At 35.2% G+C, this 288,358-nt stretch overlaps 2 protein-coding genes across 16 annotated transcripts; one reads left to right on the top strand and one right to left on the bottom strand.

Annotated features, from left to right (window-relative positions):
- Nucleotides 1–119,256: 119,256 nt before the first annotated feature.
- Nucleotides 119,257–125,084, bottom strand: Ccdc59 (coiled-coil domain containing 59). Its single transcript, XM_020171936.2, has 4 exons — nt 124,788–125,084; nt 123,392–123,707; nt 121,821–121,920; nt 119,257–119,727 (listed from the first exon to the last, which is right to left on the bottom strand). Exons 1-4 carry the CDS (start codon nt 124,942–124,944, stop codon nt 119,566–119,568), a joined length of 735 nt encoding a protein of 244 aa, XP_020027525.1. The 5' UTR covers nt 124,945–125,084; the 3' UTR covers nt 119,257–119,565.
- Nucleotides 125,085–125,128: 44 nt separating this feature from the next.
- Mettl25 (methyltransferase like 25) lies at nt 125,129–219,947 on the top strand. 15 transcript variants are annotated; one of them, XM_074084056.1, is made up of 13 exons: nt 125,247–125,387; nt 130,095–130,200; nt 133,568–133,732; nt 138,812–138,918; nt 142,346–142,942; nt 149,674–149,821; nt 167,354–167,448; nt 174,036–174,065; nt 177,801–177,874; nt 197,036–197,129; nt 217,869–217,943; nt 218,591–218,662; nt 219,679–219,947. In XM_074084056.1, the coding sequence occupies exons 4-13, from the start codon at nt 138,820–138,822 to the stop codon at nt 219,769–219,771; spliced, it is 1,377 nt and encodes a 458-aa protein (XP_073940157.1). In that variant the 5' UTR covers nt 125,247–125,387; nt 130,095–130,200; nt 133,568–133,732; nt 138,812–138,819; the 3' UTR covers nt 219,772–219,947. The 15 variants fall into 15 exon arrangements, 5 of the variants coding, with proteins under 5 accessions (XP_073940155.1, XP_073940154.1, XP_073940156.1 ...); XM_074084057.1 differs by lacking the exon at nt 125,247–125,387 and adding an exon at nt 125,407–126,092; XR_012450917.1 differs by lacking the exons at nt 130,095–130,200; nt 219,679–219,947 and adding an exon at nt 178,711–178,744 and having other exon boundaries at nt 125,129–125,387; nt 218,591–218,653.
- The last annotated feature ends 68,411 nt before the right edge of the window (nt 219,948–288,358 follow it).

Consider the following 288,358-nt stretch of genomic DNA (forward strand, 5'->3'; position numbering starts at 1 on the left):
AAGAATTTTTAATGTAGTGGCAAAATCTGCTATAAAATCAATTAAAATGAAAATCTTCAATTAAAACAATGCTTCTTTTAGAAATAACATCTGCCAGGAATTTCAGTATCCTACTGTCTTAAAATTATTACTTCCTTTACTTAATCTCCAGGCATCTTGAATTTTAATACTTTTAAATAATTTCTCTGACAATGTTCAAAACAACTAAGGGTGAAATGACAATGATTAACAATGAATTAGCATTTTGAATGATAATGCAAATACTCAATATTATTTGGGATGCAATTAAAATATCTTAGGGTACAGAAATGACATGCTTTCCTTATTAATTGATAAAATTGAACACTATGTTAGGGATCTGAATAATTATTTTCATTCGTAATGTTAATGCAGCGGTTGGTTTCTAAAGAATTTTTCCATAAATTCTGCCTCCATAGCAAGACCAATCTTCAGTCCTACAATACTAAAAATTGCATTAAAATAGCTAAGAATATAGTTTATTTTAGCCCATTTATCGTGTCCTTAACAGCAAAAGAGAATGTGCAAGTCAATCACATAATGACAATTGAAAAAGAATTTTGAGCAAAATAATATTTTAAGCATTTGTGTGATTTTCATTCATCTAGTTAAATATACTAGCCTTTATATTATTTTAGCTGAATGCACTTGTTCTATGCTCAGGGTTAATATAATCAAGCCCCTCTATATTCTTTTATAAGATTATATAAGCACCAATAATAATAAATCCCTGCAGGAAAAATTAGGTTGAACCAAATTTATTACCTTTCCACATCCAATCAGCATCATTTAGATACACCCAGGGATTCTTGTCAAATGAATAACTATTAGTCTATTAAAGAAGCCACTAGGACATGGATATAAGGAATTAATATAGACAATTGTAATTTATTGAATTTCATTTATTCTTACATATAACTCTCATGATACATATGTATACAATACACTTCATATATGATACACATGTCATATACATATATATATATAGAGAGAGAGAGAGGTGGTGTTTGCATCTGAGAAAAAATTATAAAGGCTAACTATTGCAGTTATATCTGATTTAAAATCTGATTGCTATGAAGAAACATACTATATAAGCAGCTCTGATGCTAACCTTTTGACTCTGAAATTGTTCAGTCATTGTCATTCCAAAATGACTACAAAAGTTGACTTGTAGTTTTGGGACATCTTAGAGTACGTTAGTCATATGACTTGAATAAGCACTAGGACAATGCCATATTTGGGACAGGTTGTTAACACTCCCGTGCCCCCCATTTAAGGCTGTCAGACTTAGCAAGTAAAAATATAGATACCCAGTTTAATTAGAATTTCAGATGAAATTTGAATTTCAAATGTTTCCTGCAACAAGTGCACACAAATAATTGTTATTTATTTGAAATTCTAACTTAAGTGACTGTCCTCTATTTTATCTCAGCAACATACTCCCAATTACACTCCATGCAATTATGAATAATAATTCTTGTAACTCAAATGCCAAATGTGACTTCTGAAAATACATATTAATTTTTGAAAACCATAATAGGGGAGATCATTGTTGAGGAGCTCTAAGCCTATGGAAAAAAATGTTTAAAGGAAAAATATCAGTAAATTTACACATGAACTCTTTAAAAACTACAAAAAATAAAATATCAATGGATGTTAAATATTTTAACTCTATAATAATGCATATTGGATAGCTGCTTTTCACTCATCTTTGGGAGGAAGAGAAGGCTATTCTAATGGTATTGATAGGAAAAAAAGAGAAATGAAACATATAAATTAGATCCACAGAGTCCATTTTTGTGCTTAGGACTTCTGAATACTGGTATTTTAAAGTTAATATATAATAGCTCACTATTCAGAAAGTGTTTCCCTGCATTCCTCTCACTCATCCACACACCTTTATTTTTGAGAAAACATGAAATTTGAGATAAGTAGCTTTTTTAAAGTTCTCTTTATCCCTCCTTATAGAGTTGTAGCAAAATAGTCAAGTCTCTTCTGTAATTTGACCTTAGAATATGATTACTCACAGGCTCAAAATTTAAACTTTATAGACTAAATATTTTTTCAGTTAAACTCAAATAAAATTCTTGTTTCCCAGCACTATGGTCTTAAAATCACATCTGCTCCTATTGTAAAGCTGCTTGCAATCTATTCCATTCAATCTTTAACCTGAAATTCTCTGTCTGTACTTCCGGAGGCTGAATTCCCCCTGCTATTACCAGCCCTCTACACACTTTGGCAAGGGGAACTTGAAAAAAAGTTATGTTTTATAACATAGAGTCACATCCTACTTGATGTCCAAGAAAACATCACCTGTTCCCATGATACTTCCTGTCTAACAACATTAACTTCTCATGTTAGCAATAGCTCTCTTTCATTACCCATTTAATATCCAACAGCATATGGACTACATGACCAGATATTAATTATTCATCAAAACTTTAGTTCATCCACTTCTCTTCAATTCTCTTTTCTATTACTTCATTCTCTCTTCCTCTCATTACTCTCTAAGCTTGTATTTCCTGTTCCATGAATATAATTTGACCTTGACAACCAACTCTACTCCGTCCTAATTTCTACTGACACTAACCTGGCAAAACTGCTGCCCACATGCCTGCTTTCTGCAAGCCTGCTTGATTTTGACTTCAAGTATCATGATCCTAAGCCTCAAAAAAACTTTCACAACTGCCCAGCCATCCTACTTCCTTTTTCCCTGTCAATTTGCTTGCCCACTCTGACACAGCAATGTTGTCCTATACTTCTCTCCTCAGATCCTCTACATTCCTTTTGTGAGTTTGGGGAGATTGTTTCTTTGTTTCATATACTGAACAAATACTTTAGCAATAAACCACACCACAAGTCCCTCCTTTATTGCCATAGTCTGCATACAAACTCACTTTATACCTCTTTCAGAAAAAAATTAAAACTTCAGATATGAATCACCCCATCTTCCCACCACCCAATCTACATGCCTACCTGGAGCAATATTTTGACTTTCACTTTGTTACAGTTCCCCTGTGTTAATCAGACTTTCCTTCACTGTCAGAAATACCTGAGAAAATCAAGGTAAAGGAGCAAAGATTTATTATTCCATTGTCAGATGGCTCTATTGTTTCTGAGCCATGATGAGGCAGAACAATGTGAATGAAGAACATGGCAGAGCAAAGTTGCTCATCTCATGATGGCCAGGAAGCAGAGAGTCTAGGGACAAGATCCCTTCTAAGGCAGGTTAGGTTCCCAGTGATCCTTGCCCTTCAGCTAGGCCGCACCTCCAAAAGTTTCCACCATATCTCAAAATTGTGCCACCATCTGGGGATCAAGCTTTCAACACATGAGCCTATGGAGGACATGTAATGTACAAAAGAATTATTTTATCAATGGACAATTATTCAACATGGGCTTTGAAGCACATAATCTCACAACTTTTAGTTTGGATTATCCTTTTTCTTTTTTCTTTTTTTGGTGGGATTGGAGCTTGAATTTAGGGCTTTGTACTTACAAAGCAGGCACTCTACCACTTGAGCCATACCTCCAGACTATTTTGGTTCCTCCTCTTCTACATTTTTAATGTTGAAGGATTCCTCAGATTATTTTATGGCAGTCTTTTCATATATGTCTACTCTCTTCTTGCTTTATCTCAACCATTTCAATGATATTTGAATACTAACTGTATTTTAATGACTTCCAAGTGTATATTTTGCCCCTGATCAACTTCTCCCTTGGCACACTCAAAGCAAAACTCTTGATTCACAACATATACACACACTCTCTCTCTCTCTCTCTCTTAAGCTTCCATCTTTCACTAAATAGTTCTGGTTGTCCATATCAAAAACATAGGAGTTGTCATCATGATCTATTTCTCTCATCTGTTACACTTAATCCACTGACATTTGCCAAAAATTTTGTCTTGATATATGCATATGTTAGAAATTATTTATGTCTCTTCATCTCTATTGCCTCAATTCATCTAATAGAAACAAAAATCTTGAGAGGTTTGGCAACTGTATCAAAAATTAAAGACAGTCCCAAACCTCAAAGAATTCTCAACACTACAACATGGAACGACACTTGGATTTCTGAAATGGTGGTACCACAGGGGACATGCTGCAATAAAGAAAGTATGTTAGGGCTACATCACACATAAAAGAAATACAGTAAGTATGGTCTTTGTAGTAAGAGAAATTTGCCTGAGAAAATTACCTGTTTTTACTTATGGGATTACTAGAATTTTACTATCTAAAAATGGGACACTCTAAGGATGACACATGTTGTCAGTGGGAAAGATTTAAGGAAGGGTGATTTTAAATAAAGAATGAAAGAGAAAAGAAAAAGGTGACAAACCAGATGACCAGTAAGGAAGTTGGTAAGCAATTCTGAGAGTATGAATTTGGGTATTGAATTTGGAGATTGAGAAGAAAGAAATTCTATAGAAAGGAGTTTCCTTCTTTCTCACAACTCAGTTTTAATCATGGGAAGAGATAGATGCTCTTATACCAAGATAAAAGAGGGAAAAAAAATCTCTCAAGACATTTATAAATCTTGGTGGCTTCCTGAATGTTAAAGTTATGTAATGTATTTCAATCATCTATGTTATATCTACAGCATCCAAAATAGTAAGAAATGAAAGCCAAAATAAAACAATCAAAATAAACAGATGGAAAGCTATTCTAGTATTATTTCATGTCCTGTTCTGACTTTTAAAAATGTATCAAATATTTCAAAAATGGAAAAATAGTGTTATTTTAGTCTTGAAAACTCTTAGCTATGTTTCAAGTTAAAATCAATGAAAACATTTTTAATATAGTATCTTAGTATAAGACATTGTATCTTTGCTCAAGCTATAAATCCAACACGAAGATTGTGACTGCCCCATCAACCCAGAGCAGAAGGGTATTGGAGAAATCTGAAAATAAAATTTAAGGTAGACAGCCATCCAAGATATGACTTATTCATGCTTTTATATTTTTAGTGTCAACACTGAAGCTGAAATTTTCCCTGTTTTATGTGGGATTTATCTTGAATGTATTTTAGGCATCAAGAATGAAGTGACAGATCCCATCAGCTATGTCAACAGTTTAATCTATAAAATGCCCTGTGAGGCTATGTTCATAGTAAGAGAGTAATATGTTCTAGTAAATAGTTATTGCACATGATTCCCTATTGTCTTTAGCCAGTCCACGAAGTATGCATCCCTGGTCCCCAGGGGAATACAGCAGTTGAAATATTTATATACATCTAAAAGTCCCAATTTGTCAATCCGTCATCTATATCTCCTAGCCAAAGGACAAGTTCTACAACTGGAAGGAGTACAGCAATGTAATGAGATAAAATATAAATAAATCCCACTGCAGTTCTCCCAGATAACTCATTTTCATCCCTAAATCTCCAGTGAATTTCTTTTTTTTTTCTTTTATTATTCATATGTGCATACAAGGCTTGGGTCATTTCTCCCCCCTGCCCCCACCCCCTCCCTTACCACCCACTCCGCCCCCTTCTTCTCCCCCCCACTCCCTCAATACCCAGCAGAAACTATTTTGCCCTTATTTCTAATTTTGTTGTAGAGAGAGTATAAGCTATAATAGGAAGGAACAAGGGTTTTTGCTGGTTAAGATAAGGATAGCTATACAGGTAGTTGACTCACATTGATTTCCTGTGCGTGTGTGTTACCTTCTAGGTTAATTCTTTTTGATCTCACCTTTTCTCTAGTTCCTGGTCCCCTTTTCCTATTGGCCTCAGTTGCTTTAAAGTATCTGCTTTAGTTTCTCTGCATTAAGGGCAACAAATGCTAGCTAGTTTTTTAGGTGTCTTACCTATCTTCACCTCTCCCTTGTGTGCTCTCGCTTTTATCATGTGCTCAAGGTCCAATCCCATTGCTGTGTTTGCCCTTGATCTAATGTCCACATATGAGGGAGAACATACGATTTTTGGTCTTTTGGGCCAAGCTAACCTCACTCAGAATGATGTTCTCCAATTCCATCCATTTACTAGAGAATGATAACATTTCGTTCTTCTTCATGGCTGCATAAAATTCCATTGTGTATAGATACCACATTTTCTTAATCCACTTGTCAGTGGTGGGGCATCTTGGCTGTTTCCATAACTTGACTATTGTGAATAGTGCCGCAATAAACATGGATGTGCAGGTGCCTCTAGAGTAACCTGTGTCACAGTCTTTTGGGTATATCCTCAAGAGTGGTATTGCTGGGTCAAATGGCAGAGCAATGTCTAGCTTTTTAAGTAGCCTCCAAATTTTTTTCCAGAGTGGTTGTACTAGTCTACATTCCCACCAAGAGTGTAAGAGGGTTCCTTTTTCCCCACATCCTCGCCAACACCTATTGTGGTGGTGTTGCTAATGATGGCTATTCTAACAGGGGTGAGGTGGAATATTAGCGTGGTTTTAATTTGCATTTCCTTCATTGCTAGAGATGGTGAGCATTTTTTCATGTGTTTTCTGGCCATTTGAATTTCTTCTTTTGAAAAAGTTCTGTTTAGTTCACTTGCCCATTTCTTTATTGGTTCATTAGTTTTGGGAGAATTTAGTTTTTTAAGTTCCCTATATATTCTGGTTATCAGTCCTTTGTCTGATGTATAATTGGCAAATATTTTCTCCCACTCTGTGGATGTTCTCTTCAGTTTAGAGACCATTTCTTTTGATGAACAGAAGCTTTTTAGCTTTATGAGGTCCCATTTATCTATGCTATCTCTTAGTTGCTTTGCTGCTGGGGTTTCGTTGAGAAAGTTCTTACCTATACCTACTAATTCCAGAGTATTTCCTACTCTTTCCTGTATCAACTTTAGAGTTTGTGGTCTGGTATTAAGATCCTTGATCCATTTTGAGTTAATATTGGTATAGGGTGATATACATGGATCTAGTTTCAGTTTTTTGCAGACTGCTAACCAGTTTTCCCAGCAGTTTTTGTTGAAGAGGCTGCTATTTCTCCATCATATATTTTTATCTCCTTTGTCAAAGACAAGTTGGTTATAGTTTTGTGGCTTCATATCTGGGTCCTCTATTCCGTTCCACTGGTCTTCATGTCTGTTTCTCCAGTGAATTTCTGAAACTTTACTTAAATCCAATCCATTCTGATGGTAGAGATCATTTATTCTTGTCTTGGATTTTTAATAAACTTTTATAGAGCCCTTATCATATCTAAATGGTTCACATAGATTATGCCATTTAATTTGATTCCTCCTAATGCTGGCTGAGGTTGGTACTACAATTATTAACTACATGTACCTGATAAAGAAGTTGAGATTTAACGTGCTAAGCAACTTCCAGAATTTCACAAAGCTGGAACACGGAGCTTTGGTTGATACTGTTTTCTCTAGAACATTTGTTAAACTAGAAAGTTCATTGAAACTTTGTTTTTATTTCAAAACTAACCATTTTTCCCATTGAATTTCAAGATTTATTCATTTTCCAAGAAAACAAAGATGGAATGAAAAGGGAGGGTAAGAATCATGTCATTTTAATTTGAGCATTAGTTAACTGTTGTATTTTCTGTTCATGGAACTAAATCACTATCCTATAAAATGTTTTTTAAAAAGATTTTTGACACAATTTAACAGATGTTTTACATTCATTGCAAAATTATATATTTAGGCCTTCATTGCACAAAAGAATTGAGTTGTTCATTTGACATTAATTATGAAATAAAACAAGGCCTCTTTTCATATAGCTAAGGAATAGAAAATTGAAAGAAATTTGAAAAGCCATCTATGCCAACCACATGTAAGTCATCTAACTCTTCTATAGTATCCTATTCAGGCTTAAACATCTGAGTGAGAAGAAATTCGATCTTTATAAGTATGTCCAAAGAGCTATGCAACCATCACCACAACCCATTTTAGAACATTTTCACCACCTCAAAAAAAACCCCTCTACCTATGAACATATCATCACAGCTTCTCCCCACATTCTCAAGGTCAGGAAGTCACTAATCTACTTCCATCTCTATAAATTTGCCAATTGTAGACATTTCATATAAATGGAGTCACACAATCTCTATCCTTTTCTTACTGGCTTGTGTCTTTACCATATGTTTGTAGAATTATACAATGTATCACTACTTCATTGTTTTTATTGCTGAACAATTTCATTGTTTGACTATATTACTTTGTCCATTCATTCGTTGAACACTTTTTGAGTTGCTTTCCTATTCTGGCTGCATTGAACAGTTATACTGTAAGCATTTGTGTATAGGGCTTTTGTGGCTACATGTTTTCATCTCTCTTGTGTATATACCGAGGGGTGGGATTGCTGAGTCATATGGTCATGCTGACGTTTTGAAATACTTCCAGTTTTCCAATTCCAGTTTTCCAAAGTGACTGTACCACTTACATCCTCCCCAACAATGGATTTGAGGTTTCTAAAATTTCCATATCTTTACCAACACTTATTGTTATCTTTCTTTCTTACTATAGCCATTCTTGTGACTGTAACATATTATATCCTTGTTGTATTTATTTTCATTTGCCTAATTGCTGATTGTATTGATCCTCTTTTCATGTGCTTTTGACTACATGTCATCTTTGGAGGAATGTCTATGCAATTTCTTTGCTCATTATTAATTGGACTACTTTTTAAATTTTTAAAAATTTAATATTGTTGCACATATTTAGGGTTACAAGATGTTTGGATTTATAGGTACATAGTGAAATTATTACTGTGGTCAAACAAATGTACATATCCACTAACTTTCATAATTACCTTGTGGGGATGAGGAAGAGCACCAATAATCTACTGTTTTAGTAGACTAGCAGTATACAATGGAATATTATTAATTTGTAGCCTTCGTTAGAAATCTAGACTTACTGATCTTACCAAGTGGCACCATTCCTTACTTCTTCCTGCTGGTAACTCCCATTGTACTATCTGTTTCTATTTATTCATCTTGTATTTTTTAGATTCTGCATAAATGAAATGAAAAAGTATTTTTCTTTTAATATCTGGATTATTTCACTTAGCAAAATGTCCCCCAGATTCATCCATGTTGTCACAGATGGCAGTAACCCCTTTTTAAAGGATGAATGATATACTATTATATGTATGTATATATGTAAAATATATTACATATATTTCTTTATCCACAATTTCTTTATCCATTTGTCTGTCAGTGGATACTTAGGGCTTTTCTATATTTTGACTATTGTGAATAATATTACATTGTACATAAGAGCATAGATATCTCTAGAAGATGTTAGTTTATACTCTTTTGGATATAGTCCCACCTGAAGGATTTCTGGGGTGAAGAAAAAAATACAATAGAGAAAATATAATCTCATCAACAAGTGGTACTGTAAAAATTCTATATCCATATAGAGAATAACATGATTGGACCCTTATATTACATCATATACAAAACAAACTAAGATGAATTAAAGATCTAAAATTAGAACCCGAAATTATAAAACTCCTAGAATAAAACAAAATATCCCACCAAAAGCTCAGGCCCCAAAGCAAAAATAAACAAATGTGAATACATCCTACTAAACAGTTTCTGTGCAGCAAAAGAAACAATGAAGTCTTTCAGGAGATTAATATTCAAAATATATAAGGAATTCACAACTCCATAGCTAAAAAAGAATAACTGATTTAAAAACAGGCAAAAAACCTCAAAAAACATACAAATGGCTAAGAGGCATATGAAAGGTGTTTAGCATAATTAAGCTACAAGGAAATGTATTGTGATTTATCTGGTTAATAGCAATCATTCCTTGCTTATAACAAAATGACATTTATCTACTTAGAATAAAATTGTAAATATTATTTAATGACTTGACTCTTCTTGCCTTTCATTATATATGTTAGATTCATCAATGCCCTATGACATTCCATTCCATGAGTACACAATGATTTTTTATTCATTTTCTTATTGATAAATATTTGTACTGTTTTCTCTTTAGGGTTATTATAAAAACCTAATGTTGCAAAAATTCTTAAAGCTACCTACTTGTATACACATTCAGAAGTTACTCTAGAGAATATATCAGGAAAGGAATAGCTATTTTGTGTATCTTAAACTTTGCTAGATAATGTTATGCACTTTCCCGAAATATTTATTCCAAAATAACCTAACCTTCTGATTCTTTTGTAGCACACTTTTGTTTATTCTTAAATTTCAAATGCCTCTCTGGTGAGTAAGGATATTTGTCTATGACTTTATTTGTATTTCTTTAATAATAAGTAAAGAAGATCTGCTTGTTTTTTCATTGACCATTAGATTACTTATTTTGTGCATTATGTATATTAGCCTTTTTCTCATCTTGCATTTGAACTCCCTGGTGTTCTTCACTGATTTGTAAGAATTTCTTCATTATATGTATTGCAAGAATTTCTTATACTTTAATGGCAGTACTGGGGATTGAACTCAGGGCCTCATGCTTATTAGGCAAGTGCTCTACCACTTGAGTTGCTCCCTCAGCCCTTTTTACTTTAGCTTGTTTCTGACAGGGTCTTGCACTTTTGCCTAGATTGGCCTCAGACCAGAATCCTTGTACATCTGTTCTCAAGTAACTGTGACTATAGGTATGTACCACTATTTTTAGCATGTTTTGAAGATGGGGCCCGACAAACTTGCCCAGGCCTGCCTCAGTGTTCCTTCTATTTCAGCCTTCCAAGTAGCTGGAATTAATTTGTGCACAACCACTCCAGCTTGTTTTACTTCTTTTGATAAAAAGAAATTGTTAGTGTATTCAAATAATTCTTAATTTTAATGAAATCAAATAAAATCAGTCTTTTTCTTTGGGGGGTTTTCATGTCTTAATGAAGAAAGCTTAAGGTCATGAATATATTCTATTACTGGAAATTCTAAAATCATAACTTTAACCCACCTGCATTTGACTTCTGTGTATAGTATGAAAGACAAGTTATAATTTCTATTGGGTCCTTGTTGAAAATTCAGTTATGCTATTAACATTAATGAAAAGTCCATCCTTTTCTTTCCTACCTGTAATATTATATATTCCTGGTCCTTATTTTATTGGTGCATTTCTCTAAACCTACCCAACATAGCATACTCTTTATTTTATATCTTTTTATGATGTCTTTAGATCTTTTAGATCACACTCATCAAAAAAAAACATGATTATGTTCTTTTTCTGCAAAAATATCTGTACCTCATGCATCTTCATGAAAATTTTGAATCAACTATTCAAATTAAGGACAACTAAGTTATAGTGCTCTTAGTGGGAACTTCAATAAATCTGCAAATCTGGGGAGGACTGACATCATTGCAGTCCTATTTTCCAATTCATTATCATATTATATCACTTTATTTATATATTTTAATGACTTTCAAAGATGACATAATTTTATCTTGCACTTTTGTTAAAATTCTTAAACATTGATTTTTTGTTATTATGAAAGCTGTACATATTCTAAATTTTCATTTTCTTTTGGGACAATGATATAGCATTTGTGCTTATCTACAGTTAGGTTTGATTTTTGTATCCCAGACCCTTACTGAATTCCTTCACTAATTTGCATAAATTCTGTGTATTTGAATTGAATTAATAATATTCGACATCCAGGTTCCAAATCTCAAGGGATGGCATTCAATAACTCCTGAAAAATTGTATCTTAGTAACAAAATAATGAGACTTATCAAATAAACTACAATTTGTTTACTTCTGTCCTCTGGGAAAAATTGGTATCTGGTAAAAGTCATCTGGGTAAAGCTTTCTGGGTCTGGAGTTTTCTATGTGAAAAGATTGTCATTAATTTATTTCATGTTTATAGAAACTTAGGATTCCCATTTTATATTTTACCTTCTCTCACTTTGGGCAAGGTGAAATTTCTAAGAATCTGAACATTTTTTCCATTATCTCCAAGTTTGCTGGCATAAGCTAATTATAATGTCATTTGCATATTTACTCTCTGCAGTACCTGTTGTTATGTCCTCTTTCGCATTCTTTAATTGTACGTGCATCTTCTCTTCATGAGCAAGCTTGCCAGAGGTTTGTCAATTTCATGGATCTTTTGCTACCAAAATAGCAGACTTTTGGCTTGGCTGATACTTTTCTTATATACTTGTTTTCTAGATCAGTAAGCTCTCCCCTTAAATTTATTATATTCTTTTTCACACTTTTAAATTTTTTATTTTGCTTCTACTTCTCTAACTTTTTGCCACAGTTATTAATTTTTAGTCTTATCTTCTCATATAAATCTTAAAGCCACAAAATTTCTGGTTATAGTTTTAGCTTTATGCTCCTGAATAAAAATCAATTTAGTGTTTTCCCTATTATCCCATTATTATTTCTTCTTGCAATTGTGGATTATTAAACTGTTTCCTATTTTTTGCCTTATGAAGGCTTTCCTGTTAACATTTTACTGTTTTCTAACTTTTCAAATTTAAATACACTTTGGTGAAAGAACATGTTAATAATTTCAGTGTTTTTAATTTTTTTGAAAATTTCATTATGAAATATGGTCAATTTTTTAAAGCTTTCAATATGTTCTTTAAATATATATATTCTTGAATTTGGGGAGTTTTACAACTCAAGAATGTTGATTATATAGTTCATATTACACATTTTTTAGTCTGTTCTAGCAGTAATATGAAATATATGCTAAGATCTACCACAACTGAAGATATATTTATTTACTTATAGTAATTCTAAAAATTATCCCTTCAGTGATATTCCTGCTAGTTAGTATCTACACATATATAGTTTTTCTATCTTCCTTGAAGATCAAAACTTTTCTTTCATTAAATGACTATCTTTGTCTCTAGCAATTCTTTTATATGCTAACGTCGATTTTGTTTCTCAGTACTACTGCTGCAAGTGAGGTTTCGGGAAAGTTTGTTTGTTTGGGTTTTTTTGCGTGGTTAACTCTTCGAGGTTTGTGAGTTATTTTGATATTTTTACTATTCCACAGATGAGAATTTTACTATAATTCAATTCAAAATCGCAAGGTGGGGATAATTTCTCAAGGATGTTCTTTTTCTTTTATCATGCTCTACTGTAAAGTTCCAAAGATATTCTTCTTGTAAGATCCTAGAGATGTGGTGAGTTAGAACAGTTTTAGCTTCCAGTTCATGCTTATCCTTCAGAGATATCAGATTGATGGTGGGGCCTCAGAGATCTTGCATTGCCCCCTCCTCTTTCCTTTTTTATTGTTTCGTAGGCTTTGACTTCTACACTGTCCTTTATGAGGCCATGAGATCTGAAACTCAAGTAGGTCTGATCAGCAAAACAAACAGGGGAAGAGCAATGTCAACTCTCAGACAACTTCCCAAAGTTCTTGAGATCTTAATCTGTCATTCACATATTTTAACTGCAAAGGGTATGCTGTTACACTATCTACAATGCAAATTAAAAACAAAGAGACTTGAGCATATATCTCAACTCTTCAGTGTACTAACAATGTGATTTGGGGAAATCACTTAAGGCCTCCATTTACTTCTCAATAAAGTACAGACAAATATAATACTTACCTACAGTGTCACTGAAGTAATTAAATAGGAGAATGGGTTTAAGAAAAGTGGCATGGTTTCTGTCTTCAAGACACATTTAGTTGAAATGCTTTAGGTTGCAAGTTACAGAAAACCTGTCTCATTGTCACAGTAGGAGGAAGTTAGACTTCACACATATATCTGAAGGTAAGAAAGCTCCAGGTTACTTTATTCAGTAGTTTAAGGGCATTATCAATGATGAGGGTCTTTCTATCTTCTTTACTGGTCTACAAATATGCTGCAGGCTGTTTCCTTCTCACTCTATAGATGACATTAGTATGACTATTTTATTTAGGCAATATCCAAGGGCCTAAGAAACATTCTTGCTTCTCAATCTTTCAGGAAATTTCCCATCTTACCTAATGTCCCTTATAGGTCAAAATGTTCTCCCAAACATTGAGAAAAGGGTATAGGAGCATGATAATGGGCTAAAATCCATCAGGATTCCAGGACCAGGGTGATGTTTTCCCCATGATCACATGGCTGTGTAAACTATAGTTGAAAGCTGAACAAAATTTGGGTTTTGTTAGAGGAGGAGATTGGCTATGGGTAGAAATAAATAATGCCTTTTAAAGATTTATTATTCTTATTCACTGGATAATTGACAAAATATATCCCCCAGTACACAGCAAAGTCAGAACCTGAAGCACACAGCTATAAATTTTTTACATGTATACATTAATTCATTCATCAGGATAATTTGGGCAGAGTTACTGGTTCCATTATTTATCTAATCAGTTGCTGAGCACCTGCCATTCTTTTCTATTTTTTTCACAACCATAAGAAAAAAAAAAAACATTTCTTTTCATTTATTTACTTATTTACTTATTTATTTTGGTGAGACTGGGATTTGAATTCAGAGCTTAGTTCTTGTGAAGCAGACACCCTACTGCTTGAGTATTTTGCTGTGGTTATTTGGAGGAGGAATCTCTGGAACTATTTGTCCTGACTAGTCTTGAATTGTGGTCCTTCAAATATCAACTTCCCAAGTATCTGGGATTACTGGTGCCCACCTAAGAGCATATCTATTGACTTGCTAAAATTCACAAATGCCATACCTAATGACATTTAGTTTTAGTATTTCTGACAAAAGAAATTTACTTAGATTAATGTGATTCATTTGAAATGAATCTATCTGGGCTTCTGATGGCTACTTTCTCTTTTTCTACTGGCTCATAAGCTAAATATTTATTTATTATTGGTCAAGAATTAACATTAAGCGCCAAGGCCTCAAGTCTATAGTTATAGCTTCTATTTTCTTCACCTCTCTGAGTATAATAACTACTTTCATTCTCAGCTATCTCTTAACAATAATTCCCTACAAATTACAAATCCTAATAGTGGTGGCAAGAGTAATAGTATAGCTCACTTGGACCAATTTACTATATGCTAAGTTTTGTGAATCTTTATATCAAAATTTTTAATTCCCACAACAACCCTGTAAAATTGGACACTGGGGTACAGAGAGGAAAAGTTGCTTGCCCCAGATAAAAGCATCCTGAATCTACAACCCACCTTCTGGGCTACTATGCAATAATGCAATATTTTCTGTCTTTTTGTTTATACTTAAGTCCCATAGGAAATTGTTCAATGCATGGTAATTTTGTTCTGAGTTTTCACCAAGGTCACACCAGGTTTCTGCCATACGAATAGTTTAATTACTTTGATGACTTTGTTTTTACCTGACTAGCATCTCAATCTTACTTGGGTTGATAAATTAATTCTCAGTCAATATTTTAATAATGTAATTTGCTTCTATTGATGTCATAATTTCTCATATTTGAGATCTCCTTAAAGCTGTAATTAGTATTATCGCCACTGCTTCCTAATCTTAAAATAATGTATTAAACTTTACCTTTGAAAACAGTTCATAAAAACTTTACATCAAGAAATATTGACAAGGATCAACAAAATATGTCTGAAGACTTAAAGTAACTAATCTATAAATAACCAGAATTTCACAGTAACCAAAGCAGACACTTTTAACCTTATTTTTAGAAAGTGTATTTAAGTTCATATGCAAAACAGGAAATAATCATCCATCCCTAAGAAAGATATGGATTTTTGCTGGCATTATGGAAAAAGATTTATCAACAAATAACATTTTCTGTTAAGTTCACACCAATTTTGTTCATGGTCTTAGAATAATTCTTAAGGAAATATGAATATGACTCTGGAAAATTAAGTGAAATTATCCTATTACATTTTTCTAAAACGTAAAATGCTATCCATATATAAGGTATTGCATCACTGTGGTATCTTTTCAGTACAGGTGTGGTTTTATCATACATTTGTAGTTAGTGAGCTATATCACATGTCCAAGCCACCACTGGTATTACATCTGAAACTTTCTATTCCCTCCCTGATGTCAGTATAGTTGTACTTCCTCATGATTCTCTATATAACTACTTCTTGGTTCATCCTACTAAAACATAATGTGTCAATATCCAAGGATAGAAATATTAGCAAATCCAGACTAAATCACAGATTTCATAGGCAGTATGAAAATGCCTTTGGGAGAGAATGTATAACACTCTACAACACTCTCAACTTTCCTGAATTTCTAATTATTTTCTGTCCGTATCTCCTTTATACTTTTATTAGATTCCCTCAATTTTTCTGTCCTTGACTATTTAAATAAGGCTTTATCTGTTTCTTAATATGAGGGATTTCTTAACATTAGGGGAAAAGGGTTATGGATATCTTTGCGACTCTGGTAAGTTATAGGCCTTGTCACTTGAAAAATGGCCATGGGTACACACGAACACACACACATACAAACATGCAGCAACAATGGAAAAGAAATAACCTACATATCTTGATATTATTTTCTCACTTGTAATGAGGGGTTCAGATTAGATGACTTCAAGTCTGACAACCTAGTGAAAGAAATAATTCTTGCTATACGAGTTTCTCACAGTTGGAGGAAGGAAACATTTGTGTTAGCTGTCTATTATTAAGGACTTTGAAGAAATTGATAAGGAATGTATTTTCATCTAAGGGTATAATTAATACCTCCAGTAAGTAAACTATAAGACATTAGCAGGGCTTGGTGGTTCATACCTTGACATCCAGCTGCTCAGGAATTGGGAATGCAGAGGATCAACTTTCAAAGTCAGTCTGTGGTCCCAGCTACATGGGAGTTAAAGGTAGGAAGTTCGTAGTCTTAGGCCAGCCTGAGCAAAAAAGCAAGACCATTCCTGAAAAAAATTAACTAAACCAAAAAAAGGTCTGGAGATGTGGCTCAAGTGGCCCTGAGTTCAAAACCCCAATACCACCAAAAGAAAAGAGAAAAAGACTTTATTTCCTTTTTCTCAGCTTTTCTCATAAATGAAGGCACAATTTCTCTATAATGAGCATCTTTTGATATCCATGGTGTCCTTTTTACTAAACCAAAAAAGTACTAAATATTAATTATGGGGAAATATTTTTTCTTTTTTTGAATACCAATCTTAACACATTCCATTTGCACTTATTTAAAACTATAAAACTGCAGTAAACTTAACATGGAAGTTAGTGCCACACATATGGTCCAGAATGTGGTTTAGAAGCTTTTAACTGCCTTGGTTTGCTTGGTTTTGAACAGGATTTTCTCCCACATTCATTAATCAAAAGATCATATAACACAAGATACCTTGAAAGTTTGTAACTGGGAACTTGAATTAGTCTAAAAGATCAGGTAGTGAAAGCTTCCCCAAGGAAATGAGACTTAAAATTTAATGGATGAATAGGTTAAGTGGGCAAGGGAACAAGAGTCTTCCTCTGTTTTCAAGCAGCAGAAGAGCTTATAACTGGTGGAGACTCAGTTTACTGGAGGATATAGAGGTCCACTGTTACTGGAAAGGAGAACCAACCCCGGTTGAAATAAAACTCAGAAAAGAAGAGACAGAGCTGTTAAGACAAAAAGAGCTGCCAACTCATGATGAATACTTTGGCCTTGAACCTGGAAACAACAGGAAGGCACAAATGTTTTATTTGAAAAAATGACATTATCAGATTTATATTTTTGAAGATCATTCTAGCTGCAGTTTGGAGCTGTAGTCTAAGTCCTTCACACCTGTGTGCTCCCATCTTCCCTTTTTGGAGCTGAGAGCTATTGTTGAAAAGGACTGAAACAAATTATTCTTCTATCACACTGAATAAATCAGAGTACATGATGACATTCTTACCTCTGAAGCCCAAAACTGTTTAAATTGCCTTGGAGATGGTTATTTGCATTCATACTATCACAGTAGCTAATCTCAACTGGCAAGGTGCTCTGGGTGGTTCCTGTCTCTGCAATTTATTAAATGAAATCTATATTTTCTTTCTTAATGCATACCCATATGTTCATTCTGACACCTCCTTGACTATCTTATTCAGTTATATGCCAGAGTTCCAGTGAATAGACAGTATATATATATATATATATATATATATATATGTATACAGTATATATATATGTATACAGTATATATATATGTATATATATATATATATACACTTTATATTTTACTGCTGTAACATCTGTAGTTTTTGAGATTTGTTTTAATACATGAATATGAGAAATTACTAAATATGAACTCATTCTCTGTAATACACTTAAAACTTTTTCCTTATATAAGTGCAATTTTCTTACTTAAGGCACAACTTAAGCCATATAGCACATTTTTAATAAGAGCATTATCCAGTTTCAAACCCCTCTTGAGCTACCTCATTTCATTAATCCATCATCATTTTTCACAAACTTTGATAAAGGAAAAGCTAAAATTCTATAATTTATGTGACTAGGAAATTAATAAATAAGATAAGGAAATCTACCATCAAAGCACAGTTAATTCTAAAACACTTCTTCCCCTGTCCTCTTCTGGTAAGATGAAGACATTTAAAGTAAAATAAAGCACAGCCATCCCATCTCAACAAGCCTTGCCAGTCTATTACAAATTTATATCCCTTGTGCCATTTGTCATCTTGCCTCTTAAATTGTAGTTCTAAAAATACAAAGACTTTCTAAGAATAGCAGCATCAATATCTTGAAACTGAAGCACTATTTTTGTTTAGTTTTCAATTCCTATCTTCTGATGAAACTAGCTCCATACTTCCACCCAGTGGGGTTTCCTAACAGAAGGATTAAAGAAAGAAGAGAGGAGAAAGGAAAGAAAGGGAAGAGGGAAAAGGAGGGAAAGGTGAGGAAGGATGGGAAAAGAAGAAGGGAAGAGGATAGAAGATGTGGGGAAATAAAAAGTTTTCTTTTCAAATCTCATGGATGGAAGGCATCTCAGTTATCATAGACCCCAAGTGCCATTTTTCCAAGATATCTACCACTGAGCAATACTCAAAAGTGTCTCACTTCTGTTTAACAAAATGTGATCTTGCTGTGGACATGAAGCACAGTAATACTAATGCATGCTTAACAACACTAATGCACTGTTGCATTTGATGATATTTCATTTTAATTTGGAAATGTAGAAAAACAAACATTTGAAGCTCTGATTCAATACTTCTTAAAAACATGTTCTTAGTGAGACTAATATTTTTAAAGCAACTACTTTATATATATATATATATATATATATATATATATATATATATATACACATATATATATATATATATATACACACACACAAACATATATATATATATATATATGTATTATTGTACTGGAAGAACACTGTGGCATTTACAAAAGTTCTTACAATATATCAAATATATCCTACTTGAATGCACCCCTCTCCACTATTCTCCTTCATAACCCTCTCCCTCATTCCTGGAATAGCTTTAACAAGTATCATTTTTCCATTTACATACATGTGTATACAATATTTGCACTATATTCACCCTCCTACACCCTTTCTCCACCTCCTTCTCTCTCCCCCCTCCCACTGGTACCATCCATCTCAGGCAGGACCTATTCAACCCTCCAGTTCTCTGATTTTGTAAAAGAAAAAATTGGCATTTTTGTTTGTTTAAGACAGCTATACAGGTGATTTCCTTGAGATATTTCCATGTATATATATGTATTGTAACCCAAATTGGTTCATCTCCTCTAATTTTCTCTTTTCTACCTTAGTCCCTTTTTAGTGGTGATTTCAAAAGGTTTTTAAATTCTACATTTTTGTATAGGAAGTACATCAACCATATTCACCTTCTTAACTTCCTTATTTTACCCTCCCTCTTTCGTATGTGACCTCCCGTTAGCGTGTCCTGTTTTTCATAATATTGATTGTATTTGTATTAGGACTATATTCCACAAATGAGAAAAAAACATGCTGCTTTTGGCTTTCTGAACCTCACTTAAGATGATATTCTCCAGTTCCATCCATTTATCTGCAAATGGCAAAATTTCATTCTTCTTTATAGCTGAATAAAATTCCATTGTGGTGGCATATATATATATATATATATATATATATATATATATATATCCAACATATTCTTAATCCATTCGTCAGTAGTAGGGCATGTTGGCTGATTCCATAGCTTAGCTATTATAAATAATTTTGCAATAAAATTGGGTGTGCAGGTGCCTTTGTACACCCAATCTGACTCACAATCTTTCAGGTATATCCTTAGAAGTAGAATTTCTGGATCATATGGCAGTCCTATTTTTAGTTTTTTGAGGAGCCTTGATACTGTTTTCCATAGGGGTTATACTAATTTACATTTCCATCAACAATGTATGAGGGTTCCTTTTTCCTCACATCCTTGCCAACATTTGTTGTTTGTGTTCTTGATGATAGCCATTCTAACAAGAGTGAGGTAGAATCTTAACAAAGTTTTGATTTGCATTTCCTGTCAGGGCTGTTGAGCATTTATTTCTTCATGTGTTTTTTTGCCATTTGGATTTCTTCCTTTGAAAAATTTCTATTCAGTTCCTTTGCCTATTTTATCACTGAGTCATTGATTTTTGGAGTTTAGTTTTTTGAGTTCCCTGTATATTCTGGTTATTAATCCTTTGTCAGATGTATAGCTGGCAAAGATTTTCTCCTATTCTGTAGGAAGCTTCTTCAATTTTGTGAATATTTCTTCTGTTGTGCAGAAGCTTTTTAATTTCACCATAGTACCATTTGTCAATCCTTCTTCTTAGTTGCTGAGCCATTTGAGTTCTATTGATGAAGTCATTGCCTATGCCTATTAATTACAGTGTATCCCTGTTCTTTCCTGTACTAGCTTCAAGGTTGAAGGTCGTGTTTAAGGTTTTAATCCACCTTGAGTTGATATTTGCACAGGGTAAGAGACATGGGTCTAGTTTCAGTTTTCTGTATGCAGACATTCATTTTTCCCAGCAACATTTGTTGAAGAGGCTGTCTTTTCTCCATCGTATGTTTTTGTAGTCATTGTCAAAAATCAGGTGGGCATAGCTGGGTAGATTCATAGCTGGGTCTTCTATTCTGTTCCACTGGTCTTCATGTCTATTTTTGTGCTAGTACCATGCTGTTTTTATTGCTATGGCTGTAGTACAGTTTGAGGTCAGGTATTGTGATACCTCTAGCGTTGCTCTTTTTGCTCAGTATTCCATTGGCCATTTGCTTTCTTTTGTACTTCCAAATGAACTTTAGTGTTGATTTTTCAATCTCTGTGATGCATGTCAAGGGATTGTGATGGAAATTGCATTGAACATGTAGATTGCTTTTGGTAGTATAGCCATTTTCACTATGCTGATTCTACCAATCCACAAGCATGGGAGACCTATCCATCTTCTGTAGTCTTCTTTGACTTGTTTCTTCAGTGGTTTGTTGTTTTCCTTATAGAGGTCATTCACATCCTTTGTCAAGTTTCTTCCCAGACATTTTATTTTTTTGAGGCTATTGTAAATGGAATTATTTTCCTGTGTTCTTTCCCACTCTGTTCATTGTTGATGTATAGAAAGGCTGCTGATTTTTTAAATTGATTTTGTATACTGCTTATTTTACTAAAAGTGTTTACAATGTCTAGGGATTTTTTGGTGGAGTTTTTTTTTTTTATCTTTTAGGTATAAGATCATGTTGTCTACAAATAGGGATAGTTTGACTTCTTCCTTTCCAGTTTGTATTTCTTCCTTTTATTTCTTCTTCTTGTCTTATTGCTCTAGTTAGGAATTCCAAGACTGTGTTGAAATGAGTGGAGAGAGTGATCACCCTTGTCTCATTCCTGACTTTAGAGGAAATGGTCTCAGTTTTTCCCCATTTAGTATGATATTGGCTATAGGCATGTCATATATGCCTTTATTATGTTGAGGTACATTCCTTCTATTCCTAGTTTCATCAGAGGCTTTTATCATGAAAGGATGTTATATTTTCTCAAAAGCTTTTTCCACATCTATTGAGATAATCATGTGGTTTTTGTCTTTGCTTCTGTTAATATACTGTATTACATTTAAAGATTTGCATATGGTGAATGGTCCTTGTATCCCTAAGGTGATCTTTTTAATATGCTGCTGAATTCAGTTTGCCACTATTTTGTTGAGGATTTTTGCAGCTATGTTCATAAAAGAGATTGGCCTGTAATTCTTTTTTTCTTTTTTTTTTTTTTTTGGTTGTGTCTTTGTGTGGTTTGGTATGAGTGTAATACTGGCTTTATAGAATGAGTTTGGCAGTGTAATAATCCTTTAAAAACCTGTTTCTAATGCACTGGAAAATCTAGAAGAAATGGATGAATTCACAAATGCATATGAGTTACTTAAATTGAACCAGGAGGATATAAACAATGTATAATGATTTATAAGGAGTAATGAAATTATAGCCAAAATTAAGTCTCCAAATAAAAACAAGTCTAGAATTCACTTTTGAATTTTACCAGGTATATTTTTAGTAAACAATGAAGTTTGCTGTGATAATGACATAACTGCACAGAATGTACTTTCATTATATTCACACTTCTCCTTGTCCCCTAGTGACATTACTTTGAAATGATACAGGAAAATAGAAAGATATATACAGAAAAATAATTTTACAACTTTCTCCATTAGAAAATAATTTAAATGAATTCATGGAATAGTACAACTTTAAATAGCAATGATTTATTCATTCAATAAATATTTATTGATCATCAACCAAAGGTTGAGAATAGGGCATATAAAGGTGCTAAAAAATATTCTGCTCTCAAGTAGTTTCATTTTTGTGATAAGACAACAAACATATATATAAATAAATATAGACTAATGCCAACAATAATAAACAATTGAAAATTAAAGCCTGTTAAAGGAATATTACAAATAAGCTAGCCAGGGATGTCCATCTGCAAAGGTGAAATTGAACAAAGAACTGAGTAACACAGAAGAGTAATATCATGCTGGAAAACATTCCAGAATGAGTGAGTACCAAGGGAAGGGTTATGAGGTGATTCTGTATTCAAATAACATCAGGAAATAAGTTGAAGTTTTATGAATCCTTCCAACTTTTTTCTCATAAGCTTATATGTATTGCAGTTTACTATAGGCAACCCAAGTAATAAATCTTACAAAAATTCATTGGAACACTTGAATGCCTGCTGGTAAACTTTGACTTATAATATCAAGTCAATATATCAAGAATTATGCACACACACTTCTTTTTTTTTAATTTTTTTTAATTATTATTCATATGTGCATACAAGGATTGGGTCATTTCTCCCCCCTGCCCCCACCCCCTCCCTTACCACCCACTCTGCTCCCTCCCTCTCCCCCCCACCCCCTCGATACCCTTCAGAAATTATTTTGCCCTTATCTCTAATTTTGTTGAAGAGAGAGTATAAGCAATAATAGGAAGGAACAAGGGTTTTTGTTAGTTGAGATAAGGTTAGCTATACAGTGAGTTGACTAACATTGATTTCCTGTGCATGTGTGTTACCTTCTAGGTTAATTCTTTTTGATCTAACCTTTTCTTTAGTTCCTGGTCCCCTTCTCCTATTGGCCTCAGTTGCTTTTAAGATATCTGCTTTAGCTTCTCTGCGTTGAGGGCAACAAATGCTAGCTAATTTTTTAGGTGTCTTACCTATCCTCATATCTCCCTTGGCACACACACTTCTAAGCCAAGACACTTTCTAGTCCAGCTGACCATACATTCACATGTTCTCAACTCAAAAACCAGTTCAGCCTATTTATTCTGAACCATTTGTGTCAGTATCATTAGTATATAATATCTGAGCAAGATGAACTTTGTTACACTAATATTAAGTATTATATCTGACTAAAAAGCCCAAATACTCCTGAAAAATTAATGTTGTAGCAATAAACCACCACAGAGGACATCCAATAACTCCAAAATTCTCTGACCACCAAGTCCTTATCACATACTTCTTAAAGAAGAATCCACTATTTTAGTTCTCTTGTTGCCATATTCTCCAGAATCCGATTTAAATTCATTTCAGAAACTTTATCCACTACTTGTGTTTGAGATTGGTGTGCCTAAATGGTCTTGACTGCTGTCAAGGTTCATAAAGAATCTAAATTCTGGCTCTTGTTTCTATGCTTCTCATTCTAAAAGCAGCCCGGTCCATCAGGACACACCAAGGGATAGTGAAATTCAAGGACCTAATTTAAAATGGGATGTTTTTAGTAAGAAGTTGGGAATATGGTGGCTATGAACCCAGCCACCATAGCATAAAGCAAATCTATAATTGTGAAATTAAGTGTTGCCAAGGATGGTAACTGCTGTTCTTTGTGTGTTTCAACTCCAAGATCATGAGAAAGCCTGAATGCCTGAACTACAATACAGAAATCCTACCTAAAATCAAGAATATCTGATTGTCTTGGAACTGTTAATCCCTAAAAATGGTTTATGTCTTATTTTTGAACAAGGAATTTACAATCACTCAGTCTACCTCATCTTCCTCATTTGCCAGCAACAAAAACAGGTCTACTTGTCCCATGGTTTGCTGTCATTCTTATTTCCATTCATAAACAAATCCCATTATTAGCATTCATGCACACAGTGTTTGCATGTATCTGCCAGAAAGACCTATGAATACCTGCCTACTTCAGTTGTGCCACAGCTGTACCTGGAGCTGTAACTTCTAAAATGTTTGTACAAACACTTGCCTTCTAGTAACTATTTAGCTTTAGGTGTGATGTCCATGCCTGGAAGACTGCTCTGAAAAAACCCAAAGTTTTCTACTCTTAATGCCAGTACATAAAACATATATATGAGTGGCCTTACTTGCTTTTGTGCTAATCTCTTCATCATGAACATGCTCATAAATGCTCCATGTTATGTTCTCCTTGAATGTAACTACCATAATCAAAATGTTCTCCATTTTCATGTATACCTAAACACATAGGTTTCCAAACTAGGTAATTAAAACTAGAGGACCCAGGTCACTTTTCATTTTTATAATTCTTTCATAAACAAGCTCAAGTTAACCTTTTCTTTTCATACCACAATGCTTTTAATTTTTATATAGTAGTAACACATAAATTATTGATAATGACAATAATAACTGTACCAATTCTAATTTGAAATATTCATATTTATAAGTTGTTTGCCTTATGCCATCATGCTAGGATGAAGAGAGAATAATTTTTCTGTCTACTGACAGAATTTAGAGACCAGCAAAAATGATCAGTAAATAAATAGTAGAAAAGGTGTGATTTTAGTAACATAATAAATAGTATAAAAAGACAAATGTCACATATTTTCTCTCATGTGGAATCTAGACCCAAAAAATAAATATGATCAAAATATAAGAATGTATGAAAGTAGAATAATGAAACCCAATAAAAATTTTAAAAGAGTGGAGGAGCATAAGAAAGAATAATGAAGGTGAGTAAATTTGATCAAAGCATATTATGTGCATGTATGGAGATTTCACAATGAAACTGCATTGTACAATAAATATACACCAAAAAGAGCTATAGGTGCATGTAATAGAAATGGATTTATGGGTGAGGGAGGATGTCAAGCACTCTATAAGAAGTGATGTTATATTACAGAGCCATAGCAATAAAAACCACATGGTACTGGCACTAAAACAGATATGAAGAACAGTGGAACAGAATAGAGGACCCAGATATGAATCCGCACAGCTGTGTGAACCTTATTTTTGACAAAGGTGCCAAAAACATGATGGAGAAAAAACAGCTTCTTCAACAAATGGTGCTGGGGAAAGTGGTTATCTGCCTGCAGAAAACTGAAACTAGATCCATGCCTGTAACCCTGTATTAGTATCAACTCAAAGTGGATTAAGGACTCTAATATCAGACCTGAAACCTTGCAATTAATGCACAAAAGAGCAAGGAATACCCTGGAAACAACAGGTATAGGCAAGGACTTCCTCAATAGAACTCCAGGAGCCTAGCAGCTAAGAGACAGGATGGACAAATGGGACTACATGAAATTTAAATCTTCTGCACAACAAAAGAAATGGTCTCTAAATTGAAGAGACCACCCACAGAGTGGGAAAAAATATTTGCTAGCTATACATCACAAGAATATACAGGGAGCTCAAAACACTAACCCCCCCCAAAATAAATGAACCAAAAAAGAAATAGACAACTGAACTAAACAGAACTTTTTCAAAGGAAGAAATCCAAATGGCCAAAAAACACATGAAAAATGCTCACCATCCATGGCCATAAAGGAAATGCAAATCAAAACCACACTAAGATTCCACCTCACCCCTGTTAGAATGGCTAGCATTAAGAACACCAACAACAACAAATGTTGGTGAGGTTGTGGGGGAAACAGGACCACTCATACACTGCTGGCGGGAATGTAAGCTAGTACGACCACTTTGGAAAACAATATGGAAGCTTCTTAAAAAATTAAACAGATCTGCCAATTGATCCAGCAATACCACTCCTAGGGATATACCTGAAAGAATGCAACTCAAGTTATTACAAAACCACCTGCACACCCATGTTTATTGCAGCACTATTTACAATACACAAGCTATGGAAACAGCCAAGATGCCCCACTACTGATGAATGGATCAAGAAAATGTGGTACTTATATAAAAGGGAAGAACATGCACAGGAGAAATAGGGAAAGGAAGGAAACCTAAAACTTGAACATGGTTGATGTGCTCATTGTAGAGGAGGGAAAAAGGTACTCTTAAACTGGCAGAGGCCACTATGGGAGGGGACCAGGAAGTAGTGAAGAGGTCTGGTAGAGATGAACCAATGTGGGTTGCAATACACATGTGCATGGAAGCAATGCTAGGAATCTCCCTGTATATCTGTCCTTATCTCAAACTAGCAAAAACACTATGTCTTTCTTATCTCCTATGTTTTCTCCTCAACAAAATCAGAACAAGAAGGCAGAACAGGTTCTGCCCAGAATGGGGGTGGGGTGGGGCATTTACTAACAATGTATATACATGTAAGTAAATATAAAAGAAAAAAAAAGGCATGTTGGGACTGAGGGCATAGTTCAAGTAGTAGAGCACTTGCCTAACAAGAGTAAAGCCCTGAATTCAAACCTCATTTGGAGTTGCAGGGCAGACATGTGAAAAGAAAAAAAAGAAGTGATGATTAAATTGAAATCTAGCAAGGTGGTAGGATACAAAATCAACTTACAAAAATCATTAGCTTTTCTATACACCAACAATGAACAAACTGAGAAGCTATGGAAAAAATTCCATTTACAATAGCCTCAAAAAAAAATCAAATACCTAGGAGTAAACTTAACAAAAGATGTGAATGACCTCTATAAGGAGAACCACAAACCTCTGAAGAAAGAGATCTAGGAAGACTACAGAAGACAGAAAGATCTCCCATGCACATGGATTGGTAGAATCAACATAGTAAAAATGGTTATACTACCAAAAGCAATCTACATGTTTAATGCAATTCCCATCAAAATACCAATGATTTTTGTCACAGAGATTGAAAAATCTACCCTAAAGTTCATTTGGAAACCCAAGCGACGGCAAATAGCCAAGGCAATACTCAGCAAAAAGAGCAATGCTGGAGGTATCACAATACCCAACTTCAAGCTATATTACAAAGCAATAGCAATAAAATCAGTGTGATACTGGCACAAAAAAACAGACATGAACACCAGTGGAACAGAATAGAGGACACAGATATGAATCCACACAACTACACCCACCTTATTTTTGACAAAGGGGCCAAAAATATATGATGGAGAGAAGACAGCTTCTTCAACAAATGTTGCTGGGAAAAGTGGTTACCCATCTGCAAGAAACTGAAACTAGATCCATGTCTATCACCCTGTACTAGTATCAACTCAAAATGGATCGAGGACCTTAGTATCAGACCTGAAACTCTGAAGTTAGTACAGGAAGGAGCAGGAAACTCTCTGGAACTAATAGGGATAGGAAAAGACTTCCTCAATAGAACCCCAGCAGCCCAGCAACTAAGAGAAAGGATGAATAAATGGGACTTCATAAAATTAAAAAGTTTCTGCGCAACAAAAGAAATGGTCTCTAAACTAAAGAGACCACACACAGAGTGGGAGAAAATATTTGCTAGCTATACATTAGACAAAGGACTGATAACCAGAATATAAAGGGAAATTAAGAAACTAAACTCTCCCAAAATAAATGAACCAATTAAGAAATGCACAACTGAACTAAGTAGAACTTTCTCAAAAGAAGAAATTCAAATGGCCAAAAAACACATAAAAAATGCTCACCATCTCCTGCCATAAAGGAAATGCAAATCAAAACCACACTAAGATTCCACCTCACCCCTGTTAGAATGGCTAGCATTAAGAACACCAACAACAACAAATGTTGGTGAGGTTGCAGGGGAAACAGAACCCTCATACACTGCTGTGGGAATGCAAGCTAGTGCAACCACTCTGGAAAACAATATGGAGGCTTCTTAAAAATCTAAACATAGATCTGCCCATATGATCCAGCAATCCCACTCCTTGGGATATACCCAAGGGAATGTGACACAGGTTACTCCAGAGGCACTTACACACCCATGCTTATTGCAGCGCTTTTCACAATAGTCAAGTCATGGAAACAACCAAGATGCCCCACTACTGACGAATGGATCAAGAAAATGTGGTATTTATACACAATGGAATTTTACTTAGCCATGAAGAAGAATGAAATCTTATCATTTTCAGGAAAATGGGTGGAACTGGAGAACAGCATTCTGAGCTAGGTTAGCCAGACTCAGAAGACCAAAAATCGTATGTTCTCCCTCATATGCGGTCTTTAGAGCTAGGGCAAATACAGCAATGTTGTTGGACTTGGGTTACATGACAAAGGGAGAACCCATACCGGTGGTATGGGGTTAGATAGAAAACCCAAAACATGAAAGCATTTGATGTCCCCACTCCAGAGGAATTAATGCAGAAACCTTAAAGCGACAGAGGTCAACATGAAAAAGGGCTCAGGAACCAGCATAAAGATCAGTTGGAGATGAATCAACCTGTGTTTTAACACATTTGTACATGAAAGCAATGCTAGGAATCTCTCTGTATAGCTATCCTTATCTCAACTAGCAAAAACGCTATGTCTTTCTTATTATTGCTTATTTCTAATCTTCAATGGAACTGGAGAAAAGTGCAGAACAGGTTCTGCCTGGAAGCGAGAGGGGAAGGGAGGAGAGGATGGGGGAGGGGCACAAGGGGGAGAAATGACCCAAACAATGTATGCACATGTGAATAAATGAATAATAGAAAAATAAAAATAAATAAAAAATAAAATAAGTAAATTACATAAGGGAGGAAAGGGGAGATCTGGATGGGAAAGTAGGGGAGAGATACAAAGTCAGTAAAAGACATGCCAAGATAACTAGAATTTATCCCAAGAACATGATAATTCACTTAAAGCTTTTCACAATATTATAATTGGGTTTATGATTTACAAAGAATTACATGGACACAGTGCAGAAAATGTAGTATAACAGCACAGGATTTCCCTTATCACGACCATAACAAAGTCTACTGCTTTTTGAATCCACCTCCTATTGCTCATGAATACAGATGCTTTTCTTATAATATGGAGAACCAAAAAAATGCAAAAGTTCTCCAACTCCAAAACACCAATACATTCATTTATGCATTGAATGAATATAAGAAACAGTTTTAAAATACATCTGCTTGTTCAAAATTTGGAAATTAAAATAAAATATTTGTCTGAACTATGATAAATCTTTAAGACTATTAGTAGAACTAAATGAGAAGTCATTCTTAACCCCAGTGCTGCAAAAAAAAATCATTCTTAAAGAATGCACACTAAATTTAGTCAAAGGAAGATTGTCTGCTGAAGATGAGCAATTTAAAATTAGAAAGCACATAAAGAGACCATCCACTACAGAGTCAGCAGATGCTACAAACAGCAGGTAAGATTCTTAAGACTTCAGATAATAGAACAACCTAACATGAAATACCAAGTGCATTTAAAGACAAAATATATTAAAAACCTGTGAAAACCTTGAATATTATATATATAATGAGAACAATCCAAGCAGATTTCCAAGAAGATGAATATAATACCTAGAAAATAAAAATAATTGACCAAAAGTAAAAACAGGAAATCAAATGACACTGAAAATTATTACTGAAGTGTTGTTAGAAAATTAACAAGAAACCAATGACTGAACACAAATAATGAACACTTTGGGGAATATAACTCATTATGGTACTAAAATCACTTGATTGCGATAATGTGGAAAACACCATGGGGATTATTAATAAGAAAAAAAATCTGTCAAATTCATTGTTTGGAAAGAAAGAATAAATTCCAATTTATTTTTTAAATTTTATTTTAATTTTGAATTATCATACACTAATACTAGGGGATTTCATTTTGATAACTCTATACATGCATACAGTGTATCATGAATAAATTTACCCACACTGTTATATTTCCATTCCCCTTTATCCTTTTTATCAAACAGTGTTTGGTGGGTTTCATTATACTATCTTCATATGTATATATGCAGCATAATTTCATCCTCTTCACCCCTCAGTGACAGAACCCCAAATTCATTCTTATCCCATTACTATTGTCATCATTATCATTTTAGGACTAGGTTTCACAAATGACAAGAAATTACAACATTTGACCTTTGGAGTTTGGCTTATCTCACTTAGTATTATAGACTCCTTGGTTGATTCCACAGTTTTGCTACTGTGAAGAGAGCTACAATGAATATGGTATTCAGGTCTCTCTCATGTATCAATTTGTACTCCTTTGGAGTACAAATATGGTATGCCAAAAATGGTATGTCAGGGTCCTGATTAAGTTTCTTGAGGAACCTCCATACTGAATTCCATGGGTTGCACCAGATTACATTCCCACCAACAGTGTATCAGGGTTCTTTTTTCCCTGCATCCTGGCCAGCATTTTTCTTGCTCATTTTCTTGATGATTGCCAATCTGGCTGGTGTGAGATAAAATCTTGGTATAGTTTTGATTTGCATTTCCTTTATATGCTTCACATATTTATTAGTCATTTGTATTTCTTCTTCTGAGAACTGTCTGTTTAATTATCTGCTTATTTATCAATTGGATCATTTGTTCTTTTGCTGTTTAGTTTTTGAGATCTTTGTATATTCTGGATATTAATCCCTGATCTGTTAGATAACTAGCAATGTCAAATTTCTTTAGACTTTTGTTAAATATATATGGTAATGTTTTAAGGAAAATAAAGAAATATAACCGGAACACATAATTTGACAGAAAGGAGAGAATAAAAGATATAAAATAAATCTATTCAATAGTATAGATAAGGAGGAAAAAATAAGCATAGAAAAAGCATTATATAATAAAATGGTGGAAATAAAAATTAACAATATTTGCAATAAACTTAACTTTTAAATACCTAAAACACAGATCCAAAACAATTTCAGGTGATGGTTATGAGGATAAAAGACAGAAAAAAATCTGTCAAATGCTGCCAGGGATGGTGGTACACACCTGTAATATTCCAGCACTCAAGAGGCAGAGGCAGGAAAACTGCAAATTCAAAGACAGCCTGGGATAGATAGTAAGACCCTATCTCAAAAAGATAAAAGAAACCATCAAAAAACTATTACAAGTACTAATAGAAGATTCTTATCCAAAACTAGAATTTATGGATGAAAGTAACAACACATGAAAGTATAATTGAGCATGAGTGATTGAGTGATAAAAAGGAAGAATCACCAAGAAAATAGTGACTTAGTTATAGGTGTGCATGCATGTATGTGATAAGAATGATATGCCTTTAAGTAAATATAAATCAATAGTATGAGAACTGTAACTTTCGTGTTCTGTATCATTTTGTTTGCCAAATTCTTCATTCTTTGTTTCTAGTGATTTCTTTTCTTATGAGTTCAGCTTTTTGATGAGAAAAGTTTCTTATATTTTAACCAGCATTTCCAGATGTTTTGTCAAAATATATTTTGGGATATCAATTACTGAATATAGCCAAAAATGGAAACTTATTTTATGGTGATGGTAGAAACCCAAAGGAAGACAGACACTGATAACTCAAGGGAGGTAGAAAGAGCTAAAGGAGAGGCAGAAGGGAGCAGACTTGTGTAGGAATACACAGGTTTCAAAATCACCTGCAATCTTTTTTGAGATGATTGGTGTGGGGGGGATAGGGTGGGGGGGTGTACCTGTGTGTATGTTTTATGATGATTATGCTTCTTCTATGCAAAGATATTTTAAAATAATGAAATGAAATGATTATCAGAAAACATGGCAAATTTTTCTTTTAATTCTCCTTTTTTCTAACCCAGCTTCATCTCTGTTTATACATCTTCATTTTGCACACAATTGCGTCTGAAGATTCCAGTCTTTAGTGTATCAGAAATGGTACATGCATGAAGAAACTCGGATGTATAATACTACACATGGCACATGTTAGAATGGGTCTTTAACTAAAAAAAAATTGTCAGAATTTGTTGGGCTAACACAAATACTGTTCTCATTCTCCTTTCCACTTCATTTTGAACATTTTTCTGGCTCTGAATCTTTGACTCCTTAACTATAACTTTCAATCATCTCTTTTATGATTTACTGTTTACTATATGATATAGTTCTGCTTCTGATCAAGAACTGACTCATGTGACCCTTTCTAATTTTCTCCAATAACCCTTCTTGACATCAGTTCAATACTGCCTAGAAAAAAAAGACCTATATTAAAAAGAAAGGAAAATTGCATGCCCATAACCTGATCCAATAATCTTGTCTTTGCTGCCAAGGAAAAAAATAGCCTTCAAGGAAGAATGGGGATTCACCACGACCAAGTTGGCTTCATCCCAGGGATGCAGGGGTGGTTCAACATATGTAAATCTATAAATGTAATACAGCACATCAATAGAAGCAAAGACAAAAACCACTTGATCCTCTCAATAGATTCAGAAAAAGCCTTTGATAAGATCCAACACCACTTCATGTTAAAAGCTCTAAGAACACTAGGTATAGAAGGAATGTACCTCAACATTATAAAGAGTATATATGAGAAACCTATAGCCAACATCATACTTAATAGGGAAAAACTGAAACTATTTCCCCTAAAATCAAAAACGAGACAAAGGTGCCCACTCTCCCCATTCCTATTCAACATAATCCTGGAATTCCTAGCCAGAGCAATAAGAAAATAAAAAGAAATACAAGTTTCCAAATAGGTAAAGAAACTATCAAAATATCCTTATTTGCAGACAATATGATCTTATACCTCAAAGTCCCAAAAAACTCTACCCAAAAACTCCTACACACAAAACAGCTTCAGCAATGTGGCAGGATACAAAATCAACTTACAAAAATCATTAGCTTTTCTATACACCAATAATGAACAAACTGAGAAACAATATATGAAAACAACTCCATTTACAATAGGCTCAAAAAAAAAAAACAAATACCTATGAGTAAACTTAACAAAGGATGTGAATGACCTCTACAAGGAGAGCTACAAACTCTGATGAAAGAGATTGAAGAAGACTACAGAAGGGGAAAGATCTTCCATGCTCATTGATTGATTGATGCTACCAAAAGCAATCTACATGTTTAACACAATTCCCATCAAAATCCCAATGACATTTATCACAGAGACTGAAAAATCTACCTTAAAGTTCATTTGGAAACACAAGAGACCATAAAAAGCCAAGGCAATACTCAGCAAAAAGAGCAATGCTGGAAGTATCACAATGCCTGACTTCAAACTATATTACAAAGCAATAGAAGTAAAAACAGCATGGTACTGGCCCAAAAACAGATATGAACACCAGTGGAACAGAATAGTGGACCTGGATATGAATCCACACAACTATGCCCACCTTATTTTTGACAAAGATGCTAAAAATATACGATGGAGAAAAGACAGCCTCTTCAACAAATATTGCTAGGGAAAAGTGGTTATCCATTTGCAAAAAACTGAAACTAGATCCATGTTTATCATCCTGGGCTAGTATCAACTCAAAATGGATCAAGGACCTTAATATCAGACCTGAAACTCTGAAGCTAGTACAGAAAAGAGCAGGGAATACTCTGGAAGCAATAGATATAGACAAAGATTTCCTCAATAGAACACCAGCAGCTCCACAACTAAGAGAAAGAATGGACAAATGGGACTACATGAAATTAAAAAGCTTCTGCACAACAAAAGAAATGGTCTATAAACTGAAGAGACCACCCACAGAGTGGGAGAAAATATTTGTTAGCTATACATCAGACAAAGGACTGATAACCAGAATATACAGGGAGCTCAAAACACTAAACCCCTCCAAAATCAATGAACAAATAAAGAAATGGGGAACTGAACTAAACAGAACTTTTTCAAAAGAAGAAATCCAAATGTCCAAAAAACACATGAAAAAATGCTCACCATCTCTGGCCGTAAAGGAAATGCAAATTAAAACCACATTCAGATTCCACCTCACCCCTGCTAGAGCAGCTGTCATCAAAAACACCACCAACAACAAATGCTGGCGAGGATGTGGGGAAAAAGGAACCCTCATACACTGCTGATGGGAATGCAAGCTAGTACAACCACTCTGGAAAACAGTATGGAGGCTTCTTACAAAACTAAACATAGATCTGCCATATGATCCAGCAATCCCAGTCCTAGGGATATACCCAAAGGAATGTGACTCGGGTTACTCCGTAGGCACCTGCACACCCATGTTTATTGCAGCACTATTCATGGAAGCTAAGTTATGGAAACAGCCACGATGCCCCACTACTGATGAATGGACTTAGAAAATGTGGTAGTTATAAACAGTAGAATTTTATTCAGACATGAAGAAGAATGAAAATTTGTCATTTGCAAGAACAGCATCTAAAGCGAAGTTAACCAGGCTCAGAGGCCAAAAATCATATGTTCTCTCTCATACATGGACTTTAGACCTAGAACAAATGTAGTAATATTATTGGACATGTGTCACATGCTAAGGGGAGAATACATGCAGGAGGAATAGGGAAAGGTAGGAAACCCAAAACTTGAAAGTGTTTGATGTGCCCACTGTAGTCCTATAGTAACCATAAAATAACAGAGCTCAATATGGGAAGGTGACCTGGAACTAATGAAGAGGTCTGGTAGAGATGAACCAATTTGGGTTGTAATACACATGTGCATGGAAGCAATGCCAGGAATATCTCTGTATAACTATCCTTATCTCAAACTAGCATAAATGCTATGTCTTTCTGATTATTGCTTATGCCTTCTCTTCAACAAAATTGGAGAAGAGGGCAGATGGAAGTAAGGGGGATGGGGGGAGAGGGAGGGAGCAGGGGCAGGAGGAGAAATGGCCCGAACAAGGTATACACATGTGAATAAATAAATAAATAAATAATTTAAAAACATATTCTCAACAAAATCCTTAAAAACTGTATTCAACAGCACATTAAAAATATCCTTCAGCATGATCGATTGAGATTCATCCCTGAGATACCACAATGGTTCAACATGTGCAAATATATAAATGTGATACATCTTTTAAACACAATAAAACATACAAAACTAAAAAAAAAAGAAGAAGTGGGGAATTATATATTCCCTAGTGGTTAAAAATGTGGTTATGGAATGCAAAGGAACTGAATTTATACCAAATTTCAATACTTCTAGGTATTTCACTATAGGCAAATTACTACTCTTTCATGAACCTCTTTTACCTCACTTCAGAAGCAAGACTGCAAATACCTGCCTTGGAAAGTTAACTTAAGAATTATAAAAATAAACTGTAAAAGCTCTCAACTAGTACTTAGCATTAAAGTAAGCACGTATGAAGTCACATTTTACAATAAGGACAATCATGATGTTATTAACTGTAGTTGTGACCCCGTAAAGAACTTCTATTAACTCCATGTGATTATTTAAGCTTTCCACTTAGACATTAATTACATATATATATTTCTAGTCAATATGATTATTGTACATTGCTTTGTTCCTTCACTCTCTGAATATGCTACAACTTTTACAAGGACATGTATTTTTGTCTTCTTATTCACTCCTTTAGCCCAAGAACATTAATCATTTCTGCATATTTAGCACTCAAGAAATATTCACTGAAGTCAATTTAATTGATTTTGTGTCATGTTTATAATCATATCTTATGTGGACACAAACTCAATTATTCATGTTGTAGTAATGTTAATCAACCAAACAAAACTTTAATTTCTTTTAAGATTATACATCTATTTTTAAAACTGTTCACGAAACCATAAATAATACTAGAATGTTCCAAGTTCTTATTTAGTCAACATTAGTTACCATTCCTAGTTCTCATATAATTATCACAACAGCTTCATAAAGTAGATAATGTTACTATGTACATTTAATAGATGGAGAAGTTTAGACACACACACAAAAAAAGCAGTTAATTTGTCTAATACCACAGGTGTGTCAAGTGGTAGATCTGGGATGTAGTCATTTTTACCATGGCCACTCAAGATTCAAAAAGCTATTAAATATAGAATTAAAAGTAGTTCCCACAGTTTATAACAAAACAGCAAACTCTTCATTTTAGACAAAACAGAAAATAACATCTATTTTGGACCTGACAGGATTGGTAATGTCCTTTTGCTCAGCTCCAATAGCAATTACCTCCACTCCTTCTCTGATTCTTCAATTCAGAGACAACCGATCTCCTGAAATATGTTAACAAGGTATTTAAGTTCAAAAGTCCTGGTTCAGAATTCCTCGTGGCATACAAAGCACCTTAGGGAATATGTAATACAGAAAATCATACAAATATTTCAGCTAGGAACTGACAAGTGGATAGCCAATAAATATTAACTCTCTGAACTCAAAATGGGGTGGCATAGTCTGGTGAACAGGTTTGAATTCTACTCTGCTACTTCTGCTATGTGACATGTTGCTAACGTCTTTGAGATTTGGTATCACATCAGTTAAGACAGAATAGTGTTAATACTGAGACATAATAAACAGTAGTTATGTTTCTCCATTACATGATTTCCCAAGTTCTTGATTCTAGAGTTTGTCTTGAACATCAGATCAAGAATCGACACTTACTCTTCGATCTATCTGCACACAAAATGTAAGCTGCAGATCTCATCAGGAGTGCAGTCTGAGGACATCATTCGTAACACTAGTGCTACCACTAACACCCATTAAAACTAACATTGTTTTATTAATTACAATTTTAATGGACAGGATCTAAATTCACAATGGATGAAAATAATTATGGTGGCCACTACTTTTTGGCAAACTGAAGCTAACTAGACAGATGATAATAAGCAGCTCAGATGGAAAATACGGTAGGAATAAAATATTAGAGATTGGCTTTAAAAGACATAGTATAATGCAATTGGATGAAAAGAAAACCACCAGAAAGCACTCCCTAGTGTGCTGCATCAGAAATGGAGAGTTTTCCCTGTGTGCATATATTTTAATTAGGTGCAGTAGCTAGACAGTGGATACAAAAGGCAGAGTTTTCAACACCACAAATTCTGCAAATAGCAACCCTCTTGAATAAGAAGGAAAGGATTCTTCAAGGTTAGACCACCCACCACAAGACCACACATTTCACTCTAAAAGACAAATTTGTCCTTGCAATGAAGAAATGTCCTACGGCACTGAGTTTTTTGACATCTGTACCCTCAAGCAGATCTGTGATCTTAACCAAAATCCAGGGAGGCTTTTAGGTCATGAAAAACAGAACTCCAGCATGTCATGAAATTTCTTTGCAACTGTGCTTGTATTGGATACATTGTTACCCTCAGAAAATGGAAAATTTGCGGTAAGATTATTGTTTTAATGTATTAGTGAATTTGCCTAAGATGTTAAAAATAAAACTCTATACTCCCACCATTTAAAATTCATGTCAAAGATTGAAATTCACATTTCAATAAAGGGTAAAATTCCATGAACCTATATTATCAAATTGTCTAAACATTTCTCTTTGGCATTGAATAATTCTGTTTTTCTCTGATTAATCACAAATTCCAATTCCCTTACTTATATAAACTCCCATGAATCTATAAGAGAAAAAAATTTACATATGGAATGCTTGGTTCAATGTTACTTGAAAAGCTCTCTCCTAGCACTCAATACCAAGTCATTTTGTTGTTCACAACTTGCAGAGGTTGCTATGCAACCATATTGAGAGGAAGAGAGATTTCAAGCCATAGACTATGAACATATGAATTAAGGTGTTAGAATAAAATTAGTGAATTGTGTATGTGTGTAGGCAAATTCTGTATAAATTATCAAATAGTAATAAGATGTAAGTATACAGCAATTCTGTCAGAAAAAAATGAGCCAAAAGAAATAGATTTTCCACTTAAAAGCTTGCACAGTTCTTAATTAGGTCTATCATTTAATTTGATCATTCAAACTGCAGTATAGGCATAAGGCTCAAAGAAAAGGCAAGTGGGTGGACGTGGACAGTTCACAACTAAATTGGGCAAGCAGCTCACACCAATAAGCCTCTTTTTTTTTCTTTCCATTGTGAGTAGGAAGGACATAAGAAAATATAGAACTGAAGTTTTGTGCCAAACCATGTGTGACACTATTTGTGACTAGATGGAATGGATAATATTCAGAATGTGTTAGCTTTCCATTAGTAAAAGAAATACCTGAGATTATCAATTTATGAAGAAAACAGGTTTATTTGGCTCATAGTATTAGAGGTTCCAGTCTAGGATGAGGGAGGACCTCTTGCTTTTAGGCCTCTGGTAGTGGGTGCAGCACCTTGTGATGGAAGTGCATAGTGAAGCAAAAACTCTTCACCTTACAGAAAAAAGCAAAAGAAAGGAAGAGAAAGAGGATAGGGTCTTACTATCCTTTCACAGTGACCTGAAGACCTCCCACTATGCCCAGACCCCGGTCATTTGCACAGCCTCCAATGGCACCCAGATGGAAAAAAAGCTTTTGACATGTGGATCTTTAGGGAATGCTTGAGAGCCAAATTGTAGCATAGAACCTTCCAATTTTATGCAATCAAAATTTAAAGATATACTAGAAATATATGTGAATGAAGTATTACCTCAGTCTATCTGATCTATACAGCCAAAAGCAAAATGGATAGGTTAAAATGGAAGAAGGTTTTCTCTGCTGATAAAATAGTTTCAATTCTGGGTGACCTTTCCTCCCTACAAAAATGAATTTAAAAAACCCTCAAATCCTTATTAACCAAAACCATCTTTTTAAATGTTCATCCCTTGGAAATACAATAACCTCTAGGCATAAGTCCCTAAAGTCTGGTTGGGTGACTATATTATCTTTGTCAATGCCCTTCCACTAGATACACCATAATCTCACCTGCAGTTTAGCAGGTTGTACTTATTGTTAATTTCAGTAACAGAGAATGCTCACAGGTGTTGCAGAGCATCTCAGTAAGTGGATTTTATGGGTTGAACTGTGTCCATTACCAAATGCTTTTGTTAACACCCTACCTTGCACTACCTCAGGATGTGACTGTATTTGGAGATAAGGTCTTTAAAGTAAATTAGGTTAAAATGAGACTGTTCAGATGGACCCAATTTCAATCCAACTAGTATTCTTGGAAGAGACAGAAATTTGGGCACAGACAAGAGAATTAAAAATGTGCATGCACAGAGAAGACACAAGCAAGAAGGTGGCCATCTGCAAGGCCAAGAGCAGAGGTCACCAAGACAGCAAGGCTGACAAAACACTGTTTCTAGTGTCTAAGAATTGTGAGTAAATACATTTGTATTTTTAAGCTACGAAGTCTGGCATTTTTTTAATGGCAGCCCTAACAACCAAATACAGAATACCAAAGGTGTTAAAAGTAACCTAATAGGATTTTGCCTTTGTTTGGGTTCTTTCAAGGAGTCCAAGAAAGCAGGGGCAATCCTGTGTTTGGGAATTTCAATAAATCTTATCTATACTGAAGGCAGACCAGAGTGAGGCTAAAGCTGTAATTGGGTTTTATTTTTAAAAAAAAGTAGCATCCCTGTGTTAGCCAGGAAAAGGGGAGGTTTGCTATCTTTGTGAATGGCACAGTGACCTTGTGTTCATGTCTTTTGAAAAAATTATGAAGTGGGTTTGGTTTGTCTCACACGGTTACAGCCTCTGAGTGGCCTTGTCCGATGTGGCATTTGATGAGATTATTTATGTCCAAACAGGAAAACAGCTAGCTATGAATGCCAGGCCAACTTAAAATAATACTGAAGTCTAGAGCTGTGTCACTCCAGTTCCTAGATGCCAAAGCCTGTGTTTTTATTTCTCACCTTTGGATGATTTGGGAATAATTAATCTTTTGCTCAGTTGTGATAGTATAATTATACAAGCACTAGGCATGGGACGATTTGGTACCATGTTGGATTTACTATGGTGGAGGGGGGCAGAAATATTTACTACCACACGCAGTGTGGCTTTCTTTTATCCCACATAGTCCTGTTTCAGGTGAATAGCTAGACTGCCCTTCAATATAAGTGACAAACATACTGCTACTAATTAAATTACCATGACAGTTGACATTTACTTGTTCCTAAGTTCCAAAAGAGCTTTACATCATCTTGTCAGTTATTCCTCACAAGAAGGAGGCTATGGGCAACCTAAAGAGATCAGATGGCTTTCTGAAAAGTCTAGAGTGGTAGAGTTAAAACATGAAACCATCTTCTGAACACTTATTTGTTCAACTAACTTACAGTACAGTGACTGAGAAAGCAGTTAAGGAACCAACCAATGGTCCCCTACTCTGCCACTTACTATCTTAGTGGCTTTTAGAAACTTATTTCACCTCTCTATGCCTTGGACTTCACATCTATAAAATGAAATTTATCATCATATTTACCTCCTAGGTGTTTTTGCACAGATAAACAAGTCAGTACTTAGAACAGTACAGACGCAGAGGTAGCATCTATTAAAAGTTTGTTACTGTTATCAGCTGAATTGCAGTCTCAAAATTCAAATTGTCTTCAAAATGTGACCAGAGTTAGAGAGGGGACATTTAAAGCAGAAAATAATGGAAATGGGGTCATTCAGGTAAACTCTGATCTACTGTGATTGGTGTCCCTTATAAGAAAAGATTAGGAAAGCAGACAACACAGAGGGACATTTGATTCCAGCACTTGGTGACTGACACAGAAGGAAAATGAGTTCAATGTCACCCTGGGCTATATAGTGAGACCCCATTCCTGTTTCAAAAAATATTTTTCACACTTCTAGAGGCTAGAAGTCAAAAATCAAATGTTAGCAGGCTTAGTCTCTTCTGAGGCCTGTTCCTGGCTTGCAGATGGCTGCTGTCTTTCTGTGTCGTCATGTGATTGTCCCTTTGTATTGTTTGACTAAGCAGATTGTAGCATGCAATGAAACTGAAGCAGTATAACAAGTCTCCCAACAACAGCCACAGAAATACTCAGGAGTAGGTGGATTCATTGCTGAATCCTAGTGTACCTTAAAAGCAGCACTAACAACAGTACTCCTCAGACTACTTCATAAAACAGAAAGGGAAGGAATGTTTCTAAACTCATCCTAAAAATCAAATACTACCCTAGACCACAACCAGACAAGGATACAAAAAAAAAGAAACCTACATGCCAATTTCCTAGATAAACATATATGCAAAACTCCTCTATAAAATATACTGAATCCAAATCAACAACATATTAAGAAGACCATACGTCATGATTGAGTTGGATTTATTCCACACAATGCAGGGATGATTTAAATTATAAACATAATACAGCATTTAAACAGAATCAAGAACAAAAATCACATGATCATCACATAGCTGTATAAGACATCTTTTATTATTATTTTTTTTTTTTTTGGCTGTACAGGGGTTTGAACTCAGGGCCTCATGCTTGCTAGGCAAGTGTTCTTACCATTCGAGCAACTCCACCAGCCCCTTTTTGGAGGTTGGGTATTTTCGAGGTTGGGTATTTTCAAGGTCGGGTACTATGAACTATTTGCCTGGGCTGCCCTTGAACCGCTATCTCCTTGATCTCTGCCTCTCAAGTAGCTAGGATTATAGGCGTGAGTCACTGGTGCCCTGCTGATATATAAAACACCTTGACAAAATCAAACATCCCTTCCTGAGAAGAACCCTGAAGAAACTGGGAAAAGAAGGATCATATATCAACATAAGAAAGGATATATGTGATAAGCCTATAGCCAACATTATGCTGAATGAGGAAAAACTGAAAGCATTTCCTATAAAGTCAGGAATGAGACAAGGGTTCCAAATGTCATATGCTTCTTCTATACAGTGCTTGAAGATTAGCCAGAGCAATAAAGGAAGTAAAATAAATAAAAGAGATACAAATAGGAGGGACAAATTTGAATTATGCCTATTGGAAGATTTAAAGACCCTAAAAACTCTACCAGAATACTTTTAGGTATGATAAACACTTTTAGAAAAGTAGCAAATACAAAAGTCAACATTAAAAAATCTAGTTTTTCTATGCACCAACAAGTTTAATAAGAAAAAGAAAACAAAAATAAACTTATTCACAATTGTACTCCCCCTAAAAATATAGAACCTAGGAATAAACCTAACCAAAGATGTGAAAGACCTTGATAAAAAAAACATTATAATTAACTGAAGAGAGAAACTGAAGAAGACATTAGAAGGTAGAAAGACATCCCATGTTTGAGGAATGGTATTAATATTGTGAAAATGGCCACATTACCAATAGTTATTTACAACTTCAATGCAGTCAGTCAAAAACCTAAGTTCTTTCTTTCATGTGCTGCCACCATTCCTTAAGGTCTTATCTTTGTGGGGTTAACATTGAGAACCGCCATATTAAGTTTTCATCTGGCTAATTAGTAGACAAGAATGTGATGGAACATACTCAGGAGCAGGTCCAGAAATGGCACACATCACTTCATTCACATATATTTGGAGAACATTTAACCACATCACCACACCTAACTTGAAAAACTTGGAAATAGACCTAGCTAGGGAAAGGGCTAAAATAACCATAAAGAAAGATAAATGGGCTGGGTGTAGTGGCTCTGCTTATAATCCTAGCTACTCAGGAGGTTCGGAAATCCAGAGGACTTTGGTTTAATGCCAGCCTTGGCAAAAAGTTAGATATTCCAACCCTATCAGTAAGCCAGGCATGGTGGGCCACAGCTGTCATCCCAGCTATGTGGGAGGCATAAATAGGAGGATTACAGTCTGAGGCCCATCTGAGCAAAAAATGTAGGACCCTACAAGAAAAATAACTAAAGCAAAAAAGAATTGAGGGCAAGGTTCACGTGCTAGAGCACCTGCCTGCCAAGTGAAAGGTCCTGAGTTCAAAACTCAGTACTGCAAAAAATTAAAAATAAAGGTAAGTGGAAACTAAAATGTATTTCTTTCAAATTTGGAATGCTTAAAATTTTATCAGTGCTTCTTTTCTCATGGACTGAAAGTCGATATAATGAAAAATGCATTCCAATAACCATTTCATACAAAAATTCTCTGAATCTCCTAAGAACAGTATGGAGCACAATTTTTACAGGAAAGTATATTGTATAAATAATTACCACATGTTGTTTGAGATATTTAATTGAAACAAATGTTTTCATTTATCTGATTATGTAAAAATGTAATTTAAAATCCATGTTACACATCTCCAAATATCTTTAAATCATATTCTCATTTTAGACATAGCAATAGCTAGAATCCAAAGGAATACTTTTCACTTAATAAACTCAGTTTGAGTTTATTTTGTGGCTGCATAAGTAATAGTTGCTATATCTCTAGGATGCATAAATCTAACATTATATTCACATTATTGCTTTAAATTATTCATAACAAAGTGTGTTAACGGTTGCATTATTTATCCATTGATACCAAATATGCATATTTTTCCACCATTATCAATATTTCAATTGCCAATGTTAAACTAATTCTTGCCTATTCTTCCTACAATAAAGAATTTAATAGAAGTTCACAATTATGTTTATATAAATGTATGTATATTGGGCTTAAAGATTTTAACATGACAAGGAACACATGTCAAGAGCATTTCTATATTAAAATATGGTATACATACATAACTGCAAAAAAGATTTTCAATCTGTTACTCATTTCTACTAATTAGGTCAATTGTTATAGTTATTTAACCAGTAACTCTCTATCTTGGAAAACCAAAAATCTTTAATTTATAGGTATGATTGTTGGATCTTTAGTTACCGGGTTGGATCCAATCTGAAGTACTTAGAAGTTTTAGTGATATCACACAGGCATGAATGATTGCTTCTTTTAAGCTGCTTTGTAATTTTATATCAAGCAGTTATATTGATACCAGAGTAAGAAAGAGCCTAATGTCTGATCTACAATCAAATTCCAAGTCTGAAGCTTGCTATGTAATTTTTACCAAGCAATCTAAAACTCAGTGCCTCAGTTTTCTCATCTACAAAGGATTGAGATGGTGCATGAAGGGCAATGTAATGAAAATAGTATCAGCCCAAAACAATTACTATAAATTAACTATCAATTTTTTCTCTACTGGTTTAGTTGTAGATGCAGAAATACAAGTAAATTATATGCTGCTTCAAATGCAAATAGTTCATATAATTTGCATTGATTATTCATGTATTTGGATCTAAGGAGCCAAAGTAGGAATTTCTTCATCAGGGAAATTTGCCTAACTAATTTCCCAAAAAGCATAGTGTTTATAAAGAATATAGTATTACCTGTATTCGAAAACTACAGCATAGTACAACTTGACTGACTTCACTATCTTAATTACACCTTAGATACATCTTCTAAAAGAAAAGAATATTGTCCAGGATTGAGGATGTAGATTCGTGGTAGAAAACTTACCTAGCATGTGTGAGGCTCTGGGTTCAATCCCTAGCATTCAAAAAGAAAAAGGAAAGAAAAGGAATACAGCCCAAACACCACAAAGTATTGTGCCTTTTTTTTTCAAAGCAATCTCTCTTAAGGAAAAAGATTTACACACACACACACACACACACACACACACACAAAACGTGTGTACACATTGATTCTTTTCTCAAGCTCCAAGTCCCTTTTCCTTAAACTTGTTTCTCAGCAAAGCTTTGATCTCTGCTATTCCAGTGTGATACCTCTCCTGTCAAAGTCACCTTTTTTTTTTTTAATTTTATTATTCATATGTGCATACAAGGCTTGGGTTATTTCTCCCCCCTGCCCCCACCCCCTCCCTTACCACCCACTCCGTCCCCTCCCTCTCCCCTCCACCGCCTCAATACCCAGCAGAAACTATTTTGCCCTTATTTCTAATTTTGTTGTAGAGAGAGTATAAGCAATAATGGGAAGGAACAAGGGTTTTTGCTGGTTGAGATAAGGATAGCTATACAGGGCCTTGACTCACATTGATTTCCTGTGCGTGTGTGTTACCTTCTAGGTTAATTCTTTTTGATCTAACCTTTTCTCTAGCTCCTGGTCCCCTTTTCAACTGAGGTCAAAGTCACATTTTATTTCCATTTTACCATTTCCAAAAGTCAACATCCAATCCTAGTCTTACATGATCTCCAAGCAGTATTTGACATAGTGATTAATTCCCTTTAAAAAATACTTGGCTTTCCAAGACAACAAATATCCTGATATTCTTCCTATCTGGCTAATTGTTCCTTCTCTTTTACTTATCTCCTCTTCTTAGTACCTATTTTTGAATTTTGGAGTGCTTTGATCTTAAAGTTGTATTTCTCTTTTTATTATCACTTCCATAGATGATTCCATCCAACACAGAGCTGCAAATTTTATCTCTATGCTAAACAGTCCCCACTTTTATCTCCATTTTACTTCTCTTATGAGCTTGAAGGTGTCTATCTCAAACCAAATGCTTATATGTTAACTAATAATCTAACCCATACCTTAAATTTAACATACCAAAAACAAAATTTGATCTTCTTTTCAAGACCACAAACTTGATCATCCTACATTCACACATTTCCTGAGGCCACAGTTTCAGGATTCACCCTTGACTTCTCTCTTTCCTTCATCTCCTGCATTCAACCCATCAGAAAGTCATGAGTTTTTCCACTTTTCATTAATTCATACTAGTTGTACCAAAAAAATGAGCTTCATTTTGACACCTTCATACATGCCTACAGTGTACTTAGATCATGTTCACCCACTCTATTACCCTCTTGTCCTCTTCCTCTTCCCAAATAGTCCCCCTTCTACTTTTATCTATTTAAAAAAAAATACAGATTCTGCTTATGACAGAAAACGTGTTATTTCTCTGGTAAGTCATTTGATATGATGATCTTTAGTTATGCGATCTTCCTGAAAACGTGATTTCAACCTTTCTAATGATTGAATAATATTCATTATAAGGGTGTGTATATAATATATATCATATGTTCTCTATCTGTTCATCCACTGATAGATGCTGAGGCTGATCCCATAACTTGGTTATTGTAAATAGTGCCATGGTACACATGGGTATGCAGGTATGTCTTACTGTATGCTGTCTTTGGTTCTTTCAGGTATATATCCACAAATGATATAGCTAAGTCAGTAGTAGTTCTATTTTTAGTTTTTAGAGGAACTTATATGCTGATTTCCATAGTATCAGGAAAAATTTATATTCCCACCAGGAGTGTATAAATGTTTACACCATATCTTCACCAGCATTTATTTTTTTCTTGATGATAGCTATTCCAACTGTAGTGAAATGGAATATCAATGTAGTTTTGACTGGCATTTCCCTGGTTGTTAAAGATGTTGAACATTTTTTTCATGAAATTATTGATCATTTGTACTTCTTTTGAGTACTGTCTATTCAGCTTACTTGCACATTTTTGAGTGAATTATTTGTTTTCTTGGTGCTTAACTTTTTGAGTCATTTATGTATTCTGGATATAAATACCCTGTCAGATGAATAGCTGGTAAACATTTTCTCTCATTCTGTAGGCTGTCTCTTAAATTTGGTAATTATTTCTGTTGCTGCACAGAAGCTTTTTAATTGGATGCAATCCCATTTGTCAAAACTTATCATTTCCTAAGCTATTGGAGTCCTACTCAGAAATTTGTTGCACCTGCATATATTTTGAAGGGTTTTGCCTATTTTTTCTTCAGTAGCTTCAAAGTTTCTGGTCTTAACATTATTGTCTTTTCTCCATTTTGAGCTGATTTTTGTAGAGTGAGAGATGAAACTAAGTTTCACACTTCCACATGTAGACATCCAGTTTTTCAAGCACAAGCACATTTGTTAAAGAGACTATCTTTTTCCAACATATATTTTTGGCACATTTCTTGAAGATCCAATGACTATAGTTATGTGGTTTTATTTTTGTATCTTCTATTCTATTCTATAGGTCTCTATGTGTTTGTGCCAGTATCATGTGTGGGTTTTTTTGTTTTTACTATGTCTCTGTAATGTAATTTGAAGTTGGATATCATGATACAACCATCATTGCTCTTCTTGCTGAAAATTGCTTTGGGTATTTGGGGTCTTCGGTGCTATCACAGGAATTTTAGGATTGTTTTTCTATTTCTATAAGGAATGACATTGGAATTTTGATGGTGACTGCATTAAATCTGTACATAGCTTTCAATAATATGATCATTTTCAAGATATTAATTCTGCCAATCTAAAAACAAGGAAGGTCTTTCCATCATCTAGTGTTTTCTTCAATTTCTTTCTCTACTGTTTTGTAGTTTTCATTCTAAAGGCCTTTTACCTCTTAGGTTAAGTTTATTCCTAGGTTTTGCTTTTTGCTATTATGAACGGTGTTGTTTTCTTGATTTCTTTCTTAGCATGTTCATTATTAATGTATAGAAAAGCTACTGATTTTTCTTCTTTTTTTTAATTTCCTTTATTCATCTGTGCATACAATGATTGGGTCATTACTCCTCCCTTCCCTCCACCCCCTCCCTTTCCCTCTACCCTCCCCCTGCCCCATCCCCCTTGCTTCCAAGCAGATACTGTTGCCCTTATCTCTAACTGTGTTGAAGAGAGAGTATAAACATTAATAAGGAGGAACAGGGGTTTTTGCTAGTTGAGGTAAGGATAGCTATATACAGAGATTCCTAGTTTTGCTTCCATGTACACATGTGTTACTTTCTAAATTGATTCTTCTCGAACTAACCTTTCATGTTGATATCATGTTCTGCTATATTGTTGAAAAAGGTAATGTGATTTCTTCTCTTCTATTTATTTCTCTTGCTTTATTGCTCTGGCTAAGAATTCAAACTCTATACAGTACATGTGTCTCACTCCTGATTTTAGAAGAAATGCTTTCATTTTCCCATTCAGTATAATCTGACTATAGAATTTCATAGATAGACTTCATTATGTTAATTGTATGATGCTTCTATTCCCAGTCTCTTCAGAGATTTTGTCTTGAAGGGATGTTGAATTTGTCAAAAGTATCTTCTTTATCTGTTGAGATGAACACATAAATTTTCTATCCTTGATTCTATTTATGTGTTGTATTACATTTATTGATTAGTGTATGTTGAACTATCCTTACATCTCTGAAATGAAACAAACATGGTCATGGTATATGTTCTTTTTAATGTGTTGGTAAATTCAGTCTGCAAGTATTTTATTGAGAATTTTTGCATTTATGTGCATTAAGGACATTGCTCTATAGTTTCTTTTTTAGATGCAGTTGTTACATACTTACTCAATTTTGGTATCAGGGTGTATCAGATTTGTAGGAGGAGTTTGGAAGTGTCCTTTTCTGTTTTATGGAATATTTTGAGTATCAATGGTGTTCTTTATTTTTTCTTTACTTATTTTGTTCATTTATTCACATGTGCATACAATGTTTGGGTCATTTCTCCTCCCTGCCTCCCTCACCCACCCTTCCCTCCCCTCAGTTCCAGGCAGATCCCATTCTGCCCTTATCACTGATTTTGTTGAAGAAAGGACATAAGCATAATAAGGAAGATAAAGCTTTTTTGCTGGTTGAGTTAAGGATAGCTATACAGAGAGATTCCTACTATTGCTTTCATGTACCCATGTGTTACGACCCATGTTGATTCAACTCTGATTTTTACGTTGGTTCCTGATCCCCTGCTCATAATAACCTGTCATTTTAAATTTCTGTGTTAGTTCCTCTGGAGTGGGGACATCAAACACTTTCATGTTTTGAGTTTTCTACTTATTCTTATATCACCCATATGTGCACTCCCCTTGTCTTGTGATCCAATCCAACCACATTGCTGCATTTGCCCTAGATTTAGTCCACATATGAGGGAGAACATATGATTTTTGGCCTTCTGAGCCTGGCTGACCTAACTCAGAATGATGTTCTCCAGCTCCATCCATTTACCTGCAAATGATAAGATTTCATTTTTCTTCATGGCTGACTAAAATTCCATTGTGTACAAGTACCACATTTTCTTGATCCATTCATCAGTAGTGGGCCATCTCAGTTGTTTCCATAACTTGGCAATTGTGAATAGTGCTGCATTAAACATGGGTGTGCAGGTGCCTCTGGAGTAACCTGTGTTGCATTCCTTTGGGTATATCCCCAGGAGTGGGATTGCTGGATCATATGGCAGGTTTATGTTTAGATTTTTTAAGAAGTCTCCAAATTTTTTTCCAGCATGGTTGCACCAGCTTGCATTCCTATCAGCAGTGGATTAGGGTTCCTTTTTTTCCCACATCCTCGCCAACACATGTTGCTGGTGGTGTTTTTGATGATGGCTATTTTAACAGGGGTGAGGTGGAATCTTAGTGAGGTTTTGATTTGCATTTTCTTTATGGCCAGAGATGGTGAGCATTTTTTCATGTGTTTTTTGGCCATTTGAATTTCTTCTTTTGAGAAAGTTCTGTTTAGTTCAGTTGCCCATTTCTTAATTGCTTCATTGATATTAGGAGAGTTTAGTTTCTTAAGGTCCCTGTATATTCTGGTTATCAGTCTCTTCTCTGATGCATAACTGGCAAATATTTTCTCCCACTCTGTGTGTGGTCTCTTTAGTTTAGAGACCATTTCTTTTGTTGCGCAGAAACTTTTTAATTTTATGAAGTCCCATTTATTCATCCTTTCTCTTAGTTGCTGGGCTGCTAAGGTTCTATTAAAGAAGTCTTTGCCTATATCTATTTGTTCCAGAGTGTTTCCTACTCCCTCCTGTTGTAACTTCAGAGTTTCAGGTCTGATATTTAGGTCCTTGATCCATTTTGAGTTGATACCAGTACAGGGTGATAGACATGGATCTAGTTTCAGTTTCTTGCAGATGGGTAACCACTTTTCCCAGCAACATTTGTTGAAGAGGCTGTCTTTTCTCCATTGTATATTTTTGGCACCTTTGTCAAAAATAAGTTAGGTATAATTGTGTGGATTCATATCTACGTCCTTTATTCTGTTCCACTGGTCATGTCTGTTTTTGTGCCAGTACCATGCTGTTTTTATTGCTATTGCTTTGTAATGTAGTTTGAACTCAGGTATTGTGTATCACAATACCTGAGCATTGCTCTTTTTGCTGAGTATTGCCTCGGGTATTCACAGTCTCTTGTGTTTCCAAATGAATTTTAGGATAGATTGTTCAATCTCTGTGATGAAAATCATTGGGATTTTGATGGGAATTGCATTAAACATGTAGATTGCTCTTAGTAGTATAGACATTTTTACTATGTTGTTTCTACAATCCATGAGCACGGGGGATCTTTCTGTCTTCTGTAGTCTTCTTTGATCTCTTTCTTCAGGGGTTTGTAATTCTCCTTGCAGAGGTCATTCACATCCTTTGTTAAATTTACTCCTAGGTATTTGATTTTTTTGAGACTGTTGTAAATGGAATTGTTTCCATGTATTCCTTCTCAGTTTGTTCATTGTTGGTGTATAGAAAAGCTAATGATTTTTGGAGGTTAATTTTGTATCCTGCCACCTTACTGTAGCTGTTTATGATGTCTAAGAGTTTTTGGGTAGAGTTTTTTGGGTCTTTAAGGTATAGGATCATGTTGTTTGCAAATAAGGATATTTTGACAGTTTCTTTACCTATTGGTATTCCTTTTATTTCTTCTTCTTGCCTAATTTCTCTGGCTAGAAGTTCCAGTACTATGTTGAATAGGAGTGGGGATAGGGGGCACCCTTGTCTCATTCCTGATTTTAGGGTAAATGGTTTCAGGTTTTCACCATTAACTATGATGTTGGCTGTAAGTTTGTCATATATAGCCTTTACAATATTGAGGTACATTCCTTCCATTCCTAGTTTTCTTAGAGCTTTTATCATGAAGTGGTGTTGGATCTTGTCAAAGGCTTTTTCTGCATCTATTGAGATGATGAAGTGGTTTTTGTCTTTGCTTCTTCAATGTTGTTCTTTAAATGTCTGATAGAATTCAGCAGTGAGTCTTTCCAGTCCTGAGCTTTTCTTTGTTGAAAGACCTTTTATAAATACTTCAAATCTCATTGCTTGCTAGTAGATCTGTTTAGATTGCTTTAAATTTGATCAGTCTTAGGTGTCAAGTACAGCAGTCCATGAATCTTACTCCAAAATAGATTACACTTTAGACCAAAAAGCAAATCTTAGTAAATGCAAAAAAATAAGATAATTTCTTCTCTCTTATCAGATAATAATTGAATAAAACTAAAAATCAATAGCAAGAGAAAGTATAGAAACAATACAAACATACGACATTGAATAATACACTTTTGAATGCTCATGGGCATCAAACGGGGGAATTTTAATTTTTCTAGAGTCAAAAGTATAACAGAACCTTTGAGATATAGTCAAGGCAGTTCTAAGAGGAAAGTATATTTTCTATGAGTGCCTACATTAAAAAATTCAAGAGATTACAGCAAATAAACTAATGATATACCTCAAAATCTTAGAAAAGTAAGAACAATACAATCTAAAATTAGTAAATGGAAAGAAATGATAAAGATTAGAATGGAAATTAATGAAATAAGAGACTAAAAGAATATGAAGGATTGAAGAACAAGAAATTATTTCTTTGAAAGGATAAGCAAGATTGACAAATTCTTTAGGCAAACTAACCAAAAGAGAGAGAGAGAAGACCCAAGTTAATAAAATTAAAGATGAAAGGAGGATATTACAACCTATACCACTGAAAGCAAGAGGGAGAGGAAAAGGGAATGATAGACAGTGAATAATAATAATAATCGCATAATACATCACATCTAAAAGAAAATACATCACATCTGGATAGGAAGAAGTCATACTGACATGCAGTGAAAGCTGTTGAACAGTACAGGTTAGGGGAAAAGGGTAAGGAGGAGCAAGAAACAAATAATAAAGGTGCTTAGATTGATTAAAGTGCAATATATTCACAGGGGAACTATGAGGGCAAATTCCTTTGAATAATGAACATACACTTAAACAATGAAGGATAGGACTGTAAAACAGGTTCTGTTAGTGGGGAGGGTATTAGGAGGAAGGATAAGGTGACTGGAGAAGGTAAAGGAGGGTGAATATGGTTGATGTACTTTGTAGATATGTATGAAGATAAAATCTAGAAATCTGTCAAAATCATTTTAAGTAGGGAGAGGGGATGAGGGAGAATGATGGTGAGAATGAATCAAACCAAAGTTCCATATATAAACATATATGGAAATGTCACAATGTATAGCTATAATATGCTAATAAAAATGTGAAAAAAGGAATAGACCTGTTACTCACAAAGGAGAAATAGAGGCAACTGACAGCCCTCAGCAGATAGCTCCTGAGGACCTACCTCAGCTTTTGAATGGAGGTGATACTCTTATCTGGGTGGCCTCAGCCAGTGGCTGAGCAATGTGTTAACACAGGAACCTCACAGCATCTAATGAACATGTTTAGCTTGAAATGCTTCAGTGAACTGGTAGACATCATCACACCCAGCAACATGACTGACCACTGCCTAGTATCAATTCCTCCCTTTTGCTTTCACAAGTTTAATCCCCACATCTACTTTCTAGGTGACTCAAAAGTTATATCTCATTATTTATTGTATGGGCTCCTCAGTATAAGGCAAGTTTTTATATTTTAAGGCAGTGTCTTTACCTTTTTGACCATCATATTAACAATACCCCCTGAGTTAGTCAGCTTTACATTACTCTAGAAAAATACCTGAATAATTAACTTAACAAGAGCCCAAGTTTTATTCTTGTTCACAATTTGAGAGATTTCAGTACATGGAGAGCTGGTAGTGTTGCTTCAGAACTTTAGCACAGTACATCATGGTGAGAGCATGTGGCAGAGAAGAATCCAGGGCCCACTGTCTCCTTCAAGAATATGGCTCTGATGACCTAACTTCATCCCACTAGGCCCCATCTCTTAAGGGTTCCCCACCTCCCAATAGTTCAACAGGATAGAAATATTTAACACATGAGCCTTTAGGGAACACTGATCCAAATTAGAGAATAAACAGGATAATATATGTGACCAATAATTATTTGAGCCTAATGCAGAATGACTCTGAATAAGTGAAATACCTAAAGTGTAGAGAGTATTAAAAATATAGAAAAAAGGGAAAGAGAGCAATCCATAATTTCTAATACCAATATATCCAGCCTTTTATTTACATTTTTTCTTTAGTCATATGCTTTCAAAATTATACCTAGTTGTAGCCACTGCACTGCAAATATAATTTTAACTTATTAAGTTTTAACACAAAATTTTTCAAGGTTGTCAGTGTTCAGATTATACATTTCTAATGGTGTTTGTTATTCAGCAGGTATATATATAATAAATTATTAAGTTGTTGTTATTTTAAATCAAAATTTTTAGTAGTAAAGGAAATAGCACAGCAAATTTCTTATAAATGTCTGAATTCTTTTAATAGGGAAAACAGCTAGGTTAACTAACATTAGGAATGGTAGGTTAGGTGTGAGGAAATTTTTTTTTCAATTCTGTAAACTCAATTTTGTTACACTTTGTCAAAGGCAATGAAATAGATACTAGAAATATCTCCCTCATTTTGAATGGCTCTGGCTGGGGGAACATAAAGGGAGAATAAACTAAGAGTTGTGGAGTATTGTCATTGAGTTAGCTTTACATGATCTCTAAATAATTGTTTTTAAATGGATGGACAACTTAGAAATATGTCTTCAAGTTCTGTGTTTAGAAACTACAGATCTTAATATGGGCTTGTAAATGAATCACACCAAGTCCATATCAATGTTATATGAAATAACTGGTGGTTAAAGTTCAGTTTACTTAATTTTAATAGCAAAAGACTTTCTCTCAGTTTAAGAATGTAATAATAAGCTCAGAAAGCTGACAGTGTAACAATGTATACTTTATTACAATTTTGTAATACACTGAGTGAGGTAGATTTGGTTGAAGGGTTTTTCCAGTCCTTGATACATTCAAGTAGGAGCTCCTTGACATACAAAGCAATAGAGTAGGAAGTGTTGAGAATCCTTGAGTATCTACCATAGACTATAAGATTAATGTCATTGGCATTATTAAATATTGTTTTACAAAAAAACCTTTAAATACCCATTTGCTCTAGTACTCCAATTAATTTCTTGACCTATTTGCAACAAGGCCTCATTAAGATTTAGGCTTAACTTGAAGTGTAATTGAAAGTGCTACATGAAATGTAAGCCTTTTATTTGTTCTTTTTTCTTCAGATTATAAAAGTAATGCATGTATTAGTTAGATTATGCCATGTTATGCCAACAAAATTTCAGGTGTTCAACACTCCAGAGTTTATTTCTTACTCCTTAGTATAGCTCTCTTCTTTTTTTTTCCTTTATTGTTGTGCTGGGTTGCGGTACATTGTAGTATTTATAAAGGTTATTACTTACAATGTATCAGCTATATCACCCCTTCCACCACTTCCCTTTATCCCACTCTCCCCAAATTCATAGAACAGCTTCAATGGATGTCATTTTTGCATTTACATTCATGCATACACATTTTTTGCACCATATTCAATCTCCTACCCTCTTTCCCTGCCACCTTCCCCTTCCCACTGGTGCCAACAACCCTCCCTCCTCCGCAGGACATGTTCTACCCTCCTGTTCTCTGATTTTGCAGAAGAGAAAAGAGAAAAAGAAAAGCATGAAGTTTTTGCTAGTTTGAGATAAAGATAACTACAAAGGGAGTTTTCTTCTGATATTTTCATGCATATATATATATCCCCAATTGGCTTATCTTCTTTAACTATCTACATTCTACCTTACTCCTTTTCTTATGGGACTTTCAGCCAGTTTAAGATTTCTATATTCATTCTTGTCTAGAGAGTTCTTAGTTTCTTTTTTAGTCTCTTCCATGCAATAATTCAGTACCAAGTTTTCTTTTATCTTACAACTTCATCACTCTCTTTGGCTTCTGCAAACAGTCAGAACTACAGGAAAGAAATCCTGGGTAAAGGTCACACACAAGAATGACACATTTCATTTTCATTTACATATTTAGCCACAAAACACTTTAACCACAAGAGAGTTAGAAATATATTATCTAAATAACATTCATGAGCATACTAGGATTGATATAAAAGGAAAGAACAGATTTTTTATGAAAATTAGTTTTTTCTACACATATACAGAATGAAAACATTATAAAATATGTTTTAAAAATAAACCATTCCTTAAGGCCATTCCTCAAAGATAACTATTATAAGGAATTTGTTGAATATCCCTACAACTCATTGCAGTCATATACTTAGTGATATTTTAAATGAGTCCATAGTGCACCTAGGACATTTCAACTTCAGAATAAAATTTAAAAATTCTTTACATGGCTAAAAAGATGTTTAAAAGACTCTAAGCGGACTTCATTGCCCTCCTCTTCTACTGCATACCAGTCACACAGACTTTTCTTCTAAGAACACTTTCATTTAAAGTTTTTTTTATCTGAAGCCTCTCAATTTCTTATAGGTCCAAGCTTCTTATTCTTCAGGTCTTAGCTCATATCTCTTACGGAAGTCTTCCTTCCATAAGAAGGAAGATCATATCTTCCACTCACTACTTCATTTTTAGCACTTACAACTTCCTGAGTTGTTTTCTTTATTTTCCAATCATTCAAGAATCTAATTTTGATTTCCTTAAATTGTGGCTTCTGAGATCCATGAATGAAAGCTGTTGCATCTCTTAAGGTCTAGTGTAGACATTCAAAAATCTCACTTTCACTGCATCCTTTTAATCTAAGCAAGTATGAATCCAGCCCAGATTCAAGAAGGGAGAAAATAGATAACATTTCTTGGATCATGTATAGGGAAGGGACTGAAGAACTATCGAGAAGTCACATTTGGACACAGTATACCTCTGTCTCAATAAGTATGCAACTTGGGATTCAATAAATGCATCACGGATAGTTAATATAATAGTTATAAAATAAGTTATTAAATGATAATATATAAAATAAGGGAATATTGTATAGGAAGTAAGTCTTAAGCAATTGTGGAAAAAAACTCAAAGTTATAGTCTAAAAAGAGATGCTGTTGGGTTAGAGAAGTCATCAAGAGTTAGTATGTGAAGCCAGAAAGATCTAGCTACCAAAGCATGACCATGAAGGGGAAGGAGGTGGGGAAATCTGTGGGAAGCTGTTACCTCTGGGGGTTCACATGCAAGTAGCCAGGGATGGACTTGATGCTAAATCTAGACATAGATTGGAAAAAAGCCAAGCTAGAATCCATCAGCACCTTTTGTATTTTTTGTTAAGTTTTGAAGTCGATACTGGTCAGTAAGTCTAGCAGTCTTAAAGAAGAACTGGACAAGTCATGGAGGAGGAGGGACACAAGGTAGAGCCTAACATGTACCTCTTTATCTTTCACCTCAAGTGACCATGACAACCTTCAAAAAATGAAGCAATTTGGTTCTGCCCTCCAAATCTCATGTAAATTCTTCTTTTAGTTTAAAACCATATATGAAAGGAATTGGGAGAACTTAATTAAATTGACACTGCAGAAACTACAAAAATAAATATACTTACATTTTTATTATTCAACATATGTTGGATATCTTTCAAAGTCTACAATGTGTAAATCTTCAAGTTTTAATATAAAATATTTAGGATGCTCTAGACATCAACTTCCATTTGATATCTCCATGTGTATACTGAATAAATATTTCAGATCAAACAATGAAAAATCAGAACTCATGCTCTAGTTTCCTAATCACAACTTCAACTATAGTCCAGCTCCTCACCAACTCATAACCTACTACAAACACTTGCTAAAATATAAACCAGATTTTATTTCACCCATCCTTAAAGACTGCATGTTCAAATAATTTATACCAATTTGCAAAAGATGCTCCATGGTCTTTTCTCTGATAGCCTCTCCCCCTTCAGTGTCCTCTACTCTTCAACAACATTGGCCTTCATTGTATCTTCAAACCAAACATACTCAAGTTTTCTCTTTTTGGATACTGCTTCTGATTTTAATGCATCTAACTTTTCCTGATTATTCCTATCTCATGATATTTGGCACCTCCCATGTAGGTATCAAAAGTAGTCACATAATATCTGTATGATGAGCTTCTTTATATTCAATATATAATTATAATGAATACAAAAACAACTGTGTACATAAAAAGTAAAGTACATGCCAGGCTGTATATGGTAAATGCTAAAAGAATGACTGGTATAAATAAAAATAAGGAGAACTATTATAGGATTCAAATATATTTATTTTACAGAACAATTATTGAGAATAATTCTTTTGGTTTCCTTCATAATTGAAATTTAATTGCACCTTTAAAGACTTTGACACCTAATGCACATATAATCTAGGAACAAATTTTTGAGACACTCTATGAAAACTGTTTGCCAATTTAAAAATAATAAAGACAAAAAATGTATGATAATCTCTAAGAAAAATGTTTGAGACTGAAAAACTCCATGGTGTTTTGAGCAGAAATGGACATACTTGTTTGTTTTAAGAGATATATTTTGGGAATTATTTGGAAAGCTAGTTATATGGTTTATAGTTGTCATTTAAAAGAGAGTTCATTTCATATTTCTAATTGCAGAAATTTCTACCACCAGTATCATTTTTCAAAAATATTTTTTAAATTTCTCTAGTGTAAATCTCTGCAGTCATGATTCTGAGTTGAGCCAACATAATGCAGTCAAATAAAGTGATTTGATTTTTTTCAAAAGCACAGTGAGAGTGGTATTAACAAATTCATTTATTCCTGTTGGAAAGGTTTGAGGTACTTATAAGGCCATCAAACGTCTACAGAAAATGAAAGATTCTGTCCTTGGAAAAAGGTCAAAGAAAAGAAAAGTGTAAAGAAGATAAATGTTACCTACTTTTGAAAATAACAAGCCTGAACATCCACCAATAGCAAGTTCTTTAATCATTCCTAAAAGAAATGTCAGGAAGGGTCAAATTTAAGTAGAGTCTACAGGTAAAAGGCAACAATCATCAGTTTCTTCCCTTCCCACCTCCACAAAAAACAAAAAGAAAGAAAGAAAAATGACTCAACGAGATGTAGTCATGAAGTCATCTTGTATGGCCACATCACCATGGTAACCTCCAGCTCAGTCTACATTATATCTGCACAGCAGTAAGAACATTTTTTTAAAGAGAAATGAATGCATGTAGGTTATACACAAGGCCATTTGGGGTGGGAGAAAAGATATGTGACGCAAGAAGAAAAGATTCATTTACAGGGATGGGCAAGCTGAATGTTGTAACTATGAGACATTTGGATAATAAAAACCTTTTTGAGCCTTTTATTATAGGAAACATGCAAAATGTTAACCCCAGCTATTGAAACTGGGAGTATTTATGATGTGACACAAAGGAAAACTCATAAAATAAAAATTGAGTGATAGAGGATACTTTCCTCACTATATAATTGAGAAAATTATTTTTCCCACCTAAAGCTAAGGTAGAATAAATTTCAGTTGCCCTCCTCTCTAGGTACTTAATACAATTTCAGAATCTATGAAAAATCAATCATCAAGCAGTATTATGAAAGGCATTGATGAAACACATTTGCACATAAAGAAAGCTGCACCTTATTAACAATGCATGTATCTGTGTGAGAAATAAGCATGGAAAAACTAACAAGAATAATTTTAGTATGAATCACTTGCATTATATTTATTATTTGATACACATTTTATATTTATTCACTTTCTTAATCCTTCCATCAACTCTGAAGTATAAGTATCACAAATGAACTCAGAAATTTTCCAGGCACACATCTAATGTATTTCAGATCCACAATTCAAACTGAGATGTTTGGTCCCAGAGTCTCTGTTCTTATCCACTGTTGTTAGACTATATTGCCTATACAGAATCCCTTTTACTTTATATGCAAAAGGTAAAATATCTCATCTGCTGCTGTATCAGTTAATTATCATTACATAACAAAAATTACTTAAGATGATAAGCATCTGTAAATTCAGAATTTCGTGGCCAGGAAGTCAAAAGTACCATGATTCAGGCTTAGGATTGCTTATGAGTTTGTAATTGAAATGTTAGTTGAAGCTACAGTTAGCTGAAGGCTTGACTTAAGCTGAAAAATATGCTTCCAAACTGGTTCATTCATGCCTGTTGGCAGGAAGCTTTAGTTCCTTGTTACTTGGTCTTCTACATATAGCTGTTTGTGTGACCTTACAAAATGGCATCTGGCTATTCCCAAGGTGAGAGTTTCTCTGAAAAGCAGGAGGAAGTCATCATACCATCACTTCAGACATATTTTGCCGATCACACAGAATGCTGTATGTTTATGAATACCATATACAAAGATGGAACCATCTGGTAGACCAACATAGCTCCAATTTGAATTTCTTTGATTGGTGCAAAGCAGGACTGGGACCTAGGCAAGGCAAATGAGGAATTGGGGGACAGAATTTAAGCAGGCACTCATCCTTGGGTATGAGCCTGGAACTTGCACAGCCCAGAGAATGAGTTCCTCTTTATATTTTATGTCATAGCTATCTTGCTTGTTCACTGGAGTCCCAGCCTTGGTAAGAAGGATAAACATTTTTTCCATGTTTTATGTTCCTGTATCTTTCTTTCTTTTATTTATTTATTTATGCAGAATCTATCATTACTTATTTTTTCTAGTCTTTATTATAATTTTGGTTGGTTGTCTTTTAATCTTAAATAGGTTAAGTGTAAATTCTCATCATAATTTTAATAGTGCACTTTTGTTTTAATGCAAGATCTTTCTGATATTTACATTTCTGTAACCCTGTCTTAAGGAACTAGAATGAAGTGATTTTTCAAAAGTGGTTTTTACCTAAATTGTCAAAGACATCCTCTAAGAAACAATACTCTACTATTGTGATATTTAGGTAATATTTATGTCAATTTTTCTGGGGTAATGGTCCATATTATTGAACAAAAAATTTTATAAATCCACTTCTTCATTGTGAATTACAACATATGTACAAACTTCAGGGTGTTTATGATCATTTATCCTACAAAACTAGTTCATCACTTTTAAATGCAAGAATGAGAAATTCATTAATAATTGCTGCTTATAATTAAGAAAGAGGACTAGAATTCATTTCTTGCATTTACTTTCATTTAATTGAAATTTATGAAAAAGGTTTACAATAAAATTTTAAGGAGACTTAAAATTTATATTTATCATATAAGCAATAGTATGAAATAAAAAAAACATAGAAAGAATATATACCTTTTATAACATTTCACCCATTTTAGAAAAAAATCACATTTTTTCCTAATCAAGATTTAGTTGCACACAGTAAATCATAGTTGAAATATACTTATTTTTCTCATATCATAAATACCTCTATACATGCTATGCACATGGCTACACAAGACTTATAATTATCATTTCACATTTTATTTTTTATTTCAGAAAATTTCTATCATGCACAAATATCTAAGGAGACTGGTAAAATAAGCCCCCTCTAACCATCACTGAGTTTTAACAATTATCAATCACTTACCCCTCAATCCTAAATCAAAAACTCTTGTTTAGATATGTTTCATCTCTCCAAACCTCATTAAGTTATGAGGTTAAAGTTTTAACTTGCACCTTACATTTTCAAGGATCCTACAATTCCACAGTTCTGGATTGCGGTGAGGTAGCCTACATCACCAAGAAAGGTTATTTTCCATGAACCACAGCTGACAACAGAGCAAGAATGAGTCAAACATTTCTCAGTGTCCAAGAGACTGAAGTGCCTTAGAAGTTCTATAGGGTTTTAGTTAACTTTGTTCACTATGACAAAATACTTTAAAAAGAGATCTTAAAGGAGGAAACATTAGTTTTGTTTCATGGTTTTAGACGTTTCTGTCCATGTTTGGCTGACTCCATTACTTTGGGACTGAGGCAAAGTGAGTAACAATGTTACAGGACCATGTTCACTTCATGACACCCAAGAAGTAAAAACAATGACTGGAAGTGGCCAGGAACAAGATAATCTTCAAAGGCAATCCCCCACTTGCCTATTTTCTCCAAGATAGACCTCACCTGTTAAAGTTTCCACCACCTCACAAAATAGCACCACCAGCTGGGGTGAACCATCAACACAGGAACCTATAGGATACATTTCATAATGAAACTGTAATACGAACTATTATGTATTTTTAATTGCATGCAAAAGCATATTAGAAGAGACTGAAAATCATCCCTGATATGATTTAAAAATAGCAAAACTTCAAGAATAATCACTTAGTGGTGAGTTGTTTATCCTTTTCAATTGCTTTAATCACTGTAAAAGAAAATAAGAAAGATTTTTAGAAAAAATACAGGCTTAAAAAATGATAAATCTGGGATGAAAAGTAAAAAGATAAAGACAAAATATATTTTGTTATCTGAGACCTGGAGAGAAGAGCGATTGACCGCTGAGTTCAATTAAATTTCAGAGAAGAAAATCAGTATTAGTAAATCCTTAACAAGTCACTCTGGCAGGAAATTAATTTTTGATTAAATAACATGATTATAGAGTGAGAGAGTTTCAGTCATAGTGAGCTATTGGATGACTTCCAAATACATTACTTAGTTCTCAGAATTAAAGAATAACTTAAAATAGCATAAATATGACACCTTAAAAATTGGTACCTGGTTAAAACTTAAATATTATGCTGTATTTGGCAGTGTATCCATACTAGTAGTTTTTAAAAAGTTTTGTTTCAAATGTGGCAAAACTTTTCCACTGCTGATTTGGACACACACACACATACACACACAACCACCAATGAAATCCATACTGCAGCAAAAGTTGGAGTAGTAATAAAAAAAAAAGACTGCAAGTCACCACTCAGATCTAATAAGTAAAAACCTGAAAAAGCAACCACTTTTCTGAGAGTCATCAGAGAAATGAAATCACAGGACAAACTTTTGTCCCCCAAATTAGAGAGAAGATAGGGAGATACAAAAACCTCCACCAGAACTGGTACCAAGGTAGGAAAACCTGGACTGCTGATGAGTTGCTGGAGGTTCAGGGTGAACAAGTATGAGAGTTAACAACTCAGAAGACCAGTTGCAAGAGGGCTCTCACCAGCTGTTTTTTTATCTCTAGGAGCTCTATCAGGTCTTCACAGTAAATATTGGGGAAAAAATGCCTTAGTTTATTCCACTAGAGGCAGGGGGAAAAGTAACTATTTTAAAGTACACCAAGAGCACTTTATTCTTCTAAATAAGTTCTGACCTCTGAAAAAACTATTTTGCAGAACCTATCATGCTGGTCTTTTAGCAGAATCTAACCTACCTGGAGAAAAAGAAATACCCAACTCTAATCTTCTCTAGTCTTCCACATGGAGAAAGGGAAATAAAACAACTCCTGCCCATTCTAGTCATCCTGTTTCACCTAAACAAGGGATAAAACTAAAAAATATTGGTGAAGTTCACAGTTAAGGGACACATGCTTACCAAAACACTGAGCTATGACCATGGGACTAGAGAGTACATCCTTTCCTCATGCATCGTACCATAATACCACTAACAGCCTACTTACTGGAGTTCATTTTCCCAGTAGAGTTACCTATTGCTGAGGTGGACTCAATCCCAAGACCACTGCAACCAGCTTTGAGTGATGCTAGCCAGAAGGCTGATAGACCAGGGCCACATGTCTTCCCTTGACACTGGAGCTGTTTTAGAGGCTCCATCCACAATGAGGCCTAAGGAGGCTGTTAGAATCTGACCAGTGTTAAGTTTCACTAATTCCAGCACTAAGTTCTAGGGCCATCTTGTGCTTATTATCCTGAACTACCTCTATCAAATGGGGTCTTATGCTGCTAGGAATTGGGGTAGTATTAGTGATGGCTAATGCTTGGCCACCTAGACTAATTATAAATTGTCTAGGTGACACCTGAGTTTCACAGCCACAAGAGTTGCACAGTCTCAATGTTGCACTGAGGCCCATGCCATAGTTGGCAGTATATAGGACAACACTGACAACCTGAGTTGAATATCTCTGTCCATTGCCACAAGATTACTACAACTCAGTCTGTTAGCACTGGTCTAGCAATAGCTCTGTTGACTGAGACCAGGTAATGGGTGGTGGAGACAGTACCTTGATCACCAAGGATGATGGCATGCTGGGTCATCCTGAGTCTTACAGCTACAGGAGGCTTCACAGTCTCTGGAAGAGGGTGGGTGTGTATAGAAAGGCTAGAAATTATATGGGCCAAAACTACAGTCTGTCCTGCATGCACACAGGTTCCTTAGAGAGAAGAGAAATAATGTAGGTCAGAAACTCAGGAAGGGGCAACAAGACAGTGGCTGAGTGAGAGCCTCACAAGAACTCCCCACAGATGCACCACGCTGAACAGCTATTTATACACCAAACTACCATCACAAGAGCTAAGAAATCAGAAGTTTCCTGCATCTGTACAGTGTAGTATGTTGGCTTCATCCTCAACTTGTTAGTGGATTAGAAGCAAGTAACACTCCCCAGGTTCTCTATAAGGTTTTGAACTGACAAACAAGAACTGAGCCACTACAAAAGGAGAGACTGTTGACTGCAGAGTCACCGCCATCCTCTGGGTGACCAGGAGCCAATTAGGGAGTGTCACAAAAAAAAAAAAGTGAGAAACCTGCAAGTCAAAAGCTAGAGCTTAGGCAGTAGATGCAGCTCTGCTACTAGCCTCAGGTATGTTTTAGCACAAGTTGAAGAGAAAGCAAGTGGGAACCTAAATGGCATGGGCATAGGGTGTAACAACAAAAGCAAAACCTGGCACAGTGATACTGATCAGAACCACATGGGTGAAGAGAAAAATAACCTGTGAGTTGACAGGAGCCTGGAAGGCATGGAAGTTGCCACGAGTTGAATAAGGAGCAGGTCCAGGGTCAAAACAAATGGAGAATAAGTCTGCAGGGGATTTAGAGATTAGGAGTCTGTTCCTTGGGAGCCAGGGTGGGCACTAACAAATAGCATTTTCTGACTTTGTACTGTTCTGAGGCTCTGGCTCAGAGGCTTACACTGGGCAACCACTATACCAGTGAGCTAAATTGCTAAATCCCAACCAAGACAACCCCCCTCTGGCCTAACCTGTTCAGACTTTAAAGGAAAACAAAATTGCTCTGGGAGGGAGAAGAAACCACTTTCCTCCCCAACAATGAAGAAATTTTGACTGTTTTGGTTTGGGTTTTGATGAAGCTTGTTTTTAGTTTTTCTTTCTTGCTTTCTTTTTTCTTTGCTTTTTTTTTTTTTACAGTAGCTATTGTTCTTGTGTCTTTATCTTATCTCTTCTTTAATTTTTTCTGTACATATTCCGCTGTGTTCTCTCTCACCACTATTTTTTATACTATTGAGAACATATACTTCTACCCCTCATCTATATCTTCCTTCTTTCTCTTTCATTTCTCCACTCCCTCTTCTTGTTGCTACTTAATAGTTAATGCCAATACCTTTAAATTTTTAACTTCTAGATTAGTCTATAAGTAATATATTTCCTCTTCTTGATAATCTTACTATGAGAACAATTAACGTTTGCAATTATTTTTTACTACATTTAAATATCAACTTTGTTTTAGAATTGTTGAATTTGAATTGCTGTCTTCTCTCCTATCAGTGGGAAAAAAAGAGATATCCAATTTACCAGACATGCAATTCACACACATAGAAACACATGTGATGTGGAAAAACAAGGCAGAGCTTCTTGCAGCTAGCACTGTCTTTCATTACATAAATAAAGGAAACTTCCAAGGTGAAAGTAGCTCAGAGACAGACAAATGACTCTTCTTGATCAGCCCTGACCTCAAATACATATAGTACCAACCAATAAAGTAGGAATTATGAGACACTGTAGTTAGTTTTCCACCTATGTGAGTGATGTTCACTGAGTGATCAGATCAGTGCCCTGAACATGTGGTTGAAAGTTTGCCTATTGAGCTATACTTCCAGTTCAATGTTGAGAAAGAACATCTCAACCATACCACTACAAGGGGTGCCTAAACTTGAGAACAATTCAACTGAAAGATGTAAATGATTAAAACTTCCAACCAATGAGTGGGCCTCAGATGTGCAAATCCCAATGCACAAAGACAAGAAATATGAAAAAATAAGAAAGCATGACTCATTTAAAAGTCAACAACAACCCAGTAAAGAACAATAGTGAAGGGGATGAAATGTCAGACAAAGACATTTCATTCAAAAAAATGACTATAAGAATGATCAACAAAACTAAAGAGGTCAGGAATAAATATCTGAATGAATTCCAAAAGGATACAAATAAACAGCCAGATGAAATAAGGAAGACAATGCAGGATATGAAAGAGCAATTCAATAAATATACAGAAAAGCTGAAAAATCAAATTGTATTCTGGAAATGAAAAGCTCAGTAAGTTAAAACTCAGTTGAAAGTCTTGACAATGGACTGGATCAAGTTGAGGACAGAATATCAGGTTTTAAAGAAGAATTAAAATATTCAGTTTTTTTTTTAAAAAGTATGAATGGAGCATGAAAACAGCTTGGACACAATTATAAGTTTTAACAAATGAATCATGGGCATAGAAGAAGGACAAGAGGGGCAAGCTAAAGTTATAGAGAACCTATTCAATAAAATGATAGCAGGAAATTTCCAAAATCTAAGACAAACACAGGCTTAAAGTAAAAGAATCAAAAAGATTTGCCAAGCAAATGGAGTTCAAAAGCAAGCAGGTGCAGCTATTCTCATATCTGACTAAGAAGACTTCAAACCAAAATTAGAAGAGACAAGGAAAGTCATTTCATATTTATAAAGGAAATAATCCATCAGGAGGAAATAACAATTAAAGACTTACAGTCCGAATGGGGATACATACACTTTCATAAAGGAAACACTACTGGACATAAAAGCATAGGCAGACTCAACACAATAATAGTGGGTGACTTTATTTCTACTCTCAAAAATAGATAGGTCATCTAGACAAAAAAATTAACATGGAAATCTCAAAATTAAGCAACACTATAGACCAAATGGACTTAACATACAAAATATTCCACTCAACAGTTGCAGAATACACATTCTTCTCAGTAACCTATGGATCTATTTTGGAACTTTCTCCAAAATAGATCATATATTAAGACATAAAGCAAATCTTAACAAATATGAGAAAATTGAAATAACTTCCTCTATTTTATCAGACCACAATGGAATAAAACTAGAAATCAACAGTATAGTAGGATAGCAATGAGAAGAAAGCCATTGCATTGTTCCCCATATCTTGCAGTATTGTAGCCAAGAATCTTGAGAGATGGCCTATTTTTTGAGCTACTCTGGTGACTTTCAAACAAAGAAAATCACATGTCAGGGAACATGAGTGCACCTTGCCTAAGTGTCTGAGTGGGAAACAGTCATGATGGGAGTTATGGAGAAAGTGAGGGCCAGACATGGACCCACTGAGAAGTTTAAATAGCAGGTATCTTAGGCTGTCACTAGGCACTGAGGGCAGTGTCCCCAGAAGATCGAGGTCCATCAACTGTAGATTGCTGTAGAGACTGAGAGCTCCAAGCACATAGTTGGTGAATTGCTCCACCACAAGAACTACATCCCTATCATGTGTGGTTGCTTCCAAGTGGTACTGAAAGCTATCAGCACAGGTCCAGTGGCTCACTAGATTTTCACAACTTCTCCTCCTGGAGTGGTGTACTGCTGGGCAGGGTCTGTAAATGATAAAACCAGCAGGCAGAGTGGTTTCAAAAGAACTGAGAAAACTAGTTCAGAATTCAGTGCTCTGTCTGCCTTCTCTACTCTCCAAAACACACAGACTATTCCCCTCTTCTTGGATGTTTGCTTCCCCGGGGTACACAAACCTGGGGGCCTCTGGAGTGAGTGGAAACCTGCCTGGTCCACAGGCTACAAAGTTCACTGATGCACCAGTGACTCAAAATTTAAAATAGGGAAGTTTCTAAAGTGAAATCAGCCCCAATACTGACAATATACCACTTTAGCCCCACCTTCAGCCTGCATACAACACCAATATGTAGAGAGAGAACTGACAAGAACTACAATAGACTTTATCTATGACACACTCCCCTTCACCAAGGAACTGGCAGATTTCAATATAAGAGAACCCAGAAAGAAGCTTCCACAATTCTCTAAATTTATTTTCTTGCTATTAAATTTTTAGTATGATTTTTACTTTATTTTTCAAATTATTTTGTTTTATTTTTATTCCTTTCTTAATTATATCTCATTTTGTTTTTGTATTTTTATGTAATTTATAATCAGATATTTTTCACACTCTTTCTCTTCTTCATCACATTCTTTTCCTCATATTTTCCTTTACTTTTAATTACCCATGCTTTTTCTTGATTTTTCCCTAACTCTGCCCACTCCTTTATTTCATTCTTTTATTATTATTACTTTTACCTTTATTAATTTTTAACTTCATAGTTTATTCTACATTATTTTACTTTTTCAGTGGATGTTTTTAATTGCTTGATTGTATTTCAATGTAAGGTTTTGGTGTTATTGTTATGGCAGTTTATTTTCTCCTTTCATTCCAAGCTATACAGGAGGCTGAGATCAAGAGGATAATGGTTTCAGGCCATGCCAGGAAAAAAAGTTTGGGGTCCCCATCTCAGTTGAACAAAAACTGGGTGTTATGGCATGTGCCTGTCTCTGAGTGACAGCAGGAAGCATAAAATAGGAGCATTGCTATCCAGGCCAGCCTAGGTTAAAAGTAAGACCCTATCTCCAAAATAACCAGAAGAAAAAGAGCAGGGCAGGGGTATAGATCAAGAGACAGAGTGCCTCCCTAGAAAATATAAAGTCCTGAGTTCAAACTCCATTACTGAACAAAAAAACTCAATAAATCAAAACTTTTAAAACTCAATGGAGTTGGCAAAGTGGCTCAAACAGTAAGAACACCTGCCTAGCAAGTGTGAAGCCCTGTGTTCAACCTCAGTGCCACAAAAAAAAACAGCAAAAAAAACTCAATGGAAAGCATCAGTGATACACTAGAGCAGGAGAAAGAAAGACTATCAGGGATTGAAGAAAAGAAAGTTTATGGAATCATTATATTCAGATAACAATAAAGAAAAAAAAATAAGCAATCTTTACCACAACATTCAAGACCTCTGGGGTACAATTAAGAAAACAATATGAATCTGTGGTATAAAAGAATCTGTGGTGTAGGAGTTATTTAGACACCTAAATAGACATAACCAGAAAAGAAACTCTCCATCTCATATTATAATTAAAATGCCAAGATCACAGAACAAAGAAAGAACACAAAAAACTTCAAGAGTGAAGTACCAAATTATTTACAAAGGCAAATCTATCAGAATAACAGTAGATCTTTCAGTAGAAATCATAAAGGCCAGAAGAATGAGAGAAAATCTTTCCAACTATCCATCAGACAGAAGATTAACAGAATATTTAAAGGCTTCAAATAATTAGACAATAAAAGAACAAATAATTCCATCAATAAGTGGACAAATGAACTGAACAATCTCAAAAGAAGAAGTACACATGGCCAATAAACACATGAAAAAATACTCAACATCTTTAGCAACCAGGAAAATGCAAATCAAAACTATGCTGATATCCCATCTGAGCCCTGTGAGAATGGCTATCATCAAGAAAACAGCAGGAGGATTCCAAGATGGCAGATAGAGGTAGGAAGCAGAAAGTGAGCCTCCTATAGTGAAATCTTGGAGAGACGCTGGAGACACACTTTGCAGGCATAATCACTGAGAAAAGGCATAACTTTGACCCCTCCACACCTCCAGCCGGCACAGAGAATGGAGAAACGAGGAGGGCCCCCGGGGCCGCCAGTGGCTGGTGCCCGTATGGCTTGGGAAGACGCGAACCAGGTGAGCTTTGCGGTACCGCGGTACCCCCACAGACAAGCCTGGACCAGAGCAGCATAGCCCCCTGGACAGACCAACCTCCACCCGGGCAAAAAAAAGAGAAACTGAGTAATAAGCAATAAGAACAATTAAGACACGCTGGAAAGAGGGTGGGGTGCCCTGAGCACTGAAGATTGGGGGAAGGGAATCCTTCCCAGGACTGTAAATAAACAAGCCGGGCAGGCCGGAGAGCCTCTGGCGGGAGCGGGGCGCGCACCCAGCAACCAGGAGCAGGAAAGCCTGTGAGAGTGGCAGAGGGTGAAAAACTCCACAGGAGAGGAAGGAAGACCCACTTCTCACATGAACTGTAAATAAACATGGCGGCCGACAGAAGCAGCAGCACCGCCCAGTAAGCAGGAGCAGGAAAGCTTGTGAAAGTGGCAGTGGGAGGAAAACTGCACAGGAGAGGGGGGAAGACCCACCTCCCACATGAACTGTAAATAAACATGCAGGCCTGACAACGCGGGGGCAGTGTCACCTTTCACAGTGCTTGGAAAGGGGAAAGCCTGTAGCACAGGCTCCTGCACAGGAGAACTCTGAGCAAACAAAGCCTGTGGGACCAGGTGAGTGCTAGCTCACCCCAGAGATCTGCATAAATAACGCCTCCAGCAACAGCAGACTGAGAGCAGCAGGCAGGAAAGCCACAGCTGCAGATACCACTCTCAGAACTGTCTCCAGACTTTTTTTTCTTTTTCTCCCTACCTTTGATGAGAGAACAACCAAATTAGACCTGCAAGCCGAAAAACTTAATGAAACTGTATTGCATTTGAACTTGGGACACTTGGTGGGGCTTTTTGTGTGTGTGTGTGTGTCTGTGTGTGTGAGTGTGTAGTTTTGTTCTACTTTATGCATCCCCTTTGATGAAACAACTACAGAACAACATCTGAGGCACCAACTCCAGGACTGGAGATTGAGACAGACACTCAAATTATTAAGACTGAAACTGCATTGCATATAAACTTGGAAGTTTTTGTTTTTTTTTTAATTTTCTATTTTCCATTTTATTTTAATTCATTTTTATATATAGATATTTCTTTCATTTACTTATTTTTTATTTTTTTATCTTTGATTTTCAATCCTCTCTCTGTCTCTCTAATGTCTGTTCAGCTTACTGTCGATTAGTACACTAACAATCCCTGTTTATACCTTTGAAGCTTTCTAGTCTGATACCTTGTTCTGCTTTCTCCCTCTTGTCTGTATATTTGTTTTCCCCTTTTCTTTAACTTCTTGCTTTCCATCTCAGCTCACCCTTCCATTCTAAATATTACCATTGTTATTATTACAAGCTAGAAAATACTTAATTGCACACAGTACAGGGACAGTAACAACACCAAGGACAATGAAGGGAAGACAGAAAAAACAGGGAAACCAGTTTCCCCACAGCAAAAAATTAGTACAGGAGCCATAGGGGAATGAAGAAAACAGATACTCAGATCCAGACTCCAACAAAATGAAGATAAACTATGCCAAAGGACCCAATGAAGCCCACAAGAATAACTTAAAAGAAGACATACTACAAGTACTCAATGAGAATTTTATAGAGATGATACTGGATAGGGTCAACCAAAATGTACAGGAGACACAGAAGCACTGTATAAACACCAAAGTGAAAGAGAGAACACAATGAATAAATGGATAAATGAACTCAGAACAAAAATAGACAACATTAAAGAGGAAAACTGCCAGGATATGGAAAACCTCAGAAGAAAGAACAAAACAGAACTGCAAAACAAAACAGAAGGCCAATCCAGCAGAATAGAACAAACAGAAGACAGAATCTCAGAACTTGAAGATGAAATGATAATTAAAGGAAAAACCAAAAAACTATTAATTAAACAACTCAAGACCTGTGAAAAGAAAATGCAAGAACTCATAGACTCTATCAAAAGACCAAACTTGAGAATCATGGGCATCGAAGAAGGAGAAGAGGTGCAAGCGAAGGGAATGCGTAATATAGTCAACAAAATAATAACGGAAAATTTCCCAAATCTAGAGAAAAGATATTCCCATACAGATGCAAGAGGCCTCCAGGACACCAAACAGACCAGATCAAAATAGAACTACTCCATGACATATCATCATTAAAACAACAAGTTCAGAAACTAAGGAAAGAATATTGAAGGCTGTAAGAGAGAAAAAACAAGTAACATACAAAGGTAAACCCATCAAAATCACAGCAGACTTCTCAACAGAAACATTAAAAGCAAGAAGAGCATGGGGTGAGATCTTCCGGGCACTGAATGAAAATAACTTCAACCCCACGATACTCTACCCAGCAAAACTATCATTCAAAATAGATGGAGCAATAAAAGTCTTCCATGATAAGCAGAAACTAAAACAATATGTGACCACAAAGCCACCACTACAAAGGATTCTTCAAGGGATTCTGCACACAGAAAGTGACACCCAACTTAACCATGAAAAGGCAGGTAGCACCAAACCACAGAAAATAAAAAGCAAGACAGTAGAGAGTAACATCAAGTTAGGTACACACAATCAAACCTTCAAACAACTAAGACAACTAAATGGCAGGAATTACCACATGCCTATCAGTACTAACGCTTAATGTTAATGGACTTAATTCACCCATCAAAAGACACCGTTTGACAAAATGGATTAAAAAAGAAGATCCAACAATTTGTTGCTTACAGGAGACTCATCTCACCGACAGAAATAAGCATATGCTTAGGATGAAAGGCTGGAAGAAGATTTACCAAGCCAATGGCCCCCGAAAACAGGCAGGAGTAGCAATACTTATCTCTGACAAAGTAGACTTCAAACCTACATTGATCAAATGAGATAAAGAAGGACATTCCATACTAATAAAAGGGGAAATAGACCAAAAGGAAACAATAATCATCAATCTGTATGCACCCAATGTCAACGTACCCATTTCATCAAACATACCCTGAAAGACCTAAAAGCATATATAAACACCAACACAGTGGTTGTGGGAGACTTTAACACCCCATTATCATCCATAGATAGGTCATCCAAACAAAAACTCAATAAAGAAATCCAAGATCTAAAATATGCAATAGATCAAATGGACCTAGTAGGTGTCTACAGAACATTTCATCCAACCTCTACACAATATACATTCTTCTCAGCAGCCCATGGAACCTTCTCCAAAATTGATCATATCCTAGGGCACAAAGCAAGTCTCAGCAAATATAAGAAAATAGAAATAATACCGTGCATACTATCTGATCACAATGCAGTAAAAGTAGAACTCAACAACAAAAGTAAAGACAAAAAACATGCAAATAGCTGGAAACTAAATAACTCATTACTTAATGAACAATGGATCATCGATGAAATAAAAGAGGAAATTAAAAAGTTCCTGGAAGTCAATGAAAATGAAAACACAACCTACCGGAACCTATGGGACACAGCTAAGGCAGCCTGAGAGGAAGTTTATAGCCATGAGTGCATATATTAAAAAGATTGAAAGATCCCAAATCAATGACCTAATGATACACCTCAAACTCCTAGAAAAACAAGAACAAGCAAATCCCAAAACAAATAGAAGGAGAGAAATAATAAAAATAAGAGCTGAAATCAATGAAATAGAAACCAAAAAAACCATGCAAAGAATTAATGAAACAAAAAGTTGGTTCTTTGAAAAAATAAACAAGATCAATAGACCCCTGGCAAACCTGACTAAAATGAGGAGAGAAAAAACCCAAATTAGTAGAATTAGGAATGCAAAAGGGGAGATAGCAACAAACACCATGGAAGTCCATGAAGTCATCAGAGACTACTTCGAGAACCTATATTCAAATAAATTTGAAAATCTAAAAGAAATGGACAGATTTCTAGATACATATGATCATCCAAAACTGAACCAAGAGGAACTTAATCACCTGAATAGACCTATAACACAAAATGAAATTGAAGCAGCAATCAAGAGTCTGCCCAAAAAGAAAAGTCCAGGACCTGATGGATTCTCTGCTGAATTCTATCAGACCTTTAAAGAAGAACTGATACCAACCCTCCATTAAACTGTTCCACCAAATAGAAAGGGAAGGAAAACTGCCTAACACATTTTATGAAGCCAGTATTACGCTTATCCCAAAACCAGGCAAAGACACCTCCAAAAAGGAGAACTTTAGGCCAATCTCCTTAATGAATATTGATGCAAAAATCCTCAACAAAATAATGGCAAAGCGAATTCAACAACACATCAAAAAGATTATTCACCACAACCAAGTAGGCTTCATCCCAGGGATGCAGGGGTGGTTCAACATACAAAAATCAATAAACGTAATAAACCACATTAACAGAAGCAAAGACAAAAACCACTTGATCATCTCAATAGATGCAGAAAAAGCCTTTGATAAGATCCAACACCATTTCATGATAAAAGCTCTTAGAAAACTAGGAATAGAAGGAAAGTTCCTCAACATTATAAAAGCTATATATGACAAACCTACAGCCAGCATTATACTTAACGGAGAAAAACTGAAACCATTACCTCTAAAATCAGGAACCAGACAAGGATGCCCACTATCTCCACTCCTATTCAACATAGTACTGGAATTCCTAGCCAGAGCAATTAGGCAAGAAGAAGGAATAAAAGGAATACAAACAGATAAAGAAACTGTCAAAATATCCCTATTTGCAGATGACATGATCCTATAACTTAAAGACCCAAAAAACTCTACTCAGAAGCTTCTAGACATCATCAATAGCTATAGCAAGGTAGCAGGATATAAAATCAACATAGAAAAACCATTAGCATTTCTATACACTAACAATGAGCAAACAGAAAAAGAATGTATGAAAACAATTCCATTTACAATAGCCACAAAAAAAATCAAATACCTAGGTGTAAACCTAACAAAAGATGTGAAAGACCTCTACAAGGAAAACTGTACACTTCTGAAGAAAGAGATTGAGGAAGACTATAGATAGTGGAGAGACCTCCCATGCTCATGGATTGGTAGAATCAACATAGTAAAAATGTCGATACTCCCAAAAGTAATCTACATGTTTAATGCAATTCCAATCAAAATTCCAATGACATTCATTAAAGAGATTGAAAACTCTATTGTTAAATTTATATGGAAACACAAGAGGCCACAAATAGCCAAGGCAATACTCAGTCAAAAGAACAATGCAGGAGGTATCACAATACCTGACTTCAAACTATATTACAAAGCAATAACAATAAAAACAGCATGGTACTGGCACAAAAACAGACATGAAGACCAGTGGAACAGAATAGAGGACCCAGATATGAAGCCACACAACTATAACCAACTTATCTTTGACAAAGGAGCTAAAAATATACAATGGAGAAATAGCAGCCTCTTCAACAAAAACTGCTGAGAAAACTGGTTAGCAGTCTGCAAAAAACTGAAACTAGATCCATGTATATCACCCTATACCAAGATTAACTCAAAATGGATCAAGGATCTTAATATCAGACCCCAAACTCTTAAGTTGATACAAGAAAGAGTAGGAAATACTCTGGAGTTAGTAGGTATAGGTAAGAACTTTCTCAATGAAACCCCAGCAGCACAGCAACTAAGAGATACCATAGATAAATGGGACCTCATAAAGCTAAAAAGCTTCTGTTCATCAAAAGAAATGGTCTCTAAACTGAAGAGAACACCCACAGAGTGGGAGAAAATATTTGCCAACTATACATCAGACAAAGGACTGATAACCAGAATATATAGGGAACTTAAAAAACTAAATTCTCCCAAAACTAATGAACCAATAAAGAAATGGGCAAGTGAACTAAACAGAACTTTCTCAAAAGAAGAAATTCAAATGGCCAGAAAACACATGTAAAAATGCTCACCATCTCTAGCAATGAAGGAAATGCAAATTAAAACCACGCTAAGATTCCACCTCACCCCTGTTAGAATAGCCATCATCAGCAACACCACCAACAGGTGTTGGCGAGGATGTGGGGAAAAAGGAACCCTCTTACACTCTTGGTGGGAATGTAGACTAGTACAACCACTCTGGAAAAAAATTTGGAGGCTACTTAAAAAGCTAGACATCGATCTACCATTTGATCCAGCAATACCACTCTTGGGGATATACCCAAAGAATGTGACACAGGTTATTCCAGAGGCACCTGCACACCCATGTTTATTGCGGCACTATTCACAATAGCCAAGTTATGGAAACAGCCAAGATGCCCCAGCACTGACGAATGGATTAAGAAAATGTGGTATCTATACACAATGGAATTTTATGCAGCCATGAAGAAGAACGAAATTTTATCATTCTCTGGTAAATGGATGGAATTGGAGAACATCATTCTGAGTGAGGTTAGCCTGGCCCAAAAAACCAAAAATCGTATGCTCTCCCTCATATGTGGACATTAGACCAAGGGCAAACACAACAAGGGGATTGGACTATGAGCACATGATAAAAGCGAGAGCATACAAGGAAGGGGTGAGGATAGGTAAGACACCTAAAAAACTAGCTAGCATTTGTTGCCCTTAACGCAGAGAAACTAAAGCAGATACCTTAAAAGCAACTGAGTCCAATAGGAAAAGGGAAACAGGTACTAGAGAAAAGGTTAGATCAAAAAGAATTAACCTAGAAGGTAACACCCACGCACAGGAAATCAATGTGAGTCAATGCCCTGTATAGCTATTCTTATCTCAACCAGCAAAAACCTTTGTCCCTTCCTGTTATTGCTTATACTCTCTCTACAACAAAATTAGAAATAAGGGCAAAATAGTTTCTGCTGGGTATTGAGGGGGTGGGGAGAGGGAAGGGGCGGAGTGGGTGGTAAAGGAAGGGGTGGGGGCAGGGGGGAGAAATGAACCAAGCCTTGTATGCACATATGAATAATAAAAGAAAAGGGGAAAAAAACAAAAACAAAAAAAAAAAACAGAAAACAGCAAATGCTGGGGAAGTTATCATGTAAATCTTTATACACTGTTAATGGGAATGTAAGTACGTCCTGCCAGTTTGAAAATCAGTACAGACATTTCTCCAATAAATAGAAATACCATATACTGTAATACTACCATATGATCCAGCTATACCACTCCTGGTTATGCACCCAAAGGAATAAAAGGAAGCAAACAGTAGAGATACCTGACCTGGCACTGATGGCACAGGGCTGTAATCCCAGCACTTAGTAGACTGTGATCAGGGTGGGGGGGGAGAATCACTGTTTGAAGCTAGCCTAGGCAAAAAAAGAAAAGAAAAAAACTTGTGAGACCCTATTTCAATCAATAACTGGTTACAGTGGCACGCACCTGTTATCCTAGTGACATAGGGAAGCGTAAAATAGGATGATTGTGGTCCTGGCCAGCTCAGCAAAACGTGAGATACTATCTCATTCTAAAAAAGGGGGGCTGACAGCATGGTACAAATAGTAGAGCACTTGCATAGCAAGTTTGGGGCCCTGAATTCAAACCCCAGTATTGCCAAAAAAAACAGAGATATCTGCATACCCATGTGTATCATAAAATATCCACAGTTGCCAAGTTATGGAATCAGCCTGGGTGCACATTAATGGATAAACAGATAAAGAAAATGTAGTATAAGCATACAATAAATTATTAGTTAGCTAAAAAGAACATTTTTTTTAATTTGCAGGAAAATGGATGGAACTGGAGATCATCATGTTAAATGAAATAAACCAGACTCAGAAAAAAAGTAAGTCATGTTTTCTCTTAGATACACACACACACACACACACACACACACACACACACACACACATATTACATATATAAAACAAGACATAAAAGTAGATACCATGCCTTTCCCCTCCTGTTGTGCCTCTTGCAGGGTTATTGGTAGGTGAATATGATAAGAATTACATGCATGTATGGAAGTGTTGTAATGGGATTTCTTATACAATTAATATACACTAATAAAAATATTTGAAAGAAAATAAATAAAGGGAGATATATTCTATAATAGTGGATAGAAAGACACAATGTTGTCAACACGTCACTTCCTCCCAAATGAATCTACAGAGTCAATGCAATCAGAATTAGAATCTCAATATGTTATTTTGTGGATCTCAATAAACCAGTTTCAATGTTTATGAGAAAAGCTAAAAGTCCCAGAATGGGCAAAAAAACACTGAAGAACAAAGTTGAAAACTGAAACTAAATGATTGCAAGATTTCCTCCAAAGGTACAGTAATCATTCATGTGTGTGGTATTGATGAAATTACAAACAAATAGATCAATAGGACAGAATAGAGAGCCCAGAGACAGACTCACATAAATACAGACAACTGATATTTGAAAAGGGAAGAAAGGCAATAAATAAGGAAGACAGTCTTTTCAGCAAATAGTACTAAAACAATTACATACACATAATCCATCTACTATAATGTGTCCATCCTTCATAAAACTTAACATGAAATCATAAAAGTTATTAAATTTGAAAAAGATAACATTGTACAAAACCTAGATGAACTTCAGTATGGTATTGAGTTTTTAGATACAACTCCAAAGGCACATGATCCATGAGACAAATAATTGACAAACTTGTTTTATTCAAAGTAAAGTCTTTTACTCTTCAAAAAGCAATGTAAAGAGAATGAACAAGCAGGCCACTGCTTGAGAGATAATATTGCAAAAGACACATGTGATAAAAGACTGTTATTCAAATTATATGAAGGCCATTTAAAACTCAGCAACAAAAAACTCAATTTGAAAATGGGCCAAGACCTAAACAGACAATTCACCAAAGATAATATCCAACTACCAAGGAAGCTTATGAAGACATGCTCAACATCACACATTATCACTTCAGTGAAACATCAAACGCTTGAGGGTGTGTGGAGCGACAGAAGAAACTGCCAATCGTTGGTGGGGGGAGGGCAAAATGGTAAAGCCACTTTGGAAGACAGCTTGGAGGTTCCTTACAAAACTAAATGCCCTCATTAAACAAGCCAGTGATCACACTCACTGATACTTACCCAAAGAAAAATATACTCACAAAACATATGCACGTGAATATTTAAAACAGCTTATTTATAATTGCCCAAGCATAGCAGAAAACACGTCCTCCAGTTAATGAATAGATAAACTGTAGTATATCCAGACAATGGAGTATTGCTCAGATCTGAAAAAAATGAGCTATCAACCTATGAAAAGACATAGAGGAAATGTAAATGCATATTATCAAAAGAAAGAAAACCTGAAAGGCTACATGGCATATGAATCCAACCACATGACATCCTGGAAAAGGCAAAACTATGGAAACAGTAAAATCAGTTGTTGTCAGGAGTTATGGACAAAAGAGGAAAGAGTAGGCAAAACACAGGAGTGCAGGGCAGTGAAATTATTCTATGTGGCAGAGTAGTGGCTACATACCACTATACTTTGGTCCAAATTTATAGACTGCATAACACCAGGAGTGAACCCTAATTCAAACTGTGAAGATTCGATGCTAATGATATGTAGATTCATTGATCACAACTATGTGTCACTCTGATAAAGGATGTTGACAATGGAGGGACCATAAGAGTGAGCGGTTGCAGTATATGGGGACTTTGTACTTTATAAATTCTTCTATAAACTAAAACTGCTCTATAAAATAGACTTAATTAAGTTTTAAAGAAAGAATACTGAACTGTCAAAATACTTTGTTACTAAATATTTCAAAGTCATTTTCTAACTGTTTATGTCTTTGAGCCTCAATTATTTATATAAAAAGTATGGATTGCTATGTTAAAACATGATTAAGCTAAAATTTAAAATAAGAATATACTCTTGTATATAGCACAAATGGACAGTAATGAGAATTTAAATGCTTATTCTAGTGAAGATTCTCTTTTCTTTTCAACTGAATTTATTTAAAAAATCTCAATGGTGACAAAAGTCTTACCTGTCTAAGCATAATTGATATTCAGACAAAAGATGTGCATATCAATGTATGATAATGTTCTAGATAGCAGATAGATTCCAGAGAATAAAAATAAAAATATATACCTGGCATAAGTACTACTAATATACCTTATTCATGATTAAACTCATATTAAAACCTCTTCTAATACATTTTTATAAAAAATGTAATTAGTATTCTCCGTTCCTGAGGCAACACTTTATGATGCAACCAATTACTGAAGTTTGGAGAAGTGATTGTGGTAGTCTAGATTATTTGATACATTTGGAGACAAGGCATAGTTCATTACATATTCTTAGTAGGAAACAGAAAATAGACTGATGATTTTCTTAATGTGGTCATTGGTTCAGCAATCTGGGAACCTATAATATTTCCACATTCTTCAATATAACCCATGACTAATTAATCAGAAACTCAGGAATGGAGCCAGATATTATGTGTTTTTTAAAGCCTGTCAGCTCATTCTGAGGTATTCTAACATTTGAGAACTAGTACTCTAAATAGTTCATGTAAGAATACATTTAACACAGCTTAGTTGCTTACAGTATCATTGAGAATACTGCAAGAACAAGCTCTGACCAGCACTGAGAAAAAATGAAAAGAAGAACTCACTTGGTAGAGTTACTGACTCTAGTCTGCTTCTGGAACTGGCATCAACAGCATTTGCAGTCACTGCACAGGAGTGCCAGAATGCTTCTAGTAAGCCACGATTACGGTCTACAGTCATGTGCATTTCAATGCCAAAAGCTGGAGAATGAAGCCTGAGCAGCAGTCACAACAGACCTCACATCTTCATGACTTTGTTTCTCTCAGACAAAAAATAAATAAATAAAAATAATGGGACACAAAGATGGATCCTGTCTCCAAACCTCACTTCACTGCATTTGGTTGATGAATAACCATCCATATACAATGAGAAATATAGATGTAGTAGAATAAACTTAATGCTGCCGATTGGCATCCAAGGAACAAAAGGGTCAAACTACCACCTGGACATGATTCATTCTGGTTCTAATGCTATAGTCAAGTATAATTAAAGAACTACAATGGAAATAAAAGTTTAGAGGAAATTTGAGATTTAAAAGTTATTACTGCCAATCTGTTTAAGTAATTGTTATACACACACACACACACACACACACACAAACACACACACATATATATAACTTTTTTGCCTTACTAGGTTTTTAATTAGGTCATTAGGGACTATTTTTGCCTTAAATTTGCTTCACTTAGGAAACAGTTCTAAACACATGCTTTTTATATCATAAGTTACAATTACAAGGTTTAACATATAAAAATGTCCTTTTTGCTTTCCTTCTTTTTTTTAATTTTATTTTATCATGTTTACATTTACTTACATGTGTATACATTATTTGAGACACTCCCCTCCCACCCAGTTCTGAGCAGAACCTGTTCCACCCTCTTGTCCTCTGATTTTGTTGAAGAGAAAGCATGAGAGATAATTAAAAAAAAACTTAGTGTTTTTGCTAGTTCAAGATAAAGATAGCTGTACAGAGAGATTCCTAGTGTTGTTACCATGCATATGTGTATTATAACCCACATTGGTTCATCTCTACCCGACCTCTTCACTACTTCCTGGTCCCTTTCTTGTAGTGGCCTCTGCCAGTTTAAGATGAACACATTTGTACATGAAAGCAATGCTACGAATCTCTCTGTATAGCTGTCCTTATCTCAACTAGCAAAAATGCTATTTTTTTCTTATTAGTGCTTATCTACTCTTTAGCAGAACTGGAGAAAAGCAGAACTGCCTGGAAGGGAGAGGGGAGGGGGGAGAAGGTGGGGGTGGGGGCAGGAGGGAGAAATGACCCAAACAATGTATACACATGTGAATAAATGGATAAAAATAAATAAATAAGAAAAAAAACAAAAAACAAAACAAAACAAAGATTACTATATTCACTTCCATACAGTGAGCACATCAACCACATTCAAGTTTTAAGTTTCCTTCCCTTTCCCTATTTTTTCCATTCATGGTCTCCTCTTAGTGTGTGACCCATGTCCAATAATATTTCTGCATTTGTTTTAGGTTTATAATCCTCATATGAGGGAGAACATGCAATTTTTGGCCTTCTGAGCCTGACTAACTTCACTTGGGATTAGGTTCTCCAGTTCCATCAATTTACTTGCAAATGACAAAATTTCATTCTTCTTTGTGCAGAATAAAATTCCATAGTGTATAAACACATTTTTTAAATCCATTCATTGGTGGTGGGGCATCTTTGCTGTTTCCCTAGCTTAGCTATTGTAAATAATGCTGCAATAAATATGGGTGTGAAGGTGTCTTTGGAATAACCTGGGTCATGTTCCTTCAGGTATATCCCTAGGAGTGGTATTGCTGGATCATATGGCAGATCTATGTTTAGTTTTTTAAGAAACTTCCATGTTGTTTTCCATAGTGGTTGTACTAGCTTACATTCCCTTCAGTAGTATGTGAAGGTTCCTTTTTCCTCACATTCTTTCTAATATTTGTTGTTGATGGTTTTCTTGATGGTAGCAATTCTAACAGGAGTGGGATGGAATCTTAGTGTGGCTTTGATTTGCATTTCCATTATGGCCAGGGATGCTGAGCATTTTTTCATGTGTTTTTTGGCCATTTGGACTTCTTCCTTTTAAAAATTTGTTTAGTTCAGCTGTCCACTTCTTTATTGGTTCATTGATTTTTGAAGAGTTTAGTTTTTTGAGCTTCCTATATATTCTGGTTAACAATTCCTTATCTGATATATAGCTCTCAATGATTTTCCCCCATTTTGTGGGTGGCCTCTTCAATTTAGAGACCATTTCTTTTGTTATGCAGAAGCTTTTTAATTTCATGTAGTCCCATTTGTCAATCCTTTCTCTTAGTTGCTGGGCCACTTGAGTTCTACTGAGGAAGTCCTGCCTATAGCTATTGCTTCCGGTGTATTCCCTGCTCTTTCCTGTACTAACCTCAAGGTTTCAGGTCTGATATTGAGGTCGTTAATCCACTTTGAGTTAATACTAGTACAGGGTGACAGGCATGGATCTAATTTCAGTTTTGTGCAGCAGATAACCACTTTTCCCAGCAACATTTGTTGAAAAGTCTGTCTTTTATCCATCATATATTTTTGTTGCCTTTGTCAAAAATAAGGTGGGCATAGCTGTGTGGATTCATATCTGGTCCTCTATTCTGTTCCACTGGTCTTCATATCTGTTTTTGTGCCAGTACCATTCTGTTTTAATTGCTATTGAAGGGCAGAATGCATGAGGTCCCAAAAGGTGATAATTGGCCAAGGAGACACTTCTCCTTCCCAGAAAATGCCTGTTTGCACCTGAAAGACATCTCCACTCTCAGGCAATACCAAAAAACAGCTATAAAAATCCAGTTTCCAACCTGACCAATGGGACCACAAGTTTCCATGTCCAGCTGCATGCCCCCATGCAGCTTTCATCTTCTCTTCTCTACAAATAAAATCTTCTGACCTCTGCTGCTGGAGTCCACCTTTGCTTTCAATCTCAAAGCAGACCAAGAACCCTCAAAACCCAAAATTCCTATGCGTCATCTGTGTATCATCTGGAAACATACAAAGGGACGCTTCTTCATTTGAGGTCAGTACAGGTTGTGCCAAACTTGAGGGGACTGCCTAGGAAGTGGTGGTAATCATCCAGCATTCCAATGGAGTCTGTCCTCCAGGAGAGTCTCCCCACGCCCCCACTGCTTAGCTACAGTGGATCTCTCAGTCCAACTTTCTCTCTCTCCCTCTCTCTCTCCCTCTCTCTCTCTCTCTCTCTCTCTCTCTCAGGAAGCTGGGGAAAAAAGCCCTGAGCCCTCTACAGGTGTTAAGGCAGGCAACCCAAGATGTCAAGGGTGGCTGGGGGCTTATACCAGACTGCCAATGCTATGTAGGTGGAGCTAAAACCTCAGTGCACCAAGACTTTTTTTTCTCTCAACTCTGGGCTCTCTCCCTCCTTAAACACTCTCCCTTTCAAGATCTGATCCACTTAGGAGGAGGTCCAGAAACAGCCTCCTGTTTCTGGAAAGGAAAGTTTCTCTTCAAGAAACTTTCTTGGAGAAAGTGGAAAGGAAAGTTTCTCTTCAAGCTATAAGGGTGCATTGGCTGGGGAAACTCCCTGGTGAGACCTGATTGCTGAAGATGCAACTTCCTAACCCACCCTGGGGCTCCAAAGGTGGCTAAGTATCCAGCCATGTCTGTGGCAAACAGACAATCACATCTCTAACTTTCTTCATAGTTCCTGTGGCCCAAGAGTGCAGGTCAACCCTTGCTTCCAGTGCTCCAATACTGCCTCTGCTCGGATTAACCTAGACAACAGTGATAACTAAGAATCCCTCATGCGTTGAGCCTGGAAACTCTTTTTCCCCCAATCCTCAGCTTCTCCTTCATTTTTCCCAAGTAGATCAGGATGAGTGGCCTCCCCCTTTGTCCTAAACGGCAGTGGGCTTCCTTCTTCAGCCAAGTCTGGGAGAGAGCCCTACATCCCTGTTCAAAACTGAATCCTTAGACTATATCCTCATGTTAAGGGGCTAGAGACCTCAACAGTCTTCTGTCCCTCACTGCAGCAAAAAAACAATGCCTTCAAATGCTCCCTCCATTTTCATAAAAAATATATGTCTCACAAGATATATAAGGGGACAAATGTCTACCTCATCAAGAGTCCCCATCCACACCTCCACAGGGGTCCTTCCTCTGGCTATGCAAGTCCTCTTGGTTACTTTAGAGCCTCTCATTGATGGAGTTGTTTTTAAATTACAAGCCTTCAGCTTGTAGAGGAGAACCAGGTACCTGGGTTGCAAGGCAAACAGACAAAAAAATTGATCAGGGTCACTCCTGTGAGGTGGCTGCAGCCAATGTACCTACCTTAGCCACAGGTGGGAGTGGTGGGAGAGCATGAGTAGGGAGGAGATGGATGCGCCCTTCCACATAGAGGATCTCCTCACCTGGGGAGGCCTAGATAAAAGGTTAAGATGATCAATTTTCCATTGCTTCCCTTTTTAGATGAGGAATAAAGCTTCCAGGATCCCAGAAGTATCCCCCCTTTGTCTGCTTACTAAAACATTGAAAAGACCTTGATCTAGAAAAGTCTTCAATGAAATCAACTCAAGTTTTACTCACCCATGCCTGGCCACAGTATCCTGTGGGAGATGGGGAAAAATGGCCAGAGGAGGGAGCATTAATTATAATACCATTCTTCAGTTAGATATGTTCTGTAAAAAGGAGGAAAAGTGGACTAAAGTCCCACATATTTGAATTTTCTTTTTCCTAACAGACCACCCAAAATGGCTGAGAAAATTCAGGTTAGATACCCAGACCGTGGTGACCCTTTACAAAAAAGTCCCTAAACTCCTTTAAAGTCCAAAAACCATCTGATGTCCAAGAGCCCCCAACAGTGTCAAAAGTGGTCTCCCCAGTGACAAAAATCAAATCTTACTTCCCTGAAAAAACAGCCAGTACTAGGTCAGGCAGTCACAGCTGGAGACAATTATCACTTAGATAAATGTGGCCCTACAAGCCTATCTCAGACTGTGAGACACTGGATACCTAAAAGGGAATCCAAATTCTTAATTCCTAAAGGAGATCAGGCAGTGCCTAGGTATGATCCTAAGTGGGGCTCTGAAAATGACAAAGATGAATGGACCTGTAGCCACTTCATCCACTGCATTCTTGAGGGTCTAAGGAGAGCCAAGATAAAAACCCTTAATTACTCCCAAGTGATGGCTATACAGCAAGGACCCTTAGAAACCACTTAATCTCTGTAGCTTTTCTACAGAGATTTAAGGATGATTTACAAAAGCATACCAACACTGTACCAGAGTCACAGAAGGAGGAGATCATCCTAACAGATAAATTTCTAACACAGTCAGCCCCTGATAATCATAGAAGCTTCAAAAGTTGGTTGCTGAAGGAAGCAGAGATCTAGATCAATTGGTCCATGTGGTCTCATCTGTGTATTGTAATAGGGACTTAGAGAAAAGAAGGACCTGGAGAGGGAAAAGAGAAAGGATAAATGGCAGGAGGCTCTGATTACTGTGCTCAGAGAGGTTCTGCCATGGCAGAGTCCAAACCTAAGGACATGTTTTCAATGTGGACAGGCAGGCCATTTTACGAGGGAGTGCCCCTGGAGGAAGTCATTTCCAGGACCCTGCCCCATTTTCTGAGGATGTCATTGGAAGGCATACTGTCCTCAGTTCCTAGGGAAACCTAGGCCAGAGCCTCCCACCCAATGATGGGTCCTGGGGCCTCCCATCCAAGCTCTGTGACCACCATAAAAGCAGAGGAGCCCCTGGCAATACTTACTATTAAAAAGCACAAGGTCAGCCTCATTATTGACATTGGAGCCAGCATCTCAGCTTTTTCTTTCTCTTCAGACCCAGGTCCTCCAAAAAAATTACTGTTTAGGGCCTATAAGGCCAGCCTCTAGAGCATTATTTCACTCAGCCTCTAGCCTACTCCTGGGGAAATTTCTACTTCTGTCACTCCTTTTTAATTGTCCCAGAAACCACTACTCCTCTGCTAGGCTGAGCCCTTCTATCTAAATTGGGGTTACAGCTCCTTTTACCCCCAGGAGAGTACTTTTTCTTGCCCCTAAAAGAGGAACAAGTAGACCCCATGGTGTGGACGGATGGACAGACCAGTCCTAATTCATCAGAAAGACCCCTCTTGGTTTCCCCATCAAAAACAATATCACTTAAGACCAGAAGTTAAGGAGGAACTAATTCCCACACTCAAAGACTTAAAGAGACAGGGACTGCTAATAGAATGCTCCAGCCCATAAATTCTCCTATTCTCAGTGTCAGGAAGGGACCTAACAAATGGAGATTAGTCCAAGATCTCTGCCTGATCAATGAAGCAGTAGTGCTTCTCCACCCTGTAGTTCCAAATCCTTCTATGCTTTTAGCCCAAATACCCCCAGGTACTGCTTACCACTCTGTCCTGGACTTAAAGGATGCCTTCTTTTGCATTTCCTTACATCCTAATAGTCAACTTATTTTTGCCTTTGAGGACCCAACATGAAAGGCTGAACAGCTCACCTGGACTCTCCTCCCCAAAGGATTCAGAGACAACACCCATCTCTTTAAGTTGTCTTTAACCCAAGACTTGGCAGAGTGGCAATATCCACAAGCTACTGTACTATAATATGTAGATGACCTCCTCTGTGGACCAACTGAGCCTGTCATTTCATGAGGCACTGAATTCTTACTAAACTTCATAGCAGATAAAGGTTATAAAGTCTGCAAAGAAAAAGCTCAGTTGTGTCAGTCTAGGGTTACATATTTAGGTCTTGTCCTGGAAAAAGAAATAAGTGCTCTAGGAGAAGATAGAATTTGTCTGATCCTGCTGTTTCCTCTACCTAAGACTCTAAAACAATTAAGGGCCTTTTGGGGGATGACAGAATATGGTAGAATTTGGATCCCAGGATATGTAGACCTAGTCAGTCTCTTATATCAGATCCTTAAGGAAGCACAGAGGGATCCCCAACCTTTTTATTGAATGGGACCAGTCAAAAAATGCATTCCACCAGTTAAAAAAGTCCCTTATGACAGCTCCAGCCCTGGGTCTCCTGGTACAGGACAAGTTTCAATTATATGTCTATGAAAAGGGAGGACTGGCCCTGGGAGTGGTGACTCAGCTCTGGAGCATCACTCTCCAGCAAGTGGGCTACTTAAGTAAAGAATTCGATCAGGTAACTAAGGGATGACCAGGATGTTCTTGAGCAATCACTAGTGCCTGAGGCTCAAAAACTGGTCCTAAATCACCCCCTAACAATTTACACCGCACATGACTTAGGGAAAATTTTAAACTCAAAAGAGAGGTTACTCTAATAGTTTTAGGGATAACAGCATTGATTGCAGCCCTACCTGGAATACACTATGGGGTGGTTGTCAATCATGCAACTGCAAAAACCCTAACCAAAATAGTAGAGGGCACCTCAGACCAGGTAGGCCTTGCCATTAAGGACATGCAAAGGTCTTTGTTGTCTCTTGCCTGTATGGTCATGGACCACCACCTGGCCCTAGATTCTCTTTTTTCTTAACAAGGTGGGGCATGTGCCATTGCCAATACTTCCTATTTCACATATATAAACATTTCAGGCATTATATAGGAATGTGAAAACTATATTCTCCAACAGGCTAAGTGGCTCCAGGAACAGTCTCTTGAAACTCAAGTATCTACACAGGTATGGGACCAAATAAAATCTTGGCTCCCCTCCAGGACATGGTTTCTACCCTTTCTGGAGCCTATAGTTGCCATTATTCTTATTTGTGTTTGGGCCTTACATTTTCAACTTACTTGCCGAGAGTTTGTTTCCTCTCTCCTAGAATCCATCAAACTGCAGATACCCATGATGGAGATAAAAACAACCTATTATCACAGTCCACACCCCTCTCATTGTCAGCCCTGATGCTGCAGACCCCTTTATCATCCCCTGTCAACAGGAAGCAGTCACTGAATAGACTTCATTGTCCCTATTCCTAACAGCTGTTAGGGCAATCCTTGAGAGAGGAAACTTAAAGGATGGACTGCAAGAAGTTCCAAAAGGTGATAAGTAGCCAGAGAGACACTTCCCCATCCCAGGAAATGTCTGCTTGCAGCAGAGAGACTCTCCACCCTTGGGCAATAAAAAAAAAAGGCTATAAAAACCCAATTTCCAACCTGACCCATGGGACCACCAGCTTCCAGTTTCCACTGCATGACCCCATGCAGCCTTTCTCTTCTCTACAAATAAAATCTTTCTCTCCTCTGCTGCTCAAGTCCACCTTTGCTTTCAATCTCAGAGCAGACCCAAGAACCCTCAACAGCTGAAAATTCTTGCATGTAATCTGTGTATCACTATGGCTCTGTAGTAGTACAGTTTGAAGTCAGGTATTGTGATACCTCCAGCATACTCTTTTTGCTGAGTATTGCCTTGGCTATTCACAGCCTCTTGTGTTTCCAAGTGAACTTTAGGGTAGATTTTTCAATCTCTATGATGAATGTCAGTGAGATTTTGATGGGAATTGCATTGAACATGTAGATTGCTTTGGTAGTATAGGCATTTTTACTATGTTAATTCTACCAATCCATGAGCATGGGAGATTTTTCCACCTTAGGTGGTCTTCTTTGATCTCTTTCTTCAATGGTTTTTATTTTTCCTTATAGAGGTCATTTACAACCATTGTTAAGTGTATTCCTAGGTTTTTTTTTTTTTGAGGATATTGTAAATGAAATTATTTTTCCTATATTCTTTCTCAATTTGTTTGTTGTTGGTGTATTGAAAGACTACTGATTTTTGTAAGTTGATTTTGTATCCTGCTATATTGGTCAACAAATCAAGTGATATGATGCCCAGCTATAACTTGCAAAGACATACCTAAGCAATTTACATAAAGATGATAGATAGATAGATTAAATAAGACCTGTATAACATAGTACTTGACTCTATATAAATATCATGGAGGTAGGCAAAGTATAATATATCTATTTTCATATGAAAACTTGAATTCCAAAATAGTAAACTGCCACATGATCACATGGCTAATAAATGAGTCTAAGAATGTGTGCCTTCTAACTCCTAGGTCAATGTTTATTCCAATACATTTTTAATGCCTTGTTTGTCCTCTGGGAATCTTTAAAACAGCCACATAGCATAACAGAATAAAATAGGTACCAAGCCTGAAGCAAGGAAATAGTGTGCATAGCAAACGGGGGATGAAACAGTGGCTCAAAGAGAGATTTTAAGTTACTATCATATCCAAATGAAAACATTGCAAGTACAATGCAATTCTATGTATAGGAGGATAGCAGTCAAAACGGGCTCAGCCATGCTGGGATAAATAACAATTCTCAAATCCCAGTAACCTAAACAATAAAGTTTATTTCTTATTCCATTGAGGGATGGATAGGACCCTTAATTTGCTTTAATTTGCCTTGCCTTCATTAGGAACTCTTTAGCTAAAGAAGCAGCCATTAGCTGTAACACTGCTGATCATGAAAAAAGAAAAGCACACTCTGGAGAGTCTCTTACTGACATTTAAATGATACACATCACTACTACTCATAGCTCATTGACCAGAATAAATCACATGATCTCACTCAACTATAACGGAGGTAGGATGTACAATCCTGTCATATGGAAAGAAAAATAAATATTTGGTGAATAGCGTTATTGATGATTATAGCAGTGTCAAAGTTAAATTAGTATAAGTTTTTATTAAAAACTTGGAATTGACAAAAACAACCAAGTAGGGTAGATCGAACAATGTTGCTATAAATTCACTGTGTGTAAACATTTTCCAACATGGATATGGAGATGCAAAAGAAGCAGTCTGCAAATAAAACACAAGGCAGATATTCAGTGGAAATAAAAAAACAGGGATAGGTAACAGCCCTAAAGGCTATCTTAATCTTGATTCTAGTCAAGAACATCCTTCCTGCTCTTGAGATCCATTGGGTAACTCAGTATCTTTCATTTCCTATTTTCCTTAAACTCACTCAAGTCAATTCCTATTGTGTTTAATCAACAGCTTTAATTAAGGTAATGATACAATAACTCCTTAATACTCTCTATCAAGTGAAATGTCATATAGGTTCTAACAATACATTAAAGTAGTTCTTCTGAGACAGAAAACTATTTTGAACTTGAAATTACTATCACAATATTAGAAAAAGGAAGCTAATGGTGATGAATAACGTGAATATTTTTCACAAGGTTAAAAACCTGAGTACCATTAATGTAAGTGAACACTAATGAAGATAGAATAAGTTGCAAATAAAATTTGTTTTGCAGAAGCAAAGAAAAAATCAGGTAAGCAAAAACTGTAAGGGCATATTTTTAAAACTGACAAAAATGCCAATTGTTCAAGCAACTGCCATGTAGAGTTTAAGATAAAATGAAATGCATCAATGAAACAACACATTTTTAAATGTATAGTTATATTAATGACAGGGTCTTATTTTATGTCCCAACTGGCCTGGACCATGATCCTGTTACATTTGCTTCCCAGTATAGTTGGGATTGCAGGCATGCACCACCCACCATTGGTTGAGATGAGATCTTACAAACATTTGCCTGGGATCGCCTTGAACCAAAATCCTCCCTAATCTCTACCTCTTAAATAGATAAGATTATAGGCTTGAGCCATCACACCCAATCCTTAACATGATTCTTACAGGAATACTCCCTATCAACTGTGCATGTCTTTGACTGTAGCTTCAATGTTTCAACACACATTCAAATTACAAAGTAACAAATGGAGCTGGAGGTGTGACACAAGCTGTACAGCTCTCACCCAGCAACTTGGAAGCCCTGAGTTCAAACTCCATTACACACACACACACAAAAAAGCCTAAAGTAACAAATAGAAGAACTATCCCTTTTTGTCAACTTTACATGCAAGAAAATCACTTGGTTCACATAAGGAAAAAATGGTAGACGATCATTGATGAAGGCTGTCAGGTAGGCCAAACTGTCAGTTTTGTCTGAATACTCCTGAAAGTAGGAAGTAATTTGATCAGAACTGCCAAAAATATGCCAATCAACCCTAGTGCATGCTTGGATAAACATAAAACAATATTTGTATATATGATTTATGATAATATTTTGTGATAGAGTATAAGACCCCATTCAAAAATGTTTACAATTTATGGGAGGACCAGTGATGTTTTAAACATAGAAAACAATGAAATCTGCTCTCTAGAAAATGTAACAAATAAGAGCATGGTATTAATCACATAAAGGTTAAGTTTAATGATCTAAAGTAAAATATATATTGCCTGCCATACAATTATGCTTTAGTAATTTGTCTTCTTAAATAATCCCATAATTTTCAACAACAGGACATATTTCTCCAAACGCAAGGTTTAATTTATCTTCTCTATTTATCTAGGATATAAAAATTATAATTTTTATAACTGCTTTTCCCTAGGCTCAAGCAGATTTAAAAAGATGGATAAGCTATACCATTAGCAAACTGAGATCCTGTTGTGAGCGGCTCTCTGCAATGAAATTATACTGACTTATTTTAAAATCAGTTGAGTGTCTACCGAGTGCCAGACATTATTTTAAGTGTTTGGAATTCCACTGGGGACATGGTAGTCAAGGTCTCTGTTTTAGTAAATGTTATCAACTAGAGAGAAAAGGTCTCTGTTTTAGTAAATGTTATCAACTAGAGAGAAAATACTTCTAAGCAAACAAACAAATAAATAAACCTGTGACTTAGGTGCTAATGAATAACCATTAAATCATATAATGCTACAGAAACATAATGTAATATGCCTTATCAGGATACGAATTGTGTATATCAACAGCTTCTTTTAACCTTCTCTCCTAACCTCAACATTACAACTTTCATGTATCTATAAACACTTTTGGTATGTGTGCGCAGAATTTTTCCATGCAATACTACACATTGAACACATATCTAAGAATATAGCTTATTTTGCCTCAAAATGAAGCAAAAAAAAAGCTTACTTATTTGTTTACTTGCTTAATTATTTTGGTGCTGGAGATTGAACTGAGGGCCTCATGCATGCCAAACATGCACTCTACCACTGAGTTACAGCCCCAATCCAAAGCAACTTTTTAAATAACCATTTCATAGATGGAGAAAATGAACTCAGGAACCTTAAATAGTTGGCCCAGATCTGTTAGACCCAACTGGGAATTAATTTAAGTGCATTTAAGAAAATTCCATTATAAATCTTTCATATGCCAGGCACCTGATAGATATTATAAAAATGAATATGGCACAGTCCTGACTTGCAGGACTCTTCATCAAGAATATGGTTCAAAAAAGAAAAAAAAAGAATATGGTTCACTGTTTTTATCCCTGGGTAGCAATAATTACGCTTATTCTACAAATACCATAGCAAAAAAAAAATAGGAGGAGGAAGAAGAGGAAGAGGAAGAAGGAGGAGAAGGAGGAGGAAGAAGAAGAAAAAGAGAGAGAAAGAGAGAGAGAGAGAAGAGAGGAAGAAGCATCAAAGAAAGAGAAGGAAGGAAAGGAAAGGAAATCTCTTAGAAAATACAGGATCCTGGAAACGTCTCAGAGGCTTAGTGTCAATCATACTTTCTACTGTTTGGTGATTCCTTTTCCTTCAGAAACCATTAGACTAGTTGCAAAATATTTAGGGTATCATGCTTTAAATTTATTTCTGCTTTAATAGTTTACAAGTGCTATCAAAGACGAACAGAATTAAAAAGTGAGGTTAAGAGAGAACATTGGCAGAGCCTTCCTTGTTTCCCTCACACATGACTGACGTGCTCAAGTTCGCAGGCATAGGAGTGGTTCCTCACAGCCCTAGTGGTCATCAGTAGAGTTTTGTTCAGGGTTATGTGCAGCATAGGAGAGAGACACTTGCCACCAATTTAAATGTGATCTGATAAAAGTAGCTTCCTGAGATCATTGATGTGGTGTTAAATGGCTTTCAGAGAAATGAACTTGGTTAATTGAAAGACAATTCAATAGATTTCCCTAGAGATATACTAGATAGATTCTCAAAGTAAAGGACTCCTGAATTCCTGGAGGTATCATCTTTTGAATGAGATTAAAAATGGAAGTGTTCAGATTAGTGCTAAAAAGTCTAATACTGGCTAATGTCTACAGCAGTACAGAATAATTACAAAATTATTCTTATTTATACCTCTGATACTTAGTTAATGTTTGCATTACCTAAATGCATTACCTAGATGTTTTTTCCTATATCAATGAATTCATATTTGTTGATATATACAGATGCTTTTTAAGGAATATTTGGCTATATTATACACTGTATTGTGGGGAGACCTCTCACATATAAATCATTAGAAAAAAATTACAAATTGCATGAAATAGCATTTAATCATTAGACTTAAAGTATTAAAAGAGGACTGATTCACTAATTTTTCATTTTGTTTCTCTAACTCTTTCCAAAATTATTTAATGGATATAGCCAATTACCTTGAAGAATATATTTCTATACCATTTTTGCACACAAGAATGTGGTTAATCAAGGTTCAAGTAAATGAGGACAGAAGCCCAGGAATCTCTATGACAGTTATATTCACAACAACTCCCTTCAACACTCCCATTCAGTCCTGGCACAAGCCAGATCCTCATCTGGAGTCTATTGTGCTCAGAGGAAGCAGCCATGTGTGTGCTACTAAGCCAGTACATAGAGGAGATTGGTTTTTTAAACAGACTCACTGAAAGCCCCTCTCTGTAGGCACCTGCTCCCATATTCACAATTAATATGCTCCCACATTTAAACTCAAGCTCTGGGTAAGACAAGAAAGAAAAAGAGGGAAAGGAGAGGGAGAGAGAAATAGAGATGAAAGAGAGAGAGAGAGTAAGCATAATAGTGTGAAGTTTTAAAAGCAAGTAAAACAAGTCAGGAAAAGATGATATGAACATACAATTTAATTAATATTACTTTGATAAATCACAAAATGTGTACTATGCTAGAAGTATACTATGACAAAAATCGTAAGACTGCAAAGGAGTCCAAAATGCATTTTCTTCACTTCTGATGTGTTCTCTGAAAGATGAAAGACTGAACACAGATGGCAGTAATGTACCAAGGATTATCAGCAACCACCAGAAGTAAAGAGGCATAGAACTAATTCTCTCTCTGGGACTCCAGAAGGAATGAATGAACACTGCTAACATCTTGAGTTCAAACTGCTTAACTCTGGAATGGTGACAGAATGAATTTCTGTTGTGTTAAACCACCCACATTATACTAATTATGACAATCCTAGTAAAGCCATACATGTATATATATCATTATTTATTTAACCATTTTCAGATATAGAGAAACGTTTTGCATGTTTTTGCTATCATAAATAATCCTATAAAGAACATGCTTGATATTCAGTCATTCAACAGGTGTTTATTATAAGAACTAAACTGTATGCTAGATATTCTTCTACATAATTGGCAGAATTAGGTATCACAAAACAAGAGAAGCATTTCAAGACAGTATTGATTTTACTTATAACATGTTGTAAGTATGCCAGAAGTTGTATGTGCTATGAAACAAAGAAAAAAAGCATTAATTTTGGCCCTTATTTTTATTATTTCTCTCCTTCTGCTTATTTGGGATTTGCTTGTTCTTGTTTTTCTTGGAGGATGTAGAATTAGGGCATTGATTTGAGATCTTTCTGTCCTTTTAATATATGCACTCATGGATATAAATTTTGCGCTTAGGACTGACTGCCTTTTTTGTGTCCCATAGGTTCTAATAGGTCATGTTTTCATTTTCATTAACTTCCAGGAAACTTTTAATTTCTCTTTTATTTCATCAATGACCCATTGATCATTGAGCAATGTGTTTCAGTTTCCAATTGTTTGCATGTTTTTTACTGTTGTTTTTGTTGTTGAGTTCTAGTTTTAATGCATTGTGATCAGATAGAATGCATGGGATTATTTCTATTTTCTTATATTTGCCGAGGCTTGCTTTGTACCCTAAGATATGATCAATTTTGGAGAAGGTTTCACGGGCTGCTAAGAAGAATGTATATTGTGCAGAAGTTAGATGAAATGTTCTGTAGACATCAGCTAGGTCCATTTGATCTATGGTATGATTTAGTTTCAGAATTTCTTTACTGATTTTTATTTGGATGACCTATCTATTCAGGATCAAGGGTATTAGAGTCTCCCACTACCACTGTGTTCAAGTCTATATATGTTTTTAGGTCCTTCAGAGTATGTTTGATAAAATTGGGTGCATTGACATTGGGTGCATATAGGTTGATATGCAGACGGATAACCTATATTCTAATAAATTTGAAAATCTTGAAGAAATGGACAGATGTCTAGATACTTATGACTATCCAAATTTGAACAAAGAGGATACTAATGACCTGAATAGTTGTAGCTGTATAAAACAAAATAAAATTGAAGCAGGATAAAGAGTCTCCCAAAAAAGAAAAGTCCAGGACTTGATGGATTCTCAAATGAATTCTATCAGACCTTTAAAGAAGAACTAATACCAACCTCCTTAAACTATTCCACGAAATACAAAGGGTAGGAACACTGCCTAACTGATTTTATGAAGCCGGTATTACACTCATCGCAAAACCAAAGACACCTCCAAAAAGGAGAACTATAGGCCAATATCCTTTATGAACATTTATGCAAAACTTCTCAATAAAATAATAGTAAACTGAATCCAGCAACACATCAGAAAGATCATTCACCACGACCAAGTCGGCTTCATACCAGGATGCAGGGGTGGTTCAACATATGCAAATCTATAAATGTAATACAGCACATTAATAGAAGAAAAGGCAAAAACCACTTGATATCTCAATAGATGCAGAAAAAGCCTTTGACAAGATCCAACACCACTTCATGATAAAAGCTCTAAGAAAACTAGGAATAGAAGGAAATTCATCAACATTGTAAAGGCTATATATGACAAACCTACAGCCAACATCATACTTAATGGTGAAAAACTGAAACCATTTTCCCTAAAATCAAGGAATGCGACAAGGGGGCCCACTATCCCCACTCCTATTCAACGTAGTACTGGAATTCCTAGCCAGAGCAATTAGACAAGAAGAAGATATAAAAGGAATACAAATAGGTTATGGATCTGTCAAAATATCCCTATTTGCAGACAATATGATCCTAAATCTTAAAGACCCAAAAACCTCTACCCAAAAACTCATAGATGCCATAAACAGGTACAGCAAGGATACAAAAATCAGCTAACAAAAATCATTAGCTTTCTAATATACCAATTTTGAACAAACTGAGAAAGAATATATGGAAATAATTCCATTTATAATAACCGCAAAAAAAATAAAATACCTAGGAGTAAACTTAACAAAGGATATGAATGACTCCTACAAGGAGAACTACAACCCCTAAAGAAAGTGATTGAGGAAGACTAGAAGGTGGAAAGCTCTCCCGTGCTCATGGATTGGTAGAATCAACATAGTAAAAATGGTTATACTACCAAAAGCAATCTACATGTTCAATGCAATTCCCATCAAAATCCCAATGACATTCATCACAGAGATTGAAAAATCTACCCTAACGTTCATTTGGAAACACAAGAGACTGTGAATAGCCAAAGCAATACTCAGCAAAAAGAACAATGCTGGAGTTATCACAATACCTGGCTTCAAACTATATTATAAAACAATAGCAAGAAAAACAGCATGGTACTGGCACAAAAACAGACATGAAGACCAGTAGAACAGAATAGAAGTCCCAGATATGAAACCACACAACTATACTCACCTTATTTTTGACAAGTCACCAAAAATATACAATGTAGAAAAGACAGTCTCTTCAACAAATGTTGCTGGGAAAAGTGGTTATCCATCTGCAAAAAACTAAAACTAGATCCATGTTTATCACCCTATACTAGTATCAACTCAAAATGGATCAAGGACCTTAATATCAGACCCAAAACTCAAGTTAGTAAAGGAAAGAGCAGGGAATACTCTGGAAGTAATAGGTATAGGCAAAGACTTCCTCAATAGAACCTCAGCAGCTCAGCAACTAAGAGAAATGATGGACATATTGGACTTCATTAAATTAAAAAGCTACTGCACAACAAAAGAAATGGTCTCTAACCTGAAGAGACCACCCACAGAGTAGAAGAAAATATTTGCCAGCTATATATCAGACAAAGGACTAATAACCAGAATATACAGGGAACTTAAGAAACTAAACTCTCCCAAAATCAATGAACCAACAAAGAAATGGGCTACTGACCTAAACAGAACTTTCTCAAAAGAAGAAATTCAAATGGCCAAAAAAATGCATGAAAAAATGCTCAGCATCTCTGGCCATAAAAGAAATGCAAATCAAAACCACACTAAGATTCCACCTCACCTCTGTTAGAATAGCCATCATCCAAAACACCACCGACAACAGATGCTGGTGAAGATGTGGTGAAAAAGGAACCCTTGTACACTGCTGGTGGGAATGCAAGCTGGTGCAACCACTCTGGAAAACAATATGGAGGCTTCTTAAAAATGTAAACATAGATCTGCCATATGATCCAGTAATCCCACTCCTGGGGATATACCCAAAAGAATGTGCCACAGGTTACTCCATAGGCATGCACACCCATGTTTATTGCAGTGCTATTCACAATAGCCAAGTTATGGAAAGAGCGAAGATACCCCACTACAGACAAATGGATTAAGAAAATGTAGTATTTATACACAATGGAGTTTTACTCAGCCATGAAGATGAAGTAAAACACAATGGAGTTTTACTCAAGTAAATGGATGGAACTGGAGAATATCATTCTGAGCAAGGTTAGCCAGGCTCAAAAGACCAAAAATTGTATGTTCTCCCTCATATGAGGACTTTAGATCTAGGCAAATACAGCAATGTTGTTGCACTTGGGTCACATGCTAAGGGAAGAGCACATACAGGAGGTATGCAGATAAGTAGAAAACCCATGACATGAAAGCTTTTGATGTCCCCACCACAGAGGAGCTAATACAGAAACCTTAAAGCAACAGAGATCAATAAGAAAAGGGATCAGGAACTACTGAACAGGTCAGGTAGAGATGAATCGATTCGGGTTGTAACACACTTGTGCATGGAAGCAATGCTAGGAATCTCCCTGTAATAGCTATCTTCAGCTCAGCTAGCAAAAATGCTTTGTCTTTCTTATTATTGCTTATGTCGTCTCTTCAACAAAATTGGAGAAAAGGGCAGAACAGGTTCTACCTGGAAGCAAGGGGGAGATGGAAGGAAGCAGGGACAGGGGGAGAAATGGCCCAAACAATGTATGCACATGTGAATAAATGAATAAAAAATTTTTAAAACAGTAAAAGAGCAGAATGATAAGGGAATCTTAGCTAGAAGGTTGGTATTTGTGATTTAAATAGGTTGATTTGGAATACCTTATTGAATAGTTAATATGTGAGTGAAGATAGATGACAAGATAGTAGAGAATTAACCACGTAGTTACCTGAGAAAGAGTCTTAAGAAAAAGCGAAGTCAACAAAAAATGCCAAAGCATATAAGGATAGTCTTAGAAATGTTATTGCCAGATTACAAATTGTGAATATTTTTAAACATCTTGATGAATATCAGCTGTCTAAAAGTTTACAACAGATTAAAAAAACCATGAAAATGCACATGATGGAGGGGATGAATTCAACTATGATATATTTGATATTATAAGAAATTTTGTAACTGCCACGATACACCTGTGCAGCAATTAAAAAAAAAACAAAACATGCACACAAAGCAGGGACCTAGCTTCTGGTTTGTAATCTGAGCTATTCATGAGGCTGAAGCAGGAGGACTGCCAAGTTTGAAGCTTGCCTGGGCAAATTCATGAGGCCGTACCTCAAAATTAATTTTTTTTTAAGGCTGAGGATGCATCTCAGTGACAGAGCATGTGCCTTGCATGTAAAAGACCCTGGATTCCATCCCTGGTACTGAAAAAAGAAAAAGAAAAGAAGAAAAAATGCACGTGTTTTATTACTTCCCCAAATTACAACACTGTATATCATCATCCTCAATTGCCAAATTCTAAGATGAAAAATAAAAGGGCCAACCACATTGTTCAAGTTAACATTTTCTAGTGAGAATTTATCTTTCTCCTGCATTTAGTAATCAATTGTATTTTTTCTTTTAAGAAGAACCTGAGCACACAAGGGAGGGGTGACTATAAGTAAGACACCTTAAAAACTAGCTAGCATTTGTTGCCCTTAATGCAGAGAAACTAAAGCAGATACCTTAAAAGCAACTGAGGCCAATAGGAAAAGGGGACCAGGAACTAGAGAAAAGGTTAGATCAAAAAGAATTAACCTAGAAGGTAACACACACGCACAGGAAATCAATGTGAGTCAATGCCCTGTATAGCTATCCTTATCTCAACCAGCAAAAACCCTTGTTCCTTCCTATTATTGCTTATACTCTCTCTACAACAAAATTAGAAATAAGGGCAAAATAGTTTCTACTGGGTATTGAGGGGGTGGGAGGGAGAGGGAGGGGGCGGAGTGGGTGGTAAGGAAGGGGGTGGGGGCAGGGGGGAGAAATGAACCAAGACTTGTATGCACATATGAATAATAAAATTTAAAAAAAAAAAAAAAGAACCTGACTTTGAAATCTATATGTTCTAGTTTTAAAATGTTGAAGTAAGAAAGTTTATTCTATGGATCAGAAAAGTCTATTTTGTATTCTGTGATTTTAACTATGTTGTACAAATGTCTTTTCCAGTTTGTAACTTGCCAGTTAAGTTTGACTATGTTTATCTCAACATGTAAAAATTTTTAAGTTTATGCACTAAAATGAACTTTGATTCACTTTGGGGTAATACTCAAATTATTTCTTATCTCAAGAAATACATGCACAATCAAATGTATTTTTCTACCTATTTTACAAACCAATTTTAAATTAGCATATTTTATAAGAATAATTATAAGTTTTTGTGAATTGTGACTAGAAATTTTTAAGTATTGCAGTTCAGTTTATTTTTTTTTAGCAAAATTCAAAACTCAAAGCACTATTCACAATAGCCAAGTTATGGAAACAAGATGCCCCACCACTGACGAATGGATTAAGAAAATATGGTATTTATACACAATGGAATTTTATGCAGCCATGAAGAAGAACAAAATGTTATCATTCGCAAGCAAATGGATGGAATTGGAGAACATCATTCTGAGTGAGGTTAGCCTGGCCCAAAAGACCAAAAATTGTATGTTCTCCCTCATTTGCGGACATTACATCAAGGGCAAACACAACAAGGGGTTGGACTTTGAGCACATGATAAAGCGAGAGTACACAAGGAAGGTATAAGGATAGGTAAGACACCTAAAACACTAGATAGCATTTGTTGCCCTCAACACAGAGAAACTAAAGCAGATACTTTAAAGCAACTGAGGCCAATAGGAGAAGGGGACCAGAAACTAGAAAAAAGGTTGGTTCAAGAAGAATTAACTTAGAAGGTAACACACATGCACAGGAAATCAATGCGAGTCAACAACTCCCTGTACAGCATCCTTATCTCAACTAGCAAAAACCCTTGGCCCTTCCTATTATTGCTTATACTCTCTCTTCAACAAAATTAGAGATAAGGGCAAAATAGCTTCTGCTGGGTAGCAAGGGGTAAAGGGGGGTAAGGGAGGGAGGGGAGGGGGAATGTAAAGGAGGGGGCGGGGGAAAGGGGGAGAAATGACCCAAACATTGTATGCACATATGAATAAAATAAAAATTAAAAAACAAAACCTCAAATACTCCTATCCTGTAAAATATTTGAAAAGGAAGCATGGAAAATCAGTAATGACAAAAGCTTAAACACGTTGTTCCCAGATATTTATTTTAATTCTGGATATACTACAAACAATGTTTATTTGAGAACTTTTAGGTTTAGCATGAATCTTAAAATCATTCTCAATGTGTTGTTGTTCTCCCTTTATTTAATTTTACTTACAATACATTGTCCTTTGTAAAACAGATTAACAGGTCTCATGAAGCAAATAACATATCTTAACAACAGACACTACTGAATCTAGAACAAAAATGAAAAGGATATATCAAACTCAGAGTAACAGAGTTACCTTGATAGAGCATTAAATTTAACAGTAGGCTTCCTGACTTAAAAAATATTTGATACAACCAAATCAGGTCTACCTCTGCTGTCACATAACAAGTGGCCCACAGGGCTTTTATAACCTTTGCTTGATTGAATTACTGCCACTGAGAGGTTCAGCGAAGCGTTTTCTACTTCATAGCAGTCTCTGTCATTCTGATATTTATAAATAGCATGGAGCAGCAGGCTGCAAGCAAAACTTCCATTAGGATAACATAGATTTTTCAAAATATCCAACACTATAAATAAATCCATTTATAAGATCATATTAAATTACCAACTTCATTTCCACTTATCATGTTTGCAATATTTTCTGTTTCCTACACTGTAAAGGAACAGGCATTTCAAAAGTATTTAGAGGTGTTATTCATCCAAAACTTCAATTTGTTTATATGTCTATATTCATATGAGAGGGCTGTGTTCATGTTACAAAATGTAAATGATATAATAATATATACATAACTTATCCGATAGTCATTTTCTCTGAATTCTTGCTGAGTTTGATCTTCCAAACTAAGTAGGAATTACACTTAATATACTTCATAAATGTTATCTGTATTGTATATATGAACTGAATTTATGCCAACATTTCCCTCATTCAAAAGGAGATTTAGGTTTCTCCCTAAATTCAGTGACTTATGAAGGGCCTTATAAATGTTTTGGGAAGTTTTGATTATTTATCAAAACTTTGATCAGTTTTTTTATATCTTAATGAATAAATATTTTGAATTCTATAAATCAGTAAAAGAACACATTTTAAAACAAATTTTAATTCTTCACTGGCAAAACAGTGTCTTGTACACCCTCTGCTGGCTTTGCAAGGGTAGTTTTAAAAGACATTTATATATTTGTATAATAGTCTAGCATAGAAAAACAGAAACACTTAACAGTTGAAATATTACAGAATTACTTCAACTGCAACAAAATTCAATTAAAAATAACATATACATGAAAATGTCACAAGGAAACTCTGCATAGTTGTCATAACAAACAAAAATAACATAAAAATTTTTTTTTGTGCAAAATCGGAGAATAGGAGGGCAGAACAGGTCCTGCCTGGTGGTGTTGGTACCACTGGGAGGGGGGTGGAGATGAGGAAAGAGTGTGGAAGGGCAAATATAGTGTGAATACTGTGCATGCAGGTGTGTAAATGAAAAAATAATTCTTGCTGAAGATATTCCATGAATTGGGGGAGGGAGTGATAAAGAATGATGGAGGGGATGAATTCAAGGATGATATATTTGTTATATTGTAAAAACTTTTATGGATGCCATAATGTACCCCCACTCAGCACAACAATAAAAAAGCATGGTTAAATTCTTTCATCCTTAAAAACACAATTCAGAGTAACAAGAAGTGAAAATTGAAAGGGTATTAATATGACACCACAGTAATTAAAACAGTTTAGGCAGGCAGAGGTAAAGACAGAAAGACCAGGGTAAAGAGTAGAGCACTCAAGACAGTATATTAAGAATTTAATAAATTACAAGAGTAACAATTTGATTAAGGGAATGAGAAATTTATAAAGCATAACAAAATTGGTCATATTTATGGAAGAAACCAAACATGAACCTATACTTGATACCCTATATAAATTTTAGATGGAATGTACAATTTTTAAATATGATATATTTATGAAGTTAATAAATATAAGCATTCTAATAACATTTGAAGAATTTTATAGCTTTAAATAAGTAAGATCTTTCTAAACAAAGCAAGAAACTTTCATTTATAAGACCAGCAGGAGAGGAAGTTGGAATAACAGGAAGAACAAGGTCGTGGAGCAGTTGCCATGTCATAAGAAGTTCATTTTCCTTTAATTTACAGCAAAAGAAAAAATAGGGACAGCAGAGCTATTTAAAAATAATGTCCACATTATTTTTGTTTTCACAATTGAATGCTCAGCTTGATAACATGCATTAATACCATATCAGCATAAAAGACATGGATTTTAATATGTAGCATAGAAACACTACTGAGCAAATTAGAGGAAGGCATCTATAAACATCCAGCTGCAATTTAAACAGCCTCATACTGTAACTTCAGAGAATGCAAATGATATGTTCCCATCTCATTTTACAAACCAAAAGTGCATTATATTAAAGCTCAGTCTGTATTATGAGCTGGGAGTTATAAACTTCAACACAATTCAGGAAATGTGTAAATTCATTGAATTCTTTATTTTGATTATTGTGACTGAAACATTAAACTACCTTGCATGAGATGGATAGGGTACCATGTCCATGCCTGAATTATAGTACCATTCACTGGACTAAGTGTCAGGATGTAACATGCCCATAGTTCTCTCTACCTATGCTGTATTATTTGTATGTTTTTATTAACTGTCATTTAACATATTAGATAAAATCTATATAAACCATAAAATGTGGGGGCAACCACCATTCATCTTCTACTGGTGCTGTAGAAATATTTATTAATATAAAGCAAGTTTCTGTGTTTCTTGAAAATTAAATATAAGTTAAATTCACAAATCTTAGTCTTTATTTTTTGTCATCTAAGATCTAGGAGGTATCGTTTTATAATTACTTATTTTGACTAAAATATTATAACCATGTAGTCTTCTGTGAGACCTCTGTGAGTAAAACAAAACAATATTCAAGTAAGTTATATAGATGATGTTCCAACCATGAATTTATTTATTCCATTTTTATTTACACAACCTATTTATTCATCCTACTTTCTTTACTGGCTTGTTTAACCCCCAAATGGAAGACATACTCTTTTTTTGAAGAATTATCTTCAGTGTGGGATTGAACAAACTCAACTCTTTCATGATATACAACACAACCTCATGTTAAGCACTCTTTAATTTCTGTAAAAAGTAGAACTCAGAAACTTGAACGTTTATGAAGCAATATAAAAACAAAATTTATTAACATAAAAATAGAATTTTGTTGGAAAGACCATTTTCCTTTTTTTCTAAACTCCATAAGGATTCTTCATGCCAGACAGGTTTCAACATTTATGTAGCTTTGGTTCAAAGAGGCATATATATTAGAAAGAGAGAACAAATGGCATGTTTCCCAAGACAGGATTTCTTTTTAAATGTCAGGAGAATAGCTGTATTTTTTTATTATTCTGAAATTAATCATATGTAATGATAATGATTCTTTATAAACACAGGAAGGGGAGAAAAAGCAGACTTAAGAAATAACAGTCCAGGGCTCTGTTCTCCATTCTTTGTCCATCAAAGTTACATGCTTGGATAACCTCATTTTGCATTTTTTTAAAGGTATAAGGCATTTAGTGAAAAATGTCATGTTGAGGCCCAGAACTAGTCACTTTAAGAAAAACTAAAATTCTTAGATTTGGTAAATTTGATCAAAGTACATTATATACTTGTAAATATCACAATGAAATCTCTTTGCACAATTAATTTATGCCAATAAAAATTAAAATAGAAAATCCTTTTTATAATCATCATTTTACACTGATTTCAAAGGTATTGGAGACATTATTATAAGCAAAGCATGTATTAAATCACTGTCAGAAAAAAATATTAATTATAGTCCATATGGTAAATTTTCCCTGCATATATCATAAAGGTTTAAAAGTAACAATCATGCTATCTTTTTCCTCTAGACTTAACATTTTACCACGTTAGTGCTTTCTCAATAATGTCAATTCAATAAACATATTTGATGAATTTCATTAAATATATTTCTTCTATGCTACTTTTCATTTAAATTTTTAGTTTTATATTTAATAGACACATAATAATTGCACCTACTGATGGGGTACAGTATGGTAATTCAATGTATACAATACATAATGACCACATTGGGTTAATTAGTGTTTCCCTTATTGCTTTATCATTTATGTTTGAAGCCTTTGAACTCCTCTCCTCCAGTTCTTCAGAAAATGTATGAACAGGTTGTGGTAAATTGCAGTCATCTTACTGTGATGTAGAATACTAAAACCTACTCCTCTTATTCTACTGTGTTTTGGTACCTGTTATCCAATTCCCCATATTTCCCCCTTTCTCTCCCCATGCTAGCTTCTAGTAAATTCTATTACACTCTCTTCTTTAAGATCAACAGTTTTTAGCTTCCACATACAAATCAGAACATGCAGTGTTTGTCTTCAAGTGTTTGGCCTATTTCACAAAACATAATGGTCCTCCAATACCATCCATAATAAAATTATTTTCTAAAACCTAATTTCCTTTCTGGAAGACCCAATTAAAATGAAACTCTATAGAGAATTAGCAGTTTCTAGATGTATATGCATGCTACAATATATCTGGTAATATTGAAAAGGAATATGGCTGGGTGAGGAGGCTCAAATCTGTAATATTAACTACTCCAAAGGTGGTGCAGATTGGGAGGATGACAGTTCCAGGCAAACCCTGGCAAAAAGTTTGTGAGACCCCATCTCAACCAATGTCAGGATGTGGTAATAGGCAGCTGTCATATCAGCTATGCAGGTAAGAACAAATAGGAGGATTGTGGTCCAGGATGGCCCAGGCATGAAAAAAAAATGACCATCACAAAAAAAGTGGTGGAGTAACTCAAGTGATAGAGCTCCTACTTAGCAAAGTAGTTCAAATCCCAAGGTTGCCACAAAAGAAAAATAGGAAAAGGGGTGGAAGCATAGCTCTCAAGTGGTAAAATGCTTAAAGGCAAGGCTCTGGGTTCAATCCACAGTACTAAAAAAATAAAATAAAAATGATAGCAATTTACTTCCAAGATATATACAGTGCCAGATAGCAGTATATCCATATCTACAGATAGCCTTAACATTTATCTTTTTCATGACCACAAATTTCTAATTACAATTTAATTGGCCTCACAACACCCACCTATCCTTCACATGGAAATATCTACTAATTATAAGATAGAAAAAATGTGGTAACCCTCAGCAAAGTCATTCCAAAAGTCAAAAATGTCTGAGTTTTAGCTCATATTGCTATAAAAATATGTTCAGAAATTAACAATTGAAATTGACTTTACAAATGCAATTTTTTAAAATTTCTTTTTTTTTTTTTGATGGTACTGGTGTTCAAACTGAGAGCTTCACACTTTCCAGGCAGATGCTCTATTGGTTGAGCCATGCCTTCCAGCCTTTCTCACTCCAATTATTTTGAGATAGGGTTTCACTTTTTGCCCAAGCAAGCCTAGACTACAATCCTCCTATTTAATGTTTCCCACTGTAACTAGGATGATGGGCACCACCACCAGCCAACCTTTCTCCTATTGAGATAGGAGTCTCATGAACTTTTTTGTCCAGACTTGCCTGCAACCACGATCCTCCCTATATCAGTGTCCAACATAACTGGGACAACAGATGTCAGCCACCAGCAGCCAACCACATTTTTTATTTTTAAATAATATCAGCATTAGCCTACTTAGAGAAATCTCTGTAACTAAGTATGGAGAAAGATAAAGCTTAATTTGTATTATATAATTAAATTTTTTAAAGTTACTAAAGTACTAAAAAAACTTCAGGGTTATAGAAACATGAGTGGGTAATTCAAATACTGGCAGATTTTATCTGTAAGGGCATCCAGCACTCTTAACAGTTTTAACAGCCATTATTAATTAAATGGGTTTTATTTTGTGATGAAGACAATTCTGCATGATCTTTAATTTGGCAATATGAAATGCTATCAAAAATTATTTATATCAAATATAATTTAATTCAATTTTAAAATATTACAGAGAAATAATTGTAATTACAGGTAACTGCACATGCTTTGTGTTGACAACACATTTTTTTCTAATTGCTTTATTATTATTGACATTTAGTTGTTTTCCTTACAACACAAATTTTGTCAGGAAACCAGACAAATTCAACCAAGTTACATTTGATGTAAAATTTTGGCAAGTTTATCTTATTTCCTTGAAAACTAGGTGATTAAATCACTGTGTAACATCTCAAAAATAAAATACGATACACGGTATTATAGTGAATCTGGCTAACATGCATTTACTCTGCGCCAGTTACTATTCTAAGCACTTTGCATAAACTAATTCATCTATTCAATTTTAAGTCACCCTGTGAGGTGTGTATTATTTCAGTTCTATTGTCCCATCAATAGTTTTGAAAGTCAAAAATCTTTGAATACTTTGTTTTGTTATTTTCCTATACAATGCAACAGAAATCTGAGTTGCATTGATATGAAACTATTTAATATTCTTGAGTTGTTCCTCTTTGTTTAAATATTTACTTTTTTGCTGTATCTACTTTAATAAGTTATTATGTTACTTGAGAACATACTGTGGTAGTTATGCAAGCACATGGTGTATTACTCCCTAAATCCCAAACATTCTGGATTCTGAAACACTCCTCCCCCATTTAACCTAGGAGATTTGGAAAATAAGTTACGAACCATTTTTATGCTTATTTCATAGATAGACAAATGAGGCACCAACAAGGAAAGCAATGTTGCAAAGTCACACAGCTAATAAGCAGTTGAAATTTTATTTATTTCCATGTAAATATTTATTGTGGCTTTAAATGTTTCTCCCATCCTCCTTGTTTTCCATTGACTCCAATATCTCAAATGTGGTGTTAAATGTGCCCTTCTACCTGAGTGTCATGAAAAAATACTAGAAAAACGTATTGTTCTCAATGTTTCAGGCTAAGAAATCATTCTATCTTCTAGGGAGGAGATCATATTGGTCATCCCACACAAGTCAGTTGAGATGGAACATTAATTCATTCAAGTGTGTGTGTGCACACGTGCACACACATGCGTGTGTGACAGTTGCTCCAACAAGATGCCAAATGCTGTGCCAGCATGGATTGTCCAAAAATGTTTTTAAAAAGCACTGCGAATTGCTATATAATAATCAGCATAAGATGTGGAATTACAGGACAGGCAATGTTTTCAGAGGACTTAAATACATCTGTCTTGATTGAAATTTCACAGATGGAATTTCTAGAGATATCCTCATAGCAGCTTGGGATGGGTGTTAAGAAACTAGTTTCTGCTTCTTACTGAGAAACAAAATTGTCATATGATCTTTAATAAATAACTAAGCAGCATTTTACTTCACATGATTTCTATTCCTAAATTCTAAATTTTATTTAAAATTTTGTTTTTATGAACCTTAAAATGGAGTAAATGAACTTGAGCACAGTTATTTTGAGCCATTTTTAGGAAGCCCTAATAGTAGTATTTATTATTTCAGTGTCTAAACCTGAAAGCAGTATGTCCTAGTTTCACAGTATCAGAAGCCAAACTCAGATTTGTCATTTGCAATACGTCCCAAGATAGAACATGTAAGCTACTTCTCAAAGTCTTAAATAACTTTTTTAAAAGTGGCAAGTGAATAATAGTTTTGTAATCACAACTCTAAATGTAGATGTCATCCTTAGTTAAACTGTAATGTATAAGTTAATAGTTCAAGTATTTTTGTTCTTTCCACACTCTCCATAAATCATTAATGATGTTTCTGAATTTTTGCAATTCTTGGGATATCAAAATATTATAAACCAATAAACTTTAAATCGAGAGCAAAGAACAATTTCACCTTTTACACTAAATTAGTGGTGTTTGATTTCTAGAACAACACATATTCCATTACTGTTAAAAGTTCTATGTATACAAAAAGGATTCTAGTGTGATTCGTATTCATGGCCCACTTATTAAGCCAGTAATGCAAAAACATTCTTATAAAATTAAGAACACGGATGAGCCTTTTGCAGTTGATGATAGAATGTGTACCCCATAAAAATATATGAATGTCCAGAATTATCTATCATGATTATTCAGATCACATACTACAATATCTGAAACATTTTTAAGGGGATAGCACCATGGGTTGCTGTAATTATAAGCTTCTGGCCTCTGATTCAAAATTTTACAATGGAATTTTATTCAGCCATAAAGAAGAATGAAATTTCATCATTTGCAGGTAATGATGGAACTGGACAATATCATTTTAAGTGAAGTTAGCCAGATTCAGTAGGCCAAAAGCCACATATTTTCTCTTGTATGTGGAATATAGACCCAATACACATACGAGCAATATAAAAAATAGGTTATGCTCAGGGGAGGTCACATGCAAGAGAGGGAGGATAAAAGGAGGAAGTTAATAAGGTGAATATGGTTGATGAACTACTTATAAAAGAATGAATATAGAATTTTTAAACCTGCTGAAATCACCATAAGCAGGTAGAAGAAGAAAAATAGAGGAGTTGAGCCAATTCAGGTTATAATACATATATACATGGAAATGTCACAAGGAAATTCCCTGTGTAGCTATCATAAACAAACAGAAATGTGATTTATTTTCTTTTACAAAATCAAAGAACAGGAGGGCAGAACAGGTTCTGCCTGGGGGGTTGGTACTAGTGATAGGGGTAAGGATGTGGAAAAAGGATGTAGGACGGTGAATATGGTGCAAATACTGTATACACATCTATATAAATTGAAAAATGAGACCTGTTCAAACTATTCCAGGAATGGGATGGGGGGATGAAGTAGAATGATGGAGGGGATGAATTCAACTATGATATATCTGATATATAGTAAGACCTTAACAATGTGCCCCTAGCATAACAATAATAAAAAACCTTAGACTTGTTTTTTATTATTCTATTAATAAGGCAGACCAAAAATAAGTTTGCCTGGAAAAGCAATTTGGGGATAAGAATATAATAGATGAATTTAGTAGTAGTTTACCATTTTTTTACTAAGGGATAGCAGTTATCATGAATGTTTATAACTAAAGATGATACATTGGCACTTCACTAAATTGTAAATAGATCCATACAAAAGAAATTCCAAATACCCTATTCAATATGCAAGCATAAAATTCAAGTCATACAAAAATGCTGTTTTTAAAGGAATTCACATCTTAATCTAAATTTAAAAGCATGAAAATTACCTTGAAAACCTATAGTCATGGTAATCAATTCAGAAAGAATTTCCAAGAGACTTTTCTAAGAAAGGCAAGAGGGAGTAGATGACATCAGAGACACACTTGACTTTCCATTAGATGACTCTATCTAGATTTGTGGGTTAGATAATTACTGGGATGAGTGGAATGTTTGTATGATGCCCATTTTACTATTATGGCATGGAAATTCTTCTGCTTTATGGGTTCCACAATTTTGGATTATAGCATTGGGCTGAATCTGCTTTATAGGTAATGTGCCCATGAGAGCAAAGTTCATCAGTCCCTTCTTGCTGTTTTCCTTTTATCCTAGAGGAGTAGGTTTGATGATAAAGAATTGTCAACTTTGGCATAGAATTATCATTGAAATATCACTATATATCAGAAGTTCAGTCATAGAACTAATTCCTTCAGATAACAATTTTCTAAATCCTGTGCAATCACAGCAACAAGTAGTAATTTTCCTCAAACAAACAAATTCTTGTAGCCAGTGATGACATTTTTTGATGGATAAAATTTTGCTTTGTCATCTGTAATGGGTCCTATACAATCTTTAAGGTTACTCTACCATGGACTAAATTACTAAATATAATCACTTAGCAGGTAATACCCAATGCACATTAGTTTCACAAATTCAATATGGGGAAAAAGTATGCAAAACTCAATCCTTTGGAAACTCAAACCACAGACCCCCTCTGTTATTTCCTCCTATCATTTTATAGTATTCTTTATATCTAGAACATTGCGTTAAAAGACACGTATTTGTAGTGATCATTAGAGTGTTTTTAGCTCTTGAAACTGAGTTATAACAAAAGACATCCCTATTGAGACCCTCTGACCTTTACAGTTTCTGATAAGGTAAATTGGGCCTCTGTGTGAATTCTCCCAGAAGGGCTTCAGAAACCCCATGTGAACTATTGTCATTGAGGATCACAGCAATCACAGATGCCTGTGTATAACAACTAGAATTACAAGAGACTTGCAGTATGGAAATATTCTGTTTAAAAGGGGGGAATTCCCATATACTCAACTATTTTTGCAGTTGCACACACACACTAAGTAAGCGTGACTATGTATTTTGAATATACTAAAACAGAGTATGGGTAAGCTCAAGAATGCTTAGAGAAAATAATACTGTCATTGTATCTGGGCTAAATCAATGAAGAATCCCAGAATAAAAATTATAAAAAGGGTAAAGCTTTGAAGGAATTTTTTTTGCTGAGATTTATTTTGTTATATCAGGCATAGGAGAGGACATGATTGTCATCTCATTGATTTAGGGTTCTTGGGCTGAGTGACTGCCTCTTGGAGTTGTATGCCTCTGGGGACTTTTGATGTAGCTTCAGTTTTAGGTCCCATGTGGGTAGAGTTCCACCCATGAGAGATTTGGTAGTTTGTTTGCTAGCGTACAAAAGCCCCTAAAAATTACAGAAATAGTCTTCCAGTAAGGTCATAAGGTATTTTCATATTGATATGTGCTATGTGTTGATATGTTGGAGTTCCAACCCTGAGGACCTCAGAATGTGATCCTATTTGGAGCTAGGATTTTTACAGAGGTAAAAAGAGATCATTAGGACAGACCTTAACATGGCTGGTATCCTTTGACAAATGGAAATTTAGAAATAGAGATGTGTACGTACAGGAGGAATACCATGTGAAGATTAGAGTTATGCTGCCATGAGCCAAGGAATGACCAGAAACTAGAACAGAGACCTGAAATAATAGGAGGTAACACGATTCTTTGGACACTGATTTTGGATTTCAGACTTTTGACTTTCACATATGTTTCTGTTCTCAGTATATTTGGAAACTAATACTATGTCTTCTAAATGGCACACTTCTTGGGTTGAAGGTCATGCAAAGTTTTAAAAGTTGTTTCCTTTGGATATCTGGCTTATCCCTCCTGGGCTTAAAACTGGGTAAAGCATGTTAGTCCCTAACCATATTTAGATAGATCTGCATGTACAAGAGCAGAGTCATATTCATGGAGTTACTCAAAGTGGCAGAAGACATCACGTAATGATCTTACAGAAAGTATGTGTGAGCTCTGGTGAGAGGGCTGTGTTGTTATCAGTGACAGTTACAAAATTTAGAACAGTCAAACTGTGTGTGTGAATCATCTTTAGTGTCTCATGTACTCTGTCCACTTTTCCTTATGACTGGAGCAATATAGAATGTGAAGTTTTTGGGTTAATGGCAGAATCTAATTTCTCTTCAACTGTTCCCATAAAATCAGTTCCTTTATCTGGGAATATTATATCTAACAACATTCTAACAACTGTGAGAGAAGATTTACAAACAGTAACTGATGTGCACATATAGCCTAACTTGCTGGACAGTATATAAAGTCTATTTGTGAATCTTGAGGATCATGAGGAGGAGGACTAAAACACTGCTCATCTTTACAGATTTTACCTGGGTTATGTTTCTTATTTATCATTATTTGTCTAATACAGAAACTGTTTTCATATTCCATGATGGGAACAGTCAAAAGAATTTGAGCTGGATCCTTTGGAGCAATTGTTGTATTACAAGGGCACTCATCCCCAAATCACCAAAATCTATCTTTATGGAAAACAGATCCCTTTGATGACCAATTTTGTCTCTCAGAAGGATATCTCACTTATCACTGTGAGGCAACCATGACTTGTTTGAATTGAGACAGTTCTCTTTCTGAAGTTTGGAGGTGATGGATGACAATTGAGAAGCATCTCATGTAAGTGGATGGTAAAACAACTCATATAACATCTGGCAAGGTCATTACCCTTGGATTTCAGTCTACATATGCATTCTATCTTAATAAACCCTGTGAGTTTTTAACAGCTTTCACAAAGTAATAATTAATCTTTTCCACTGGTAGACAGAATATATGAAGAAGTCATAAATTCTTTCAGCTTTTATAATATTCCAAAATCATGAACAATTCTTAGAGCATATCTGCTCTCTTATGTCTTTTGCTATAATACAGGCTTCAGTCAAAAGTACTAATTCAGCTACCTGGGAAGATGGAATATAATACAATGCAGTTGCTTTCATGGATTCATTTCCAGTGGATAAAACAAAAGGGCATGCCATTTTCACACTGAAAAGTAAAATTCATCTATAAACTTATTAAATAAGAAATAACTAAAAGAAAGTCTTAAGATCTCACCCTGTTATGCTAAACTCGTAAGTTATTGCTATAGCAATGTGTTTCTTGTTCATCTTTAAAAGGTAATCAAATTGCAGGAGTAAGATTTGAACAATGTTAAATAGTGATATGTGAAAGATGATAGACGTATTTCATAATTGGAAAAGTTGCAGATAGAAAAATGTTGACTGTTGCCCAGAAGTAACAAGGATTGTACAGTGGCAGTGAAAACCAAATACCAAATAGGAGGCAGTGAAAACCAAATACCAAATCAACAGAAGCTTCAGCCAGTTTGGCAGTTGCTGCCACCTCTTGCAAACATGACAAGTAGGTCTTTGTTACCAAAGTAATATGCAACAAGAGGCAACAGAAAGTATAGGGTTAAGTTAATACTCTCAAAGCACCATCTTGCCTTTCTTGAACAAAAGAAAAATTTGACATGGCTAATTGGGAGGCTGTTGAAGAGGGGAATAAGAAGAAAAGAAAGCTTCTTCCATTTTTCATCCCATGGGACAAGCTCAGGAAATTGTATTAGAAAGCTTCTAAGAGGACTGAACTATTTTCTCTTAAATATGGATTTGTTGCTTGTAATTACCAGTCAATCTGAAAAACTATTTCATCATATTTTAGTTTAAAGTTTCGGTAAAATGGATTTGTTCATGCAGGACAGAAAATAATCACGTACTGATAGATTGTGACCCAAATAATTTCTTTAAAATATCATGATTTTTCTCTAGATTACTTATGCCCCTTTTCAGCTAATCTTGAAAAGAAATATGCAGTCTTCCTGAAACCTATTTACGTTAAGTAGCCTATTTTGATAGACTTATTAACTAACTATATGAGAATATTGCAAGGACTAAGACATGGCCATAGTTATTCTAACAAAAAGACTGAATAATGGGTATTCATTCAGGTTTGAGTGGATATTGGGATGACCTCAGTAGCAGTTTATAAGGATGCATTTCCACCATAGTAGGTCAATTCCAAATATGCTACTCATGTCAGTAGAGGCTTTAGCCCAAAATATGGAAGTAATCTTATGCAACACTGTTTCAGAAGAAGGCAATATATAAAAGATAACTGCTCTAATTTATGTTGTTCTAATGTAGAGCCTTCTTAGAAAACAAATTGGAGCACAGGCATGCAATTGAAATTTACAAAAGATGTGAGACTGGTAGGATCACAGTTTTCAATGTTTGTTAAAGACATCTGCCACAGTTGTTTAATTGGTTCTCTAAAGAACATATTAGGATAAAGTGGTGAGATATAAGATAGAAAATATAGCTTTTGCATCCACTAGGAATTAGAAGGCCTGCTCTGCAAATAGATATAGTACAAAGAATACAACAGGGTGTTACTGAGGTCCTTAGTGAGATGTCATTGTTATAGTTCTAATTTGACATCATAGGCTTCTCAGTTTAAGCAGGAAGACACTTTTTCCAGCGAAAAATCATTTTACTGATGCCACATTTCCTAAAATGTTAAATATCTTACTATCATGAAACAATCATTTCATTCCTAGGTATTTAGCTAAGAAAATTAAAAGGTATGTCCACATAAGGCTTAGACATAAATGTTCATAGTAGCTTCATTTGGTTCATGGTTGTTTTTTGAAACTTAAACAGGAACAGGTTTATTAATGCAAAACAAAAGCAAAGGGAAAGTACACCCTTCCAATGAAGAGTGGGCAGGCTCAAAAAGGAGTGCTGTGCTAGGAGTCCCAAGACCTCAAGCTTTTATTGAGATCTGCTGATGTGAGGGTGGTCAGTCTTGGAGCCTGGATCATGCATCAGTGCTCTCACACATCAGGCAAGGTCTTGGCCTTCAATGGTCATACCAGGACTATCATTTTTTCTGTGACTGTGGGGGCTTTGAGACAGCAAGACTCTATCTGTCATGGGTCATTCTATTAATGGCAGAGGGCTTAGATGGATTCCTTATCAATATCCAAGTCATCGTTCTCAGCCATTGGGTTTCCCAACTTCTATATCACTAGTGGCTAGAGCAGAGACTAGCACTTGGTAGATACCCGCTCACTGAAGGAATAAATGGACAAAGGGATGTCTAAGTTAAATTGAAAGGCTGAAGGTAAGCCAGGCAGTGGGGGATGTGAGCAGTTAAGGCAGGGGGAACTGCACATGCTCAGGCCCAGAGATGAGAGACAAGAAGATGGCAGGACAAGAGGCTCTGAGACAGGTCAGTGGAGCTAGAACATGGGGGTGAGATGGTGCAGGCATTGGGGCTAAAGACATAGTAGCTTTATTTATAAGAGCTCCAAACTGGGAACAACCTATTTGTCAATTAATAGTTCAGTGAATAAACAAATCAAGGCATATGCACACAACAGAATACTAAGCAATAAAAGGAAAAGTACTGATAAATGCAATAGAATGGCTGAATCTCCAAATAATTATGCTGACTACAAAAATGATGCAAAAATAGAATTCAGTATTATTCCAATTATAAAAAAATTTTAATTGTCAACTATATTATAACAGAAAATAGATCAGGGAGTATATGGACCCAATTTGGAGAGTCACTGGGAAGATTGATTACAAAGGGCCATGGGGAAAATTATGAAGGTGATGGTGAATGGTAGATGATTGGGGAGATGGTTTCCTGGGTGTAAAATGTATCAAAATTCACTAAATTGTATGTTGTCAATATGCTTAATCAATTGTACTTTAATGAATCTCTTTCACGTTTTGTTTTTGAGACAGAATCTCACTACATAACCCAGGCTGGCCTCAAACTTGCAATCCTGCTTCTTCTGTCCCTTGAATGCTGGGATTACAGGTATACACCACCAAACCCAGCTCAATGAATCTGTTTGTAAAACTCAGGGCCCCCAGGCCCTGCGATGTGCATTTCTGCCATAGGGCAATCAGCTCTGTGGTGTTCAATGAGGTGTTCTCAATGAGAATTATGCAAATACATACAGTCCAGAAAAAGTCAGCAAAATATTGATGCTCTGCATTTTAGTATAAATTTTTCCCTTATCAAATTCCTAGGGAGAAAATGAAGTCTATATTAAATTACTTTGTGCATTAATATCCAAAGATAAAAAAAATTGATTCCAGAATCAAATCCTCTTGCTGTTATAAGGTTAAAAGTTCAAAATTGAAGTTCTCCCCCAGTTTCTTACTTCATTCATTCATAGTCAGAAATGCTCTTAATGCTTAGGTAGATTCCTTAGCAGGGTAAATGTATTTCTTAAGAATGGATGTGACTCATTGAGCTCTTCAAAAGTCAAATTAATTTGACATTAAGTCTGTGGTGTCCTTTGACTTTTAAATGGCCCAGAGTTAACAAAACATTCAAGATAATAACACTTGCCTTATACTCACCAAACATAAATTTCAGGCAGTTCGCCTGTACAAAATCTCCCAGATCCAGCAACTGTTACTGCCAAATATAAATGTAGCAGAAACTCGAACCTCGATAGTAGTAACTCATGTAGAGAGATAGCTGGTAATGACTTTATCCTATTCAGGATAAAGCTGTTCACATCACCTGCACACTTAAAACTAAACTGGAAGCTTGGCATGGTGACCCATATCTATAATCTTAGCTACTCAGGGGGTGGAGATTGGGAGGATCGTGGTTTGGAGGAAGGCCAGCCAGGGCAAAAAGTTTGCAAGACCCCAAAAAAGTCATTGGGTGCAGTGACTGTTATCCCAGCTACACAGAGAAGCATATGTAGGGGAATTGCAGTTCAGGCTAGCCAGGGCATAAAGCGAGACACTACCTCAAAAATAAAGAAGAAAGGACTGATGGTGTCATTCAAATGGTTGGTAGAGTGCCTGCCTAGCCAGCACAAGGACCTGAGCTCAACCCCCATTACTGCCAAAAAAAAAAAAAGGAAGGTATTTGTATACAAGAAGTTAAATTTATCATCATGCATCCAGCATGGTACACTATCTTCCTCTCTCTGACGGTGGTAATTGAGACACTAACAATATCTTGCAAAATATAGCATTTGAAGTGGTACATTGCTGATCACCTAGTCTCCTTTGACTTGGTTCTGATATTTCCCAACTAGAATGGTCAAAATATCTTTATATTTAAATTTTCAACTTTAACACTGGCATGGAAGTTCATGCAAATCATTGAATTGCAGACTTGAGCTTTTCTGGAACATTTATGTCGTATACAGGCATCTGCCTTAAAGTTCAAGAGCAGCATGAACACACATATTTAAGAGTATTCTTTTCTCTGTCATTAAATTCTTGCCACCAAGAGGATTGTTTGAAGCCTCTGATTAGGTAAGTGCTACTCATATTTGCATATTTAACGTAGGTCAAAGTCAAGCTACAGTAGTCTGCATCTGAGGCTACCCACTCTTGCCAGTGCATTTCTTGATGCTAGCAGTCAGGGTAGCTTACCAAGTCTCACCTGGTTTGACATCAGCTGAGGTCATCCAGAGGCCAGCATTTGGGTGAGCCCCTCTGCCATGTTCTGTGCCTTTGCTCTAGCCACACCATGACCCCACCACCCCAATACCATACCCTATTGCTTTGCTGAGGTCAGAACACTTCTGCATTCTGTAGAGTAATTAATTTCCTGTAGAAAAACCTGCTCTCAATTTCAGGTCTAAATCTCATGTGTGTCTCAAGGCTTAACACCTTTTGCCCAAACTGCAGCAGTTAAAAGCCTGCTGCACACTTGCAATACTCAAACTAATGGCTCAGTAAAAACTTCTGTGATCGACCAAGATCAAAACTCCCTGAGTACACATTAAAAATTGAAGCCTAAAGCCACAGAAAGCCATAGGCTCTCCATGTATATGGTGCTCTCTGCTTTTGTATGGTGATCCCTCAAATTTTACTCCTGTTTTATTTCTTGATATATTGGACACATGCAGCATATTATGCTGTTTTGTTTTGCAATTCTGGGGCTCAAACCCAGGGCTTTGAAAATGATAGGCAAGCACTCCACCAGCATAAAGCACACATTTTGGAGGTTACATTCTCCAAAATACAGGCTTCTCCAGTGTTGCATCCATCCTTCCCTTACCCTTCATCAATAAAGCCTATTTTTATAATTTGCAGTATGAGAATGGCAACCAAGCATATGTGCACTCAGGCTAGGCATGGTGGTGGCACATGCCTCTAGTGCTGGTTATTTGGGAGACTGGGGCAGGAAGGTCCCCTGAAACCCCATCAAGAGAAGGGGAATGGAAGTGGGAAGAGAGATGGTGCTCTTCCTTATGGGGTGAAGTAGTGTTATCCCCCTGCCATTAGCAGTAACATTGTTTCATAGCTGTTCTTTTACACGGAAGTACATCTCAAGCTTTCTTCTCTTCGCAATTTTCCTATGCTACCTCCATGTAATCTTCACAACCTTGAAGGCTTTTCTCAAGTGTCATTTCACTAATGATTATTTTCACTGAGTCTTTAAATGAGCTTTTCTGAGACTCTGGCCTAATGTTTTCTAAAATGTGATATGAGAACCAACCACAGCAGTCACAGGACTTTTGTTAGAGCACCCATTACTGAGCCCACCTATACTATGCACATCTATCCTCAATTGTGCTTTTTATGAAGTCCTGTGGGCGATTTTCTATCACACTGAATTTGAGTCTTTTGATTTGTACCTATTACCACTGATTGCTTTTTAGATTATACTATCATTATTTGATATTTGCAACCCTAGATCTCTGGAAGGCATCTGAATATAGGCCTTGCATATAATTGCTACTAAAGAAAAGTTGTTAGTGAACTTAATTATCACTCATCTCTCAGAAGACTAGATCCCTTTTCATGCTTTGTCATGAAAAAGTATCTAGAAAACAAACATGAAATCACTATAAAGGAGCTCACTGAAATTTTTTACTCTGCACATGATGTACCGTCTTCACCAGTGTAGCCAGATTTTGACTTTGTGGGCAGCTCAAGGTCAATGGTGTATTGCAAGTTTCTAAGCACTGTTTTCTATGCAACAAAGAGAAAGTTTAGTGCTTCCTAAGCGTCTCCTGTTGCAATTTTTTATGGCAGTATTAGGATTTGAACCCAGAGCCTTGTGCTTGTTATGCAGCCAATCTACCACTTGAGCCATATACCCAGCCCTTTTTTGCTTTATTTTTCAGGTAGGGTCTCCTGTTTTACCCTTGGACTAAAGGTTAAAACAGTCTGTGCTTCCCACATAGGTGGGATTATACACACAAACTATCATGATTGGCTTGTTGGTTGAGATGGGGTTCACAAGATCCCATTTTGCCTGGGCTGGCCTTGAACCACAATTCTCCTGATCAGCTAGGATTTACAGATGTGCCTTATCAAATCTGGCCTCCTACTGCATTTTAAGATGAAATCAGTGGAGTACAAACACTCCCTAAAACCTTACAATTTTGAACTGCATTTGCTATCACTCATAAGCTTATGTGGTTTTATAACGATTATGGTACAATCCTTTTGTTTACAATGCATAGGTAAGTTTTCCTTACTTTGGCTCAATTGCAAGGCAAGAGAAGCAGTTATAATTTCTTCCAGGTCATGAAGTTACCAAAGGCATTCATTCCATGGGACAATGCTGTTCAAGGTTAGGGTCCCTCTCACAGGAGCTGGAAAGCTTAATTCTTGCTGTGGCACTGCTGGGTTCCCATAATCATTTAAAAGATCTTACACTAATAATATATATATTTCCACTGAAGGGATTGTTTAGAAATAGTGGACTTAATTCTTAAGTAAAACTGTTTTGGGGTTTTTTGTTATTATTTCTTTTTAAATATGGCCTCAATATGTAGCTTGGACTAGCCTAAAACTATGTAGCCCAAGCTGGCCTCAATCAATCCTACTTTGCCTCCTAAAGGCTGGGTTTATATGTATGCACCACCATGCTGCTTTCAAATTGCTTCATGAAATCTACCTAGTTATGGTGCGGACAAAAGGTTACTTCTGTTTCCCAGGTTTCCTACTCACAGTTATGTGACAATTCTGTGCTCTTGTAGGATGTGCTTATGATAAATAAAAATTCCAAGCAGAGTCTGCTTCCCTCATCATTAAAATAAATTTAAAAAGCCATGTACTTTGAGGACTAAAGTGAAACACCCCATGTCATTGAAAGCTTGGCTTCCTTACTTTCAAAACATTTTATTTCACACAAAACTTATATGGTACAAAAGTATTACCTGTTTGACTTAATTAGAAGCTAAATAGAAGGTTCTTTTGGTTCTTTAAGACAACCTCCCTTCAGAAGTAAATAAGTAAGCCAGTCATATTACATACCATGTATATAAAAACTTTTATAAGAACAAAAACATTTGCAGTGTGGCAATCCAGGTAATGTCCACAAATTTGAGTTCATTGTTAGAAGGCACTCATTACATGTAAAAAGAACCTAACAGGCAGCAGATATTTTAACCCTTAACAACAAAATGGAGTATTTAACTTTTCTCTTGTATTTTTTGAAGAAGATATTCCATTTGTAAATTCAAGTTTGGTTGGCCTTTTTTAGTCTTTTTGCTCAATATTTTGAAAACTTCCATTTTTTTCTTTTTGTAGAGCCTTTGAGCTTCTTCTCTCTCTTGCTTCCGCCTCTCAAATTCCTGAAATTAACATGTCATTAATCACAAATAGTATCTATTGATCAGAAATTGTTCTGAAATAGCTACCACTATGTAAGCATTATGATTTGTGGTTTGTATTTTGCAAAATGTGAATAGTTTCCCAGAAATGAAGAAGTTTTTCCGCTTTGCCTTTTTATTACAATAATACGTGATATAACACAGAATAATGTAAAGTTACCTTATACTTTTATGCATGTGTGTAAATAAAATTAGATCAAAAAGAGAGAAGGCAAATATTTATGTAACATTTTCATGAGGGCCATTAGAAATTATCTAGTCTAATTTTTCACGTAACACTAAAAAGTTCACTTCTAGAAACCTATATCCGGTATTCATTTTGTCATCTAACACACAGTTTAAAAAAAATTTTTTTAAATAAACAAAACATTTACTGACTACTTACTATGTATGTTCAAAATGCTCTGCTGGACATGATTTTGACCATCTAAGAACAGTTGTGCTCATTTTGTTTGCTAACATAAATACTCAGGTTTGAGTAGAAAGAAACGGAATTCAAAGTTATAAAAAGTACTGAAAAGCCACTAATCAAAATGTACTCCAATATTCTTACTAAATTAAGTATTACTGATGAAAAGTTATTATGTGTGTACTGTTTTTCAATTTCTCCTGTAACTCATGTAACTATGCCATACTATATAAATAAAACCTACATTTACTTATAATTACATTTAGTCCTAATTAACAAACTTACGCATATTATACATGAAATCAAAGCACATTCCATTCTTTTCAAACTTCATGCTACTTTTTGATGCTTATGTTACAGGTGAGGAACTGAACTCAGTGAATACTGGAAATGACTTGCCCAAGATCCCCAGTACCTGGTGGAGCTGATTCTCATATCCATATTTGTAAGTTTCCTTTGTGTTATATTACTTAAAATTATATTCTCAAACAGTGCAGTATTTCATTTATTTTAGTTATTATATAGAGATCCAAAAAACCTTATTGGTGAATTAGGTATATGGAGCCTAGTTTACCCCAATGGAGTTTCTCCAATCAAATAAAAAAATATATATATCCTTACCAGCATTAATAGATCTGTATTTAATTAATATTCCTAATAATTCTGATTTCAGAGTTGGGTTCTGTACTAAAATTTGAGATCTGCAGGTTCCAAGCTGTTAATTTTCATGATTACAAAGCCCTAGCTCCATATAAAGGTATTTTTAAAAGGATACTGCTTTACTGCTTCTTAACTAACATAATATTTGCAAAGACTGCAGATACAGATGGTTAGAGAAAAAGAGCATAATATAACAAGCTATACAAAGATCCAGCATTTCCATGGAGAAATGTTTCTGCTTCCTCCTACTCTACCATAGGTTTAAGAACAGTCAAACACTTTAGACATTAAAACTCTCAGATTTCTTAATTACACATATTCTAAAGCAAAAACATAAAGGCAATTATATCAGTGGCATCTTTGGGGTATTTTTGATTGATGAGAGATAGAATAGTAAGATTTTAATACAAAAAAAAACAAAAAAGAACCACAGCCTCTAGAAAATGAGAATTTTGTTGAAGCTGTAGATATGTATTACTCAGTTGGAAAAGTTTACTATAATTCTAGTTTTCTGAATGATAATAAAGTGGCAACTTCAGGCTAAGCTAAAACTGGTAGACTTTTTAGTTGGTAAGACCAACACGTACTATTTTATTCTAACGCCTTTTCTCAATTTCCTTCAAAGTAAGATTATGAAAATTATCCATATTTTTCTTAGGTCAGTGACTCAAATTTTATAACACATTGGAGTCTCCTGAGGTACTTGTTAAAAATGCAGCTTTTAGGATCAAACTCTGAGAAACATTAGCCCAGATGCTCCTATTTATTAACCCATGAGCAGTGTCTTTAAAATCCTATCCTTGACCTACTAGAATTGCCTGAGATAATATAATAAAGGGACATGAATATGATGCAATTCTTCAATTCTGCTCAGAGTAACCATTTATTTAATAAATATGCACAAAGACTTTCTATGTGACAATACTAAGAAGCACAGCAAATAAATAAGGAAAATGAACCTAAATATTTTAAAAGTAGAACTTACTTGTTTCTTAGCAGCACGCTTAGCTCGTATTTGTTCATATTCTTCTTGTGCTTTTTGATTTGATGTTTTCTTTTTATTTTTCTTTGGAATAGTCATGGAACTTAGTAAGATAAATTAAGACAAATTACAGGTATTAAAAAATGATTTAAGCAAAACTGTGATACAAGAGTGTGTCAAATATAGTAACTGTATAGTAAAACTTCACAAATGCAAATTAATTGAGGGAGGAAAAGAAAAAAGGAAACATTTTTTAAAATGTTCAAATAAGACATTAAAAACATAGTTGATGGACTGGTGGAGTGGCTAAAGTGGTAGAACACCTGTCTAGCAAGCATGGCAGAGATCCTCTTGATTTGCCTCCCAAGCGATTACATAGCTTTTGATAACTGACTAATCCCTATTTTCCACAGTTCTCCTCTACTGACTTAGCTGTCATTGTACTCCCTCAATTCTCCATTTTTAACAAATTTAATTTCACCAATGTCAAGATTTTCCTGTTTTCACCTAAAAATAGAAAGTAATTTTTAAAATATGATGTGTTTTCTTCTCATCTCATGATGTAGTCCTCTTTATTTCAATCAGTGGGAATCACTCAAATCTCTGTTTCTAGTGCTTATCTTTTCCCTAAGATTCAAACCCATTACTTAATAATATGACAGACAAGCCTGCTGAAAAAACTGGACATTTAGTGTCTCTGCCTTTATCCCCAACTACACTTTTTTCTGGGGTCGTATTTTATTTGTAGCACAAGTAATTCACAATTTTTAAGGACAAAATTTTAGTACAATTATTATGATCACAAATACAAACAGCTTTATAAATTATCTCTTATAAAAATCAAAGTATATGGAGCTGTTCCATTTATTTTTAAATTGCAATCCAATCCTGTCCTCTGCAGACAATCTAGATTAGTAACAGGAACAGTAGCAGTAACATTCACAAGCACTTACCATGGATCACACACCTTTTAAGTGCCTGCTATAAATTAGCAATCTAGATTAGTAACAGGAACAGTAGCAGTAACATTCACAAGCACTTACCATGGATCACACACCTTTTAAGTGCCTGCTATAAATTAACAAGAAATACTTTAGAACACCCTTCACCTTAGTGAATGATCCATTATGGAGTTGTGCAACATGGAGGCTCTCAATTACGTACTTATTATTCTGTCCTTCCCATTTCGGAGAACACTGGGACACCAAAATGTTAAGTATGGCTCTAAAATCCAAGCTGTTAATGTACATTTCTCAAAAATTATTTTAAGAAAGTACATTAATAACAGGAGTTAATTATGGTCCAAGAAGTTACATGTTTTTGACAGGCAGAAATTCCAAAACTCAGATTTCTCATTTCATTACCTTTCCATTTATGCTATACTAGCCTAATTCAGTCATTTAAAGCTAACAAGAAAGACTCCATGAGAATGTTCTTCTAATTAAATTATGACTTCAAAAATGTGTTAAATAAGAAAAATCCCAATTCCTATGTAAATTGTTCCACAATACCTTTCATAACACTCTACTTACATTTAAAGTAAAGGATTTCAAAAGAAAAAAATAAATACATACTTTACTGTTTTTATACATTGTCCTTCAGACTGAGACTGGTGAACAATACTACACTGGTCTTCAGACAAAGTCTGGTCAGTGCTACACTGTTCTTCGGGCAAAGAATGGTCAACCTGTTTTTTTGACAAAGGCTGGCCAACTTTTCTATGTTGTTTCCTGAGTCTTTCTTCTTCAGCTAAATAGAGATGTTTCAGATGGTCTGGGTATTGATCTGTGAACTTGGATTCCTGTGATGCTTGAGCCTTCTTTTCCTTCCACTGCAATTTCTTGTAATTTTGCTGAATCTTCAGTTTTCTTCGAAATGCAAAGCCTTGTCCTACATTGAAGGATTTCAGTTATAATTACTTTCAGAGAATATAAACTGAGTGATAAATAGAACTGTTAATTAAAATGAGACTTTACATCATCCCACTAAATGCTAGAAATACTTTACTTAGCTTTCAAAGGCAACAAATTAAAGCTGATGAACTAAATGCCAAATTGATCCCTGGTAAAAACACTAGGCTAACATTAGTCAGATACACACAAGTAAGAATGACCAAATCAGACTGTTGTACAACTTGGAGTTATAATTGTATTCACAAACCAGGTTCTTGGCTGGGTGTGGTGCTCGGGCTTGTAAACTCAGCTACTCAGAAGAGAGAAATGGGGAAGATCACAGTTCCCACCACGCTGGCAAAAAAGTTAGCAAGAACCCATTTTGGCAAAACAACCCTAAGTGGTGGCTCAGGCCTGTGATCCCAGCAACTGGGAAGCTGTAGGTGGGAGGATCACAGTCTTAGGCCAACCCAGCAAAACACATGACCCTACCTGAAAAATTCTAAGATTCTGAGTTCAAACCCCAGTACCACCATCAAAAAAAAAAAAAATTCTTTACTTCATCTGAAACAAACCCTGGACGTTCAGGAAATAAGTTCAGAAGACTAAACTTAGACGAAGTGCAATCTCAGGGACTTTACAGACGGCAGGACAAGCTAACACAAGGGAAAGGAAGAATGGTAGGATAGGAGGGGAGGGCTACTGCGGTGTCTGTAAGGCTCTGGGGCAGTGCATTTCTACCCCGTCCCGCTCTCCAGCCTTTTCGCTAACACAGGTGCGAATGCATTTGTGTCACTTGTGTCACTCATGCGCACGGACACCGGTAGATGCTCTCTGCTTACGATTTCGGAAAAGTAGTTTTGATGAAGAACTGGGTAACTTATGGGGAAGGAGTGTCTACAGACTTAAAAGTTAGCAACACTGCGTCTTCCCGTCCACATGTTAGAAGCCCACGGTTTCAGCGGACGTAGCAATGGCCTCCTGCGCCACGAGTGTCCCGGGTCGGGTTCCGAAAGACTGCTTTAGGCAGGTCACACATCCCAGGGCTTTGTAGGCTTCTAAATGGCTGTCATCTTACCTTCGCGAACGCTCCCCGCGAAGGCCTGCAGATGGCTAGGCCGCCAGGTTCTCCGTCTCACATTCTCCTTCCTGAATCCGACCGAAGCAACCCCTTCGCCTCGCGCCCCCAAACCTCCGAGTGGACGCCGCCTTGCCGCCGGCCCCACAGGCGCCATTGTAGGCCAGTTGCGTCGACCGATCACCGTAACGGACGCTCAGGAAATACGTCACCGAGATGACGCAATCGGCCACCTATCAGAGCTCAGCTCGGAGCTCTACTAATCTGCCCTATGCTACTGGGACCCAGCTGTCTCTGCGCGGCCATGTTTGCGCCACCTATAGCCCGGGAGGGCGAGTGTTATGGCTGCTTCTCGCCCACTGCCGTTCACCCACGATCTGCCCACGCTGCATGTCAAGTTACAGGGCTTGCTGCAGTTCCTAAGGGACGCCCTGTCCATTTCCAACGCACATACGGTGGACTTCTACACGGAGGCTGTGTGGGAGGAGCTGGTCGACTTGCCCCCGGAGACGGTGCTGGCGGCGTTGCGGAAGTCGGCGGCGGAGGCCGACCGCCAGCTTTCGGCGCCGCGCCCTCTGGTGGAAGCAGAGAGGGGATCAGGTGAATGGTGGGCGGGCGGGAAGGAAGCCCTGCGGAGGGTACCTATCTGCAAAGTGCGCCCCCTGGTGTCATCCGACCGCAACTGGGGGAGAGGCGGGCCGCCAGGCGGGACCCAAGCGAACCGGTTAGAATAACCCGCGAGGGATCATCAGATTAGCAGAGTGTCGGCGGGGAGTCCCTTCTGGAGTCTCATCTCCGGGTGTTGTTCATTTCCACAGCTTAATAAAATTAAGACACAGGGCAGGCGTTCATTCCTTGAATAATTCGATAATTGTTTAAGTGTAGTGGAAGCTTTTGGAGTCAGGTAGGCATCACATTTGAAAAGACGAGTTATTTGAGAAAAACTGCTCAGTGATGCAAAAGCATAAGCTGGTAGCAGTGAAGAGTCCGTTTCCTAAGTACAGGAAAGAGACGATTGGATCGTGGACTAGGCCAGAAGCAGTGCAGACCGTGCATCTTCGCCAATTCTTTTAAAAACTGCTTATAACACGCCTGTTATGTGCCAGTGAAAGTTTGTAGGCGCTGGGATTTTCTGCCCTCCAGAAACCTAGATGCTGTTTTGAAAATAAAATGGCAAAAGAACACCTCCAGCTCCTGGGATTTCTGCTTTGCATTTAGTCTTTCCAGACCTTGCCCTGCTAATGATGAACTCCCTGGAGCTTCTTCCTTCCGACTGTAGCAGCCTCTGACAATAAATAGCTCTTGGTAAATATTGGTTCTTTAAAATCATTGTTGATTGTTGAAAAGTTAGACACCTCTTCCTTTTGCTCCATGATATCCTGTCCTCGTGATAACATGACAACTTTGCTTAAGCTCATAAAGAGTAGGAACCCTGATTTTCCTTAACTGACATTCCCTGCACCTGCAAAAATACTTGACCTGCATTAAGTGCTCAGGGAAATTTGGTGAATGAATGACTCGTGTCAGCTTTCAAAAGGAAAAAGTAAAGAAGCTACCTGGAAATACGAGATTTTCAAGAGTTTAATTTGGCTCCACACAATGGGAGAATTAGATTGCCTTACATATTCTAATAATTGGATTAATTGATACTATGTATCTTTCAATGTGTTTTCATGCATGTCATCTCTTAATCTTTACATCAGTCTTGCAAAATGGGTTTTTTTATTCCCCATATGTGAAATTGTAACTTAATTTGCCAGGGACACAGCTATTAATGGATAATTCAGAACTTAAACCTGGGTCATCTAGTTTGATTTTAAAGTCCTCATATCGATGAAAACAATCTACTCTGACTTACTAATACATTCCTCGTTTTTTTTTATTGTTCACCCCTTCAGAAATGTAAGAATTATTTTCTTCACTGTTTTATCTCTAGTGTCTGGAACCATGCCAGGTCAAAATAGATGATCGATAGGTACTTGGTAGGTGTGATTGGACGAATGAATAACACCACCTATTTGTTGTCTTAAGCCAGAAATAATGCTAACATTGTTTGGGAAACTTTTACAGCCAATTTTGTATCTATCTAATAACAATGGAACCTAGAATAGATTGTTATCATTTGAAATGTCGCTGCACCTGCTAACTTTTTTATACAAAATACTCAATTGTACAAATGATCAGCTGCCTCTATGTTGAAAAAGAATGATGTTTTATAATTTGTGCTTGTAGGAAATCTTATTTTTTATTTATAGAAAGATGGGCATTGTTCCTCATCAATGTATGAAAAGCATAAGATCCTTTGATTAGATTTTTACCTTATTAAAGAAATATTATTATGGACAATATAATTTAGCAGTTAAATTTGTAAATTTTAGAGTCAAAAAGGGTTCAATTCCAGTTCTACCAAAAAACCAGTTCTGTGATCTTGAGGAAGTTCTAGCTATGTGCCAGGCACTTTTCAAGAAGTTAGGGAAATAGCAGTAAAACAAAATCTTATCTTCATCTTGCTTGCTTCTAGAGGGAGAAAGTAGAACACACAAAAAAAGTTGTAATAGCCACAGAGAAAAATTAAGTACATATGTGAGTAGATAAGGGGAGGGGAAAGAGAAAAGTATGTTTGCAGTTGCCCTGGCAAGATCTCATTGAGGTTACTCTGGAGAAAAAAATAAAAATAGGAGAAAAATGAGCCATGATGTTATCTGGAGGGAGAGAATTCCAGTTTGTCAGAATAGGGAATGCAAATGCCCTGGAGTGCAATGTGGGAAACTTGACAGTGTGTTTAGGAAGTAGGAATAGACTAAGACAATTGCATTTGAGATCATCCAACTAGAGATTATTAAAAGTCATAATCAGTGCTACCCTACCAAATTAAGTTCGTAAAATTAGTTCTGATGTTTTACTGTATAGTATAAATTATCACAGCTGTAGGCAATAGGGTAATTTACTGTGGGCCACAATCCATTAAATAGACTTTATCTTACTGATCTATTTGAGAGAAATGGATAGGCAGTCCTTAAGTATCAAAATTTTGACCCTTGCGAGGTCACTATTCTTCAAAACTTGCTGTGGTCATTTGTAGAGTTAAGTATAGGGCAGGCTGGCAAAATAGCCCAAGCAGTAAGAGGACCTGCCTAGCAAAACATGAGGCCCTGAGTTCAGACACCAGTTCCAAAAAAAAAAAAAAAAAAAAAATAGCTAGGTCAGTAATCTCTAAGCCTTTGACCTTAGGTTGACTAATTGTTTTTATATCCCAATTTATTTTTTGCAAAATGACTTAGCATTTCTCACTGTTATACTGAACTATGTGTTATGTGTAAATCTTAACAGTGAACCAGGTATAATCTTTGTCTTCACAAGCTTACATATCAATAGGATAGCTAAAAGACATCAATAATTATATACAACAAAATGAAAAGATTGAAGTACTACTTTTTTTTTCCCCATTTGAAGTAGTCTGTTATACATTTTCTAGATCAGTGTATGACAATCCTATGTTCTGAGCATAGCCAGGTAATGCTTTTATATTTTAATTTTTAATATCCAACTATTTAACAGTGTTTTTTCTTTTTTTTTTATTTTTTTCGGTGGGACTGGAATTTGAACTCATGGTTTCACACCAGCAAAGCAAGCACTCTGTAGCTTGAACCACACCTCCAGTCCATTTTGCTATGGTTATTTTGGAGATGGGGGGAGGTCTCACAAACTATTTGCCCAGGCTGGCCTGGAACTGTGATCCTCCCAGTCCCAGCCTCCCAAGTACCTATGGTTATAGGCATGAGCTTGTAACAGTGATTTTATCCAAAGCTAGTTGGTTTAATTTTTCAAATAAGTTTTTCAACATTTTTAGTCTTTGAACTTAAAAACATGTATCTCACTTATACTGCTCTTCAAGTTAATCTTTTAAAATTCTACCCAATAAAATTCTGTCCCTTGCCCCTGCAAGTCAAGCTGTTCTTTATTTTATTCTTCTCCATTGTGTTTCTTAAGGATTTTCATGTCATTTTAGTAGGAACTGAAGTAATCTTCCTCAACAACCATGTCACATAGTAGGTGCCCCTGAATTACTTTACTTTTTATCTAGTATACTCATTTTTAGAAAAAGAATTTCTAAATTTGTTTTATTGAAAAAATTTTTCCCTGAAAATTAAGCTCTACACAGAGACTATTGGAATTAAATACTATGTTTAAATATTTCTAGTTTTACATTTAATTTCATTGTTATAAATAATGTAGTTAATGTGAAAATGCTTTTGGATTTGTTCAGTGTATTTATACAGTCAATGTGATATTAATTTTGTTGCAGTTAGGACATGCATGTCAGTTCCTTGTTAATTGTATCTTATTCCATCCAAAAATATGGTTTGTGTGTTTAAATAACATTTTTTTCAGTTTATATGCAATTATAAATTAAAGTCGAATAGTTTAGGCAAAAAGTTTCCTGGCACATAATTAGGTCTTATAAATTGATTTATTTTAAAAGCAACAATATGTATTTTTTCTCCCTTGGTATTTTACAGAATGATGGATAGAATAAAACATTCATAAAGTTTAACTTAAACCATGTTTAATTTTCAAAGTTTGGTACAGCAGACTTAACTTTTAGTTAAATGCTGTTAAACAGTTACAAGATATTGAAGTTAAAAGTCAAAGCCTTAAGATGTTTGATTAAATTTGCATTGAGTAAAAGTAAATTTCCATTTTAGAAGACATGGTTAATTCAACTAACAATTATTCAGCATTGTTCTATGGGCATTTTTTTTTTTTTGAGGAAAATTTCAACTTTGGGGCTATTCTAGTACATTGGTGAGTTTTAATAGCATTTGAACCACAGCAGTGATGGGGGAGATTTCCAAATGAAAGACCATTTTTATAACACAATGAATGGGTAGCTTGAAGAATACAAGAAACATTTAATACAATGTAAAAATTTCTAATATCATCACTGAATGAAAATGCTATTAAAATAGGAATTGGAGAAGGGAAAGATTCAGAGAGCATAAGAATATTCAGTTCACATTTGAACCTTTTGAATTGAAGACATCTGGAAGGGTATTCATGTAGAACTAAAAACAAAAGATTTCTATATCCTTGTGAAGATTATTAGTAAGAAGGTACTGTTGATTTCTTCTTGAAATTCTGGGCCAAAGGCTGTGTGATTAACAATTTCCCCAACACCTATAAGACAGTTAAACCTCAAAATTTAGAACATAATTGCATCTTAACATATCACATATGTTTAAATCTTGTCTCACCCTCAGATTATAAATATTTGGGCTGAAATGAGGTTTTATGCTTCCCTAACAGGAATCAGTGGTACTATTGAAGTTCTTCTAGTGACCTCAGTGATTACAGCCACCACAGAGTGTAAGGAGAATTCCTTTCTCCTTGTGTAGTTGATGATGCTACAATAGTAAGTGTATTGAAATATTACTGTCATGCATGCATTCATTCATTCATTCATACTGTGCAAAGTACTCTTACTTTACAACTCTTGCTTTGAACATGAACAGTAGAATTACTTTGTTTCTATAAACACACAACAGCAAAATCTTACATATATTTTTCCTTTTCAGAGACTTACCAAGTTTTTTATATGTAAAAATTGCTTTTTAATTTCAGGAAACTTTAAGATTATTTTAGGTAAAGTGGGAGGTGTTAAGGAGGAGTGAAGAAAATGCTTATGAAGAAAAAGTGAGTGTGAAATACCCTGATTCTGACATTCAGGTTTGCTTAATGCTCACTGCTATTGTATTTGATTTTCCTTGCTGTCCACTGTACTTACTCCAGTGGCATGCTAATGTACTATAGGAATGAAGACCAAGGTCTGAAGTCGGACTGCTTTTGTTCACTTGCCCTGCCACTTAGTGACTGTACCTACTTAAATCTGTCTTTTCCAATGTGAATGAGGATAAGAGCACCAATTAACTAGCTTATCAGTAAACTGCCATATAAAAGGTAAAGTCCTATGAAAGGGTATATGTACAATACTGGATAGTAGCTGTTAGCAAAAGCTGTGATAACTTATCATGAACCCTGAGAGATCATCTTTTTTAAACTGTACAACATTCAAGTAAGATAATAGACATTTATTTTGAAATTTTATATTTATTAATTGTATATTTATTAATTGTTTTATTTTAATTTTGAAATTTTGTTATGCATTTCTCTTCCATAAGATTTTCATAATCTAACATGTATTTGTGACTTTTCTGTTTTTCCTTATAAATTGATCTCTGGTATAAACAGAAAACAGTGGAGGTATCCTGTTCTCATAAAAAAGAATCTACCCTGCTTCTTTCCCAATTAATCTATCTTAAAAACTATCTTATAACATATAAGAACTTCTGTAGGATAGCTAAATAGGTTGCACAAAAAATATGAGTATGTAAAGGAGACAGGTAAAGCATGTAGTAAAAGAGAACAGAAACTTCCAGTAGAGGGAGACGTGTGCAAATTAATGAAGCCTCATAATACTCATGTGCAGCAAATTTAAAAAACAAAGCTTTCCTCTGGTAAAAATTATATCTAAGAATTGGCTAAATCTAAGTAGTACTATAGCTTGTTTTACTAGTTGCCAGTCTGAAATGGATTATACAAACACACAGTGACACACTATGAGGACTTTCCTACCATTACCACTGCTATAGAACTTTCTTACATACTGTTTCACAGATGGAAGTAAAACTGACTCTAAGAATAGCAAATTATGGAAGTTACAGGCTGAATCACTTGAAAATAAAGTACAGAAGTTACATTTTCATAATTCAAAAAAAATTTATTCATGGAATTCTGGGCTAAGTAAACTGGTATTTGCACTAATGACAAACTATTAGACTGAATCAGAACACTATCCTTTAAAAATTAATCATCATCATTATAAAGATAATATTGTAATTTTGGCCTCAAATTTTCTGAAATTACTGGGGGGGGGTTATAATTAAAAGCAAGTTATTTCAGGTTGAATTGGAATTTTTTCAAGTATTTTCAGTAAGAGTTTAGTTAATTTTAACTTTTACTTTTCCAACAGAAACATCACATTTCTTTTTGCTGGCAACATAGTCCAGTAACTATTATAATGGTCCCTTTGCACATTGAGATTTAGTACTCTTATTCTGTCACACTCTAAGAAATTACTGCACTGGAACCTAGGGATGTTGAGACTGCTATTAAACCTGAGTCTTACTTAATAGTAGACTGAGTTTTCCCCTCTGTATCATGCCTAAATATTTTGATGTGGATTTTATTACTTTTAGCTACATTAGTAAATTCAGTTGTAAAATGTCCAAAGAACTTTGTAATAAAAAAATCTTAAATAAATTCACTATAATAATTTTGTGATCTTACTTTCTATTTAGTTGATTTAAAAGTAGAAGTTACATATTTCTGCTGATTTTCTTCTTAATGAATTTGTTACATATTAACATCAACAACTTAGGAAGTATTAGCTTTAAAATGATATTAGCTTGAGATGTGGTTTTTATTTAGAATTCTGTAAATTTTCATCAGTTATGTTGCTTTCAGATTTTGTCAAATACTCTCAGTCTTCTCTGTGTTTAAGTGAATTTTTTATAATTTTATAAATAACTGTGAGGATCAGCAATGCTGGGGAAGATCTGATAGCATATAATATGTTTTATATGGTATGGGATGTTTTGTTTTATTTTGTAGACCCAAAGCTTTTCCCTAGATTGAACCATGTTTTCATGAGGTAAATGTTTTAAACATACTTCATTATACCATTGGATGAATTGGGAGGGTGTTGTTTGTTTTTAGTTTTTAAAAATAATTATCAGTGAATGGGCTTACATAGACTCTTTTATCCAGGCAGCATCTTTGAACTACTATAGACAAATTGGAATGCTTTTCTTTCTTTTTCTTTTTGTTAAAAAAAAAAAGGTATATGCATCAGAACAGTCAAGGTTCAACTGTGGTAATAAGCCATAACTTATTAACATGACTGAAAGCAATGTGGTTTACTTAGATGCTCTGTCAAACATTGAACTTTAACAGTACTGCTATCCTTGTTGTAGTCACTCAGAGATCAGCCCAAAGGACACAGATTACAGAATTGGGGAGGAAAAATATAGTGATTCTTCTTAAAATTTATGTCTGAAAATGGTATAGTTCGCCTAGGCGAGATGAAGCCACACCTAAGTTTAATAGGGTGTATAATCGTCATATGAAGGGAGGCTCTGGATATTTGTGAACAGTGTAATAGTTTACTATTCTATTCTCAATTTTTGAGCATTTAGAAACTGTTGAAAATTACTATACTAAACTTACAGAATATCTGGCTTAAAATTAGACATGGGAGATAAATGAGCTGTTTCACCAGATCATAACCAAGTTGTACTTTTAGATCTGTAATGCTGACATACTGGACTTCTTACAGTCGCTCCATGGGCAGTGTGAATAGGAAGTCTAAGGGTTACAAGTTCTGAACTTGAGGTGCACAGTTGTAGGTCAGAAAGGACAGTTCATAATTTAATAGCTATATTACTGCTCTTAATGCTAAGGTTTTTTTGTTTTTACTGTTAGAATGAGAAAAAGGCCCAATTTTAATTTGAGCTTTAAGATATTAAACTGGTTGCTGCAAATAGTAATAGTTTATATAACAGATAAATGGAACTACTACCAATATTGCTAAAATTTGAAATGAAAATATTATAATTTGCTGGAAAACCCCAATGTTCATTTATTGCTTTGAAATCTCATACGGATTGGCTATTAATTATTTAATTTTTGCTAATGTTTCTTTTTCTATTCTGATTTTTTAGGTGTTACTGAATTTCCTAAAATATTTTGTGAAACTTCACAGAAGCTATTGAGTGCAGAAGCCTTTGCTCAGGCTGCAAAATACTATTCTGTACAAAACTTGGGAATATGTACTCCTTTAGAAGAGTTGTTTTTAGCCCTCCGAGGAAATAAAAAATGGAGAACTGGTATGTGTGATTAGTGTATATACGTATGTTTTTTAGGACCTTAGAAGCAATATATGTGTCTTAGAAGCATATATGTGTCTTTGCAGTATATTCTTACTTTATAAGCCCTGCTAAAGTAGCTTTTACTCAGAAGACCAGGTTTTTCTCTTTACCATATTAAGAAAAACTTACAGGTCTCTACATTTTTTCCTAAATTAGCTCCAGCTATCTTTAGATATCTTCAGATAGTTCCTGCCCCTCAAACACATGACAGTGGTCTACTGCAAATTTCAAAATCCTTGTCTTTATTTTTGTTTTAGTGGGTTAATTCTAATTCTTCAGGAAGAAGGTGGGGAACATGGGCAGGGGTGGAGCTATGGGGCAGTAATATGAGTATCAGAAAGTGGGGAAGGCACAAATTAAACAAGTGATAGCATAAACTAAAACTTAGCTGTATCAATAATTATTCTAAAAGTGAATGAACAGTACATTCCAATTAAAAGGAAAAGAACAGGCCTGGCCTGGTGGTGCATTTTGTAATCCCGGAACATGGGAAGCAGAGGCAGGAGAACTGTAGTTCCTCAGTCTGGGCTATATACCTAGATCCTGTCTCAAAAAAAGTAGAGACTGGGAGTGTATGGTTTTTAAAAAAGGCACTCCTCAGTACTGAAGTGTGAACCAGCTTTAATAATAATAATAGTGGATCTGATTATTATTCTAATAATAAAATAATGAATCTCAGACCTTTATTATCCACAAAATGCTTTACTGTCTAATATCTCATTTTTTTATTTTGAAAAATTCCAAATCTACAAAAGTTTCAAGAATATTAAAATGAAGGACTAAGGGTGTATCTCAAACAGTAGAGTGTTTGCCTAAGTGAGAGGCCCTGAGTTCAGTCCCCAGTAGCACTAATTTAAAAAAAAAAAAAATACTACAATGAATCCAGTATGCTTTGCACCTAGATTCGCCAATTGTTAAATCCTTACACATTTGTTGTAGTTCTTTATGTACATACAGCACATGCACACACACTCTATGAATCCTTTAAACATAAGGTATGGAGACCATAACACAGTACCCTCAAGAGCCTTCAAGTGCCTCAGCGTGTATCTGGTAAGGACAAGGACATTTCCCTGCAAACCCCGTCGCACATTAGCACACTCAGGTGTTTAACACTGATTCAGGAATACTGTCCAATAAGCAGTCTGTATTCAAGTTTCTCCAAGTTTTGAAAAGTATTTTCTAGCTTTTTTTTTTCTTAAGAATTATTCCAGGCTCATCTGTGGTATCTAGTTGTAATGTTTAATCTCTTCAATATGTAACAGTTCTTCAAACTTTCTTTTGTTTTTCCTAATACTTTTGATGCATGCAGGCCAGGTTTGTTTGATATTTTTCCCCCATTAGATTCAAGTTGTAAATTTTTGACAAAAATTCTACCTAAATAATTCCTTTTTCATGTATCTCACTAGGAGACAGATGTAATTCTGTCCCATTATTGGTGATAATTGCTCACTCATTAAAAGTGGACCCAACAGAGTTGGGAGCTTTTGCCCTTTGAATACAGTTCTTTTACTGTTTTTAAATTTTATCTCTCTAATTATCTTAAGCAAAGTTATTTCATCACCTTTCTCCCAGAGCAAATAAGTTCACCAGCATCTTCGCTATGGGGCTGTGGTCTATTGGTCCAAAAACAGTGAGCACTTTATCCCAGCTATTGCCATCCAGCAATAACTGATTGCACCTCTGCATCTAGGATAGCATGCCTATTTCTTTCCCCCAGCTGATAAAGTTCAATGACTGTGTTTTGGGCACCACAGTGAAACAGAATATTGTATCCCTGACAAAACAAACAGGGAAGCCACCAGTCAAGGTCGAGATGGACACTGTCTTGTGCCCAGTAAAAGAAAGAGTTAACTAAGCAAAGTAGGTGTACATGCAGGTGACAAGTGAGCATGGAGGGAATACATTCCCTGTCCCAGAATATGTTACTTTTATTTATTTGCTAGGATAATATCTGCTGGCAGAATGTCATTGTGTCCATTGTGGAATTCAACTTGTCTAACAGAATCCTATCCTAAAATGTCCTTAGTATGTTACCAAGAAGGTGCTGGCTGCCATCTGCCCAATCCTGAGTAACTACCACTTGCACCTGGAAAGACTTTATCAACAAAGTCTTAGTTGTTTCCCAGTATAGTTATGCTAGGGTAAGTCTACTCCCAGGCATTCTCAAATGTGAACGCTGTCATGCCACAATAATCATCCTAGCCCTATATTTCAGTTTCTCATCATCTAATTCCCACATGTCTGATGATGTTGGCTACCTTTGGCCATTTTCATATACTTTATAATGTAGAATATATGGTGTATACTCAAAGTACTATCTGGTAGAGTGTTCTGCAATAACACTGAAACTGTACAATAGAAAGGTCAGTATAGAGATGGTCTAGCCACATGTAACTGTTGAGTACTTCAAATGTGGCTAGTTCAGCTGAGAAATTTAATTTGCAGTTTCATGTGGGTTCTTTAAAATGTAAATAATGCTTGTAATTGGTAGCTACTGTGTTGAATAATACAGGTAGTGAGATGACAAAGTTCTTTCTATGTTTTTTTCTATTGGGTAATGTTTTTCTTATGTATAGAAATTTCTTTTGTTCTCGCAGCTGTATGTATTGGAAATACTTATTCCGCTATATAGCTTATCTTTTCACTCTATTAAAGTTGTCTTTTGATGAAAAGTTTCTTTTATAGTACAATTCATCAGTTTTTTCCTTTATAGTTAGTTGCTTGCTGTGTCAAGGACCCTTTTTTTAAATTGTTTGTACATTTATTCATATATGTATACATTGTTTGGGCCACCTTTCCCTCCTGCCCCCACCCCCCTCGCTTCCAGGCAGAACCTGTTCTGCCCTCTTCTCCAATTGTGTTGAAGAGAAAACATAAGAGATAATAATATGAAAGACATGACATTTTTGCTAGTTTGAGATAAAGATAGCTATATGGAGAGATTCCTATCATTGCTTCCATGCACATGTGTATTACAACCCACATTGATTCATCTCTACCAGACCTCTTCACTACTTCCTGGTCACCTTCCCATAGTGGCCTCTGCCAGTTTGAGATTACTTTATTCACTCCTCTACAGTGGGCATATCAGCCACATTCAAGTTATAGGTTTCCTTCTCTTTCCCTGTTCCTCCTGTACATGTTCTCTGCTTAGTGTGTAACCCATGTACAATAATATTACTGCATTGGTTTTAGGTCTATAATCCACATATGAGGGAGAACGTATGATTTTTGGCCTTCTGAGCCTGGTTAACTTTGCTTAAGGTAATGTTCTCCAGTTCCATCCATTTACTTGCAAATGACAAAATTCCATTTTTTGTGGCTGAGTAAAATTCCATTGTGTATAATTACCACATTTTCTTAATCCATTCATCAGTAGTGGGGCATATTGGCTGTTTCCATAACTTGGCTATTGTGAATAGTGCTGCAATAAACATGAGTGTGTGGGTGCCTTTGAAATAACCTAAGCCACATTCCTTTGGGTATATCCCTAGGAGTGGTGTTGCTGAATCATACGGCAGATCTATGTTTAGTTTTTTAAGAAGCCTCCGTATTGTTTTCCAAAGTGGTTGTACTAGCTTACATTCCAATCAGCAGTGTATGAGGGTTCCTTTTTCCACACATCCTCGCCAACATTTGTTGTTGTTGGTGTTCTTGATGATAGCTATTCTAGCAGGAGTGAGGTGGAATCTTAGTGTGGTTTTGATTTGCATTTCCTTTATGGCCAGGGGTAGTAAGCATTTTTTCATATGTTTCTTGGCTATTTGGATTTGTTCCTTTGAAAAAGTTCTATTTAGTTCAGTTGCCCACTTCTTTATTGGTTCATTGATTTTGGAGGAGTTTAGTTTTTTTGAGCTCCCTGTATCCTCTGATTATCGGTCCTTTATCTTATGTATAGCCACTGAATATTTTCTCCCACTCTGGGTGGTCTCTTCAATTTAGAGACCATTTCTTTTATTGTGCAGAAACTTTTTAATTTCATGTAGTCCCATTTGTCCATCCTTTCTCTTAGGTGCTGGGCTCCTGGAGTTCCATTGAGGAAGTGTTTTCCTATACCTATTGTTTCCAGAATATTTCCTGATCTTTCCTGTACTAAGTTCAGAGTTTTGGGTCTGATATCAAGGTCCTCAATCCACTTTGAGTTGATACTAGTACAGGGTGATAGGCATGGATCTAGTTTCAGTTTTCTGCAGGCAGATAACCACTTTTCCCAGTAACATTTGTTGAAGAGGGTGTCTGTTCTCCATCGTATGTTTTTAGCACCTTTGTCAAAAATAAGGTGGGCATAGCTATGTGGATTCATATCTGGGTCCTCTATTCTGTTCCACTTTTCTTCATGTCTGTTTTTGTGCCAGTATCATGCTGTTTTTATTGCTATGGCTCTGTAGTATAGTTTGAAGTCAGGTATTGTGAGTATTGCCTTGGCTATTCGCAGTCTCTTGTGTTTCCAAATGAACTTTATGGTAGATTTTTCAATCTCTGTGATGAATGTCATTGCGATTTTGATGGGAATTGCATTGAACGTGTAGATTGCTTTTGGTAAAATAGCCATTTTTACTATGTTGATTTTTCCAATCCATGAGTACGGAGATCTTTCCACCTTCTGTAGTCTTCCTCCTTAGTCTCTTTCTTCAGGGGTTTGTAATTCTCCTTGTAGAGGTCATTCACATCCTTTGTTAAGTTTACTGCTAGGTATTTGTTTTTTTTTTTTTTTTTTTTGAGGCTATTGTAAATGGAATTGTTTTCCTATATTCTTTCTCAGTTAGTTCATTGTTGTTGTAGAGAAAGGCTACTGATTTTTGTAAGTTGATTTTGTAGGGGACCCTTTTTAATAATAGTCTGTAGTTCTTTTCATTTATTTTATTAACCCAAATTTGAGTCATAGCAGCTAAACTAATAGAGATCTGTTACCCAGATATCATAATAGGACTGTATGTTATTTTCATATTTAATTTGAAAAAACGTGTCAACTGACAATTCATACTCAGTTTCACTTTAATAGCAGTATTTCAATTTTGTTTTATTTTCATTCAGGTGAAAATATGAAGCTAATTGAGTTTATGAATATGAAAAAATCTCATGAAGTTCAGGAAATGTCAGAACTTATCTGCAGTATTGCTGATTACTATGGAATAAAACAGGCAAGCATATTTCCCTGTTTTTCAATTGTTAAAATACTATCATTTGGTATCACTCAAATTACATTTTCTACTATCATTGTCAAGCTTTTAAAATGTCCTTAAATAATATAATAGACCCTTGGTAACCATCAGTATATGGTTCCCAGGTGACTGCCATGGAAGAAAAACCCTGAATACTCAGAATATACAGAGCTCAGTACTATACCATGGATTCTTCACTCATTTTTTGCTCATAATGCCACCCATCTTCTGCTAAAGATATTCCACCTTTTTCTTATTCATTTATTCATATGTGCATACATTGTTTGGACCATTTAAGATATTCCACCTTTGAACACATCTAAAATGTTCATTTTATCACTGAAATTAAGCATATTAACTTTTACATTGGTTTTTGGGCACCATTTGTTTTTTGGGGAGGCATATTTTCACAAAATTAAAGGCAGGGATATAAAATTAAGGGGCAGACTCCACAAGATTTAAACACAACTGATGACAACATGGGACTGTCTGAGAGCTTTTCTGCGTCAACTGAGCTGCAAAATGCATGTGCAAAAATTTAAAGTTTTTGATTTTGAATTATTTATGTATGTGTGCATGTATGTTTTGGCCAGGCTTGGTCAAAACTGCATGTAATAAATTTGTGAATAAGATGGGCTTCCTCTACCATGCTTTAAACATCGGGTCCTTTAAAGATAAGTTCTCACTCTTTCTTCAACAAAATTAGAGATAAGGGCAAAATAGTTTCTGCCGGTAGCAAGGGGGTGGGGGGGAGAGGGAGGGGGCGGGGGGGGTAAAGGAGAGGGTGGGGGAAGGGGGGAGAAATGACCCAAGCATTGTATGCACATATGAATAAAATAAAAATTAAAAAAAAGAAAGATATGTTCTCACTGTAACCAATTTATAGTAAAAACAAATTATGGCTGTTAATGTTGCATTCTTTTTAAAGTGAATGGAAATTGTGGTCTAGGGTACTTGCCTCATTTTAATAACAAAAACATTATGTTTTTAGGATTTGGATTCTCTGAATCCTGATTTATTTCTATTTTGAAATAGAGCTCTGTGAAAGGTATTGATGCCTGAAAATAGATATTAAAATTAAAATTAATGATTATCTACATTGGCCTATAAAAATAGTAAGTTATTTCTCATATCCCTACAAAAAGATTTATGAAAATAATATAGGATTCCAATATATCTGTTGTGTGCTGAGTAGGTGTTACACACTTGTAATCTCAGCTACTGAGAAGGCAGAGATAGGAAGATCACAGTTTGAGGCTAGCCCAGACAGTTAGCAAGCCCATCTCAAAAACAAACCAGGCATGTTGGTACACGCCTGTGGCCCAGCTACTGGGGAAGCAGAATAGTAGGATTCTTCTGAAGCCAGTCTGAGCAAATTTAGCAAGAGACCCTATCTGGAAAACAAACTGGAAGCAAAAAGATTGGGTCTCTGGCTTAAGTAGTAGTGGTCTTATTTATCTAGTTAGCATGAAGTAGTGCATTCGATCCCCAGTACTGAAGAAAAAAAAAGGATAATAAAAGATTTATTTTAATTTCTAAAGTGCACAGAAAATATTTTTTTGAAATAGCTTAATGTATGATGGCAAACCTGCGTTGAGGGAACTTTTTCATAACAATGGAGATTATTCCTAATAAACAGAACCTGAAATTTATGACTTCTGATGAGGTCTAAGTTAGTCCAAATTGGAATGTCCTTACCAAAGAAGTCTTACAAGTTCTTTCTCATGAAATCACTCAATAGCAATATTATTTGATTCACTCAGTGTTTAGTAGTGTTATATGTATACTAATTATTCTTTTAACATACGGATTTAACAAATACAGATTTTATAGATTGAGATCCAGAGTCTGAAAATTTTAACCTTAGCAGTGACCATAGAAACCAAAGAAGATGAAAAGAATTCATTTCAGCATCAATATCAACCATAGTTATTGCATTGTAAGGGTTTTTTTAAATGTGGTCTAGATATAGGCCTTTTCATAGTTACATGTTTTGAAAATATTTCTTTTTCTTTTTAATTTTGATTTTTTTACTGTGAATAGCAAACATTTTAATTTTAATGAAATGTTTTTTCCTTTGTTTCATCATTCATGCTTTTATGAACTCTAAGAAATCTTTGCCTATCCCAGTATCACAAAGATTTTCTCATGTTTTCTTCCAATAAAAGATTACAAATTTTACTATATTTAGATCTGTAATTGCTTTTAGTTAATCTTTGTGTTTGATGTGTGACAGGAAAAGTTTATTTTTTTCAGCTGGGCATGGTGGGAATAAGCCTGTAATTCCAGCTACTCAGGAGGTGGAGACAAAAGAATTGCAAGTTTAAGGCTAACCCAGGCAAAATTAGCAAGACCCCGTCTCAAAAATAAAATTGCTGGGAGCATGACTGAAGTGGTAGATCATTTGCCAAGCATACATGAGGATTTGGATTCCATCCCTATTACTTGGGGGGTTAGGGAAGGTTCATTTTCTTCTGTCAGTCATCTAGATAATACCAGTACCATTTGCTGTAAAGGCTGTCTTCTCCTTGAGCCATTTGTCAAAAATCAATTGACTTTTTAAGGGTAGGTCTGGTTCCAGACTCTTATTTTTTCCATTGATTTGTATGCCTGTTTTATACCACTAGTAAACTGTTCGCATCACTGTAGTATTATATTACTTATTGAATCAGTAATATTCTTTAACCTTATAGTTTTTTAAATTGTTATTGTTATCCTAGGTACTTTGTCTTCCCATACAAATTTTAATACCTGCTTGTCAATTTGTTTGGACAGCCCTTGTAGTACTTCAGTTAGAATTCTGTTGATCTTTATGTGAATTTAAAGAGAATTGCCATTGTAATATTGAGCCTGCTATTTCACAAATATGATATATTTATTTAGACCTTTTAAATTTTTATGTGATGTTTTGTAGTTTTCAGTGTATAGGTCTTATCTGTTCTTTATTAATTTGTTTCAGATATTTTGAAGTTTTACTTTCAAATTGTTCATTGCTACTATATTTTTTATGTTTAAGTATAATTATTGTTAATTTCTATTAGTTTTGACCCCGGACACATTGCTAAGTATACCTACTATATTTGTAATCATTTTTATATACCCTTTAGGATTTTCTGTTGACACAATCATGTCATATATGAATAAAGACAGTTTTACTTCTTCCCTTCTAATATTCATGTCTTTTACTTGTTTTCCTTGACAACTTACACTGATTGGAACCTCTAGGAAAAAGTTGAATAGAATAATCCCAAAGGTTAGTTTTTAATAGAAATCAAAACATTAAAATAGCAAACAACAGGTTGTAGAAATTATACAATCCATTTATTTACTTTTTTTTTTAATTTCTACAATGCTTTCTACTGCCAACTTTCTGAAATTCTTCAACTCATTGTTTTTCTTACTTCAGGTAATCGACTTGGGTTCTGGTAAAGGCTACCTAAGCTCCTTTTTGTCTTTGATGTATGGCTTAAAAGTTTATGGACTTGATTCCTCAAATACCAATACTCGTGGAGCTAAGGAGAGAAACAGGAAGTTGAAGAAACATTGGAAGCATTACCATACTCAATCAAGAGCAGATGTCAACGGACTGGCCTTCAAAATGGCAAAAGATAGGAAAGTGCAAAATGGTGTTTTATATGAAGCAGATACTGAGAAAGTGTGTAACAATAGTCCTGCAAATCAAGACGAGATACCTGCTTCAGATTTTTCGCCAGATTTTTCAGGCTCTGTGATTTCTAACATTCGAAAACAAGTGGAAAACCTACAGACTGAACCGCAAGGAGAAGAAAATCTGTGTTTTGAAAATGCCTTTTCTCTCGTAGACTTTTTGCCCATCAATGCCATAGAGCATACTTCTTCACAGATAGCCTACAGAGAAACATGTGAGACAAATAAAGGAAGAAGAAAAATGAAATCAAAATCAAGTGACTGCAGTGTTTATTCACCGTTAACCTCTCTCATCACTGCTGATTCAGAATTGCATGACATCATTCACGATCTGGAGGTAATTTTGCTTTTGTATCATTTAATTCCGTTTACAAAAATGCTGGAAAGTGGGCTATGCCTAGCATGGGAGAGCCCTGAATACAAGCCCCCGTATTGTCCTGTCCCCCAAAGAGTTCTATAAACAGTTTTAATAACTTATAAGCATGTTAATGTTATCTTGCTTGATCACAACAGTCTAAAAAAACCAAGAAAATGAAACCCTAAGCAGGTTTTCATTATACCCACAACTGTCAAAAATCTAACAAGAACACAATCTGTAATACTTGTACATTTGTACATTTTGGGGGTACACTGTGATGTTTTAATATATGTGCCTAATGATCAAATCAGGGCAATTAATATATACATTGCTTCCAACATTTTGTCATGCCTTTACAATAAGAACAGTTTTTTGTTTTTTATAGTACTGAGACTTAAACTCAGGCAGGCACTCTACTCCTTGAGCCATTCCTTTAGCCCTGGATTTTTTTTTTTTTTTAATGCAGTACTTGGGATTGAACTCACTGCCTCAAGCATCCTAGGCAAGTGCTCTACTACTTCAGCCAAGGGCTTTTTTTTTTTTTTTTCTCAGATAGGATCTCATACTAACTTTTGCCTAGACTGGCCTTGAACCATGGACCCATCTGTCTCTACCTTCTGAATAGCTTGTATCACAGGCATTCACCACCACACCTGGTTGAGAGCAGATATTTAAAGTAAATAAGTATCTAGGGTAAAATTTTTTACATTTAATGTTAGACTTGGTGACCAGATAAACAATTTCCTTAGGCAAGAGTAGCTTCTGAGTTTTGAACTTTTCCTAAATTACAAGTATATCAAACTATATAATTGAAAGACAATAGCTCTTAAACAATTTTATAGAGAAGTTTCAGGAGATCATTTGGCTTTATTTCTTACAAAAACAAAGTAGCTTTCATGTTATATTTTCTGTCCTTAATTTTTTTTTAATTCTTCACAAAGAAATGAATAAACAAAGATAACAGAGTTCTTTGTAAACTTATGTCCTTGTTCAGTAGCTCAGTAATGTTAGGCCATTTTTTTTACATGAGGAATTTTTCTTTTTCCTAGATATTTTTGGAAAGCACCAGTTAAAGGAAATGTTACTCCTCATGAATGTTTTTTCTTATATGTGAAAGCAGTAATTAGGTTATCCTTAACTTTTTTTTAGGGTTAAACAGACCCAATTAATTTAACTGAACTTTCAGATACATAATTTTTTAATACTGTTTTTATGTAGATTTTGAGAAACATAAAAACAATACTCAAAATCTTGTTGAAAGTATATGATTAAAAATTATGCAAGCCCAGAATGGTTGTACATGTCTGTAATCCCAGCACTCAGAAGACTGAGTCAGGAAGATCTAGAGTTTGAAGCCAGCCTGGGCTACATAATGAGACTCAGGCTCAGTGTCCAGACTAGCCTAATCATCAAGAAAAGCAAAGTGGTCATAAAACCCTCCAAAAAAACTGCTTTCAAGAGAATAGTAGCTGAAGCAACTATCAAGTCAAAGTCACCTAAAGGTGCAAACGTTTTTCTTAGAAAAGTTAGATTTTAACTCTGCCTTATTTCTAGATTACATGGGCTAATGTAACATTTTTGATAAAATAATTTTAACTAATTCTGAATACAATTGTATATATTCCTGAAGACTATTATAAAAACATACTTGAGTTACAAGTTAATAGTTCCATTATTTTTAATCTGTAATTTATTTGTTGCCTTTTTTCTTTTTTTTTTAAATTATTGCTGTACTGGGTATACATTGTGACATTTACCAAAGTTCTTACAATATATCATAGTTGAATTCACCCCCTCCATTGTTCTCCTTCATCACACCACCTCCATTCCTATAAAAGTTTCAACATGTCTTGTTTTTCCATTTTCATATATGAGTACCCAATAGTTCCACTATATTCACCCTCCTATACTCTTTGTTTATATTGTTTCCCCTCCCCCTGGTACAAACCCCCTAAGACAGGTCCTGTTCAACCCCTCTGTTTTTCTCCTTTTCTACCTTGGTCCCCTTCTTATGGTGATTTCAGTAGGTCTAAATATACTATATTCATTCTTGTATAGGAAGTACATCATCCATATTCACCTTCTTAACTTCCTTCTTCCTCTGTCATATGTGACCTCCCCTTAGTGTGACTTATTTTTCATAATATTGCTGTATTTGTATTAGGTCTATATTCCACATATGAGAGAAAACGTGGCCTTCATCTTTCTGAACCTGGCTTACTTTACTTAAGATGATGTTCTCCAGTTCCATCCATTTACATGCAAATGATAAAATGTCATTCTTCTTTATGACTGAATAAAAGTCCACTGTATATAAATGCCACATTTTCTTAATCTACTCATCATTAGTGGTGCATCTTGATGTTTCCATAGCTTACTTATAGTAAATAATGCTGTGGTAAACATGGATGTGCAGATTTCTTGAATTCATAATTTAAAGTAAATAGTAACAATGCCAAAAATAGAAAACATCAACTGAATTTTGTGGTGTGCCAGAGATTGTACCAAGTCATTTGTAGGAATTAACTTATTTAAGTTTTACAGCAGTGCTGAGTTGAGGTACTGTTGTTAGCCCCATTTCATAGATGAGAAAACTGAGACACTGGAAAGTTTCAAAAATTGTGAAATGACACTTGGCACGGAACTGAGTTGTGGTTTTTTGGTTTGTTTTTATGGTGGAACTGGGGTTTAAACTCAGGATTTTGTACTTAAGCTCTACCTCTTGAGTCATACCTCCAGTCTTTGTGACTGAACTGGAATGTGAACCCAGGCTATGTATTTCTCAGCACTGCAATCATAATGGTTATAACATAATTTATATACTTAATGTTTATTAATAATTGGTACTTTGACACTTAAACACATATGAATATTTTAATCTTTCAAATTAATGTTAGTTGTTACTATAAAGTAACCAAGCTGTTGGTTAAGTTAGTTAACATTTGAGAGACATGATAACTTAATTTTTTAAAAATCTGAGTTGATAATTAATACACTTATTTTCAATTCATAGATCTTATACTTATTAATGTGACCTTTAGATTATGAGGGCTTAAGAGTATCTTGTAAAATCAGGAGGAAAATCTAAACTCTCTAAAAATCTTTAATTCCAAGCAATAAAACTATATTATTCTAATAGAGCACAAATTCCCTATATAAAAAGTCTTCTTTCCTCCTTTAATCAAACTAGTCATGTCAAAGTTATGGTAAATTCAACTTTTGAATGATTGGTACATTGAGTAAGATTCTGTACATGTACACATTTGTACTCATTATGTATTTGTGTGCATATATTTAAGTTAGGGTTTGGATAATTAGAGGAAACATTTCATAGAATTTTTCCATAAAATTTAGAACAAAAATTTTTTTTACTATAATATATTGCTATAATTTTTTTAAATTTCTTTTATTCATATGTGCATACAGTATTTAGGTCATTTCCCTCCCTTTACTCCCACCCCCTCCCTTTACTCCTCCCCCACCCCCTCCCTTTACTCCCACCCCCTCCCTGTCCCCCCCTCACCCCCTTGCTACCAGGCAGAAACTATTTTGCCCTTATCTCTAATTTTGTTGAACAGAGAGTATAAGAAATAATAGGAAGGACCAAGGGTTTTTGCTAGTTGAGATAAGGATAGCTACACAGGGAGTTGACTCACATTGCTTTCCTATACATATGTGTTACATTCTAAATTAATTTTTCTCAAATAACCTTTTCTCTAATTCCTGGTCCCCTTTTCCTATTGGTCTCTGCGCTTTAAAGTTTCTGCATTAGTTCCTTTTCATTAAGGACATCAAATACTATCTTGGTTTTTTTTTTTTTTTTTTTTTTTTTGCGTTTCTTGCCTATCCTCATACCTCCCTTGTGTGTTCTCACCTCATCATATGATCAAAGTCCAGTCCCCTTGTTGTGTTTGCCCTTGATCTAAAGTCCACATATGAGGGAGAACATACGATTTTTGGTCTTCTGGGCCTGGCTAATGTCACTCAGGATGATGTTCTCCAGTTCCATCCATTTACTTCCAAATGATAAGATTTCATTCTTCTTCGTGGCTAAGTAGTGTTCCATTGTGTATAAATACCACATTTTCTTAATCCATTCGTCAGTGGTGGGGCATCTTGGCTGTTTCCATAACTTGGCTATTGTGAATAGTGCTGCAATAAACATGGGTGTGCAGGTGCCTTTGGAGTAACCTGTGTTACATTCCTTTGTGTATATCCCCAAGAGTGGTATTGCTGAATCATATGACAGATCTATGTTACACTTTTAAGTAGCCTCCAAATTTTTTTCCAGAGTGGTTGTACTAGTTTGCATTCCCACCAGCAGTGTATAAGGGCTCCTTTTTCCCCACATCTTCGCCAACACCTGTTGGTGGTGTTTCTAATGATGGCTAGTCTAACAGGGGTGAGGTGGAATCTTAGTGTGGTTTTGATTTGCATTTCCTTTATTGCTAGAGATGGTGAGCATTTTTTCATGTGTTTTTTGGACATTTGGATTTCTTCTTTTGAGAAAGTTCTGTTTAGTTCACTTGTCCATTTCTTTATTGGTTCATTAATTTTGGGAATTTGGGGATTTTGATGGGAATTGCATTAAACATGTAGATTACTTTTGGGAGTATAGACATTTTTACTATGTTAATTCTACCAATCCATGAGCATGGGAGATCTCTCCACTTTCTATAGTCTTCCTCAATCTCTTTCTTCAGAAGTTTATAGTTTTCTTGTAGAGGTCTTTCACATCCTTTGTTAAGTTTACACCTAGGCATTTGATTTTTTTTTGAGGCTATTGTAAATGGAATTGTTTTCATATATTCTTTCTCAGTTTGTTCATTATTAATATATAGAAATGCTAATGAGTTTTCTATGTTGATTTTATATCCTGCTACCTTGCTACAGCTATTGATAGTGTCTAGGAGCTTTTAAGTAGAGTTTTTTGGGTCTTTAAGGTGTAGGATCATATCGTCTGCAAATAGGGATATTTTGACAGTTTCTTTACCTATTTGTACTCCTTTTATTCCTTCTTCTTGCCTAATTGCTCTGGCTAGGAATTTCAGTACTATGTAAAATAGGAGTGGGGATAGTGGGCATCCTTGTCTCGTTCCTGATTTTAGAGGGAATGGTTTCAGTTTTTCTCCATTAAGTATAATGCTGGCTGTAGGTTTGTCATATATAGCTTTTATAATGTTCAGGTACTTTCCTTCTATTCCTAGTTTTCTTAGAGCTTTTATCATGAAATGGTGTTGGATCTTATCAAAGGCTTTTTCTGCATCTATTGAGATGATCAAGTGGTTTTTGTCTTTGCTTCTGTTAATGTGGTTTATTACGTTTATTGATTTTCGTATGTTGAACCACCCCTGCATCCCTGGGGTGAAGCCTACTTGGTCGTGGTGAAAGATCTTTTTGATGTGTTGTTGAATTTGGTTGCCATTATTTTCTTGAGGATTTGTGCATCAATGTTTATTAAGGAGATTGGCCTATAGCTCTCCTTTTTGGAGGTGTCTTTGCCTGGTTTTGGGATAAGCATAATACTGGCTTCATAAAATGTGTTAGGCAGTTTTCCTTCCCTTTCTATTTCGTAGACCAGTTTAAGGAGGGTTGGTGTTAGTTCTTTTTTAAAGGTCTGATAGAATTCATCAGAGAATCCATCAGGTCCTGGACTTTTCTTTTTTGGGAGACTCTTGATTGCTACTTCAATTTCATTCTATTTAGGTGATTAATGTCCTCTTGGTTCAGTTTTGGATGATCATAAGTATCTAGAAATCTGTCCATTTCTTTAAGATTTTCAAATTTATTTGAATATAGGTTCTCAAAGTAGTCTCTGATGATTTCCTGGACTTCCATGGTGTTTGTTGTTACCTCCCCTTTTGCATTCCTGATTCTACTAATTTGGGTTGTTTCTCTCCTCATTTTAGTCAGGTTTGCCAGGGGTCTATTGATCTTGTTTATTTTTTCCAAAAACCAACTTTTTGTTTCATTAATTCTTTGTATGGTTTTTTTGGTTTCTATTTCATTGATTTCAGCTCTTTCTTTTATTATTTTTCTCCTTCTATTTGTTTTGGGATTTGCTTGTTCTTGTTTTTCTATGAGTTTGAGATGTATCATTAGGTCATTGACTTGAGATCTTTCAGTATTTTTAATATATGCACTCATGGCTATAAACTTTCCTCTCAGGACTGCCTTTGCTGTGTCCCATAAAACAAAAGTTTTTATATTGAATTTTATATTACCATGTTTCATCTGATGAGTACACTAAACACTTTGGAGTTAGGGTAGAAATAACAATTTGCACCACTTATATTTTCATAACAGTGTTTTATAATGTTTTTGATGAGCAACCTGAAAAAGTTTAATCAATCAAATATTTGCCCTGTTTAGTCTCATAGTATGATAAAAACGTCTCAAATCACAGTTTTATCCTAGTAGTGCATGCTATATTTACTTGAGCCAGTCGTTAATTTACATATTTATTTGTTAAGCAAATAGTAGTTGTAAAAGACATCAAATGAAATAAAGGTTGTGATAAGAGATCACGGCTATTTTGCCTATAAAGGAAATACTTATTCATTGTGAAAATACAAAACATTCAATACTTTCTAAGTAGAATTTGATGATTATAAAAAGCTTCACTTATTTGAATAGGCATTTAAAATCTTCAGCCAAATTTTTTGACATTCCTTTTAATTGCCAAACTTTTGCTGTTGTTGTCTTTAAAGGATTGCTTGATGGTGGGTCTACATACTTGTGGTGATCTTGCTGCAAATACTCTGCGAATATTTACTTCCAAGTCTGAAGTCAAGGGAGTTTGCAGTGTGGGTTGTTGCTACCACCTCTTATCTGAAGAATTTGAAAACCAGCATAAAGGTACCAACTTTTCCATGTGCATTTTTATTTATTTAAGTAATAATGGCTGTTTTTTATTACTCACTTTTTTCCTTCAGCTATTTAACATTAAATTTACATTTAAGGTTAACATTAAATTTAACATTAAAGTAATATCTGATTTTCTTATAAATTTAATATTTTACAGTGCTATCAAATTTTAATGCAACATCAATTTATGTATTACAGTTTTTCATTGAAATGGTCTTAGTGAATGCTGAAAGCTTTGCAAATATTTGAAAATTTTATATAGCATATATTTTGTAGAATTGTTTAAAAATACTTGTGAGTCATGCTCTTATTGGGGTAGTAAAGTTGTTATTTTGTCATGAATATAGACTTTCAAGGTTTGATTCCATTCCCCAAACCTCCATTTCTGAAGGAATATTGGTATTTACAAAAAAAAAAAAAAAAAAACAGAATTGAAGAGGCAGCAGCCTAAACTACAAGTCTGAGATTACATTAAAATAAGAATGTTCAAATTATGCTCCCTGTGGGCTGTTGGAGTGGCTCAAGTGGTAGAGCAACTGCCTACCAAGCACAGGTCCCTGAGTTCAAACCCCAGTACCACAAAAAAAAAAAAAAAATTATGCTCCCTGGACTCAAAACATTCCTGCCAAGCAAAGTACAAAATAGGTTGGTGGGATTTGAAACACCCCACAACCCTCCATCCTGAGTAGTTTCTAAGATAACATTTGTTTGAGGCATTTTCTACGTTAAATCTCTCCATAAGATATGATTTCAAATCTATCTAATTATTGATGTTAGCAATTCTCAGTTTTTAAAGACTGATATATTTTTTATTTAAAGAAAATGCCAGTAAGACAAATGATACAAAAAATACAAACACTGATATATTTTCATTACCTAACACTGAAAGGGATTAAAAATCAGGATATATTTTAAAACACTTAAAAATTCTTTTTTTTTTCCTTTATTATTGTGCTGGGTGGGAGTACATTGTGGCATTTACAAAGGTTCTTACAGTGTATCAGCCAGTTATATCATACTTGAATTCACCTGCTTCACTACTCTCCTTAACCCTCCTTCCCATATTCTCTTAGTATTAGCTTAATGGTGTCTTTATTAATGTCTAGTATTCCTTGCTAGGAATTTTTATGTCAGGTAGTTGTATACATAATGATGGTGTAGGTCTCTCTTCTTCGTGTTAAAACCTATCTGAATGTGAAGTTTTGATTATTTTTCATTTATTCACACCCAAAAGTTAAAAAAAAAAGAAGCTAGGTAAACCAGAAGCCATCTTTAGAACTGGCAAAATTTTTGTGAAATGGAGTTAACCAAATCAGAATTTTGTCAATGTTTTGCTAAAGTATCTTATAGGATAGGTGCATAAAAGTAAAATTCTGGATATTATACAGTTAGAATGAGAGAAATTGGCAAATGTTCAGGGTAGTTCAATTTAGATAGGAATATATGATTGTAATGTTAAGTACAGATTTTCAAGATTAAAAAATTAGGGGAAGAAAGTGAACCTAAAAATAGAGGTAAGGAAAATATTTCTATTAAGTATACATATCCGGATGCTTTCATTATTTTGCAGTATTTTCATATCTTTCCTAAAAGAAATGAAGGGAAAATCTTTAATGTAGTCACAGTTCTACAGCTTTTTAAATATTAAAATTATAATATTTTCTTAATCAGCAGTAGCACAAGATTCTATGAAGGGAAGCATTCACTTTCAGAGTATATTAGAGCTTTCTGTTCTGTAGGCGCAACAAGATGTGGTTTAATAATTGGCCCAGTTTGGAGACTACAATAGACATTTGGTGACTTTAAATTCAAAATACGCTCCTGCATTCTAGGACCTTTGATTTTAACTGCCTGCTTCCTTCTTGCACTTTATCATCATTACTCTGAGGATGGCTTCTCCTTTCAAGGTGCCTCCCCCTCCTTTTCAGATAGTACCCTCTTAGACTGCCATCTCTGGTCCAGCAGAGCAAGTCTCTGTACTTCCCACCAGGGACAGTATCATCCTCTCTTTTTGGCAGTGTATTCTGCTATCATACCCTTTCCTCCACAGCCTCCACCTTACTCTTCCTCTAGAGTGATCCCCATAGTTGGTCCTGCTGATCTGAGATGTTTATTTCTTACATTTAAATCAGAGCTTGTCATGTAGTCATTGTAGGCTATTTGCAATTTTTTTTCTCTGCTTTTTGTCAAATATATAAAGAGAGTCCAATTAAAGTAAATGTTTCTACTTTATGGCAACTAGGAAGTGTTAGTTCTTCAGTGCTATTCATAAAGGTACTGGTAGAAGCTTCTTGGCAGGATTGAAGATGAACACATTGACTACTTAGTCCTTTGCCAATCCATGTTATATCACTTTTCAGGTATCTTTTCCTACACATTATTGCATGAAACTGTTAACAAGTATTCACTAACTATATTTTAACTCATTTTAATTAAACTGAGTTTAAATAGAGCATGTTAAAAAGGGCATTTGAAGAACCTGAAAGAAAAAAGATGATGAATACACACATGTACTCAGTCACTCCCCTTTCTTTGCTGTCAGGGAAAAATTTGATGGATTGATGAGCCATTAGTACATAAACTGGATTCCTTATCTTCAGAACTAAGCATATTAACTTAAACATAATCAATGTATATAAATGTTTATATAATGTGTATTGAATAGATTATTGAAAAGTGACTAGAAATGGGGGGAAAAAAATCACTGTTTCTGCCTTGACGGCTGCATTTCATATAAGTAAGGGGTTTATGATTAAATTGAACAAACACTGCTTGAGCAACTCCTAGTTTGTTTTGAATGCTGTTACTTGGCACTTTGTATATAATAACAGGAAATCGGGGAGGGGCTCATAAAAGCCAAAGCTTCTTGCTTTGGGAAAAGGAAACTCAAGTAGATGACAAGCAGAGTTCAGTTTAACCAACATTCATCAGATACCACGGTGTTCCACTCTGTTTTAAGTGGTAGTGATAAAAATATATAAGATAGCATTTTTATTCTCAAAAAACTTAATTCTATGAGCTAGGTATTAGTAACATAGTAACTTAAATGTTTTTTAAATTATTTAGATTAGATACAAATAACATTATTTAGATGAAATATTACTAGCATAGAAAAAATACAAATTCCCCACACATGTATTACTAGGTTTCTTGTGTCAGTTTACAGGAAAAAATGCACATATACATATATACACACACACATATTCTGTATTCTTATATTTTAGAAAAGCAACATATAAGTTATTTCACTACCTTATGTTCACACATAATATTTTGATGATCTCTCCATCCTACAGAAAATATTCCCACAGTCTCTTTAATGATTGCAAGATATTTCATATTTTCTGTATTTATAAAATCCTCATGAGTGAATATTTGCTTAAAGCAGCGGTACTTTTAATAAACTAAACTTTAGTAAACAGATGGTCAGTTCAATGTAGAGTTTATAGAGCATAAAATATGGCACTAGTGTTCAACTTTGTTTTCTTATCCTATAACATTAGTTTCAAGGTGGCATAGTAAATGCTCCAAATAGGATAGTCTATCCATGTTATTTCAAGTAGAGTAGCATGTAGCTCAGCCTAAGGAATTGAGAATATATTCCAATGCAGTACATCTTGAAAGATTAATAGAATTTTATTTCAAGTTTTTCTCACAAAAAAGGCTTAAATGGGCCCTCTATTCAGATGCCAGTTTGTAGGTCCAAACCAAAGGTTGAACCAACAAGGGCCTAGCAGGGTATATCAAAGTCAGTGTGCAAAGAGCTGGAGTAATTAGCCCAGAACAACATTCTTGAAGTATAAAACTCAGTTAAAACATTGGAAAACCAAACACAGATCAAAAGCAGCAGAAAACTGGATCATAAATATGGAATGATGTGTTAGAAACTAGACAAATTCTTGGTTTTCTTTCTTTTTTATTTTTTTTTTGACACATTCTCACTATGTAACCCATGCTGGCCTCACACTCGAAATCTTCCTGCCTCAACTTCCTGATAGCTGGAATTATAAATGTGTCACCATACGCACCTGAAGCTAGACAAATGCAAAGGAAGAAAAGTCTTAAAACAAGCAAGATAACTATTATGACTACCACTAGAATTTTGCTTGCTTACCTTTATTGATGAGCAAAAACAGATGGGGGGGTATGGGGGCAAACAAGACTATTTGGCAGCCACTGTTGTGATAAATGGAATATGAATATAGCCTTATTTTGTGTAAAAATTGTATATTATATTATCCTGATATTCTTTACCAAAATAGAAGCATATCACTATATAGTTTGATTATTATGTTAAAATATCTGACTTAGAAGGCAGATGGTTTACATACACAGGGTTAGCATATTTCCTGTCACATATCAAACACTAAGTTATGTAGAGGTCTATTCCTGGATGGTCAAATATGTCATATATACCTCACTTTGTATCTTACATACCTGCCCCTCACCCTCATTTTATTTGCACAGCTGTTTTTAAGTTCGAATTGGAGCAGTGTTGCACTTTGGAATATAAATTTGAGTTATTAATACTACAGTAGAGTATAATGGAAGATTCTGGCATTACACATTACATCTTTTATGGTGATATTTACTATGTAAACAGTATTTTGCATGAATATGTTTACGCAATAACAGTGTGGTAGATCATAGAGGTGGTCTGTCGTGTGTATGTCTTCAAAAATACCTCAGACAGACCTCTCTACAAGTCATTATGAATACTGAATTTATATCATATGTTTTGAAAAATTGCTTTTAAATATCTTTATATTTTGATCATATAGTCCCTAAGAGAACAATACCAGAAACAGTTGTATTACAGTGCTTTACAGGTCACACATTGTCCCAAGTTTAATGTTTCAGTATTTTGTCTTAATATTGATTATGGTCACAACTTGAAATGTTTCTATTATTTCTTCTCCTAGAGTGTGAAGAGAGAACTTTTTGTAAATCTCAGTATAACTTGGTTGATTTTCTCATAAAAGTTGAAACAAGCTGTATGAAACATTACTGATTACATTTTGTTCAGGCATCAGTTATCTGGAAGATTGAGCCCTTTGGTAGCCTTAGAATTAAGTGACTCCCAATTATTCTAAAGTATGTCAGTTCATTTGAGTTAGGAATGGATAGGATACACAGTTCTTACCAATGAAGAATGAGACCCATGTCTCATAGGAGATTTCTGTTTTTGTTTTCTTTATTTTGTTTTTTGAATCTTAAAACTGAACAGAAGACAAAAATATTCCCCCTTTTTTGTCTTCTGTATGTTTCTGTTCAGTCTAACGGAATTATTTACTTCTGCCTAGTAGTGTATTAAAATGTATTCTGTCAGTGCTCTGAATGAATTTTTCAGATGCAGCTGAGGGATGAATCTACATAAAATAAGGGAAATTTCCTTAGATCAAAAGAAATCAAAATCAAAAACAGGGAAGGGAAGGGAAACAGGGAGGAAGAGGAGTTGAGACCAAAGTAGGAACCTCTGAGCCCTAAAGTGGCAGATAGTGTTGTTCTGAGGCAAATGCAATATTGGCTCTAAAGCCAATATTGGGTCTTCTGCTTGGTAGGGGAGCTGAATCTATAAATTCTATACTAAATCATGCATTTGAATGAGACAATCCCTTTAGTATATTCTATGCATAAGCAATCTGAAATCCTTATAAGAGAATACTTTACAAATTCAAGCCCTTTGAATTTCTACAGATTAGTATCTGCCAAATCTGATTTTAAAAGTTACCAAATATGTATGCCTGTGTATCTTGGCCAGCCCTTCTCTATTCAACTGAAAATACCACATGTAATAAAATTTTTTTTAAAGTATTCAGATGCTGGAAAGACACTTAGTATTTATCAGGACAGTATGTAGATAAGGGACAACTGAGTTATTCTGGGTATTTGTATATCATGGCAAACTTGAACATTGGTTTCATAGGTACAAATGATAAATCCTATATATGGGAAAATGCAGAGGAGAGCCTCATAGGGCACACTCTTATAATTTCAGACCACAATGATAAGGACTAAACTTAGGATTGTAGTAGTAATAAATAGATGAGTTCAAGAAAAAGAAGTTATTTAAGGAGTGGGAGATAAAGAAGAGGCAAGTATTAAGGATGGTTACCAAGTTCTGTTTTGACAAGCTGGGTAAGTGTCAATGCAGCTTACATGATAAGAAATACTACTAAGAAAGAGCTGAGTTTGTAACGTTTGCCTAACAGTGGCATAGACAGTAGGGTCATTTAATTACCTGACATAACAGAAGGTCAGGAGGTAGCAATTCTAGGGTTGAGTCACTGGTTCATTTACACTGGTACACTGGGTTCATGTTTAAGCTTCTCTCATAGGGCTGCTACAGTTTTACGTATCATGACTTAGTGAGAAGTAGGCATCAGGTAGAGGTTTTCTCCTCAATCATCTCTCCCCTTTAGTTAAGGAGGAAAAGAAAAATCTGTTCAAAAGTTACTTAGAATTCCTTCATGTTTCATTGTATTGAAATGACTCACAGATAACTCTGAGCAGCAAGAGAGTCTGAAAATGTGAATATTTTGCCTTTTTAACCTCTATTCTGAGGCAGGCAAAGTAGAAAAGAGTAAGTTTACTAACTGCATCTGCACAAACACCCTTTTCTTCCTCTTTTATCTTCTTTCCTTTCTTTCCTCCTCCTTTCCTTCCTTTCTTCCTTTTTTCCTTCCTTCCTTCCGTTCTTCCTTCCTTCCATCTGTCCATCTCCTGTCTTTCATGTTCTGTTTATGGGATCTGGAAGGAGTAACATGAAAACATTTTAAAAGGAGGGATGATCTCTTCATATATTTTTGTGCTTTGATACCCACCACATTATTTAATCATTGTTTGTTAATGTGTGTTTCTCACAGTAGACTCGGAGATCCTGTATGGTAAAAACTTCATTTAAAAATTTTTCTTTTAATTCTTAACACTCACCATACTATGAGGTACATAGCAAGCACAAGATGTAGAAATGACCATGTGAGATAACAGTATAAATTTCAAAGAACTGATTCAATTCTAGTTAAAACTAAACACATTCAATAAGAGACCTTGAGAAGAAATAGCTATGTTGATAAAATTTAGGTCTTATTTAAGTCACAGAGTCAGATTCTTTTCTGATCATAAATTATAATTTCTCTTTTTGTTGTTCTTGAGAAGGAACAAGATGCTTCCAGATATTCTGCTAACTACAAAGTTTTTATTTCTTCTCCCAAGCACAATGAATATGATGACCACAAAAATTGTAAAACATGTTTATGGAAGAAAATTATATTTTTTCTTTTAATTGTAGTGGCAGTATCACATTTTTGGTCTCAGAACCACATTAAGGAATACATTTTAGGAGCCAGAGGCATGACTCAAGTGGTAGAGTGTTTGCCTAGCAAGTACAAGGCCCTAAATTCAAACCCTAGTACCACCACCAAAAAAAAGAGAGAAAAAGAGACATATTTGAAGGCTGGGATTATAGATCATTGGTACTATGCTCACCTAGCATGTATGTGGTCCTGGATCTGGTACCCAGCACTGAAAAAAAAAAAAAAACTTACATCACTATCTAGTACATTTAAAGAGAAATGAAAAACTAATGCTTAATTTTACAAAAAAGTACTTTTTGTCTTTTTCTGGTTGGTTCATTTGTTCTTTAACAGGGACTTAATCTTACAACACAATGCAAATTGACATTTTTATGCTGTTCCTTTTTTTTCTTAAATTTCATAAAAATGTTGGTTACAATCCACCAAATTGACCTCATAGTCCATTAATGGAAGTGGTGTGATGGTAAATGTTTATGGTTGTCTCTTAGTAAAAGCCTCACTGTATTGTATTTCCTGATTTTCCATGATGTGAGTATACCCATATTGGCTGATTTCAAGCTGTCAACTTGATGTTTCTAAAAGCTTGAGTTGAGAAGAGATGTACCTTCTCAGCTATCTCTGGAGCCACTAAGAGTCAGCACTAATAATACTACTTTGGCTGTACTCTGTGTTTTGTAAAACATTGCTATATAAATTTATATTTGTCATAAGTAAGTGAATTTGCACATTTAGTCTGTGAGTCACCTTATCTGTGCTGTTTTAAACATCCCAACAATTATCTAATATATAGCAAATGATGGATGTCTATTGGTTAAGACAATGACTTGCTTTATTTTAACAAATATGAAAGAATATTTATATCTTCCTAAGTTTGTTTCTTTTTCAGTCATCCAGCTTTTCATGAAAAGACTTCAGTTTCTCAACTAAAACTGAGAGGGTTTTTCTAGGTTGTATACTTCTAAGTTAAAGAGGAAATATTTTACTCAGCTTGTCTATCATGGTGCCTTTTGCATTACTAGAATTTTTTCTAAGAATTTTAATATAAAAATTGATGAAGTTTTAAAACAAATTAAGTTATTGATTATATTTCAAATCATTCTTTTCATTGAACTCTGCTATCCTTTCTATCTTTCATCAATACTTGGTCAGAAATGTAGAGATTGGGGCACGGAATTTCTTTTTAGCAACATCTACTTTAAAACCATCCTAAAATTAAAATTAAAACAATGACTCTAAAATTATGAGAGCACAGAACTAATTTATTCACAAAACGTTAGAGCAATGAGAATGTCACTAAACATTTATTCAACATAGGTCATACTTAGGTTTAGAAAACACTCAACAAACTGAGTACCCACTCACTGCCCACTTTGCTAGATACTGGGGATATCTAAATGAAATGATGTAAATAAATTTACAGTTGGGCATGATGGCACAGGTTTGTAATCCTAGCACTCTGAAGGTGATTTCAAGTCCATGGGCTTGAATGGTGAGACCCTCTCAAAAAACAAAAAACAAAAAAAGAAGGAGGAGAAGGGGGAGGGGGAGGAGAAAGGACGGAGCAAGGGGAGGGAAGGAGGAAGTAAAGAAGGAAGGAAAATTCCAGTCTGTTAGAAAGATTTTTGTTATAGATAAGAAAAGACAGCAGTAACATAGAGTGATGGATGTTCTAGTCACAGTATGACTTAAGTGTATATTGTGCGTTATGTGCCTTGCCTCCCACAGTGTGATGTTAGAGTTGGGTGTAAGTTGAATTGGAAGCATAGATATAGTGATTTCTAAATGTCTGTTAGAGTGTAAAAACACTGAATAGAAGAGGTACTTTGACTAAGAAGGAGAGTTCTTCTTCTGTCTTTACACTGCTGTGACCTTACCTGTAAATTAGTCAAAGAGAGAGGTTAAGTTAGAAGATCTGTCTCTATGGCTTTTCTGTCATTCTCCTGACTTGAATGTAGCTTTCCAATACATGCCTGTTTCTTGAACTAAATCACAATATTGTGACATAGTTTTAGTGTTCTTTTTTCCTTAATTATATTGGGTTTGCACAAACAAATATTTCCTGCTATGATTCTGCATTTGAGAGCTAAAGTGAAGTTTTTGAGAGTTAAAGTTTTAAATCTATACCAGTATAATAATAGCATACATGTTATATTTACCAAAGTTTTATATGCCTGGGTTTTAAGAAATGAAACTATCTAACAATAATTCATATCAAATACATATTTAAGCTTTCATTTTCTTAATTACTAGTTAATAGCTAGTTCAGTAACTCAGTGAGAAACTGTTTAGAGCTATCTCAGCTTCAAAACAGTTTCTGTAATGGCTATTCTAGGTATTCTTTGCAATATTATAAGAGTTAAGTAGACTCTACTGCCAACTTGTAGATTCAACTGTTTATAAGTTTTTGCTGCATATCACATTACTCTTCACTGTTCAGCTGGACCTGTGTCACAGAAAATTCTTGCCAATTTGTATGGAATGAATACAGAGATTTCTAGATGTACTTGGCATTCTTTGTACAATTAGCTCACACTGACAGCTGTATCTGATCTTCAGTCAGCTGTACATTTTCTAGAATGTTGGCACTGATTTTAAGTTTGTCCTGGGGCATCTTTTTGCTGCCTAGCCATCTTTAGAAATGGATCTTTAATACAACTTGCCCCTTTCTTTCTTGTATTTGCACCTCATTATTTCTTGTGACTAATATAAAGTGGTTTTTGAAGCTTATATATATTAGGCCTATTCAGCTTTAAAAATTTCTCCTTGTGTTCATGGTAAATAAAAAAAGCCAAGAATGTGATTAAATATAAAACAAAAAATTAATTAACATTCCACTTAAAAGAAGTAGTGAACAGAAATAATTTATGCTTTGAATGTAAAATAATATGAAAGGAAGGCTGATCGAGGTTTTTAAGAGAGTTAATTATCAAACTAATGTAAAACAGACTTTTAAAAAAACTAGCTCACAGTCTATTGCTTTTATATACAAAACTGGATTTGGGTACTGTAGAGAATATGCCTTTGAAACAGGTTTTGTTAAAAATGCAGTGTTCTTACATTTCTTTTTTTTCTGTAGTAAGTAAATTTAAAGAAGTTGTCTAAATTCTTTCATTATCAGTCTGGCCCAATAGTGAAGTTTTTATAGAAATGATGCTACAGTATGAACCGTAATACCAGAATAAAGACTGTTTCAGGTGTGCCATATATGTCTCAATATGAACTGTTTTATCAGAAGCAGGATTTGTGGCAGAGGGAGCCCTGTCATAAACTCTGTTGGAGAGTTGCTGACAGTGTTCATCAGATCAGCTTAATGTTTTCCCTCAGCACCTGGGCTTTACCATCCTTACTCATGCATTAGAATGTAAGACCAAAGTATCTGGACTGATTCATTAAAAAATAGTGTTTTAATGTCAATAGGACTATCAACATAATGCATGCATCTTTTCCCTGGGTTTTTATTTTCCTTTGTATATATGTACTCTTAATTTCCATGCATATACCTTGAGATTGCATACATAGCTTATATTTTTAACCAAAGAATAAGTAAAATACTAAAATAGTAGAACTAGAAATGGGGATGACATGCAGGGGAAAAAAGATATTATAAATAACAATATATACAACTAGTGTAGTAGTCAGTGTTTTAAAGAATTGACTCATGGTTATGGGGACTGAGAAGTCCCGTGCTATACAGGTTAGAGATAGGAAAGCCAGTAGTATTCATTTCAGTCTGAGTCTGAAGGCCTGAGAACCAGGAGTACTGATAGTCTGAGTCTCAGTCCAAATTCAAGAGAACACATATTTCAGCTCAAGCAGTCAGGCCCAGAGAGAGAATTCAACCTTTTTCCACCTTTTTGTTCTATTCAGTCCCTCAGTGGATTGGATGCTGACATTCAGTTTGGGGAGGGGAATCTCCTTCATTCTCTTCCACCAATTCAGATGCCAGTTCCTTCCCAGAACTTCACAGGCAGATTCAGAAATTATGTGTAAGCAGATACATGGGCATCCTGTGGCATAGTCAAATTAACATAAAAATGTTCTAGAAAGAAACAAATTAGAGATAATAAGTTATTTTCTTATTTTCCCAATGGTGAAATTATGTTTTTGCCATTAGCAGCTATCCCCTTCAGAATCTTCTCCAAAACAAAGCTTATATGTGGAATGAATGTCTCAGTGACTGAAAGATGCATTCTGGTGAAGGCAGAAGGAAACGACCAATAGGAGCTTAATTCATTTTTATAGAATGAACTAATTGCCATGAATATATGATCACTGTGGTGTAATTTTCTTTAAGTGTCTCGAGTTCCAGTATCTCTCTCTAGTACCTCCTTCATAATACGAATCATTGTTGGCATCTACACATAAACTATCGTTATAATAAGGTTACCAAATATTTATACCCATGTTTTATAATAATTTTAAGAGAGAAGAGCAACTTTTAGAACTTAACTGCCTTTTTCACTAGGTAGTTATCCTCTTCTCATTATACTGTTTTGAATTTATTTTGTTACATTCATTGTTTATGCTAAAGAGTATAGGTGTAATTCACACCTTTTTTCAATTATACTTATCCTTTTAGTTTTAATAAATTTGAGAAACCAGTAAGTTACTAGACTAAAGAAATCTTGGCAGTTCCATGTTAAATTTATCCTTAGGTAATATTTTGAATGCCATAAGAATTTGGCTTCATTTAAAGGCTAAAATGATTTAATTAAAGCTGAAATGAAAGTCAAGAAATTCTCATAGAATTGTCTGATAACCACTGATCCTAATTTTAAAACTGTAAGGTAGAAAATAAGTTTATAAACTTGGAATTAAAAAGAAATGTCACCTTTTGAGAATGTGTCAGTCTCTATGTACAGTTCTTCAGATACCCTTGAAACATTTTTAATGAAGTGTAGGAACCCTAGTCCTTAATGAAAATGAAATAGAACAAAGACTAAACTTTAAAGTTGAGGTAAAATGGCTGATAATTAATATATACTTCTTTTAAAAAAATAATATTTTGTAGAAGACTGAGATGCCTATAACTTAAATCTTTATTGTTAGAAAGCATTACAATTGTGGCATGTATGCATGTCATACAAAGAAAAGAAGCTTTAATAAAGGATCTTAAACTTAATGAACTGAAAATATATTTATTGATTTACCCTTCAATATAAGTTATATTCTCATTATAAAGTAAGTGCTAAAGCGAGAGCACACAAGGGAGGGGTGAGGATAGGTAAGACACCTAAAAAACTAGCTAGCATTTGTTGCCCTTAATGCAGAGAAACTAAAGCAGATACCTTAAAGCAACTGAGGCCAATAGGAAAAGGGGACCAGGAACTAGAGAAAAGGTTAGATCAAAAAGAATTAACCTAGAAGGTAACACCCACGCACAGGAAATCAATGTGAGTCAATGCCCTGTATAGTTATCCTTATCTCAACCAGCAAAACCCCTTGTTCCTTCCTATTATTGCTTATACTCTCTCTACAACAAAATTAGAAATAAGGGCAAAATAGTTTCTGCTGGGTATTGAGGGGGGGGAACGGGAGGGGGTGGAGTGGGTGGTAAGGGAGGGGGTGGGGGCAGGGGGGAGAAATGAACCAAGCCTTGTATGCACATATGAATAATAAAAGAAAAATGAAAAAAAATAAATAAATAAAGTAAGTGCTAGTGGGTAGAGACAGCAGAGTAATAAGCAAATATACATGTATATTTATATATCATCTAATATAGAGAGAGGATATATATTTACATGATACATTTATATATGTAAATATATAATATATGATTTATAGGTAAATTATATATGTGATATATTAACAAATTATATAAAAATGCATTTATAAATGTATATGATACATTTACATAACAGATGGTATTATATAAATATATATGAGGGTGATAAGTGCTGTACAGAAAAATAAAATTGTCATACAGCAGGGACATAAAAGACATTTTATATAGGATGGCCAGGAAAGGCCTTATTTGTTGAGATAACATTTAAGCATGCAGTTGAAGAATGAGAAAGCAGTAGTAAGTCCTTACTTAGCTAGAGGGGCTGAATGGCTTAAAAGAAAAGAAAAGGACCAACTATATGCTGTGTTCAACATACTTTTCTTATATTTAAGGAGTAAGACTGTCCTATCTTTCACACTTCGTTATGTAGTCCTTAAGAGGGCTCTTCAGCTTGGGTACTCTCCTTTGAGAGTACCCTTCCTTTAGCCTTCATTGTGGCAGTGCATGGTAGCTTTATAAGCTCTAAGGAAAAGGATAACCCTCCTGTAGTTTCATCACCTTCATCTGCACAAATCATGGTACATACATGAAATGAAACCATCCTTTGCTCACTTCTATTTCTCCAATGATAGACCACTGTGCTCCATGAGTGACTGCTCCCCTGCTGGCTTCCCTGCTGTGTTATCTGGAAACAGTGATGCCATATGTCTCTGCATATGCATCCCCTTTATCACCAGAAGTTAGTTGAGACTTGCTGAACTCTTGGAAAAAGTTGGAAAAATTCCCTCCCCTTTCTTCACACTACCACAAAACTCATAGTTTCACTACTGTCTGTCTAGGGACTTTAAAGAATAATCTCATCATGCCTTTTATCTCCATACATGCCAGCCACCAACCCATATCACCCAGCTCATCTCATTTCCAGGGCCCTAATCAAATGAGTCTCCATGTGCACTTTGTTTTGACTGTGTCTTATATTCTCCCTGATTCCAAAATCCTTCTACAGCTTCTCAAATTCTGTCAGTCATCACAAAACGACTGTATCTTTTAACATCTTCTCTGAAAGGTACTTTATTTTCTTGCATAATCAAAGTCTGTCTCTTCTCCAAAGAATCATACTTCCCATATCCTTTAAGCAGTGGATTTTTCTGTCTCACATCTCTCGTATGGGGTAATCTCACACTCATTGCTATTTCTAGACTGCATTTTTTAAATCTAAAACTGTGTAGGAAATTACCCCTGAAATTGAATGGCTTGTAGATACAATAATTATTTAATATCTTTCAGAGTTTCTGTGGGTCAAGAATTTGGGAAAAATTTGGCTATGGGTTTCTTATTTTAGATATTTTTCCCCTGGAAATGATATACCCCTTCCAATGTAATGGATTTTTCAGAAATTCTGTACTCTTTTTCAATCTAATGTTGAGTAATTTTTTTTCAGTTCAAGTTTTCTTTAGGTTATCACTCGAGGAGGATTTCTCTACCTATTTTCAGGCAAGTAGACATGCTTTTTTCTTCCCAGCCTAAGGTGAATTCCAGAGCAGTTGAGGTCCACTATTTACATTTTCATTATAAATCCACTTTTGGTTGTTTTTTTTAAGTGAGATTTGTTTCATGTTCTGCAATAAGTTGACTTCCATCTCCTTTTTCTAATTTTCAAGCTTGTTTGTGTGTTTCTTTCTTTGTAGCTATTTGGTTGGTTGGGATATGAGAAGAGGTTAGGAAATTGCTAGTCATTTACACTGAAATTATAAGATAGTTTTCCATGTTTTAAATATGTCTCATTGAAACTATAGGGGGGTTTTTTGTTGTTTTTTGTTTTGTTTTGTTTCTTGTTTCATTATATCATCGCTTAATACAGTCGTTCCTTGGTTTCTGCAGGAGATTAGCTACAGAACTACTCAGAGCTACCGGTGCTCAAGTACTTTATATACAATAGCATAATATTTGAGTATAGCCTATACTTTGAATCATCTGGATTACTTATAATACCTAATACAATGTAAATGTTATATAAGTAGTTTTCATACAGTATTGTTTATGGAATAATGACATGAAAAGTATAGTCTTTACATGTTCAGTACAGACTCAGTTTTTTAAGAAATATTTTCAGTTCCATGGTTGGTTGAATCTATGGATGTGGAATGCAGGAATACAGGGGTTGACTGTATTCTCATGGCTTGCTTCCTCATTTGATTTAAGTCTCTGTTCAAACATCACATTCTTAAAAAGGATCTTTACATTAATTAGAACAGGACTATTCAATTACTGTACCCTAAATGCTTGATGGATACATTGTTTCCTTCATTGCCTAGGTTTTACCTTTGAATAAAATGATCCTCATCTGTTTATTCCAGTATAATGTATAAAATTTTCCAGATTCTAAGAGTGCTAAGTTATAAAAAGTTGGGGAGCATGATAGGTTCAGAACCAAAGTAATAGTGATTTAAACAAGAGAGATGGATATTTAAGTTTCATCTAGAGGTAGACAATTAAAGCTACTATGGGAGCTGTCTACTAAAAAACACCTCCCAAGAACCCAGATTCTTCTATTTTGTTGTTTTGTCCTCTGGTGCTTTTGTTTACATGGTCATAGTTTGGCCTACCACTATGATCACACTCAGACAGAGGAATGAAATAAGGGAGTGGGGAGTATAAGAAAAGGAGCATGCCCTCCCACCTTTAAACATAGGACCTCAGATTTGCACATATCACTTCTGCCCACATCCAGTCGGTCAAACCCTATTTCTGTAGCTACTCTAGTAGCTGTGTAGGGGATGTTGAATGCTCTGTTATTACAAGGAACAAGGAGATGGGGATGGGAAACTAACTTTTTTCTAGCCACTAAGAATAAAATAACACACAGTCTGTCTCTAGCTCCTTACTCTTTGCAGTAAGATCTGCCTATAGCAATCCTTTTGGTTAGTAATAAGCATGTTTCCATTAAATCCTAAAACATTCAAGAACATAAATAAACCAGAGAACCCCACAGCCTGGATAGGCTTCGAAGACTCTGTGAGACCTATGCAATTGCAGGTGGAATTGTTCTTAAATGTACATTTTTATAGCTTGATGGTTAAGGACATGGGTTTTGGAGTCAGACTGCCAGAGTTTAAATTCTCAGTCTGCCACATACTAGGTTTGTAAATCGGGCAGTTTCTATAACCTGCCTATGCTCAGTTTCCCTTTCTGGGAATAATAGTATACATAGTTCTATAGTTACTTTAGGAACTAAAGCAAATTAATACATATAAAGCACTATAATATTGTTTCACAATATTCAATACTATATAAAAACTACCATTATTATTTATTCTGATTTGGGGGGGTGAAGAAATAATCCAATTATCAATCTGATTCTCAATAGGATATTTTATAAATTTTAATTTAATAGCTGAGAGAAACCTCTTTCACACATTTATGATCTGCATGAAATTTAAACTTCCTCTCTTTTAATTAAAAAGCGTATGGTAGGCTGGAGGTGTGGCTAAAATAGAAGAGCACTTACCTAACAAACACAAGGCCTTGAATCCAAACTTTAATACCACTCCCCCAAAAATCATTTGATCCTTTATAATGTAGAAATTTATTTCATAGAATCTTCCTCAGTTGCATTTTCTTTTAAAGATTTTTTTGTTCATTTTGTTCTCAGGTTTGAAGTTCTATTTTATTTTATAACCTAGTAGAAAATTAAATTTATATTTATTTCTATTTTCATTTAGTTGTCACAGTTGTTAGAATATTGAAATCTATTTCCCAGGTTTTAATTTAAAATAAATTTTTTTTTCATTTCTTTTTGAAAGACCTCATGAAACTAACAGTCTATTTGAAGCACTAGAACATCAAGTTACATATGTAGTTCTGTCAGTGAGTTGGGCAGTAGATAATGTTGATTTTTGTTGTCATTCCTTGAATCATATGTGCAGTTGAGCCAAACTGGAGTGCAGCCTCTTAAAACAATGAAGAAATAAGAGCCTGTACAGCTGTTCTTTTTCTGAAAAGTGTTCACAGTGGCAAAAAAAAAAAGAATGATGCCTCAATATTGTTAGGAATAAATTCATACTGTCCTGTAATAAAGTGCCAAATATTATATTTTAAAGTATGTCATTTTTTTTTAAACAAGGCCAAGTCAGCAGTAAATGCCTGGTATCTCATTACCAACCTCCTAAAATTACACCAAATGTGACGTGTATTTCACTTTAAATAATGCTTGCTAAATCTTAGAGAAATGGTTTTGGCAAATTGGTTGGTATCAGACTTGGGGCTTAAAATACAAAGCAGCTGTTGTTGAACAAATACCAATTTCATAATATTAATATGCTTTCAATTAACAAACTGGAATGAACTATTAAACATTACCACTTCCATGCTTAACTACTGTTTGACTTTCTCAATGACTGATTTACTTTCTCATTAGATTATTTACTTTAACTGAAAGAGGAAGAATTTCTTTAAATAATCCATATTTTCCTCCATCTGCAGAATGTACTCAAGAAAAGTGGGGATTTCCAATGTGCCAATATTTAAAGGAAGAGAGATGGTGCTGTGGACGTAACGCCAGAATGTCAGCATGTTTGGTACAGTAAAATTATTTTCCTAGAGTAAGAGCTTTAACCAGATGTTGCACAGTTTGATATTTGGCTAATATATGTTAAATTCCAAATTTCACAGAGCATCATCATTAATGTTTTTGTATAGTGCAGATTTCTATTCAAACATTATACACTGTACATGTAGTGTCATAGTAAATGTTTACATGTAATTATGTTAATTATTATATAATGTGTACCAACTACAAAATCTTAAACACAGAGTCAGATTACTTTATACATAGCTTTACAGTGTCTTTGTGTTATTTTGCAGAAGTAATTTATTTGTCTCTTAATTTTTAATAGAATGAAACAATATTAAGCTACCTGGGATAGAAAGTAATCATCATTTAGTTAAATAAAACATCATTGTGCTTGATTTGACTAGTGTCCTCACACCTAGAACACTAGTCCAAGCTTTGCTCATGTATTATTTTGGTTTACAAAGGAGGAACATGTGAAAAACTGTAATGGGTATTTTGTTATCAGAAATTTAAAATGTTCCAGTTATATAGGATAAGTAGATACAGAGATCTGAATTACAGCATCAGGACTATAGTTTGTACTATTGTGTTATATACTGGGCATTTTCTGAGAGTAGATTTTAGGTACTCTTACCATATACACAAAAACTGTGTGAGACAACAGTTATGTTAAATTGCTTACCTGTATTAATCATTTCACTATGTATAGTATAAAAAGTCATTATATTGGATACCTTAAATTCACACATTAAAATTTTTAATAAACTGTAGTTGAATAAATTGTCCAATCACACAATAAATGAATTCTTTAAAGGTCCATTATTTCTTTGCCACTGGCATACTATTTTTTACATTGCTATGTAATTTGCAGAGTTCATATATCTTGGAAATAACTTAGAAATATTTTTATGCTAAAATAACATTTCCCTTACATCGTCTTACTTAAAACACTCCTCTGGAAATGTGTCTTCTACATTCTATTCTGTATATAAATAAAACTTGTTCAGAATTTTGTTGGAATGACAGTCATTCTTAGAATGATAGCCAGGCAGGTAAGAAATTGAAGTAGCGTTTTCTACAGAATTTGAGTATCCTAAGAGAACATACTTAAAGATACTTGCATCAGGATTTCACAATTAAACAGGGTATATCTGTTCCTCTGTGGTGAAGCTCTTAATTAGTAGTTCTCACTCATAAACACAGTGTTTGTAATAAGGTTGATGTTACACCCATTTTAATGACCAACAAACTGCCAAGAATCATTAGATGTTTAAAGAAAGTCCAACATTAAAAAGTAGAGGGGATGTTTTTATAAAAAGGAAAAACTTTGAGGAACTAGAGACTACCCAAAGTAGCATAAAATAATTATTAATATCCCTTAGAAATACAAAAGAATGTATGATATCCATAAAACAGGTATAAGTGCTATAAAGTGAGCATTTAACAAGCCAAAAATTTTTTTGAAAATTAAATCACATAAATATAAAATTTAAAGACTATATTACTCCAAGATCTCATAGTCATTCTCACCTTTATTGGAATGCCTCCCTCCTTAGCAATATCCCAACCCTTGCTCACCTCAAATTCTTTCCTTTCTTTCTTTCTTTTTTTTTAAATTCTAAAGTAATTTTGGTAAGTCTAAGAAACATTTCTTTTGGTTCATCTTGTGTTATTGCCTTTTGCTCTGTAACTGACCTTTTCCAAAAGTGTTTAAAGCATAAAGGATTAAAAAAAAGAAAAATACTCTTCAGAGATAAATTTCAGATAAATATTTAAGAACATCAGCCAGAAATAAAATTTTAGTTAAATTAGGGAAACCTCGTCAGCGTACTTTAAACCTGATAAAACTAAAAATATTGTAGATTAGTATGAAAGGAACACTTAGTGCATTTTTCTAATCTTTGTTTATTGCCCAAGAACAGTACTAATGTTAGCTAGAAACTTCTTATCATTGACCTTGTTATCCTTTATTATGTAATCAAAATTTATTATTTATATTTTTGAACTAAACTGATCAATTTGTAATCAATTTGATACATTATAAGAACCTTTATAAATGCCACAATGTACACCCATGTAGCACAAGAATAAAGGAAAAAATATAAAAGCATAAAATAAGATACTTGATGAAAATTAAAAAATAAACTTATCAGCACCCCATATAAAGGTAGTCTACCATTACATGATATTATTATTAACATTAAATAATTTTCTTATAAAAATTATTTTTTATTTCTTCATTTAGTTTAACTTGTAGAAGAATTCATAACATAAATCTTATCTGAAATTAGCACTGTGAGTACCATAAATGAAAACACATTCTTATCTTCAATTTATTAATTTATTGTGAGTTGGTTGCTGTTTGATTTCATATGAAATTTATGTAATAATTATTTCCTGTGTCCTTGACATACTCTTTGGCACTTGATAGTCAATGAAAGTATTCTTCAAGCAAATTTCAAGTACATTGAAGATATTCTTAAATTGTATTTATTCTGTAATTCTTACAACAATTTCTAGGAAACACATTTAAATACAATGAATTCTGGTTTCCCCACTTTATCTACAACGCACAAGGGTATTAGAAATAAACCACATTCATGGGAAAAGTTTTTAGTTCCTACTCTGTTACTAATTATCTGTAACAATAGAGGCAGGTTATTGGCCTTGTCAGTGACCTTGTACATCTGCAAAAATTAAACTTACTTTTCCAACTTTGGCTCCTAGTACACAAAGAAGGGAAGCTTCTAAAGTGAAAGCAGCGCTGAAGCAGACAACTGACCCTAGAGTGGCCCCACCCTGAGGCCATATACAGCCCCAACCAATACACTAGTAAATACAAGAGACTCTTAACTAGTTTTCCTCTTTGTGGCGCTGGGAAACAAGCCCACTGCCCTGACCACAAGGGTGAATGCTTGGCTACTGAGCTACACCCACAGTCCAATGGAGAAACTGCAAATCAGCCCGCCATTACAGTCCTTCCTGAACATTAGAATACTTCACCTGAAAGACTACAGGTGGCTAAAACCTCCACCAGTGACGTGGCTTCAGTTGTGCAAATTCTGTTCAGAAACACAGGAACTCTGAAAAAACAAAGGAACATGGCTCATCCAAAAGTCAACAATTCTACAATAATGAGCTACTCATGATAGTGAAGTGGATGAAATCTCAGACAAAGAATCATTATAAAATTGATCAATGAAATTAAAGAGGACTCAAATGAATTCCAAGAGAATGCTAATAAACAGCTAAATTAAATAAGGAAGATAATACAGAATATGAAAGAGGAATTCAGTAAAGATATAGAAATGCTGAAAAAACCAGTTGATGTTCTGGAAATGAAAAGCTCAATAAGTAAAATTTAAAATCTCAGTGAAAGCCTTGCAAACAGACTGGATAAAGTTGAAGTCAAATTATTAGGTATTGAAGACAAGATAGATGAATTAGAAAATTAAGACAAATAATAAAGCAACCAAAGTAAGAAAATATGAATAGAACATGAAAGATATCTGGGACACCATTAGAAGACCAAACATATGAATCATGGGCATAGAAGGAAGTGAAAAGGTGGAAGATAAAGGCAAAGAAAACATATGCAATAAAATAGTATAAAATTTCCCAAGTCTTGGAAAAGAAATTGACATCCAAGTACAGGAGGCTTTTAAAACACCAAGCAGACAATACCAAGAAAGAATCTCTCCACAGTGTATATAGTTAAACATTGAGTGTACAGAACAAGGAAAGGATATTAAGAGCTGAAAGGAAGAAGCACTAAGTCATATATCAAGGCAAACCTATCAGAATAACAGCAGACTTCTCAACAGAAATTCTAAAAGAAAGGAATGATGTATTTCAAGCCCTGAAAGAAGATAACTGACAACTTAGATTACTGTATCCAGCAAAGATACCCTTAATAATTGAAGGAGAAATAAAACCTTTCCTGATAAACAAAAACAAAAGCAATTCACGAACACTAAATCATTACTGCAGAAGGTATTTCAAGAATATCCTTTTCACAGAAGAGAAAAAGAAACACAAACGTGAAAATACAAAAAGAATAAATTTCACCAAAAAAGCATATAAGCAAGTGAGGATTAGGAAATCCAGCATTACAAAAACAACAAAATGCCAGGAATTACTACATATTTTTCAATAATAACTTTGAATATTAATGATCTCATTTCTCTGATCAAAAAAACAGACTGGCAGATTGGATTAAAACACAATCTCTATCCGTTTATTGCCTTATAAGAAATGCACCTTGCTAGCAGAGACAAACAGGTTTAAAATGAAAGGATGGAAAAAGGTATTCCAAGAAAATGGAGAACAAAAGCAAGCAGGAATTGCTGTACTCATCTCAGACAATGCAGACTTCAAACAAAAATTAGTTTGAAGAGACAAAACTCATTTCATATTGATACTGTCCTATCAAGAGGATATAAAAATTATAGCATACATTGACTGAACATTGACACACCCAATTTAATAAAACAAACACTACTGGATATAAAAGCACAGATAGACCCCAACACAATAATAATGGGTGACCAGCATGTCATTCTCTCCAATATATAAGACATCCCGACCAAAAAAATCAATAAAGAAACTTCAGAATTAACACTGTAGATCAAGTAGACTTAGCAGACGTCTACAGAATATTCCACCCACTAGCCATAGAATACACATTCTTCTAGCAGACCACTGAACTTTGTACCAAAAAAATCTTACTTTAGAACATAAAGGAAGTGTTAATAAAAATAAGAAAATTGAAATAACCTCATGTATTTTATCAGATCACAATGGAATAAAACTAGAAATCAACAACAAAAAATTACAGAAAATATCCGAAGATGGGGCAGCAAACAATACATTATTAAATGATCAGTGGATCACCAAAAAAATAGGGGGGAAATTAAAAATTCCTAGATTCAAGTGAAAATGAGAACACAACTTACTAGAACCTTTGGGACACAAGAAAGGCAGCAGTAATGGGAAAGTTTACCTAGTGACATACCCCAGCCTCAGAAAAACATGAATGAGCAAAATCCAAAGCAGAAGATAGAAATAAATCATAGGGCAGAATTAAAGAACTGGAGACTATAAAAACAGTACAAAGAATGAGTCAAACAAAAAGTTGGTTCTTTGAAAAAATTAACAATATTGACACTCCCTTAGCCAGACTAACCAAAAGTAAGAGAGGAATCACCAAAATAATAAAATAAGAGATAACTAAAGGGATATCTCAGGAAATGCATACTGAATCTTTAGGGAATATTTTGAAAAACTATGTTCTAATAAACTCAATCTAGAAGAAATGAATAAGTTTCTAGACTCCTATGACCTACCAAAATTGAACCGAGAGACTATTAACCACTTAAACAGATCTATAACAAGCAATCAGGGTGGAGTAGTAATAAACAATCTCCCAGAAAAGAAAAGCCCACGGCTGGACAGATTCACTGCTAAATTCTATCAGACCTTCAAAGAAGAATTAATAGCAGTGTTCCTCAAACTATTCCATAAAATAAAAAGGGAAGGAATGCTACTGAACTCATTTATGAAGACCATATTACCCAGTATCCAAACCAGATATACACACATACACACACACACAAAGAAAATTAGACCAGTTTCCTTACATCTGTAGGCATAGATGCAAAACTTCTCCATAGAATACTTGCAAACCGAGGCTAGGGATGGTGTGATGTGTATCTGTAACCTCAGCTACTTGAGAGGTGGAAAGTGGGAGGATTGCGGTTCAAGGCCAGCTGGGCAAAAAAGTCAGCAAGACCCTGTATCAAAAAATAAGCTGGACTCAGTGGTGAACAGCTGTAATCCCAGATACTCATGAGGTGGCGGTAGGACGATTGCAGTCTAAGACCAGCCCAAATAAAAGCACAAGACTCTTGAAAAATAGATCAAAGCAAAAAAGGATTGGACATGTGATTCAAGTAGTAGAATGCTTGTCTAGCAAACATGAAGCTCTGATTTCTAGTCCCAGGACTTCCAAAAAAAATTTTTTTAATAAGCTTTCAACTGTAATCTTTTCATTTTTATTTGTTCAAAGCTGAAATTAGGGGTGGGAATGTAGCTTACTGGTGGGGCATCTGTCCAGCATGCACAAAGCCTTGAGTTTGATCCCCAGTACTGAAAAAACAAAAATAAGGTAAAATTATATTTTCATTGTAAGTTATAAGAAATTTATTGAAATGAAGCATGCAAATATCTGTATGCCTGCATGTATACATAATAGTTTTGGATTTATTTGATTAGCTACACTAAACATGAGTCAGTCTGTGTTATTTCACTTCTTTCCTGTTTTCTAATTCCTTCTGCAATCCAAGAGTGAATGTAATAGGAGTGTGTGTGTTTCTGTATATGACACATATCCATTATGAATTATCCCTAACTTATAAAGCATAATGGTTAACATTCTTGAATGATATTGACAGTTTTAGTTGTATAAACTTACATGTTATCACTTAATCATTTAAATGTCACTTTTACAAATCCTTGTGGAATATGCTTATAAATCTTATGCGATAAGACTAAATATATCAGCAATCTTTGTTTTGTTTTTTCTCCTTAAAGGCATTGGAGCGGGTTGCAGTTGGCCAAGGGGTAAGTGAGTGTTTCATCCAGTTAATGAACAGATAGATTTTCTCAAGCCCTCTTCAACTTGACCTGCTTGTGAACTTAAAACCTGATAGAGTTTAACAAATATCACCTTTAGTTGTCACCACTGCTAATCTATACATGTTCTATATGTGTACTTTAAAATCGAAGTGAACTTTCAGAAAGTAAATTGAGCTTTTTGGAATGTTTCCACATTAACCTCTAAACAGTCTATAACTAATTCTAAAGCATGTTGTTGCTTACTACCAGGCTTTTATGAGCTTAGTTCAAACAAAGGTAAACAAGGTATAACATTCAGTGTAATATTTAACTCTAACCTGCAACATACATCGATTGATAACTTTTTTATTTACTTGATTAGTATTTGTTGTGACACCAAATGCATTGGCAGGTGTGAAAACAAAAATTTACTCTAGCCCCAAGATATCCATACAGTTCTGCTTGTCTTCTACTATAAATTCATGAAGCACACTAAGGATCCTCTCCCCTCCCCTGCCCTGCCTCCAGTTCTGGGGATTGAATCCAGGACCTCAGGCTTGCTAGGCAACACTCTATCTTCTCAAGCCATGCTACCTTAGGCCTTTTGTTTTCATTTTGTTTTTGAGATACAGTGTTACTAACACTACCTAACCTGTTAGAAAAATCCTCCTGCCTCTGCCTGTAGAGTACCTGGCATTACAGGCATGATCCATCATGTCCAGGTAGAGCTTTTTTTTTGAGAGAGAGGGAGCTTTAAAAAGCTTTACACAAGGTAATTCATACTGAACCTAGTTTTAGAAAGCTTTCTTTTGTTTTGTTTTTGTTTTGTTTTGTTTTGTTTTCTTTTGTTTTGTCTTGTTGGCATTAATAATGTCAATTCAAATTTTAAAATATAATTTAAGAATAATAAGAGTAATAATAAATGCCATTTACTGAGTACTTACTCTCAGCCAGAAACATTGGTAAGTACTTTGTGTAGCAATTGTACCCATCTACAAATTAAAAGCTGATGCTTTTGAATGCAGTAGAATTTATTGTTCACGTATGTAGGCTGTTTGTCACCCTGCTTTACTATTCTACATACTGTACTACATAACACCTTAGTTGTTCTCTAGGGGTCTAGGAAAAGAGAGCTTTTATCAACACCCTAATGAGGGGTATTTTTAATTTTTTTTTAATTTTCCAAGTCTTTGCTCATGCATCCACTTAGTCTTCTGAGGTGGATTTCGTACTACACTAACATAGAATATACAAACAATAAAAATTTAATAGTGTGTTCTAGCTCCCTTAATTAATTACAGAGCCCTAACTTCCAGTTCAGTGCCCTTTCCACTTGACCTGTAAAGTACATGCCTAATATGTATGCATTAAGTGTGTATACTTCCTGTTTCCTCCCATTTTTTAGAATGTATTAGAAGTGTTAAGTAGATTTGTCACTTGTGAGGGACAGAAAGTAAACACTGAACCATATCCAGTTTATTTAGTCAGGCACGGGCTGCTAGGAAATGTGATTCATTTCTCGCTCACCCCCATCCGTATTTGCCAGGGTGGAGAGTCTAGTTATTCTAGGAATGTGCATTTGAAGGCATTTCATAACCTCTCTCCCTTTCTCTTAGGAAACAGCTGTAGAGCTCTTATTTGCTCAGCGTAGCTTGGGAATGATGATTTTATTCTGTCCTATGAACTCCATAGCAAGAGTACATTCTCTTGCTAAAATTACTTTTCTGAATATTTTTTGTTGTTTCACAGTCTTTGATAATAGCGTATATTTACTTATAAATTATCTTGATGTCATTTTATATAATTTTCTCTAAAGCATGAGAAGTTTTAAATATTTCAAGGGTTTCATATAAAATGAAAGTTCCTATCTACTATATTTAAACCAACAAAAAGTGAAAAACATTGTAAGCAATTTGTACTACTAACATTTCATTTCATATAATAGTAGGTTTACCAAAATGCCTTAAAGTTCAATAGAATATTTTAAGATTGTGTGTTAATATATAAAATACATTTCAGCATGTTTGTGAGACAAGAAATTTTCAAGGAGTTGAGGGGCAAATGATAAAGTAGAGCTTTTGGTACTGTAGAAAAGTGATACTCAAATGAGAAAAAATATCAAATGGAAAATATGTCTGCAGGTAAGCAATTCTAGATGGAATATTTTGGTGTCATTTTCAAAGGAAGAAAAATTTTCAAATTAGTCAATTTTGTCTAAGGTGAAGGAGTTGGAATTGAGAAGATTTTGTATAGGAATTGTGCTTTCTGATGATTATACATTTTAGTGTAAGTACTCAACTATGTGAATGGGTCTAATTTCAATGAGTAATTTTTGGAATTGTTTTGGGAAATGTGATTTCCTAACAGTCCCTACTGGAATAACCTACCCCATATTCCCACCTTCTAGAGGAGATGTAATTTGTGTTTAGAAAGTGCTGTATTAAGTGCTATACGAAGATGCTATAAATCAGATGTTCCCCAGTGACATCAGTCAGTGGTCAGTGCCATCAGGTAAAGACCCAAGAAGTAACAGTTAACATTCATCTCCCATCCTTTGTAGTGTCAGCATCACAGTGTGGAAACTTGATATTGAATGGGGGTAATATAGTAGATTTTCTGCCTAAGCATACACACAAAATTTATTTTGTGCCAACTCCTATCTGAATTCAAAAATATTTATTCTAGTTAAAAATAGCCATTTTGGACTTCAAAGGAAAATAGAACTTGCAAAAGGCTAACTCAGTAAATGCATAGTGAACTCGATCTTTAAAACTAGATCTCTGATTGGGTAGTTAGTTTCAACTTATTTGACTTCTCAAAAGCATTCTTCATTATTGTTGACCTCCTTTAACCTTTGCTCATTCTTTTTTTTTTCAATAGTGTTTGTGCATGAAAGCTTGGTTATTGCTAACATTATTTTGTGTCAGTTTTTCCAGTGTTATTAAGAGATTGGTGGCTTGGATGGGGTTTTGGTAACTTTTGTAGGTTCAAGAGCACCACTTCTGTTGCCTCACTGAAGTGCTTTTTCTTTGATAAATACTACAGTCCTCTTTTTTAAACTCTGCCTCTTTCAAATTATCATGTTTCATTGAGGTCCTTCTCTTCAGCCATTCCTTCTTTCCTTTCAAAAACCATTGAACTTTAACGGGACACCTCCATCTCTCTTTCCCCTAGACATGCTGTTTTCAATCTGCTCTTACAGTGCTCTACTTTCTCCACTCTGCAATAGCTAGTGTTATAATCATTCAGGCCTCACATATATTTTTTGGAATTTCCTCAATTAGGAAGTGTCTTCTCTTTCTGGGTGTGAATCCTAGTTGATACTATCTCTGTTCCACCTCTGTTAGGACAAGGCCACATTCTCTTCTCTTTAACACATTGTTCCTCACTCTTATAGGCTTCAGGACTGACTGACTAGTCTTAAATTTTTATTTCTACATTTTTAACTGATAAGCTTTCCATTTGGGGGCACCAGCTCATTTTTCATTGATTATGACTTTTCTTCCTCATTCACTACTATTTCTTTTATGCTTTTTTCTGTTTTCTTGTAGAATTACTTTCACAGTGAGATTTAGTCTAATACTTAAACTTATAGTGGAAAAAACTATAAAATCTTCCTCTATGTTTGACAGTAATGTCAGGTTTATAACATTCACCATGGCCCCACATCTCTAGTGTCAACTTGATTTCTGTGGTTTTTTTAAAATTTATTTTGTTTATATATGTCTGCATTTTTTTCAGCTGCCTACTGAATCACTCTTCTATCGTGCTGTTCTTCAGGATATTATTAAAGATTGTTATGGCATCACCAAATGGTATGAAGATTTTATATTCATAAAAATAACTATGTTGGGACTGGGGATATAGCTCAGTTGATAAACAACTAGCTTAGCCTGCTCAAGGCTCTGGGTTTGATTCCCAGCAACCACTAAATAAAGGAATGAATAAATGAATGAATGAATAAGTAACTATGTTATACTGTAAGTGAAGTGATTTTTAGTGATAAGATATATTTATTAAAAGTAACAGTTATTAATCCAAAAAATATTTTAGCTAATGTAAGTAACAAGTATGAAACAACTATATCTTAGGTTAATCAGCATTAATCATGAGACTCTAATGATTCCTTCTTTTTTAGATGTGCTGTTGTATGCTAAAGTAATATATGTAAACCATACTTTAGAACTTTTGAAATATTAAAATGTTAAATGAGTAATTTAGTCAATATATTATATGACTAGGAGTTACTTTTGGAGTGTTTCACAACTACTGTAGTATAAACACTGAACTGATTAGAACAGATATCCTTCATAAACAACCATTATGACCATTCCTATCTCTATAGTATATAGTAGCCCTGCATGTGTTGTTGCTTCTATTTCCCCAGATAATTAATTGCTTATACAGAGAAACAAGGAGTAGGAGAAATTTTCTATAATATTACTTTTGACATTTTCTGTAGATTAAAGAATATACTTGCAATCTTGGCAGATTTCACAAAGGTCCTTTTGCTAATTATAATTTTTTATTGTAATAGCTATTTGGTGTTGTAGAATAACTGTTCAAATTAAAATAGGATGATTCTTTTACTCCTTTAGTTAAAATAGGGTGATTTTTAAGTTCTCAAGAACCAACCTACACTTATTTACAGCAATAGAAGAGATTTTCAGATGAGCTGTTTCTTGGTAAGAAAAACATCTATCTTTTATTGATTGAAATTACTGCATATAAATAACTATACTGTTACTTTCAACTATTATTTCCATGTAAATAACTCCCAAAAAATCATAAATCTTTATCATAATCTCTGTATTCTTTTCCATATATTTACCAGTTCTCTGAAATATCAGAAAATGGGTTCTTCATGTTCTCCTAAAAACCAGCTCCTTCTTTTGAGTTCATCCCCACATGCAAGCCTCATTGAAAAAAGTAATCATAAAACATGCAAATCATGTCTAAATATTGACTTCCTAATGTCATTTTTAAGACCTCAAGTCTGTTCAGACTTGTCTCTATTTTTTTCTAAATGTTTTATCACTTAAAAATTTAACTCCTTCTCTCTCTCTCTCTCTCTCTCTCTCTCTCTGTATATGTATATACATATACATATATATGGTTCCTGGGGCTGGAGGTGTAGCTCAGTAGTAGATTGCTTATCAAGCATGTACAGGCCCTGGGATTCAATCACCAGCACCGCCAAAAGGGTAGAAAAAAGAGCCATCCATATACATTCTTGAAATGACAGAATTATAAAAATTTTGAGATAAGTGGTTCTTAAGGGTAGGGAAAACAGTAGAGTGGGACAGAAAACAGATCTGGCTATAAAACAACAAAATGAGATGATGGAAATGTTATGTATCTTGACTGTATATTAGTGTAAAGATTCTGTATTTTACCATCATGAGAAATCATGAGAAACTACAATAAGGATATGCCTGGTCTTTCTTACCTGTGCATGTGATTTTACAATTATCTTTAAATGTTTAATGAAAACAAACTATATTCAACATGTTCATTTAAATATTGTCAAAGAATCATAACACAAAAACTAACCCACATGAAAATTCTGGAACTGAATAATAAAATAATTGAATAATAAAATGTTCAAAATTAAGGAAAAATGAATGTTTTTTAAAGTATCTTAGAAACAGCTAAAGAGGCTGATGATTTAGCTTATTGGCAGAGCACTTGCCTAGCATGCATGAAGCCCTTGGTTCAATCCCCAGCTGCACAAGAAAAAAAAAAATCTAAGGAAATAATTAGTACATTGATAGGTAAGAAGAAAATCTCCATAAGCAGAAGAATGGAAAATACAAAAGACAGAATTAAGAGATATATGGAAAATATTGAACAGGTTTCACATACATTTTAAATGTCTGAGAAGAAAAGAAGGCAAGATATCTTCAAAGGAACTATAGACTAACTGCTGAATTCTTAGGATAAACAGGTAAAACCAGAAGTGAGCAATACCTTCAGAGTGCTAGAAGACAGTTGCCTACAGTCTAACTTATCATTTAAAAACCTAGATGAAATAAAGACATTTTCAGATAAAAACATCAAATATATAACCAGAAAAAGAAATACTAAAGGATTAAGGCAAAAAGAAAATGATCTCAGATTAAAGTTTTAAGATGCAGGCAGAAATAGCAAATTATTTTTTAAAAAGTAAATATGGACTAAATCTAAATTAAAGTTGATCATGTAAAAATTGTTACAAACGTTATTAGTCCATTCTTTGTTGCAAATAACACAACAGTTATAACAGTTATAAGGGAAAAAAATTTACTTTGGCTATGGTTTTTAAAGTCCATATCTGAGGGGTCACATCTGGTGATGGGCTAATTGCAGCAAAGTTTCAAAATGGTGCTGAGCATCATACGGCAAAATAGGAAGTGTGCTTATGTGTGCTTTTCTGGCCACTCTCTCTTCTTACAGAGTCACTCAGATTCAGTCATGTCGACTTCACTCTATGGACTTATCTAATCCTAATGACCTTCCAAAGGCCCAGCTCAAAATATGAGGGGTTAGGAGGAGGATTGAGGTCTAGGACAGGCCAAGGATAAAAGTAACCCAACCAAAAAGGGCTGGAGACACAGCTTAAAGTGATAAAGTGCAAGGCCCTGAATTTAATTCCCCAGTTCCACCCCCCCAAAAAAATCAAATAAAGTCAAAACCTAGTATAGAATACTGAAGAAAGAATTAGTGAATTAGAAGATGCATGCAAAGGAATTAGAAATTGCGCACAAAGAAAATAGATAAACCAAGTCTGTGCAAAATATAAAAAAGATAGTGAAAGTGTTCAAAGTAAATTTCATTCTGTATACAAAGGAAAAGACTAAAGAAAATTCAGAAAAACAAACAAACAAACCACAGTCAAGAAAAGGCACCCTCTTTGACAAATGATGCTGTGAAAACTGTCTATCTACATGCATAAGACTGAAACTAGGCCTCTGTCTCCCACCCGGTACAAAAAACAACTCCAGCTGGATCAAATATCTTAACATAAGACCTGAAACTTTGAAATTATTACAGAAAACATAGGGAAAACTCTGAACATATAGGCATATATAATTATTTTCTGAATAGGACTCCCAGTTGTCCAGGAAGTAAGAGCAAAAATTAACAAATGAGACTGTATCAAATTTAAAAGTTTCTGCACATCTAAAGAAACAGTTATCATAATCAAGAGACAGCCCACAGACTGGGAGAAAATCTTCACCAGCTACTCAACAGATAAAAGATTAATACTCAGAATATACAAAGAGTTAAAAAAAAAAACTAAACAGCAAAAACACCAAATAATCAAGTTACTAAATGGTCCTGTTAATTGAACAGTTTTCAGAAGAAAAAGAAATAGCTAAAGAAATACTCAACATCCTTAACCATAAAAGAAATGCAAATCAAAACTATAGTAAGATTTCATCTCCCTGTCAGATTGGCAATCATCAAGAAAACAATAAATGCTGGCAAGAACTTGAAGAAAAAGGGACCCTGACTCATTGGTGGGAGTGTAAACTAGTTCAACCACTGTGGAAATCAGTATGGATCCTCAATAAGCTAAAAAGAGACCTACATATGACCTGGCCATACCACTCCTGGGCATGTATCTGAAGGAGTATAAATCAATATACAAGAGAGACATCTGCATCCCTATGTTCATTGCTGCACTATGTATAATAGCCAAGCTGTATAATCAGCCAGGTGCCCAAAAACTGATCATTGAATAAAGCAAGTGTGATACACACACACACACACACACACACACACACTCTCTCTCTCTCTCTCTCTCTCTCTCTCTCTCTCTCTCATAGTGTGTATTATTCAGCCATAAAGAAGAACAAAATTATGCCGTTTGTAGGAAGATGAATAGATCTAGAGATCATCATTTTGAGTGAAGCAAGCCACGCTCAAAAATTCAAACACTGCATGTTCTACTCATATGTGGAAAATAAGTGTAAAATAACAACAATAATAACTAAGTATAAAATAGCAATAATGATAATGAAAATGGAACATGAATGTAAAAGGGGACCATGAGAGGGGATGGAATCATTGAGGGAGGGGGGAATAAAAGATGGTACTGGGAGATGAAGAGGTTTGAAGTATAATTACCTATATATGTGTGATATAGCATAGCAAGTCACACCAAACACTATTTGGGAAGGGGTATAGAAAGGGGGGTAGGGGAATATAGTGGAAGAGGTGAATGTGTTCAGACTACACTGTACACATTTATGAATTTCTCACAGTGCCACTCTTGTCATTTTTAAACCTATAAAATAATAATAGATTCATCAAATGGCAAAATGCCTGTGGAATTTCACATCAAGAGAGCTGTCACTGCACTGACTTAACTGGTTTGCTAGTGAACAGTTATGATATTTATATATAAACAATTATATATGAATAAATGTCTATATATAAATAGACAGGGTAACACCCACGCACAGGAAATCAATGTGAGTCAATGCCCTGTATAGCTATCCTTATCTCAACCAGCAAAACCCCTTGTTCCTTCCTATTATTGCTTATACTCTCTCTACAACAAAATTAGAGATAAGGGCAAAATAGTTTCTGCTGGGTATTGAGGGGGGGAGCGGGAGGGGGTGGAGTGGGTGGTAAGGGAGGGGGTGGGGGCAGGGGGGAGAAATAAACCAAGCCTTGTATGCACATATGAATAATAAAAGAAAAATGAAAAAAAACCAGCAAAGTGTACTTTAAAAAAACCGCTATCCAAAAAATAATGTGTGCTCTCACCATCTCTCTGTAGCAGTGCCCTCTTTTTTGGGGTACAAGATTCTGTTTTTTAAAAAATATGTAATAGCCTATTAAGTCTGTATGCTAAGACAAAAGGTCTAGCATTAGAGAGGAAAAACAATAAAATTGCATTTCCATGATTACTTTTGCTGACACCTCATGTAATTATTTTCTTACCTCCCAATATAAGAGTGAATGTCAGTTGCAGTAAAAGAAATGTTTAATTTTTGAAAACTCCCCTGAACTACAGCAGTACATCAAGGACCAATGTCCCTGGAACTAGAGACCAACTAACTGACCAAGCAGGTAGGTAGACTTGAGCAAGGTTACTACCGTCATGCTGTGAGACTCAAACTCTGGTCTACAGATCCTCTCATTCCCCCATAGCTTGAATTCACTAAATCCATATAGGTTTCACTCTGACCAACTTTCAGAAACAACTCTGACTAAGTTTGCCACTGTACAAAAATCCAGAGAGAAAGATATTAGGCAAAGCCTAGGAAATGTGGTCTCTGAGGTAGAGAAAGAAGTGCTTGTCATATTTGAGAGCAGAAAAGCCACTGTGGCTGGTGAGTTATGATCAGGTAATAAGAGATGTGTAGTAGGCACAATAATGACCTTCAAAGAGACTCTCATTCACCAGAACCTGCAAATGAAAGGCAAAAAGGATTCTGCAAATATGAACGATACAGACCTTGAAAGGGGGAAATTTTCCTGGATCACACAGGTAGATGCAACTTCTGTTTTCCTTTGAAGTCCAAAACAGCTACTTTTATCTGTTTTTTAACTAGAATACTACTGTGCACCTATTAGAATGGCCCACATCCAAAACACCGACGACACTAAATGCTGGCATGGATGTTGAGTGACAGGAATTCTAAATCAATACTGGAGGGAATGTAAAATAGTACAGCCACTTGGGAGTTTGGCATTTTCTTACAAAATTTAATATACTCTTACCTTATAATCAGCAATCACACTCCTTAGAATTTACTCAAAGTGACTGAAAACTTATATCTACACTAAAAACTGCATACAGTTATTTATAGCAGCTCTATCCATAAATGCCAAAAATTGGAAGCAATCAAAATGCCTTTCAGAATATAAACCTAATATAAACACAAGCATTATGAAAAATAGATTACACTAAGGGAAGTTAGTTATAGGACAGAGGGAGGATAAGAGAAGAAAATAAAGAAGGTGAAGGTTGATGTACTTCCTATACAAGAATGAATATAGAATTTTTAAACCTGTTGAAATCAGTAAAAGAAGGGGACTAAGGTAAAAAGGAGAAAAATAGGATGAACCAATTTGGATTATAATACTTATATAGATGGAAATGTCACAAGGAAACCAGTGTGTAGCTATCTTAAACATACAAAATATCAATTTTTTAAATAAAAACATAAAACAGGAGAGCAGAACAGGTTTTGTCTGGGGGATTGGTACCAGTGGGAGGGGAAGATGTGGGGACGTGAGGTAGGAGGGTGAATATAGTGCATATATTGTATACACATGTACGTAAATGGAAAAATGAGATCTGTTGAAACTGTCCCAGGAATAGGGGAATGGGGATAAACGAGAATGATGGAGGGCATGAATTCAACTATGATACATTGTTAAGAACTTTTGTGAATTTTATAATGTACCCACAGCACAACAATAATTTTTTTTAAAAAAAGACAAAACAAGGAAAAGGAAAAAAAAATGCTCTTCTGCAGGAGAATGGATATAGAAACTGAGGTATATCTAAATAATAAAATATTATTTGGTACTAAAATATGAATTATCAAGCCATGAAAAGGCATGGATGAAACTTAAATACATATTACTAAGTTGAAGGCAATCTGAAAAGGCTCCTTTCTATATTATTCCAATTATAAGACACTGAAAGTGTGAATTACAGCTGTATCAATGTGGATGAATCTTAATATAATTTTAACTGAAGTAACAGAGAAATTCCTAATACATGGTTCCATTTATATAATTCAGAAACAAGGAAAACCATATAATTATCTAGGAGTATAAATAGTGGGAAGCAATCAAGAAAAGTGTAAGAACTGGAAACACAAGGAGATTCAGTATCAGTTTCTTATGGGGGGAACAATGGAGTAGGCAGAGCAATGAGACAGAGAAGAGGAAAATCAGTGTACTGGTAATGTATGTCTCCAGCTTGGTGTTGGAGTACAAAGGTTCATTTTATCAATGTCCTTATGTTTGATTCATATTTTATAAATGCTTTATAATTCTGTGTGTTCAATATCACTAAAAGGTTAATCTTTTAATAGACTGGGGGGCAGCTAAGCCACTTTTCCCTACGTCACTTCAGTATAGTAGTAAGAAAAATTAATATAACAGTGATTGAAAGCTTGCCTAAAGTCATATAGCCCAAAGCCTGACTGAGTCAGGATTAGGATTAAATTCATAGTCCAGAAGGGTTTTTATTATCTGATGCTTATTTTTAATGATTAATTATCTTTGAAATTTTTAGCATGAGCTGAATTGCATGACTTTTTTATGTTAACCATGAAAATCAAATTTTATTAGTTTTCTGTTATTCTAACCAAATACAGAAAGCTGGGTACTTATAAAGAATAGAGTTTGTATAGTTCACAGTTCCAGAGGTTCAAGGGCATGTGTCAGTATCAGCTTATCTCTGATAAAGGACTCATGGGGAAATGGCATCCTAGTGGCAGAAGCATTTGCGAGAGAGAGAGAGATCACATGATAAGGCAAGAAGAGCACAGGGGCAGTCACAATAACCCAGTCTCATGAGAACAAACTAAGAGTCCCATGAGAGCAACCTTAATCCCTTCCAAGGGCAGCATCCCCAGTGGCCTCTTCCTACTGGCTCCACCTCTTAAAGGTCCCACTACCTCTCACATCAGCACAAAGGAAACCACACCTCTAATGCCTGAACTCACAAGGGTCAAACTACATAAACCATAGCACAAGGTTTATTTGATTTGGAATGTACAGCCAGCAAGGGCAGTAAAACAAAAAAGGAGATCATTTAGTTACTTCTTTCATGTTTTGTGTAGTTTTCCTTGTTAACTAAAATGAATTGTCTTCAAGTGATGTACTGTTTTGGTTTATTTGTATATAGTTTGTAAAGCCTAAGAGTAGAAGTCGTATTTTTCTTAGATTTTTAAATAACATTTTTACTCCATTAATTATAATTTGGGATTAGTGCTTTTCGCTCAATAATTATTGTTAATTATTATTAAAACTTAATAATTTATAGAAAATTCTTTATTTCATAATTAGTCCTCATTGGGAAACTTTCTAAGGGGAATAAAATAACAAAGGAAAAATTTCATGGGGTCAAAATCGGTTAAAAACTTTTGAAGAAGGCAGAAAAACACACACATGCACATATATATACTTTATTCACTTTGCTTGTTTATTTGCTTTTTGCCTTATGGGGCATCAAATCCAGGGCCTTGCACATGCCAGGCAAGTGCTCTACCCCTGAGCTACATTTCTAGCCCCTTATCCGTTTTATTCATCTCTTTCATAATGAGAACTGTAGACGGCTATGCAAGAAACATATAATTTTTTCTGCTGTAATTATGAATTACCTAGTTTAATTTTTTTTATTTTGGTGTAATCAAATAGGAAAATGAAAACTCAGATTTTTAAAAACTGTCTTAACACAATTACAACTGATTAATCCATAATGTGTGGTCAAGGTGAAATGATTGATCAAAGTCTTTAAAAGTGAAAATTTTATAAAGTTCCCATATTATCTTTTAAGTTTTTCAATATGTATTGGCATATAAAAGACACAAAATGATTAACTTCATGGATATTTTATAATGATGGAGAAACAGAAGTTTGGTACATTCTGTCCTACAAGTACTTGTTCTCATTTAGTTAGTATACATCCACTTGACTATTTCCTAAGATTTCCTACAATAGTGCCATTTCTTTGGAAAGTGCTGTGAGTAAAACCATGCTCTTACAGTTGTATTTTTGGAAAAGCATTGGGTGGTGGTAGTTTGACTTGAGTAGAATTTTAATTAGATTGAGCGCATTCACTTTTATTAAAAAAAGAATACAATTCATTTTTAGCATGCTGACCATGCATTATTCTGAGAGGGACCCCCTTTTAATCTGTGTTTCCCATCACTTATAAAAGGTCATATCACTTTTCTACTTATTGAAAATGTTTGATAATTATTATTCTTTATACCTCCAGCCTAAAATATCCTTGTTGTGGCATTTAAGGTCATTTTTTACCTGTTATTAATAATCTTTCCAAGCCTAATCTTCATCCTCTGCACCCCTCACCAGCTGCCAGTGCACACTGTCCAGTAAACCAAATTATTCATTCCCCATGGAACTAGTTTTGCACCTTGTTTGCTTTGTTGGAACTATTTTATCTATCTGGAATATTCTCTTCTCCATTTCTACTAATCTTTTTTCTCGCAGAACATCTGACAGGAGAAATCTTGAGTAGTCTTTAAAATCAGGTTTAAAAGACATCTCTTATGGCTTGCTCTTCTTCTTGCTATTTTGTTTCCTACCATAGTACTTAAGCTGTGGTTCACTGCTCTTATTAGGTCTCATACTAAATTACTGTGTTTCCACTTTTCTACCAACTTCTGGTCTCCTTGCTGGCCAGATTTCAGAATTAGTAATGAAAAGTCTTCTTTGGACCACATTTTTTCCTTCCAGCTGTCTTATATCTATTCTTTCCTTTACAACAAAACTTGAAAGCACCACCATTTCTGTCCCTTTTCTCTTGAACATGTTCCAGTCAAGTTTTACTTCCATCCCTACAACACATCACCCTTCTCGGGGGCATTAATGGTCCCAGATTGCTAAATACCATGGATAGTTCTCAGGATTCATCTTACTTTGCCTGCCATTAATCTTGTACCCAGTTTATTGCTCTGTATTGAAGTATATTTCTCTCTCACATTCTAGGGAAAGCCCTTATAAGACATTCATCTTTTTTTTTCACTGATTCCTCTCCCTCTTTCAAACTTCTAATTGTTGGAATGTTTTGGTTTTGGCCCACATCTATTACCTACAAGATTTCATCCCATCTTATCACTTTAAATACCATCAGTATGCTAATGAATGCCAAATCTACAGCCCAATTAATGGCAGTCCTGGGCTGGCAAAGTGGGTCAAGTGGTAAGAGTGCCTGCTTAGCAAGTATGAGGCCTTGAGTTCAAACCCAAGTGCCACCAAAAAAGAAAGAAAGAAAAAGAAACAATTAATGGTGGTCTTACTCTTCCAGTTACTCAGACCAGGAATCCTGAAGGTAACTTTGACTATTTACATTCTCTGACTTCTTAACATCCAATCCTTTAGAACCTTTGTGAGCACTCCCTTTAAAATATATCAAAACCATTACCACTTTTCTCCATCCTCAGGGCCACTACCCTGGCCCAAATCACCATTATCTCTTAACTAAATTATTGTGATAACCTCTGAATTCATCTTCCTGCTTCTCTATATACAACAGCCAGAGAAATTCATTAATACTTTTAAGTGAACTGATGTTGAAAATCTTACAATAGCTTCTTGTTATCTCATAAATGAATGTAACATTTTTACTATAACTGCAGAGCATGGTCTGGCTCCTCATTTTGTTTTTTACTTCATTTCTACTCATCTTCTTTTGTTTATGTCTGCAACAGATGCACAGATTCCTTAATGGTCCTTGAAAGTGCCAGAAACACTTCTACATCAGGACCTTTGCATACGATCTGTTCTCTGCCTGGAATGCTTCTCTCTAGATACTCAGCTATTTCTCTTCCTTCAGGTCTTTACTCAAAATCATCATCGCTAGGATATCCACCAGTTATCATCATTCCTTCCTAACATTTCATATCTGCTTTCTGTCCTCTGTCACCAGCTTTTCACCAGCTCTTATTACTAGCTAATATATTACATGTTACACTTGTTTTGTTGAACATTCTCCAATTCAAATGATTTTTTTCTTTTTCTTTGTTTTGTTCACAAGTAATGGAACCAAGTAACCTGACTGCAGAGTATTTTTTTAAAGCTTTTGAAAGAGGATAAATCAGATTTTGATTATTCTATAATGATGTTCTCAGATTGTTGTCCTAAAGAGCAATGGTTTTACTTAAAAAAATACTATCAGAAAAACTTAATAAAGTGAATGCTTCATGTAATATCTTCCTCGGTAAGATTACCAGTGCACATTCATATTTTAAAGATTGAGTTTTGTGAGAGGCAGCAGTGTCAACAGTAAGGGCATTAGCTTACTTAGGAGGCTGAGACAGGAGGATTGCCATTTGGTTGCCAGCCTGGGCAACTTCCCTGAGACCCTGTCTCAAAACACATACACACACGATATTAAAGGAATATTTTAAAAGCATAGGAGCTCTACACTGTCATTTCTAATTCCAGACCCCTCTGTTTAACAGTGTGATCTTGAGCTCATTATTTAACATCTTGTTGCCTCCATTGAGTTCCTGTCTTTAACTGGGATTAGTAATAGCACCTACTTAAAGGTATGCTTTGAAAGTTAAATCAGTATCTGTATTATGCTTAAAACAATGCTTGAAACATAGTGAGGGATTATTACTATTTAAAGAAATATATTTATTTTTGTTAGAACCAGTGTTTATTAATACAGTCTTTCTTCTCCGAAAGTACACATGCACACACACACACACACACACACACACACACACACACACGCACACACACAACTAATTAATATTTTGTATCACTGAGTGTTTTGTGGAATACTCTGAAAAACAGAAAAAATCTTGAAAATAATTTTTTGTGACTAGCCAATCAAATCCAAACAAAAATAAAAAATAAAAGCTCTAATGCTTCTTTTTCTTTACTATCACAAATACTGCTGATAATTACCTATAAACCTAAGGAAAGATTCTTATGAAACACAAATATTTTAAAAACATTAACATTTGCTGTTAGTTGTAATAAACCCAGCATGCTTTAAATCCTGAGAGCATAATGCAACATCATTTCCTTTTAGGGTGACTGATCTTTGCTTTCCTTTTTGTCTTTTATATCATGTCCACTTACTGACAGAATATCCTGTGTCCATAAACATGTAACTATTTTTAACAATTTTTCTAGATTAAGCTATTGTTATGTAAATATTTGTACATGTAGACAGTGTAAATAAATTGTGTTTTTATTATAAATTATTAAGCTATTAAACATGAGTAAAACTATTAGAATGCATCTTTAATTGAGATGGCTGGGTATAGCTTTATAATGCCTTTAATAAATTATTTTGTTTCTTTGATGCTTTAGAGGATCTTAATACTTTGGGAGCAAAGCAACATAGAAATATGAGGGATAGAGAGTTACAGCTTCACTTTATCAGGCTTCTGCAGGAAAAGGACTGTCTGTGTAAAGGGACATGGAAAACAAAATGTGTACACCACAGGGAAGTAGGTTTAAGAAAGTACAGAGTCCAGAAATTGATTTCTTTAAAACCATGACCTATACTGTTCCCCTTTGAAGGTCTTTGCAGACTTCTAACATATACTCATATGAAGACCCCTGCTTTAAATCAGTGTTAAACCCATTGCATTGAATAAGTGCCCACTACATGTTTGTACAAAGAGTAAACAAACCTCTTGTCCAAGCAATAGGTAGAACCAAAATTTAATAATTCACGGTACTTATTTAAAAACTAATACCAAACACATTGACATTACCAAAGTGAATACTACCTAGTCTGTCTGTAGCACCCTACAGTTTACTAATATCCTCTATATGTATTATTTCATTTACATTTTTTTCTTTCTCTGTAAGTAGATGTTCTTTTCATTTCACCTCCGTTTTCTTGAGGAAATTGGGGCTCCAAAAACATGACTTGTTTACAGAGGCTGGAATTTATATCTTTTCATTCCTGCTCTAAATATTTGCTTGATTAAAATTAGAGCATCTCTGAAGCCTATATTTTAAAAAGTTCTTACTGCCAAAGAAACAAAACTTTGGATTGTGGCCTGAATCTTTCTTACCCTGCTGTCATTGCTATGTTACTGGACAATCTATTTTGTGTGAGGCACTGTCCTCTGCTCTTAGGCACTCTCTAGGCATTGTTAATAATCTATGAACCCTTCCATCAAGGAACACAGTCATGATAAGAGTGACAGAGACATAACTATTTAAAAGGTAATTATTTTATTACACATTGTTGGAGGAATGTAACTAAAAAGTCAGAAGAATAAAACCATTATTCTATTTTAGGATGAGTAATTAGGAACTAGTCTAGCACTCTTTATCCCAGCAACAACCACCCACTGTTCACTATATTGCCAATGCTCTCCTGGCTCCATAACTGAGGGATTCATGGTCTAACCAATAGGAGAGTTCATATAGAAAAATCTGTAATTTAAAGGAGAAACATAGAAAATAATCACATATAGCAAAATTTGCCCTTAAATATTCCTCACACTTCCTTGGATCTTGGACTTGGATCACATGACAAGGGGAGAGCACATACAGGAGATAGGTAGAAAACCCAAAACACAAAAGCATTTGATGTCCCCATTGCAGAGGAATTAATACAGAAACCTTAAAGCGACAGAGATTATCATGAGAAGGGGATCAGGAACCAGTGTAAAGATCAGTTAGAGATAAATCAACTTGGGTTGTAACACATTTGTACATGGAAGCAATGCTAGGAATCTTTTTGTATAGCTATCCTTAACTAGCAAAAACACTTTGTCTTCCTTATCATCCTTATGTCTTCTCTTCAACAAAATTAGAGATAAGGACAGAACAGGCTCTGCCTGGAAGCAAGGGGGGAAGGAAGGGAGAGGGTAGAAGAAGGTGGGGGAGGAGGGCAGGAGGGAGAAATGACCCAAACAGTGTATGCACATGTGAATAAATGAATAATAAAATTTTTTTTTAATTCCTCACACTTCCTACAAAGCATAGTACACATGAACGTGGATATAAAGCCCATAAGATTATTTAATATTTAAATTGCCTAATGGCATATTATTTACCTATGTATCATAAAATCCATATATAAACTCTTTTATACTACTTTTGACAGATGAAAATAGAGTAATGAAGCCTGTTAGTTGTTTTAAAAGAGAGGAGGAAGGAAAAGAATTTGATCACAATATATAATGCTTTTAACAGCATACCAAGTAAATATTACTAGATTCACATAAATGCTAATTGGAGTCCTCTGTCCTTTGCAAGGGACAATAAAGGATAATAAGCAGTTTTAAGAGTACAGGATCAGAGGACAGTTTTGGGGATTTTGTTTGCTTGCTTGTTTTTTTCAGAAACAGAAATTTGACCATTTTCATAAGATGAAAGTAAAGATCCAGCAAGTAAGGACAAGTCGAAGATAAAGGGAGAAAAAAGAAATGGCCTTCATATCTCTGATATTATGTATGTTCTTACAGAAAACAGTAATAATAATTATGTAAGTAACTAAATAGAATGATTTGTATTTTCCTTCACACACTTCAACATGAAGTAAGACGAATGAACCTGTGATATTACAAAATGTAACTATCAAAGGCAGACTCTAAATCTAGAAGGATACCAAATGAAGAAGCTGAGGTTGGCACTTAATATTCAAAAGGCTGTTGTATCTATAAGGCACCTAAGAAGATCCTAATGTTATAAACAGTATTCTTATAAAACTCTTAAGAAATGAAAAAATTGTACAGCAAGGTTTCCCCTGAAAGACTGACATTATTGGAAACTAAAACATGCCCCGTGTTCTGTTCATGAGTAATCTTAATCTGTCCCTTTATTTTCCATCTATTAAGTTTTGAGTTTCTAGGGGCTGTCTCCTTTTCTCTTGTTAACTAATAAAATTGCAGTTCTTAATCTTTAAAATTGTAGACCCTTCTAAATCCAGTAAATCAAATACTATCCTTTTCTTACAACTGCAAAAGAATAGATTGCATTTTATGTCATAAATTTTCTTTCCAAATGTCCTTTATGAAAAGATTGCTTTATAAGACACTGAGATTTTAGAGATTGGTAACCTTTAACTTTTCAAATTTCTAAAAGTCCAATTTATTATACTTACTAATGTGCTGATCTGGTAATATTATTAAAATTAACATGTCCGTTTTCTGAAAAATATCCTTTTTTTCTTAAGCTGAAATGTAATCATTAGTTCTTTCAACTTTTCCCATACCATTGGGAGATTATATACATACTCTAGTAGAGTGTCATGGTAATGCTTGCATCTGTTTGCCTTCAACACAAAGGTGGTCATTCTTCATCTGCAGTTTAACATTTTTGCATATGAATTTTATACCTACTGTCCTGGAGATAACAATGACTAGTAAATACCCCAGATTTTAAAGCCAGACATCAGGCAGTTTGCTTAACTTTTTGTTTTATTTTTAAATGAGGCTACTAATAAGATCTAGTCACATGGAGTTGTTATAAAGATTGAGTGAGTTAAGAAACACTGGCATATAATAAATATTAATATTAAATATTCACACATAAATAACAACTGTTTCTATGTATATTGTTTACTTTGCACTTTTCTTTATATATTTGTAGTTCTCACTATATACTTTCAATTATACTGGTATAATTAAGCCTGCCTTTTGTCTATTCGATTATAATGAGTAGATCTGTTTACAATAATAATGTATTTCCCTGTTATCATGTAACAAGATGTGTTTGTTTCTATGAGATGAAGGATTTTTTATTTAATTCATTTATTGAAATTCTGCTGTGTGGCTTCTGTGCTAGTTACTGAAAATATAGGCATGAGAAAAACAGGTAAAAGCTGCTCTTTAGCTGCATAGAGATCTCAAACATTTTTTAAATTCCATGCCTTTGTCAATAAAACATGTGCACAAAAATGAATATTTAATTATTTTAATTTACATGTTTGTACTGGTGTATAGAATGTTCATTACATTAAGAAATGAAATTTAAAATATAAAGTAGATATTAAAATTCTAATATTCTTTTCCCTTTGAGTTTTTTCACCCCCTTTAGAAAATTCACTGGCTTAAATATCAAGAGAGAGGGATAATTAGTAAAACAAGTATATAAAGGAGATATGTTCTGTGCTAGGAGCCAAACTACTTCTGGAATACCAGAGGTGTCCCTAAGGAGGCAGCATTTGAGATAGAATTTGAAAGGAGGAGTTTGTGGTTCCCAAGGAAAAGGGATTGAGAGTGGAATAAATGTTTAAGAATATTGTACATAGCTAAAAGCATAGAGTGTTCATGAAACTGAAAGAATACCAGTGTTGCTGAGGAGGTAGTGTTATAAAATAATGTTGGAGAGGTTGAATGAAAGCCAGATCATACAAATCTTATATTCTATGTAAAGAATTTACACTTAATCTCAAGATTCATGGCATGCTCTTGAAGAATTTGAAAAGGAAAAGTAATATGATCAGTCACCTTTCTAGTTCTAGTTGGGTGATAGTTTTCTTTTATTGTTAAGCATAGGTAATGGTACAGATGAACAAAGGATTTCAAAAAGAGGCTGATGCAGTAAATTATTGCTTAACACACAAAAGTAGTCTTATTATCATGCAGTGAAATTTGATAACAGTGAAAGTATATTCTGAAAAGGAAAAGTAAGACAAGGGCAGGTTAAACTGAAAATGTTTCTCTTATTTTCAAGCAACCTGAAATATAAAGTCCTGGGAATAAACCAGCACCACTTACACTTATATTTTCTCTTTAGCTTAAAGTGATTAGCACTTACTTGCAGATATTTAACTCTGGTTCTTTTCAGGCTAATAAAAAAATTCACAGACTGTATTTCCAGGAATGATCAAAACAACAATAATGACAGTAATAACAAAACAGCCACACCACATCTCTACTGAGCACCTTATGTGTGTTATCTAAGTCCCCACCATGACTCTGCAAGCTAAGCACTATTAATGGCTCATTCTTATGAACAAGGAATCTGTCTGACTGGAAAACACACTCTGTGCTATACTTTACTTCAATGGGTAGTATAAAATCAGAGCCAGAAACTGGGTGCCAGTAGCTCCGCCTGTACTCTTAGCTACTTGGGAGGCTGAGCTCTGGAAGATGTGGCCAGAGTGGTCAAGAAAGTGTGCAAGATCCCATCACAATAGAGAAAAAGCTGGTCATGGTGGTGTGCACCTGCCATTCAGCAACTATGGGAAGTATGAAATAATAAAATTGTTCTCTAAGCTGCCTTGGGCAAAAAGAAAGACCCTATCTCCAAAATAATCAGAGAAAAAGCGAGAGAGAGAGACTGAAGTGTGGCTCAAACTAGAGTGCCTGCCTAGCAAGCATGAAGCCCTGAGTTCAAACCCCAATACCACCAAACAATAAGAACCAGAAACACATGGCATATTTTCCTGACTATATAATTAATTTAGTGTTCTGTGATACATAAGCTGTATATATATATACATATATGTATATAGAGAGAGAATATGATGACAAGATATACAACTACTTGTAGAATCTGAAAATGACACAACTCTATAAAAAGATGTTTTTTGCTTCTGGAAACCTATACCTATTCAAATGACTATTAATTCAAGGCAGTGATAAAATAACAAAGGAATGGAAGGATAATAAGAGCTGAAGAAATTCAAACTGAGAAAGATTAGTCAGTCACTTTACTAAAAAGAGCATGTGAACTTGAACTTTGTCATAAGGGATGATTCTAATTCAATCAAGCCAAAGCGTGAAGAATCTTTAATCCATTAAGAGGTGACTTCATGAGCAAACACACCATGGTAAAAATATGGAGGACAATCTAAATCAAAGAATAGACTTATCTAAGGAGAGAAAAATAAGTAGTGAGATATGGGAGGAGGAGAAAATGGTGATAAATGTGTGTCCTGATTGCTTAAATAAGGATTCTCAATTTTAAAACAAGAGCAAGGAAATGGCAAAGTAAAAAATGTCCTAAAAATGTTACTTCACTCCTCCTACCAGTGGTAGTCAAATTTGAACTCAGGGCCTCATGCTTGTTAGGCAGGCACTCTATCACTTGAGCCATGCCCCCAGCCCTCTTTACGTTAAGTTACTGTTCATATAGGATCTTGCATTTTTTCCTGAGACTGCTTTTCAATCATGATCCTCCTGTCTACATCTCCTTCATAAAAGGGATTGTATGTATGTACCCTTATGATGACTGACTGACTTGTTGAGATGGGGGTTTCGCTAACTATTTGTCCAGATTGGCCTCAAATTGTGATCCTCCCTGATCTTCACCTCCCAGGTAGATGGGATTAGCTACCTACTCTAATGACATGAGCCACCACACCAGGCCAAAATATCACTTCTTTAAAAAAGAATATGTAAACAGAAATGATGAAGGCTGGTTGGCAGAGTGGCTCAAGAGTGCCTGCTTAGCAAGCATGAGGTCCTGAGTTCAAACCCCATTTCCACCAAAAAAAAGAAGACTTCAGTCAGAGGGAGGTCTTAGAAAATAGTTGAAATTATCAGGGTAAGATATAATAAGAAGTAGAATTGAGGCCACTGTCTTGAAATGTAGTTGAAGTAATATGAGAGATATTTGAAAGGAAGAATTGATAGAATGTAGTATCTCACTAATCATAGGGATTAATGTTTATCCTACCAAGGATAAGTTAGGCCTTATTTGCTGTTTTTCACAGCATGTGATTTTTTTTTTTTACATTTCTGATTTTTACATTATGTCTAAATTACAACCAAGTTGTAAAATGTAATAGTTTGTATTATTTAAATTCAAAAACCATTCCATGATACTTTGTTTAAACTATAATGAAAATATGCAAGGCATAATATGTTATTAAGTCAGACACAACACAGCATATGGTGCTTATCAGTGGCTGGCATTGAAGAAGTTCTCTTTGCATAGTTTTTAAATTATTGCCATTATTAGCAGGTGTTGCAATGAAATGTATACTATCATGTTAACAAGTAATGCTAAAATGTGCTTTGTAGCACAGTTGAAATTTTAGAAAGATCCATTAGTTCCTTTTTAAAATGAGACTTTTGAATACTATAGATTTAAAGCTTCTTTCTCATAGTGTTGTTTTCATAGTATTTTCTTCCACTACTTATGTTGTAAGAATTCTAAGAAGCAGATTCTGAATACATTGTCAACTTAAAACTGTTCACAAAAGTATTACCACATTTTGATTACATTCCGATCTTGTGTCATATACACAGAAGATATTTTGAAATATTTCATGTCTGAATTTAAAACCATATGTAATTTAAATTAGAGAAACTAAAGAATCACTCAATTTGGTTTTGCAGCGATCAGCATGTTGGAAAAATATATTCCAAATGTTCTTCCTTCCTGGATTATGTCAGAAAGTCTCTAAAGAAGCTTGGATTAGATGAGTGCAAGGTCAGTATGTGATTACCTAGTATTTTCACTAAAGATAGAAGTTCTATGGAATAATGAATTGAAATAATACAAAATAATCTGCCTTCTATTTTTTCCCACTTGTAAAAATGTCTAAATTATATTGAAGCCAAACCTACATTATCTTTATTCCAGTTCATCTTTCCTGTCAATGTAGTTTGTTATTGTGTACCTCCAGAAAGATTCCACTGTTAGATTTGTTGAGTTTTAAATTTGCCATTTCACAAATCAAAATAAGGTTTAAAAGCAAGACAGTAGGATTCCAAGATGGCGGCTAGAGGGAGGAAGCAGAAAGCGAGCCTCCTATAGTGAAATCTTGCAGAGACTCTGGAGACACACTTTGCAGGCATAATCACTGAGAAGAGGCAAAACGTTGACCCCTCCACACCTCCAGCCGGCACAGAGAATCTCCACTTCACATTAAACGGAGAAACAAGGAGGGCCACCAGTCACCCGTGCCCAGATGGCTTGGGAAGATGCAGACAAGCTTACTGTTGATTAGTACACTAACGCTCCCTGTTTATACCTTTGAAACTTTCTTGTCTGATTCCCTGTTCTGTTCTCTCCTTCTTGTCTGTTTGTTTTTCTCTTTTCTTTAACTTCTTGCTTTCCATCTCCTCTCACCCTTCCATTCTAAATATTACCATTGTTATTATTACAAGCTAGGAAATACTTAATTGCACATAGTACAGGGACAGTAACAACACCAAAGACAATGACGGGAAGACAGAAAAAACAAGGAAACCAGTTTCCCCACAGCAAAAAATTAGTACAAGAACCAGAGGGGAATGAAGAAAACAGATACTAAGATCCAGACTCCAACAAAATGAAGATAAACTATGCCAAAGGACCCAATGAAGCCCACGAGAATAATTTAAAAGAAGACTTACTACAGTACTCAATGAGAATCATATAGAGATGATACTGGATAGGGTCAACCAAAGTGTACAGGAGGCCCTCAAGAAAGTCCAAGACAACAAAAATAGAGAATTTGAAAAAGAAAAAGAAAAAATAAAGGAACCCATAGAAGCACTGTATAAACACCAAAGTGAAACAGAACACGATGAATAAACAGATAAATGAACTCAGGACAAAAATAAACAACATTAAAGAGGAAACCAGCCAGGATATGGAAAACCTCAGAAAAAAGAATGAAACAGAACTGCAAAACATAACAGAAGGCCAATCCAGCAGAATAGAACAAACAGAAGACAGAATCTCAGAACTTGAAGATGAAATGGTAATTAAAGGAAAAACTGAATAACTATTAATTAAACAACTCAAGACCTGTGAAAAGAAAATGCAAGAACTCACCGACTCCATCAAAAGACCAAACTTGAGAATCATGGGCATCGAAGAAGGAGAAGAGGTGCAAGCGAAGGGAATGCATAATATATTCAACAATATAGTAATGGAAAATTTCCCAAACCTAGAGAAAGATATTTCCATACAGATGCAAGAGACTTCCAGGACACCAAACAGACCAGATCAAAACAGAACTACCCCACGTCATATCATCATTAAAACAACAAGTTCAGAAACTAGGGAAAGAATATTGAAGGCTGTAAGAGAGAAAAAACAAGTAACATGCAAAGGTAAACCCATCAAAATCACAGCAGACTTCTCAACAGAAACATTAAAAGCAAGAAGAGCGTAGGGTGAGATCTTCCGGGCACTGAATGAAAATAACTTCAACCCCAAGATACTCTACCAGCAAAACTATCATTCAAAATAGATGGAGCAATAAAAGTCTTCCATGATAAGCAGAAACTAAAACAATATGTGACCACAAAGCCACCACTATAAAAGATTCTGCAAGGGATTCTGCACACAGAAAGTGAAACCCAACTTAACCATGAAAAGGCAGGCAGCACCAAACCACAGGATAAGAAAAAGCAAGACAGTAGAGAGTAACCTCAACTTAGGTACACACAATAAAACCTTCAAACAACTAACACAACTAAATGACAGGAATCACCACATACCTATCAGTACTAACACTTAATGTTAATGGACTTAATTCATCCATCAAAAGGCACCACTTGACGAAATGGATTAAAGGGGAAGATCCAACAATTTGTTGCTTACAGGAGACCCATCTCACTGACAGAAATAAGCATAGGCTTAGGATGAAAGGCTGAAAGAAGATTTACGAAGACAATGGCCCCTGAAAACATGCAGGAGTAGCAATACTTATCTCTGACAAAGTAGACTTCAAATCTACATTGATCAAATGAGATAAAGAAGAACATTCCATACTAATAAAAGGGGAAATAGACCAAAAGGAAATAATAATCATCAACCTGTATGCACCCAATGTCAACGCACCCAATTTCATCAAACATACCCTGAAAGACATAAAGCATATATAAACGCCAACACAGTGGTTGTGGGAGACTTTGACACCCCATTATCATCCATAGATAGGTCATCCAAACAAAAAATCAATAAAGAAATCCAAGATCTAAAATATACACTAGATCAAATGGACCTAATTGATGTCAACAGAACATTTCATCCAACTTCTACACAATATACATTCTTCTCAGGAGCCCATGGAACCTTCTCCAACATAGATCATATCCTAGGGCACAAAGCAAGTCTCAGCAAATATAACAAAATAGAAATTATGCTGTGCATACTATCTGATCACAATGCAGTAAAAGTAGAACTCAACAACAAAAGTAAAGACAAAAAACATGCAAAAAGCTGGAAACTAAATAACTCATTACTTAATGAAGAATGGGTCATCAATGAAATAAAACAGGAAATTAAAAAGTTCCTGGAAGTCAATGAAAATGAAAACAATATACTGGAACCTATGGGACACAGCAGAGGCAGTCCTGAGAGGAAAGTTTATAGCCATGAATGCATATATTAAAAATACTGAAAGATCCCAAATCAGTGACCTAATGATACATCTCAAACTCCTAGAAAAACAAGAACAAGCAAATCCCAAAACAAATAGAAGGAGAGAAATAATAAAAATAAGAGCTGAAATCAACGAAATGGAAACCAAAAAAACCATACAAAGAATTAATGAAACAAAAAGTTGATTCTTTGAAAAAATAAACAAGATTGACAGACCCCTGGCAAACCTGACTAAAATGAGGAGAGAAAAAACCCAAATTAGTAGAATCAGGAATGCAAAAGGGGAGATAACAACAAACACCATGGAAGTCCAGGAAATCATCAGAGACTACTTTGAGAACCTATATTCAAATAAATTTGAAAATCTTAAAGAAATGGACAGATTTCTAGATACATATGATCATCCAAAACTGAACCAAGAGAAAATTAATCACCTGAATAGATCTATAACACAAAATGAAATTGAAGCAGCAATCAAGAGTCTGCCCAAAAAGAAAAGTCCAGGACCTGATGGATTCTCTGCTGAATTCTATCAGACCTTTAAAGAAGAACTGATACCAACCCTCCTTAAACTGTTCCACGAAATAGAAAGGGAAGGAAAACTACCAAACACATTTTATGAAGCCAGTATTACACTTATCCCAAAACCAGGCAAAGACACCTCCAAAAAGGAGAACTATAGGCCAATCGCCTTAATGAACATTGATGCAAAAATCCTCAACAAAATAATGGCAAACAGATTTCAACAACACATCAAAAAGATAATTCACCACGACCAAGTAGGCTTCATCCCAGGGATGCAGGGGTGATTCAACATATGAAAATCAATAAACATAATAAACCACATTAACAGAAGCAAAGACTAAAACCACTTGATTATCTCCATAGATGCAGAAAAAGCCTTTGATAAGATCCAACACCATTTCATGATAAAAGCTCTAAGAAAACTAGGAATAGAAGTAAAGTACCTGAACATTATAAAAGCTATATATGACAAACCTACAGCCAGCATTATACTTAATGGAGAAAAACCAAAACCATTCCCTCTAAAATCAGGAACCATCAAGGATGCCCACCATTTCCACTCCTATTCAACATAGTACTGGAATTCCTAGCCAGAGTAATTAGGCAAGAAGAAGGAATAAAAGGAATACAAATAGGTAAAGAAACTGTCAAAATATCCCTGTTCGCAGGCGACATGATCCTATACCTTAAAGACCCAAAAAACTCTACTCAGAAGCTTCTAGACATCATCAATAGCTATAGCAAGGTAGCAGGATATAAAATCAACATAGAAAACTCATTAGCATTTCTATGCACTAACAATGAGCAAACAGAAAAAGAATGTATGAAAACAATTCCATTTACAATAGCCTCAAACAAAATCAAATACCTAGGTGTAAACCTAACAGAAGATGTGAATGACCTCTACAAGGAAAACTATAAACTTCTGAAGAAAGAGATTGAGGAAGCCTATAGAAAGTGGAGAGATCTCCCATGCTCATGGATTGGTAGAATCAACATAGTAAAAATGTCGATACTCCCAAAAGTAATCTACATGTTTAATGCAATTCCCATCAAAATTCCAATGACATTCATTAAAGAGATCGGAAAATCTACCGTGAAATTTATATGGAAACACAAGAGGCCACGAATAGCCAAGGCAATACTCAGTCAAAAGAACAATGCAGGAGGTATCACGATACCTGACTTCAAACTATATTACAAAGCAATAACAATAAAAACAGCATGGTACTGGCACAAAAACAGACATGAAGACCAGTGGAACAGAATGGAGGACCCATATATGAAGCCAAACAACTATAACCAACTTGTCTTTGACAAAGGAGCTAAAAATATACAGTGGAGAAATAGCAGCCTCTTCAACAAAAACTGCTGGGAAAACTGGTCAGCAGTCTGCAAAAAACTGAAACTAGTTCCATGTATATCACTCTGTACCAATATTAACTCAAAATGGATCAAGGATCTTAATATCAGACCACAAACTCTAAAGTTGATACAGGAAAGAGTAGGAAATACTCTGGAGTTAGTAGGTATAGGTAAGAACTTTCTCAATGAAACCCCAGCAGCACAGCAACTAAGAGACAGCATAGACAAATGGGACCTCATATTGCTAAAAAGCTTCTGTTCATCAAAAGAAATGGTCTCTAAACTGAAGAGACCATCCACAGAGTGGGAGAAAATATTTGCCAGTTACACATCAAAGGACTGATAACCAGAATATATAGGGAACTCAAAAAACTAAATTCTCCCAAAACTAATGAACCAATAAAGAAATGGGCATGTGAACTAAACAGAACTTTCTCAAAAGAAGAAATTCAAATGGCCAAAAAACACATGAAAAAATGCTCACCATCTCTAGCAATAAAGGAAATGCAAATTAAAGCCACACTAAGATTCCACCTCACCCCTGTTAGAATAGCCATCATTAGCAACACCACCAACAACAGGTGTTGGCGAGGATGCAGGGAAAAAGGAACCCTCTTACACTCTTGGTGGGAATGTAAACTAGTACAACCACTCTGGAAAAAATTTTGGAGGCTACTTAAAAAGCTAAATATTGATCTACCATTTGATCCAGCAATACCACTCTTGGGGGTATACCCAAAAGACTGTGACACAGGTTCCACCAGACGCACCTGCACACCCATGTTTATTGCGGCACTATTCACAATAGCCAAGTTATGGAAACAGCCAAGATGTCCCACCACTGACGAATGGATTAAGAAAATGTGGTATCTATACACAATGGAATTCTATGCAGCCATGAAGAAGAACGAAATGTTATCATTCGCTGGTAAATGGATGGAATTGGAGAACATCATTCTGAGTGAGGTTAGCCTGGCCCAAAGGACCAAAAATCATATGTTCTCCCTCATATGTGGACATTAGATCAAGGGCAAACACAACAAGGGGATTGGACTTTGAGCACATGATAAAATCAACAGCACACAGTGAGGGGTGAGGATAGGGTAAGACACCTAAAAAACTAGCTAGCATTTGTTGCCCTTAACGCAGAGAAACTAAAGCAGATACCTTAAAAGCAACTGAGACCAATAGGAAAAGGGGACCAGGAACTAGATAAAAGGTTAGATCAAAAAGAATTAACCTAGAAGGTAACACACACGCACAGGAAATTAATGTGAGTCAACTCCCTGTATAGCTATCCTTATCTCAACCAGCAAAAACCCTTGTTCCTTCCTATTATGGCTTATACTATCTCTACAACAAAATTAGAAATAAGGGCAAAATAGTTTCTGCTGGGTATTGAGGGGGTGGGGGGGGAGAGGAAGGGGGCAGAGTGGGTGGTAAGGGAGGGGGTGGGGGCAGGGGGGAGATATGACCCAAGCCTTGTATGCACATATGAATAATAAAATAATTTTTTAAAAAAAGACAAGTATAAATGGGAATTAGAAGTAAAATGAGAGAATCCTTAATTTTTAAATGCATTTATAGTTTTATAACTAATTAAAAATTTAAATATTAAATTCAAAACCCATTTAAATGGGAGAATTCTGGAAAGTTGTAACATCAGGAGTTCCAAGTAATAATTTTATTACTTAAAGCTTTTTATTACTTAAAGTTGGACTAGGTCCTAATTAGTTTCCTTCCCCATAAAATGGTCACAGAAATCTATAGGATTTAGGAAGGATTAAATGAGGTAAAATAGTAAAGTTCTTAGCACAATGTTTATACATAGTAATAGCTAACTATATAATACTACTTTCATTTTGATCTCTGTGCATATTACTTGTAATAATTCAGTTGATATGATTCGCATATATTTATACTGAGTTACTGAAATGAAGGCCCTCCTATTCTTATGTAAATGAATTAAAATAGGCACTATATAGTACTTAAGCTAAAAAAGTATTTACCTTTGAAAAAACCAAACAGTAAAAATCTGGAAAGATTATTAGTTATCCTTTCTTCTCATTTTGTCTTCCCAGGTTTGTCCCTAATACTAACAACAGTAAATGTTCCTTAATATATTTATTAGTCTATAACTAATAGCACATTATTAGCTAACCCCTTCTAAGTACATGTAGATATGCTAAAGAACTTACAATATTATCTCATTAACTCTTCACCACCAAAATATTTGCAGTGTACAGTTTCTACTTGAAAGTCTCTACTCAATCCTAACAACATGTAAAAGGCTGAACAAACAAAAACAAATCCAAAACTCTTAAGTATTTAAGACAAAGAGGTCATAGGGCAAACCACTGACCACAAAGTTGGAAAGAGAGAGGCAAATACAGAAACTCAAAACTTATAGAAGCAAACCCACAAGTAGAACCTCCATAGGAACCAGTTCCAGGGTAAGAAAACTTGAACTGTAATTGACAATTTATTAGAGGCTCAGTATAAAGAAAAAAGAATTGAAAAGTAGAGATGCAACCAATCATATGGAAGCAGCAACACTTTTGTAAGTTTTACTTCCATAAGTACAACCTGATTCTGGTGTACTTCCTTCCTCCTCTGTTTTAAATGCATCAGAGCACTCTATCCTTAACAAGGTCTACTCCTAAGGAGATACTATTTAACCAAAGCCTAAGCTGCTGGGGTTTTATCAGAGCCTAACAGACATAGAGGAAAAAAAATACCTAACTCTGGTCATCTGTAGCCTTTTGACTAAGGAAGGTACCTGACTCCAGCCTACTCTAGCAATCCTAACCACCTAAGAAGAAGTGAAAATATTGAGAAGCCCTGATGAAGTTCATAGTCCAGAGACCAGGCCCACTTACAGACGAAGACCCAATCACACATTCCCTTCTCCCACGTCTTACCACCATTCTATAAAGGCCTATTTACAACAGTTCCTTTTACATGGTGTATCATGTGGATATCAAGAAAAAATTACAAGACGTACTAAAGGTAATAAACAGTTTGAAAAAACAAGCATTATAATTTAATTCATATAGTAAGGATTTGTCAGATCAGATGTCTAAATATGCTAAGGGTTCTAACTGATGAATTAGACAGCATGCAAGAATAGATGGACAATGTAAGAAGAGAGATGGAAAGTCTAAGATAGAACCAAAAAGTGCTAGAGATAAAAAATACTATAACAGCAATGAAGAATGCCTTTCATGGGCTTATTAGTACACTGGACACTGCTGCGAGAACAACCTCTAAGCATAGAATACATCGGTAGAAAAATGTGAAACAAAAAGAACAGATACTAAAGAAAAAATCTAGGACAGTGGAAAAACTTCTCTGTGTGTGTGTGTGTGTGTGTGTGTGTGTGTGTGTTATCAGAGAAAGAAGTAGAAGAAATATTTAAATTAATAATGATAGAAGTTTCCCCAAATTGATTCAAGACACCAGAATACAGATTCAGAAAACTGAGAGAACACCAATTAGGATAAATAACAAAAATATTATACCTAGACAGTTATTTTCAAACTGAAAAAGTCAAAATTATGGAAAAAATATCTTAAAAAGATGCAACGTAAAAGAACACCTTATTATCAAGGAGGTGTTACTATATTTAAAAATGAAAGAAAAAAAGAATGCCTTGTCTATGGAGGAATAAAAATAAGAATTGTATCCAAATTTTCTGCAGAAACAGTGTTAACAATAAGATACCACAGTAAAATATGTATAATATTGATAGAAAACACCAAAATACAGTTCGTTAGCCTATAAAATTGTTATTCAAAAAGTGAAGGGAAAATCCTTTCTCAGGCAAATGAAACTGAAGAAATTTATTACCAATAGACTTGCCATGCAAGAAATATTTTTTTAAGTATAGATTTCTTAAGTGGGATCTGTCTTAGTTATGAAACCTGGGTTCAACTTTTAAAAGTAAATTAATGTAATCCATTGTATCAGCAGGATAAGAATGATGAGTCACATGATCATAGGGACAGATATAAAGAGCTTTGACTAAACCCAACACCTATTCATGATTTAAAAAAAAAACTCTTAATAGAAATATTTGGAAACTCTCAACTTAATAGAAGTATCTATTTTTAAAAAGCCCTACATGCAACATGTTTAATGTGAGGAACTCAGAGCTTTCCTACTAAGATCAGAAAAAAGATAAGAATGTTGTCTTTCATCACTGCTTTTTAACATCATACCATAGGTACTAGCTAGTGGATTGAGACATGTAAGGGAAATGAAAGATATACAGATTGGGAAGGGAGAAATAAAGCTATCCTTGTTCATGGCATGATCACCTAATCTAAAAGAAATGACAAAAAATATCTTGGGAATAATAGGTGATTAAAGCAAGGTTGTAGGATACAAGGTTAATATGCAAAAGTCAGTCACTTTCCTGTATATACCAGCAGTGAACAAATGGAATTCGAAATTAGCAACACAACAGCATTTACCTCAGCACCCTCTCCCAAAGTGAAATATTTAAACGTAACAATATGCACAAAACTGATGAATAAAATCAAGAAGAAATAAATGGAGAGCTACTTCATGTTCACCTGTAGGAAGATTCGATATTGTCAAGATGTCAGTACTTCCCAACTTGATTTATATATATAATGCAATCCTAATCAAAATCTCAGACCATTATTTTGTAGATGTTGATGGGCTGATTCTAAATTTTATATAGCTAACACATTAAATGAGAACAAAGTTGAAGGACTAATACTACTTTACTTCAAGATTTATTCAAAAGCTACAGTAATTGAGACAGTTTGATACTGACAAGCTAATAGACAAATACATAAAACAACAGAATCACAAGCCCAGAAATGTACCCACACAAATACTGTCAAGTGGTCTTTCATAAAGAAGCAGAGGCAATACAATGGAGCAGTGAAGGACTTTTCAACAAGTGGTGCTCAAACGATAGGACCTATGCATGTGAAAAAATAATGTATCTGAACACAAAGCTTACATCTTTCACAAAACTCAATGCAAAATGAATCATAGATGTAAAATACAGAGCTATAAAATTTCTAGACAATGACAAGAGAGACTCTGACCTTTGGTATAATAATGACTTTCCAGGTACAACATCAAAGTCACAATCCAAGAATGGAATCCAAACCCATAAAATCAGTACTACTAATAGTTAATCCTAATATAAATTATAGTTTTGGATGATAACGATGTGTCAATGTAGGTTCATTAACTATAAGAAATACATCATTCTGTTGGTAGTCTGTGCATGTATAAAGCAAGGTATACATTCAGTGTTACATAATTTTTGCTCAGTTTCAGTTTTGCTATGAACCTAAAATAATGTCTCTTTATGAAAAGAAACATAGTAGATATTTTCATTATTCACATCTAATTGATCTAGAAAGAGAGTATCAGAAAAAAACAAGTCATTTTTCTTGGTTCAAAGAACTAGCTAGTATGTGATAGACCTGGAACTTGAATATTGGCCCAAATAATCTCAAAACCCTAAACACCAGTAATAAAATTAAAACTAAAAGAAAAAAGGCTAATGTAGATTAGTACCACTACATAAAAGAAATGTCTTAAATGAAATGAGTATTTTATTGTTAATGATGATGATAATAGTGCCCCTCTGATTTTCTCATAAAAAACACTAAGTCCATTTTTTTAAACAATGTGGTAAATAGAGTAAATGGAGGGGAAGAAAATCTAAGCTTGAATACATCAGAAGACAGTACCAAACAGCATGATAATGGGGGAAAAGAATGTGCTAGTGAAAAGAAGTAAATATATAAGTATTTGGTTTTAGAGGGGACAGTTTGTCTTAACTTTAAGCAAAGATTTTAAAGGAACAGTATCTGTCAGGTCAGAGTGTTTGGAAGTAAGAAAAATTATTAAAGCTAAACTTTTATTTCTGATACAATGCAAATATCTTGTTTACTCCCACATCATGAAATACCATTACTAAGAGGAAAGTTATGACCACAAGAACAATAAAAGGAAATGTTTGTATAGTTTTATTTTAAAAGACACTGATTTTCACATGAAATTCTAAACACTGAAAAGTCCCTAGACCATTAAATTTTAATTTTTATATATACCAAAATATTAAAAGATACTTGACTCCATTTATAATTATTTATTAACAAGCATTTCTATATAATTGGGTTGTGGTGAATTTATTGATGTGTTTATTATCTTTTAAATAACATTTCATATTCAAAACTATGTTAAGCAAGTGAATTGCCAAGAAAATCTCCTATGCTCTGGATAAGTTCTTAGTCACAAGAAATCATGTTAAATGTGGAAACAAACAAAACATTACCAGACATTGTCATTCCAAAGGAGACCAAAGCTGCATGTGCTGGACATATAAATGTCTCATATACATCTTGAAAGATGAATTCAGAAGCCCTATAGTTAGTTGTGAAAGATAGCACTGAACTTTTATCAAGAGCCTAGTTTCTTAAACACAGCAACATTGGCATTTGGATAATTCAGTGTGAGATGTTGTCCAGTGCATAATAGGATATTTAACAGTATCTCTGACTTCTGTCCACTAGATGTCAGCAGTAGCATAACAATCAAAAAAATTTAACAAGAAAAAAAAAAAAAAAGAAAGAAAGAAAGGTCTCCAGACATTGCCAAAATTGCTCCCAGTTGGAAACCACTGTCTTGGAGAACTTGTCATTTCAGTGATTCCATTTATAGTCATCTAAACATTCACATTATAAGCCCCATATTTTTAAACAGTGTTATTTTACATGTTGTACCAAGAAGCATGAGGAAAGGGAGATGAACAGTGATTACAATATATTGTTCTTACATTTTGAAGACTTTTTATTCAAAATGATTGTTTTGTTGTGGAAAAAGCTTTTTAACTTGATGCAATCCCATTTGTCAATTCTTTGATCTTTTTTCCTAAGCTATTGGAGTACTATTCAGGAAGTCATTGTTTATGCCTATAACCTTAAACATTTTCCCTATGTTTCTCTGTAGCAGTTTTAAAGATTCAGGTCTTACATTGTAATCTTTGATGCATTTTGAATAATTTTTTTGTACAGAGTGTGAAATGGGGATCCAGTTTTAGTTTTCTATGTGGGGATATCCACTTTTCCCAGCACCATTTATTGAAGTGGCTGTCTTTTCTCCAACATGTTTTTGGCACCTTTGTCAAATCAGATACCTGTAGCTGAGTTGCCTTAATTCTGGTTTCTCTATTCTATTCTGTGGGTATACATGTTTGTTTTTGTGCCAGTAGTATGGCTCTGTAGTATAATTTTGAAGTCAAATGTTGTGATACTTCCAGCATTGCTCTTTTTGTGCAGGATTGCTTGGCTATTCAGGGTCTTTTGTACTTCCATATGAATTTTAGGATTGATTTTTCTGTATCTGTGGAGAATGACATTGGAATTTTAATGGGGGTGAGTCTGTTTATTGCTTTCAACAATATAGCCATTTTCACAGTATTAATCCTGCTGATTCAGGAACACAATTACCAGAATGAAGAGACAGCCTTCAGAATGTGAGAAAATCTTTGCCAGATATTTATCTCACAAGGGATTAATATCTAGAATAAATAAATAGCTTAAAAAATTAAATACCAAAAGAACATGTAATCTAATTAGCAAATGTCCAAATGAATTGAACAGATAGTTCTCAAAATAAGAACAGTTGTCCAGCGAATACATGAGGGAATGTTCACCACCCTTAGCCATGAAGGAAATGCACAACCAAGCAACACTGAGATTTCATCTTACTCAAATCAGAATGGCAGCAGTCATCAAGAAAACAAACAACTATAAATGCTTGCCAGTACAAGGGGAGAGGGGGGAGAAGAGGACCAAGGGATACTGCTGTTGGTGATAATGAAAATTAGTGCAACCCTATGGAAATCAGTATAGAGGTCCTCAAAAAACTAACAATGTAGCGTACATATGATCCTGCTATACCACCCCTGGACACATATACATAAGACTCAAAATCAACATATAATAGAAATATAACACATAACCGTGTTTATTGCAGCACTATTCATAGTAGCCACCCTAAGTATTCAGCCTACATGCCCATCAACTGATGAAGGGATATATATACAAATGGAGTATTATTCAGCCATTAAAAACAGCAAAATTCAGTGACTGTAGCCTAAAATTGTAGCTACTCAGAAGGCAAGGATTGGGAGGATTGCAGTTCAAAGCCAGCCCAGGCAAAAAATATGTGAGACCCCACCTCAATAAATAAAAACTGCATGGTGATGTGAGACTGTCATTCCCACTCTGCAGGACACATATGGTCCAGACCAGTCTGGTCTTAAACATGAGAACCTTTCTCAAAAATATCCAAAGCTAAAGGGCTGAGGCTGTGATTCAAACAGTAGAGTGTCTGCCTAACAATCACAAATCCTTGAGTTCAGGTCCCCTACTGCACAAAAAAAACACAAAAATAACAACAACAAATATATATATAATGTTGTTTCAGGAAAATGGGTGGAACTGAAGATCATCATGTTAAGTGAAGTCAGCCAGACCCAGAGAAGCATATATCACGATTTCTCTCATTGCAGAATCTAGACCTAAAAACTGACATAAGAATAGAAGACAGAAGTTGGGTGGGATCAGCAGGAGCAAAAGGAGATGGGGGGAAGTGAATAGAATCAAAGTATGTTAATTGCATGTTTGAAATACAGTAATGAAACCTATTAATTGTTTTTAGAGGGGATAAATTGATGGAAGCATATTACGTGCATGTGTGACAATAACACAAAGAAGCCCCTTGTACAATTCATAGACACTAATTTTAAAAAATCTTCCTTGATCTCTCATTTTGAATAGGTGTAACAACTTAACACTAATATTCTTTCAGCCTTCCATAAAGTGTAGGTCTATTGAAAAAGTATGTTTAGTGATCTCAGTAAAGTTAAAGCTAAATCTGTACCACTGAAAACAACTTGTGGCAGAACATAACCTTTTGGCAAATACCAGGATTTCCTTCTTTTTGAAGACTGAACAGTATTCCTCTGTGTGTGTGTGTGTGTGTGTGTGTGTGTGTGTGTGTGTGTGTACGTACCACTACTTCTTTGTCCATCCACAGACTAATTCTTGGCTATTGTGAATAATGCTGCAATGCACATGGAAATGTAGATGCCTTTACACAGTGATAATTTTCTTTTGATACATATCCAGAAGGATTGCAGAGTCTCAATTCTTAATGACTAAACCCTCAATCACCACTTGTCATGCTGCCAAATTTTATTTTAGGTAAGCCTTCATCACTTTAGAATATGACCTTCAATCTCCCAACAACTACCCTTAAATTACTCATTGTATTTCATAAATGCTCTAAGATGCCTTGATCTTGCTCAATAACAGAGGAACGCTCTCCACTAAATTCTACTTCAACCTCATAGCTTCTGTTGTTCTGCAAGTCAAGAATGAGAAACCACATTATAAAAGATACAGATATAGAGTAGGTCTGAGTGTCAAATCCTTATTTGTTGTTTCTCTTTTGGATCTTCTCTTTTTCCCTCTTCATCCCAATTAACCTAACATCATTCCATTTTGTGCAACCGTCAAAGCTATCTAGACACTTGCTTCTCAAGGTATAGTGTGAGGATAAGCAGCACAAGCAGAATCTGGGAGAAATACAGGATCTTGAGCCCTGAGGGTCCACTGACCTCCTAAATTAGAATCCACATTTTAACAGATCCCAGGCTACAAATAGGCACGTTAAAGTTTGGAAAGGACTGGTCTGTGGTAGACAGATCTTTTCTGATGCTCACGCAAGGAATTCACTTGTTTTCACTAGGCTCCACACTTCTATGTGTTCATCAAGACCCCCAACATTAAATTCTTCACAGAAAGTTCTTGAATAATAAGGATATAATGGTCCCTGCCCTCAAAGATGAGCATTCTAGTTAAGAAGCAAGGGACTCCCTGTTATTTTGCTTTTTGTCAAAAGCTAAGTTGAGACGTTTGCTATTTGAAAGCAATTTTTTTTAGTATAGTGAATATATGTCTTGTCCTGTCCCAAAGTCCTATTTTTATACCTATTGTACTCCCCTAATTATTAAGAACACTTTCTTTTCATTCTCAGAAGTAGCTCAGTTTTGATAACAAATTACATGATCCACCTGCTTTTACGGGATAGGTTATCCATATGTAATTCTTAATATTCTAGTTTCATTTTTATATCAAATCACATCATTAAAAAGCTATATTCCTGACTGGGTATGGTAGTACATCCCCGTAATCCTAGCTAGGAGGATGAAGGTCTAAGTCCAGCGACAGGGTAAAAAGCATGAGACTCTTACCTGAAGAATAAACTAAAGCAACAAGGGTTGGAGGTATGGCCCAAGTGGTAGAGTGGTTGTCTTATAACTGGGGGTCCCTAATTTCAAACCCCAGTACCGCCAAAAAGAGAAAAAAGCCTTCCATTAACAGCTTTATATTCTTATACCAATAGCAGTTTATTCCTATAAGGACATATTGTCAAATATGATTATGTTGTTTACTTTTTTCAAGGTTTAAAAAAGGAATGAATTTGTTACTTGGCCCTTTGATTGAAATAAATAAAAATTTGCTCAGGTTTTCTTAGTAATTGGATAGGAGATATTCCAGGAATACTCATGAGAAAGACAGGAATCTGTCAGCTTTGCAGGAACCAGAAAGAGACGTGCAGCATAAACTAATCAGAATGTAATTTGCCAACTGGAAGCAGGATTCAAAGCAGCCAGAGTAACCAAGTTACTTGTTAAGCCATAGATGTTTTTTAATCATTCACCATTATAGTTATACACCTCATAAACCAGCAAATGTTTTACTCTTTGTTTAGATAATTTTTCTTTTATTATTTTTGCCTATACCTAGGTTGTTTGTTGGTGATTTGTGCTTTACTTCCAACAAAGTTTGTTTATACATCACTTTTAGTTAACCTTCTTCCCATTCTAATTACAGAATAACATCTAATTAACTCATTAGTCTCTTTTATAACTATTTTGATAGATTTTTTTTCCATGCCTTTCATCAATAGGAGTACCACATAGGGTTATACTTTGTTTGCTCTGCACAAGGGCATCTAGCTGTTGGCACAAATGAGAGCTAAAATTCTAGCCCACGTTCTTGCTAAGACAAGTGCATTGGCCCAAACTGCATCACTCATAGGGAAATTGGGGGATTTTTTTTCCTTGTGAGCTAACAGCAGCCCTGTTATATGCCACAAGAACCCTAAATGCAAAAGGGGGGATTATCTGGGGAAAGGGGTCCATGGAGGGGGGAGGGAGGAAGGAGGAGACAAAGAAGATCAAATAAGTTACTCATATGTGTGAAGACAGCATAATGAAACTCGCCAAACACCATATGAAAAGGGGGTGAGGGTGAGGAAGGAGGAAGGTTAAGGAAATCTAATAGAGGTGGTGAACTTTTTCAAATTATACTGTACATCTGTGGTATTATCACAGTTTTTCCTTCCTTGTACCTAATAAAAAATAGTGATGTAAAAAAACCTTCAGTGTAGTAAGCTGAGAGAAGTAGAAGAGATGTGTGTTGTCGCGAGCACTTACGGTTCAATACCAATCGAATACGGGAGACTCTTACTTCAGAGAATAGGATTTTATTCAAACAAATCCACACAACACTCTCACATGGATCCTAGTGTCCTGTCCTCTTTTACCCCAGCCAGCCAGGAATTTACTCAGGCCTTCCCCAAGCCTCACTCACCATGCAGCGTTTTCTTAGCCGAATCCTTACAGTCAATCTTAGTTGCAGATCAATCTCACAGTTCGCCAGCGACACCCGGTCATCAGGAGAAGGGGTACACTCTCAAGCGGTGGCTGCCTCTGTGTCAGAGCTTCAGGACGGGCTCCGACAGCGTGGTCTCCAGCATTCAGGAGAAGAGCGATAAGTGATAGCAAGGCTTGGGTTTTTATGCTTGGTAGTGGCCTCATAGTTAATGTTATCAGTCTCCCCACCTTAGGGTTGGCTTATTTGCATATCAGCCTGTCATTCTCTGGCTTGGTTTCTTAGTCCTAACACACACTAGCTAATAATTCTTATTACAACAGTTTTCCATATTTTAACACAATACAATCAATCAATACAACAGCAGTCTTATGTGTGTTCACCACATGTGTAGCTTTGGGGTGACCTCCGCTTAACTAATAGCCTGTGACCCTTTCCTCAAGCAGTGTTTGGGCAAATGGCCATTAAAATGGGGCTTAGGATTTGGAAGCATTTAGAGTGTTCATCTGTTTGGTTCAAAGATACTCCTGGGCATTCAATTAGAAAGTTTTGTGTTATTTTGCTACATGATAATTTACATAAATTTCTGTTCACTTTTTCTTGATGGTAATGATCTACTCCAAAGAACACCCTTCTTTCTTTTTTGCCTTAGCTATTAGGAAGCTCAGTGTTAAATGTATGCTTGATTCCCACAACTGCCCCTTATCTAAGTTACTTTGGTATCATGTTCTTCTCCTTTAACTACTTATGCTTGGGGATGTACTTTTTCTTTAATGTCCCTGCTGTTGATATACTTTTATGCTTCATATTATAAGCCACCTCAAACTTTTCTTGAAAATAAGCATATCATTAATGATAAAGTTTCCTGTACCTTAGTATTATATATATTTGGAGCAATTAATGTGAAGAAATGAGTTAACAATTACACTTCTTTCAAACTGTGATCAAAAACAATATGCCAAATCTGAATGCAAAGCCTAAGCTTAATAACATTTAATGGCAAATGTGCAGAAGATCAGAGAAGATTCCTATTAAGCAGTAGAAAAATCTCACCTAAGTCCAACTCTAAGTAAGAACAGCCACATTGCCTTTAAAAATCATCTTTACTCTTTCAACTAACCAGAGAGAAACATTAGGTACACAAATGTCTCCATGGCACCCAGTACCTCTAGGAAGTAGTAGAAGATATTATCATTGACAAAACAGGAACAAATAAAAGGAAAAGACATTATACCTTTTATTTATTTTTTATTTAATAATAAAAAAATAGCTATTTAACTGTCTTAATACTGCTGCTAATATAGGAGAAAACACTAAATATCATAGTAGTTTAGAATTATTAAAATATACAGAATCTACAAATGACTTATTTAACTGAAATGAAATATGTAATAATTATATGATGTTCCAGTACTCATTTGGAGGTGAATATAAGCTAAATACAGTATTTTGTATATAAGTTTTATTTTTCAAATGGTAGTTGAAAGTTTATTTTTTTCCACTAGCAATTGAATAGGTATAGATGAGAACATTATATATTTTCTTTTTTTATAATAAACCTTTATCTTATTACCCATAAATTTCAAGTTTTTCTAAAACTAGCAGTCATCAAACAAACAAGCCCAAGAGAAAGAATAAAGAGAAACTCCATGCTTGATAATAGACAAAATAAATGTACTTCTAAAGCAAATTAAAGAATTAAGGCTTCAAATAAAGGCTGGAGAAATTGAAGAAATGATGAAACAGAAGTTTGAAAAAAGATGCTTATATTTAAAACTTTGAATATTGAAATTGTTGCACACAGGATGACATTTGTCAACATGTTGAGTAATAAGACATACATTGTCTAGCACAGACTGTTAGAGCCAAAGTAACTCAGCATATTAAAGGGACAGCGGTGCATGAACTAAAATGCCTGAGTATGGTTTGCTGTTCCCTCTCCAATTTCTCTTTAGGACTGGTTATCTTCCTGACACTGACCCACAGCCCACTAAGTTAGGGGCCTTGTATACAACCTAACTCATACTAGTCCCTTTCTCTAGAATGTAGGTACTGGAAAACAGGAAAACAACACCATTCATGTCCAGTGCTCCACCCATTCAGTGTATACTTTCAATTTGTAAACTTTCGTGTGCTTGCCTAAATTTGACCTATACTGGATTTGCCTCAATTCTGATACATTCTTCTATCACCAGGAAGTTGACCCTTCCTAGGCTCTTACTAGTTTTAACTCTTAATAATGCTGTATATAAAATGAGATCACAAATATGTGTATCTTAAAGATTGATGTTTGGATTAAATGAGATTGTATCTTAATTTTGAATTTTTCCTTAAAATTTCTATGATCTAATCTGATGAAATGGGTTTTTGAATATTTGATTGAAAAAGTTAGTTAAGGCCAAGAGTTCAGATTGAAAATCCAGCACTGGGGAGGAGGAGACAGGATTGTGAGTTTGGGACCAGCCTAGACTACATAGCAAGAGCCTGTCTCAAAACAACAAAAAGAAGGAAAAAGAAGCAAAGTTCACTAAAGCATTGACTTATACCATAAGCACTGTTTCTCAAAAAAACATATGAATATACTTTTTATTAACCATTCTTTTGGTGTAAAAACAGGGCCATTTTGGCTTTGTTTTGTTTTGGTTTTAGTCCAGTGGTTAGCAGAGGATATCACTGCTTAAAGCTCTACATTTACGTTTTTGCATCAAATATGCATATAATACATAATCTATCTAGCATTGATTCACTTAAAGTAAAGCAACAGTCTTATCTTTTTAAATAGGACAGTAGATATCATAACCTTTTTTTCAAGAATTACTTAACAGCAATACAGACACCAGTGGCTTATGCCCGTAATTCTAGTTACTTGGGAGTTTGAGACCAGGAGGACTACAGTTCAAAGCCAGCTAGGGCAAACAGACAGTGAATCCTGTCTTCAAAATAACCAAAGCAAAATGGCTGGAGGTGTGACTCATGCAGTAAGGCACCTGCTTTGCAAGCATAAAGCACTGAGTTCAAACCCAAGTCCCACCAAAAAAAAAAAAAAAAAAAAAGAAAGACTCAAGAGCAACATATAGAATGAGAAACAGAAAACAGGCACCCTCCTTAACAAAACCAAAGGGCATTTTAAATCTCAAACTATATGTGTCATGAAGTACAATGAGCATAAAAGAGGATTCAGAACAAGGCCAAGAGGAAATGCCCAGGGTCACAGAACTCAGACAAAACCAACCAAGCATCATTCTCTGAAGTGATCTCCTGAGATGCAAAACCAGCAAGTTTGGAACAAAGGCAACTAACAACCAGACTGTTCTTCCTAGTTTATTACAAAAGAGAAACAGCATAAAGAGAATCCAAGAAACCACGTTAAAAAATCTTTCTACTTTAAATTCAGAAGAAGCTAAGTGCAATAAGATAAAGAACAATGGTTTTGAAAAAAATTCATTTAGACATTGGCAAGAAAATCTGACAAATCTTTTCAGGTTTTTCAGTTTATCTAGTCTTTCTTTGTATTTTCACAGCAATTTCTTCTGATGAAAAGAAATTGTTAGGCCCATTGCAAAAGCATTCAACTTAATATAAATGTATTTTCTTTTTTAATTCATATTTCACTGATTATGTAATACTTATACAACAAAGTAAATGTGATTAAAAAGTTTAGATTTAGAAATGATTCAATAATCATAAAGCTTAACTGGTGAGTGCAGAAACATGTAAGTCAACTGGAAAGTAGCTTCCTAAGTACAAGGACTAACATACTGTGGATATAGGTTAGAGGATAAATGGGAAGGACTGCTTATTGATGGATTTGTAAGTGTATATTACAGAAAATTACCTCCAATATAAATATATGAGACTTACTGTGTTCCTGTTACCTTTGAATCTTTCTCTAGGATATAGGTTTACGTATAGCATCTTAAATTTTAACTTATTCAAAAATGCTTATTAGATTTCTGTTATAAGTGAAAGTAAATATTTTATCACAACTTACTGAAATGAAACAATATTAAGAAGACATTAGTAATTTTATTTATGATATATTAACCTATGTCAATGCAGAAGATTTACTTAGGTTCATTTCTATAAAGAGAGCTCTTTAGACATCTAAGGTCATCTCAAAATTGATAATATGTTTAGGAATGTGTTTCATATAGAAAACAATTCTATCTAGCTATTTTTGACTGCTGATAAATTTATTGTTACTGTTTTTATTTTGAAGCTATCAGAAAAAAATATAATGGAATACTATGAGAAGTATAAGCCGAGAATGAATGAACTGGAAGCATTTAATATGGTAAATCTTAGCTTTGAACATGTTGAATTGGAAATGTTGCTAAACTTGAATACCATTCTACTGAGTTTTATTATGAGCCAACCAATCTGTGTTGTTTTCTTTTTCTGTAGAAAAACTGCTTTTGGATCATTTCCTATTTCAGGACTATATTGGGTGTCAGTAATGTAATAAAGAGAGCACATGGTAGATTTAAAGTGTATTATAAATGGAAAGAAGTTTCAGAGCCCTTTGAACACATATTGGTCTTGATGCAGTTATTTCACGAGCATTCTTTTTAATGAATTTCATTCTTAGTACTCCTTTAAAAGCTTTCTATCACATATGATTGCTTGCTGGATTCTACCTCAAAGTCACTTAACATTCTTTTCCTATTATTAAAGAAAAACTTTTGATCTGTGCAGTATTTATTTTCTGAAAATATACAAAGGGCATTAGAGATTTGGCCTATGTAAATTCTATAGGTACACTTTCTTATTTTATTTTATCGTTTTTGCATTTACTTATATGTATATACATTGTTTAAGCAACTTCCTCCCCTCCCCCTCCCTTTCTGTAGTGTTATGTTTGCAGTTAATACATAAATGTCAAGGAAATAAACAAATCTCTTTCTTCTTAAGTACAACTATCCTATCTATTCTTTCTTTCAGCTGAAAGTTGTTCTTGCTCCATGCATAGAAACACTGATTCTCCTGGATCGACTTTGCTACCTGAAAGAGCAGGTAAATTATGTTATTTTTAATGCAAAATAAATATATTTATTAACTGCATTAATGTGAGTCCACTCATAGCTGGGATAAAGTTATTTTACATAAAACTAGTGAGATAATTTTTGTCATGTATTCTTACTTTAAATATTCATTCTTTCTACTCTTTTAACATATAAACATGTCCAGTTGATGTCTTCAGTAAACTGATTTAATAAAGTTTATCTTCTTAAATTATATGATAATTACTACATGTAAGCAGTGAACACAAGCCACCATGTACTTTATAACCAGAATTAATAAAAACCAGACATAAAGATACTCTGCCTAAAGTTTCCACTATAAACCCTTTATTTTAACAAGTTTATCATATGGGCCACTTTTTCTTTTCAGCAGGCTTCTTGAAACAAATGGATTTTAATAAATGTGGCTTTGTCCTAATTTGTATTGTTTAGGAGTTTTAATAATGATAAACTTTCCTAAGTGGCCAGCTAACCCCAAATTACCAGAAAACATTGATTCCCAAGTTGATAAGTGACAGAATCAGTACCTCATTTCCCTTTTCAGAACAGTTTCCATTGACCTGTGTGTGATAGTTAGGGAAAATAGTATAAGCAAAGATTAACAGGTTCTAATAAAATGATAGAAAGTATATGATTATTAATTTTAATATCCTATAAAACTAATACATGTGTGTATTAGAAAATCTGAAACATGCAAATATATAAAAAAGAAAATAACCCCTTTCAACATTAACTGTGGGATATGTAATTATTTTCTAAGGATGCTCTCAAAAATGTGTATTTTGTGTCTGTATTTGTGCATATTATTAATATTCAATTAAAATTACACTAAAATAATATATTCAGTTTTACATATAATTTGTTTCTTTTATAATTTTTTTTATTTCTCCAAAAGTTTTTTTTTCATTTATTCATATGTACATACATTGTTTGGGCCAATTCTCAAAGAATCAAATATTAAATAAAAACAGAGGTGGTTGTTTATCTGAATTACTTATCAATTTGCAGGAAGATATTGCATGGTCTGCACTTGTGAAGTTGTTTGATCCTGTGAAGTCTCCTAGATGTTATGCTGTTATTGCTCTGAAGAAGCAACAATGATTTCAACTGAAGCAAGTTATTATTTGTATGTTTCTGGGACTTATTGCTAAGATTGTTTTCCTAAACATTTATGTCCTTTATGCAAATATTTTTAAGTAATTGCTATACATTTTAAGTAAAGAATAAAGTATATTTCTCTATTGTCAAAACACAAAAATAAAGAATTCATGAAAATATTATAAAAGAGTTGACCATTATTCCTCAGTTAGTATTTCAATAGTGCATTATAATCTGAGTCTTAATTCCTGTTTAATATTTGAGACCCTTGATGTTGGCTGCATATCACATTTTGACTTTTATTTACTTAAGATAAAAGGTACAAGTATAGATGTCATCAAATGCTGAGCATTATTTGTATTTCTTCCACATTTTGGGTTTTCCGTATTACCATGAGGGAAAAATCTAAATTTAATGGGAAGAAAGTCTCAGAAACCAGGCTGGTTATAAAAAGTGCCTAATGTAAACCACATTTTACACTGTTGTAATGTAAATTACATAGGTGATATTCTGTTCCCTTAAAGGGACACAAATCTTATCAGTGAGATAGTCACTTTAAGAATTCTTGGGGTTATTTATCTTACTAAACTAAAGTGATGGGTTGGCACTCACAGACATTACGTTGTACTGTGTAAAAAGCCAATCTGAGAAAAGTGAGATTGGATGGGAGAAGACCCTGCCTGGTGTGGAATAGCGTCTTTCTGTAGCAGGAACTTTGAGGTTTCTAACGTATGTAGAAGAAAGATGATGCTCATCTGGGAACAGCCCCTCTTAAGATTCTCTAAAGCAGAAAAAGTAACTACTTTCTTAAATTTTGAAGTCTTTCCCTAGATGAGAATAATTGTTTTGCTTTGGAGTGTAGTGTTATGTTTGAGTTAATACCCAAATGAATGGTCAGATACTGTGTATAACTAGTACAAAGCCGGGAAAATAAGCCATTTTTAATCTTTCATTCTATAAAATTTCACACATGTAGAAGTGGAAAGTGGATTTTAAGGAATCCCTGTGTATTCATCATAGACAATTAACATTTTACCAGGCTTGTTTCATCAGTACACACGAGAGTACAGATGCACACACACACTCTACCCAAACCTTCTGCTGGAGAATTTTAAGGCAAATCTCAGGTAGTTTGTTACTTGTCATTAATACTTTAGTATATACTTCTAACAGCTAAGGATTATTTTCTGTATTAACATCTGCAGCCGTTCTCATTCACAGAAGACTCATATCAGTTCGGTTTATACTTAATTAAATTCAGGTTATTCTGTGTTTTGTCTTTTGGCAAAAATACTTCACAATTAGTTTCACATACTTTCTGCTACATCACATCAGAAGTGTCATGTTTGGCTGTCCCACATTTAGTGATACTAAGATGGATCAGCCAGCTTTCAGTTTTCGTGACCCTGATTTATCTATTACAAAGTTCCCCATCAGCCTTCTTTTAATGGTTTTAGCAACTAGCAGCAGTAATCAAAAACAGAAAAAAAGCATACAGTATGACTTGATTGTCATAGTTGTACTGGTTGGCTGAGAATTCTCCCTAGTTTTAATTTATACATTTCATTATTTTATACTAAATTGTGTTTTTGTTTCAGTGTATTTTTTATTTCTTCACATCATTTGCTACATGAGTATCTCTAACAGAACAAAAACCTTTCCATCCTACTTTATTTCCTTTCATAATGTTATTTTTAAAAATTCTTAAACCCTTCAAAGTTTAGTACAGAGAAGTGAATTATACCTGTTTCATCAGAAAGGAAGCTTTATTTTCCATGTATTTATTTTTATTAGCATAAATTAATTGAATAAAGTGATTTCATTGTGATACATACATTCATATAGTGTACTTTGATCAAATTTACCCCTTCAATTACTCTCTTTTAATCCACCTCCCTCAACCGTGAAAACTCAGTGGGTTTCAATATGCTGTTTTCATATGTATATAATGTACTTCAATCATACCCCCCCATCACTCTTTGCTTTCCTCCTTTCCCCCACTGGTTGTCTCTTCAAACAATCCACCTTTGTAATCATGTCATTTTTTTTTTTTTAGGTTTAGATTGCACATATGAGTGAAAACATGCACTCTTTGTCTTTCTGAGCTTGGCTTATCTGCTCAACATGATAATCTCCCTCTCCATGATTGCCTCTCATGGCTGTCTCCCTCACAGACACTACTGCCCAGTATCCCAAGACTCCTTGAGCTGCAATTGTGTCTAGTTCACAGACACTACTGCCCAGTATCCCAAGACTCCTTGAGCTGCAATTGTGTCTAGTTTTCAAGTCCCAAAGTAGCTCAATCTCAACCCCCTCAACCAGCAGCAACCACCCCACCCCCACCACCCCGCAGCCAGCCTCTCAAACCTGAGGCTCAGAGCCATAGGCTCTGTGTTCTGTTTTTGTAATGATCCTCAAGCAGTGCAGTTTGCTCTTGCCAGGGAGGGCAGGGCAACCAGGCCCTTCACTGCCCCAGCTGCTTGCTGCTTAAACTTCTCAGCTCACCCATATCAGACACTCTCCCTCTCCAAGACTATCTTGTGGCCATCTTCCTCCCAGATGCTGGCCAGTGTCCCAAGACTCCCTGATTCATGATTGTCCCTTGTTTTTAAGCCCCATGGATGGCACAGTCTCAAACAGTAGACCCTCTCTCAAGATGGTGCCTTCTAACTCTCTGAGATATATGGAACAAAAAAGTCTCTTTCTTGTTAGATGCTGTCTGTCACACTGGTAGACCCACTGTCCCACCAAATTCCCACACTGTTTAAGGCTTATGGGAGGTATGGACTTTCCCCCATCTAAGTCAGCCAGTGTATAAGTAAGGCCACCTAGCTTAACTTGTGAAGAAGGCTTCACTCCCTCACTTTCCCTGGGACTGGTGCTAGAGCTGAGGCTGTTTCCTAACTGACTCTGCTTCTCCATGCTTTTCAGCTACTTTTCCCATCTTTCATGGTTCCCATAGTTCTTTCTCGTTTCTGAATATGGTCTTTCCTTTGTGGCCCTCATTCACAGTCAGACAGGGAAAGCTTCTACTCTACCATCTTGCTTTGCTTCTTTGAGCAAGGAAACTTTATAGTAACTTACCTATGTGTTAAAATAGTATCAGATTCCATGCCAGAGAAAACTGACTAAACCATTGCCTGGCCTCTGCCTATAGGCTGCTGGCACTGAAGTGGGAAAAATATCAGAAATTGTACGTACTGATATTTTCCATTTTTATTAATCAAATGTGTAATTCAGCCTCTTACATGAGATAATTATCATATTGAGAGAATATTTCAACAAAAAGCAAACAGTTATTATATTTTAGTAAGACTGAAGCTTTATACATGCGGATCCACAGCGCAGTGTTTGTGAGCACCTCTTAAGAACTCATTTCAGAATTAGTTTACAATTTAGCTAAGTAATGTGGGTGCATTGATATGAGCCCAGTTCTGACAATTACTTTCTAGGTGAGCTAAAACAAGAGCCTTAACATCTTGGAGCCTCATTTATAAAATGGAGTTTCACTTAATATTCATTTTATAAATATACTGATGCTTACTATGTGTCAGATGGTAGGCAGTGTCAGTATGGTGTCAAACCAATATATGTCTGTGTACTCAAAACAGTTCTCAGGGGCTGGGAATATGGCTCAAGCGTTAAAGCACTTGCCTAGCAAGCCCTGCTAGACCAGGGGTTCTATCCCCAGTACAAAGAAAAAGTTTAATGTCTTATAAGAAAGATAAATAACGAAATTACTAATTACAGTAGTCAGGCTCAGAGTCAAGAGAGTCAGGATACAGGGTTTTTCAGGCTGTGTTTCAATAGACAAGAGGAAGAAGAAATCAATAAGCTACATTATCCAAAATGTTTGAGACCAAACATGTTTCAGATTTCACATTTTTTCAGATTTTGAAATATTTGCATATTGAAAAGCTTAGGGCTGGACCTCATGTTTAAACACAAACTTCATTTATATTTCATATATACCTTTTACACAGCCTGGAGGTAAGTTTTTCCCATATTTGTAATAATTCCATTCATAAAACAAAGTTATGGGTGTGGAATTTCCCATGTGTGGCATCATATTGACCATGCTGCACTTTAGTATTTCAGTTTTCAGATTTTTCAGATTAGGGATGCTTAACCTGGAATACCATAATTTAGATTCATGTGACGTAAATTATTTTGTACTATTGAGTAAGTCACTCAGCTGTTCAGTGTGCCTTGGTTTTCTCATAGGTTAAAAAAATTACAAAGTTGTTGATATGATTTATATGTTTCCGCCCCCTCCAAAATTCTGTGTTGGAAACTTAATCCCTAATGCAACAGTATTGGAAGGCGAGATCTCTGGAAAGATGTTTGGGTCATGAGGGCTCCACTCTTATAAATGGATTAGCACTGCTATAAGAAAGGAGATCATGGAGCTTTTGCCCTTCTGCTTTCCTTCATATGAAGACACAGTAAGAAGTCACATAACACATGTCAACTCCATGACAACTTGATCTTGGACAGTCCAGCCTCCAGAACTGTGAGAGTATAAATTTATGTTCTATATAAATTACCCAATCTCAGGCATAATGTTATCTCAGCACAAAGGAGACTAAGACATTTGTTTGGAGGGATGTGAATTAATGTTTTTGAACTCCTCAGTGTATCTCCAAAACACCTGTCAAAAAGCAAGACTGTTTATTAGATCTCACTGCAGTAACAGAGACCACTGCCTTAACACTCCAGAAAATTTCTCTGAAGGGGAAAATTGGGAGGGTATTTATAGGAATTGAGTGTCTGGGCTCAAAAGTGGGGAAGAGACTAGGATTTTTAAAAGTTCATGACATAATTCACTAAGATTAATGTATTTAGCAATGCAAGGGTCTTGAAACAAGTCTTGATAAGTAAACTGTTACTCAATAAGTGAGTTCTTTGCCAAGGTGGGAAGATTGTTTGTATGAGATAAATTAATATATAGGAATTTTCTGAGATAAACAATGAAGTTATTTATTGGTTTACAGTCTTATCTTTCCCAGTCAACGTTTTCTTGTAAAAAACAAATAAATCATGTAGACAGGGATGGTTTCAGTCCTCAGACCTGGTAGCACTGTTGTGCTGATGCAGATGGTTGCACTTCACAATGTAATGCACTTAATTCCTGATATGTAATGCACTGCATTTAATAGTTGTATTAGCTAAATGCTCTAGAGCAAGAGAAATGGGAACTTAATCTATTTATAATATCAAATTTGGTAGGAAAAATATGTTCTGAATTCTAGTCAAAACAACTTAAATAAAATGATCTGCATCGGAAAGTGAATATTATTATTGGCTTAAAAATCAGTGTCTTACAGTAGTTAAGTTTTACAGTAATTTTGCTTGCTGAGATAATCCATTCATTTCTAGGATAATTTCTACCTTCTACATATTTCTGTCTTTTCTAACTTAGTAATTACTCTGTAAGTGTAAATGTAGAGACTGACACAAAAAGGTATTCCATATCACATGTACCTGAAATTGCTTTTTTATTTACTCCAGCCACTGTACATAATACTAATTTATTATTACTAATATGTATTACACCCTTTTGATCATGCAGTTATTCCAAAGTCTTTTTCATGAGGTACGAAGTTACAGCCTTTCTCAGGTGACTTTGGGCTTACACTAACTGCTTTCTTTGCTTGTTTGTTTGTTTCCTAGCTGTCTGCTATTATCCATTCTTTGAAGATTTTTCTCAGAATATAAGAAAACACATTTTGTGTAACTCTTCCCAACTTTTGCTCATTATTCTGAATCTGCTTAAGATGATTGTTGCCATCAATTCTTTTGTAAATGTGTGTAACCCAGAGATGTTCTGTTACAGTAGACACAGATGGACAAGCATCTAATCTAAAAATCACTACAGGGTGATCCTGCCTGCATGGATTAATGTTCGGGAGGTCTGGAAAAAATGGGAACATGGATTGGATCCTAGAATACATTCAGGTACTACATCTACAAAAGGACTCCATCACCAATCTGCCACTCTGAAATCATGGTGGATTGTGTCACCCAGAAATTATTAGGTGTATTTCTTTACCCAGAATCAAGCACAGTGGACACAATGAACATGTGCCAAATTAATGTATTATCTGCCTTAAATCATTTACCAAAATATCTTAGAGAAAGTAGTATTTAATAGATACCATCATCCTAGCAAACGTTGAGTTTTGCTAGTTTTGTATTAACTAATTTAATCCTACAAGAGTTCTTGCAGTAAGTCTCTATTTTCAAGTTACAAAACTGGTAGAAGTAAATCTTCTCTGAAAAGAAAAAAAGCATTCTTGGCTTCACATTATTTCTACAAACAACTTTGCAAATAAATGTCTGCCACATGGGAAAAATTACCTGACATATAGAAAGGCTAAAAAAAAAAAAAAAAAGATGAGCAAATACAGATAATAATAGACCCTTTAGCACTTCCATATATTTCAGTTCTGACACAGTCAAGAGATGATAGACTTAGCTGGAAACTATAAAGAAGTATCAAATGGAAGTGCTAAAAATTTAAAAATACATTAACCAAAATTAAGAATTTAGACAATGGGTTTAATAAGATTGTGTGCATAATGTATATAATAAGATTACACACAGCTGAAATGTGAATTAGATAATTGGAAAGAAATTCATAATTAAAAATTCAGAATGAAACCCAGAGACAAGGAGATAGGGAAAAACATACAAAAAAAAGGTTAAGACATAGAGAACACATTGACAAAGTCACATATAATTGGCATCTCAGAAGACAAGAATAGAGAGAATGAGAGAACAAATACTCAACAAAATAATTGTCGGAGCCAGCAATGGGACTGTGTCTGTGTAAGTTGGCATCTAGCCTTGTGAGAAAGCTCCAAGGAACTGAGGCAAAAGTCTCAGACCAGACCTTGCCTGTGTGATCTGGTATCTGGCCATGTGAGAAAGCCAGATATCCAGAAACACAGTATTCAAGGTTCCCAGATGGCTTTGTGTCCTTCAGATGTAAATAAGAAAGTTAAGCTGACCATGTGCTTCTCCTGCTTCTCTATTCCCATTTTAAAAGAGACATAACAAAGAGTTAATTTTAACTGTGCTTCCTTGTACCAGTGTAAACTTGACACATAATACTTGGCATGCTTTTTCTGACCAAATGCTCTCTGTGTAAAAGGACTTTATAAAAAGCAAAAGTATACTTCATTAAAGTGGCTATTGAGCACAGACTCGGTAGTCCTCCCATTCTTTTTCGGCTTTGGTCACCCAGGTCCAGCCAGTAAATGGCAACAAATAATGATTAATATTTTTTACTGAATAAAACCACAGAGTCAAGAAGAAAATTTTTAAGGAACAACATGGTTAGGCATGTATTAAAATTGCTGAAAAACAAAAACAACATGAAAGTCTATTAATGGACATAAGTAGGTGGGCACCAGTGGCTCATGCCTGTAATCCAAATAATCCACTATACCCATGCAGTGCATGGTGTACAAGCAGAACTTTTAAATTGTGACTCTGCTGGGCTTTAAAGTAAATTTCAATTAATTTCAAAAATATTGGAATCATACAGAGTATAGTCTCTGACCACAGTCTATTTAGGCTAGCTAAATAACTTTTGAGTCAAAGAAATCTCAAGGTATAATCAAAATATATTGAAGTAAATAATAAGGAAATTGTATTTTTTAAATTACACATCAAAATTTGTGAAGTGAGCTACAACCATGCTATAAAGGAATCATTATTTTTAACATATTGATTAGAAGAGAAAAGTTCTAAATAATAAAATATTAATAGTCAGTGAAAGAAAAACACACAGAGAGGTGAATAACACATCCAAAAGTTCATTGCTAGATAACTAATAAAATTGGTACAACTCTGACAAGACTGATATTTTTTTAAAAGAGCATTCAGATAACCAGGAACATCACTATAGACCCTACAGAAATCAGAAAGTTATTAAGAATATTATGAATATCTTTTTGCCACAAATTTTTTTAATTTTATTTTTATTATCATATTATTGTACTGGGGAGTCTATTATGACATTTACAAAAGTTTTTATGATATATCATAGTTGAATTCATTCCCTCCTAAATTTTTTAATTACATATAATAGAAATTTTTTAAAGAAATAGAATATACCAAATTGCCTCAAGAAGAAAATCATTAATAATCATCTAATTATTTAATCTATTTAATTCAATCTGTAACTAATCCTTTATTGAATATCTACCTCTCAATAAAAGTATTTTATAGATACTCCATATATTTTAATCACTATTAGTTACTGTGTATGCAACTAAGATAAACACTAAAGATTGGGGAGAAAGAATTAAAAACTGATAGCTCTGACTCTTCAGGAATTTGTAATCTAGTCATTGAAACCTATATAATAGGCATGTGGAATAGTGAAGATAGTCTTATATAATAGGCTTATGAATGGAAAAAGAAAGTTGCTACATAAACATACAATACTTTACTATGGACCAGGTCCTAGAAATTTTCACTTCTTCCCCATTCTCTCTGTTAATTATAGTTTCTTATAGGTTGTTTTTAAATGTGTTCCATAGGGAAGCTTGCTTTCATGGAGTAAAATTGTTTAAGAAATAATCTGCTATATAAAATATGTGCCCTGGTTAACCTATGACCAAAGGAACTCCAAGTCCACAAGCCTCCCTGGATGGTTTGTACTTGGCTAGTGATCCTATTGTCCGCAAATATGAGAATTTATTAGTTGATGTATTTATCTCAGTGGATTGTCTCATTAAATTTGCAGATGTTCTGTCAATGAATGACATTTTAAAAAATTCTTACTGTTTTTACTAGAATTTTCCAATGCACCATCCAGCATAAGAGAGTTAACACATTTCAGCAGAGAACAAAGTAACATGTATTTAAATGTCATGGGAGGAAACACCTTTAACTTGTATTAACACAGTTGTGATTGAACATGCTGAATTTTAGAAAAGTAGAGAAAGTATACAAATTCCAGCCTGAATTTCACCACACTGCTTTCCATTCAGTTGATATGGAATTTTTTTTGTGTTCCTCAGGTAATTGTTTTGAACTAAATACACACATATTCTGAGTTAGTTCCCCTCTTAGGAAAAAAAGCATCAGACTTCTCATATTGATGTAACTCTTGAAAAGACATGATTTGCAAAGTATACTTAAATAATGTATTTCAAAGGAAAAATAATCCCAGCTACCATGTGATTATAACAACAGATATTTCTAGTGTTCTTTCTTATGGTTTCAATATATTTTTAGTTTTAGTAGACAATCTAATTCTGTACAGGAAAGCCACTGTAAATACAGGATGTGAGATATTGAATCATAAAGAAAAATACTAGTTTTTTATTTTCACTATAACTCAGAAAGAATAACTAAAAATAAAGCTAAAGGCAAAAGAGCGATTCCTTTTAATGCATCGAATAATGCTGAACATTTTTCTAAGTAAACAAAAAATGTCTTTAAAGAGTCCTCATTTACTCTTAAATTTCTAGCTTCTACAAGGTTTAGAAGGTTCAGGAAGAATCTGTTAACAGTAGGTTTTACTGCATTGGAGACTGGTTTTAGAGATTTTTCAGGGATTAATGTTTTGAGTAGAAGAACTGAATGCTTTTGCAATAAAAATTATTTTTTGATAACTTCTCTCACAGAGATAAAAAGAGATATCTCTTGCAGACAAACAGATTTGAAGTTCTTTTAAAATATGCTTCATTTCTGAGATGTCTAGCACAGTTTTAATATGCAATTATTGGTAACATGCTTTGATTTTAATACATTGATCATAAGTGTTTGGCAGAAGAAAGCATTTCATTAAAATTGATACTATTAATAGCTGCTACATTTAAGATAATGAAACAAGGATAAATCCATCAAAATATCTTACCTTTATTGTGAAAATTAAAACTAATTCTCCTGGAGCTATGTTCAGTTAAGTGAGCAGTGCAATGTTATAAAGTTCTGAAAGCCAGAGTAGTCTAATGGTAGTGCACCATACATTTCATGTATCCCTGATTTTTAGATCCTACCCTGTGTACACAATGCTACTGTATAAGAAGGTGAAGATACCTGTTGAAGCCAAAGCAGAGATGCCATCTTGGAAAGATAAGAAATAGGATAACAAATTTCTACACGTTTTCAAAGAACAGATACATATGCTTCTGACCAAGTAAGATATACTTTAATCCAACAGAACTTCACTGAAATCAATAAGCTGGGCAGTGTGCTAGGAGCTTTCACAATTATCTCAATCATCAAAATGGCAACTCATTTACTAAAATGCACTAGTTGTATGGATCATTAATATCAAAACACTACTATACATCTTTGGAGGATGCAATAGTACTTTAGAATGTGTCATTCATTCTCTATTTTATTGCCATGAAGACAAAAAGATTTGAATACCCAAAACTTACATATAGAATTCTTTTTTTGTTCTTTCCTCTTTTCTAACTCTGTGCTCTCCACAACTTGGTAGCCCAAAGAATTAAGGGATGGTAGAATTTCAAAATAAAACAAATAGACAAATCCCTTAGAAATTTCCCTTAGAAATGTGTTCTCATAGGAAATATATTTTTTAAATCTCAGTTTGCTATTCCTTAAAAAATGATTCAAATTGATCCAAATAATGTGTTTCAATTGGCATTGAAATTTGTGCAAAAATTTTTAAGAAAATCAAAATACAAACTCAAAGTACATTAATAGTTGAGGTGTCATTTATACAAATCCATGAAAAGTGATCATGGAAATTGCTCATGAATAATATGGTCAAGCCATTTAAACTGTTTGTTTGTACTTTTTTGTTAGAGAAAAAACAAAGAAAATATATTTAAATTACTCCCACCACTGAGCAAATATTTTCATTTGGTCCAAAGATGTGCATTGTTTATATTTGCCTTAACATGGATATGCCATTTTATATCTACCTCTCTTACTTAACATTATATAATAAACATTTTTCATTGTTCTGTATTGTACTACCTTTATTGTGATCATTTTTAATGACTTCATAAAAATCCATTCTAATAAAATATACTTTGTTTACTTATTATTTTATTCTTAAGCTTTTAGGCTGTTTTTAACTTCTTGTTATTAATACTTAAGACTGCTGTGTGTACCTTTTAGCCTAAAACATTATTCCTTTTTTTCAGGTATTGACTCTCCCAGAGGATATATTCTAGAAGAACTGAAAGTTAAAGGCATTTCATAAGTTATTATTTAGGAACTCTATTTTTTTCCAACCTCCTTTTAATGTGCTAAGGCCAAATTCCCATTTTAAGCACTTATATAGGACCTTGAATTTAGTGGATCCACTCATAAAAGCTGCCATCTTGGAAAATCATTGGTAATTAAACACAGGATCCATAAATAGTTCCATGACAATAATCTGAAACCTTTATTTTCTTGCCTAGATATCTGTACATAAAATACCAGGAAACATAGGTAAGCAATTTACTAATGATTTGACAGAAATCAATTTAGATAACTAAACTCATCCCCATAAACATGCCAGTAAACTTCACTCAAATATATCCCACAAAAATGCACAAAAGACCAGTTGCCAAATATAGCATTCTGTATGTGCACCATGTCAGTATAATAATACCTGTAATTTAGAATGTGTTGTGAACTGTTCTCTCTGTCCCAAAGAAATGCAAATGGTATATAGTTAAAAGTGAAATCATGGACATACACTAGCCTAATAGAAACAGATATCACAATAAAAAAATTTTACCTTACTTACCTGTATTAGTTAATAGTTAGATGTCAAAATGACCACCTTGACAGCAATAGAATAAGACCAGTTCAAGTTATAGACTTCATGGAACCCTTCAAAATTTCCATTTTTATTGGCCTCTTGTATTCAGTCAAAGGTGTTGCATAAGCCCCTTCCTGGCAAGCAGGAATATATCATCAATTTTTTTTTGACATTTGTGAAAGTCTACTATTCTAATTGATGTTTCTAATCCCAGTCGCCATACAAGGTTCCCATATGTTAACATAATTCCAGATTCACTGTACTCAAGTGTTTTGGCATCTGAGCAGTTCTCTCTGAAGGAATCTTCTTGAATGACCAGAGCTATTTAAAAATTTTAGAGGTGACTCCAACTATAGGTTTCTCTTATACATGTACATACCATTCGTACACAGTGTCTTTGGCAGCTACTCAAATTTTAAAAGGTTTTTAAAACTCCATATGACATGATGAATTATAAGAATAATGCCAAATAAATATTGATTGGGTGCCTACTCTGTGCAAAGTGCTGCTTTATGCACTTTTTATTTATTAACTTATTTGATCCTAAAACAATCCTAAGAGGAAGGTACTATATGATTTCTGTTGATTTACTAAAGTTGTAATTGAGACACAGAGACATCAAGCAACATTCTCCAAGTAAAATCAAGACTCAAAGTCAGGCATTCTGCCTTGAAAGTCTGACCACATACCTCTGAAGAGTCTCTTACTCCTTAATTATTTGAGTGTCTTCTGTAATTCTCTTCTTCTATTTTCTTCAATTTTTTTCTTGAGAAAAGCAAGATATCACAGGATACATAACCCTAGAGACCTTAAGCAATTAATGATACCTTGACTACCTGCTTCTAAATGAGTACAGCTCATGATTTTTCAATTAGAGGGAACTATTTTTTCCAAGTGGTAGAATATTTGGCTTTTTCTTAAACAAAAACTTCAAAATGTTCTTATTAAAATAAAGAGAAAGGGTATATACAAATAAATCATATTTAATTGATTTTGGATTTTCTGTCTGAGATAATAGTTGATATTTGCATTAAGGTTTACACTGGGAAATGAAAACTATGAGTTAAAGTCAATTTTATCAAAAATTACCTAGGTAAAATTTGAAGATGGTAAAACTCTAAATAAAGAACAATACAACATTCAGTCAAGGCCACTCAATGAGATGTCTAGAACAAAACAGACAAACCAATCTCATTCTCTCCTCTGATTAGCATGAATGACTACTACTTCTCAACTATAGCTACTCTAGGCTCACTGTAATCCTCTTGCTCACAAGATTTAAAAATTTAAATTAGTCATTGAATTTTCTTAGATTCTTGAGAACATCCAATCTAGAGCTAGACTCTGGTTTTGAATTCTTCCTATAGGTATATTATACAAACCCAAATCTTATAAGAACCTCATGCAAACTCCTTCTTACAGGCACAACCCATGATTGTTCTGGAATAAATTCTTTCTGGCTGTCATGTGCTAAATAAATATAACATAGACTACTAGTAAGTTCCCATTGTTCTTGGGTTAATAGGGTATACTAGCTTCTAAACCATTTGTCTAGAGGAATGAGGGGACAAAGGCTTACTAAAGAACAATATTTGGGGGAAAAAAACTCCAAATTTCATTTTAAGTGTGTTGAATTTAACATGCTAGTGAGACATTCAAGTTTAATGGCTAATGTTTAATAGCACATAGAAGCTGCTTGTTTAAGAATTTAAAAGGTATTAACATGTAAGCAAATTGGTGCTAGAATTTAGAGAGGATCACTCAGCATAAAAAGTGTAGGGAGAAATATTGAGGACACTAGTACTGAATCTGTAACAACTTCAATAAGCAGATTCTGTACAGAAGAATAAGCAACAGAAAGGCTGAGAAAGTACATCCAAAGACAAAGCACAAAGATCCTTCACATAAAGCACTGAAGAGACTGGTTTAGGGGTTAAAAGTGAACCATGACTGGAACCATTTGAGAAACCAAGCTAGAAAACAAGTAAAAAATTCCCTTTAGAGTTCATCATTGACTTTTTTTCTCAGATTTTTTTTTAGTTGTAATAGAAGCAGAAGATGGATTAAGTAGATGAAGAGTAACCATGAGGTGACTTCAAAAAGGAGGAAGAAGTTTCCAGAAAAAGGGACAGTGTGATAATGCTATATATAGTGATTAAAATATATAGACTCAAGAGTGGAAATTACAAAATTCAATTTTCAGTTTTGTCCCTTATTAATGTACAACCTCAGTCAAGTCACTTATTCTACCTGTATCCCCATCGATCATCAGAAAATGCAAGCTTTGACCACATAAAGCATGCATGGAGAAGGAATAGATCGATTGTTAGAGATCCTTGAAGACAAAAACCTTTCAATAAGCATTAGAAGCAATGATTATGAGCATGAGCCAGAATGACAACAATAAGAACTTGAAAGTAGTCTAATGTGAATGTTGAATATGAGATAAGACCAGAGAGATGAATAACAAATCATGGATAACAAGGATTTGATTGTCATGCTGTTGTAAATTTTTTCTTCCCAAGCATAAGGACCCATTCAGGAAGTACAAAAAGGGACAATGTGATGATAGTTCTAAAATCAATATCTAAAATCCTTATCAAATTGCACACAGTACAGGGACAATAACAACATCAACGGCAATGATGGGAAGACAGATAAAACAGGGAAACCAGTTTCCCCACAGCAAAAAATTAGTACAGGAACCAGAAGGAAATGAAGAAAACAGATACTCAAATCCACACTCCAACAAAATGAAGAGAAACTATGCCAAAGAACCCAATGAAGCCCAGAAGAATAATCTAAAAGAATAAATACTACAGGTAATCAATGAGAATTTTATAGAGATGAAACTGGATATGCTCAACCAAAATGTACAGGAGACACTCAAGAAATTCCAAGACAACAAAACTAGAGAATTTGAAAAAGCACAAGAAGAAATAAAAGAAACCATAGAAGCACTGTATAAACACCAAAGTGAAACAAAGAACTTGATTAATAAAGAGATAAATGAAGTTAGGACAAAAATAGACAACATTAAAGAGGAAACAACTCAGGATATGGAAAACCTCAAAAAAAGAATGAAACAGAATTGCAAAACAAAATGGAAGGCCAATGCAGCAGAATAGAACAAACAGAAGACAGAATCTCAGAACTCAAAGTTGAAAAGGTAATTAAAGGAAAAACTGAAGAACTATTAGTTAAACAACTTAAGACCAGTGAAAAGAAAATGCAAGAACTCACGGACTTCATCAAAAAACCAAACCTGAGAATCATGGGCATTGAAGAAGGAGAAGAGTTTCAAGCAAAGGAAATGCGTAATATATTCAACAAAATAATAACAGAAAATTTCCCATATCTAGAGAAATCTATTCCCATAGAGATGCAAGAGGCCTCCGGAACACCAAAAAGACCAGAACAAAATAGATCTAACCCACGGCATATTATCATTAAAACAACAAATACAGAGACCCGAGAAAGAATACTGAAGGCTGTAAGAGAGAAAAAACAAATAACATAAAAGGGTAAACCCATCAAAATCACAGCAGACTTCTCAACAGAAACATTAAAATCAAGAAGAGCTTGGGGTGAGATCTTCCGGGCACTGAATGAAAATAACTTCAACCTCAGGATACTCTACCCAGCAAAACTATCATTCAAAATAGATGGAGCAATAAAAGTCTTTCATGATAAGCAGAAGCTAAAACAATATGTGACCACAAAGCTACAACTACAAAAGATTCTTCAAGGGATTCTGCACACAGAAAGTGAAACCCAACTTAACCATGAAAAGATAGGCAGCACCAAACCACAGGAAAAGAAAAAGCAAGAAAGTAGAGAGTAACCTCACCTTAGGTACACACAATAAAACCTTCAAACAACTAAGAAAACTAAATGACAGGAATCACCACATACCTATCAGTACTAACACTTAATGTTAATGAAATTAATTCCCCCATCAAAAGCACCATTTGATGAACTAGATTAAAAAAGAAGATCCAACAATTTGTTGCTTACAGGAGACCCATCTCACCGACAGAAATAAGCATAGGCTTAAGATGAAAGGCTGGAAGATTTACCAAGCCAATGGCCCCAGAAAACATGCAGGAATAGCAATACTTATCTCTGACAAAGTAGACTTGAAACCTACATTGATCAAACGAGATAAAGAAGGACATTCCATACTAATAAAAGGGGAAATAGACCAAAAGGAAATAACAATTATCAACCTATATGCACCCAATGTCAATGCACCCAATTTCATCAAACATACCCTGAAGGACCTAAAAGCATATATTAACTCCAACACAGTGGTTGTGGGAGACTTTAACACCCCATTATCATCAATAGATAGGTCATCCAAACAAAGAAAAAATAAAGAAATCCTAGATCTAAAATATACAATAGATCAAATGGACCTACTTGATGTCTACAGAACATTTCATCCAACTTCTACACAATATACATTCTTCTCAGCAGCCCATAGAACCTTCTCCAACATAGATCATATCCTAGGGCACAAAGCAAGCCTCAGCAAATATAAGAAAATAGAAATTATACCATGCATACTATCTGATCACAGTGCAATAAAACTAGAACTCAACAACAAAAGTAAAGACAAAAAACATGCAAACAGCTGGAAACTGAATAACTCATTACTTAATGAACAATGGGTCATTGATGAAATAAAAGAGGAAATTAAAAAATTCCTGGAAGTCAATGAAAATGAAAACACAATGTACCGGAACCAATGGGACATAGCAAAGGCAGTCCTGAGAAGAAAGTTTATAGCCATAAGTGCATATATTAAAAAGATTGAAAGATCCCAAATCAATGACCTAATGATACATCTCAATCTCCTAGAAAAACAAGAACAAGCAAATCCCAAAACAAATAGAAGGAGAGAAATAATAAAAATAAGAGCTGAAATCAATGAAATAGAAACCAAAAAAACCATACAAAGAATTAATGAAACAAAAAGTTGATTCTTTGAAAAAATAAACAAGATCGAAAGACCCCTGGCAAACCTGAATAAAATGAGGAGAGAAAAAAACCCAAATTAGTAGAATCAGGAATGCAAAAGGGGAGAAAACAACAAACACCATGAAAGTCCAGGAAATCATCAGAGACTACTTTGAGAACCTATATTCAAATAAATTTGAAAATCTTAAAGAAATGGACAGATTTTGAGATACATATGATCATCCAAAACTGAAACAAGAGGATATTGATCACCTGAATAGATCTATAACACAAAATGAAATTGAAGCAGCAATCAAGAGTCTCCCCAAAAAAGAAAAGTCCAGGACCTGATAGATTCTCTGCTGAATTCTATCAGACCTTTAAAGAAGAACTGATACCAACCCTCCTTAAACTGTTCCATGAAATAGAAAGGGAAGGAAAACTACCAAACACATTTTATGAAGCCAGTATTACACTTATCCCAAAACCAGGCAAAGACACCTCCAAAAAGGAGAACTATAGGCCAATCTCCTTAATGAACATTGATGCAAAAATCCTCAACAAAATAATGGCAAACAGATTTCAACAACACATCAAAAAGATTATTTACCACAACCAAGTAGGCTTCATCCCTGGGATGCAGGGGTGGTTCAACATACGAAAATCAATAAACGTAATAAACCACATTAACAGAAGCAAAGACAAAAACCACTTGATCATCTCAAGATGCAGAAAAAGCCTTTGATAAGATCCAACACCATTTCATGATAAAAGCTCTAAGAAAACTAGGAATAGAAGGAAAGTACCTAAACATTATAAAAGCTATATATGACAAACCTACAGCCAGCATTATACTTAATGGAGAAAAACTGAAACTATTCCCTCTAAAATCAGGAACCAGACAATAATGCCCACTATCTCCACTCTATTCAACATAGTACTGGAATTCCTAGCCAGAGCAATTAGGCAAGAAGAAGGAATAAAAGTAATACAAATAGGTAAAGAAACTGTCAAAATATCCCTATTTGCAGATGACATGATCCTATACCTTAAACACCCAAAAAACTCTACTCAGAAGCTCCTGGACACCATCAATAGCTACTGCAAGGTAGCAGGATATAAAATCAACATAGAAAAATCATTAGCATTTCTATACACTAATAATGAACAAACTGAAAAAAGAATATATGAAACAATTCCATTTACAATAGCCTGAAAAAAAATCAAATACCTAGGTGTAAACCTAACAAAAAATGTGAATGACCTCTACAAGGAAAACTATAAACTTCTGAAGAAAGAGATTGAGGAAGACTATAGATAGTGGAGAGATCTCCCATGCTCATGGATTGGTAGAATCAACATAGTAAAAATGTCTGTACTCCCAAAAGTAATCTACATGTTTAATGCAATTCCCATCAAAATTCCAATGACATTCATTAAAGACATTGAAAAATCTGCCATTAAATTTATATGGAAACACAAGAAGCCATGAATAGCCAAGGCAATACTCAGTCAAAAGAACAATGCTAGAGGTATCACGATACCCAAACTCAAACTATACTACAAAGCAATCACAATAAAAACAGCATGGTACTAGTACAAAAACAGACATGAAGACCAGTGGAACAGAATAGAGGACCCAGATATGAAGCCACACAACTATAACCAACTTGTCTTTGACAAAGGGGCTAAAATATACGATGGAGAAAAAGCAGCCTCTTCAACAAAAACTGCTGGGAAAACTGGTTAGCAGTCTGCAAAAAACTGAAACTAGATCCATGTATATCACCCTATACCAATATTAACTCAAAATGGATCAAGGATCTTAATATCAGACCACAAACTCTAAAGTTGGTACAGGAAAGAGTAGGAAATACTCTGGAATTAATAGGCATAGGTAAGAACATTCTCAATGGAATCCCAGCAGCACAGCAACTAAGAGATAGCATAGATAAATGGGACTCATAAAACTAAAAAGCTTCTGCTCAACAAAAGAAATGGTCTCTAAACTGAAGAGACCATCCACAGAGTGACAGAAAATATTTGCCAGCTATACATCAGACAAAGGACTGAATATATAGGGAACTTAAAAAACTAAATTCTCCCAAAATTAATGAACCAGTAAAGAAATGGGCAAGTGAACTAAACAGAACTTTCTCAAAAGAAGAAATTCAAATGGCCAAAAAGCACATGAAAAAATGCTCACCATCTCAGCAATAAAGGAAATGCAAATTAAAACCACACTAAGATTCCACCTCACCCCTGTTAGAATAGCCATCATTAGCAACACCACCAACAACAGGTGTTGGTGAGGATGTGGGGAAAAAGGAACCCTCTTACACTGCTGGTGGGAATGTAAACTAGTACAACCACTCTGGAAAAAAATTGGAGGCTACTTAAAAAGCTAAACATTGATCTACCATATGATTCAGCAATACCACTCTTGGGGATATACCCAAAAGACTGTGACTGTGAGGTTACTCCAGAGGCATCTGCACACCCATGTTTATTGCGGCACTATTCACAATAGCAAAGTTATGGAAACAGCCAAGATGCCCCACTACTGACGAATGGATCAAGAAAATGTGGTATCTATACACAATGGAATTTTATGCAGCCATGAAGAACGAAATGTTATCACTCACTGGTAAATGGATGGAATTGGAGAGCATCATTCTGAGTGAGGTTAGCCTGGCCCAAAAGACCAAAAATCTTATGCTCTCCCTCATATGTGGACATTAGATCAAGGGCAAACACAACAAGGGGATTGGACTATGAGCACATGATAAAAGCGAGAGCACACAAGGGAGGGGTGAGGATAGGTAAGACACCTAAAAAACTAGCTAGCATTTGTTGCCCTTAATGCAGAGAAACTAAAGCAGATACCTTAAAAGCAACTGAGGCCAATAGGAGAAGGGGACCAGGAACTAGAGAAAAGGTTAGATCAAAAAGAATTAACCTAGAAGGTAACACCCACGCACAGGAAATCAATGTGAGTCAATGCCCTGTATAGCTATCCTTATCTCAACCAGCAAAAACCCTTGGTCCTTCCTATTGCTTATACTCTCTCTACAACAAAATTAGAGATAAGGTTAAAATAGTTTCTGCCGGGTAGCGAGGGGGTGGGGAGAGAGGGAAGAGGTGGGGGGGAAGGGGGGGAAGGGGGGGACAAATGACCCAAACATTGTATGCACATATGAATAAAAAATAAAATAAAATCGCTATCGATCCTGTCCTTCCTCTAGTACTCCTTTTTTAGTGCATGGAATTTTCAGCTAAAACCCAAAAATTATCTCCTTACCCACTCTATTTAAACATTAAGTCAGATTCATTATACTTCTTACATTTCTGTTAACTGCCTCTACTCCCCAATCCTACTGCTACTTTTCAAGTTCAGGGTACCTGAATTACCGTGTTGGTGTCCTTGGCCACCAGTCTCCTAACACTGCTTATAATCCTACCTCCCAGTTTTATTTCCAAACACTTCTATCATGGCATTCAAATTTGCCATGATGCTCCCCCCGGCTACCTCATCAACATAATCCTTTGCTGTACTCCATCTAACCCCACCTTTCAAATTATCCAGAAAATCTGAATTATTCTTGCCTCCATCTGGACTTTCCTCTCCCTAATTTCTGTTCCAAGAAGAAATTTCTGTCCCTTTCTCTTTCTGTCAACACTTTCCTATGTTATCCTCCAATATTTATGATCCTGCCCCACATTTAAATCACTTTCTTTTATTATGTCCCAGTGATACTCCGTACAGATGCACTTTATTGCACTTAATTTTAAAGCCTTTTTTTTCTGACCTAGAGGGGCATAAAATATATCATTTTAACTATTTGTCCGATGGCTAGCAATGAAGGCATTCAGAACACACTCTGGAACAAAAGAAGGAAATGAACACACTGACCTCCATGGGAAACAAAACTATCCTATCCTCTGAGAGAAAAGAATAATGTCCGGTAAATGTAGTCATGACATTCTATGGTCATAATTTAAAATGCACCCCCAAAGACTTTGACAAAGGACAAAAAAGTATACAATTCTCTTCCTCAGAAAGATGTGATGTCACTTCAGCAACTAGAAGCAGAAACTTTGAATAGTGAGACACTTGCTCCCCTTAAGGACAACTAATTGAAGGATGCAACACTTGAAGTAAATAGTGACATTCTCGGGTATAAAGATGTTTTGTCTACCCACTATCTTAGCAAAAATACTGGTCAATGGACAACTAGAATTTGCTCCCTTAAGCTGCTGATGAACAAAGTGAAAATAGAGCCCTTCACAGAGGTATGGTCCTAAGTACCTTGGCAGACAGAAAGCAGAAAAGGCTGTGTCACAGCTTTTAACAGTGCTAAAGAATCAATTAGTCCCTAATTAGCTGACGAGACCCTGCTGCTGCTGGGCTTGAGAAAATGCTTTAATGACAGTTTAAATAGGAATGTCTCTTAGTGATAATCTCTGTTTGGATGTAAAAAATGGCTTATTTAATCAAGGGTGAAAGAGGACCTCATTGCTCTAGCTAGACAGATCACAGGGGCTGAGGTATGAAGGAGAAATTGAGTCTGTCATTCAGCACCCAGGTGCCCCTACTATTTGTGCCATTGGGTTTAAGTGCACAATCATGTCCCACCCTCCAGTACAGGAGAGAAGGAAACTGGCTAAAACCTAGGAGGCACATGGAAAGGACAGGCTAAGGAAAGGCATAGGACTCAGGGAGAGACGCTTATGGGACGGGCTTCTCAGCCAAGGACTCTGCAACTCCCTATAATTTCTGGGGCATGAGGGGGAAGAGGGGGAAGAACTGAGAGAAAAAACTTCTACCTGCCAGAATAGAATGATAAATGCAAGCTGAATACTTTGGTCAAGCTAGGAGACCTACCTCAGCTTTTGCATTTTGAGAATGATTTTGACCCTGATGCACTATGGAGGAGTTGGGGGAAGATGATGCATAATTCCTCATTTGTCATTCTTTGGCCCAAGGATTTTAGGCCAAGAGCTGTTTGATACTTGCACATGTTTCCTCTGTGTGAAGCAGTCTCTTCTCTCTCTACCTAGTTCTTTCTTATTCTCCAGGTCAATATATGCCAACTACTGGATACATTGCCCACACCTCTAACACCATGCAAGAGAAGGTTAAGAATGTCATTTAGGTTACCTCCTGCTATAGTGTGGATGATAAGTGTTCCCCAAAGGCCTATGTGGAAGCCAGGTGTTGGTGCTCACACTTGTCATCCTAGCTTCTTGGGAGATACAGATTGAAGCATCATAGTTAGAGACTGGCCTGAGCAAAAAGTTTGTGAGACTCCACATCAACAGAAAAACCTAGATATGGTCATACACACCTGTTATCCCAGATACAGTTGGAAGAATAAAGTAGGAGGATTGTGGTCCAGGCTGGCGAAAAGCAAGACCCTATTTCCTAAAAAAACAGAGCAAAAAGGGCTGGAGGAGTGGCTCAAGTAACAGAATGCATGCCTTGCAAGTGTGAAGCCCTGGGGTCAAACCCCAGTAATGCAAAAAAAAGAAAGGTCAGAGCTTAGTAGAAGCTCTATAATGATTGGGATATGCCTTGGGAAAAAACAACAACATCAACGACAGCCACTTACGTGTTAAAGAATTGGCCCCCAATATGTACTGTAGGAAGGTGGTGAGATCTTATTAAAAAAAAAAGTAAATAAATAAAAGTAACCAGGTCCTGTAAAAGAAGGAGGAGGAGGAGGAGGAGGAGGAGGAGGAGAAGGCAGTCCTGGTTGAAGGTTTGTAGGTGATTGGGGTATGTCCTTGAAGGGAGCTGTGGGACTCCAGTCCTCACTGGTTTTGCTTTCTGGTCATAAGGCAATTGATTTTGCTCTGTAAGTGCTCCTGCCACAATGTGCTGCCTCACCACAAACCCAAACAAAGTAAAGGAGCCAACTGATCGTGGACTAGACCCTCCAAACCTGTGAACAAAATATGCCTTTTGTCTTTATATGTTAATTATCTCAGGTATTTTGTTATAGTGGTAGAAAGCTATCACACTCCCATAAATAAATGCTCATTATCATAGAACAATGCATTGCATGGACTACCCACATATTTTACCTACAAAACTGATGTGTTTCTCAGAGGTCAGGACCAACCAATTCATCTTTGCATCTGCAGTCATCTCGCATGTCCAATTAATATTTACTCAACTGAAATAACATAAGGCAAAGCTGACAATATTGAAAGATTCTAAATTGAATCATAAAAACATTTTAATGTACTTCCTAGAGTGGTGGTCTACCTAATCAGTAGGTCTGGGAAATGGGAATATAAATAGCATACACAATTTCTGTGCTGTAATAGACCCTTCTGGCATGCCTTTGAATCTTTTCTCAATGTTTTAAATGAGTAGTAAAATCATAGAATGTGGAAAACTAGGATGCTTCTAGAAGAAAATCTTTTGTGACTTTTCATTAAGAAAAAGTTTCTTAGGACACAAAAAGCACACAAAAAATTGACAAATGCTGTTGGAAACTAGGTAGAATAAAGACAACACTAACATGTTGCTGATAGAAATGCAAATGAGTTATTTGAAAGACAATCTGGCTGATTTTTATAAAATTACATATATATATTTATCATATGACCCAACAATTCCACTCAAACATATGTATCCAAGAGAAATGAAAACATGTATCTGCAAAGCAAATGTTGATAGTTGCTTTATTCATGGTAGCCAGCCAAAAGTCCTCATAGAAGAGTGGATAAAAATTTTTCAGTGTATTCAGAGAAATACTGTTGGCAACACAAAAGATGAAATGCTCAATATAGGCAACAATGTAGATAAAATTCAAAAGCATTACAATAAGCTGCTAAGTAAAATAAGCCAGGCACAACAGACTACAGGCTATATTGTTCCATTTATATGGCATTCTAGAAAAGTCAAAAGTATAGAAATAAAAAACAGATCACTAGTTGCCTGTGGTTTACAGGTGAAGAGAGGCACTGTGTATTAAAGGGAATGAGAGAACTCTCTGGGGTGCTAAAAATGTCCCATGTCTTAATTTTGGAAATGAATACACACTTGTATGTTTGTTAAAATTCATTAAACAGTACACTTAAAGCCAGTGAATATCATTGCATGCAATGATATTCTATCATTCTATCTCAATAAACCCTGACTTTTTAAAAAACTGACATTTTTTTAGAGAAAAATTATGACTGATATTTTATTACTAGAGTTAAATTATCTTACTAGAGAATTCAACCACAAGACTCACTTTCCCCACCCCAAACGAAAGGCATGAGTGCATACTCTAAATACAGAGAGGAACAGATGCATTGGCTCAGTGTCTTAATGAGTTTGTGTGCTATTTGGAAATTGGATTGCTTTGACGAATTACCTGCTAGCCAGGAAAAGCATTAAGGGATTATTTGTATACCATGATTTTAATTTTTTCCCTAATGATAAAATCATTTGAAATGAAAGAGTGTAGCCAAAGTAGTTTTACTTGGGGAGATATTATTTCATGCATAGAAATGACAATCACCTGAAGCATGAAAAGAAAATGTATGCTGGTTTTCAAATTTTGTTACTTTACGTATTATAAATTATAACAACAAACAATTTTGCTGCAAATAAGATACACTTCAGAATGCCCATTAAAGGTCTGCCATCTTGAAGACTTGCAGTCACCTATGATACAGCTGTCCTTAACTTCCCTTTGCATTTTAAATCTTTACTTCTCGACCCACTTTATTACCAACTTTAATACTAACTATTTGAGGACATTGCCAGGTTATATTACTGTTATTTGTTTATAGTCCCTTAGGTTTTCCTACAGCACTTCATCACAATTTACTTTAATGGGCCTCTATGTATTTCAAGACTTTCTTTACAAATAAATGGCATTTCCTTCAATAAAGCAAGGAAAAGCTTTAAAATCTTCATATAGGCAACTTCTTTCATTTATTTGTTAATAGAATATTAACATTACCTGCCTTATCCAAAATAATTATTTTCTCATCCAAAGTTCACAAAGTAAATAACTGTTGCTTATTTTAAATGAATTCCTTCTTAACTATCAAATTAAATGAACGCATGTTTACCTCCAGAACTTTTCAAACTACTATCATAATGATAGTTGTTTTAATGAAATGGTGATAGATAATTTAAGTTACTTTTATTTTTTATATATTTTGCCAGAAATACCAACTAGCTCCAAATTTTAGCACATATTTTTCAATTTTTCTTTGAATACAGTTGAGTTCCAAGTAATTAATTACTGTCTTTATACAAGGTCTATTAATTTCTACATCTGGATTTGCTGATTTCCCACACACTAACTGCTAGCCACCTAGATTATTTAAATTAATTATAATTAAATAAAAAAATTCAGAATCTAAGACACACTAGATAAATTGAAGGTGTGTAATAGTTGTGCATGGCTCACAGCTGTCCTACTGCATAACATGGAAACAGAGCGTTTCCATCATGTGAACAGTTCTATGTGACTGTCATTCTAGGTCAGAGTCAGAAATTGTTCTTTTAAAGGGCTGGATAGTGAATATTTTAGAATTGGTGGACCAACAGACAAAAATTAAGGCTGTTATTTAAGTAGATACATTTTTCAAAAATAGATCCATTCAAAAACAGAAAAAACACTCTTAACTTTATAGCCATAAAAAGGTAGTGGGGTTAGACTTGAACCATAGCTTGTCCACCCATGGTGTAGGTATTTTAATCTTTTCTTCATTGATTACATCTATAGTGATCATGACTATGTTAAAAGCACTAGTCTAAAATTAACAATAGAGCAATGGAGAAGAAAACATAATCTCAGTCTTCCTATAGTTTGAAACAGAACTGAAAAGGCATTATATCAAAAATTACACAAGTAGACCTGTGCATGGTGGTACATACCTGTAATCCCAGTACTTGGGAAGCTGAGGCAGGCAGGAGGATCATAAAATTGAGGCTAGCCTGACTCAAAAAAAATTATGGAATCAATCAATGATCATAACAAGGCAAATAAAAGAAGGAGGTCCACAGGATGTTGTGAAAAGAAGTGATGGGGACCTAAACTGATGTAAAAATTACTTGATTCTCAAAGTCATTTGCAATTAGTTTTTTAAAATATGTGGCAAATACTGTTTATTGTAGACTTTCTAGCTGATCTATGTGGAAAAGGCACTGTAAAAATTAATGAATCCAGAAAACAATTCTGAATGGACTTATGTTCAAATATATAACATTTTTATATATCATCTGTTTCATATATGAAATTTAGTACACCTCATCACAAAAGACATTTATAAAATAATATTTATTAATATTTAAGTTTTTCCTTTTCTCTCAATCTAGAACTATTTGTAAGAATAAAATTACATTAATTATTTCCTGGTAACCACAAAACTTGCTACAAATTACTCCTAAAATGTTCCTAATTTGCTTTTTTTTAGGGCCTCACGCTTGCGAGGCAGGCACTCTACCACTTGAGTCACTCTACCAGTCCATCCTAATTTCCTATATATTGCTTAAATCAAAATACAACATGTAATCCCAGCTACACAGGAGGCAGAGATGTGAAGATAATGTTTAGAAGCCATCTCCAGCCCAGACAAAAGAGTTAGTGAGACCTTATTTCAAAAAAACATGCTGGGTATGATGGCTCACGCATGTAATCCCAGCTACTCAGAAGGCAAAGGGAGGAGGATCATGGTTTGTGGTTGGCCCTAGGGAAAAACAAGACCCTGTCTGAAAAATAAACTAACATAAAAAGAAAAATGGGGAGGGGCTGGGAGCGTGGTTCTGGTGGTGAAGAGCTTGTCAAAGAAGCAAGAGGCCATGAATTCAAACCCCAGTACCACCAAACAAATTAAAAATTCAAATTGAGACCATCATTAAAAAAATAAGGTGAAGCAAATAAAACTAGCCAATCTGGGCAGATTCCCTTTGGATGAAATGACTTCTCAATTCTGAGAACTCAGTATGCAGAATCAGCAAAGCAAAACAAAATAAAAATATATGCCACACTGTTTTCCCATATGTTGGCAAATGTTCCTCAAGATTCGATTTGATTTTTCTGAGAACTTTTTGCATTTTGCAGTTCATTTTATTGTTGGTTTAAAAAAAAAAAACTTTACAAAATCTAAATAGCTGGACTAGAGTATTGGCTCAAGCAGTAAGAGTGCCTGTGTAGCAAGCATGAGGCCCTGAGTTCAAACCCCAGTGTTGTCCCTGCCAAAACAATCCAAATATATGGTCACTGATCATGTGAGAGAGACTTGAGTGAAAAAAGCCATTCTACCTCAAATGGGCCCTAAACAACAAACAGACAGGTTATAATTGTTTGGTGATTATCTCATGGATCTGCTTGTTACAATCAATAAGCCCCAAATTGCTAAATATGGATGACTATATATTAGGATGAGGATGAAATAAAAAGAATGAAATACTTTCCAAGTTCATGATATTGAGCTTTAATTCTTTAGTTTCACTAAAATTAGGAAGCCCAAAAGCAAGTCCTTCTGCTGGATCAAATTTACATTGCTCTCTACACATATAGGAATAAATAGGAACTTAATAGCATGTGAATTAATTGCATTATCTTTCTTTATTCTGTTGGATGCTTTAGGAGCACAAATTATGGTATGATTTTTTAAAAATACATGATTTTAATTTGGGGATAATGTTATACTTACAGGAACATAACAAAAATAGAGTTCCCTTATAGCTCTTACCTCAGTTTCCCCTTGTATTACAGCTTACATTTCTCTGGTGCTTGTCAAAACTAAGAAAGCAACAGTGGTGTATTACCATTGACTCTAGACTATTTGGGTTCCATAGTTTTCCAAAAATGTCTTTTTTTCGGTATCATGATCTAATCCAGAATACCACATTGCATTTCCTGTTTTGCAGTAATTTTAAATTGATGCTTCATAAAGCTCTAACTCTTAATTCGGTGCCCTGTTTTTGCTTTTATATAAGCATTTGATGCAGCAGTGTTCATCTCAGAATTGCTTTTGAGTGCCAAAATGCCATGTTTTTCACACTCCAAACTCCTAGGCAGACCTCTGAAGACAACTTGTTCCTTATTTATGACACTATATATTAAAGTAACTGAAATATTCAAAATAATGCTCACTTTGTGCAGAGTCCATGAACTCTAACCAGAACACATAAATGTCAAATTGGAGCAATAAGTTTTGATTGATTTTGAAATTCCACCTAAGGCACTATTTTTCTGAATTGATTCTCATGGAAAATATTTTAAAATAGTGTTTTGTAAAAAATCATTTCCTATGTGACCTGAAATTTCTTTACATAGATTTTTAGTAGAATGTCTGAATAATTTAAATACTTTTTCAAATTGTCAGAATGACAAATGTTTTTCAATTATTTCATTACCATGGCTTATCACTCAAGATTACAGTACTTGTTACATTGCTTTTATATTTCAAATAAACAACTAGCACTTTCTGTTTTGTTCTTTTCCTGGTTGTGTACTGTACTCAAACTCTAATTTTAAGAAGAGGTTTCATTCTGGGATCATGAGTAAAATGTGCACGTGCCATTGTCTTCAATGAAATAAGCATTATATGATTGAAGATTAAATAAGGGACTGGATTATGGTTCCATTAAAAACACCAAGTTATTCCTGAAAAAGCTATGAAAATATGCTTTTTAGTTCAGGAAAAGCACTTATTGATGCTGCCGATTGTGAGAAAGGTTGTTACCCTAATGTAAACCAGACGTTCTCAGAACAAACACGAGGTGGGCATTAGCTTTGTTCATAGCATAACTATCTTCCAGGTGGAACTCCAACCTCTGAAAATAACTTTGTAACTCTCACCAACTAAAGATGACTGGAAACCTTGGCACCAGTTCAAGGGGTAGCCATGATTCTGATTAAAGGACTGGGCAGAAAGAGCTATAGGGAATGACTTGGAATTAAGATGACTTAGCCTGAAGCATGGGTAATTCCCTGGTGACCTGTAGTCTTATGTTGTTTGGCCCAGACTGAGTTTTCTTTGTTTTTAATATTTGAGTTAATTGCTAAACTCTTAAGTATTAGGAAATTACTCTATAAAGATCTCAATTACCTTCATTTCTACATGTCAGTAACAAAGATGACTAGCAGGCCCTTTGTCCATGGGGCATGCCAGCCTACTACACCATCTTCGCCACACCCAAAGGTACCTGGCAGCTACCAGTTATTATTGCTCCTTATGCATCTCTTTTCTTATGGTAAAGAACTTTTGGTGCTACCAAAAGTTGGAAAAGAAGCTGTCCACAGTGGCTCACACTTGTAATCCTAACTACTCAAGATGTGGAGATGGGAGGGATCACAGTTTGAGACCAGCCTGGGTAAAAAGTTAGAGAGACCGCCCCCCACATCTCAACCAATAAAGAAGCTGGGTGTGGTGGCATGTGCCTGTCATCCCAGCTACAAAGGAAGCATAAATAGGAAGATTGTGGTCCAGGCAGGCCTAGGTATAAATTTGAGACCCTATTTGAAAAATATCTAATGCAAAAAGGCATAGGGTTATGATTCAAGTGGTAAAGAGCCTGCCTTACAAGTGAAAGCCCTGAGTTCAAACCCCAGTACCTACCACAAAAATTATTTTTGAAAGCAGAAAAAAAGATCCTGTGGTTTGAGAGAAGGTCATGTACTCACCCGCTGATGTTTCTAACAGACCTGGAAGATATTTGACCTTGTGACCATGTGTAATAAGGTGACATTTGTTCCTCAGAGAGTAGTGTCCTACTCCCGTAACATTCAATTGGAACTGAGGTATGACAAGTCCAAACATAATGACTTTCTCCTTAAGTTACTTTTAGCTTGTTGCTCATGGCAATGGCTTTGTGGTTTCCAGCACAGACACTGAAACTAAACTTCCCTAGTTCAAATTCCCACCCTGCTACTTAAAACTGTGTGACCTTGGGAAGTTGCTCTCTATACCTCAGTTCCCTCATTCATAAAAGGTACATTAAGACGGTGCAAGTGTTTCATGAGCTAATTAGTGGGAAGCACTGAAAATCGTGTCTGGAACGTATAATGTGTTACACAAGTTTTAACTACTGCAGTCATTATTTATTTTCTGATTGTGCTAATGTATCACTTATATTGCTCATGTTGCTTTTTAATCTGCAAGTGTCTGGCAAAGGAAACTTGTCTCATGGTGTCTGACCTTCACCCACAATTTGCACCTCCATAGGTCTGTACCAGCTCTAGGGTTTGCACTGTATTTGCATACTGAAGGAGGTAAATAACCATTGTGAATAAAATACACTCAAATACATTCAGAAATTCCAGATGAGGCCCTTAGAGACCACCTAGTCTAGGAGTTGGCAAACTTTCTCTATAAAGAGCCAGATTGTAAATGTTTTGGCTTTGTGGCACATGGTGTCTATGTCAAACATTTAGCTCTGCTATTATAGGGAAAAAGCAGTCACAGTCAATATGGGATGTTCCAATAACACTTTATGCACGGCCCTGAAACTTGAATGGCACATAATGTCATAAAATGTCATTCTTCTTTTGACTTTTTTCAATTATTTTAAAATATAAAAATTAATCTTAAGTGATTTTTGTACCATCGTCACAACAACTTAACTCCGGGTCATAAAGAAACAGGTAGAGGGCTCCACCCAGGAGTTCTACCTGAGAATTTTTTGTTAAAAATTAATGCTGCCTGGGCCCCACTCCAAATCTAGTGAATAAAACCCTCTTGGGTGTTGAGCAACGGAATCCATACCATGCAAACGCACACAATTCCCCACTGGTGTGGCACTGGAGACCGCGCTCTGAGAACCTACCCAAGTCCTTCAGGTGAGTACACAGACTTCTTGACCCTCTTCGCAGACCTAGGAATGCTTCACGAAGATGAAGTACCATATTTACATAAACTGCATACATTTGCTTTTTATATTCTTTTATTGTTCGTTTCAAAGTTTCCTGTCAATGAGTCATTATTCTGCTCTACTGAAGGAATTTGGTAGCATCTTGAAATTATGCTCAAATAATTACATAATAAAGAAATCTCATTTCATTTTCTTTTTGGCAATACTGATGTTTGAACTAGTGCCCTATACTTGACAGACAGGCTGACTTGAGTCAGATCCTGAGCTTTTTTTCTTTTTAAATATTTTATGAATAGAGTCTCGCATTTATACCCAGGATGACCTGGACCACAGTCCTCCTACTTGGGCTTCCCACATAGCTGGGAAAACAAGCACACGTCACTAGTCCCATCGGTTGAGATGGGGGTCTCATCAACTTTTTGCCTACACTGTCCTCAAACCTCCTGATCCTCCTGCTCTCCCCCTACCAAATAGCTAGGCTTACAGGCATAAGCCTCTGCTCCCAGACTCATATTTTTGTCAATATAAGAATTTGTGCATATTTATTGGCACATTCTTTGTAGTGATGAAAAATAAAAATAAAGTCTGGAAATCTTTTAAATATTCTGGTGAACAAGTTCTAATTCATGAGTACTTAAAATACAATGTTACTCTTTAAATATGATGCCCCTGTGTAAGGAAAGCTTTGAGTTACATGCATTGCCATGGAAAAGGAATGTCACCACCTGCCAATAACAACAACAAACAACATGCAGAGTGATGAGTGCACTACTGTAAAAAGGAAACACACTTATGATATTGGTTACTTCATGCAGATAAGACTAAAAGTAGAGGGAAATGATTATTTTTTCTTTAAGCATATCAGTTGTTTGACATTTTACAAAAATAACTTTTAACATAGGAATATTTTAAAACACAAATTGAAATAAAACCTCAAATAGCCTGCATCATCTGTTGAGTACAAAATCCATCTCCCTGATAAGAAGTCTGCTTCTGAGACTCTCTGAACCAGGCAAACTGGAAAGATTTAATTTACAATGTGAATTTGGCTGTGAAATCACATAGTTTCCATCTTCCTTTCTCAATTCAAATCAGCAGTTCAAGAGAGTCTTTGTAGTAGAATTATATTTATACAAATCTCATCTAAAGTCAGGTAGAACCCTGATGTTGAATCTGTTGTTACTTTGATGAAACAAGCCATAAAGAGGAAACCCATTATACTTTTCTGATCTTTATTTTCAATATACACAGCATAATTTTAATAGACAGGTTACGGTTTGTTCCATTACAGAAACTTTCTTGGAAAAGTAATCCATTTCAATAATTGCTAATTATATAGCTCCTGTTAGACTTCCACTTTGCCTGGGTATTTTTTTCAGCAATGGATTTTGAAAGAATTGTGGAGAGCATCATTACCAAATGCTCATCTAAATTATTTTGTCTCATTTGGGCACAATTGTCATTTCCATATAATTACATCTGCACATTAGGAAACTAATGGTTCCTTAAGTAAAGAGAGAAAAATAAATGAATCTAATAAATCTATGAAGAAGTTCAAATTAAATATACTAAGTTCAAAGTGAAAATTTCAAAACAAAAAGGGGCATTTTATTCTCTAATTTCAGTTTATCCCTTTGTTCACACACCATGTATTGAGTGTTTACTGTGTCAGGACCTGTGCTAGCAAATTTATACCTGTTATCGCCCAAAGCAATCAATGCATCCTCTTTTTATTCATTAGAATAAACAAGGTTGGGAAAATCAGGCAACATGTAGCCACACTCTCCTAAATGCACAAGCAGTGATTTAACTTAGGTCTATGTATGAATTTAACAAATATTATTATAGCACAATGCCAGGAGCTGTTCTAGGTATTTAATTAATATTAATGCATAAAAGCTGGTAAGTCTAGAGGTCAGAATTTTTGCACATGCCATGTTGTAGCCGAGTTCCTTGAGACAGAAAGAGGTTAGGTAAATGGCAGAGGTGGAATTCAATCCCAGGCAGCCAGACTTCAGAAGCTTTGCTTTGAACCACACCACTAGATGGCCGTTTCCAATCTAAGGGCCTTGCTGCCCAGCTGTCTTGGTCTGCATAGGAAAGCAAACAGAACAGAATAGCATGAGCTGAGTGCTGGAGTCAACAAAAGAAATTGTAGCTGTTGAAACTGTTATATTGAGACTAAAAATGCACCGCAGTGCTTTCAGGAAAAAAGAGGTGTGGGGGAAGAATGTATTCTGTCATGCTATTGACTCATCTGTATATCCTCCAAATTCAGGAACTGAAGCCCTAACTGCCAATGTAACTGCATTTGGAGAAAGAGTTTATAAGCAGACAATAAAGACTGAAGGAGTTTATTAGGATAGGGCCCTGATATGATAAGATCAGTGTTCTTATAAGAAGTCACACACCAGAGAACTCTCCTAAAAGGGCATTTTATCTTATTGATGCTTAAAAAACCCAAATCTCCACAGCTCAATGGGGCTTTCATTTCTATTTGATGATGCACAGAAATGACCATGAGGAATGGGAAAGGGGCAGCCAGTGTAGGGTCTTTCTGCATTCTCATGCAATCCCCCACCTCTCTCTCTCTCTCTCTCTCTCTCTCTCTCTCTCTCTCTCTCTCTCTCTCTCTCTCTCTCTCATACACACACATACCACACAGCCCTCTCACACCTTTCACCAACTCTTACTTGTTTATGTTTTTCTCTGAACTGGTCTTATTGTTAGGCTATCTCCCTCCGTGTTCCACCCTAGCAAATCTTGGGAGGTGTGTGTCTGAAGAATGCTTCTCTTTTTTCTTTCCCACAGTTGAAACAAAAGGGTTGCAGTTGAGCTCTACTGTCTTAGCTCCAATCAGGCACCTACCCCTGAACCAATTGCTGTGGCCAGGGCAATGAATGCAATCACTGGTTGAACTTGGGTAAGTCTACTGTATCTACTCCTGCCTCCTCTAGCTGTGAACCAGTCCCTCCTGAATTATAGGCTGAAAGCTGGGGTGGGAGTGGCTCCGTAGAAGGAAATCAGAATAGCTACACCTAAAGACAGGGGAAGGGATGTCAGGCATGAATAACTAGATAGTCTTCCACAGTGTTACAAACTTTATACTAAGCTATGTTTATCAAGTACAGCTGCACATTGAAATGACTTGGGAATTTGTAATAGCTACAAATACCAGACACTTACCTTCAGGGATGCTAATTAGATGATTTTCTCAGGACTCTTTCTAGGACACAGAAACCAGGAACTCTAGTCTTAGATACTTTTTCTCTCACATTTGTTAGCTTATGCTAAGATTTGTTCCTTTCAGGGATAGGTTGTTGGAAACCAATGAGAGTCCCAGTATAACCACATTTTTATATCAATATCAAATATTCCTATTTAGATGCACTCATGTACCAAAACAACATGATTCCTTTCCATAAAAACTAGTGAGTAAAAAAAATAATGTTATCCTATAGAAACAAATTTAAGACCCACAATCAGTGGATTACAGTATAAATATGCAAAGCAAACAGTAAGAACTACCCTGGTGCTCATCACCACATGCATACCATGGTCTTTTGTGTATACATTCCATGTAAACAATGATCTCCAGAGTGGCAGCTCCCCTCACACAAGAAAAGTTGGCTTTGATCCGATCATTTTTTTTGTATTTTTCTTTAAAATGTATGATTTATTTTTTTAAGTGTTTGGTGGTACTGCAGTTTGAACATAGGGCTCTGCACTCATGAGGCAGATGCTCTGCCACTTAAGTCATACCCCCACATGCTCTCACACTTTTCCCCCAGGCCAGCCTTGGACTGTGATCTTCCTATTTTTGCTTCCCACAAAGCTGAGATGACAAGTTCACTTCACCACCCCCAGCTATTGGTTGAGATGGGGGTATCGCTAACCATTTACCCAGGCTTGCATTGAGCTGTGATCGTCTCAATCTCCACCTTCACAGTAGCTGTAAAATGTGCAATTTAGCCAGTCGTGGTGGCATGGTGGCACACACCCGTAATCCCTGCTCTAAGGATGCTAAGACAAGAGGATCATGAGTTTGACGTCATCCTGCACTACATAGTTCAAGGCCAGTCTACATTACATAGCAAGACCTTGTGTCAAAGAAAAAAACAAGGGCTAGGAATGGATCTCAGTGGTGTACGATTGTAGTACAGAATGCTCAAACCCCTGAGTTCAACCCCAGCACTGAAAAAAAGTGCTACTTAACCACTATCTAATACAAATGAGTATGTTTATAACTTATTACCCAGTGATTTACCTTAGTAACTCACCTGCAGGGTGTATGCTTTGGTGAAACTCCATCAGTATAGAGAAGGCAATATATATCTGAGGATGTTCATTGGAAAATTATTTTCTTTTTTTATTTTATTTTATTTTTTGCCGGACTCAGGGCTATACATTGAACCTCTCCACCAGCCCTTTTATGAGATGGATTTTTTTCAAGTTAGGGTCTCGCAAACTGATTACCCAGGCTGGCCTCGTTGAGCTATGATCCTCTATCTCTGCCTCTTGAGTAGCTAGGATTACAGGTGTGAGCTACCAGCACCTAGCCTTGGAGAATTATTTTCCTACTCAGTTCTTTTACTAGTGGATGAAGTGAAGACTTTAAAGAATTCTTATGAACTATCAAAGGTAAAAACCCCAGGATAGAGAAAAGATAACTTTTTTTTAAAAAATCAGTCTTTTGGAATTAGAGGAGGGAGTTCAGATAGTTTTCAAAAGCCTGGAACACTAGGGTAGATTAACAATAGATTCTAACAAGGTTTATTTTTTTCTCCAGTTTTTAAATAACCAATCGTACGAGTTTAAAATGGGGAAGAACTGACTTGTGTGTGGATTTCCTATGAAAATCACTTGAGGGGGTTGAGCTGACCACAAACCTAATGTGCATGTTATATGACAGCTGAATGAGTTCTGCTCTTAGGTTACATCTGGTCCTGGTGTTCAGCTAAAGGAAGACATAACTGTCTTCTAACATTATGTGGAAGAGAGAAAAAACTTAAAACCATAGAATTTGAGCTAAACATGAGTTGTATTCCTCTAGGAGATAAAACATGAGCAAATGGATAGAAAGTCCATGAATATGGATTTTGTCTTAGTTTAAGAAAGAACTTTCTGACATCTGTAGGTTTCCAATAGTCAGTTTAATAAGTTTGTGAGTTACTGTGGAAATAATTAGGGAGAAATTGATGGATTTCTTCTTACTGTCTTTGGGTGACAGATATTAAATATCTTAAACTTTCTTAGTATTCTTTTGTAATTTAAAAGTTTATTCCTTGGATAAGAAAATAGAGAGTAAGGGGGAATAATAATGACTTCGAGGACACATTGTACTCAAGGTACTTTAAGTAACTGATCTTAGGCAGATATGAGGGGATACTGGAAAAAGAACAGCAGCATGAAAAAGGAAGAAAGAGACAAAGATATGGTTATTTTAAAATTATATCCCATCCTGTGTAAGTACAGGATGAGGAAGAGCTGACTTATAAGGGTATTTCCTATGAAAATAACTTGAGGGGTTTGAGTTAACCACAAACCTCATACGCATGTTATAGAATAACATGTATTATACAAAATTATTACAAAATTACCTTATTTTTGTCTCTTTCCCTTCAGTACTGCTCAGTGGGGCTATTCCTTTTCCTTTCTGGATGAAATCTTAGGCTAGCCTATGACTTCACACATATACTTAGATAGTAGTCCTGCAGTCACTTCAAATTGCAAACACAATCTAATTTATAACTTAAAACATCCGTTACCGTGTTACAATCAAAAGTCTGAGCCTGATTTAAAATGAAAACACTCCTGCTTCCTAATTGCCATTGGCTGGAGCCTGCCTTTGGTAGGCTGCTTGCAATGGGAGACGGCAATAGAAATAGAAAGAGAGGGAAGGTGCAGAGGCAGTTTTCTCCAACAGGTACTTTTGTAAGATAGCACACGTTGTCTGGGGAAGGAGCTCAGGGATGGGTGTTTGTTTGATACTGACTTGCTCTCTTCTAGGAACCTTTTGATTGCTGGAAACTTTTATCGGTAGAAGTGACCTCTCCCTGCCTCGGCTAGTGTGTGTGTGTGTGTGTGTGTGTGTGTGTGTGTGTTCTTAGGGGTTGGACCCCAGGCACATACATGTGAGGTAAGCACTCTACCACTGAGCCTACAGCCCTTTCTCTGGAACTCCATATACTTAAGCAGAATTCCTTTAAAAGCAATCCCAGATTGGCATCCCAAATGCAATTTCCACACCTGATCCAGGTACCTTTAACCTACATTAGGCAGAACAGTGGTAGTTCCTTCCCAGAGGCAGCTCTCTGCTGTGTTGTGTTCATCTGCTTTTACCTTCTCAGGCATGAGGTACCCTCTAGCTACTCAGGCCCAGGGACACCTATTCCACTCTGAGGGATCCCCGTGAAGCCCCTCTCACCTGACCTGGCCCAGAGAATCAGGACCCCCATATCAGTCCCCAAGGGAGGTAAGAGTAAAGCTCTTGTCTCAGTCTCCTGACATACTGCACTCACCCTGACTTCTCTGGTTTTTATATACATGATGTAGGTAAAGTACCCTTGGGCAAGACGCTCTTGAGGACAATGAACTGGAGTACTATTTTTGTAAATCTGTATTTTAAAGGTCTGTTAGAGCTGATATCTGCCATATCTTGATGCCTTGTCCCAAAGTTCCAATTAAACATCTTTATCATAATCAGTAATGCCCTCAACAAATCTATGTGATAGCCACATTTTACAGATAGGAAAACTGAGGCACTGAGAGATTAACTAATTTTCCCAAATCATAGCCATGCATCTTATAAAACAATGAGACATGATGTGAATCAGAATCTGTTCTCCATACCTGTGCACCATGCTATGTCTGAACTGGCTGTTTTCGTCATATAGAAGAATCAACCAAGGAGGGGGTACAGCTCAAGTGGGAGAGTGAGCAGCTAGCAACTGCAAGGCCCCGAGCTTAAATCCCAGTATTGTTGAAAAAAGAAAAAAAAAAGATATCCAATATGTGTAATTTTCCATGGGAAGGGGATGGGTACGGTATTGCTGCTGTACAGCTGGAACCAAGAATAAAATTCTAAACATCACCTTTTAGTCAATGACTATTTAAATGCTCTCCTTTACAGATTGTTATGTTCTTATTTGCGCAGAAATATAGCTGCTCCATTTTTATGATATTCTGCCAATTACCTGTAATATTCCTAAGACAAATAAAGGATAATAATCAATATTTGCTGAGCGCTTACCAACTGTCATGCACTATCATAAATATTTTATCCAAATGCTTTCACTTTTATCCCCCAAGTACACTACAGCAGTATTTTTCCCACTTTATAGATGAAGAAAGAAAGGCCCAGGAAAAACACTGGGAGAAAATGTAAAACAAAGACCAGACTTCCTGTTTCTGGTCTGCCATTTGCTAGTAGTTAGAGTTTGCTGAGCCAGGCACTTAGGGCCATTTCTTCCTCTCATCTCTAGAATGGGAATATTAATAATAATCCTATTTGCTTTCCAGGATCCTATAAGATTCTGGAATGAGACAAGAGTGAGTAAGAATTTTTAAAACTCAAGATGTACTGTCCAAATTCAAGAAATCATAAGCCTATGCTATTCTTAAAATTACCATTCCAGGTAGGGGCTGTGGTCAGTGAGACAAGTTCATCCTTAGCTGAGTGCCACATGACAAGGACTTCAGAGATGCTCTCTAACAGAGAGCTGTTGGCATATACTGTAAAAAGAGGGACTGTGTTCTGACAACCATTTAAACAGAAAGAAAGTAAACTTAGAACAATAAAAAGTAAGGGGAAAAATAGTGTTGTGTTGCTGAGACAGGGCCCGGCTGGAAAGCCTTGGGGAAGCTTTTCTTGCTCTGGAGAACTATTAGGCTTGAAAATGAAAGCCAGGTGGGGAGAAAAGGATAAGACCACAAAAGAGAAGCAGAGAGAGAAAAGAAGCACAAACACAAATTCAGGGACAGCTAGCATAACAGTACAGAAAAAAGTATTTCTAAATCTACTCAAAAACCTGAGATTTTAAGATAACTACATGCAAAACACAACTACTTCATTCCACAGTCTAGAAGAGAAATATGGACACTTTCCTTGCTCTACTCTAACAAGACATAACAAAAGCAGAGCTGATGTAATTAATGAAAAAAAGATGACTATTTGAAACAGTGAAGGCTCTGAACAACAAAAGGGAATAGAAATGAAGTTCACGTTTAGAGACCATTCATTATTTATCTGCTATACTTTCTATGCATACCATGTCCTCCTAATATTTCTATCTCCAGAGAGAATACCAAATCAGTGATACAAGCATGACCAGTTAGAGGCGATGTATAATGTAAGCATTGGGCACATAGAGTTATTCCTTGAATATCAATTAGCATAGTCCATCCAACTTGAAGACTCTTACAATTGGATACTTTAACTTAATGGATCTGTTTTCAAATTCCCTTTAATGGCCCTTCTGTGGCCATAATATCTACTTTTCCAGACATCCTAAGTAGAAACCATTATGCACAACGTATATAGAATCCCCTAAGGATAGCATATGGAGAAGAGAATATAGGTTGCCAAATTCAGCAGCTCTGGAGAGAGTGCTTTTGAATTAAACTTGAATCTGTGGGGATTGCAGTCCATTTATGACTGGCAAAACATGTCTTCCCAGCTCTGACAGATAGATCTCACCGATATACATGTGGATTTCACCATGGTTTCTCAAAAACTTTAAGAATCCTGTCCACAAAATGCAGAAGTTCCATAACTGTTTTGTAATTATGAAAAGTTGCTTGTTATTTTAGCAACATTCTTACTACTGAACAGGAAAATTTGCAAGTGCTGTGCCAACTCTGACTTAAGGAAGTTCAGATAAGAAGTTTCATCCCCAAGATAACAGGATAAGATGTTTGTTTTGAAAAAATTAAGAAAGTGGAGGGCTGACAGAACAGTAATTATAGACTTTGGAGTTTTAAAAATAAGCAATATTTCAAAAATTTGGGGAGGAGCCTGAGCATTGTCAAGTTTTTCTTTTGCTAAATAAGATTGGTTTGAATTCTGAATTCTATTTTTTCATCAATTCTAGTCTTATTCTACTATATTTTCATTTAAAAGATAATTAACAATACAAATATTTATAATATAAAGCAGAGATATTTAAATTTAATATACTTACCTTCATGAAAAATTATCTTTATTTATCCTAGTATTCTAATTTCCCTATGGGCCAGTGAAAATATTATGGCAAACCAGAGCTTGTCTATAGGCCTGCAATTAGAAACCAGAGGTGTGGTTCACTTTGTTACTATGGACTAGTTCTCTACCCTAAGTGACCATTAAAACCTAATCCAAAAACTTCCAGTGTCTAACTGGAAAGCAAACACCTATAACTTAAGACAAAATAACAAAATTTTTAGTAAATATTTATATTTATTAAAGAATAGTGTTTTATTCTACACTCATTTTATAACTTCCTTGGAATACATTTTTTTCTCTCTATTTTCAAGGACTTGATATAGCTAGGATTTTATCTGTCTTGAACAGTTTGTGTCATAAGCATAGACACAGCTTGAACACTACCAATCTTCTAATTTACACATACAGAAATACCAGTTTCTCCCATACACTATTTAAATCCTAGATAAAGAATCTCTTTTAAGACTAAGATTCATTTTTTAGGTTAAATCAAACCATGAACTCCATTAAACTAGGATGATTCCTTGTTTTTGTTGGCATTGTCTTATGCTAAATAATTAGTAGAAAGTGATCTATGAACAGAGACTGAAGAATCCTTGTAATTCAGCAATTTTAATATTCTTAAAGGGATTTCATTTATTAAGAAAAAGAACTTAACTTTACACTGGTTGAGCACATTTCTAATCAAAGATAAGCCACAAAATCAAGTTTTACCCTGTATTAAACTTTGAAAACTTAGATTTGTGATATCTACATTCAACCACACTTTGTTCTTTCTCCTGTCTATTTGGAAATTAATATTAACTGCTCCAACACTTGCAGGAAAAGGAACTGGGTAACTCTTTCCTCTGGCTTGACTAGCAGACAATCTTCAGGAGCATTTCAGTCTTTAAGGGAATGGAAGAAGAGTGTCTTTATTTCTTTAATCACTTCTTTATTTTGCCTCCTTGCCCTGTTACTTTGAAAGTCACACATGTTTAAGTTCCACACACCTAAAACAAGCCTAAAATCCCAAACCAGGTAGTCTGCACATCAAAAATCCATTTTCTCACCAGGCGCTGACTAACACCTGTAATCCTAGCTACTCAGGAGGCAGAGATCAGGAGGATCACAGTTCAAAGCCAGGCTGGGCAAAATAGTTCATGAGACCCTATATTGAAAAAACCCATCACAAAAAAGGGCTGGTTGAGTGGCTCAAGGTGTAGGTTCTGAGTTTAAACCCCAGTACTGCAAAAACAAACAAAAAATACATCTCAAGATAAATTAATCTGAATCTTTGAAGCTAGACTAGGGAAAGTGCTGACCAAGAGACTCGCCTTTTACCACTGTCACTTCTGGGGATTTTGAAATTTTTTTTAACAAGTGTATTTCCCTCCTGTAATAAATTAAAAATCTACCAAGCATTGTTAATCTTTAAATTACTGTTACAAATGCTTAATTTGAGATCTACCTTCTCCACAAATTTGAAGTGTACAAATTTGTACACTTATTGTTAACAGTGGGCACTGTGTTAAAAAGATGATCTCTAGAACTCATTCATCTTGTAAAACTGCAACTTCAATTATTGCTTTTGAATTTTAAAGTATGTATTTATGGACTGTACAGCAACTATCCATTTATTCTCAAAAAATAAATACGATACAGATGTGAGTGAGACCCAAAATATATTTCTTGAACTAAAGAAATTATTGAATATAGAACTTCAAACTGCACTAAAACCAGCAAGGGTCTATTATTTCTCTTAAGTATTTATTTTTCAATTCTTTCTGGTATTGTTTTTCTCTATGCATCATAGAGAAGTGACTGCTATTTGATAAATTGTTAAGGCTGCTTTGACTACATTATCTGATAGCCAGCAGAGGTCCTCATCTACCACGTTCTAGCATTTCATAGGCAGAAAACCCCTGAATATTTGGTTAGGAAAATGCACAGAGGGGTCAGAAGTTTTCAATATGAAGCTTTCCTTTTGGAAGCTTTGTATAATTGAACCAATATTCAAGTCAGAGGGAAAAAAGTATAAATAAAAATAATGGATACAAGATGTTGGTGCTATAGAACTTCAAAAAACAGAATTTCTTAGAAACTACATAAAAATTCTTCTAGTTGACTTAGTTGATACAAATCAACTAACTTCTTTATGTTACAGTGTTAGAAAGAAAACCTCAAAATGTTATCAAATCCCAATATGGTAAAATCTGTGTATTTATAAAATGGCTTTGTGGTCTCCTTCTACCACTTTGTTTGCAGCTCTTAAAAATCTCAAATGTTTGGTTTTGTCCTGACTTAGACTATGACTTTCATTCTACATTTTAGATTTTTAAAACTGTATCAGTTTTCTCAACTATACAATGAAAGTTAATCTGGCGTAGTGTTAATATGGTTTGTGGTTATCACAGTTTACAAAGTATATTGAAGCTTTGATATATTATTACTGCTTTACAGTTCCCCAAAGAAAGTTTAATTTATTTTCTTTAAGGCATGATTGAGCTGAGAAGAAAAAACATAATTATAGTTTGGAAGTAAAATCTATAGGTATCTTGAAACAATAAAAGATATGCCTACTATAAGGGAGTAAGTTCATGTTTGGTAATTCTAGAATGTACAAATGAATAAGCTTGTAGAGATAGGCAATTCAAACTAAGGTAAGCTTTTTCAATAAACAAGATTTTAAAAAAACAGAAGAGAAACAATCGTTTCAGAAGTTAAGTAAATAAAGAAAAAAAACAAAAAAAAGTTAAGTAAGCATATCATCACTAGAAATATGCAAATAGATTGGATACTCATTTCATAAGAATGTATTAGGAAATTAAATTCTCACATCTGGGTGGGAAGCAATACTAAACTTCTAAAAAAGATCGGTCTTAATTCTGAGGTTTTAAATTGTTGAATTGATAATGGTATTAAAATTGTGTTAGATTGGGATAGTGCTAACTGATGTGACAAATAAGTCTGAAAAAAAGAAGTTTTGTTAGACAGGATCTTGCTCTATAGCCCAGGCTGGCCTCTAACTCATACTCCTTCTTCCCCAGACTCCTTGTGCTGGGATTGCAGGCATATGCCACACCTTGCTAAAATTTTTGATGACTTGACAAACTGTTTATTTCAAACTCATGTACTGGTCCAAAGGTGTGACTGATGACAGGCAGGTAACTCTTTTCTTTATGCAGATTTGGGAACCTACCTTCTATCCATTGTATGGCCTTGCCATCTCCTAGAGCCTTGAAGTGCTTTTCCTCCCACCCAGAAGAGGCTGAAGAAAAGGAGATGGGCACCTCCTTCTTAACAACCTTGTTCTGGAAATGACACATTTATTTCTGCTCATGTCCACTGAAGAACACTAGCCACATGATTCTATAAAAATGCAGGGAGAAGAAGCAGAAGCTTTGATGAACAATTAGTTGTCTCCCACTATCTGTCTCTCTAACAACTAAATATTTGTGATCACCCTTCTACTTTACATAAAACATAAGTTATGTTCAGTAATTCCATCCAACTACAAGTCTGGAAACCCTGAGTGATACATAATCCTCTCCATCAAGTCTGGATGTAACTCCTTATGTATTTCCTGGAGTAGATTGTATCATTGGCCCAAATCTTAACCATGCCTGTGCCCACATCCTTTTCAGTATACACTCATTGTGGCTGAAGGGTGGTTCTTCTACCCTTTGACTCTGGGCTTAGCCATATAACTTGCTTTCACCACTGGCATGTTAGCAGACAAAACCTAAGCAGAATCTTGCTCTGTACCATCAACATGGGAACATGCTCATGGATAGTCTACAGAAGAATGAGAGATACAGCAGAGCCAGTTGCTTCAGCCAAGACATCCTAGATTAGTTGACAGCCAGCCAACCTCCAGATAATGAGTGAGCTAAGCCAAGACAGCGATGCCTGGCTAACCCCCAGCTGATGCTAGACATATGAGCAATACAATGTTTCATGTTGTGTGACACTTTGGTTTTTGTTAATTGTTTATTATGCAGACTTACTGGGGTCATGGATAACTGATACATTTACAAGCAAAACCACAGAGTCTTAGTGAGAACTCTTACATGGTTTTTGTTTTGATGATAGTCAGCATAATACTAAAGCTATGGTTTATCAAACAGGAATCCAAACTTCAACTGAGCTACGTTTAATAAACAGCAAAATTGAGCTAAAAGAAAATGCTTTAAGTGTTATAAAACATAGATGTGAATGACTTTCTGTATCTTACAGCATTTTTACTTGTCCAATCACTTTCAGATTTCCTTACATTTGAATTTCATAACAAATTTAATAGAAGATAAAACAAATATTAACTCTGTGTGTCTGGCAACCAATTTCCAGTAACTGAGTTACTTGCTACAATTATGACTGGTTAGTGACAAAACAAAATCAAACACACTGGAATCTATATATCTTGGAATCCAGAATATTCTCCTGTTGCTGACTAGGGCTTCTTAGAGAACTAAGGATACAACTGTTTTCCAAAGATATTCTATGAGAAATATGATAATAACATTCTTACCTCATTGGAGGTTTTTTTCAAGCATAAACTTTCTGACCGAAATCTCTCATCACAGCTCTTGCCTATTCTCTCTACTGGAAAGCTTATCACAATATTGTCTACTAAAAGTGGCTGTGAACTGATCAGTAAGCAAGAGGTAGATGCAAAGGGATTTTGACTGACAGCAGGGCTTCTCAACGTGAGCGCTATTGACTTGCTGAGCTAGGTAATCATGGGGGGCTTCCCTGTTTGTTGTAGCTGCATCTTTGTGCTGTATTTACCCACTAGTTTCCAGTAACATTGCCCCACTTAAGACAACCAAAAATGTCTCCAAGTATTGCCAAACATCATCTCTGAAGTGATATTTGCTCCCTCCCCCGCTGAGAACACAGGTGTACAGATTAAATGCATCCAGGATTTTGCATGAGTGCCAGATTGCTGAAACCTAAGGGAAGAATGTTTGCAAACTTTCCATTTTTTAAGGCAGGAAGCTATACCCAAAGAAGTATGTAAGGCCTCCACACTAATTAATGCCATGTCTCTCATAAAATATTTTTATTTTCCATTTATCTGATCCACTTTACTCTGCAAGTACAATTAAGGGATTTTGGATAGTACATGCAACTTTTAATTCATGTTCCGGATCAATACTTATTAGCCCACATTTGGGTCTCTCTTGAAGCTTGATTCTATCTAGACAATGCCACAGACATGTTCTGAATGGTCTTCTCTTGTCTTCCTCTGTAACTTAACTACAAACTTAAGCATCTTTGATACTATTCCTTCATCCAGATTCTGGTGAGTCTTTTTCTTTGTCTCCTCTTTCTGGTTTTTAAGATTCAACTTTCAATTGTTACCAAGACTTATTTCTTTGACCCATTCTTAGTTTTATTTTCTCATTGTCCTTTTCCTCTTACAAGCTATCTTTGAAAACATGCTTTACCATCTAATAATTGTAGACTTTTAAGTGCCCACTGTCCCAAGGCAATACCTCCTCAACCTAAGAGCTCTTTTTTGACACAAAATAGACCTGTCTCCTGTTCATTTTTGTGTCCCTCCCAAAGCACTGATCATGTATTCATGACTCATATTTACACCTTAAAAGACAAATAAGCAGTTTTTTCCTTAGAAGTCTTCTCTGCTCCATTTTTAAAATAGATAAAAGTTGTATTTCAGACACTGGCCTTTTATCCCCACTCTCCAGTTTCATTTTGTCAGTGTTTAGTAGCACAGAGTTTATTTTGCAGTCACCTTCCCCTGTTGAACATGTAAGTATCACAACAAAAAGGCTCTATCAAAATATGGATTAATAAATTCAGTTCTTTGGGAATGCTGTTTTATGAACTTGATAGAAAATAATTATTTGATAAGGATCCCAAATTATAGTGAAAAGTCCATAATTAAAATTTTGCAGTCATAGTATTCAAAGAGAACAATGTCATCTATTTGTATTCAGAAAATTGACTCAGCCTATCAAGAATGTAATCTGGTTTCAAATGATTGTATATTAACCTATTATAAAGAATTACTATTCTTTGGAGCAGAGAGAGTAAAAAGAAAAAATACAGTTCCATAGAGTGCTGAAATTTGTATTATTTTCACTTACTTCAGAAGCAGTTATCCATTTGCTTTTAAAATTAGTTTGTTTAGCTCATGGGTAGAATATTTGCCTAACAAGTGCAAAGTGCTGGATTTGCCCAGAATAGAAAAATTAAAAAACAGGTACTTATTTAAGAAAAAAAAATGAAGCTAGAAAGAGAAAATTTGGGGAAGGAAAAGAATCAAAATCTCTGTTGATGCAAACAAAACCGAAAAAGAATTACAAATAAGGATGCCAATTGATTCTGCCAGTTATAGGTATAGATATTTGGCAACTTCAGCACTACAAGATACAAAAGGAGGTGAATCCAAGGTCTATAGAAATGATGTATAAAGGTGTAAATAAGGTGTGTAGTTCTGAATGTCCCATTTGCATGCAATATATATTAATAAATATCACCTGAAATTTGAAAAATGTTAATTCTCAGGTCTAATTTCAAATTATATACTTCAGATGGTTACTTAATTTCAGGAACAGTAATAGCCAAACCTGATAAATTTTGTCTTCTGTGTGTTCAGAAGGAACCATTTTTATTCTTAATGTGTAAGCAAATTATTTTTAATGAAAACATTGCTCTTTAAAAATTGCTATAAGCAAAGATATCTTTTAAATGAGTATTTTTGATCCAAGACAGTGACTAGGGTGCAGAAGCAGACAGTGTAAGGTCCATAAATTAAAAATTTTGCTGAGATGCTAGAACACACTTGGCAGAAATAAAGTACCAAGAAGAATAAAAACTTCGACACACTGAACCCCAGCCCATACATAGCTTCCATGCCATGTTACACTGAGAAAACAGGAGGGCTCCCACTCTGCCAGACGCTGGCTCCAAATCTGCTTGGAGACATTCAGCAGACCAAATAGGTAAGCACCAAGCATCACATGGTATTCCCCCAGCCACCCCTGGGGTAAACTAGCATAGCCCCCTGGGCAGACTAATCCCCTCCCCTGCAAAAAAAAAAACTGAACAATAAACAAGAAACTGAAAACTAATTCACAGCAGAGGGGGCAGGGTGCTTAAGCATACCCGAGAATGGGGGAGGAGCAAGGAGCTGATCTCCACCAGAACTTTCAGTAAACAAAGGCTGGAAAGGCAGAAAGGCCAACAGTGGGCTGGTGATAACCCACTGTCTGAAATAAGACACATAGCAGTCCACAAAACTCATCTCCTGAGCCAGTGAGCAACATCCAAAGTCAAATGACATGGCAAAATTGAAAAACAATCCCCAAACCATCACAACACGCAGACAGCAGGGAGCCAACTGACAGATCTCTGACCTATTGATCATTGAGCAATGTGTTGTTCAGTTTCCAATTGTTTGCATGTTTTTTACTGTTGTTTTTGTTGTTGAGTTCTAGTTTTAATGCATTATAATCAGATAGAATTCATGGGATTATTTCTATTTTCTTATTATTTGCTGAGGCTTGCATTGTGCCCTAAGATATGATCAATTTTAGAGAAGGTTCCATGGACTGCTGAGAAGCATGTATACCATGCAGAAGTTGGATGAAATATTCTTTAGACATCAGCTAGGTCCATTTGATCTATGGTGTAATTTAGTTCTAGAATTTCTTTACTGATTTTTTGTTTGGATGACCTATCTATTGGTGATTGGGGGGTATTAAAGTCTCCCACTACCACTGTGTTAAGAGTCTGTATATGTTTTTAAGTCCTTCAGAGTATGTTTAATGAAATTGGGTGCATTGACATTGTGTACATACAGCTCTGTAGCCCACCAGTGTCCTGCTTTGGAGTTGTATTTTCACTGTGTTGGAAACACAAGAGACTATAAATAGCCAAGGCAATACTCAGCAAAAAGAGCAATGCTGGAGGTATCACAATACCCAACTTCAAGCTATATTACAAAGCAATAGAAATAAAAACAGCATGGTACTGGCACAAAAACAGACATGAAGACCAGTGGAACAGAATAGAGACCCAGATATGAATCCACACAACTATGCCCAACTTATTTTTGACAAATGTGCCAAAGATATATGATGGAGAAAAGACAGCCTCCTCAATGAATGTTGCTGGGAAAAGTGGTTATCTGCCTGCAAAAAATTGAAACTAGATCCATGTCTATCACCCTGTACTAGGATCAACTCAAAATGGACCAAGGACCTGAATATCAGACCCCAAACTCTGAAGTTAGTACAGGAAAGAGCAGGGAATACTCTGGAAACAATTGGTATAAGCAAGGACTTCCTCAATAGAACCCCAGCAGGTCAGCAACTAAGAGAATGGATGGACAAATGGAACTACATACAATTGAAAATCTTCTGCACAACAAAAGAAATGATCTCTAAACTGAAGAGACCACCCACAGAGTGGGAGAAAACATTTGCCAGCTACACATCAGATAAAGGACTGATAACCAGAATATATAGGGAACTCAAAAAATTAAACTCTCCCAAAATCAATGAACCAATAAAGAAGTGGGCGACTGAACTAAACAGAACTTTCTCAAAAGAAGAAATTCAAATGGTCAAAAAACACATGAGGGGTTGGGGACTTAGCTCAGTGGAAGAGCACTTGCCTGGCAAGTGCAAGGCCCTGAGTTCAGTCCCCAGCACCAAAAAAAAAAAAAAAAAAAACCACATGAAAAAATGCTCACCATCTCTAGCCATAAAGGTAATGCAAATCAAAACAACACTAAGATTACACTTCACCTCTGTTAGAATAGCCATCATCAAAAACACCACCGACAACAGGTGTTGGTGAGAATGTGAGGAAAAAGGAACCCTTGTACACTGCTGGTGGGAATGCAAACTGGTGCAACCACTCTAGAAAACAATATGGAGGCTTCTTAAAAAACTAAACATAGATCTGCCATATGATCCAGCAATACCACTCCTAGGGATATACTCGAATAAGTCTCAGGTTACTCCAGAGGCACCTGCACACCCATGTTTATTGCAGTGCCATTCACAATAGCCAAGTTATGGAAACAGCCAAGATGCCCCACTACTGACGAATGGATTAAGAAAATGTGGTATTTATACACAATGGAATTTTACTCAGCCATGAAGAAGAATGAAATCTTACCATTCACAAGTAAATGGATGGAACTGGAAAACATCCTGAGTGAGGTTAGCCAGGCTCAGAAGACCAAAAATCATATGTTCTCTCTCATATGCAGACTTTAGATCTAGGGCAAATGCAGCAATGTTGTTGGACTTGGGCCACACACTAAGGGGAGAGCACATATGGGAGGAATGGGATAGATAGGAAGCCTAAAACTTGAAAGTGTCTGATGTCCCCATTGCAGAGGAGCTAATACAGTACCCTTAAAATGACAGAGGTCAATATGGGAAGATGATTGGGAAGAAGTAAAGAGGTCAGGCAGAGATGAATCAATTCAGGTTGTAATACACATGTGCATGGAAGCAATGCTAGGAATCTCTCTGTATAGCTATCCTTATCTCAACTAGCAAAACCACTATGTCTTTCTTATTACTGCTATGTCTTCTCTTCAACAAAATTTGAGAAAAGGGCACAGGTTCTGCCTGGAAGTGGTGGAGGTGGAGGGAAAAGAGAGTGGATGGGGACAGGGGGGAGAAATGGCCCAAACAATGTATGCATAAAAAATTTTTTTAAAAGAAAGAAAATAATACTAAATGACATTTAAATATACACACAGAATATTTGTTAAAGTTTATTTTGGGGCTAGGTGCATGACTCAAGTGGTAGAGTGCCTGCCTAGCAAATATGAGGCCTTGAGTTCAAACCCCAGTACTGAAAAAATAATTTATCTTTCCATGCAATGTTAGAGTGTACATATTAAAAATACTTATTGAATCTTCATTTTATTCACATGCCTGTATCATACTACAATAAAGTTTTAAGTGGGTTAGATTTTTATTTTAAAAGAGAAAAGTTTTATCTGAATAATTCTGCTCCTTACAGCTGCCAGTTGTAATCCACGAGGAGCCTGGGTGAAAGGTCATTTACCAGAATTCAGACTCTCTTAGCAAATATCCCCATACACTTTGTCTTAGAAAGGGGAAACAACCTTCCCTGGCATGTTACAGGCCTAGGACTGAGTTCATTCTCTTGCTCAGAAGAAGTGATAACATTTTGCAGTTAGTTAGTTAGTTAGTGCAGGCTTTTACAAAGAACTAAAGTGTACCACTGAGTGCGATTTACGCTCAGTCAAGCTGGATTTATACAAAACACAAAACACAAGTTAAGAGACATGGATGGAGTGATAATTTTAGATCCTTTTAAATTTAAGAAGCTTTATGCCACCATTAGCATGTTCATTAAAGTAGCATTCAATTATCAGATGGGTTTTTTGCATATACAATGTATCAAATTATGCAGAAGAGAATAAGCTTAAGCTTTCTTATTTTAATTGCCTTTAAATTTCACAATTTTTGGAAAAGTAATTTCTAATTCTTCAAATTAAAACTAAAGCCCACTGTAGGAGCTGGGCATAATGGTACATGCCTGTAATCCCTACACACAAGAAGCAGCTGCAGGAGGACCATGAATTCAGGCCAACTAGATTACATAGGGAGACCTTTCTTAAAAACAAATAAAAGAATAACTTCCTGTAGGAATGGCAATTAATGTATGCTCTGAGAAAGAGCGAGCTTAGTATAAAGTAGCCAAGATGTCCTCTAGGGGTTACTTTATTTATTGTTCTTCATTGAAACAATCCTATATACTATCTTCTCAGTTATCTACCATGTAGTAGGTAGGAATCTCATGTGTAAAAGTCAAGGGCAGGAAAATAAATGGGAACATGCGCTCAGTGTAAAGTAATAGAGGTAAAAACACAATGGAAAACTGGAGCCAGGATGACTCATCTTCACATACCAGTGACTATTTACTTTCATTTGTTGGAATGGTAGGCTCATTTTTGACAAATATGCAATTTATGTAAATTCTTTTAAAAGTCAAGTTAGCAAGTTATTCAAATGCAATGAAAAGATGTCTTCTGCAAGTCTGTCCTGATGTGGTCCAAAAAGGAAGCTGTGAGCCAGAATCCACCCATAACCTATCAGTTATAACATCAGACTTAGAGCAAGACGAAATTAGAAGACAGAACTGTTAGAAACATTAAAAGGTAACAGAAAAAATAATTGTCAGGAGTTCTTTGGTTGCTGAGGCATAAAATTCAGCTTCTATTGTCTTTTTAAAGTGGGAGGCATTTACTGCCTCATGTCAGTAAAAGATCCAGATACACCTATTTATATTTAGGCAAGGTTGGAGGGAGTGATTCAAATGATGCCAGCATAATTTCTCTCCCTTCTTCCCTCCACCTCCCAAGGTGGGTGGTTTATCTCAGCTTCCATTCAGCACTCAGCAGACTCAGACTTTCCATTATAGCTGAAGAGTAGCTGTCATGTTGTAGATTTTGTAACTTCACCCTGTACCTCCTAAGAGAAAAAGAAATTCTTTAAGTCCTTCAGAAAGCAGAGTACATTTCTTTCCAAACAGGATGAGAAGTGTCACCTCATAAGTAACTTCTTTCTATGAGGTATACACCCTGCCCTGGACTGCTATGCCATTTAATTTCAGAGTTTTAGGGGCCCCCCTGAAATAACCCCACCCAAAAATATATTATAAGAATGATATTCACAATAGTTTCCTTAAGGATTACTGCTGTAAAGAAAGGGAAATAGACTCAGAGTCCTGAATCTACCAGATTAGGGGAAACACATTAAAGAAACTAAAAACAATACCCTGAATTAGGAGGAAAAACAAAAGAAAAACGGTGTCAATAAGTACGAACTTGTCAGTAAGGAAGATGTTGGGATCAAAGGCAATTGCTATAGGGATATAATCTGTAAGAACAGAAAATATTCACTGTAAAAGGACAGGTAGAAAACATGGGAGAATTTTTACTTTTATGATTTTAAAGTAAGATCTTTCTTGTTAGAATTCAAAACTTGGAAGCCATAAAGGAGAAGCAAGATGAATTTGAGAACAAAACTTAAAAATTCTCCAGTTTTACAATAACAATATTTTATTAAATATAAGGCTGGTAACATATTTGCAACTACTATGACACACACAAAAAATAATATCCTTGTTGTTTGAAGTGCTCTTTACAAATCAAAAGGAAAGATAAAATCCAATAAGAACCTGAGCCTGTCTTATTAGCAAAAAAATTGGCTTAAAATCTGAAAAATGCTTAGTTTTAGTAATAATTAAAAAAATACAAATCAAAAGAAGCAGACACTGTCTTCCATGCCAGGTTAACAAAGATCAAACTGTTGGTGTTATGCTGGCAAGGGTGTGGGAAAGAAGACATTTTCGTGCACCCTTGGTGGGATTGTAAATTAGGCCCATCTCTTTCAAAGACAATTGAAAAAACTCAAAATTATAACTAACTACCTTATGAATACATGATTTGACTTTGAAGATTGTATCATGTCAATTCCCTAACATTAAAGAGCACCAGGAACACAGCAGTAGTTAAACTAGTTGGTTTTACTATTTGTTGTAGAAAGGGAGAAAGAACGCATATCACAGAGTACTGTGGTATGTCTCTCAGTAAGAAGGTATCATTCTTAACTCTCTATTACAGGATTTTGGTTTTAATTGCATATGACTTTGGGACGAATCCAAGGAAGCAAGGCTTTGCTGTGCATTGGATACAATTCTATGTTTTGATGTCTCAGTCTTGTCTAGGGGAAGGCAGATTAAAATGAGGCTAAAGCTGTAATGAGTAAAGGAAGAGGAGCCAGTCTTACTTAGTGGGAGAAGGGGATGTTTAGTATTGTGGTGTTTGTACAGTTGCCTGGTTTTTGGTTGTGCATAGACAAAATTATGAAATGGTCTTGCTTTAACTAATCTTATCATGCTCTCAGAGTGTATAAAGTCTGTGGTATATGAAATTACTTATGCCCATAAAGAGCACAATATGCCCTATCTGTGAGTGGCAGGTCAACTTCAAATAACATTGAAATCTGTCTGTGACTCCAGGGACTGCTTTTTTCCCCTGTTATCTTAAAAGATATAATTCCCACTTATGCACAGAGATTTATGCACAGAGACATTTAATACGGGATATGAATAGAACAAATTCATTCTAAATAGTTACCTGTCTCAGAAAGCAAAATAATGATACAGCTAAACAGTGGATTATTGTATAGTTAAGAACGAATAACGAAACATATACTAAGAATTCTAGTTAGGTGATAAAAAAACATGATATAAAATAGCATTTGTAGCTATTTATTTTGAAAGCCATTAGTTCTTTTTGATAGATATTTTGTTATATCCTCTTGCAAGTCCATGATAGGAAAATATCTGCTCATCCTTTGTGCTTAGACTAGTTCTTATGAATGAGTTATTGATAAGACATGCATCACTTCCAACTAGTAACAGTTAATTGTTGGTCTAAGGTCCTCTATAACTCTCTTTCCCTTTGTTGTAGCTACTGGCAAAAATTCAGATGGCAACCTGGGTCCAAGAATGAGAAAGTTATGAAACACAGCCTCCAGCGAACTTGCAAGACTTTGCAAGAGAAAAAGGGCAGCCTTCTTATCTGAGATACTGAGGTTAGAGGATTGTTAATGATAACAGCATAACCTAGTTTAATACAGTATTTGTACCAAATTGGGGGTGCTGCAATAATAAAGACCATGTGGTAGTCAGTGAAAAACTTTTATCTGAGGCTTTAAGGATGCAGATTCACAGGATGAAGTATCAAAACATGGCAAAATTGATCCACAAAGGAAACTGGAAGGCAGATGATGTACCCATTAGAATCGAAGCCTCCAGAAGAGTTGAAAAACAAAATGACAGCAGGAAGTGTTAGCTCTATTGACTACATTTGACAAAGTATTACAAGAAAGAGAAAAACTCAAAATAGAACCAGCTCATCCATAAGCAGGACTACCTTGTGCCCTTTTGACATGTAGTTTCAAGCCAGCTTTTGTTTCACAGACATTGTCTTGATTTATATTTTCTAGTATTGTTCTAATTCATTATTTGTGTTTTTGTCCTCAGGATCTCCTTTTACATGTATATTGAGTTATAGCAAGCAATCAAATCCCTCAAATACTTTTTAAAACATTTTTTGATGTTTTTAACTTTTTATTTTCTATTTCTCTTAAGGCATTCATTATCTGCTTATCGACTCCTTTTTTCTGTTCTTCCTGGTTTAGTCTTTAATTTTGAAATGACTTTTAAATGAATAATTTTCAACATTCTGGGAGCTCCAATTTCCAATCTTCCCATTCTTTCTGTCTTCTCTATCTCACATGTAATATTTTACAATTATGATTTGTTGTTTCATAGGTATTGACATTGTCTTAAATCTGTCTCTCTTTTTAGAAATTCATTATAATTGTCACCTATTTTGTGTGGAGATTATCCTGGCATGCCTTCATTATTTGCAGAAGTTATTTTACTCCTTGTTTTATTTTTTATTATAAAAACTGTGCTCAAAATAATTTCCTGTAACATACAGTAACAAGTGGTTTTCATGTTGTATATTTTCTGCATTGGAAAGAGAAGGTAAAACAGGATATCTATCTTAAATTCATGACTCTAGTTCTCTAGCTCTCTTCTATTATTTTTAAAACAAAAGCTGACATTTTCCAGACACCTGATAATTCTGGATCCTTCTCCCCAAAATTTCTCTAAACTTTTGCTTTTCTTTGTTCATATTAAATGTTTTGACCAGTATGTTCTACTTAGTACAGGATTTGATACTGGGAGGGAATTTTGGCTGGTTACTAATAAGAGAGCATAATACCCAGACCTTTCTAGCACCATTATGCTTAATATGACCCTTGGCATTCTCATTCTCTCTCTCTCTCTCTCTCTCTCTCTCTCTCTCTCCTTCTACCAGCTAACTTTGAATCCTCATTAGTGCTGGAGTCATGGCTCAAGAGTAGAATGTTAGCCTAGTAAGCACAAGGCCCTAAATTCAACCCCAGTACAATAGAGAGAGAGAGAGAGTGAGAGAGAGGTAAAGAGAGAGGGAGAGAGTGGGGGGAGAGAGAGAGAGAGAGAGAGATCCTCATGAGTTTATCAATGAGTAGTACTTTGGCTAGAGATTTGGGTATTCTTCATCTCTCAGGGACCTCCTCTGCTTTACATCATTGCTGATACTATCTGATGCCTATTATTGGTGGTGATTGTTGGTTCTTATCTGCTCATATATTGTGGTTTATAATTAATGTAGTATTAGTTTAGTGGTAGATATTGCCCATGCCTTTTGAGCTTTTCTCTTCTTGGCCTTGATTATATGGAAAAGTTTGGAAATTTTTTTTACTTTCAAGTGAGTTTTATTTTTTATTTATTTTTTTTTCTCAAAGCATTTTTATTAGCATGCATTAGTTGTACAGGGGGTTCATTATGACATTTCTGAATATGCTTACATTATGCATTGGTTTGTTTCACCCTTTGCCCCTACAGCTCTCTCACCCCCCCCCTCACCCAATTTAAAACAGTTGCAAAAGGTTTCATTGTTGTATTTCACATAAGTATATGAAGTATATTGACCATATTCACCTCCTTTACCCCTCCATTCACCCTCTCTCCAAAAGTATGCACTCGCTCACAGGGCCTATTTTGCCATTCTGTCCTTCAGTTGTAATTCCAAAGTCAAAGGGGTTTGTAATTCCAAATTTCAAAGGGGTTTCTCCATGAATCTCAGCTGTGAATATACTGTAGTTCAGTCAGTTCAACTTCCCATATTACTCCCCTACCCTTTCTCTCTTACCCCCATTATTCAACAGCTTTCAGTATGTATTGTTAACTCTGCTACCAATTTCTCAGAGTCCTCTGTGTCCGAATGTTTGAAAATTTATCTTTTTGGTTTTGTACTTTATATATATATAGTTGACTAGCATGTGCAAAGCCTTTGAGTTCAAACCCCAGTATCACTACCAAAAATGGGGGGGAGGGCATAAAGAGGTTTTCACCAAATGTAAAGATGCTTTATTCAGATAGTCAGCAAAAGTACCAAAATAAAAGGAAATTACTGGAGCCCTTATTAAATAAATATATTAGTCTGAGCATTAAACTATATGTCATAATAAGTAATTATCATTACTTAATAAATAATGGTAACTATTATGATATTTGCAGTATTTAGCTATATAGGTTGAATCTAAGAAAGTCTGTATCTTCAGAATAATTCTCAGATAATAAAGCTTATATAAATTTACAAAGAAGAATAAATATAATGAAATCTGCTTAATATTTTATTGATTTGAATACATAAGGAATAGTCAATATATAAAAGTTTAATTAAACATCTGTCTGTAAAATTTCAATATGCCCCTTCTCTAATCACCACAGAGTAAGTACATAAGGAGACCAAGTTATCTCAACAAAGTAGATTTAGTGAAAAGAAAAGGAAGATCTAATCAGCACATATAATTAATCAGATTCCAAGGGTGTCCACAGCTAATCAGCTTCACTGGTCATACACAATAACCAAGTAAAAGGAAAGCTTAAAGAATGTCCCAAAATGACAAATTAACCAAATATACAAGAGTTGAGCTGACAATGCAGACACAATTCTTCATCTTCTAGGAGTTGACAATTCTTGATGGTCCAACTAATTATAATAAAGTACTAATAAGAAATATATAAGCTTTTAATAGTGCCAACAAACCACACTAATACATCAAAATGACAAAGCAATGGATAGGTAAAACTTAAAAGAATGTTTCATGTCTTGGAAGACTTCCAAGTCTCAAACAAATTAAAACCTTTATAAAGAAAAAAAAATTTTAAGTCTCATTATGTAAATGATTCAAATTTTAATATAAAAAAGAATTTAGCAGCCCAGAAATCACCTTTGAGTACTCAGCCAGTGCCATGTCCCAGCAAAGAATTTAACTCTTCACAACCCATATTCCAAATCTCCTTAGTCTGAAATGAGGCCATTTTCTTAAAGATGGAGTAATTATTAAAACCTCAGGCAGTGGTTTTAATGAAAATCTAGGAAAACAAACTGAGGAATAATGAAAATAAGAACAAGAATAAAATAAGGCACTTTTATTTCTGGTTTTAGAGTAAATGTATTCATTTATAATCCTTTAATATCAGTGTGTTGTCATTTTTTAAAAGTTTAAAACATTGAAAATAACCTAAAGCATAAAGTGGTTAGCAGAGCTTTAGTAAACAATATTCAAAAGTTTTTATTTCATAAATTTTGTGCAATATTTAAATGAACTTTTAAAATTTAGTGTTCAATAAAAACATAAGATTAACAAGTTGAACACTAATAAAGTCAAATACTAGTATTTCTCCCCAATTTAAAGCCTGTAACACATTAGAAAGCTTTTAATAAAATTCTAGTCAAGGGGAAAGCAGGAATTTTAAAAGGGAAACAAATAAGGGAATTTCAAACAGTTTGAGAAAGGCAAAGTAGAGAACTGCGATACAGCCTCAGAGATACATTAATACATTAATTTAAATTAGGTTCATGGACAGCCTCTTTGAAGCTGTAATGTCTAGGGTGAGATCTAAATGTCAAGAAAGATTAGCCATGTAAAGATCTGGGGACAGACAACTCTGGGCAAAGGGAAAAAAAAACAAAAACAGCAAAGTGTCCTACAGAAAATATAATATCCTTTGCTAAATCCAAGGCTTAGAAAGAGGACAATATGGCTGAATCCGATAGCAGAGAATGAGGATGGTAGGACACCATCTTCATTGAGGATGTACAGCCTTGTAAGACACCATCAAAAATGGGGATTTTATTCCAAATATAGAGGATTATCAGAGGGTTGGAAAGGAAGGAGTCAGAAACATATCAAGTTGTTAGTTATTTCTTTTGGGCAGAGGAGGTAGAAAGCAAGAATAAAAGAGGGGAGACCACTTCTCTCTACCTAGTTCTCTCTATCCTAGTCATATACTCCTTTGTCCCATGAAGTTGTCACTGTTCATGTATATGGAGGCAAATTCTCTCATCTTTACTCTTGGTAGCATTGTGTTATGCTGTCTTATGATATTAAGTGTATTAATCTTTTATTTTAGAGACCTGTTATGTTCCAAGTCCTCTCAAAAATCTTGGCATGTGAGATCCTAAGGGTAAGGATTATACTTTATAAGTGTTTGCATTTTTAACAGAGCTTAATTCAGTGGCTAATACAAAAGGACTGTTATATGAGAATGAGGAAATATGAACTTATTTTTCTCAGTGACAATAAATGGAATTGATTCAGCCTGCGCTCACATGAGTGTTGAATGAATTAACAAATAAGTGACTGTTGTTCTTTAATGAAGCGTGAGCAAGATGGAAAAAGAAGGTGTCCCAGCTTTTAATTAAGGAAAATTTTAGTATCTGTTCTGGACAGAATAGAGAAAATAAAACTTTTAAATTTTTTTAAGGTTTTAATTAATCTGGGTGGGAAAATAGAGTTGAAAATGCTGCTGTCAGTTTGAGTGACAAAGTTCCTTAGCAAAAAAAGAAGTAAATGAAAAGGCATATAGTTGCTATGTTATTTGTTGTTTAACAAAAAGAAAGAAATTAAGAAAGCATCTTATGGACAAAATAGCATAGATCAGAAGAGAATGAACTGAACAAAGGCAGGCCAGGACTAAGGAAATATAGTGGAGTCAGCACAGAATGGTAAGCAAGGGTTAGAAAGAAGAGTGCAAAACAGATGGTCAACACCACGTCTGCTAATCCATCACAGATGCTTCTAAAAAGAAATAGAAAAAGACTATGATCTATAAAACCATTAAGCTATATACTTGTTAGTATGGACTTACTTATTTGAGGAGAACTCTCTGAAATTAGAAAAACACTATGTTGGGGGAAAAAGCAAGTGAAGCATGTTATCTTCTACTCCAAGTTTCTTATTTTGTAGATAAGGAAGTTGAACTACAGAAATATGAAATAGAATGTTGAGCTTACACAGCTAAATAATGGAAGAACTGAAATTGGAACCATAGTTTCTTAATTCCAGTTCATTGCTCTTGCTAATAGTCTCTGAAAATTGAATAATTATAATCCATTTCCCTTATTTTTTGGCATGTTTTGGGAGAAATTCATTTTTGCCAACTGCCTGTAGTCCCCAGGGACTATTGGTCAAGGTCTTCCCCAGTGAGCATTTGAGTATGTGACAAATCAGATTCAAATGCTAGACAAATCAGTTACACTCACTGAAACTTTGAATCCCACACACACTGACTCTAGGACATGAAAACTGATGGAGCTAAGTCATCATATTAATAGCCTGCTGACAAGCCTGTCAGGTAAATTCAACTACTGGGATCCCTGGTGCCACCTCATTCTTATGCTAGAGAACCCAGTTCTTCCACTTTCTGTTTTTCTCTGGAATTATCCCATTTTTATTTATTTTGTTATTTTAAAAATCTTTTTTTTTATTAGCACAGAAGAATCATCTTTTGCTTACAACTGAAAAACAATCCCTAAATGCAGTTATGCTTCTAGGAATACAAATATATCAGGATATGAGATGGGAAATTAAAGAAACAGTAAAAGGGAAAGGAAATGACAACACTAAAGTTTTATAGGCAAGACTGAAGGAGAATTCCAGATTAGGAGTATCCATCCTGTCATGAACTTTAATATATTTTTATTAAATATCTAATCAGTGTCAGACAAGAGTGATATAACAATCAGTGGGCTTAAATGGATGTGAATAAAGATATTCAGAAACACATCAGGGACCCCAAAAGGTGAGCTAGACAGCCAAAAACAGGGAATGTGGGACCCAAGAGTATAGAATAGTAGACTGAGGTATAAAACTGTCAGAACGTGATCACAAAAAGACTGAGCTACTCTGATTGCTGGAGCAACCTCATTTTTGCTTCTGATATAAAATGACCCAACTTTCCATAAGGGTGTTTAGCGATGAGTTAAGGACTGATCAGTACTGTTAAAAATGTTAACCTTAATGGTAGGTCGTCATGTAAACACTCCTTTATGTTTGCTTTCATTTCAACTAACCTAAGCTGTTGGGGATAGGTTGATTTGACTCAGTTGACAGGCCCTTCCCTTGTGCCTGATCACTTTGAGAAGGTGAAGTCAAATGAACACTCCCTCTTTTGGTGACTGGCTAGACTGTCATTGTGGCAACTTAGTTGCTTTGAACAATTTCATGGATGCCTTGAAGAAGCTACACTCCAACTGCAAGGACCATTGCAGCCTCAGCTGCTGTGACCAATGACATCTGCACCAGGAGGCCTTGTTCCAGTGACAACTGCTCCAGGCTACATCAGCTAAGGAGAACTCCACTGTAGCCACTACAAACCTCAGTGACCTCCAAATGACCTCACCTACAGCTGCTCCTGAGAGACTCTCCACTGGTTGCTCCTGACCTTGAAATAGCAATCCTCAACTGGGTCAGAAAGATGAAGAGCACTCCTCCTACAGACTCAGCAAAAAGCTTGTGATGGACAGATGTATGGCTTTTGATTGTTATTGAGTCTTGTAATTGATCCTCATGTAACAGTTGTGATTGGTGTTAGTAAAACTGGAAGCTACACTGTGATTGGCACAAATTACATCCCACATTGCATGCCACACCTGTGCCACATCCTCTTCTGGCTGTATAAACAGGATGCTCCCTACACTTTTCTGGTTAATCTGGGAGGCTTCTCTCCTAGATACTACCCCATAGTGTTGCAACATTAGGCCCTAATAAAGATTTTTCTCCCACTTCTTGGTATGGTGTTACATGCCTGTAATCACAGAACTTAGGAGGCTGAAGCAGGAGGATTGAGAATTCAAGGTCAGCCTAGTCTGCATAGCACGTTCCAGACCTGGCTGGGTTATATAGAGAAACTGTGTCAAACAACAAACAAACAAAAAAAAAAAGAAGAAGAAAAGGACTTCTCCCATAGCCAAATGGTCTTTTGTTACCTGTGGTCTTTTATCAGGGGTACAGTAGGTGAGTTGTTTATACTAAAAGCTGATGAAGTTGGGAAGGAGGTATTCAACCCTGTCAACAGTAGTTAAGAGGCCCAGAGGATCATCAGTTGCCGATAGTCAATACAGAAAGCTCAGAACTCTAATATTAAGGGCAGCTGAGAGCTCCATAGAGAGACCAAGAGCTAGGGCACCTAATAACCAGGTGTCAGAACTGTAACATCCTCAGATGGCCAAGAACCAATGAGATCCACTGAGTGCTAAGGGTCCGAATAGCCCAAGCTCTGAGCTATAACACTAGGAGGCAGCTAAAGAGTTCCAGAGTGTCACCAAGTGCAGAATATGCAAGAAGCTAAGAAGGATAGCTGAGGTTTTTAAGGAGCCAGGAGATGGAGGAGAAGATGAGAGTCTGTAAAAAGCTGAAGGTGGTAGCCAAGACTATAAACACTACATGCCCTGTTCTCTAGAAGAATGAGAGAGAGCTGCCAAGGGATAAAGAGTTGAGGTACCAATGCCCTGGGCTCAAAAATGCATGATACTGCTGGGTGTTGGTACTCTAAGCCCTGGACAATAACCCTCTGGCCTAGAAAGCTTGAGCCATAAGCCTCTGGTTCTCAAGGCCTCGGCTGAAAGCCCTTGGGTTTGAAAGCCCAGCCTAGGAGCCTCTGGAACTCAAGACCATCAATGCTAAAGGAGTTGCCCCTTGCCTATCCATGATTTCTATCTAGATAGAGCAAAAAACCCCAGATTGCTGTTTGTGACAGTTCTTCCACTCCTTCTTCAATTCTGGAAATTCTAGAATTGGTCTCAATATAGAGCTAAATTCATAGGCTGAGCTAGGAGCAGAAGACATGATGAGATTATTATATTGCCTTTGTATCTCTTACTTGGGCTTGTAACTCTATTCAAGTATTTTGGTGGGATGGAGGCAGGGGGGAATGTCCAGGAATTGTGACTGGAATTCTTGTCCTGATTTCGCATTTAGTACTTATGAGCCAAAAAGTTAATCTTTCTGAGTCCCAGTTTCTTCTTCTGTACAATGAAGAAAACACCTGCTCTGTTTACCTCCTGAGTCTCAAGAAACACATGAGAAAATGATTGCAATCGTTTAGTAAATTGAGAAAAAACGATCAAGAGGAAAATGTTACTTTCCCTTTGGCATCATTTCTAGACTTTGTTATGAACAGGCATTTTTCAGGCATGGCAGAGAGAGGGGTTTTTTTTGTTTTTTTTTTTAAATCCAGTAACCTAAGGCAAAGGAGATTTCAACTCTGCTGCCAGCCTTCCTGTTATGCAGCTAGAAATAATAATAGAACAGGGGCCCAGGGAAGAATTTGGACAAAAATTAAAACATAAGAAGGGTATACTGTAGAAATCACTAGAGAATTTATTCATAAATATATGTATTTTCATGAGAAATACTCTCTTTGAGGATGAGATTATATCTTTTACTTCTGAATTCCATGTGTCTAGCATAGATGTTTCAAAAGTAGATATTTACTGAATAAATGAATGAAAAACAATTACCCTTGCCCTGACCCAAATATTTGTTTAATACTTCTGTAGTGTGATACTCATGTCTTCTAAAGTTGTGACATGAATATACTGCTTAGAATGTCTAGTTATAGAACTTGACCTACAATATCTCTGGAAACCTATGTTTAACATCATGGAGATGAAATTATAGAAATAAAGAACAATTTTTCACTTCTTAACTTAAGCAACTGTTTTTTGTTTTGTTTCATTGTTGTTGTTGTTTTTGCCTCCAGGGAGCAATCCATATTTAGGGCAGAAGGGAGAATTTTTATTTCTGGTTTCCATCTTCCATTGCCAAGTCCATAGCAATTCTAGGTCATGTTACCGCTTTGCCAGTTGGTTCTAGAAACTCTGCAGGCCCAGTAGAGCCATGGCTCAGATATTTGATCAGATTCTCATCAGCTGGCACCATAACTGGGCCTTCTCAAACTATAGCTGTGGCCACAACTAAAGTATAAATCTGGTTCTGAGCTATGGGAATGGTGTCAGCCACTTGTAAGGTACTATGAGCAAGATGTAAGGCAAGGCATAAGGCACACAGTGGAGCAGGAGGAGCTGCAAAGACCGGAAGTAGTGCTTAAGCATCCCCTTCCAGGGGTTTACTTTAGCCCAACAAAGGAAAAGAATAAATGTGAGGTACGGAAAAGTGAAAAGTGAAACTGAGGCTCAACGAAAGAAAGAAGGACAGCTATGGACAAGGTTTAGAGAGCAAATAATGTACAATAGAGAAGAAAAATGGAAGCTTCTATTTGAAAAGCATTCATAAAAAGTGATACGTTAATACATTTAAAAACAATTTGACACATGATAAAATCATTGTATAAGAAAATAGAAGACAATGAGAAATTCCAGGGAACAAAATCAATCCAAACAAAAAATGCTATAAGAAAGTCATTGCAAAATATAAAGCAAATTAATTGTGAAATCATCTTAAATGATATATAGATAGTACAATAAAATGAAGTCATATTTGATTCTAAAAAGTTTCTACTTTGATCAACCCAGAGAAGTCATGATAACAAGATTGCAAATTTGAGGGCTGAGTGAGTGGCTCAAGTAGTAGTGTGCTTAACTAGGCAAGCACAAAACCCTGAGTTCAAACCCCCATATCCCACCCAAAAAATAAAACTGCAAATTTGGACTATCTTCAAACAATGTTTCCATAGCTATCATAATGTAAATGTTTCTGAGGGTTGTTTGACATTTATAGTCAACCTATGGACATAGCCAGAATGATTCGTGATTGTACAGCCAATTATGCATGCTAATAAAATGAAACTCAGAAAGTAAAAACGTGACTTGCAAATTAGGCTAAGGTAAAGATTTGAAGAGATAAAAGAGAAGCTACACATTTATCTTCAACTTACATAATGCAGATCTGAGATATTGATGATAAAATAATGAAGTGAGTGAGTATTGAGAAGAATTATTTCAAGTGACTTGAAACCCTAGTAACTTGACTGTTCATTCTTAGGAAGAACAAAAGAACAGCATTAAAAATACCAGCATTTAGTAATGATATTTTTATAGCAATATTAATATTGTTATATTAAAACTGTTAAACATACATTAGAGAATAAAGCAAATAAATGATTGTGCTATTATCTTTAGAAACCAAGATTTGTAAAATCAGAGAGAATATAAAATAAATGAAATTAACTAAAATTCATGTGTTTTCTTTATAGAATATCAATACAACTTATTTATTTTTATCTTCCTAAAAATAATAAAGTGTGCAGACATGCACGTTAGAGAATGTCTTCTGGATTTTATTAATGTTCTCTTAAAAGCTGAAGTTTGTTCTTTTAATTAAAACAACAACTTCCATCTTTTATATATTGAAAAGATCTAGAAGCAATGACAACTTGCTACCCTACCACCCCAGCCACTGTGGGAAGCCTAAAATAGGAGGATTGTGGCAAAAATAGGATTGGGCAAAAAGTGAAATCCTATCTCAAAATAACCAAAGCAAAAAAAAAAAAAAAAAACACCTTTCCACCAAAGGTTCTTTTTGTTTTTATTTTTTTGACAATCTACTGTAGATGCAGCATTGTATTCAGGGCTATGGTTTTCATAAACAGAGCATATTAGAGACTCTATTCTGGATTTGATTAAAGTTCTCTCCAAAACTGTTCTTTTAAATAAATCAATTGTCAAAGAGATTTGGAAGGGAACAGGAAAAAGAGCTCTGACCTAATTATCTGAACCTCTCATAGATGATAAAATAGACATTAGACATGATCCATGGCCATGAAAGGTAGTAGTTTTAATTGTAGAAATTACAATGGAAATTTTTGTATTGGGTCATATACTGATCTCTTTTCACTTTGTTCATGGTTTCTCAGATTTAAAAATTAAATTGTCAAAGTAAGAAGAAAAAGCTGAACATGCTTCACAGTTAAAGATGAAGTTTTTTGAATTGGTTAGCAGGAATTTCCATAATACATATGTTTTTAAAAAGCTGTAGAAAAATGGCTTTAGGATGAGAGTCAGCCAAATGAGCAATATCTATTTTGTCATCAGTCACCAATGGATTTGAGTCAGCTGATCTGTAAATTTTTAAAAACAAGAATAGAGCTCTGGAATTTTTTTCTCATATGACAGAATCCAATAAGGAATTCCTGCACAGGTTCCTTTATCCTTATCAAGCAAAGAGAATATAATCAGGTTTGCCATGTAATTGGAGGAAAATATTACTTTTGTAGAAGGACTTTAGTTACATAATTCTGTACTGTAAGCATTTTTCTATCATCTTGGCAGGAAAGAAAACTCAGGAGAGTCCCTAGTCTTCATAAAAATTTTGAAAAATTACCCTTCATATTTTATAAAACACATTTTTCAACAAATTAAACAGAGTTATGAAAGTTTGGGAAAATAGTTGCTTTGAACTTCCTAAGGTTAGCGAGTTTAACCTGCTTTCAAAAAGAATCCATTTCCAAAGAATCTCCATTTTACTGGCTGTCTATGGGCAGCCTGAAAGCACTTAAATGCATCACAGTCCCACAGTCATTTGCCTTTTGCAAAAATGACTCCTTGACTTAAACTGAAAACAGTGGCAAGAAGCTAAAATAACAACAAAAACAAATAGCATGCTATGAGAGGAGCTGATGGGGAGTCCCAGGCACCTTCCTGGAGACTCTGATGGAAAAGTTCTGAACAGGGACTATGACTATGGTAAAACAGGAGGTAATTCTAGAACTATCTTTACAACACCCCTGTTCTAGGAGCTTCCTCATGTCAGTCCATCACCTTGGTTAGTACATAAACTATCTTGATTGTTTTCTATTTGATGGCTTTAATTATAAACTGTAAATCATTAATAGAAAGAGTCCTGATCTCTTCTTTCTAATATCCTGGAAAATATTTAACAAACAGTTCCCTAGTTAGTTTGTTTGAAACAAAAACAAAACAAAAAAGATGCAATCATCATTTGCTAATTTTTGTGGCTTTAATTCTTCTTCCATGGCTAATTTCAAAGTAATAACATGAGCATGAGTTGGGAAGAGATTTCCAACCTGCAAATACAATAAATGTAAACAATTTAAGAAGCGTACATACCAGGTCCACATTAACATGAATGGTCCATATAAACATGAATTTTTTAACATTGGCTGTGTTTTGCAACCAGCTCAGAAAATTCTGGAATTCAACAGTTGACTCTGATAAGCTGGTAGGACTGATTCTCGCAAATGGATAATGCTAACAGTGTATTCATACCTCATGCCAGTGGCCTACGAAGCCCAGAAATCCTATCCTTGACCTTGGATTTCTCCAGATAGCTCAATATGTTCATAATTCTCTCTCTCTCTTGTTCTGTGTATGCATGCATCTCTTGTAAATAAGCTAATTCTTATTGAAGTTTGGTCATTTGCAATTGCTTTTTTATTTTTCCTAGGAATTGATTCTCATTACAATATTAGACATAGTATAAAAAGAACAATATATAAAAGGAATCATTAGTTGTAACTACATTTTCACTGATTCTGTTACCAGCACTGGTGCAGTCTGTGATCAGAAGATCCTGGTTTTTGTGCTCCAAATGGAAAAATCTAAGCAGAGCACATGGATGGGGTAAGGTAGGATAACTTCATTGAGAGAAAGGAGTCACCTGTTCTGACAGGTGGCATAAGGGAAGAAGAAGAAAAGAGCTGTGGTCTCTTGGTATGGTGTTTTTATATCACCTTGAACTTGGAGGTGGGGAGACTTACCTGGCTCCTCTCACCTATGGGCTGGGGGAGGGGCCCTTGAGTCCAGAGGGGGAGCAGTCCCAGACTGTTCCTAACCTAGCCTGCCTCAATTCTTCATTAAAATATTATGTCTAATATTTTGATATCAACTAACTTAAGTTTCATTTCCTTGTGATTGTTTATACCCATTAATTTTCTCCTACCATCCAGGCAGCCACAGTAGTTTTGCTTATGGATGTCCTCAGGGCCAGAGAAAATACAACAGGGAAAGCATTGCTTGTCTTCTAGGTTCAAATTAGACTTTGTCTAAAGCCCATGGCACAAGTAATAGTCTTGAAAGCCTTCCTACTGTAGAAGCCAGTCTTTCTGAATGATAAAAGGCTTTAATGATCTCCAAAGGCTGTTGGCGTTCTCAGTGTTTATTGATAAATCAGAAAGTGGGAAAACTATATGGTGATGTAAGAGCAATTTTCTATCTCAAAAAGATAGGAATTGGGACAGGGCACTCTTTGTGTAGTAGCCCAATAAAAATGATAACAGAAACAACACATTTTGGGGAGTGTCCCAGAATAGAAAAGACTACATACAAATTTCTGCAAGGTATTCCTGTAGCTTCAAGAATGATCCATAAGCATTAAAGCAGAATTGTTGGTGAGATTAAACCAGAGGCAGAATCTAAGGACAGCCTCACAGACTTCTGAACCCCAAGGAGAAGAGAGGCAATGTCCAAACCAGTACATCAGAGCAAGCCTAACAAAAGAGGGAAAAGATGCATGATCTACATCATCATAGCCAGAGGGTATTGATCAGTGCTAGGAATCTGACAATGAATGCGGCCAAGAGTCGCTGCCCATTTCCAGACCCCTGTCTTAGAGACAGATGGTGCAGTGGGATTCCACTTGCTATACTAAGGCCAGCTCCTCTGTCTAATCCCGCTTTACATTTCTTGTTTTGCTGCACTCTGTCTTTCCATGTGCCCTAAAGAATATGGGAAGGCAGCTTATTCCATTCTGAGAGCCCCTGACCTACCCAAACGTGGAGGTACTAGGCTTTGGGGTAGACGCTCTTGCTCTTTGTGCTTCCAGATAGCTGGAAGTGAGGCAAGCTAAAGTAAGGAAAGTTTGGGACTCATAGAAAAAAATATTAAATCTCAGATTAACTATGCTTTGACTCAGGAACCACCCTCACTTGGCTGGGAACCACCCATGCCCTTCCCCAATCATTAATTTTGGGGTGGGAATCTTCTTGTTTTTCCCTTCCCATAGGCTATCATAGGTTTTAAAAGCATCTGAAGAATAGAAATATGATCTCTCGGCTTCCAGCTTCCACCTGGGCCCCACCATTCTTCCTCTTGTATTTCTAATAAACTCCCTTTATATCCACATGTCCTGCCATGGATTCTATCTGATGGCATACAAAGAATTTGGAAGACTTCTGATCACAGTCTGCACCAGCGCTGTTAATAGAGGGTACAAAAAATGCTTACCTTCTCAGCCCACAATCTAAATTTCTTAAGAAATGGCATAAAAAAAATACAGAGAACATAAATGTTCCCTTTATTCAGTGTGATATTGAAAATATTTAATAGTTTCTATGGCAAAATAAATAAATATTTAAAATAGATCTCCTTATATTTCTAAATCATCAATACAATAGAAAATGTTGATAATGAAACCTGCAATAAAAATCACTCCTCAGATAATTCTAACAATTTCCATTTGCTGACATAATAGCCATGAAATATTTTTTAAATTTGTTTTTGAATACTGTGAAAAGTTTTAAGCATTCTATAAGGAAATTTAAATTAATATATGGAACAATATCAAAATCTTTTCCCTTTATTGTATAAATTGTCTGAAATTTTTATATGTTCAATATTTCTACTATTTACTGAGTCACAAAATAATTTATTGAAATATATATCATTCTTAATTTCATTGAGTTTTTTCTACACCAGCCTATAAAATGTTGCAGAATTTATTCAATAATATTCATTATTCAACAAATTCAATAAATTGAATTTTTTTTCTCTCTCCAGTTATCAAAATAATTTTGCAGGCCAATCATGGTGTTGCATACCTGCAACCTCAGTATTTGGAAGACAGAAGCAGGAAGATCACAGGTTCAAGAACAGCCTGGGATACATAGCAAGACCCTGTCTCAAAAAAACAAAACAGATAAGTTTTAGTATAGTTTATGCATA

Source organism: Castor canadensis, chromosome 8 (assembly GCF_047511655.1).
Source record: "Castor canadensis chromosome 8, mCasCan1.hap1v2, whole genome shotgun sequence".
NCBI classification, from domain to species: Eukaryota; Metazoa; Chordata; class Mammalia; order Rodentia; family Castoridae; genus Castor; species Castor canadensis.

What these genes read in the sequence shown, in the direction of transcription:
- Ccdc59 (XM_020171936.2), bottom strand. Translation starts at nt 124,944, where the DNA reads ATGGCGCCTGTGGGGCCGGCGGCAAGGCGGCGTCCACTCGGAGGTTTG. An exon ending in CGCGGGGAGCGTTCGCGAAG is followed by an intron (nt 123,708 to 124,787) that starts GTAAGATGACAG and finishes CCTTCAATGTAG; the next exon opens with GACAAGGCTTTGCATTTCGA. An exon ending in AGCGTGCTGCTAAGAAACAA is followed by an intron (nt 119,728 to 121,820) that starts GTAAGTTCTACT and finishes TGTTAATTTCAG; the next exon opens with GAATTTGAGAGGCGGAAGCA.
- Mettl25 (XM_074084053.1), top strand. Translation starts at nt 125,129, where the DNA reads ATGGCTGCTTCTCGCCCACTGCCGTTCACCCACGATCTGCCCACGCTG. An exon ending in GGAAGCAGAGAGGGGATCAG is followed by an intron (nt 125,388 to 133,567) that starts GTGAATGGTGGG and finishes CTGATTTTTTAG; the next exon opens with GTGTTACTGAATTTCCTAAA. An exon ending in ACATCATTCACGATCTGGAG is followed by an intron (nt 142,943 to 149,673) that starts GTAATTTTGCTT and finishes TTGTCTTTAAAG; the next exon opens with GATTGCTTGATGGTGGGTCT.